The sequence below is a fragment of the Xenopus tropicalis genome, chromosome 8 (assembly GCF_000004195.4).
Source record: "Xenopus tropicalis strain Nigerian chromosome 8, UCB_Xtro_10.0, whole genome shotgun sequence".
NCBI classification, from domain to species: domain Eukaryota; kingdom Metazoa; phylum Chordata; class Amphibia; order Anura; family Pipidae; genus Xenopus; species Xenopus tropicalis.
Window position 1 is genome coordinate 9373736 of NC_030684.2, and position 270409 is coordinate 9644144.

General features: G+C 46.4%; 2 protein-coding genes across 3 annotated transcripts; one reads left to right on the top strand and one right to left on the bottom strand.

Annotated features, from left to right (window-relative positions):
* Positions 1-32561: 32561 nt before the first annotated feature.
* On the bottom strand, positions 32562-158224 carry ttll11 (tubulin tyrosine ligase like11). 2 transcript variants are annotated; one of them, XM_004916627.4, is made up of 9 exons: positions 156846-158224; positions 143813-143912; positions 139707-139840; positions 112006-112581; positions 109974-110069; positions 100798-100916; positions 45695-45931; positions 38095-38201; positions 32562-33261 (listed from the first exon to the last, which is right to left on the bottom strand). In XM_004916627.4, exons 1-9 carry the CDS (start codon positions 158115-158117, stop codon positions 32993-32995), a joined length of 2910 nt encoding a protein of 969 aa, XP_004916684.3. In that variant the 5' UTR covers positions 158118-158224; the 3' UTR covers positions 32562-32992. The 2 variants fall into 2 exon arrangements, with proteins under 2 accessions (XP_004916684.3, XP_031747478.1); XM_031891618.1 differs by lacking the exons at positions 32562-33261; positions 38095-38201; positions 45695-45931 and adding an exon at positions 88512-88675.
* A 32956-nt stretch (positions 158225-191180) lies between these two features.
* LOC100488020 (carboxyl-terminal PDZ ligand of neuronal nitric oxide synthase protein) lies at positions 191181-263686 on the top strand. Its single transcript, XM_002941307.5, has 11 exons — positions 191181-191758; positions 214062-214133; positions 249035-249127; positions 249216-249274; positions 256180-256288; positions 258243-258384; positions 258683-258843; positions 260684-260851; positions 261135-261300; positions 261428-261755; positions 262906-263686. The coding sequence occupies exons 1-11, from the start codon at positions 191654-191656 to the stop codon at positions 263450-263452; spliced, it is 1950 nt and encodes a 649-aa protein (XP_002941353.1). The 5' UTR covers positions 191181-191653; the 3' UTR covers positions 263453-263686.
* Positions 263687-270409: the final 6723 nt, after the last annotated feature.

A 270409-nucleotide genomic window follows, 5' to 3' on the forward strand; every position in this document is an offset into this window, starting at 1 on the left:
TGAAGCTTGGCATGACCGAGGGGAAGAGTAATGCTGTGCCCCTTGCGGAGAACAGGTTTGGGCCTTTATGTTGGGCTGACCAAGTGGAGTTAGAGGAGGAGGAGGAGCGGTTGGCTAATGAGCTTGGGGAGGATTCCCATGATGACAATAGTTCTTCTTCCTCTGACCTCGAGGACATTCCTGTTGAGGAAGCAGAAAGGTTTCCCTTTGGGCTCTCAGCTAAGCGGGAGGGTTCTGATGATGACAGAAGGACAAAGAGGCAGGCGAAAGCCTCCAGAATTTAATCACTCTGTAATGGCTGTCCCCCCTCCAATTCGCTTTGCGACCATTAATGTCGCGAGTGTGAGGTCTGTAAGTGCAAGAGAATCGGCCTATTTTTTGTTCTCCCGAATTGAGGCAGAAGTTTTATTTTTGCAGGAGACCAGGCTATGTCATCTGGCCGATATACATAAAGCTAAAAAAGAATGGAGTCACGGTCCCTCCTATTGGTCTCTTGCGGCCGAGCCTTACAGTGGAGTGGCGGTCCTTTTTAAGACCGATAGGGTAACAATCAAACGGGTGATTGAAGTAGAGATGGGTCGTTGCATGGTCCTTGACATCCTGCTGAACGGGCAAGATCTTCGCCTGATTAATATTTATGGTCCTCAGTCAAACGGGGCGAGGAAGGACCTGTTTAGCAGGATTAAGCCCTTTCTTTTTACAGCCCAGTTGGTAGTTTTTGGCGGTGATTTTAACACCGTGACTAGGCGTATGGACAGGGGAAGTGCCGCAGGCCGACTGGGCTCTGATACTCCTTTCCTAAATAGCATAGTCAGAGAGGCCGGTCTTGTGGATGTGCACATTCGCCACTACCCAGACCGCACGGGGTTCACCTTCTATAGAGGTATATGTAGGAGTAGGATAGACAGGTTTTTTGTTAAAGAAGACTCTGTAACATCGCCCCCCGAGGTGATGGCTGTGGAGTTTTCTGATCACTGTATGTTGTTGGTTTCCCTGAATGTCTCTCAGACCCCTCAGAGGGGTAAGGGTTTATGGCGCTTAAATTCGGCCCTCCTGGGGGAGGAGTGGGTAAAACAGTCTTTCAGGGACTTTTTTCAGGACCAGGAATCTTTAATAGATGTCTGCAGCAGTAAGGTTGAGTGGTGGGAGATGGTCAAAAGAAGGATCGCAGGACTCTTTCGAGGCCTAGCAAACAAAATACAAATTGATAAATATCGTGCCTATCTTGCCCTCAGGAGGAAGCTTGACAGACTGGTGTCTGATGGCGGTGATCGTGGGGAGATCACCAGAGTTAAGGCTCTGATGAAGGAGTATCAGTATGACAGGTACTCTTCCCTGGTTCTGGAAAGGGATTACGGGCCTTACCACTCACCTGACCCTTACCAGAACTGTAGGGAAGCAGCTTCCCGCAAGTTTGTACATGGCTTGCGAAATGAGGCCGGGGTGCTTGAGACTTCGGTTCCAGGCATCCTAGGCGTTGTTGAAAACTATTATACTGGACTCTTGAAGGAACAAGAACTCAGCCCGGCTAGAATGTCTTCCTTCCTGGACGAGACTCCTATTCAGAAAGATAATGACATTCCTTTTGATGATTTGGTGGGTGAGATTGAGGTTGATGAAGTCATGACGGCCATTGATAGCCTAAACCTTAAAAAGTCACCAGGGCCTGACGGTCTTACGGCCGAGTTTTATAAAGAGTTTCGCGACATCTTGGCACCTTGTCTCACGGAGATTTTTAATAGCTCCCTGGCCGAGGGTTTACTCCCTCCCTCCATGAGACACTCAGCCTTAATCTTGCTCTCCAAGGGTTTGGATCAGTCCAGAATTGAGAACTGGCGCCCCATAGCCCTTCTCAATGTGGACAGGAAAATTCTGGCAAAAGTGTTGTTTAATCGTCTCTTTCCTCTAGCGGAAAGATTACTTTCCCCCTCACAGCACTGCTCCGTGAAAGGCCGGAGCACCTTTTCTGCCGTCCTTGGCATCCGGGAGGCTTTGGAGCGGTGCAGGGCCTGTGAATGGGGGAAGTACCTGCTGGCGTTGGACCAGTCTAAGGCCTTTGATAGAATCAACCACAAATATCTCTGGTTGCTCCTTCGCAGATACGGTCTCCCGGGGAGGTTTATTAGTTGGCTTAAAGTTTTATATCGAAGGGCCGAAAGCTTCCCTCTTGTGAATGGCTGGTCTGGCGCGTCCTTTTGGGTCTCTTCTGGGGTCAGGCAAGGGTGCCCCTTGAGCTCTCTGCTGTATGTCTTCGCCATAGATCCGTTTATTAGGCGGCTTGATGGTGATGCTTTGGCAGGAGTTCCCCTGGCACCTGGGAAGGCCTTGAGGGTCGCTGCCTATGCCGACGATGTCACGGTCGTTGTGTCCAGTGGGGAGGAGGCAGATGCTGTGGCATTGATTGTGCAGGACTATTCAGAAGCTTCGGGTTCATTGATTAACAGGAACAAGTGTGAAGCTTTCTGGATGGGGAAGGGAGATCCTGCCTTTGATCTTCCGGATGTCTTCCCTGTGGCCCAATCCAGAATTAAAATCCTTGGAATTGAATTTGGCCAGGGCGATTATGCCATCCCAAATTGGGAGCAAAAGTTGGAAACGGCATCTGCGTTGGTCAACCGATGGAAAGGGTTAAAGTATACCTTAAGGCAGAGGGTTGATTTGATCAAGACTTATCTGGTCCCAATTTTTCTTTACGTCAGCTATGTGTGCCTTTTGCCTCAGTCTTTCTATGGCAGGATTTGTTGTCTGTTTTTCCTACTTTTGTGGGGAAACAAAATGAACCTCATCAAGAGGAATGTCACCTACCTGCAAAGGAAGGAAGGGGGCCTTAACATGCTAAACCCCATTGTGTTCTTTGTGAACAACTTTATTAAGTACAACTTCAGCAACCTCCTTCTGGAGAAGCCTCCTTTGTGGGCAGATATCTTCAGGATTTGGGTCTCTCCTTTTCTTGGGGAATGGATGAATGGCGGCTTGGTAAAGAGTATGCGAATCCGGCACGGCCCTGTCCCGCCTTATGTTGCAGGGGTTCTGAAAGCTATGCGGCGATGGTGCATTACTGTGGGTGAAGTCAAGTCCTCTACTAGGAAGGAGATCGATAGGAGGGTCTTGAGATCCTACTTTTATGCACCATTGGCCCTGAAAGATTGCCCAGACGAAGTAATGAGAGTAGGGCTCTCCTTAGTGAACTCTCCCAGGATTCCATCCAAGTTCAGGGATATCGCCTGGCGCTCCTTCCATGGGAAACTTTATGTTAGTGGGAACGTGAAGCACAAGTGCACCGATGACCGTGACTGTCCACGGGAGGAATGCTCTGGGAAGGTGGAGACCATGGACCACTTCCTGCTTCATTGTCCCTTTAACATTGAAGTATACAAAGAAGTGTCTAATGCCTTGGGCATTCCCTGCCTCTCTGGTTTAGATTACCAGGAGTGGGCCTACGGGGCATTCAGGTGTCACCAGGGTTTTGATTTGAGCACACTTTTTCTAGTTAGTTCTGTCGTCCGCTTTTACACTTGGAATGCACGGTGTCAGGTTCCCATTAGGCACAAAGTTCTCCCCTGTTCAGAGGTGGTGGGTTCCATACTGGGTGAGCTTTGGAAGATTCGCTCTTTTGAGAGGCAGAGGATGGATGCGGCACGGTGGGCGTCTTTATGGCGCGGGTTTTGTTTTCGGCCTCCTTGAAACCCTTTATCCACTTGGCCCTTTCTGATTGGCCTCTCTGGTGTGGGGCTGGTCTCTCCCACTCCCTTTAGATTTTTTTAATTCCTGAGAGATTTTTTATGATTGGGCTCGTGCTGTTTTAGGTGAGTAACCTGCGTCTTTGTCTTTCTGTCCTTAGGGTTGGGGTAGGTTTTTGTTTTGAGAGGAAATACTGCGGAATTGTATACATGTAAATATATGCTAAGTTTTAACTTCTGTTTATATTTATGGAATTTGTTTTATTTTAAACAGAATATTTGTTTTGTTTTTGTAATTATTTTGTTTGTTATTAAGTTGCTTGTTTTCAATAAAAAATTAGCAGGATAAATACAGTGCCAATTCCATGTATAATACCCCAGAACCCACAGCAGGATAAATACATATATAATATAATTATAAACTTCAGTGTTTGCAGTACTGACATCTACACATCCCTTATTGCGATTAAACGTTATTCTTTTTATTCACTATAAGAAGTTGCAGACCCTTTATCCACATCCCAGGGCAGGCCTGTATTGCTGAGAGATTGTTATTTGGATCTGCCTTACAGCCCCCCCAATAGCGGCATAACAACCCCACAACCAATATATCTGTACTGTCGCCATAACCGCCCCACACCTTGTGTATTGTATTAAATAAACAAGCCATTTATCATGTTCTGTTCCGAGCGCCTCTTATTCTCAGCCAACGAACAGAAGGCGGAGCCTGGGCGCCGAGAGAAGTCAGTCAATAGCGATGAGCTCAGGAGCGAAAGGGTCTCATAGAGACAAAGAAATCCCATTAAGAACTCATTCAGATCCGCTCTGTATTGGATCAAGTCTAAACAGGCCGGGGACGTTCTGATCTCCCCCCCCCCCAAGAGGGCGGCTCGCTCCAACCTAAACTCGGCACACAAAGAGGTGGTGATTCTCAGTGAGATTAGAGACTGGCTGGGGGGTTGCCGAGGGGAGAGAAGAAGGCAAAGAAGTCTCTTAACTCTACTTTGAAGAACAACATTGCCCTCAAGTATCAGTTCCAATAGGGCAGTGGTTCCCAACCTTCCTGATGCCGCGACCCTTTAATACAGCTCCTCATGTTGTGGTGACCCCCAACCATAAAATTATTCCTAAGGCCAATGGGACCCTCTGAAAGGGTCGTTCAACCCCCCCCAAGGGGTACCAACCAGGGCCACCATCAGGGGGGCACAGGGGCAATTTTAACTTTAAAGGGGGCCCCATTGAATCAATTCCGGGCCCTGTCATTGGTGGTCAACGGGTAAACCTATTGGTCGCACCCCGTGTGTACGTGTAATGTCAGTGGAGGATGCTGGGGTGGAGCTGGAGGATGCTGGGGTGGAGTTGGAGGATGTAGGGGGGAGCAGGAAGCAGCAGGGAGCGGGCCATAGTATGAGGACACTGGGGGAGGGCCACCAATGTTTTAGGGAGCCCTGGGCTGACTAGCAATGTTTTAGGGGGGCCCTGGCACCAATGCAAAGCGTAACCCCTGGGAACCAATGTTTTAGGGGGGGCCCTGGGCTGGCTTGCAATGTTTTAGGGGTCCCTGGCTACTAGTGTTTTAGGGGGTCCTTGGCTACCAATGTTCTAGGGGGTTTCATCTACCAACGGTTTAGGGGACCCTGGGCTGGCTAGCAATGTTTTATGGGAGCCCTGGCACCAATGCAAAACGTAACCCCTGGCCACTAATGTTTTAGGGGGCCCTGGCTACCAGTGTTTTAGGGTTCCCTGGCTACCAATGTTTTAGGGGGTCCCTGGCTACCGATTTTGTACTGATGGGAGGGGCCATTGGGGGTGTGGGAGGAGGGGGGGCCCAGAAAATTTTGTTGTGAGGGGCCCCGTGATTTCTGATGGCGGCCCTGGTCCCGACCCACAGGTTGAGAACTGCGTCAACAGAGATAGCAGCACATCCACCATACACTTTTCTCTAGCAAGTGCTTAGGCTTTAAACACTTCTTCATGACTGAAAAGAGCCCAACCTTGAACTGGTTCCACCCAATGGATGTAGTGAAGATACTGGAGGGGGCGAGCATGAACATGTGAAGAGGATGGGTGGCTTGATATCAGTTGCACGCAGTAGGGTAAGTGGAGGAGGGTGGTATAGAGAGCACAGGTCCTTCCTGAGGCACCATATCTAGGGACAACTGTTACTATAGAGATAAACAAGTTGAATGGTGGGTAAAAAACTTACTGAGCTGCCATAATAAGGGCCGGATAGGGCCTTATAGAGTCTACTAGACAATCTCACATCCAACCAGTAGCTCGGGGGCAAAATGTTGCTCACCAACCCCTTGGATGTTGCTCCAACTGATCTCAAAGTAGGTGCTTATTTTTGTATTTCTGGCTTGGAGGCAGGTTGTAGAGGTAAACAGACCATGTGTGCTATCAAACAGAGCTTCCAATAGGCTGCCAGTCCACATTGGGGCTACCAAATAGCCAATCACCTTTGGTCACTGCCCTCATTAAAGGTCCCACATTTGGTCATGGTCCTTCTTAAAGGTCCAACCTTTGGTCACGATCCTTCTTAAAGGTCCAACCTTTGGTCACGGTCCTTCTTAAAGGTCCAACCTTTGGTCACGATCCTTCTTAAAGGTCCAACCTTTGGTCATGGTCCTTCTTAAAGGTCCAACCTTTGGTCACGGTCCTTCTTAAAGGTCCAACCTTTGGTCATGGTCCTTCTTAAAGGTCCAACCTTTGGTCATGATCCTTCTTAAAGGTCCAACCTTTGGTCATGATCCTTCTTAAAGGTCCAACCTTTGGTCATTGTCCTTCTTAAAGGTCCAACCTTTGGTCATTGTCCTTCTTAAAAGTCCAACCTTTAGTAACGGTCCTTCTTAAAGGTCCAACCTTTGGTCATTGTCCTTCTTAAAGGTCCAACCTTTGGTAACGGTCCTTCTTAAAGGTCCAACCTTTGGTCATTGTCCTTCTTAAAGGTCCAACCTTTGGTCATGATCCTTCTTAAAGGTCCAACCTTTGGTCATTGTCCTTCTTAAAGGTCCAACCTTTGGTCATTGTCCTTCTTAAAGGTCCAACCTTTGGTAACGGTCCTTCTTAAAGGTCCAACCTTTGGTCAGAGCCCAGCTTAGCACATAAAGCAGAAACAGACATAGGAAACCATTGGTCATTCAGCTATAGTTGCAAGGACATATCTAGGACAATAAACAAATATTCACCCCCAATTTCACCCAAACTGACCTTGAAGCTGGCAGGTTTATCTACAAAATCAGTTTAGCAGTTGTCACCTTATCTGGCCTTTAGGCTGGACCCCACTGCCACTGCTTTAAGCCCCCCCAGGGGGAAACTACCCCACAGTTTGGTAACCAATGCAGTAGATCAAGATGGCAGCAGTAGTACTGTATATACTGTACCATCTACCTTGCCCATCCTGCAGCCCTTCAGCTCTTGTTAGCCCAAAAGAGCTTGTGCGCAGGTCACGTTCCTATGTTATTAAGCAGTTAAAGGTCAAGTATATATAAGTATAAGAGCCAAGATGACTGCTAATATCCTTATCATTTACAGTAGGGGGTACATTATCCCTTATAATACATGAGTGATACTCAGAGTTCCCTGTATAACTCAGCCTGCAGCCTTGTGCCTTTATATGGGCACAGAACCCCTCAGTGACTGCTAATATCCTTATCATTTACAGTAGGGGGTACATTATCCCTTATAATACATGAGTGATACTCAGAGTTCCCTGTATAACTCAGCCTGCAGCCTTGTGCCTTTATATGGGGGGCACAGAACCCCTCAGTGACTGCTAATATCCTTATCATTTACAGTAGGGGGTACATTATCCCTTATAATACATGAGTGATACTCAGAGTTCCCTGTATAACTCAGCCTGCAGCCTTGTGCCTTTATATGGGCACAGAACCCCTCAGTGACTGCTAATATCCTTATCATTTACAGTAGGGGGTACATTATCCCTTATAATACATGAGTGATACTCAGAGTTCCCTGTATAACTCAGCCTGCAGCCTTGTGCCTTTATATGGGGGGCACAGAACCCCTCAGTGACTGCTAATATCCTTATCATTTACAGTAGGGGGTACATTATCCCTTATAATACATGAGTGATACTCAGAGTTCCCTGTATAACTCAGCCTGCAGCCTTGTGCCTTTATATGGGCACAGAACCCCTCAGTGACTGCTAATATCCTTATCATTTACAGTAGGGGGTACAGTATCCCTTATAATACATGAGTGATACTCAGAGTTCCCTGTATAACTCAGCCTGCAGCCTTGTGCCTTTATATGGGGGGCACAGAACCCCTCAGTGACTGCTAATATCCTTATCATTTACAGTAGGGGGTACAGTATCCCTTATAATACATGAGTGATACTCAGAGTTCCCTGTATAACTGCAAATCCTGTGAAGGGCAGAAGTGAAGCTGAAGGGCAGAAAACCAAAGGCAGAGAAATGAAAGCAACATCTGTTTCCTGGTTACAGGTAGAGGTACTGCGAGGCTAATTAGCGCTCCTCGTTAGCCTGCTATGAGAGCTCATTTATACAAGAGATTATTGAAGAAATCATATGCCGCATGTGCAAATTGATTTACTGGATACAGTTCTAATTCATATATATTTAATTAGATCATTAGATAACCTGAGAGACTCCAGCTGGGGCAGAACTAGAGCTCTCAGCAGCCAACAAAGCATGGGCAGCCCCTCCCACACTGCAGCTGTTGCACTGAAGATACAGCAGGGCTGTTCCTGCTGAATTGTGCTTAGTACAGGGGAATCCCTATGTGCCATAGTTTTATGGTATCTCTCTGTACAGGCTATGAGCAAACTTAGGGGGCTGTTCCTGCTGAATTGTGCTTAGTACAGGGGAATCCCTATGTGCCATAGTTTATGGTATCTCTCTGTACAGGCTATGAGCAAACTTAGGGGGCTGTTCCTGCTGAATTGTGCTTAGTACAGGGGAATCCCTATGTGCCATAGTTTTATGGTATCTCTCTGTACAGGCTATGAGCAAACTTAGGGGGCTGTTCCTGCTGAATTGTGCTTAGTACAGGGGAATCCCTATGTGCCATAGTTTTATGGTATCTCTCTGTACAGGCTATGAGCAAACTTAGGGGGCTGTTCCTGCTGAATTGTGCTTAGTACAGGGGAATCCCTATGTGCCATAGTTTATGGTATCTCTCTGTACAGGCTATGAGCAAACTTAGGGGGCTGTTCCTGCTGAATTGTGCTTAGTACAGGGGAATCCCTATGTGCCATAGTTTATGGTATCTCTCTGTACAGGCTATGAGCAAACTTAGGGGGCTGTTCCTGCTGAATTGTGCTTAGTACAGGGGAATCCCTATGCTGCCATAGTTTTATGGTATCTCTCTGTACAGGCTATGGGCAAACTTAGGGGGCTGTTCCTGCTGAATTGTGCTTAGTACAGGGGACTGACTTGTTCTCACATATTTGAGAGCAGAGAAGATAGCAGGCAGTCGGTCGGTGCGGGCAGGGAAGCGGCAGATACAGCCGGCAGCAGTAGGACTATCCATCACAAACTCACCAAGCAAAACATTAGATTGCGGATCTGCTCATCAGAACGTTCTGCTCGGAGAGGAATAAGACAAACCGTGAGATTACAGTAATTACAGGAGATATAATAAGGGTTACGGCACCTCCCCCGGTCCCACCGCCGGCTGCTGATACTGTCGGTACCAAGAGGCCCAATGACGGGAACAAAGGCAACTCCTCAATTAGCGGCCAGAGCTGTGCCCATTAGGATGTCCCCCTGTGCTTTTCTGAGAATGCTCTGGGCTGCCACAACTTACCTGCGCTTACCTGCAATATACTATACTGTATATATACTTACCTGCGCTTAGGGACCGACTCCCAATATACTATATATACTTACCTGCACTTAGGGACCGACTCCCAATATACTATATATATACTTACCTGCGCTTAGGGACCGACTCCCAATATACTATATATACTTACCTGCGCTAAGGGAACGACTCCCAATATACTATATATACTTACCTGAGCTTTGGGACCGACTCTCAATATACTATATATACTTACCTGCGCTTAGGGACCGACTCCCAATATACTATATATACTTACCTGCGCTAAGGGAACGACTCCCAATATACTATATATACTTACCTGAGCTTTGGGACCGACTCTCAATATACTATATATACTTACCTGCGCTTAGGGACCGACTCCCAATATACTATATATACTTACCTGCGCTTAGGGACCGACTCCCAATATACTATATATACTTACCTGCGCTTAGGGACCGACTCCCAATATACTATATATACTTACCTGCGCTTAGGGACCGACTCCCAATATACTATATATATATATATATATATATATATACTTACCTGCGCTTAGGGACCGACTCCCCCGGTGGGGGCGGGAGCCCAGGTGGGCCTTCACCCCCCAGTCCAACCCTGTTAGTATGTAACAAATTGTCTTATTCATAGCAACTATTCTTTATAGTTTTTAATAGTTTGCCTTCATTTACTAAATCCTTCCAGCTTTCAAGTGGGGGGGGGCAGTCAAAAACCTATTGCTCTGTGAGGCTCCAGTTTTATTGTTATTGTTACTTTTTATTCCTTATCTTTCTATTCAGCCCCTCCCCTATTCATATACCAGTCTCTCATTCAAACTGTTTCCTGGTTGCCAAGGAAACTTGGACCCTAGCAACTAAATAGCTGTGTGGAGAGCTCCATGAAATAACTAAAAAATGACAAATAATGAAAAATGAAGACCAACTGCAGTTTCATTGCTTTTGTTACTTTCTATTCCTTGTATGTTTATATTCAGCCCCTCTCCTATTCATATCGCCGTCTCCCATTCACACCGCTGCCTGGTTGCCAAGGTAAACAAAACCCTAGCAACCAGATAGCTGCTGAAATTCCCTACTTGAGAGCTGCTGAACAAGAAGTAGAACGGCTGAAAAACCACAAAAAAATGAAAACAAATTGTATATATATATATGGAACATAGGGGGCTCATTACACACTCGGCTTTACCGGAGTGAATGAATACTTTGGGCCTGTACCATGGCAATCTGTGAGGGGGTGGGGGGTGTGGAACTTGGTATGCTCCAACACATACTGCTGGTTCCGACTCCTAAACCAATGTAGTAGAAGCAAGCTGAATTCAGCTACACGACTTCAATAGTCAGAGAACAGAAAAGGACACTTTTCCCTTCCCATTTAAAGGGCCAGTGTACCTTTAAAGGGGTGGGTTCACCTTTACCGTAACTTTTGCTGTTATAGAATGGCCAATTCTAAGCAATTTTTTAATTGGTCTTCATTATTTATTTTCTATTCAGCCCCTCCCCTATTCATATTCCAGTCTCTCATCCAAACTACTCCCTGGTTGCTAAGGAAACTTGGACCCTAGCAACCAAATAGCTGTGGAAACTCAAGACTGGAGAGTTCCTTAATTCTAAGCAATTTTTTAATTGGTCTCTATTATTTATTTTTTTATGGTTTTGGAATTATTGCCGCCTTCTTCCCACTCTTTGCAGTTTTTACATAGGGGGTCGCTGACCCCGGCAGCCCAAAATACTATCCCTCTGTGAGGCTCCAGTGTTATTGTTACTTTTTATTCCTTATCTTTCTATTCAGTCCCTCTCCTATTCATATTCCTGTCTCTCATCCAAACTACTCCCTGGTTGCTAAGGTAACTTGGGCCCTAGCAACCAAATAGCTGTGGAAACTCCACACTGGAGAGCTGCTGAACTAAAAATGAAATAACTAAAAAAATTACAAATAATGAAAAATGAAGACCAACTGCAAATTGGGCATAGGTAACACCTAGGAGTGATATATTGGGGCACGTGCAACCCACCCACTCCTCTCCCTATTGGCTGCCTGCAGAGGGCAGCACTACCTACCTACTGCCATTCCCAATGCATTTAGCAGCAGCTCTGCTGCCCAGTGATTATTATGAGGCTCGGCATTAAGATCGGCAGGTGTGAGGTTTTCCCATTTTCTCCGGGTGCTTCTATCAATCTGTCTGCTCATCCGCATGATTGGCCCAGGGAGAAACCGAGCAGAAAGGAAGAGTATCTGACACTTTTATATAAAGTACTGCCATGTGCAGAAGGAATGTTCTGGGCACACAATAAGCTGTACCCCCATACTGTACTGTCTAAGGGAAACACTATGGCACCCCCTACCCATATGTATAAATACAAATATACAGAGAAGGAATGTTCTGGGCACACAATAAGCTGTACCCCCATACTGTACTGTCTAAGGGAAACACTATGGCACCTCCCTCCCATATGTATAAATACAAATATACAGAGAAGGAATGTTCTGGGCACACAATAAGCTGTACCCCCATACTGTACTGTCTAAGGGAAACACTATGGCACCCCCTACCCATATGTATAAATACAAATATACAGAGAAGGAATGTTCTGGGCACACAATAAGCTGTACCCTCATACTGTACTGTCTAAGGGAAACACTATGGCACCTCCCTCCCATATGTATAAATACAAATATACAGAGAAGGAATGTTCTGGGCACACAATAAGCTGTACCCCCATACTGTACTGTCTAAGGGAAACACTATGGCACCTCCTACCCATATGTATAAATACAAATATACAGAGAAGGAATGTTCTGGGCACACAATAAGCTGTACCCCCATACTGTACTGTCTAAGGGAAACACTGTGGCACCTCCTACCCATATGTATAAATACAAATATACAGAGAAGGAATGTTCTGGGCACACAATAAGCTGTACCCCCATACTGTACTGTCTAAGGGAAACAATATGGTACCCCCTACCCATATGTATAAATACAAATATACAGAGAAGGAATGTTCTGGGCACACAATAAGCTGTACCCCCATACTGTACTGTCTAAGGGAAACACTATGGCACCTCCCTCCCATATGTATACATACAACACACCACGTGAGGGTAATTATTAGTTGGATACACTGCAGGCTGCAATGGAAGTGCTTACTACAGCATGGGGCTCTTGTCCATAGACAGAGGGGGATATTTGTGTTGGGGGAGGCTAAAGGTGAAGGCATTTCCCCCATGGCTGCATAGAAAGCATTGCAGTCTGCAGCAGGGGGGTAATTTTCTGCTGGGGTGAAGTAACAGCTACAATGCAATAGGCTACCCCCCCCCCCGCCCACGTACACAAGGGATATTTACAGTCGCTGTGTGTGCTAGTGATTAGGCCTCTAATTGAATATTGATTGAGACACACAGTATCAGGATGGAGTTGTACAGTTGCACGTAGCCGGCTAATAAAGCCCACTCACCTCCACGGGACCCCCTCACTCCTTCCCTGCTCAGAGCTGCTCTGCCTGCTGGACAATTAGTGGGTTAATTACACACACCTGCACTGCTACTGCTGCCTATGGAGCCATTCCAGCCCCCAAACTTCCCTATGTTTATTTTAATCCTGCCCCCTAGTGGTGCAAATAGCCCTGAAAGAAGGGGGAAGAGGCGGGCAGCAGGGGCCCCAGGGGTAGCAGCCCCAGTCTGACCCTGGTAGAATCATTGGTGCCAATGCTAATGTCGTACATTCTATGGTTCCCTCCCTGTATAGTGGCAACACCTGCCATAGACAGGCACGGAAGGGTTAAAAGGGTTATAGTCTGAAATTTTCAAGGGTTATCTGTCTATTGCCGGGGTCACTGACCCTGGCAACCAGATTTCTCCCAAGGCGAGGTTATTATAGTTATTGTTTAGGAAACTATCTATCCGTGCCCCTTTCTATTCAGCTTTCAGTCTATCACTGCAACCGCTGACTGGTTGCTAGGGTAAGTGGACCCTAGCAACCAGATTACAGTTTGAATTGGAAAGCTGCAGAACAAAACATGGAATTATTAAGAAGAAAAAAACTCATGAAGGAAAAATGCCAGTGAGTAGAAGGGCAAATGTATACGCTACTCGATACACGCTAATTATTAATTATCAATATGGGTGCAACACTGTTTGGCCAATTATCAATATGGGTGCAACACTGTTTGGCCAATATCAATATGGGTGCAACACTGTTTGGCCAAGTATCAATATGGGTGCAACACTGTTTGGCCAAGTATCAATATGGGTGCAACACTGTATGGCCAATTATCAATATGGGTGCAACACTGTTTGGCCAATTATCAATATGGGTGCAACACTGTTTGGCCAATTATCAATATGGGTGCAACACTGTTTGGCCAAGTATCAATATGGGTGCAACACTGTTTGGCCAAGTATCAATATGGGTGCAACACTGTATGGCCAATTATCAATATGGTGCAACACTGTTTGGCCAATTATCAATATGGGTGCAACACTGTTTGGTCAATTATCAATATGGGTGCAACACTGTTTGGTCAATTATCAATATGGGTGCAACACTGTTTGGTCAATTATCAATATGGGTGCAACACTGTTTGGTCAATTATCAATATGGGTGCAACACTGTTTGGTCAATTATCAATGGGTGCAACACTGTTTGGCTATCAATATGGGTGCAACACTGTTTGGCCAATTATCAATATGGGTGCAACACTGTTTGGCCAATTATCAATATGGGTGCAACACTGTTTGGTCAATTATCAATATGGGTGCAACACTGTTTGGCTATCAATATGGGTGCAACACTGTTTGGCCAATCAATATGGGTGCAACACTGTTTGGCCAATCATTATGGGTGCAACACTGTTTGGCCAATCAATATGGGTGCAACACTGTTTGGCCAATCAATATGGGTGCAACACTGTTTGGCCAATAATCAATATGGGTGCAACACTGTTTGGCCAATTATCAATATTGGTGCAACACTGTTTGGCTATCAATATGGGTGCAACACTGTTTGGCCAATAATCAATATGGGTGCAACACTGTTTGGCCAATCAATATGGGTGCAACACTGTTTGGCCAATTATCAATATGGGTGCAACACTGTTTGGCTATCAATATGGGTGCAACACTGTTTGGCCAATCAATATGGGTGCAACACTGTTTGGCTATCAATATGGGTGCAACACTGTTTGGCCAATCAATATGGGTGCAACACTGTTTGGCCAATCAATATGGGTGCAACACTGTTTGGCCAATAATCAATATGGGTGCAACACTGTTTGGCCAATCAATATGGGCGCAACACTGTTTGGCCAATCAATATGGGCGCAACACTGTTTGGCCAATCAATATGGGCGCAACACTGTTTGGCCAATCAATATGGGCGCAACACTGTTTGGCCAATCAATATGGGTGCAACACTGTTTGGCCAATCAAAATGGGTGCAACACTGTTTGGCCAATAAATATGGGTGCAACACTGTTTGGCCAATCAAAATGGGTGCACCACTGTTTGGCCAATCGATATGGGTGCAACACTCTTTGGCCAATCAATATGGGTGCAACACTGTTTGGCCAATTATCAATATGGGTGCAACACTGTTTGGCCAATTATCAATTTGGGTGCAACACTGTTTGGCCAATCAATATGGGTGCAACACTGTTTGGCCAATTATCAATTTGGGTGCAACACTGTTTGGCCAATCAATATGGGTGCAACACTGTTTGGCTATCAATATGGGTGCAACACTGTTTGGCCAATTATCAATTTGGGTGCAACACTGTTTGGCCAATCAATATGGGTGCAACACTGTTTGGCCAATCAATATGGGTGCAACACTGTTTGGCTATCAATATGGGTGCAACACTGTTTGGCCAATTATCAATTTGGGTGCAACACTGTTTGGCCAATCAATATGGGTGCAACACTGTTTGGCCAATCAATATGGGTGCAACACTGTTTGGCCAATTATCAATTTGGGTGCAACACTGTTTGGCTATCAATATGGGTGCAACACTGTTTGGCCAATCAATATGGGTGCAACACTGTTTGGCCAATTATCAATTTGGGTGCAACACTGTTTGGCCAATCAATATGGGTGCAACACTGTTTGGCTATCAATATGGGTGCAACACTGTTTGGCCAATTATCAATTTGGGTGCAACACTGTTTGGCCAATCAATATGGGTGCAACACTGTTTGGCCAATCAATATGGGTGCAACACTGTTTGGCTATCAATATGGGTGCAACACTGTTTGGCCAATTATCAATTTGGGTGCAACACTGTTTGGCCAATCAATATGGGTGCAACACTGTTTGGCCAATCAATATGGGTGCAACACTGTTTGGCCAATTATCAATTTGGGTGCAACACTGTTTGGCCAATCAATATGGGTGCAACACTGTTTGGCCAATCAATATGGGTGCAACACTGTTTGGCTATCAATATGGGTGCAACACTGTTTGGCCAATTATCAATATGGGTGCAACACTGTTTGGCCAATTATCAATATGGGTGCAACACTGTTTGGCTATCAATATGGGTGCAACACTGTTTGGCCAATTATCAATATGGGCGCAACACTGTTTGGCCAATCAATATGGGTGCAACACTGTTTGGCTATCAATATGGGTGCAACACTGTTTGGCCAATTATCAATATGGGTGCAACACTGTTTGGCTATCAATATGGGTGCAACACTGTTTGGCCAAGTATCAATATGGGTGCAACACTGTTTGGCCAAGTATCAATATGGGTGCAACACTGTTTGGCCAATTATCAATATGGGTGCAACACTGTTTGGCCAAGTATCAATATGGGTGCAACACTGTTTGGCCAATTATCAATATGGGTGCAACACTGTTTGGCCAAGTATCAATATGGGTGCAACACTGTTTGGCCAAGTATCAATATGGGTGCAACACTGTTACGCCAATTATCAATATGGGTGCAACACTGTTTGGCTAAGTATCAATATGGGTGCAACACTGTTTGGCCAAGTATCAATATGGGTGCAACACTGTTTGGCCATGTATCAATATGGGTGCAACACTGTTTGGCCATGTATCAATATGGGTGCAACACTGTTTGGCCATGTATCAATATGGGTGCAACACTGTTTGGCCATGTATCAATATGGGTGCAACACTGTTTGGCCAAGTATCAATATGGGTGCAACACTGTTACGCCAATTATCAATATGGGTGCAACACTGTTTGGCCAAGTATCAATATGGGTGCAACACTGTTTGGCCATGTATCAATATGGGTGCAACACTGTTTGGCCAAGTATCAATATGGGTGCAACACTGTTACGCCAATTATCAATATGGGTGCAACACTGTTTGGCCAAGTATCAATATGGGTGCAACACTGTTACGCCAATTATCAATATGGGTGCAACACTGTTTGGCCAAGTATCAATATGGGTGCAACACTGTTTGGCCATGTATCAATATGGGTGCAACACTGTTGGCCAGTATCAATGGGCACACTGTTAGCATTATCAATATGGGTGCAACACTGTTACGCCAAGTATCAATATGGGTGCAACACTGTTAGGCCAATTATCAATATGGGTGCAACACTGTTAGGCCAAGTATCAATATGGGTGCAACACTGTTTGGCCAAATATGGGGCAACTGTTGGCCAAGTATCAATATGGGTGCAACACTGTTACGCCAATTATCAATATGGGTGCAACACTGTTAGGCCAATTATCAATATGGGTGCAACACTGTTAGGCCAATTATCAATATGGGTGCAACACTGTTTGGCCAATTATCAATATGGGTGCAACACTGTTAGGCCAAGTATCAATATGGGTGCAACACTGTTAGGCCAAGTATCAATATGGGTGCAACACTGTTTGGCCATGTATCAATATGGGTGCAACACTGTTTGGCCAAGTATCAATATGGGTGCAACACTGTTACGCCAATTATCAATATGGGTGCAACACTGTTAGGCCAATTATCAATATGGGTGCAACACTGTTAGGCCAATTATCAATATGGGTGCAACACTGTTTGGCCAATTATCAATATGGGTGCAACACTGTTAGGCCAAGTATCAATATGGGTGCAACACTGTTAGGCCAAGTATCAATATGGGTGCAACACTGTTTGGCCAATTATCAATATGGGTGGCCATGTACACGTATGGCCAGTGGTTCAGTATTCGGCCATTGGACTCACGTTGGCCACTCCCCCTCTGTGTGAGCCCCCCGGAGCCCCCCGGGCCAGGGAAACTATCCTGCCAAACATTAATACAGACAATTTCAATCCATAAATAAACATTGAACAGATTCGGCTGCACCTCGTTCCGCATTATAATAAACAGACGTACCTGCCGGAGCTACTTCCCTGAGTGCGGGGGGATTATATTCTGTGGCAAAGCAAACAAATCACTGTATTCTGCTCTCCGCTCAGCCAACTAGGGGAATAGCAACGGAACTCAAGGTCACATTCAACTTCACAATTGCTCCTTAGAGCAGCGTTTTTCAACCACTGTTCCGCGGCACACTAGTGTGCCGCGAGATGTTGCCTGGTGTGCCGTAGGCAGGGCACCAATGTACTAGGGGGGCACTGCTGCTGGGCACCAATGTACTAGGGGGGCACTGCTGCTGGGCACCAATGTACTAGGGGGGCACTGCTGCTGGGCACCAATGTACTAGGGGGGCACTGCTGCTGGGCACCAATGTACTAGGGGGGCACTGCTGCTGGGCACCAATGTACTAGGGGGGGCACTGCTCTTGGCACCAATGTACTAGGGGGGCACTGCTCTTGGCACCAATGTACTAGGGGGGCACTGCTCTTGGCACCAATGTACTAGGGGGGCACTGCTGCTGGGCACCAATGTACTAGGGGGGCACTGCTGCTGGGCACCAATGTACTAGGGGGGCACTGCTGCTGGGCACCAATGTACTAGGGGGGCACTGCTCTTGGCACCAATGTACTAGGGGGGCACTGCTCTTGGCACCAATGTACTAGGGGGGCACTGCTCTTGGCACCAATGTACTAGGGGGGCACTGCTCTTGGCACCAATGTACTAGGGGGGCACTGCTGCTGGGCACCAATGTACTAGGGGGCACTGCTCTTGGCACCATGTACTAGGGGGCACTGCTGCTGGGCACCAATGTACTAGGGGGGCACTGCTCTTGGCACCAATGTACTAGGGGGGCACTGCTGCTGGGCACCAATGTACTAGGGGGCACTGCCTCTTGGCACCATGTACTAGGGGGGCACTTGCTGCTGGGCACCCAATGTACTAGGGGGGCACTCTCCTTGGCACCAATGTACTAGGGGGGGCACTGCTGTGGGCACCAATGTACTAGGGGGGCACTGCTGCTGGGCACCAATGTACTAGGGGGCACTGCTCTTGGCACCAATGTACTAGGGGGCACTGCTGCTGGGGCACCAATGTACTAGGGGGGCACTGCTGCTGGGCACCAATGTACTAGGGGGGCACTTGCTGCTGGCACCAATGTACTAGGGGGCACTGCTGCTGGGCACCAATGTACTAGGGGGGCACTGCTCTTGGCACCAATATACTAGGGGGGCACTGCTGCTGGGCACCAATGTACTAGGGGGGCACTGCTCTTGGCACCAATGTACTAGGGGGCACTTGATGCTGGGCCACCAATGTACTAGGGGGGCACTGCTCTTGGCACCAATTGTACTAGGGGGCACTGCTGCTGGGCACCAATGTACTAGGGGGCACTGCTCTTGGCACCAATGTACTAGGGGCACTTGCTGCTGGGCACCAATGTACTAGGGGGCACTGCTCTGGCACCAATGTACTAGGGGGCACTGCTGTACTAGGGGGGCACTGCTGCTGGGCACCAATGTACTAGGGGGGCACTGCTGCTGGGGACCAATGTACTAGGGGGGCACTGCTCTTGGCACCAATGTACTAGGGGGGCACTGCTGCTGGGCACCAATGTACTAGGGGGGCACTGCTCTTGGCACCAATGTACTAGGGGGCACTGCTGCTGGCCACCAAGTGTTACTAGGGGCACCTGTGCTGGGGACCAATGTACTAGGGGGGCACTGCTGCTGGGCACCAATGTATAGGGGGGCACTGCTCTTGGCACCAATGTACTAGGGGGGCACTGCTGCTGGGGCACCAATGTACTAGGGGCACTGCTGCTGGGGACCAATGTACTAGGGGGGCACTGCTGCTGGGCACCGATGTACTAGGGGGGCACTGCTCTTGGCACCAATGTACTAGGGGGGCACTGCTGCTGGGCACCAATGTACTAGGGGGGCACTGCTGCTGGGCACAGAGTTAAATTTTTTAACATTTTCTAATGGTGGTGTGCCTCGTGATTTTTTTCATGCCCAAAAAAGGTTGAAAAACACTGCCTTAGAGATACAAGGCAAAAGCAACAGCACCCCCTTCTGGAAATGAAGAAGCCACGGAGCGGGGGGGCTGATTTGAGGGCCTATTGACTAAGGCGAAAGTGACTGTTCTGCCCCCAATAAGGGGTAATTATATCTTAGTTGGGATCAAGTACAGGTACTGTTTTATTATTACAGAGAAAAGGGAATCATTTAACCATGAAATAAACCCAATAGGGCTGTTCTGCCCCAATAAGGGGTAATTATATCTTAGTTGGGATCAAGTACAGGTACTGTTTTATTATTACAGAGAAAAGGGAATCATTTAACCATTAAATAAACCCAATAGGGCTGTTCTGCCCCAATAAGGGGTAATTATATCTTAGTTGGGATCAAGTACAGGTACTGTTTTATTATTACAGAGAAAAGGGAATCATTTAACCATTAAATAAACCCAATAGGGCTGTTCTGCCCCAATAAGGGGTAATTATATCTTAGTTGGGATCAAGTACAGGTACTGTTTTATTATTACAGAGAAAAGGGAATCATTTAACCATTAAATAAACCCAATAGGGCTGTTCTGCCCCAATAAGGGGTAATTATATCTTAGTTGGGATCAAGTACAGGTACTGTTTTATTATTACAGAGAAAAAGGCTAGTGACACTTGAGTCCTTGGCAAGTGATGTCAGAGCCCTCCTCTCTTGCAGACTTAGGTTGGAAGGGGGAGCTTGAGCATTAGCTATGGCTGCTGATACTTTTAACCGGATGTTTTCAGCCTCATCCACTGGTATCTTATTGTTATGGATTGATGATTCTGTGGCTGTGACGGACCTGAAATCGGCCAGATCTCAATCAGGCAGGTTAGAAAATCTAGTCGGATCGGGGACCGAATCGGCTCGTTGATGTGGTTCCCGGACCAACTTTGCCTATACCCGCCGTTACAATTCGATCGTTTGGCCCCAGAGCCAACAATCGAATTAGCCTAAATTCCCCCGATATTGCCCACCCGTAGGTGGGGATCTTAAGGTGTATGGCCACCTTAAGAGATTATTGCCGGAACATGTTTTAGTGGAGAACCAATGATGAAAGTCTTATCGACTTGCTGAGGCGGCACAGGGAACAATGGCGGCAAGGACAATGCCATGGGCAAAGGCTGCATCCAATGGAGGAATATGTGCCCTCCTTGCCCACAACATCCACCTCTTGAGGCAAAGCGTAAGTTCAACTCAGTTAAGGGCCAGTGGTTGGGTTGAACGAGATGTACGAGACTTGGAGCTCCTGGTCCCAGTGCAACGTTTGAGCTCATCTTCTGCCCTTCTCCATGGCTCCTAAGAAAAAAAGGGTCTTGTATAGCAGCCCTCCTTGTAAGGCTCGGTCCCCCCTGTGTTCTCTCCTACAGCCTCCCTGCCATTAGTGATAAATTGTTCCTTATAAGTCATAAGCGCTTCCCCACCTCCCCCATTCTCATAAAGGAAAAGTGCCCTTCAGCTTGACCGAGAAGAGAAGGATGGTGTCCTAGCTGCATTGCCCCCAAGCTGTCATCTCCGCTCGTGTACTAGAAAGTCTTCCATAGAGTATTCCTGACCCAAATGAAACTTGGATATTCCCATGATGGGATGTTATAGAAGCTATATTGAGCTTTCGCCTTACGTTGTATGGACTCGTCCCATAATTGCTAAATATATACACATATGGACACTGGACTGGGGCAGAACAGCCCTATTGGGTTTATTTAATGTTTAAAAATGATTCCCTTTTCTCTGTAATAATAAAACAGTACCTGTACTTGATCCCAACTAAGATATAATTACCCCTTATTGGGGGCAGAACAGCCCTATTGGGTTTATTTAATGGTTAAATGATTCCCTTTTCTCTGTAATAATAAAACAGTACCTGTACTTGATCCCAACTAAGATATAATTACCCCTTATTGGGGGCAGAACAGCACTATTGGGTTTATTTAATGGTTAAATGATTCCCTTTTCTCTGTAATAATAAAACAGTACCTGTACTTGATCCCAACTAAGATATAATTACCCCTTATTGGGGGCAGAACAGCCCTATTGGGTTTATTTCATGGTTAAATGATTCCCTTTTCTCTGTAATAATAAAACAGTACCTGTACTTGATCCCAACTAAGATATAATTACCCCTTATTGGGGCAGAACAGCCCTATTGGGTTTATTTAATGGTTAAATGATTCCCTTTTCTCTGTAATAATAAAACAGTACCTGTACTTGATCCCAACTAAGATATAATTACCCCTTATTGGGGCAGAACAGCCCTATTGGGTTTATTTCATGGTTAAATGATTCCCTTTTCTCTGTAATAATAAAACAGTACCTGTACTTGATCCCAACTAAGATATAATTACCCCTTATTGGGGCAGAACAGCCCTATTGGGTTTATTTAATGGTTAAATGATTCCCTTTTCTCTGTAATAATAAAACAGTACCTGTACTTGATCCCAACTAAGATATAATTACCCCTTATTGGGGCAGAACAGCCCTATTGGGTTTATTTCATGGTTAAATGATTCCCTTTTCTCTGTAATAATAAAACAGTACCTGAGCAGGAACCTTGATGCTGGAATGGCAGTGGATGGGATCTACTTGGACTTTGCTAAAGCGTTTGATACAGTACCTCACAGAAGATTAATGATCAAATTAAGGAATATTGGCCTAGAACATAATATTTGTAATTGGATAGAGAACTGGCTGAAGGATAGAGTACAAAGAGTGGTGGTAAATGGAACATGTTCTAATTGGACCAGTGTGGTTAGTGGGTACCGCAGGGGTCAGTCCTTGGGCCTTTGCTTTTTAACTTGTTTATTAATGACCTGGAGGGGGGCATAGACAGTACTGTTTCTATTTTTGCTGATGACACTAAATTGTGCAAAACTATAAGTTCCATGCAGGATGCTGCCGCTTTGCAGAGCGATTTGACAAAATTGGAAAACTGGGCAGCAAACTGGAAAATGGGGTTCAATGTTGATAAGTGCAAAGTTATGCACTTTGGTAGGAATAATATAAACGCAAACTATCTACTGAATGGTAGTGTGTTGGGGGTTTCCTTAATGGAGAAGGATCTAGGGGTTTTTGTTGATAACAAGTTGTCTAATTCCAGGCAGTGTCATTCTGTGGCTACTAAAGCAAATAAAGTGCTGTCTTGTATAAAAAAGGGCATTGACTCAAGGGATGAGAACATCATTTTGCCGCTTTATAGGTCCCTGGTAAGGCCTCACCTTGAGTATGGGGGGCAGTTTTGGGCTCCAGTCCTTAAGAAGGATATTAATGAGCTGGAGAGAGTGCAGAGACTGCAACTAAACTGGTAAAGGGGATGGAAGGGTTAAACTATGAGGTGAGACTGTCGAGGTTGGGGTTGTTTTCTCTGGAAAAGAGGCGCTTGCGAGGGGACATGATTACTCTGTACAAGTACATTAGAGGGGATTATAGGCAGATGGGGGGGTTCTTTTTTCCCATAAAAACAATCAACGCACCAGAGGTCACCCCTTTAGATTAGAGGAACAGAGCTTCCATTTGAAGCAGCGTCGGGGGTTCCTCACGGTGAGGGCAGTGAGGTTATGGAATGCCCTTCCTAGTGATGTGGTAATGGCAGATTCTGTTAATGCCTTTAAGAGGGGCCTGGATGAGTTCTTGATCAATCAGAATATCCAAGGCTATTGTGATACTAATATCTACAGTTAGTACTAGTGGGTGTATATATAGTGTATGTATGTGAGTGTATAGATTGGTAGGTGTGGGTTAGGTGTGCTGGGTTTACTTGGATGGGTTGAACTTGATGGACACTGGTCTTTTTTCAACCCTATGTAACTATGTAACTAACTATGTACCTGTACTTGATCCCAACTAAGATATAATTACCCCTTATTGGGGCAGAACAGCCCTATTGGGTTTATTTAATGGTTAAATGATTCCCTTTTCTCTGTAATAATAAAACAGTACCTGTACTTGATCCCAACTAAGATATAATTACCCCTTATTGGGGGCAGAACAGCCCTATTGGGTTGTGGGTCCGGGTCGAGTTCAAAAACTGGTTCCACGCAGACTCTAGGTAAGGATATAACGACTGATTGTAGAGTGTAAGCTCCTGTATCGGTTACTGATTGCTTTATATGTTACTCCTTGTAGAGTGTAAGCTCTTTTGGGCAGGGCTCCCTTCCCCTCTTGTATCGGTTACTGATTGCTTTATATGTTACTCCTTGTAGAGTGTAAGCTCTTTTGGGCAGGGCTCCCTTCCCCTCCTGTATCGGTTACTGATTGCTTTATATGTTACTCCTTGTAGAGTGTAAGCTCTTTTGGGCAGGGCTCCCTTCCCCTCCTGTATCGGTTACTGATTGCTTTATATGTTACTCCTTGTAGAGTGTAAGCTCTTTTGGGCAGGGCTCCCTTCCCCTCCTGTATCGGTTACTGATTGCTTTATATGTTACTCCTTGTAGAGTGTAAGCTCTTTTGGGCAGGGCTCTCTTCCCCTCCTGTATCGGTTACTGATTGCTTTATATGTTACTCCTTGTAGAGTGTAAGCTCTTTTGGGCAGGGCTCCCTTCCCCTCCTGTATCGGTTACTGATTGCTTTATATGTTACTCCTTGTAGAGTGTAAGCTCTTTTGGGCAGGGCTCCCTTCCCCTCCTGTATCGGTTACTGATTGCTTTATATGTTACTCCTTGTAGAGTGTAAGCTCTTTTGGGCAGGGCTCCCTTCCCCTCTTGTATCGGTTATTGATTGCTTTATATGTTACTCCTTGTAGAGTGTAAGCTCTTTTGGGCAGGGCTCCCTTCCCCTCCTGTATCGGTTACTGATTGCTTTATATGTTACTCCTTGTAGAGTGTAAGCTCTTTTGGGCAGGGCTCCCTTCCCCTCCTGTATCGGTTATTGATTGCTTTATATGTTACTCCTTGTAGAGTGTAAGCTCTTTTGGGCAGGGCTCCCTTCCCCTCCTGTATCGGTTATTGATTGCTTTATATGTTACTACTTGTAGAGTGTAAGCTCTTTTGGGCAGGGCTCCCTTCCCCTCCTGTATCGGTTATTGATTGCTTTATATGTTACTCCTTGTAGAGTGTAAGCTCTTTTGGGCAGGGCTCCCTTCCCCTCCTGTATCGGTTATTGGTTGCTTTATATGTTACTCCTTGTAGAGTGTAAGCTCTTTTGGGCAGGGCTCTCTTCCCCTCCTGTATCGGTTACTGATTGCTTTATATGTTACTCCTTGTAGAGTGTAAGCTCTTTTGGGCAGGGCTCCCTTCCCCTCCTGTATCGGTTATTGATTGCTTTATATGTTACTCCTTGTAGAGTGTAAGCTCTTTTGGGCAGGGCTCCCTTCCCCTCCTGTATCGGTTACTGATTGCTTTATATGTTACTCCTTGTAGAGTGTAAGCTCTTTTGGGCAGGGCTCCCTTCCCCTCCTGTATCGGTTACTGATTGCTTTATATGTTACTCTGTATGTCCAATGGATGAAACCCACTTATTGTACAGCGCTGTGGGATATGTTGGCGCTTTATAAATTAATAATAATAATAATAATTCTTCCAAAAAAAATATATAGTTACAAAATGCAAGAAGGACTGGGAAACCAACAGGTAGCCGAGAATTCAGTGAATTCAGGAAAAATGTGTTTTTGTTATGAGAATGTAATGAGATAGAAATGACAGGAAGACAAAAGGACACACAACGCGCCCGGTAGGGCTGTTGTTACAAATTACACTACCAAATAAGCATCAAGCGGAACTAATGAGCAACATGGCGTTTAGTCAGAACAGGCAAAAATCTATTATTGTTGTAAATGTGACGGTGCAACTAATTCTCCACGCGTTCTATGCAATATGGGTTTGCCTATATTGTGTTGGGTGCCAGGGACGGAGAGCAATAAATCCGGTGGGGCTTTCGGCGGAGCACTTAGGAGGGAGGTTGACAAGTCCCTTGGAAGGCTGAACCTGGACCAGATTCTTCAAGATGAACAGTCGAGGTCTATAATTATAGAGAGGTATGAAGACAACCTTTCCAGTTCTCATTTGGCTGGCGTATGGATATACCGATCACTGATAGGCTGATAGGTGGGTGGTGTGTCCTTCAGGAATGAGACACTTGGGGCCCAAAAAAAGGACTAGACAATCTTGGACTGAAGAGCATGGAGTGGGCGTAGATGTAAGGCAGGATCTCCTATCACTGATAGGCTGATAGGAGGGTGGTGTGTCCTTCAGAAATGAGACACTTGGGGCCCAAAAAAGAGACTAGACATGGCAAGGGGGCAAATATCTAAATAGGCTGGAGCTGGATATAGTAGGTGTAGAAGCAGGACATCTTGGACTGGGATAGAGGATAGAATCAGAAGAGCATGGAGTGGGTGTAGATGTAAGGCAGGATATACAATCACTGATAGGCTGATAGGAGGGCGGTGTGTCCTTCAGGAATGAGACACGTGGGGTCCAAAAAGGGGACTAGACAAGGCAAACAACTTTCTTGTTGACAAGTCCCTTGGAAGGCTGAACCTGGACCAAATTCTTCAAGATGAACAGTCGAGGTCTATAATTATAGAGAGGTATGAAGACAACCTTTCCAGTTCTCATTTGGCTGGCGTATGGATCAACTGATCACTGATAGGCTGATAGGAGGGTGGTGTGTCCTTCAGGAATAAGACACTTGGAGCCCAAAAAAGGGACTAGACAAGGCAAGGTGGAAAAGATCTAAATAGGCTGGAGCTGGATATAGTAGGTGTAGAAGCAGGACATCTTGGACTAGGATAGAGCAAAGAATCAGAAGAGCATGGAGTGGGTGTAGATGTAAGGCAGGATATCCAATCACTGATAGGCTGATAGGAGGGCAGTGTGTCCTTCAGGAATGAGACACTTGGGGCCCAAAAAAGGGACTAGACAAGGCAAACAACTTTCTCGTTGACAAGTCCCTTGGAAGGCTGAACCTGGACCAGATTCTTCAAGATGAACAGTCGAGGTCTATAATTATAGAGAGGTATGAAGACAACCTTTCCAGTTCTCATTTGGCTGGCGTATGGATATACCGATCACTGATAGGCTGATAGGTGGGTGGTGTGTCCTTCAGGAATGAGACACTTGGAGCTCAAAAAAGGGACTAGACTAGACAAGGCAAGGGGGCAAAGATCTAAATAGGCTGGAGCTGGATATAGTTGGTGTAGAAGCAGGACATCATGGACTGGGATAGAAGTATAGTACCAGTATAGAACCAGAAGAGCATAGAGTGGGTGAAGACCCAAGACAGGACAAGATGGGCACGGAAGCATTATAAAGATAGGGTTTAGAACAGTGGTCCCCAACCTTTTTTGCACCATGGACCGGTTTCAAGCAAGACAATTTTTCCAAGGACCAGAGATGGGGAAGGGGGGATGGCGCAACTAGTGCATAGTATATAATTTAATTATTACATTTTATATTATGTACTTTATTATTATTATTACAGCTTAATAAAGTACTTTGGTCCTTGCCATGATCAGTAGAAACCTTCCTGGGCTTTGCATAGCTGTGGTCATGGCTGTGTAACACATTGGGGAGTTGGGATCACAGGTAATTAGGACCAGAGGTGGCCCGGTTCAGCACAGACCACAGCCTGGCACCGGTCCCTGGACCAGTGGTTGGAGACCGCTGGTTTAGAAGACACAATGAAAAAGTCAGGTGAAAAGCCCAAATTCACCAGGGACCATCTGCTGACCATCTGGCCCAGTGGTAAGAGACAACCAATAGGAAATGTGATTGGCTTGATTTCATAAGAGATAGTTAGGTCACCGTCTTATTGAGACATGTATTTGCATTGCCTTTGCCATGTTTGCAATATACCCCCCTGCTCTATGGATAATGACAGACTGACTGGAGACCTTTGGGCCCAACGGAGGAACTGACCTCCAGGTCCCTGCTGCCAATGACCACCTCTTGCCTCCTGTTACGGCCAATAACATCCATCGCAACACCACAAACACCCCCTGCCGGCCACGCACACTCTGCTGCTTGTTGGGCCGAGGGCAACAGGGCCCCCCAGGGTTTCTCCCAGTATCCCGCTAGGCCAGTCCGATGCTGCATAAGAACTGGACTCTTGACATGTTCAGAGCAACATTAAATAATGGTATTCTCTGCACGGAGAGCCTATGCTTACACCTCCTATAACCAGGCCAGAAAAATGGCTAATTCCAGTCACAGCCCGATATTCAAGAGCTCAGAAAACGATCCTGAAATGCATACAAATTTCAAGTCCAATCCTGCCGTAAGTCTTCCTCTGGATACGCCATCAATCACAAGATGAAGAATACTATAAGCCATTTTCTGGGAGCACACTGCCAATCACAAGAAAAATTGTCAGATGCCACGGAAGGAAAAGGTGCCATTTTTCAGCTTATGAAATGTATTGCCACGGAAGCCTGAAAGTAACACGACCCACCGGCTCCATTTGCGGTGACGGATGACAAAAGGCACGGAGCACACACTTTATCTTCATACGACAATGTTCCTTCAGAAGCTTCCTGGGAAGGTGAGGAACACAATGCCCGGGGTAATTAAACGAGCCCTGTGTGTTTGGAGGGAATGATCCGATGCTTTCCCTGCCGGCAGGATACAAATTGTTGTTATTTCGGTATATGACTCTTTGCATAATGCTAAAAGAAGCCATTTGTCCTGATCCATCTTTCCTGGAATCTCTCGAGTGATGAATGGAAGTGGAGAAGAGATGTAACGGAAGCCAGGGTGCTCGAGTTCGAATTCTAACGCTTGATGGTCTACAAGGTAGTACTCTGTCAAGGAGATTATTATAGATGGTGCGGAGCACTCACCGACATCCGGCAGTCGTATAAACGGGCCTAAGGGCCAGCGATCCAAATGATGGCAACTCCAGCTGCATAAACAATGGACAGAAGAGCAAAACTTATACTTTGCAACAGTTGCTATATTTGTCTTCTCCTGCGATTTGTACGGAGAAGGTGTAGCCAACTCTCAAACATAACATACATCTAAAGCAGGCTTCCCCAACCTTTTGTACTTGTGAGCCACATTCAGGAGTAAAAAGTGTTGGTGAGGCACTGAAAAAGTCATTTGGGAATGCCAAATAAGCGTTGTGATTGGCTATTTGGTAGCTCCATGGGGACTGCTGGCCTTCAGGAGGTTCTGCTTGGAGTCCTGTTCTGTGAAGTCTACACCCGCTCTGTCCTGTTCTGTGAAGTCTACACCTGCTCCGTCCTGTTAAGTCTACGCCCACTCTGTCCTGTCCTGTAAAGTCTATGCCCGCTCCATTCTGTCCTGTGAAGTCTATGCCCGCTCCATCCTGTCCTGTGAAGTCTACGCCCGCTCCGTCCTGTGAAGTCTATGTCCGCTCCATCCTGTCCTGTGAAGTCTACGCCCGCTCCGTCCTGTCCTGTGAAGTCTATGCCCGCTCCGTCCTGTCCTGTGAAGTCTACGCCCGCTCCGACCTGTCCTGTGAAGTCTACGCCCGTTCTGTCCTGTCCTTTTGTACTTGTGAGCCACATTCAGGAGTAAAATGTGTTGGTGGGGCACTGAAAAAGTCCTTTGGGAATGCCAAATAAGCATTGTGATTGGCCATTTGGTAGCCCTATGGGGACTGCTGGCCTTCAGGAGGTTCTGCTTGGAGTCCTGTCCTATGAAGTCTACGCCCACTCCGTCCTGTCCTGTGAAGTCTACGCCCGCTCGTCCTGTCCTGTCTGGTCTACGCCCGCTCCGTCCTGTGAAGTCTACGCCCGCTCTGTCCTGTCAAGTCTACGCCCGCTCCGTCCTGTCAAGTCTACGCCCGCTCCGTCCTGTCAAGTCTACGCCCGCTCCGTCCTGTCAAGTCTACGCCCGCTCCGTCCTGTCAAGTTTACGCCCGCTCCGTCCTGTCAAGTCTACGCCCGCTCCGTCCTGTCAAGTCTACGCCCGCTCCGTCCTGTCAAGTCTACGCCCGCTCCGTCCTGTCAAGTCTACGCCCGCTCCGTCCTGTCAAGTCTACGCCCGCTCCGTCCTGTCAAGTCTACGCCCGCTCCGTCCTGTCAAGTTTACGCCCGCTCCGTCCTGTCAAGTCTACGCCCGCTCCGTCCTGTCAAGTCTACGCCCGCTCCGTCCTGTCAAGTCTACGCCCGCTCCGTCCTGTAAAGTCTACGCCCGCTCCGTCCTGTCAAGTCTACGCCCGCTCCGTCCTGTCAAGTCTACGCCCGCTCCGTCCTGTCAAGTCTACGCCTGCTCCGTCCTGTCAAGTCTACGCCCGCTCCGTCCTGTCAAGTCTACGCCCGCTCCGTCCTGTCCTGTCAAGTCTACGCCCGCTCCGTCCTGTCCTGTCAAGTCTACGCCCGTTCCGCCCTGTCCTGTCAAGTCTACGCCCACTCCGTCCTGTCCTATCAAGTCTACGCCCGTTCCGGCCTGTCCTGTCAAGTCTACGCCCGCTCCGTCCTGTCAAGTCTACGCCCGCTCCATCCTGTCCTGTCAAGTCTACGCCCGCTCCGTCCTGTCCTGTCAAGTCTACGCCCGCTCCCTCCTGTCCTGTCAAGTCTACGCCCGCTCCGTCCTGTCAAGTCTACGCCCGCTCCGTCCTGTCCTGTCAAGTCTATGCCCGCTCTGTCCTGTCCTGTCAAGTGTACACCCGCTCCGTCCTGTCCTGTCAAGTCTACGCCTGCTCCGTCCTGTGCTGTAAAGTCTACACCTGCTCCGTCCTGTCCTGTTAAGTCTACGCCCGCTCCGTCCTGTCCTGTCAAGTCTACGCCTGCTCCATCCTGTGCTGTCAAGTCTATGCCCGCTCCGTCCTGTCCTGTCTACGCCCGCTCCGTCCTGTCCTGTCTACGCCCACTCCGTCCAGTCCTGTCAAGTCTACGCCCGATCCGTCCTGTCCTGTCTATGCCCACTCCGTCCTGTCCTGTCAAGTCTACGCCCGCTCCGTCCTGTCCTGTCAAGTCTATGCCCGCTCCGTCCTGTCCTGTCAAGTCTACGCCCGCTCCGTCCAGTCCTGTCAAGTCTATGCCCGCTCCGTCCTGTCCTGTCAAGTCTACGCCCGCTCCATCCTGTGCTGTAAAGTCTACTCCTGCTCCGTCCTGTCCTGTGAAGTCTACGCCCGCTCCGTCCTGTCAAGTCTACTCTACCTGTACTTGATCCCAACTAAGATATAATTACCCCTTATTGGGGGCAGAACAGCCCTATTGGGTTTATTTAATGGTTAAATAATTCCCTTTTCTCTGTAATAATAAAACAGTACCTGTACTTGATCCCAACTAAGATATAATTACCCCTTATTGCGGGCAGAACAGCCCTATTGGGTTTATTTAATGGTTAAATGATTCCCTTTTCTCTGTAATAATAAAACAGTACCTGTACTTGATCCCAACTAAGATATAATTACCCCTTATTGGGGGCAGAACAGCCCTATTGGGTTTATTTCATGGTTAAATGATTCCCTTTTCTCTGTAATAATAAAACAGTACCTGTACTTGATCCCAACTAAGATATAATTACCCCTTATTGGGGCAGAACAGCCCTATTGGGTTTATTTAATGGTTAAATGATTCCCTTTTCTCTGTAATAATAAAACAGTACCTGTACTTGATCCCAACTAAGATATAATTACCCCTTATTGGGGCAGAACAATCCTATTGGGTTTATTTAATGGTTAAATGATTCCCTTTTCTCTGTAATAATAAAACAGTACCTGTACTTGATCCCAACTAAGATATAATTACCCCTTATTGGGGCAGAACAGCCCTATTGGGTTTATTTCATGGTTAAATGATTCCCTTTTCTCTGTAATAATAAAACAGTACCTGTACTTGATCCCAACTAAGATATAATTACCCCTTATTGGGGCAGAACAGCCCTATTGGGTTTATTTAATGGTTAAATGATTCCCTTTTCTCTGTAATAATAAAACAGTACCTGTACTTGATCCCAACTAAGATATAATTACCCCTTATTGGGGGCAGAACAGCCCTATTGGGTTTATTTAATGGTTAAATGATTCCCTTTTCTCTGTAATAATAAAACAGTACCTGTACTTGATCCCAACTAAGATATAATTACCCCTTATTGGGGCAGAACAGCCCTATTGGGTTTATTTAATGGTTAAATGATTCCCTTTTCTCTGTAATAATAAAACAGTACCTGTACTTGATCCCAACTAAGATATAATTACCCCTTATTGGGGCAGAACAGTCCTATTGGGTTTATTTAATGGTTAAATGATTCAACATTTATGAAATTTGTCCCTGCAGTAGGGGCAGAGTAACTGAATAAATATTGGTATCGGCCTCCCTCGTTTGAGGTAAATAATTTGGAGATAACAAAAGTGCAAATATTTTATAAGAGTCAATACATGATTGAAACACGGTTATAAATAAGCCAAGAAAAGACATTTACCCTGCAATTTATCAGCTGCCCTGCTATACAGACGGTGCCTAGTTGGAAGGTTGGTAACCTACTGCCCAAAGGTCCCCATACACGAGCCAATCCGCTCGCTTGGCGATGTCACTAAGCGAGTGGATCTTCTCCTGATATCCCCACCTACGGGTGGGCGATATCGGGAGAATCCAGGCTAATTCGATCGTTTGACCCTGGGGCCAAACGATCGAATTATAACGACGGGTATAGGCAAAGTCGAGCCGATGAGGTCCCTGATCCGACTAGACTTTCTAACCTGCCCGATCGATATCTGGAGGATTTCAGGCCACATATCGGTCGGGCAGGCCCGTCGGTAGTGCCCATACACGGGCCGATTAGCTGCCGAATTGGTCTAAGGGACCCATATCGGCAGCTAGAAACGGCCCGTGTATGGGGACCTTTAGTCTGGCCGCCACTATTGCCATCTGATTGCCGCTCATATTGAATGGGAAGGCTGTAAATATCCCATCAGCCCCTAATTCAGTCCGGTTATAATGTGATCCTATCATGGAACAGGGGTCCAACCAATCAAACCTGGATCGACCCACATATGACCAGTTTGGAAGCATGTATGAATGTAACCATTTAATGGCCGGCTTATCTTCCCTGAGGATCATGGGTAGGGTTCAGTGGTCTCCTCCTCTTCCTCCCGCCTAAATCTCTTGTATGGTGTTTAATATAATAAGCAGCGTTGGAAGTCTCTATATCAGAACTGCAGTAGAACATTCAGAGTGTTGGGTTAGAACGCAAACGTTTCGTACAAATTACATTTTGCTCAAGAATGCTGCAGCTTGTAGTCGGCGAGCTTGCAGGCCGTAGAGGTGCGGCTGAGGAGGGGGACACACGGGGTTAAGTGCAGATCGCTGTGGAGGGAGGAGCTCGGGGCTTGGGTCCGGCCGCAGAGAAGTCTCTTTTCGTCCAAGGAGTCCAAGTGTCTCTCACACAGAGATATCAGAGACTGCACTTGATCCTGTAGAGGGAGGCCTTTGAATCGTCTCTGAGCCAAGTAGAGGAAGGCCTCCACGAAGGCCTGTAAGCACATACCTGCAACGGGGAATAGATGGAAAGCTAGTCACACACAGTATCCATGGTTACGCCTGTTAGTGCGCATTTCTTTTACATACCATAATAACATAAAAAGTAAAAAACACAACTTGAGCTTTCACGCAACTTTGCAGTATACATCAATTAAACAATATGCAGCCTTATCATCATTATTAATGTAATAATCTGGTTTGGAACCAGGGTCGGACTGGGGGGGTGCAGGGCCCACCGGGGCCCAACAGGTGCCCCCGCCAGTCGTGTCTCCTACCCCCCCCAGGGGCCCCCCTAACCCCCCCGTAGGGCCCCCACCCGATGTCCTACCCGAGCGTGTATAAATTGAACGCGTCAGGGGAGGAACAGTCTGTAGGGGGAGCACCGGCAAGGGTCGTACTAGGCCGCTGGGGCCCACCGGGATTTTTCCCGGTGGGTGTATATATAGTTATGTATGTGTTGGCATAAACTGGTAAGTATAGGTGTGTGGGTGCTGGGTTTACATGGAAGGGTTGAACTTGATGGTATTTTTTCAACCCTATGTAACTATATAACTATATGTAACTATGTAACACTCACAATATATATATATATATATACAACATAAATGAGCTTTTCACCAGTAGCCCAAGGCCCACTGAGCATGTGCAATGTCACCGGCACAATATATATATATATATACAACATAAATGAGCGTCTCACCAGTAGCCCAAGGCCCACTGAGCATGTGCAATGTCACCGGCACAATATATATATATATATATATACAACATAAATGAGCGTCTCACCAGTAGCCCAAGGCCCACTGAGCATGTGCAATGTCACCGGCACAATATATATATATATATATATATACAACATAAATGAGCGTCTCACCAGTAGCCCAAGGACCACTGAGCATGTGCAATGTCACCGGCACAATATATATATATATATACAACATAAATGAGCGTCTCACCAGTAGCCCAAGGCCCACTGAGCATGTGCAATGTCACTGGCACCCAAAAGATGGAAGATAGGGAGCTAGGGGGACAACTGAAGGCCTGGATTATTACTGTACCGGGGCTGCTGGGCCAGTACAGTAAGTAGAATACAGCACTGCTGGGCATATTTATTTTTAGGTTAGTTGCCACTTATGGCTTTGTGTCCCGGCTTTGCATTGTGTAGTTATGGGGAATAGCGCTCAGTCTGCAAAACACAACCCACTGACAGACAAAGGCTTATTATATGATCATTTTCAGTACAATTTGCTATTGCAGCGCTGGCATTTCGATACAGGATTACTGGCCGAGATCCTCTTTTCCAGGCAATTAAGCTGGACTCGTTGCTAATGATATAAACAAACGATAACGAGGAAAAAATGTTCTGAAATGAAATGGTTTTATTTAACATTCATGTTCCCGGCGCTGAAGTCGCTCCACAGAAGGGTAAAGGGGGAAACTGATGGGGATTTTAGGAAACATATCTGCCAATCTGCATCCGGCGCACGCGGCTTTATCCTGTAATCTGTTTAATCACTGTTTACATATGAAATGTTATGTTTTGATGCCCGGCTCCCTAGCGGCCCTGTGAGTTGGTTAATGCTTTGTGGATGGGATATAACGGAGATCGGAAACGGCAGTCGATTATAACGACTCTCTGCCGAGTGGCAAACAATTAGAGAGTTTATAGGCTTTGATATTCAAGGGGGGTCCATAAAACATAGCAATGATCCATATTTAGCCGAAAACCCATCTACGGCTTCATGGAGTGATGAAGGGAAGCAGAACAGATAACGTATTGGAGTCCAACCCTGTCTGGGGACTGGGATAATAGGCCAATGACATTCCTATCCTTTGTCCTCTATTTAACTAGCAACTGGCCAACTACTGGGAAACTATGGGGCCCCCCGTGAACACAAATGCACAGTACAGGTATGGGATCCCTTATTATTTCTATAATAATAAAACAGTACCTGTACTTGATCCCAACTAAGATATAATTCCCCCTTATTGGGGGCAGAACAGCCCTATTGGGTTTATTTAATGGTTAAATGATTCCCTTTTCTCTGTAATAATAAAACAGTACCTGTACTTGATCCCAACTAAGATATAATTACCCCTTATTGGGGCAGAACAGCCCTATTGGGTTTATTTAATGGTTAAATGATTCCCTTTTCTCTGTAATAATAAAACAGTAGCTGTACTTGATCCCAACTAAGATATAATTCCCCCTTATTGGGGGCAGAACAGCCCTATTGGGTTTATTAATGGTTAAATGATTCCCTTTTCTCTGTAATAATAAAACAGTACCTGTACTTGATCCCAACTAAGATAGAATTACCCCTTATTGGGGGCAGAACAGCCCTATTGGGTTTATTTCATGGTTAAATGATTCCCTTTTCTCTGTAATAATAAAACAGTAGCTGTACTTGATCCCAACTAAGATATAATTACCCCTTATTGGGGGCAGAACAGTCCTATTGGGTTTATTTAATGGTTAAATGATTCCCTTTTCTCTGTAATAATAAAACAGTAGCTGTACTTGATCCCAACTAAGATATAATTACCCCTTATTGGGGGCAGAACAGCCCTATTGGGTTTATTTAATGGTTAAATGATTCCCTTTTCTCTGTAATAATAAAACAGTAGCTGTACTTGATCCCAACTAAGATATAATTACCCCTTATTGGGGCAGAACAGCCCTATTGGGTTTATTTAATGGTTAAATGATTCCCTTTTCTCTGTAATAATAAAACAGTAGCTGTACTTGATCCCAACTAAGATATAATTACCCCTTATTGGGGGCAGAACAGCCCTGTTGGGTTTATTTAATGGTTAAATGATTCCCTTTTCTCTGTAATAATAAAACAGTAGCTGTACTTGATCCCAACTAAGATATAATTACCCCTTATTGGGGCAGAACAGCCCTGTTGGGTTTATTTAATGGTTAAATGATTCCCTTTTCTCTGTAATAATAAAACAGTACCTGTACTTGATCCCAACTAAGACATATATAATCCTTATCGGATGCAAAACAATCCTATTGGGTTTAATTAATGTTTTATTGATTTTTTAGTAGACTTAAGGTATGGAGATCCGAATTACGAAAAAGACCCCTTATCCGGAATACCCTTGGTCCCGAGCATTCTGGATAACGGGTCCTTTACCTGTAACACAAAGGAGTCAGCCAGATCAGCAGGAAACAGGGGGCGGAGCTTAGGTAAGTGTTCCAAACCATATTATTACATCAAAAACCAAGCAAATATTTTTTAATTGATGTATATTGCAAAGTTGTTTACTTTTACAAAAAGCTTACGTTGTCTTTTGGGTGGAGTTCCCCTTTAAATGTCAGTTTGTTCGACTTTAGAATCCAATAACTATAGAGTTCTAGGCTCGGCCCACTACAATGTGCCAGGCAGTTGCATAATCCCATTTGTGCAAACAGATTTTATATTATCCGTAGCAGGAGTGAAATGCCGGCACAGTCAGGCTGGAAACTTCTAGTGATCTATCTACGGGGAAAACACAGCGGTTATGCCAGATATAATGACTGCTGATTGGCCAAGTCTGCTGGAAACCGATCATATAAACCCTTTATTTTTTGGGGCGAGCCAAGCGATAAACATTAACTGTAACATGGCGTGCCCATTGGCTGCTGAATGTAACAATGCTGCTGAACTAAAGCCATAGAGTAATAAGCACAGGGTATGGGCACTGCCATAAAGCGCACGAGCCAGAATGGGACTGGTCCAGGGGCTGCACTTTATAGCCCCACTTGGTTACCCTATACGGTTATCAGGGCATTTATTGATTTTTAAAATGTATTTCCTTTTTCTCTGTAATAATAAAACAGTACCTGTACTTGATCCCAACTAAGATATAATTACCCCTTATTGGGGGCAGAACAGCCCTATTGGGTTTATTTCATGGTTAAATGATTCCCTTTTCTCTGTAATAATAAAACAGTACCTGTACTTGATCCCAACTAAGATATAATTACCCCTTATTGGGGCAGAACAGCCCTATTGGGTTTATTTCATGGTTAAATGATTCCCTTTTCTCTGTAATAATAAAACAGTACCTGTACTTGATCCCAACTAAGATATAATTACCCCTTATTGGGGCAGAACAGTCCTATTGGGTTTATTTAATGGTTAAATGATTCCCTTTTCTCTTTAATAATAAAACAGTACCTGTACTTGATCCCAACTAAGATATAATTACCCCTTATTGGGGGCAGAACAGCCCTATTGGGTTTATTTAATGGTTAAATGATTCCCTTTTCTCTGTAATAATAAAACAATACCTGTACTTGATCCCAACTAAGATATAATTACCCCTTATTGGGGCAGAACAGCCCTATTGGGTTTATTTAATGGTTAAATGATTCCCTTTTCTCTGTAATAATAAAACAGTACCTGTACTTGATCCCAACTAAGATATAATTACCCCTTATTGGGGGCAGAACAGCCCTATTGGGTTTATTTCATGGTTAAATGATTCCCTTTTCTCTGTAATAATAAAACAGTACCTGTACTTGATCCCAACTAAGATATAATTACCCCTTATTGGGGCAGAACAGCCCTATTGGGTTTAATTGATGTTTTATTGTTTTTTTTAGTAGACTTAAGGTACAGAAAGATCCCTTATCCGGAATACCCTTTGTCCCGAGCATTCTGGATAATGGGTCCTGTACCTGTATGACTTATTTACGTCTGTTTGCCCAGTATCTCACTTTATTCTGTCTACTCCCAAAGTATTTGGGCGACTTTGTGCCCCTTGCGAGGCCCCAGAGGACGTAAGTTACTGAAAGGGAAATGGAAATCCTTTCAGCGATGGCGGCGGCGGGAAGTAAATTTACCTGATTCTCTTTGGTCTAACCCCATGCTGCTCCAGCGTCTGGTTATGTCGATGTACAGGATATCTACCGACGCCATTGAGAAATTGCTGCAGCTCAGCTTACAGCTTCTGAGGGGAGAGAGAGAAAAAGGCAAAGGCAAACTTTAATACAAAAAAAGGGCAAAATGAATAGTTTGTGCGGCGGGAAGAAATGAGTTCCTGGGCCGCCCATTGATCTTAGCGAGGAGCCTTCTAGCTCCTGGGTGTTTATTGGCCGGGATCTGAGCGCAGACCCAGCAAAGCGCTTCTCTCCCCGCTCTTTTAACGTTGAAAATGGAAATTGTATTTGGAACCTGAAAGGGTTCTGTGCAATTAAACGCGTCTTGGGATTCTTCGTACGGGCGAGGCACAGGCATTGGGCCAACGGATCTGGGGGGAATCCATTAACAATGGTGGAACATTTTGTTCAAATGTAAAAAGGCAAAGCGGATAAAAGCCTCTGGCACCTATGTAACAGGCTCTATGTACGGACTATGGGGGGGGGGGAACAGTAACAGAGGCAAAGCGGTATGCTTCTAGTATCCCATAGCAACCAGAAGATGGCATTTGAGGACAGGGCTGGCCTATTGAGTGCAACGTGCAGAGCCAGACCCTGTGCAGAACTGCCCTCTTCATAAGCACTAAGGAACCCACTCTTGCACCCCTGAGTATTCTTGCATTTCTGCATAAATGATCCTTATCTTAGACCACTTGGGGTATATATGTCTCTGAAATAGGACAAAAGGGATATGATAAACCCCCATATACACAGTCATTAACCCCTACTGCTTCTTGCCCCTTGGATAAAGTGCTATAAGTAGCTCCACGTGTCTTCATCCTTACTACTTGGAATGTAACCTTGAAGGGTTAAGTCCTGAATGGGTCTGGCCAGGCCCAACCCAGATCTGTTGACTTGCCCCCCTGCTATGCCCCCTACACAGATCTGCTACCCGACCAATGGGTTTAACTTACCTCCCCACTCCGGGACCAGAAGTGATGTCACAATAGACTGTAAGTGACGTCAATCAAAAAGGTTAAACTAGTTTGAACGCCAGGGGTGGGTGGGAGGGCTAAAGATCTGCAGTTAAACCCGCGGACCACCCGCCTGGTTGGTAAATTGGGAAATTTCTACCTGAAACCCAAACACTTTGTGGGTATTCCGCAGGTAAGTGACCCCTTGCAGGGACTGGAAAATGACCCCCAGTATCTCTAATGGTTTGTTTTTACCCTCCTCCCTCCCTTCAAATCAGTGATGTTAATACCTTCCTCTGATCACTGCTGTGTATTAGGGTGAAGACACACTGAGCTACTAAGTAGCTGCTACTTTTTTACGGCTACTAAACGCTAGAAAATCACCTGCCATAGACAATACTGAGAATTGCCTCTGCTAACACACACGTAGAGACAATTATCAGTAAATGATCAGCATTGTCTATTTCTGTAGCTGCTACTAGTAGCTCTGTGTGTCTTCACTCTTAAGGTCCCCATACACCATAAGATCCGCTCGTTTGGCCATGTCGCCAAGCGAGCGGATCTTCTCCCGATATCCCCCGCCTACGGGTGGGCGATATCGGGAGAATTCAGGGTGATTTGATTGTTTGGCCCTGGGGCCAAATGATCAAATTATAACGATGGGTATAGGCAAAGTCGGTCCGGGGACCACATCAACGAGCCGATGAGGTCCCCGATCCGACTAGATTTTCTAACCTGAAATGTAGATCTGCCCGATTTCAGGCCAGATATGGGTCGGGCAGGCCGGTCAGTAGTGCCCATACACTATGGGGACCTTTAGGCTTACAGATAAGGAAGAGTTCATTATTCCAGGGGTTTTGCTAGGAAGGAGAATCTGGTTAAATAGCTCAGTCTACCAGCAAGCAAGGAGACCTGTGAATGAAACTGTGCCGCAGCGCTGTGCTACTTATTGCCCACAATCGATTCTTTCTTTCTTAGATTCTAACAATACCCAGTTGGCCGTCCCGGCCCTTTAAAAGCCCATTAGCCCTTTCCTGTGCCCGAGTGGCCGCGTTTCCTTGTTCCCGTGCCGTAAGCTAAAGAGCCTCGCCGAGCGCCGCTGCCCAGGGATCTGTTTGCATTCAGAATGCATTAGGCACAATTTTAAAAAATGGTTAAGTAATAAGCTTTAGAGCGAGAATTACCCGATGCCTGAAATGCTCTCAGCGGGAGAGCCGGCTTTATTTAAAGTGTGTCGGAATCTGCCTAAATGTTCGGAATTTTCCCACATACGAAACGCGGCTTTGCGGGCAGGCTCTCAGGTGACCCATGGTTAAAGAGGCAATGCGGCCTTGAGATGGCACAATAGCGCTTAATCTGCTTTACGTGCCGGTACTGCCGACTGCACCGGGCGAGGGGAGCCGGGAATTATTCCCCTCGTTAGTACTGCCGATTGTAGAACCGCTCTTTCCTCCAGTTCATTGTCCCGATATCCCCACCTACGGGGTGGCCGATATCAGGCTAATTTGGCCCTGGGGCCAAACGATCAAATTAAAATGATGGGTATAGGCGCAGTCGCTTGGGGGACCGCATCAACGAGCCGATACGGTCCCTGATCCAACTAAATTTTTAAACCTTGCCGATCGATATCTGGGCAATTTCAGGCCAGATATCGGTCGGGCAGGCCCGTCAGTAGTGCCCATACACGGGCCGATAAGCTGCTAAATCGGTCAAGGACCGAAATCAGCAGATAGAATCGGCCCGTGTATGGGGGCCTTAACAGCAGTTAAAGGGGTTGTTCACCTTTATGTTAACTTTTAGTATGATGTAGGGGTCGTCAAACTTCTTTACCAAAGGCCAGTTTAATGGCCCCTCAGACTGTTGGGGAGCCGGACCACCACCATCAGCCCCCCGGTCAAACTATGGCATTCTCTTCCACCCCCCCTCCCGCTGCCCACTGAGTCCTCCCTCCCCTCTGCCCGCTGACTCCTCCCTCTGCCCGCTGTGTTCCCTCTGCCCGCTGAATCCTCCCTCTGCCCACTGAGTCCTACCTCTGCCCGCTGAGTCCTCCCTCTGCCCGCTGAGTTCCCTCTGCCCACTGAGTCCTCCCTCTGCCCGCTGAGTTCCCTCTGCCCGCTGAATCCTCCCTCTGCCCACTGATTCCTACCTCTGCCCGCTGAGTCCTCCCTCTTCCCGCTGAGTCCTCCCTCTGCCTGCTGAGACCGCCCGCTGAGTTCCCTCTGCCCACTGAGTCCTCCCTCTGCCTGCTGAGTTCCCTCTGCCCGCTGAATCCTCCCTCTGCCCACTGAGTCCTACCTCTGCCCGCTGAGTCCTCCCTCTTCCCGCTGAGTCCTCCCTCTGCCTGCTGAGACCGCCCGCTGAGTTCCCTCTGCCCGCTGAGTTCCCTCTGCCCACTGAGTCCTCCCTCTTCCCGCTGAGTCCTCCCTCTGCCTGCTGAGACCGCCCGCTGAGTTCCCTCTGCCCACTGAGTCCTCCCTCTGCCCGCTGAGTTCCCTCTGCCCGCTGAATCCTCCCTCTGCCCACTGAGTCCTACCTCTGCCCGCTGAGTCCTCCCTCTTCCCGCTGAGTCCTCCCTCTGCCTGCTGAGACCGCCCGCTGAGTTCCCTCTGCCCGCTGAGTTCCCTCTGCCCACTGAGTCCTCCCTCTTCCCGCTGAGTCCTCCCTCTGCCTGCTGAGACCGCCCGCTGAGTTCCCTCTGCCCACTGAGTTTCCTCTGCCCACTGAGTCCTCCCTCTGCCCGCTGAGCACCACAGTCCTGCTCCCCGCTGAGTCCTCTCTCTCTGATCCCAGGGGTAAGGACGCAGCAGGAGGGGGGGTCGGGTAAATTACCCTGGGGGGCCGGATCCAGCACACGGCGTAGTTTAAGGACCCCTGATGTAGAGAGTAATATTCTGAGACAATTTGCAATTGGTCTTCATTTTTGTATTATTCGTGATTTTGGAATTATTTAGCTTTTTTTGTTCAGCAGCTCTCCAGTTTGGGTTTTCAGCATCTATCTGGTTGCTAGGGTTCAAATTACCTTAGCAACAAGAGACTAAACAATTGAAAAACCACGAAAAAATGTGATGTGGATCAGTGGGTCACAGGTCTCAATTTAATGAAATATTACTTTTTAAACCCTTTTCTCCTATTTTTGTCCCTGTCTGCTTATGATAAGGGCGTAACTGGTTTGCAACAAACACCACTTCCAGTTTATTGTTGGTCACTGGGTGGTGGGTTAGGCTGTGGGTAAGGCAGTTGTGGGTCTGGGTGCTGATTGTGGGTCTGGTTAACAAAATTGGACCCGTTTTTGCCATTTTGAACCCTACCTTCTGTTTGGTAACTGACCCCTCCGACATGATTGGTGGATGTGATAATAGAACTAAAAGGTTTAATTTAAATCTATTTCTCACCCTGATTAGCTTTCTTGCCCTCGTTGGTGGATATAAGAACTTAATCCAAACTTATTAGATGGAAAGAGGTGAATATTGATCTCCCTGGAACACGGGGCATTAGCAGTGTAAATACGGGGATTTAGCCAGTCTCCAGAACTAATATATTTAGGGGATTTAAAAATGGAAGATGATAAAGCCGTCACTAATATGCCCAGTAGCCATGCCTGCGCGGCACAGAGGATTCTAATTAAGAATATAATAACGAGCGCTATAAAAACACAAGGGCACAGCTTCTTTTAGGCAGGGAGTCATTTTTATCTATATATTTCTATAGCTTCTCAGTACTTATAAATACATCCCAATGCAACGAGCCATACACAAGCCTTCCAACGGGGCAGCAAATGAATAAGCATGCCAGGGCCGGAGCTAGGGGTAGGTACAAGGGTGCAATGGTGGGGGCACTAGGCATGTACAGGTATGGGACCTGTTATACAGAATGCTTGGGACCCGGGGTTTTCAAGATAAGGGATCTTTCCATAATTTGGATCTCTATACCATAAGTCTACTGAAAAATCATTTAACCATTAAATAAACCCAATAGGACTGTTCTGCCCCAATAAGGGGTAATTATATCTTAGTTGGGAACAAGTACAGGTACTGTTTTATTATTACAGAGAAAAGGGAATCATTTAACCATTAAATAAACCCAATAGGGCTGTTCTGCCCCCAATAAGGGGTAATTATATCTTAGTTGGGATCAAGTACAGGTACTGTCTTATTATTACAGAGAAAAGGGAATCATTTAACCATTAAATAAACCCAATAGGGCTGTTCTGCCCCCAATAAGGGGTAATTATATCTTAGTTGGGATCAAGTACAGGTACTGTTTTATTATTACAGAGAAAAGGGAATCATTTAACCATGAAATAAACCCAATAGGGCTGTTCTGCCCCCAATAAGGGGTAATTATATCTTAGTTGGGATCAAGTACAGGTACTGTTTTATTATTACAGAGAAAAGGGAATCATTTAACCATGAAATAAACCCAATAGGGATGTTCTGCCCCAATAAGGGGTAATTATATCTTAGTTGGGATCAAGTACAGGTACTGTTTTATTATTACAGAGAAAAGGGAATCATTTAACCATTAAATAAACCCAATAGGACTGTTCTGCCCCAATAAGGGGTAATTATATCTTAGTTGGGATCAAGTACAGGTACTGTCTTATTATTACAGAGAAAAGGGAATCATTTAACCATTAAATAAACCCAATAGGGCTGTTCTGCCCCAATAAGGGGTAATTATATCTTAGTTGGGATCAAGTACAGGTACTGTTTTATTATTACAGAGAAAAGGGAATCATTTAACCATGAAATAAACCCAATAGGGCTGTTCTGCCCCCAATAAGGGGTAATTATATCTTAGTTGGGATCAAGTACAGCTACTGTTTTATTATTACAGAGAGAAGGGAATTCAGTTTCCATTTATATGCATTGGCACTAGACTTCGGCTTATATATTCCTACAATCCCGAGACCCCTTTCACATTGCCGTATCCCATTATAGCAAATAATAATCACGTCCCTTTTTTAATATTCATCCCAGAAGTTTCCGATCCCCGCGTAATCCCTCTTCTATTTATATTGCTCTCTGTGTAATTACTGAGAAGCTCGGCTGCCGCATTTACACAAGGTCTCCTCGTTTTTTTTCCTTTTTCTCCTTATCATGAAGGTAAAAGAGAGCAATTGCTCAGTCTCTAACCCCCCCCCCCCCCCCCTTATCTCTCGCTATGAAATCCTTATTCCGGACTGTGAAGAATATCAGCCATATAAAAATAAATTGCTGCCGATTCTCTCCCAGACTTTCAATTCTTTGAAAAGATGAAGGGGGGGAATATAAAAAGGGGGGTAATAACAGGAGAAAAGGTTTAGAATTCTCCCGCACAGAGGATTTTAAAGGAGAAGTTCAGATGTCGCAGATAAAGGGCAACCCTGCAATATGTATTAGTTACATTTGTTAATATAACTGCTGTTGAATGTAGTATAGGCTCAGACTATGAGGAAGCTTCCTGCTGATTGGCTCAGATCACACATTCCTAAGGGTGGGAGGGAGTTCTTAGCATTCTTGAGGGAGGGGGAGCAGGAGAGGAGAGAGGGGGGAGCAGGAGAGGAGAGAGGGAAGAGAGCTGTGTGTCTCTGGCACAGGAAAACAAAGAGACAATAAATCCTGTATCTTTTGATAGAGAACTCAGTGCAACGTTTTTACCTTTCCTTCTCCTTGAAGTCCACGAGGCCCTATCATGAAGTCATTAAAGAAATAAAGCTGGCTATGCATGCACCCATATAATTGTATGTATTTTCAGACGGTGTATGGGCTCCAAATTATTGCCCCACCCTGAATGCTTTACCATACCTGAGTAAACAGCCCTAGAGGCTCCCAGTGTTTGCTTAAGATAGCAGCTGCCATTTTAGCTTGGTCTCCATAGCTTCTGTGCTGCAGCTTTGCCTCCTGAGGGGGAGGGGGAGCAAATTCTGATGGGAGGGGGAGAAGGAAAAGGGAGGGGGGAGGAGGAGCAAACTGAGCAGACTCGTGCCCGTGCCATGAAGGATTTTTCTGAGAGAGAAAGTCAGATACACAAGAACATGTTTACACAAATGAAGACGAGAGATCCTGTGTTTCTTTTGACAGAGGACTGTGAGTGCTTATGGCTGTATTTATCTTTCTGATAAAGCTTACTGAGTTTTTAGGACGTTAAAAGCTTCTCCGTGAAGAATTCTCACTTTGGTCAATGAGACTAATCTGACGCTCTAACTGCTGCAATGTGAATATGCCCCAGAAATATAAATGCTATTAACAGAGCCTGTGCCACCGGGGAGGAGATGAACCCATCTGTATGAGGAAACCCTGATTGGTTGGAAGACGTTTCTAACATGGTTTTGATATAAACACTTTAATGTGAAACAAGACTGAGACATAATCCCTTACTTGGACTCTCTGGATAATGTCCGGGCCAAATGTAATATTCTGATCCCATAGTCATTTGATCTATTATACAAACCAGGAAACAGAATCTGATTATATCCAAGATAATAAGGCTCCATCCTTACCATTTGCTATGGCTAATCTCTGTGCCGCTGGCAGTTACACGGCGGCAGCTTGTCGATGTACTGGGCTCCTGACTGCTAAAGGCCAAATCACACTTTGCTTGTGTTTTTATGGAAGAATGAGGTGCCTAACCTTATAAACGTCCGGAATCCGGTTGGTCCGAGCTTCATGGTCCCCTTGATGCCGAGGAATCGTAGGAAGATGGAGGCCACCCGTTCCACCACCCGCAGATAATTGAACTGTTTAGAATATTTGGGAAACACTTGCTTGAGACAAAGGGACGGTAAGGTGCTATCTGCCTCCGCTTGGTCTGCTGATTCCATGTATGATCCCCTGTCTGTTTCCAATGCACTTTCTGAAGGATACGACCTAAAAAAACAAATGATATTGTATAACAAACAGAATAATGAGAAACAGAAGGCCAATGGGGCAGGGGCTGATGGGAATGTGATAGGGACCTTAGATTGTAAGCTCACTGGGGCAGGGACTGATGGGAATGTGATAGGGACCTTAGATTGTAAACTCCACTGGGGCAGGGGCTGATGGGAATGGGATAGGGACCTTAGATTGTAAGCTCACTGGGGCAGGGACTGATGGGAATGGGATAGGGACCTTAGATTGTAAGCTCACTGGGGCAGGGGCTGATGGGAATGGGATAGGGACCTTAGATTGTAAGCTCACTGGGGCAGGGGCTGATGGGAATGTGATAGGGACCTTAGATTGTAAGCTCACTGGGGCAGAGACTGATGGGAATGTGATAGGGACCTTAGATTGTAAGCTCACTGGGGCAGGGGCTGATGGGAATGTGATAGGGACCTTAGATTGTAAGCTCACTGGGGCAGGGGCTGATGGGAATGTGATAGGGACCTTAGATTGTAAGCTCACTGGGGCAGGGACTGATGGGAATGGGATAGGGACCTTAGATTGTAAGCTCACTGGGGCAGGGGCTGATGGGAATGTGATAGGGACCTTAGATTGTAAGCTCACTGGGGCAGGGACTGATGGGAATGGGATAGGGACCTTAGATTGTAAGCTCACTGGGGCAGGGGCTGATGGGAATGTGATAAGGACCTTAGATTGTAAGCTCACTGGGGCAGGGACTGATGGGAATGTGATAGGGACCTTAGATTGTAAGCTCACTGGGGCAGGGGCTGATGGGAATGTGATAGGGACCTTAGATTGTAAGCTCACTGGGGCAGGGGCTGATGGGAATGTGATAGGGACCTTAGATTGTAAGCTCACTGGGGCAGGGGCTGATGGGAATGTGATAGGGACCTTAGATTGTAAGCAAACTGGGGCAGGGGCTGATGGGAATGTGATAGGGACCTTAGATTGTAAGCTCACTGGGGCAGGGACTGATGGGAATGTGATGGGGACCTTAGATTGTAAGCTCACTGGGGCAGGGACTGATGGGAATGTGATAGGGACCTTAGATTGTAAGCTCACTGGGGCAGGGGCTGATGGGAATGTGATAGGGACCTTAGATTGTAAGATCACTGGGGCAGGGACTGATGGGAATGTGATAGGGACCTTAGATTGTAAGCTCACTGGGGCAGGGGCTGATGGGAATGGGATAGGGACCTTAGATTGTAAGCTCACTGGGGCAGGGGCTGATGGGAATGTGATAGGGACCTTAGATTGTAAGCTCACTGGGGCAGGGACTGATGGGAATGTGATAGGGACCTTAGATTGTAAGCTCACTGGGGCAGGGACTGATGGGAATGGGATAGGGACCTTAGATTGTAAGCTCACTGGGGCAGGGACTGATGGGAATGGGATAGGGACCTTAGATTGTAAGCTCACTGGGGCAGGGGCTGGTGGGATATAAAGAGCACAGGGGTTCCGGCTCTGAATAAGGAATAATATGATGGGTCAGAAGCTGCGCTATGAGCCGTGTAGGAATTCCAGGCAATGTGCCGCCCCAGCGCGGCTATTTCCCCCCCAGTAGTAACACATATATAAATTCCAGAGGAAATGTAGAAAGTGTTCGGGAATATAATGCATCGCAGGGAGAGCGGCAAACAAGATGGAGACGCGATAAAGAATGTCGTGTAATGCCGAGCCTGTCTATTCCCTGATAGGGGAGCCGCCACCGTAACCCCGACATTCGATACAGACAGCGCCACAATAACATGAACGGCCAAATGCCCAAACGTTTCAGGGTTTCCCACAGGTTTCCGTTTGTTCAATTTGGAAACCAAACTGCTTATTTAGAATATAAAGTTATTATTCTCCCAACTCCCCTCATAAATCTCCCCTGGATTCAATTGTGCATTTGTACTATGGCGGGTACGGCACGGAGCCGGAGATTTACTGTGTGGGACTGATCCATGGCTACTGTCCCACAAACTGTAATAAACCGGGGACTCCGGCAGTACCGGTACTGAGTGCTTATTCATTCCCGGGGTACCCCCAGAACTATAGCGGGGTGACTGTTACCCCAATGTTTCTATATATCTGTAACCTTGTTATGGGCTAAGGGGGCCCAGCCTGAAGGCCAGTTAGGGGGGGATTTGGGGTGAGTGCTTATTTGTGCCCTGGGTACCCCTGGAACTATAGCGGGGTGACTGTTACCCCAATGTTTCTATATATCTGTAACCTTGTTATGGGCTAAGGGGGCCCAGCCTGAAGGCCAGTTAGGGGGGGATTTGGGGTGAGTGCTTATTTGTGCCCTGGGTACCCCTGGAACTATAGCAGGGTGACTGTTACCCAATGTTTCTATATATCTGTAACCTTGTTATGGGCTAAGGGGGCCCAGCCTGAAGGCCAGTTAGGGGGGATTTGGGGTGAGTGCTTATCTGTGCCCTGGGTACCCCTGGAACTATAGCGGGGTGACTGTTACCCCAATGTTTCTATATATCTGTAACCTTGTTATGGGCTAAGGGGGCCCAGCCTGAAGGCCAGTTAGGGGGATTTGGGGTGAGTGCTTATCTGTGCCCTGGGTACCCCTGGAACTATAGCGGGGTGACTGTTACCCCAATGTTTCTATATATCTGTAACCTTGTTATGGGCTAAGGGGGCCCAGCCTGAAGGCCAGTTGGGGGGGATTTGGGGTGAGTGCTTATTTGTGCCCTGGGTACCCCTGGAACTATAGCGGGGTGACTGTTACCCCAATGTTTCTATATATCTGTAACCTTGTTATGGGCTAAGGGGGCCCAGCCTGAAGGCCAGTTAGGGGGGATTTGGGGTGAGTGCTTATTTGTGCCCTGGGTACCCCTGGAACTATAGCGGGGTGACTGTTACCCCAATGTTTCTATATATCTGTAACCTTGTTATGGGCTAAGGGGGCCCAGCCTGAAGGCCAGTTAGGGGGGGATTTGGGGTGAGTGCTTATTTGTGCCCTGGGTACCCCTGGATCTATAGCGGGGTGACTGTTACCCCAATGTTTATCTGTCCTTGTTATAAGGGGTATATAGAGTGAAGTTCTGGGGCACAGAGAGGGTAGGTACTGAGGAATAAGAGGTGAGTAGAAGGACGAATACTTCCCCAGACTACATGATAAAGCACAAGGAATTTCTAAATATATTAGGAGAGATCAGCTGCATTTATGAAGGTGAAATGATTGATTAAATATAATTAGCCGTATGGGGACCCAGTATGCCAGCACACCACATAATGGAAGTCAATAAAGAGACAGAGTCTAATTCTTAATGAAAAAAAACAACTGCATGATTTATTATTAAAACAACTTGGCTCAAAAATCCCATTAGGCCGAGATACTCATTTTGGAGAGTTGTACCAGGCACTATGTCAGCTCTTGGGCACAATAATTAGCCCCAATACTGTATGCTGTGCCAGCTGAGCTGATTATACACAGTGAGCCCTGGCTCTGCCTTATCTCTGTCACAGGTCAACATCAGTCTACTCCATAGAAGGGGTGTGTGCCCCATGTAGGGGTGCCCCCTGGCTGGTATTTGATTGGCCTAGTCAGTAAATTACGAGCTGGGGTTGGCACCGATATTAAAGATTTCCTGGCCTATAAATCCCTCCCTTCCCTGACCCTCCCCATTGCCTTTCTATCACTCTTTATAACTATGAGCCACCTCTGCTTCACCTATAAGCCCATTTCCCCGCCCATTTCCCACCCCCTTCCATCTTTCCCCCACCCATATCCCACCCCCGTCCATCTTTCCACCACCCATCTTTCCCCCACCCATATCCCACCCCCGTCCATCTTTCCCCCACCCATATCCCACCCCCGTCCATCTTTCCCCCACCCATATCCCACCCCCGTCCATCTTTCCCCCACCCATATCCCACCCCCGTCCATCTTTCCCCCACCCATATCCCACCCCCGTCCATCTTTCCCCCACCCATATCCCACCCCCGTCCATCTTTCCCCCACCCATATCCCCCCCCATCCATCTTTCCCCCACCCATCTTTCCCCCACCCATATCCCCCCCATCCATCTTTCCCCCACCCATATCCCCCCCCATCCATCTTTCCCCCACCCATTTCCCAGCCCCGTCCATCTTTCCCCCACCCATTTCCCATCCCCGTCCATCTTTCCCCCACCCATTTCCCATCCCCGTCCATCTTTCCCCCACCCATATTCCAGCCCCGTCCATCTTTCGCCCACCCATTTCCCAGCCCCGTCCATCTTTCCCCCACCCATTTCCCTTCCCCATCCATCTTTCCCCCACCCATTTCCGAGCCCCGTCCATCTTTCCCCCACCCATTTCCCATCCCCGTCCATCTTTCCCCCACCCATTTCCCTTCCCCGTCCATCTTTCCCCCACCCATTTCCCTTCCCCGTTCATCTTTCCCCCAGCCATTTCCCAGCCCCGTCCATCTTTCCCCTGCCCATTTCCCTTCCCCGTCCATCTTTCGCCCACCCGTTTCCTATCCCCGTCCATCTTTCCCCCACCCATTTCCCTTCCCCGTCCATCTTTCCCCCACCCATTTCCCAGCCCCACCCATCTTTCCCCCACCCATTTCCCAGCCCAACCCATCCCATTCATCCCAGTTTCCATCCCACCCATTTCCCTTCCCCGTCCATCTTTCCCCCACCCATTTCCCAGCCCCACCCATCTTTCCCCCACCCATTTCCCAGCCCAACCCATCCCATTCATCCCAGTTTCCATCCCACCCATTTCCCTTCCCCGTCCATCTTTCCCCCACCCATATTCCAGCCCCGTCCATCTTTCGCCCACCCATTTCCCAGCCCCGTCCACCTTTCCCCCACCCATTTCCCAGCCCCGTCCATCTTTCCCCCACCCATTTCCGAGCCCCGTCCATCTTTCCCCCACCCGTTTCCTATCCCCGTCCATCTTTCCCATGCCCATTTCCCTTCCCCGTCCATCTTTCCCCCACCCATTTCCCAGCCCCACCCATCTTTCCCCCCACCCATTTCCCCCCACCCATTTCCCAGCCCCAGCCATCTTTCCCCCCACCCATTTCCCAGCCCCACCCATCTTTCCCCCACCCATTTCCCAGCCCAACCCATCCCATTCATCCCAGTTTGGCTATGGCAAGTTAAAATTAATTTTGGTGTTGGAGAAATATCCAGAGCCTTTCCCATTACAATGTTCTATGACTAATCTCTGCGGATCTCTATCTCGGATAATGAATTCTCCATGACGGGGGGGGGGGGGGGGGGGGGGTAAATAGCCTCATATTTATAGAATACTGGTTTTGCAAATGATTCCATGCTAATTACGGGGATTTTATTTTTTTCATCACCATTTTCAATTATTTACAAAATATTTATGCCACCTGTTACTATAATGACAAGTGATGCCAATAAGAAAATTTGTATTTCTACCCAAAATGCAATTTAGGCTTCTCGAGGCGACTTTCATTGTTTTGGTATTTAAATATTACTTTCATTAGACAAATGATTAGGCTTTTTGCGAAGCCTTTCTTCCATCTGCTCCTGTTACACAACCTCACTGGGGGGAGGGAGCTACGGCGCCGCAATGCTACAAACGGAGCAGTTTAATGAATATTCTGCTTTATTTGGGTGCCGAGGGGCCGCTGGGATCGTTGCGCTGCTCTTACTTACAACAGCTTAGAGCTAAGCTAAGACCAAGTAATCCAAAACAGAACTATGAAAGAGAACCTATTGATCCGGGAGCTTATAACAAATTACAAGTCTGCTTGTGTGATTGGACTGAGGAATTCTCTGCGGTTATCGGACTTTTTCGGTTCAAGCCCCCCGTGCAGGTTCAACCATTGGTCAGAGCGCCCCTTAGCGAGTTACAGACATAAAAACACATTGATGTATCAATCACGGCGCCATAGACTATATGGGGCATCGATCATGTTTAAACCTTAGTTGGGCTTTAAGGTTTGTCTACAGGCATTCCCACCAAGTCTCACCAGCCTTCAGCCTGAGCATTGCTCCACCATGTGGGAACCACTGTTCTAGATCTTTCCCTACGGTTGCAGGGCCGCCATTAGAAACTTTTGTGCCCCATACAAGTTATTTACATGACTTTTTGACACGGGACAATACGTTTGATGCTCAACAATTCCTTTTATGAGAGAGACAATTCTTTTTGGCGCGAGAAAATTCTTTTCATGAGAGACAATTCTTTTTGGTGCGAGACAATTCTTTTCATGAGAGACAATTCTTTTTGGTGCGAGACAATTCTTTTCATGAGAGACAATTCTTTTTGGTGCGAGACAATTCTTTTCATGAGAGACAATTCTTTTTGGCGCGAGACAATTCTTTTCATGAGAGAGTATTCTTTTCATGAGACAATTCTTTTTAGCGCGAGAATTCTTTTTGGCACAAGACAATTCTTTTCATGAGAGACAATTCTTTTTTGCACGAGACAATTCTTTTCATGAGAGACAATCCTTTTTGGCACGAGACAATTCTTTTCATGAGAGACAATTCTTTTTGACATGAGAGACAATTCTTTTCATGAGAGACAATTCTATTGACGAGTGAGACAATTCTTTTGATGAGCGAGACAATTCTTTTTTTATGTGCTTCTTTTGATGCTCCCGGCGGCTCTTTTGACGCTCGCAAAAAAATCTGCCAATGGCGAAATGCAGAAATTTGCCACGAATCCATGCCTGACGAATTTTTTTTAATGATAATTAAAGATCAGTTCACTAAGGGCCGTGACAGAAGGGGAGATTAGTTGCCCGCAACAAATCTCCCCGAAATGCCATCCCACCGGCTAGAATGTAAATCGCCGGTGGGATGGTATATTTAGCGCTGCGATTTGCCGAAATTCCCGAAGTTGCCTTGAGCACAAGCTTCGGCGATTTCCGTGCCGTGTATGCCATCCCACCGGTGGGATGGCATTTCAGGGAGACAAATCTCCCTTGTCGCGGGTGACTAATCTCCCCGTCTGTCACGGCCCTAACAGTCATTAGAGTCTCCAATGCTTTTGGCAGGAAGTAAGAAAAGCCAAGGATTTATATAGAGAGCACTCAGCTAACCATGGATGGCACCGGTTACGGCGAATAAAAAGGCGCATTAAAAAGCAGCATCAGAAATTAAAATTCTTTTTGGTGCGAGACAATTCTTTTTGACGTGAGAGACAATTCTTTTTGGCGCTAGACAATTCTTTAGATGAGAGACAATTCTTTTGGACGAGAGACAATTCTTTTTGGCGCAAGACATGGGACAATAATTCTTTTTTGAGAGAGACAATTCTTTTTAGCGCAAGACAATTCTTTAGATCAGAGACAATTCTTTAAATGAGAGACAATTCTTTTTGGCATGAGACAATTCATTTGATGCACAACAATTCTTTTTATGAGAGAGACAATCCTTTTTGACGCCAGAGACAATTCTTTTTCATGCGAGACAATTCTTTTTCATGCGAGACAATTCTTTTTGGCGCAAGACAATTCTTTTGACAAGTGAGACAATTCTTTTGATGAGTGAGACAATTCTTTTTTGATGTGCTTCTTTTGACGCTCCCGGCGGTTCTTTAGACGCTCGCAAAAAAATCTGCCAACGGTGAAATGCGGAAATTTGCCAGAACTCCATGCCTGCCAAATTTTTTCGCCCATCACTAATGATAATTAAAGATTTTTTTTGGCGCGAGACAATTCTTTTTAATGCCAGAAACAATTCTTTTCATGAGAGACACGAGACAATTCATTTAATGCGCAACAATACTTTTTATGAGAGAGACAATTCTTTTTGGCGTGAGACAATTCTTTTCATGAGAGACAATTCTTTTTGACGCCAGAGACAATTCTTTTGACGAGCAAGACAATTCTTTTTTTATGTGCTTCTTTTGATGCTCCCGGCGGTTCTTTTGACGCTCGAAAAAAAATCTGCTAATGGCAAAACACGGAAATTTGCCACAAATCCATGCCTGCCGAATTTTTTCTCCCATCACTAATGATAATTAAAGATCAGTTCACTAAGGGCCATGATAGACGGGGAGATTAGTTGCCCGCGACAAATCTCCCCGAAATGCCATCCCACCGGCTAGAATGTAAATCGCTGGTGGGATGGTACACTTAGCGTTACGATTTGCCGAAATCCCCGAAGTTGCCTTGAGCGCAAACTTCGGCGATTTCCATGCCGCGTATGCCATCCCACTGGCGATTTAAATTCTAGCCAGTGGGATGGCATTTCAGGGAGACAAATCTCCCTTGTCGCGGGCGACTAATCTCCCCGTCTGTCACGGCCCTAACAGTCATTGGAGTCTCCAATGCTTTTGGCAGGAAGTAAGAAAAACCAAGGATTTATATAGAGAGCACTCGGCTAACCATGGTTGGCACCGGTTAAGGCGAATAAAAAGGCGCATCAGAAATGAAAATAAAACCCCTCAAAACTAAATAATGGTAGTCATTTAACGAGCCTGGTAAACGCAGAACGACCCATAAATCAAACAATACCTCGCTAAATGACATTTTGCACGCTCCGCGAGAGGAACGACTGCGGCAATCAAACACAAACGCTCCTTTGTCACTTTACATTTTCTCGATGCAAATTTGTTCCGTGTCAGAAACTAATTGTTGCTTAAAGTGTTCCGATAAAATCATTTGAGGGAACGGGCCGCCGAGCAGATGCTGAATTATACAGTACGTCGACGTCCCTCGTTGAGTCATTTCGGCTGCTTTCTGACACCGTCAAAAAAAAATTTACGGCCGATATAATCTCCTCGGAAGCGGGATCGAGTCTCGGGAAAGTCCCGTTTTATATAGAGTTTTAATTTTAATGAAAGCTGCGGGGAATGGAGTCTAAGCGTCTTATCTTTCCTACCTGGTGATTAAGTTAATTTATACTTAATGGAAACAGATATTTCTATTCCCGAGACGGGGACAACATCTGTCCGCGGCGATGTTTTCGGGAGCCTTAAGCTGTCGATGATTGATGCGGCAGAAGTGGAGACAAGCAAAACTGTCACCGGAAGGAGATTTCTGCAAAGCAAGATGTAATTTTTTCTGCTCACTTGTATTTAACTTCAGACAAGCAGAAAGGATTCTATTTGCTACTCCCAACACCTCTCGGTGGAAGGAAAAAATAATATCCTATCTTTGGCGGTGCCTTAAATGATTGTAGGCGATTGCTGGGCCCCTTTGGGCACAATCAGTATTTTGAATGTCAGAGAAAATAAGGACATTGTTTTGCCGCAGAGTGGAAAACGATAAACAATCTGTGAGGGAGTACGAGCCTGACTTTAATAGCTTACAACAGGAGGGGACATAATAGAGCCGGAGGGCAAAGCTCAACTCTTTAAAGGACCAACGTGTAGACAGGTGCCATGTTTAAATGTAAATTTAAGTTGTTAAGGGAGTCGTGTAGCAGGGGCATAGGGCAGGCAATGTAACTGGACAACTACTAATGATAAAAAAGCACAAAAGAACAAGCCTGACGCGTTTCGCAGAGCCATTGGAAATAAAACAGAAATCCCTTGCATTACTCTGGCATTGGGTCAGCTGCCTGTGGAATACGCACAAAGAGGTTGAATGGAAGACCCAAATCTCACACCTCCCCAGCACCAGGTGGGATCAGGTTGGATGAGGGCTCCTTTAGGTGGCCATACACGGATCAAATCTAGCTGCAAATATTGGTTCTTTAGACCGATTTGGCAGCTTATCGGCCCATGTATGGGCATGAACGACTAGCCTGCCTGACCGTCATCTGGCCTGAAATCTGGCCAGATCTCGTTCCGGCGGGTTCGACTTTTCTGTCGGACTGGGAACCACATCAACGAGACGATGCGGTTCCGGGTCCGACAGAAAAATCAAACCCGCCGGAACAAGATCTGGCCAGATTTCAGGCCAGATGACGGTAGGCAGATAAGCTGCCTGTGGAATACGCACAAAGAGGATGAATGGCACGAACAACAGCCCTGCCTGACCATCATCTTGACTAAAATCTGGCCAGATCTCAATCGGGCGGGTTTGATTTTTCTGTCGGACCAGGAATCGCAGCGGCTCGTTGATGCGGTCCCCAAACCGTCGATCGAAGTAGAACAGTGGGTATAGGCGCCGTCAGTTCGGGAACTGCATAAACAAGCCAATGCGGTATCCGGTCCGACAGAAAAATCAAACCCACCAGACTGAGATCTACCCAAATTAGCTCCGATATCGCCCACCTGTAGGTGGGGGCCAAATGATCGAATTAGAACAGTGGGTATAGGCGTCGCCGGTTCAGGGACTGCATCAATGAGCTGATGCGGTTCCCGGCCTGACTGAAAAATCAAACATGCCCGATCGAGATCTGACCGAATTAGCCCCAATATCGCCCACCAAACAAATGAATTAGAACAGTGGGTTTTGGTGCCGTCAGTTCGGGGACTGCATCAACAAGCCAATGCACTATCCGGTCTGACAGAAAAATCAAACCCACGCGATTGAGATCTGCCCAAATAAGCTCCGATATCACTCACCTGTAGGTGGGGGCCAAACTAACGAATTAGAACAGTGGGTATAGGCGCTGTCAGTTCGGGGACCACATCAACAAGCTGATGCGGTTCCCGGCCCCACAGAAAAATCAAACCCGCCCAATCAAGATCTGGCCGAATTAGCCCTGATATTGCCCACCTGTAGGTGGGGGCCAAACGATCGAATTAGAACAGCAAGTATAGGCACCGTCAGTTCGGGGACCACATCAACGTGCCGATGCGTTATCCGGTCTGACAGAAAAATCAAACCCATCCCATCGAGAGCTGACCAAATTAGCCCCGATATCGCCCACCTGTAGGTGGGGATATCACAAGAAGATCCGCTCGCTTGGCCACCTCTTGGCGGATCTTACCGTGTACGGCCACCTTTAGTTATGTGGTTAAAATAAAATGTAGAATTTTTCCTATTTTTCCTTTTCTATTGAGCTTCTGGTTGGTCAGAGTAGTGTCGGCTGGGAGCAGTTATGCCTCGTGCTCGGCAATCAGCAGGTCCCACCACGTAACTGCTCCCCAGGGAATCCAGGCAATCTTCTTTTTAAAAGTCTATCTATTTATCAAGGCTATTTGGCCATGTCCTGCCTTACGCAGATTGCGGACAGCTTTCTTCTGTCTAACTGAAAGCAGCTTTATTACCCAATCCTATTCCTAATTTGCAATCTGCAGGCAAACCGCGTTCTCCCTGGCACCTATACATTGTCCTCTATTTATACGCGATGGCAGCCCAATTCCTGTACTTCACAGAACAAGACGTATCCTTAAATGGTTCCTAAACGGGCGTCACGCCATGAGGTATTATTGGATCACGAGCCGATCCAGCTGGTGTTTGTATAGACGCAGCTTTATATTTAGCATACAAAAAAATATCATCGACGTGCGAAGAGTTTTTCAAAACAAGCCAAAGATGTTCTACGAGGAGGTACTGATATAAAGTCTATGGTTTTATCCATTTCGGATCACGTGTTTGTTGAAGTGGAACTGGTGCCCAGTGTGCTGGATATGGGATAAATGTACTCGTAGTACAGCAGGTATATTTATACTATATTGGGTTCATGACCGGCTGGTTTGATACAGAGGATAAATGGACCTGCTTCTATAACACTCCGTTCATGGACAGCTTGATGGATAACTCTAGGTATGGGAGTCATACAGATTCAGTTTACTCAAGCGTTTCTTCTACAGGCAGGTGCTGACAGGGCTGGATATTTCTCTTCCATCTGTTGTCTACTTAAAGGGCCACAATGGCTTTAGTGTAGGGGGATCGATGGGTTGGCATAGTTCTATGGAACTATTGGGGCACTGTACTGCTGAATTGTGCTTAATACAAATGAATATATATTTTTATAAAGCCAATAAGGGGTAATTATATCTTAGTTGGGATCAAGTACAGGTACTGTTTTATTATTACAGAGAAAAGGGAATCATTTAACCATTAAATAAACCCAATAGGGCTGTTCTGCCCCAATAAGGGGTAATTATATCTTAGTTGGGATCAAGTACAGGTACTGTTTTATTATTACAGAGAAAAGGGAATCATTTAACCATTAAATAAACCCAATAGGACTGTTCTGCCCCAATAAGGGGTAATTATATCTTAGTTGGGATCAAGTACAGGTACTGTTTTATTATTACAGAGAAAAGGGAATCATTTAACCATTAAATAAACCCAATAGGGCTGTTCTGCCCCAATAAGGGGTAATTATATCTTAGTTGGGATCAAGTACAGGTACTGTTTTATTATTACAGAGAAAAGGGAATCATTTAACCATTAAATAAACCCAATAGGGCTGTTCTGCCCCCAATAAGGGGTAATTATATCTTAGTTGGGATCAAGTACAGGTACTGTTTTATTATTACAGAGAAAAGGGAATCATTTAACCATTAAATAAACCCAATAGGGCTGTTCTGCCCCCAATAAGGGGTAATTATATCTTAGTTGGGATCAAGTACAGGTACTGTTTTATTATTACAGAGAAAAGGGAATCATTTAACCATTAAATAAACCCAATAGGGCTGTTCTGCCCCCAATAAGGGGTAATTATATCTTAGTTGGGATCAAGTACAGGTACTGTTTTATTATTACAGAGAAAAGGGAATCATTTAACCATTAAATAAACCCAATAGGGCTGTTCTGCCCCAATAAGGGGTAATTATATCTTAGTTGGGATCAAGTACAGGTACTGTTTTATTATTACAGAGAAAAGGGAATCATTTAACCATTAAATAAACCCAATAGGGCTGTTCTGCCCCCAATAAGGGGTAATTATATCTTAGTTGGGATCAAGTACAGGTACTGTTTTATTATTACAGAGAAAAAGCAAATCATTTTTAAAAATGTGAATTATTTGATTAAAATGGAGTCTATGGGAGATGACCTTTCCGTAATTCAGAACTTTCTGGATATTGGGTTTCCGGATAAGGGGTCCGATACTCGTACAAGAGAATAACCCTGCTGGCAGTGTGTTCTCTCCTTTGAGATACAGGGTCTTGGCAAAGCTATGAAGAATGATCTTTTTGGTCAAGTTTGGCTGCCCTTACCCCAGTAGGAAGGTTATAGTAGAAGATGAGCAATCTTCTGCTCAGTAAAGGTCCCCATACACGTGAAGATTCGCTCGCGTGGAGAGGTCACCAAGCAAGCAGATCTTCACCCCATATTCCCACCTACGATGGGCGATATTGGGGGAACGTGTAGGCTAATTCAATCTTTGGGGCCAAACGATCGAATTATAATGGCAGCAATGGGGCAGTCTGTTCGGGGACCGCATCAACGAGCCGATGCGGTCCCAGATCCAACTGAATCTTTTAACCTGCCCGATCGATATCTGGCCAATTTCAGGCCAGATATCGGTCGGGTATGGCCGTCATTTCTGCCCCTACACTGGCCGATAAGCTGCCGAATCGGTCTAAGGAACCCATATCAGCAGCTACAATCGGCCTTAAGCCTGAGAGACAATGGCTGCTTAGGGAGGCTGAACCAGCAGAGGCTAGGTAGGAAATCAAAGAATAATCAATATACATTTGGTTGATATGACAGGAGTACTGGTAAGAGGTAACCCACCACCAGCTTCAATCACCATTTTCCTGATTATTTTTTTTTTCCTTAACTCCAGCCTCTACTGCTGGAGATGCAAGTTTAAAAATATAATCTGCACTCCAAAAAATTACAAAAATATTTAATATGGTTTAAAAAAACACAACCTCTATGGTCTGGAGAACCTACCCAGCTCGGCTACAAATCCAGCCAAACCAATTCCCCCAATGCCATTACCAGAACTCTAGAGGCAGAGAACCACAGACTTCTACAAGCCGGAACCCAACAGAAGCTTAAAAGCCTTAAATACTGTTTCTAAGATAAAAGAAGTTTGGAGTCCTCATTAAGGAACCACAGCCGACGATTTCTTTCTCCCCTCTGTCTGCAAATGCTGCTATTCCTCCCCAAAAAGCAATTATAAACATATCTAATATGCTCAGGAAATTGAAAATAGACTCTCTCACGTGTAAACAAAGAGCTCCACTTATTGCCGGAGCCTTATTAATTCTTATCTTCGGTTCCAGCAAGCTGCGACAGGCAATTTCACTACGCCGGCGCCCGAGATATTTTAGACAAACAGGAAAGCTTGACAATAAATAAACGATAAGATCTACATTTATCTATATTTTATATCTACCTATACATAGGAATAAACTATTCTCTCAAGGAAACGGTTAAGACGTTTCTCCCTTTTCCCGTTAAATTCCTCCAACGACTCCTCCAGATAAAACACAGATTATACAGATTATATGACTTTGTTGCAGGTGGGGTTCATGAGGTCCGGTTGAATGGCATTCAATTAATTTTTCTTTCGGACCAGAGTGACAGTCTCCATCTGGATACACCATATCCCCATTCACCTTCAGGAGTCCAAACGGCGGTCTGGCTTCTTGTTCCTTGCGAGCCTTGTTTAGACTGTTTGCGTTTCAGAGTTTTGGGTCAACGTTTAATGACGAGGTAAATCTAAGGCAGGTCATTTGATACTTTGATGATCTTTCTTTATAAGTCCTTCACTCTACACATGACCTCCTTCTCTCCTCCTCGCTCATCACCTCCTCTCACTCTCGCATCCAGGACTTCTCACGCGCTGAACCCATCCTCTGGAACGCTCTTCCCCGTCCCATTAGGCACTGCCAGTCTCTCCAAGCCTTTTAACAGTCTCTTTTCACTCAAGCCTATAACCTAAACCCTCAGAAATGCGATTACCCACTGAGCACCCCTAATCTTTCCTCAAACATGCACCAACCACTGGTTTCCACCTCTCACTCCGCACTTACTGTCACTTTACACACCTACATGAACTCTAACGCCATGCTAGTTACCCTGACCTTATGTCTCAGCCCTCCCCTTTTAGAATGTAAGCTCTTGCGAGCAGGGCCCTCCCCCTAGTGTCTCCGATCCTCATCCAATGCAACTGCAAACCATTTTTGTGAATTGTTTATATGTACATGTTACCTGTTCTGTCTTTTGTACCCCTCTATTCTGTAAAGCGCTGCGTAAACTGATGGCGCTATATAAATAATAATGTCAAACATATTTCTCATTCTCCAGATGTGGCAGATACTGGACAAGTTGATTTCAGTGTTTTTGGGCTCATCTTCCTTTACGTGATCCAACATTTGGTCAAGGTCTGATATCAACGTACGGTTTCAAACATATCTAGCAGAGCCAGAAGGTTCCACCCAAACTGTGTTACAGTCAGTCAGCTATAGACCCAGGGGAACCAGGGCAGAAGGTTTATCAGGGCTCGAATCCTCTCGTTTTGTTCTGAAAACTTGATGTTATGCCGGTCACAAGCAAATTATGCAACACAGATGCTAAATGGCTGAATCAGGAGACATTTTGGCTAAATCACTCATCCTGTGTGTTCCGGCGGTGGGACGAATGATCGTATCATTGATCAGATCTAGGCAACGTTTTGCATGTTGAGTGCAATCTTCGGCTGAATGTCGAATGTTGGCATTTTTTGCACCAGAATGCAAAAGGTAGATGTGGGGCCAGTTTAGTAAAAGTTGCAAGAGATTGTCAGCTGTTTGTTATATGAATATGGCGTATAAATAGATCGCTGAGGTTGAGGTTCCAGTCTGTCCTGCTCTGCACCTATTCTACCCTGCTCCAGTCTGGTTTTGTTTCTCTGGATTGTGGCCTACTTTGTCTTCTTCTTGTTGCCTGCTCTGCACCCATTCTACCCTGCTCCAGTCTAGTTTTGTTTCTCTGGATTGTGGCCTACTTTGTCTTCATCTTGTTTCCTGCTCTGCACCCGTTCTACCCTGCTCCAGTCTGTTTTTGTTTCTCTGGATTGTGGCCTACTTTGTCTTCATCTTGTTTCCTGCTCTGCACCCGTTCTACTCTGCTCCAGTCTGTTTTTGTTTCTCTGGATTGTGGCCTACTTTGTCTTCTTCTTGTTGCCTGCTCTGCACCCATTCTACCCTGCTCCAGTCTGTTTTTTGTTTCTCTGGATTGTGGCCTACTTTGTCTTCATCTTGTTGCCTGCTCTGCACCCATTCTACCCTGCTCCAGTCTGGTTTTGTTTCTCTGGATTGTGGCCTACTTTGTTTTCTTCTTGTTGCCTCCTCTGCACCCATTCTACCCTGCTCCAGTCTGTTTTTGTATCTCTGGATTGTGGCCTACTATGTCTTCTTCTTGTTGCCTGCTCTGCACCCATTCTACCCTGCTCCAGTCTGTTTTTTATTTCTCTGGATTGTGGCCTACTTTGTTTTCTTCTTGTTGCCTGCTCTGCACCCATTCTACCCTGCTCCAGTCTGTTTTTTGTTTTCCTGGAGTGTGGTCTACTTTGTCTTCTTCTTGTTGCCTGCTCTGCCTGTTCCAGTCAGCTCTGGAAACTATCTCTTGCCCGAAGACTCATCACTTGCCCCCTTACAGCAGTAGTTGACTGATGTTTACATTGCAAGCCCCCTTTGCAGGTCTCACGTTTGTTCAGAGACCCCTTAGTTCATAACTAGGTAATAGATACAGGAAAACCATGTCTGTGTCATAGTTGCAAGAATATGTAGGGCAGCAAATATGTTTTTTGCTAAATCTCACCATAAATGGCCTTCACAATGGGCTTTTAGGTGTATCTATGAAAGAAAATAGCCATTTAACCCAAATCTCACCCTAATTAGCCTAAAGGTGCCCATAAGCCAAGTGAGCGGATCTTCTCAGACAGATGACCCGATATCCCCTGGGGCCAAACGATCGAATTCTAACAGCAGCAATGGCACAGTCGGTTCGGGGACCGCATCAACGAGCCGATGAGCCAATCTTTTAACCTGCCCGATCGATATCTGCCCGATTTAAGGCCAGGTGTCGGTCGGGCAGGCCCGCCGTTCCTGCCCCTACATAGACCGATAAGCTGCCGAATCGGTCTAAGGGAAATGTTACAAATGTTACCAATATACAGAGCCCCAGAGGAGAAAGTGGGTTTCTGATGAAGGCAATAAACCTGTAGTTTCAATGGCATAACATCATATAGATCAACCTCTAATGGCAGATTCATCAAAGTACGAGTTCCAATCCCGAAATGGGTAAAATTCAGATTAGATACAATAATTTCTGATGATCGGAAATGTCACGAAAATGCTTATGAAAAAATCGTAATAGTCACGATAATATCGTATTGCGGATCCAAAAGTCACAAAATTTTCGTAAACGGCGGGAAAACCTTTCTGACTTTGATCCTTCTGTGCATGTTTTTGGAAGCCTCCCATAGGGCTCAATGGCACTCTGCAGCTCCAACCCGGCCCAAGGAAAGTCTCCCATAGGGCTCAATGGCACTCTGCAGCTCCAACCCGGCCCAAGGAAAGTCTCCCATAGGGCTCAATGGCACTCTGCAGCTCCAACCCGGCCCAAGGAAAGCCTCCCATAGGGCTCAATGGCACTCTGCAGCTCCAACCCGGCCCAAGGAAAGCCTCCCATAGGGCTCAATGGCACTCTGCAGCTCCAACCTGGCCCAAGGAAAGTCTCCCATAGGGCTCAATGGCACTCTGCAGCTCCAACCCGCCCCAAGGAAAGTCTCCCATAGGGCTCAATGGCACTCTGCAGCTCCAACCCGGCCCAAGGAAAGTCTCCCATAGGGCTCAATGGCACTCTGCAGCTCCAACCCGGCCCAAGGAAAGTCTCCCATAGGGCTCAATGGCACTCTGCAGCTCCAACCCGGCCCAAGGAAAGTCTCCCATAGGGCTCAATGGCACTCTGCAGCTCCAACCCGGCCCAAGGAAAGTCTCCCATAGGGCTCAATGGCACTCTGCAGCTCCAACCCGGCCCAAGGAAAGTCTCCCATAGGGCTCAATGGCACTCTGCAGCTCCAACCCGGCCCAAGGAAAGTCTCCCATAGGGCTCAATGGCACTCTGCAGCTCCAACCTGGCCCAAGGAAAGCCTCCCATAGGGCTCAATGGCACTCTGCAGCTCCAACCCGGCCCAAGGAAAGTCTCCCATAGGGCTCAATGGCACTCTGCAGCTCCAACCCGGCCCAAGGAAAGTCTCCCATAGGGCTCAATGGCACTCTGCAGCTCCAACCCGGCCCAAGGAAAGTCTCCCATAGGGCTCAATGGCACTCTGCAGCTCCAACCTGGCCCAAGGAAAGTCTCCCATAGGGCTCAATGGCACTCTGCAGCTCCAACCTGGCCCAAGGAAAGTCTCCCATGGGGCTCAATGGCACTCTGCAGCTCCAAAACACCTTTCGGATATAGGAAGAAAATTCTCAAGGATTTCAGCTTAGTGAATTACCGTGATATAACTCACGCTATCTGTAGCTGAACCCACAAAAGTCTCTCTGGGAAATCACGTTTCCTTTGAGCCCTGGCTTCTCTGAAACTGCTTAGCGTTCGGAGAGAATTCCAAGTGATGAATATTAATCTGAACCCAAAACAGGAAATATTAATTTAAATGGAATCAAAACAAAAGGAGCGTCGGTGTACAGAGCAGCGCGGGTCCCCAGAGGAGAGAAACAACCGAATCCACTAAAGTCATTAGCATTCATCTTACGAATCTTACGGCTAATTAAAAACAAAAAAGTAGAAAGGCAGAGTAAATTCTAATTCTGAATGTCAGTGGCAATGTGAGTCCAAACAGGAATACACTATAACATTTCAACATCTGGAGCAAACGCAATGTGAAATTGAAATTCATCTTTTGGAGATTAGTAATGCAACTGTAACTAAAGCTGGTCAAACACGGAAATATCAATGTTTTTGGCCATAACTAATACATCTCTGATTGGTTTGGCCACCCTTTCACATGAAAGGGCACATACTGACCAGATGCATTCCTCTGGGTACTCTGGTTTTCCCCACAAAAATACAAGCTGATAAAACTGATAAAACTAGTGTATGAATGTGATAAAGACCTTAGATTGTAAGCTCACTGGGGCAGGGACTGATGGGAATGTGATAGGGACCTTAGATTGTAAGCTCACTGGGGCAGGGACTGATGGGAATGTGATAGGGACCTTAGATTGTAAGCTCACTGGGGCAGGGACTGATGGGAATGTGATAGGGACCTTAGATTGTAAGCTCCACTGGGGCAGGGGCTGATGGGAATGTGATAGGGACCTTAGATTGTAAGCTCACTGGGGCAGGGACTGATGGGAATGGGATAGGGACCTTAGATTGTAAGCTCACTGGGGCAGGGACTGATGGGAATGGGATAGGGACCTTAGATTGTAAGCTCACTGGGGCAGGGACTGATGGGAATGTGATAGGGACCTTAGATTGTAAGCTCCACTGGGGCAGGGACTGATGGGAATGTGATAGGGACCTTAGATTGTAAGTTCACTGGGGCAGGGGCTGATGGGAATGGGATAGAGACCTTAGATTGTAAGCTCACTGGGGCAGGGACTGATGGGAATGTGATAGGGACCTTAGATTGTAAGCTCACTGAGGCAGGGACTGATGGGAATGGGATAGGGACCTTAGATTGTAAGCTCCACTGGGGCAGGGGCTGATGGGAATGTGATAGGGACCTTAGATTGTAAGCTCACTGAGGCAGGGACTGATGGGAATGGGATAGGGACCTTAGATTGTAAGCTCACTGGGGCAGGGACTGATTGGAATGTGATACGGACCTTAGATTGTAAGCTCACTGGGGCAGGGGCTGATGGGAATGGGATAGGGGCCTTAGATTGTAAGCTCACTGGGGCAGGGACTGATGGGAATGTGATAGGGACCTTAGATTGTAAGCTCACTGGGACAGGGACTGATGGGAATGTGATAGGGACTTTAGATTGTAAGCTCACTGGGGCAGGGACTGATGGGAATGGGATAGGGACCTTAGATTGTAAGCTCACTGGGGCAGGGGCTGATGGGAATGGGATAGGGGCCTTAGATTGTAAGCTCACTGGGGCAGGGACTGATGGGAATGTGATAGGGACTTTAGATTGTAAGCTCACTGGGGCAGGGACTCATTGGAATGTGATAGGGACCTTAGATTGTAAGCTCACTGGGGCAGGGGCTGATGGGAATGTGATAGGGACTTTAGATTGTAAGCTCACTGGGGCAGGGACTGATTGGAATGGGATAGGGGCCTTAGATTGTAAGCTCACTGGGGCAGGGACTGATGGGAATGTGATAGGGACTTTAGATTGTAAGCTCACTGGGGCAGGGACTGATTGGAATGTGATAGGGACCTTAGATTGTAAGCTCACTGGGGCAGGGGCTGATGGGAATGGGATAGGGGCCTTAGATTGTAAGCTCACTGGGGCAGGGACTGATGGGAATGTGATAGGGACCTTAGATTGTAAGCTCACTGGGACAGGGACTGATGGGAATGTGATAGGGACCTTAGATTGTAAGCTCACTGGGGCAGGGACTGATGGGAATGTAATAGGGACCTTAGATTGTAAGCTCACTGGGGCAGGGACTGATGGGAATGGGATAGGGACCTTAGATTGTAAGCTCACTGGGGCAGGGACTGATGGGAATGGGATAGGGACCTTAGATTGTAAGCTCACTGGGGCAGGGACTGATGGGAATGGGATAGGGACTTTAGATTGTAAGCTCACTGGGGCAGGGACTGATGGGAATGTGATAGGGACTTTAGATTGTAAGCTCACTGGGGCAGGGGCTGATGGGAATGTGATAGGGACCTTAGATTGTAAGCTCACTGGGGCAGGGACTGATGGGAATGGGATAGGGACCTTAGATTGTAAGCTCACTGGAGCAGGGGCTGATGGGAATGTGATAGGGACCTTCGATTGTAAGCTCACTGGGGCAGGGACTGATGGGAATGTGATAGGGACCTTAGATTGTAAGCTCCACTGGGGCAGGGGCTGACGGGAATGGGATAGGGACCTTAGATTGTAAGCTCACTGGGGCAGGGGCTGATGGGAATGTGATAGGGACCTTAGATTGTAAGCTCACTGAGGCAGGGACTGATAGGAATGTGATAGGGACCTTAGATTGTAAGCTCACTGAGGCAGGGACTGATGGGAATGGGATAGGGACCTTAGATTGTAAGCTCCACTGGGGCAGGGGCTGATGGGAATGTGATAGGGACCTTAGATTGTAAGCTCACTGAGGCAGGGACTGATGGGAATGGGATAGGGACCTTAGATTGTAAGCTCACTGGGGCAGGGACTGATGGGAATGTGATAGGGACCTTAGATTGTAAGCTCACTGGGGCAGGGACTGATGGGAATGGGATAGGGACCTTAGATTGTAAGCTCACTGGGGCAGGGACTGATTGGAATGTGATACGGACCTTAGATTGTAAGCTCACTGGGGCAGGGGCTGATGGGAATGGGATAGGGGCCTTAGATTGTAAGCTCACTGGGGCAGGGACTGATGGGAATGTGATAGGGACCTTAGATTGTAAGCTCACTGGGACAGGGACTGATGGGAATGTGATAGGGACCTTAGATTGTAAGCTCACTGGGGCAGGGACTGATGGGAATGGGATAGGGACCTTAGATTGTAAGCTCACTGGGGCAGGGGCTGATGGGAATGGGATAGGGGCCTTAGATTGTAAGCTCACTGGGGCAGGGACTGATGGGAATGTGATAGGGACTTTAGATTGTAAGCTCACTGGGGCAGGGACTCATTGGAATGTGATAGGGACCTTAGATTGTAAGCTCACTGGGGCAGGGGCTGATGGGAATGTGATAGGGACTTTAGATTGTAAGCTCACTGGGGCAGGGACTGATTGGAATGGGATAGGGGCCTTAGATTGTAAGCTCACTGGGGCAGGGACTGATGGGAATGTGATAGGGACTTTAGATTGTAAGCTCACTGGGGCAGGGACTGATTGGAATGTGATAGGGACCTTAGATTGTAAGCTCACTGGGGCAGGGGCTGATGGGAATGGGATAGGGGCCTTAGATTGTAAGCTCACTGGGGCAGGGACTGATGGGAATGTGATAGGGACCTTAGATTGTAAGCTCACTGGGACAGGGACTGATGGGAATGTGATAGGGACCTTAGATTGTAAGCTCACTGGGGCAGGGACTGATGGGAATGGGATAGGGACCTTAGATTGTAAGCTCACTGGGGCAGGGACTGATGGGAATGTGATAGGGACTTTAGATTGTAAGCTCCACTGGGGCAGGGGCTGATGGGAATGTGATAGGGACCTTAGATTGTAAGCTCACTGGGGCAGGGACTGATGGGAATGTAATAGGGACCTTAGATTGTAAGCTCACTGGGGCAGGGACTGATGGGAATGGGATAGGGACCTTAGATTGTAAGCTCACTGGGGCAGGGACTGATGGGAATGGGATAGGGACTTTAGATTGTAAGCTCACTGGGGCAGGGACTGATGGGAATGTGATAGGGACTTTAGATTGTAAGCTCACTGGGGCAGGGGCTGATGGGAATGTGATAGGGACCTTAGATTGTAAGCTCACTGGGGCAGGGACTGATGGGAATGGGATAGGGACCTTAGATTGTAAGCTCACTGGAGCAGGGGCTGATGGGAATGTGATAGGGACCTTCGATTGTAAGCTCACTGGGGCAGGGACTGATGGGAATGTGATAGGGACCTTAGATTGTAAGCTCCACTGGGGCAGGGGCTGATGGGAATGGGATAGGGACCTTAGATTGTAAGCTCACTGGGGCAGGGGCTGATGGGAATGTGATAGGGACCTTAGATTGTAAGCTCACTGAGGCAGGGACTGATGGGAATGGGATAGGGACCTTAGATTGTAAGCTCACTGGGGCAGGGACTGATTGGAATGTGATACGGACCTTAGATTGTAAGCTCACTGGGCAGGGGCTGATGGGAATGGGATAGGGGCCTTAGATTGTAAGCTCACTGGGGCAGGGACTGATGGGAATGTGATAGGGACCTTAGATTGTAAGCTCACTGGGACAGGGACTGATGGGAATGTGATAGGGACCTTAGATTGTAAGCACACTGGGGCAGGGACTGATGGGAATGGGATAGGATGGGATGGGGGGACCTTAGATTGTAAGCTCACTGGGGCAGGGACTGATTGGAATGTGATACGGGAACCTTAGATTGTAAGCTCACTGGGGCAGGGGCTGATGGGAATGGGATAGGGGCCTTAGATTGTAAGCTCACTGGGGCAGGGACTGATGGGAATGTGATAGGGACCTTAGATTGTAAGCTCACTGGGACAGGGACTGATGGGATGTGATAGGGACCTTAGATTGTAAGCACACTGGGGCAGGGACTGATGGGAATGGGATAGGGACCTTAGATTGTAAGCTCACTGGGGGCAGGGGCTGATGGGAATGGGATAGGGGCCTTAGATTGTAAGCTCACTGGGGCAGGGACTGATGGGAATGTGATAGGGACTTTAGATTGTAAGCTCACTGGGGCAGGGGACTCATTGGAATGTGATAGGGACCTTAGATTGTAAGCTCACTGGGGCAGGGGCTGATGGGAATGTGATAGGGACTTTAGATTGTAAGCTCACTGGGGCAGGGACTGATGGGAATGTGATAGGGACTTTAGATTGTAAGCTCACTGGGGCAGGGACTGATTGGAATGGGATAGGGGCCTTAGATTGTAAGCTCACTGGGGCAGGGACTGATGGGAATGTGATAGGGACTTTAGATTGTAAGCTCACTGGGGCAGGGGCTGATTGGAATGTGATAGGGACCTTAGATTGTAAGCTCACTGGGGCAGGGGCTGATGGAATGGGATAGGGGCCTTAGATTGTAAGCTCACTGGGGCAGGGACTGATGGGAATGTGATAGGGACCTTAGATTGTAAGCTCACTGGGACAGGGACTGATGGGAATGTGATAGGGACCTTAGATTGTAAGCTCACTGGGGGCAGGGACTGATGGGAATGGGATAGGGACCTTAGATTGTAAGCTCACTGGGGCAGGACTGATGGGAATGTGATAGGGACTTTAGATTGTAAGCTCCACTGGGGCAGGGGCTGATGGGAATGTGATAGGGACCTTAGATTGTAAGCTCACTGGGGCAGGGACTGATGGGAATGTAATAGGGACCTTAGATTGTAAGCTCACTGGGGCAGGGACTGATGGGAATGGGATAGGGACCTTAGATTGTAAGCTCACTGGGGCAGGGACTGATGGGAATGGGATAGGGACTTTAGATTGTAAGCTCACTGGGGCAGGGACTGATGGGAATGTGATAGGGACTTTAGATTGTAAGCTCACTGGGGCAGGGGCTGATGGGAATATGATAGGGACCTTAGATTGTAAGCTCACTGGGGCAGGGACTGATGGGAATGGGATAGGGACCTTAGATTGTAAGCTCACTGGAGCAGGGGCTGATGGGAATGTGATAGGGACCTTCGATTGTAAGCTCACTGGGGCAGGGACTGATGGGAATGTGATAGGGACCTTAGATTGTAAGCTCCACTGGGGCAGGGGCTGATGGGAATGGGATAGGGACCTTAGATTGTAAGCTCACTGGGGCAGGGGCTGATGGGAATGTGATAGGGACCTTAGATTGTAAGCTCACTGAGGCAGGGACTGATGGGAATGGGATAGGGACCTTAGATTGTAAGCTCACTGGGGCAGGGACTGATTGGAATGTGATACGGACCTTAGATTGTAAGCTCACTGGGGCAGGGGCTGATGGGAATGGGATAGGGGCCTTAGATTGTAAGCTCACTGGGGCAGGGACTGATGGGAATGTGATAGGGACCTTAGATTGTAAGCTCACTGGACAGGGACTGATGGGAATGTGATAGGGACCTTAGATTGTAAGCACACTGGGGCAGGGACTGATGGGAATGGGATAGGGACCTTAGATTGTAAGCTCACTGGGGCAGGGGCTGATGGGAATGGGATAGGGGCCTTAGATTGTAAGCTCACTGGGGCAGGGACTGATGGGAATGTGATAGGGACTTTAGATTGTAAGCTCACTGGGGCAGGGACTCATTGGAATGTGATAGGGACCTTAGATTGTAAGCTCACTGGGGCAGGGGCTGATGGGAATGTGATAGGGACTTTAGATTGTAAGCTCACTGGGGCAGGGACTGATGGGAATGTGATAGGGACTTTAGATTGTAAGCTCACTGGGGCAGGGACTGATTGGAATGGGATAGGGGCCTTAGATTGTAAGCTCACTGGGGCAGGGACTGATGGGAATGTGATAGGGACTTTAGATTGTAAGCTCACTGGGGCAGGGGCTGATTGGAATGTGATAGGGACCTTAGATTGTAAGCTCACTGGGGCAGGGGCTGATGGGAATGGGATAGGGGCCTTAGATTGTAAGCTCACTGGGGCAGGGACTGATGGGAATGTGATAGGGACCTTAGATTGTAAGCTCACTGGGACAGGGACTGATGGGAATGTGATAGGGACCTTAGATTGTAAGCTCACTGGGGCAGGGACTGATGGGAATGGGATAGGGACCTTAGATTGTAAGCTCACTGGGGCAGGGACTGATGGGAATGTGATAGGGACTTTAGATTGTAAGCTCCACTGGGGCAGGGGCTGATGGGAATGTGATAGGGACCTTAGATTGTAAGCTCACTGGGGCAGGGACTGATGGGAATGTAATAGGGACCTTAGATTGTAAGCTCACTGGGGCAGGGACTGATGGGAATGGGATAGGGACCTTAGATTGTAAGCTCACTGGGGCAGGGACTGATGGGAATGGGATAGGGACTTTAGATTGTAAGCTCACTGGGGCAGGGACTGATGGGAATGTGATAGGGACTTTAGATTGTAAGCTCACTGGGGCAGGGGCTGATGGGAATATGATAGGGACCTTAGATTGTAAGCTCACTGGGCAGGGACTGATGGGAATGGGATAGGGACCTTAGATTGTAAGCTCACTGGAGCAGGGGCTGATGGGAATGTGATAGGGACCTTCGATTGTAAGCTCACTGGGGCAGGGACTGATGGGAATGTGATAGGGACCTTAGATTGTAAGCTCCACTGGGGCAGGGGCTGATGGGAATGGGATAGGGACCTTAGATTGTAAGCTCACTGGGGCAGGGGCTGATGGGAATGGGATAGGGACCTTAGATTGTAAGCTCACTGGGACAGGGACTGATGGGAATATGATAGGGACCTTAGATTGTAGGCTCACTGGGGCAGGGACTGATGGGAATGGGATAGGGACCTTAGATTGTAAGCTCACTGGGGCAGGGACTGATGGGAATGTGATAGGGACTTTAGATTGTAAGCTCCACTGGGGCAGGGGCTGATGGGAATGTGATAGGGACCTTAGATTGTAAGCTCACTGGGGCAGGGACTGATGGGAATGGGATAGGGACCTTAGATTGTAAGCTCACTGGGGCAGGGGCTGATGGGAATGTGATAGGGACCTTAGATTGTAAGCTCACTGGGGCAGGGGCTGATGGGAATGTGATAGGGACCTTAGATTGTAAGCTCACTGGAGCAGGGGCTGATGGGAATGTGATAGGGACCTTAGATTGTAAGCTCACTGGAGCAGGGGCTGATGGGAATGTGATAGGGCCTAAAACAGATGATTGCTCTGCATATTATTCTAGAACGTGACTGTACTGGCTACAAAGGAACTCAATAGGCGTCACTGCCAATGTTTTCTGCCCTTGGCCTTGTAGGTCCAGACTTGAATAAAGGCCCTCACAATCCGTGACTTGGAGACTTGTTTCAGATTATGAAAATATTTTTTCTCATATTACAGAAAATAAAGTGGTTTCCATGAAGAATTAGAGCAAACATGAATAATGCTCCTTCCTCTGATCTGAAACAGAGTTTATTGCAGGTTACAGAGGTCCAACCCTTAACGATGATAAAAAGTCTCATTATTCCAAGAGATGATGAGAAGTCACTGGATATTCCATTAACACAATAGGACATTAACCGTTCCCGGTGCAGAGTCGGTGTTGGAGAGGTTGTTAATAACCGGGGGGAGTACAGATGGGCACAGATGTGGGTTAACACTCCCCTAATAGATTTTTATTCAATGCCATGAAAGGAGAACAAACGAGGTCAGGTTGGAATGCAGAATATTTCCATGGAAAGCAGAGCAGGTAAATGAGTTTTCATTCCCAGAAGGTCGATGGAGGACTTAGCAGGAATTGACATTCACATGAAGCGCTCCATCCTGGCATAAACTGATTGCATAGTGACTGTCTGTAGAGACGTACCAGGAAGGCCTTGTGGATCTTCTGAAACAGCTTCGTCATCCTTCTTCTGTGCCTGTGGGGGATGGAGAGGTCCACGACCTGTGGACCCCAGGCCTTCAATGACCTTCAACTGCTGTCTACCTCCCGCCATCAGCAGGTCCTTCTCGAATGTCTTGGAGTGGACTCGAATTTTCAGGAGGAAGGAGGTACGAGATGGAGCAGGAGGGGGTGGGAGAAGTTTGTGATAGGGCATGGAGGGAGGAGTTTGTGATAGGGCATGGTGGGTGGAGTTTGTGATAGGGCATGGTGGGTGGAGTTTGTGATAGGGCATGGTGGGAGAGTTTGTGATAGGGCATGGTGGGTGGAGTTTGTGATAGGGCATGGTGGGTGGAGTTTGTGATAGGGCATGGTGGGTGGAGTTTGTGATAGGGCATGGTGGGAGAGTTTGTGATAGGGCATGATGGGTGGAGTTTGAATAGGGCATGGTGGGGGAGTTTGTGATAGGGCATGGTGGGAGGAGTTTGTGATAGGGCATGGTGGGAGGAGTTTGCAACAGGGAATTGGGGTGGTGGGCCCATGAGGTTGATAGCCCTGGGCGCTCCAGTCCAACAATGGCTGTTCCATTTGGGCAAGAAGGCAGTTCAAATCTTGTTCTACAGAAGAGACTCTAGAAACATGGAAGGAAGGGTGTGACGTACAAGAAATGGGTGCAATCCAGCTCTTTCTGCGTTTTGAACTCTGCTTCCATGCTGTCTGAATTGCCGCAGGTCTCTGTGCTCCGAAAGCTGTGGTTGGCCCCATGAATACAGAGCTGCCTGAGTGCTGTATTCATGTGGAGCGCTCAGTCAGAAAAATGCTCCATGTGTGATCAGAACTGTATAGAAATAATGGCATGGAATACCTTTTCCAAAATCTGACACTTTGGAACGACAGTGGCCCTTTAATGCCGAGCTCCAATACGTGTGTAACAGTTCCTGTAGCTCTGAGACAGACTATTTAAGATACAGTGAAACCAAATGCTCGGGGCGCTGCACAATCACAGCCACTGGAGCCGCTTGGCTCTATTTTGGGTCCAATTAATTTTAATGTGTAGGAAAATCTTTAAGAGCCGGCAACCCGTTCCCCGCTCCGTCCTGTTCCGACTGCAGAGCCTCCTCGTTTCAAAGTCGTGATGGACATTTCCAGTAACTCATTTGGACTCACACAGAATAAATGTTTTTTAACAAATATCCGGCTTTAACTGTCATCTGTTTTTATAGAAGGGAGAACAGCTTGGCGGCATTATGGCGAAGGGACGCGTGGAGCAACTTCTGCACAAGGAAGATATACGGCTACAGTATGGGGAGACCGGCAGGGATAACAGCTTGTCCATATGGATCCGCCATACCTACTGCGAGGTGCCAGGCTGGCAGGGAACCGTCACTGAGTTATACAGGGAGCTCTGAGTATCCCTCATATATTATAAGGGATAATGTACCCCCTACTGTAAATGATAAGGATATTAGCAGTCACTGAGGGGTTCTGTGCCCCCCATATAAAGGCACAAGGCTGCAGGCTGAGTTATACAGGGAACTCTGAGTATCACTCATGTATTATAAGGGATAATGTACCCCCTACTGTAAATGATAAGGATATTAGCAGTCACTGAGGGGTTCTGTGCCCATATAAAGGCACAAGGCTGCAGGCTGAGTTATACAGGGAACTCTGAGTATCACTCATGTATTATAAGGGATAATGTACCCCCTACTGTAAATGATAAGGATATTAGCAGTCACTGAGGGGTTCTGTGCCCATATAAAGGCACAAGGCTGCAGGCTGAGTTATACAGGGAACTCTGAGTATCACTCATGTATTATAAGGGATAATGTACCCCCTACTGTAAATGATAAGGATATTAGCAGTCACTGAGGGTTCTGTGCCCCCCATATAAAGGCACAAGGCTGCAGGCTGAGTTATACAGGGAACTCTGAGTATCACTCATGTATTATAAGGGATAATGTACCCCCTACTGTAAATGATAAGGATATTAGCAGTCACTGAGGGGTTCTGTGCCCCCCATATAAAGGCACAAGGCTGCAGGCTGAGTTATACAGGGAACTCTGAGTATCACTCATGTATTATAAGGGATAATGTACCCCCTACTGTAAATGATAAGGATATTAGCAGTCACTGAGGGGTTCTGTGCCCATATAAAGACACAAGGCTGCAGGCTGAGTTATACAGGGAACTCTGAGTATCACTCATGTATTATAAGGGATAATGTACCCCCTACTGTAAATGATAAGGATATTAGCAGTCACTGAGGGGTTCTGTGCCCCCCATATAAAGGCACAAGGCTGCAGGCTGAGTTATACAGGGAACTCTGAGTATCACTCATGTATTATAAGGGATAATGTACCCCCTACTGTAAATGATAAGGATATTAGCAGTCACTGAGGGGTTCTGTGCCCATATAAAGGCACAAGGCTGCAGGCTGAGTTATACAGGGAACTCTGAGTATCACTCATGTATTATAAGGGATAATGTACCCCCTACTGTAAATGATAAGGATATTAGCAGTCACTGAGGGGTTCTGGGCCCCCCATATAAAGGCACAAGGCTGCAGGCTGAGTTATACAGGGAACTCTGAGTATCACTCATGTATTATAAGGGATAATGTACCCCCCTGAAAGTCTAAAGTGACAAGTCCTTGTATGACATAAACAGAACATAGAAAACTGGTAAATGTTCCTTTCATGGAACATTTGGGAATGGAGGTTTGATCACAAGAGAAGGGGGGGGGGGGGGGGTTGGATTGCCAGCTGCTGGTGTTTATAAATGGTTTCTAGAAAGAATCAGTATGCAAATGAATAACCATAAAATCAGCAGTTATTGTTCCAGGGAGATTTTTGATTTCCATTTTGGAGGGAGGAGGAGCTTCCGCTTAATCGTTTTTCTTTTTAGTAAGAGGGCATTCCTAGGGACCATCATCAACACAGAAAGGGTTTCTCCACTGTAAGGGCAGTCAGGCTATGGATGAGGGAGATGAATCGGCTGAATGAGAGAATCATCTACTTGCAAGAGATTACAATGATGATTCCTGGAGGTCAGGATTGATCCCCTCCACCATGGAGACCTTTAAGCAGTTCCACAGTCGGTAGGTCCTTGCTAGTGATGTTTCGCCAGGCATGGATTTGCAGCGAATTTCCGCATTTTGCCATTGGCAGATTGTTTCGCAAAATGAATAAAAAGATTTGCCGCAGTAAAAAATTTGCCACGCATCCAAAAATTGTCAACCGCGCGCGTCAAAAAAGAATAGTCACGGGCGACAAAAGAATAGTCGCGGGCGTCAAAAGAATAGCCACAGGCGACACAGAATAGTCATGGGCGACAAAAGAATAGCCGTGGGCGACAGAAGAATAGCCGCGGGCGACAAAAAAATAGCCAGGGGCAACAAAAGAATAGCCACAGGCGACAAAAGAATAGTCACAGGCGACACAGAATAGTCACGGGCGACAAAAGAATAGTCACGGGCGACAAAAGAATAGTCACGGGCGACAAAAGAATAGTCACGGGCGACAAAAAAATAGCCACGGGTGACAAAAGATAAGCCACGGCGACAAAAGAATAGTCACGGCGATAAAAGAATAGTCACGGGCGATAAAAGAATAGTCACGGGCGACAAAAAAATAGCCACGGGTGACAAAAGATAAGCCACGGGCAACAAAAGAATAGCCACGGCGACAAAAGAATAGTCACAGGCAACAATTTTCTTTGACGTGCAACATTTTCGTCATTTCACAATTTTTCGCCATTTCACGAATCTTTTGAAAGATTCTGGAATTTTCCGGTGAAGCGAAACGGGACAGATTCGCTCATCACTAGTCCTTGCCAAAAAGACTGAACGCAACTGACATTTTCTGTAGCCGTTCGGCACCTAGCAGAAAGAGTTAATAGCTGCAGGCCCCTCCCCTTCTGTTCTTGCCAGTAAAGTATAATTAAAAGTACTGGCTGTTCCCTAATCCATTAAGTCTTGGCACTGAGGTCCATATCCCACGCGCTGGACAACAATTTACCTAAAGCAAAAAATTTTTTCTTTTTCGTTTAATTTGCTCTTTTTCTTCCCCGAACAACTCAGCATTTCAGTAAGAGGTGTTTGCACTGTCAGCGGCCATTTCATCTACTGCTAATCTCATAGGTGAAGATGATGGCGATGGTAATGATGATGAAGGTCTGCCCATCTGTAGATTGGCTCTGAATGCATTCAAACACTTCAGTGCAACTCAATATAATGAAACTTCTCGGGGATCATTCTCTTGACTACTTTTAATGGGGCCCCAGCTCCGTCCAATTGCCCTGCATATTTGGGGCCCTAAGAGTTATTTCATGTTACCCCATATCATTCATTTGGACACAATAAAACTATTCAGAGACTCTTCTTTTATATTGAAAGAGGTCGAAACCTACTTATTAATGACAATACATTGATTCCTCGTGTACGTTTTCCGGATAAGGGGTTTTTCCGTAATTCGGATCTCCTACCTTAAGTCTGCTAAAAAAATTAAACTCAATAGGATTGCTTTGTCTCCAATAAGGGGTAATTATATCTTAGTTGGGATCAAGTACAGCTACTGTTTTATTATTACAGAGAAAAGGGAATCATTTAACCATTAAATAAACCCAATAGGGCTGTTCTGCCCCAATAAGGGGTAATTATATCTTAGTTGGGATCAAGTACAGGTACTGTTTTATTATTACAGAGAAAAGGGAATCATTTAACCATTAAATAAACCCAATAGGGCTGTTCTGCCCCCAATAAGGGGTAATTATATCTTAGTTGGGATCAAGTACAGGTACTGTTTTATTATTACAGAGAAAAGGGAATCATTTAACCATTAAATAAACCCAATAGGGCTGTTCTGCCCCCAATAAGGGGTAATTATATCTTAGTTGGGATCATGTACAGGTACTGTTTTATTATTACAGAGAAAAGGGAATCATTTAACCATGAAATAAACCCAATAGGGCTGTTCTGCCCCAATAAGGGGTAATTATATCTTAGTTGGGATCAAGTACGGGTACTGTTTTATTATTACAGAGAAAAGGGAATCATTTAACCATGAAATAAACCCAATAGGACTGTTCTGCCCCCTACCTGTAATACTAATTCCAGTGCATCTTGCCTTTGCTAGGAAGGTGCCTAGGACAGGTGACAATCCGTAGATACGGCTCCGTTCCTATCCCACACATTAGTCACCCAGCCCTTATTAATCTGACATGACCCCACAGCGCGGCTGCTGGATGCGGCGCTGAATGATTGCTGCGCGTGTTTATCGTTTCTTGCCGACAGAATCTGATATATGCCGGGTGTAGAGAGCCCATCTCAACAATATATATATAAAAGTAATAAATATCCGGTGGCCAGGCGCATCAGTGCGTTTAGAAGGTAGGCGCTTGGGGGGGGAAATGGTCCTTTTTTTAATCAAAAAGCTGAAACATACAGTTTGGCAGAAAAAGGATGGTGCATCCGAGCTTCGTGTTTTTTAATTTACAAAATAGTCAGCGATCACTTAGGTTTTTTTTTAAATCACATCCTGGGCAGGGGCTTTATAACCCTTTATTACATTTTTTTTTTCATGGACTTATAAAACCATCTAAAATATATATTTTTTTTAACTAGATTTAGGACTAAGGACTAAGGACTTTAGGACTAAGTTGCCATATGTTAGTTCTATCGCAACCCCTTCTGAGTTATAGTCCTTATCCCTTCCGACTGTAAGCTGCCATGACAGTGTTCTAGCCCAGCCCACTGTTTGAGTCACTGACTTTCTACTCCTCCCTCCGTTAGCTGCCATTAGAATGTTCTAGTCCAGCCAGCTGCTTCATATTCAGACTCTGTGTCCAAGTCCTACAAGTTGTTCTAGTCCAGTGTCTCAATCTAGTAAATATTACCGACAAATTCATACTCCCGGTACTGAAAAATGGGTGATATGTTTGGGTTGGGGGGTGTTTTTGTGGGCTAAACCAAGCAGACATTCATGGACTTGGATCAAGTGGTTTTGCTGTGGGAGGGGGTGGGAATGGAAGCCATCATGGACATGACTTAGAAAGATGGCTCTCCTCTGGTGGAAGGAAATGGGTGGGTTTCGGTGAAGATTTTCTCACCTTTTTCATGGACAGCCTCAAATTTCTGGGTTATTTAAGTTCCACGTATTAGTTTGTTATGTCGAACGTTCAACATTTTAGTTTAGAACCAGAGCAGATGAAGTCACCAGCTATTATATTTGCCTCTAGACTGAATGACTGCGCCGCATATTGGTCAATGGACTGTGGACTCGGGTCAAGAATGACCAAACAGTTAATATTTTCCCGTATTTGGGCACCTATAGGGGCACATTCATCAAATCACGAGTTCGAATCCCAAAATGGGTAAAATTTGGATGGGATACGATCATTTCTGATCGAAAATATCACGAAAATGCTTACGAAAAAAAACGGAATAGTCCCAATAATATCGTATTGGCGATTCGAAAGTCACAAAATTTTCGTATCCGAACGATCGTAAACGGCAGGAAAACCCTTCCGACTTTGATTCTTCTGTGCAGGATTTTGGAAGCCTCCCATAGGGCTCAATGGCCCTCTGCAGCTCCAACCCGGCCCAAGGAAAGTCTCCCATAGGGCTCAATGGCACTCTGCAGCTCCAACCTGGCCCAAGGAAAGTCTCCCATAGGGCTCAATGGCACTCTGCAGCTCCAACCCGGCCCAAGGAAAGCCTCCCATAGGGCTCAATGGCACTCTGCAGCTCCAACCCGGCCCAAGGAAAGTCTCCCATAGGGCTCAATGGCACTCTGCAGCTCCAACCCGGCCCAAGGAAAGTCTCCCATAGGGCTCAATGGCACTCTGCAGCTCCAACCCGGCCCAAGGAAAGTCTCCCATAGGGCTCAATGGCACTCTGCGGCTCCAACCTGGCCCAAGGAAAGTCTCCCATAGGGCTCAATGGCACTCTGCAGCTCCAACCCGGCCCAAGGAAAGTCTCCCATAGGGCTCAATGGCACTCTGCAGCTCCAACCTGGCCCAAGGAAAGTCTCCCATAGGGCTCAATGGCACTCTGCAGCTCCAACCCGGCCCAAGGAAAGCCTCCCATAGGGCTCAATGGCACTCTGCAGCTCCAACCCGGCCCAAGGAAAGTCTCCCATAGGGCTCAATGGCACTCTGCAGCTCCAACCCGGCCCAAGGAAAGTCTCCCATAGGGCTCAATGGCACTCTGCAGCTCCAACCCGGCCCAAGGAAAGTCTCCCATAGGGCTCAATGGCACTCTGCAGCTCCAACCCGGCCCAAGGAAAGTCTCCCATAGGGCTCAATGGCACTCTGCAGCTCCAACCCGGCCCAAGGAAAGCCTCCCATAGGGTTCAATGGCACTCTGCAGCTCCAACCTGGCCCAAGGAAAGTCTCCCATAGGCTCAATGGCACTCTGCAGCTCCAACCCGGCCCAAGGAAAGTCTCCCATAGGGCTCAATGGCACTCTGCAGCTCCCAACCTGGCCCAAGGAAAGCCTCCCATAGGGCTCAATGGCACTCTGCAGCTCCAACCCGGCCCAAGGAAAAGTCTCCCATAGGGCTCAATGGCACTCTGCAGCTCCAACCCGGCCCAAGGAAAGCCTCCCATAGGGCTCAATGGCACTCTGCAGCTCCAACCCGGCCCAAGGAAAGTCTCCCATAGGGCTCAATGGCACTCTGCAGCTCCAACCCGGCCCAAGGAAAGTCTCCCATAGGGCTCAATGGCACTCTGCAGCTCCAACCCGGCCCAAGGAAAGTCTCCCATAGGGCTCAATGGCACTCTGCAGCTCCAACCCGGCCCAAGGAAAGTCTCCCAAAGTACGAAATTGTTGCGCAAGGTACGAAATTGACGCTCAGTACGAAAAAGACGCATTCGGACCATTCGTATGTTAAAAAATGTGCCAAAATGGACGATCATGGTTTGATTCCTGTGGTAACTCCTTGCGACCATGAAGCTAATCCAGAGGTGGGCCAAGTATTCTAAAGCAATACTACTTGGCCTGGTACCCTGCTAGAACGTCCCCCACCCGCTTCTGCCCCTTCTTCTGCTTCGCTTGTCGATCACTCGCTCCTTCATTACCTCACTGGTCACTCACTCTCTATATTGTGCCCTAAGCACCTGTTCTGCTGCTTTCCCATAGCTCTTGCCCTCCGCCAATTGCATTAAATCTTATTGGCAGGAAATATTAGATTGTGCGGTGTCGATGGCAATGAGCTACTGTGGCTAAAAACGCTAGCGTTACAGCTTTGCAGCATAAAAAATATCCTTATTTCAGCACACCGCCGCAATACTCGTTCATCTTTGAAGAAAAGGCCCATCAAAATTTAAAGACTTTGCCCTCCCTCCATAAAGGTTTTGGCTGGCATTTAAAGATGCACTGAATCTTGCGGCAATTCTCGGGAAACAAACAGGCCCGACGGCTCCTGGCATCCCGTTCCCCTCTCGGCTTTGTCTTTGGAATGAGATAACAAGCATTTTTATAACTCTGTCTGCAAATCATCTTGGCTATGAAGAGAAACAGGCGCCATCATAAATCCAGACAACCCCTCATAACGCAACACAAATAGATATCTGCAGGCAGCCGCGGCTAAACAAATGAAAGACCCAGGACGGCTACGGAGAAATACAAGGCGTGAGAAACGTCAACACGGAGCAGATATTCAGAAATATGGCCGATTATCTCCTTCATGTGTGCTTCTGGAGGTCAGCCTATCTTACGCCATTAATAACCAGTTGAACCGACTCCGTACAACAGAGGACATGAAAAGAGCCCAAGACGGATCATTTGTTTAACGGGCCGCTGCCAAGAAACAAACAACCGCCAATAGAAAGAACATTGAGCTCTGGGAAGGGAACTTGCTCTTTGTGCACAACTTTGGGAACCAAAAGCGTTTTCGGTTTGTCACCGTAGCCTGGCGAAATGATTTCTCTTTGTGCATGAATTGTTTGGGCACTGGAGGGCGGGGGGGGTTCGGTGGCTCGTGCAGAGCAGAAACCGTGTCCATTCAATGGATTGAAGATTGGCCGGCTTTTGTGCAAAGTTCTGCTAGGTAATAAGATGCTTCCAAGTGATCATTCCTCTATCCGACCGCGCCGCTAACGGAATACTCAGAAGAGATGGAGCACAAATTATATTTCACAAGACAGTATGACTAATGAAGAGACAAAAAGCTGTGCACCCATATGCGTGCCTGGAATTCATATGTGCTGTATAAGGAAAAGGAATATGAAAGATGGAGGGGGGGAAATGTGCTGTTAGTGAGATGAGAAGATCTCTAATTTGTTGTTGAGGATGGAGGAGAACAATGTAACAGTGGCAGGAAAAGCAAAAGGATTATCAGTTGCTGAAAAGAACATATGTCCCATGCTGTCAGGCTATCTATCATTTCTATCCAATTATCTGCATCTATTTATCTCTCTCTATATCTGTCTACAGATGGAGCAACGGCTTAGCATTCATCCCAGCTGATAATTATCTAGTTAAATGGAGTGACATGATGGGACACGGTAAACCATTTGAGCCAGATTTCTAAATAAAATGTGCTTCATCTGCCTATCTATAATTATCTGCATCCATCTATTGATCGAAAAACGACTTATCTACGGAATGCATTCATTCTAACTAAAAAACGAGATTAAACGGTCTGATCTATATCTCTATAGCTATCAGTCTATCTACAGATGGAGCAAAAGCACAGCATGTCTCAGCATTCTTTCCAGTTGATAACAATCTAGTTAAATGGAATGACAATGATGGGACACGGTGACCCATCTAAACCAAATGTCTAAATAAAACTTGCTCCATCTGTCTGTCTTTTATCTATTTGTGATTATCTGCATCCATCTATTGATTCAATATCAATTTATCTGCAGACTGGATTCATACCAATTGAATAAAGTGATAATGATAAATTTAAATCCCTATCTGTATATATCTATTGATCTAATGCCTATAGCTAACTTTCTATCTAAAGATGGAGCCGCGGCAAAACTTGTTTCAGCATTCATTCCAATTGACAAATTCCAAGTACACGGTGAACAAAAAGTCTACATAAAACTTGATCCATCCATATCTATTTGTCCATCCAACCATCTATCTACCTTCTCCATCTATTGATTTATATCTACAGCTATATTTCTATCTATAGATGGAGCACCGGCACAACATGTGTCAGCATTCAACTGAAAAGGGTTTGATAATGAGCTAGTTAAATTGAGTGATAATATATGGTGAACAAAAAGTCTACATAAAACTTGCTCCATCCACATATCTATTTATCCAACCAACCATTTGTTTAAGTGAATGACAACTGAAAAGCATGTCATTATGACCTGATGGGACCTGGTGAGCCATTTCAGCCATTTGCCCAAATAAAACTTGCTCCATCTGTATTTATCTGTCCAACTGTATCCATCTCAATTCTTCCGTACCTTCACCTTCTTGCTCAACAGTGACCATCTTGCTGTAGTGTCTAAATTCTTCCGTACTTTCACCTTCTTGCTCAACAGTAACCATCTTGCCCCACTATCTCAATTCTCCCATACTTTCACCTCCTTACTCAACAGTGACCATCTTGCTGTACTGTCTCAATTCTTCCGTACTTTCACCTTCTTGCTCAACAGTGACCATCTTGCCCCACTATCTCAATTCTCCCATACTTTCACCTCCTTACTCAACAGTGACCATCTTGCCCCACTATCTCAATTCTTCTGTACTTTCACCTTCTTGCTCAACAGTGACCATCTTGCCCCACTATCTCAATTCTTCCGTACTTTTAATTCTTCCTTACTTTCACCTTCTTGCTCAACAGTGACCATCTTGCCCCACTATCTCAATTCTTCCGTACTTTCATCTTCTTGCTCAACAGTGAACATCTTGCTGTACTGTCTCAATTCTTCTGTACTTTCACGTTCTTGCTCAACAGTGACCATCTTGCCCCACTATCTCAATTCTTCCATACTTTCACCTCCTTACTCAACAGTGACCATCTTGCCCCACTATCTCAATTCTTCCATACTTTCACCTCCTTACTCAACAGTGACCATCTTGCCCCACTATCTCAATTCTTCCATACTTTCACCTTCTTGCTCAACAGTGACCATCTTGCCCCACTATCTCAATTCTTCCATACTTTCACCTTCTTGCTCAACAGTGACCATCTTGCCCCACTATCTCAATTCTTCCGTACTTTCATCTTCTTACTCAACAGTGACCATCTTGCCCTACTATCTCATTTCTTCTATATTGTTGGCATAAAATGTTACCTACTATCCCCCGTTTTCCTACCAACAACTGTTGCTCTGCGGGGCCCAGGGCAGTCACGACTTGAATGCTCTGGTGCAGTCACAAAACTGATGTATCAGCAGGAACGTTAGACCTTTAGAGAATAATATTCTGTTAAACATGGACTAACAAGTATTCTTTCAGGGTTATACATGTATTCCTAATGGAAAGAAATCTGCATTTCCTGACTAGCGGCTCTGATGATCAATATTTTATGTCTGTGATGGCAGCAGGGCTGTTTACTGCCAGGTTCGTTAATGTTAAGAGGCACTGCTGATAATTTATACAAATGTGAACCTGACTACGTATTCGGTGTGTGGCAGAAGGAATAAAACAAAAGAGAGAGAGAGATTCCAGGAACCACGATGCTGACGGCCCATCTACTCAAACTGATTTCACGCTTGGGAAAGCTTTATACCTCTAACAGGCATTCTTCAATTTGTTTATTGTATTTGCTTCTGTCCCCTCTATAAATGGGCTATTCCGTGCTTATATTTGGCGAGATTTAATCCTTATACAAGATTACTTTTTTCCCTTGCTGGACATGTCACTTAATGGGGAAAGGGTGACCTTTCAGGGATGGCTAGTTCCCTTTCACATCATTTTCCTTCCTCTAGATCTGAGCTTCTTAACGATGTGACCCCCCCAATGCCACGAGTGATTTCCATAGCAGTCCCCCCACCCCACACATGAGCATACTGTACATTTACAGAAGACACGGGCCAATCCAGCAGTGGCCAGACATTTTGCACGGCAAAGGAACACGGAAGAAGAGGTCAGGTATGAGCTAATTGAATGTATCTCTCTAATTAACCAGGGTGAGGGTCACCACCCCTACGTCTAGAGGAGTATTCTGGATACATCTCTGGCCAAATCACTTAAATCAAGTTTATGAAGACACCATTTATATTATGACTGTGAATACTGATTAAGTTAAGGTAAATCACATTATGCCCATGGAAGCCAACGTAAAGCTAGACATCCATGATGATCCACTAGGTCATATTGGGAACATCTGATTATTTGCCCCCCCTACCAACCCTACCCTACCAGTAGGGAATGCTGACGTTAGGGATTGGAGTGGGGCTTAGAATTACAACTTAATATCCAAAATGGCTTAAGGTGCCCATACACGTTAAGATTCGCTCGTTTGGTGAGATCCCCAAGCGAGCGGATCTTCAACCGATATCCCCACCTACGGGTGGGAGATATCAGGGAACGTGTAGGCTAATTCGATGCTGGCCCTGGGGCCAAACGATCAAATTATATTGGCGGCAATGGGGCAATCGAGCCGACATTGGTCCCCGATCCGACTGAATCTTTTAACCTGGCCGATCGATATCTGGCCGATTTCAGGCCAGATATCAGTCGGGCATGCCCCTCATTTCTGCCCCAACGCGGGCGAATAAGCTGCCGAATCGGTCCAAGGGACCCATAACACCCTCTGTTAAGAAGAAGAACCACGACCAACAGGGATTTTCCAGGTAACCCCGTGGGCCAATCCGATCCTGGGTATATGTTAGGGTACTGATAGTACAGTCCTGTGCGGAATCAATTTTTGAGACCTGGACCCGCAATGCACATTTTTACTCACTTTGACCCACTAGCCGACCCAACCCGACCAGCAACTGCCTTATCCGCAACCCGTCCACGACCAGCTGACTGAGATCCCCAAGCGAGCGGATCTTCAACCGATATCCCCACCTATGGGTGGGCGATATCGGGGAGTGTGTAGGCTAATTCGATCCTGGCCCTGGGGCCAAACAATCAAATTATATTGGCGGCAATGTGGCAGTCGAGCCGATGCGGTCCCCGCTCCGACTGAATCTTTTAACCTGGCCGATTGATATCTGGCCAATTTCAGGCCAGATATTGGTCGGGCAGGCCCCTCGTTTCTGCCCCTACATGGCCCGATAAGCTGCCGAATCGGTCTAAGGGACTGATATCGGAAGCTACAATTGGTCCGTGTATGGGGACCTTTAGACAGACAGTATATGTGCCCAACCAGACCTCTAGGAGCTTCCCCATGACCCTGCCATTGCCAACAAACTCTGTTAAGGAGAAGAACCACGACCAATGGGGATTTTCCAGGTAACCCAGTGGGCCAATCCAACCCTGGGTATATGTTAAGGTACTGAGAGTAGAATCAATTTTTAAGACCCAGACCCGGAATGCACATTTTTACTCACTTTGACCCGCTACCCGTCAAGCAACTGCCTTATCCGCAACCCGTCCACGACCTGCTGACTACCATTAAACAGGAAGTGCTGTTGCTGCAAACTGGACGTGACATCATCAGAAGTGGACGGGAGTAGAAAATGAGTAAGATAATGATAATATAGATAATATAAGAAATATAGACAAGACCTGCAACTGAAAATCCTACCCGCAGCCCGCAGGGTACCCACTGCAGGACTCTAATTGGGAGTTGAATGTGAGTGCTTTATATAATTAGGTTTCCCGAGCACGCACGGAACAGTCTGGAAACTCACAGTGTAAGTAGGACATGGCTCTGTTCCAGGGCCACTCAGCAGGTTAGGCACTTCATTTAGATATATGAACTAGAGTAATGGCACCCAGAGCGATTAAATATTGTTACGGATACAGGGGATCCCTGGGAAGACAAAATAAAATTCTAGCTGCTGGGTCTAAAGAACGTAGCTATGGCCATTGCCCCTGGAGAGAGTATATTTCAACGTTCAGATACGAAATGGATGGAGTCAAAGGGCAAGCTCAAACAGTGGCCAAAGATTCATACCCTACAGCCAAAATGGCTGCCCAACTATTGCCCGATTGATAAGATTAACCCAATTAACTCACAAAGTAGGTGGCCAAAGATTCATACCCTACAGCCATAAAACAATAAAGGTGGCAATACACTGGCCAATAACAGCTGTTGACTCGGCTTTACCAGACCAAGTTGGCGGCTTATTGGCCCCTGTATGGTACCTCCCAAAATGGCTGCCCAACTATTGCCTGATTGATAAGACTAACCCAATTATCTCACAAAGTAGGTGGCCAAAGAATCATACCCTACAGCCATAAACAAATAAAGTTGGCAATACACTGGCCAATAACAGCAGTTGACTTGGCTTCACCAGACCAAGCTGACGGCTTATTGGCCCCTGCATGGTACCTCCCAAAATGGCTGCCCAACTATTGCCCGATTGATAAGATTAACCCAATTATCTCACTAAGTAGGTGGCCAAAGAATCATACCCTACAGCCATAAATGAATAGTTTATACATTGGCCATACATTGACCAATAAAAGCTGTTGACTTGACTTTACCAGACCAAGTTGGCGGCTTATTGGCCCCTGTATGGTACCTCCCAAAATGGCTGCCCAACTATTGCCCGATTGATAAGATTAACCCAATTATCTCACAAAGTAGGTGGCCAAAGAATCATGCCCTACAGCCATAAACACATAAATACATTGACCAATAAAAACTGTTGACTCGGCTTTACCAGACCAAGTTGGCGGCTTATTGGCCCCTGTATGGTACCTCCCAAAATGGCTGCCCAACTATTGCCCGATTGATAAGATTAACCCAATTATCTCACTAAGTAGGTGGCCAAAGAATCATACCCTACAGCCATAAATGAATAGTTTATACATTGGCCATACATTGACCAATAAAAGCTGTTGACTTGACTTTACCAGACCAAGTTGGCGGCTTATTGGCCCCTGTATGGTACCTCCCAAAATGGCTGCCCAACTATTGCCCGATTGATAAGATTAACCCAATTATCTCACAAAGTAGGTGGCCAAAGAATCATACCCTACAGCCATAAACACATAAATACATTGACCAATAAAAACTGTTGACTCGGCTTTACCAGACCAAGTTGAAAGCTTATTGGTCCCTGTATGGTACCTCCCAAAATGGCTGCCCAACTACTGCCAGATTGAAAAGATTAACCCAATTATCTCACAAAGTAAGTGGCCAAAGAATCATACCCTACTGCCATAAACCAATAGTTTATACATTGGCAATACATTGACCAATAAAAGCTGTTGACTTGACTTTACCAGACCAAGTTGGCGGCTTATTGGCCCCTGTATGGTACCTCCCAAAATGGCTGCCCAACTACTGCCCGATTGATAAGATTAACTCAATTATCTCACAAAGTAGGTGCCCAATTATTGCCCGATTGATAAGATTAACCCAATTATCTCACAGTAGATGGCCAAATGGGTCAAAGATTGAGGCCCACAAGTGGATCTATCACGTATATGGAGCTTTAATGGCCGCCGGACTTCCAGCTGTTCTGCACTGGGAATCGGGATACTTCTAATAAACTCTTTATCCTCCGAGGCTGAATCTAAAAGGCAATACAGCTTCTTTATTTGCTTTATTTTGGTTGATTTTTCTCCCCATCTCCCGGCTAATTAGCGATATTAAGCAGGGACTGGAATATTTCATTTCTGCACAACAGGAAAACACATTATCAGCGCTGGAAGGAAAGGCACGGTAATCACAAACATCTTCAAAAAGGCATTTAAAATGAATAAAACTTCTCCGTAATGTACGAGCCATCCAATTAAGAACCAGTGGAACGGCGCTCGGCTCGTAGCTGGGAGTGGGGCCGGCCCACTTTTTCCGGGCAAATCTTAGATTTATTAAGCTAAGAGACTCTAGCAGGATCCGCCGGCCTGACAAATGTAACAATACAGGGCTCATTTGTGTAGAAGTTTAACTCTGTAACTTGATCATCTGGTTTATATAAAGGTACTAATGTCTAGTGTCTAATAGGATGATCATAGTTTTATGGTATCTCTCTGTACAGGCTATGAGCAAACTTAGGGGGCTGTTCCTGCTGAAATGTGCTTAGTACAGGGGAATCCCTATGTGCCATAGTTTTATGGTATCTCTCTGTACAGGCTATGAGCAAACTTAGGGGGCTGTTCCTGCTGAATTGTGCTTAGTACAGGGGAATCCCTATGTGCCATAGTTTTATGGTATCTCTCTGTACAGGCTATGAGCAAACTTAGGGGGCTGTTCCTGCTGAATTGTGCTTAGTACAGGGGAATCCCTATGTGCCATAGTTTTATGGTATCTCTCTGTACAGGCTATGAGCAAACTTAGGGGGCTGTTCCTGCTGAATTGTGCTTAGTACAGGGGAATCTCTATGTGCCATAGTTTTATGGTATCTCTCTGTACAGGCTATGGGCAAACTTAGGGAGCTGTTCCTGCTGAATTGTGCTTAGTACAGGGGAATCCCTATGCTGCCATAGTTTTATGGTATCTCTCTGTACAGGCTATGAGCAAACTTAGGGGGCTGTTTCTGCTGAATTGTGCTTAGTACAGGGGAATCCCTATGTGCCATAGTTTTATGGTATCTCTCTGTACAGGCTATGGGCAAACTTAGGGGGCTGTTCCTGCTGAATTGTGCTTAGTACAGGGGAATCCCTATGTGCCATAGTTTCATGGTATCTCTCTGTACAGGCTATGAGCAAATTAGGGGGCTGTTCCTGCTGAATTGTGCTTAGTACAGGGGAATCCCTATGCTGCCATAGTTTTATGGTATCTCTCTGTACAGGCTATGAGCAAACTTAGGGGGCTGTTCCTGCTGAATTGTGCTTAGTACAGGGGAATCCCTATGTGCCATAGTTTTATGGTATCTCTCTGTACAGGCTATGGGCAAACTTAGGGGGCTGTTCCTGCTGAATTGTGCTTAGTACAGGGGAATCCCTATGTGCCATACTTTTATGGTATCTCTCTGTACAGGCTATGAGCAAACTTAGGGGGCTGTTCCTGCTGAATTGTGCTTAGTACAGGGGAATCCCTATGTGCCATACTTTTATGGTATCTCTCTGTACAGGCTATGAGCAAACTTAGGGGGCTGTTCCTGCTGAATTGTGCTTAGTACAGGGGAATCCCTATGTGCCATACTTTTATGGTATCTCTCTGTACAGGCTATGAGCAAACTTAGGGGGCTGTTCCTGCTGAATTGTGCTTAGTACAGGGGAATCCCTATGTGCCATAGTTTTATGGTATCTCTCTGTACAGGCTATGGGCAAACTTAGGGGGCTGTTCCTACTGAATTGTGCTTAGTACAGGGGAATCCCTATGTGCCATAGTTTTATGGTATCTCTCTGTACAGGCTATGAGCAAACTTAGGGGGCTGTTCCTGCTGAATTGTGCTTAGTACAGTGGAATCCCTATGTGCCATAGTTTTATGGTATCTCTCTGTACAGGCTATGGGCAAACTTAGGGGGCTGTTCCTGCTGAATTGTGCTTAGTACAGGGGAATCCCTATGTGCCATAGTTTTATGGTATCTCTCTGTACAGGCTATGAGCAAACTTAGGGGGCTGTTCCTGCTGAATTGTGCTTAGTACAGGGGAATCCCTATGTGCCATAGTTTTATGGTATCTCTCTGTACAGACTATGAGCAAATTAGGGGGCTGTTCCTGCTGAATTGTGCTTAGTACAGGGGAATCCCTATGCTGCCATAGTTTTATGGTATCTCTCTGTACAGGCTATGGGCAAACTTAGGGGGCTGTTCCTGCTGAATTGTGCTTAGTACAGGGGAATCCCTATGTGCCATAGTTTTATGGTATCTCTCTGTACAGGCTATGAGCAAACTTAGGGGGCTGTTCCTGCTGAATTGTGCTTAGTACAGGGGAATCCCTATGTGCCATAGTTTTATGGTATCTCTCTGTACAGGCTATGAGCAAACTTAGGGGGCTGTTCCTGCTGAATTGTGCTTAGTACAAGGGAATCCCTATGTGCCATAGTTTTATGGTATCTCTCTGTACAGGCTATGGGCAAACTTAGGGGGCTGTTCCTGCTGAATTGTGCTTAGTACAGGGGAATCCCTATGTGCCATAGTTTTATGGTATCTCTCTGTACAGGCTATGAGCAAACTTAGGGGGCTGTTCCTGCTGAATTGTGCTTAGTACAGGAGAATCCCTATGCTGCCATAGTTTTATGGTATCTCTCTGTACAGGCTATGGGCAAACTTAGGGGGCTGTTCCTGCTGAATTGTGCTTAGTACAGGGGAATCCCTATGCTGCCATAGTTTTATGGTATCTCTCTGTACAGGCTATCAGCAAACTTAGGGGGCTGTTCCTGCTGAATTGTGCTTAGTACAGGGGAATCCCTATGTGCCATAGTTTTATGGTATCTCTCTGTACAGGCTATGAGCAAATTAAGGGGCTGTTCCTGCTGAATTGTGCTTAGTACAGGGGAATCCCTATGTGCCATAGTTTTATGGTATCTCTCTGTACAGGCTATGAACAAACTTAGGGGGCTGTTCCTGCTTAATTGTGCTTAGTACAGGGGAATCCCTATGTGCCATAGTGTTATGGTAGCTCTCTGTACAGGCTATGAGCAAACTTAGGGGGCTGTTCCTGCTGAATTGTGCTTAGTACAAGGGAATCCCTATGTGCCATAGTTTTATGGTATCTCTCTGTACAGACTATGGGCAAACTTAGGGGGCTGTTCCTGCTGAATTGTGCTTAGTACAGGGGAATCCCTATGTGCCATAGTTTTATGGTATCTCTCTGTACAGGCTATGGGCAAACTTAGGGGGCTGTTCCTGCTGAATTGTGCTTAGTACAGGGGAATCCCTATGTGCCATAGTTTTATGGTATCTCTCTGTACAGGTTATGAGCAAACTTAGGGGGCTGTTCCTGCTGAATTGTGCTTAGTACAGGGGAATCCCTATGTGCCATAGTTTTATGGTATCTCTCTGTACAGGCTATGAGATAAAAGAGTTAAACAAATGCCATGATATATTTGAGACTATTTGGGATGAGCAGTATGAGCCGCAGGACCCTCGGGGAGGGGGGATTACAGACTATTACCGTATGCCTGGCTGTTTCTATAGAAGCCTCCCTTGCAGCTATACAATTCAAGGCGCCAGAGAAACGCAGCGAAGGGATCTTAATTTTCTTATCACATATAATTGCAAACGAGATTTTAGGAAAGTGAATCTGCGAGGGACCAGGGGAGGTATCGCTGCTACTGGCTCCCTGGGCGAGGATCCCCTGGCACATTGTAATAAAATCACAGGAAAGCAGATTATCCCCTGACAAGATCTATAAGAGCTGAATTTGTGCTCTGGAGAGAGGGGGCTGCGTTATCTCATCACGGGATAATCTCATTATATGGGATCTCTCAGCCAAAACTTCTCCGAGATTTGATTTTTTCCATTAACAAAGGATTCTGGGATTTTTTCCAGATCAAATTGTGGGGCAGTTTAACAAGTTAGGGGGGACCTCTTCCTAAATCAGCATCTTTTTCTCCCTGAGCTTATTGTGTGCCCAGAACATTCCTTCTCTGTATATTTGTATTTATACATATGGGTAGGGGGTGCCATAGTGTTTCCCTTAGACAGTACAGTATGGGGGTACAGCTTATTGTGTGCCCAGAACATTCCTTCTCTGTATATTTGTATTTATACATATGGGTAGGGGGTGCCATAGTGTTTCCCTTAGACAGTACAGTATGGGGGTACAGCTTATTGTGTACCCAGAACATTCCTTCTCTGTATATTTGTATTTATACATATGGGAGGGAGGTGCCATAGTGTTTCCCTTAGACAGTACAGTATGGGGGTACAGCTTATTGTGTGCCCAGAACATTCCTTCTCTGTATATTTGTATTTATACATATGGGAGGGAGGTGCCATAGTGTTTCCCTTAGACAGTACAGTATGAGGGTACAGCTTATTGTGTGCCCAGAACATTCCTTCTCTGTATATTTGTATTTATACATATGGGAGGGAGGTGCCATAGTGTTTCCCTTAGACAGTACAGTATGGGGGTACAGCTTATTGTGTGCCCAGAACATTCCTTCTCTGTATATTTGTATTTATACATATGGGTAGGGGGTGCCATAGTGTTTCCCTTAGACAGTACAGTATGGGGGTACAGCTTATTGTGTGCCCAGAACATTCCTTCTCTGTATATGTGTGGTTCCCCTTCATGGAAGCATAGGATGGTCTATAAGAGTTAATATATGCCAACTAACGGTGCCCTATGCCAAAAGCAAACAAGGGAGATGGTTAAATCTAATACAGATGGAGGTTTTTGTGCCTGTGTTTCAAGGACTCGCCGTTTCCCCAGCTGACAAGGTGAATGTGGAATCCTTCGCAGTTTATTACTAGAGTATGTATCAGGCAAGTACTTGACTGCAGCAATGTACGGCCGGGGCTGTTGTAAATGATTGCACCGGCATGGCAACCGATTCATCCCAACGAGCTATTATTCTGGGCACGACGAGCGCTCATAGATTCTGTGTATCCATTAGGGGTACAATAGCTCCTGCTTTATTCGCCTTCATAAAATACAGGGGCCTCACTCATGCAGAGCGGGAGTAATCTGGTACGGGGATGAGAAGACTCACATTGCAGCCATGGACTAGAGTCCCCAAGGGGGTTAGTACCCAAAACAACAATGGTAGGTAGGGGGTAGGAGTTAGACTACGGGTCACAAAATACATTTCTCCCCCTACCTTTCCACCTGCCTGGATGATACTGCTTCATGATGATGGGGAGAGACATCAAGGGTTGTGTAGGGTTGGGCAGCTGGTCCAACCAGGTAAAAATGTGTAGTTCACCCTACATGTCTTTCCTGTGGACGTCCCACCAGAACATGGATGTTTCTCACAACGAGAGCTAAATGTTCACACTGTAAGTGATCTCGGCAGCCTTCTCTGCTCTGGAACCAAGAGGATATTCATGTTAAAGTGGAGAAACCATCCCTAAACAGAGGCGGGGGCCTTCGACACCATCTGTCCGCTACATACAATGCTGCTCTAACATCTGTACCCCGGCAGTTTCAGAACTCTTCACACATCCATTCATGCAACTCTAACAAGTCGAAGAGTTGCATGATACGTTGGTAATCCTCTCAAAGTAACCCCACAGCATTCCCAACCTCTGTGAGTTTCAGCTGTCACCTCTCTGAAGAGTTACAAAGTGCAGGTAAAAATGTGGGTGGCAGATCCAGGTTCACCCTATACGTCTTTCCTGTGACCGTCCCACCAGAACGTGGATGTTTCTCACAGCGAGAGCTACATGTTCACACTGTAAGTGATCTCGGTAGTCTTCTCTACTCGGAAACAAGTCCAGGTGTTTCTAGTATAAATAAATCTAAAGCAACTGGACTTGCTAAGTCATCATTGAAGATGTTTCACTACTCATCTGAGCAGCTTCTTTAGTTCAACTGAAAATAGCAACGTCCACATTTTGGACAATGAAGACCGCTGGTTTGAAAGAGGTGTAAAAAAGGCTATTCATGTTAAAGTGGAGAAACCATTCCTAAACAGAGGCGGGGGCCTTCGACACCATCTGTCTGCTACATACAATGCTGCTCTAACATCTGTACCCCGGCAGTTTCAGAACTCTTCACACATCCATTCATGCAACTCTAACAAGTAACACCTGTTTCGAAGAGTTGCATGATACGTTGGTAATCCTTTCAAAGTAACCCCACAGCATTCACACCTTTGTTCAGGTGTCATCTTTCTGAAGAGTTACAAAGTGCAGGTAAAAATGTGGGTGGCAGGTCCAAGTTCACCCTACACGTCTTTTCAGTGGACGTCCCACCAGAATGTGGATGTTTCTCACAGCGAGAGCTACATGTTCACACTGTAAGTGATCTCGGCAGCCTTCTCTGCTCTGGAATCAAGTCCAGGTGTCTAATATAAATAAATCTAAAGCAACTGGACCTGTTAAGTCATCACTGAAGACATTTCACTACTCATCCGAGCAGCTTCTTCAGTTCAACTGAAAAAAGCAACGTCCAAATTTTGGACAAAGAAGACCTCTGGTTTGAAAGAGGTGTAAAAGAGGTTATTCATGTTAAAGTGGAGAAACCATCCCTAAACAGAGGTGGGGGCCTTTGACACCATCTGTCCACTACATACAATGCTGTTCTAACATCTGTACCCCGGCAGTTTCAGAACTCTTCACACATCCTGAGGACTTCCCATACCAGTCAGTTGAACTGAAGAAGCTGCTCGGATGAGTAGTGAAACATCTTCAATGATTACTTAGCAAGTCCAGTTGCTTTAGATTTATTTATACTAGATGTACCATGACCTGGATGAATGAAAATCTTCAGAGTCAAGTCTGGGTGTTGCTTAAAGGGGAACTTAACACCAGAGAACCAACAGGATTTAATATATATTAATAAAGTTGGCTTGCACTGACAGTCTGGATCAACCAGACACAAAGAGTAGTTCAGGAAATCACACTGTGTGTTTGAAGGCAAAGGGCAAGGCATCTATAGACATATAAGGTACCAGGGCAGAAGAAGCATAAGCTGCTCATATGTTTTCACAGCCTTAACATAAACTTGAAGCTTTGAAGTTCTGCGGAATGTTCTCTCCATCACATTAATACGCGGAACACTTGGGTCTTTTCTAAACACGGAATGTTTCTGTTCCGAGGGAGAAATGATTGTACCACCCAGTTGAGGATGCTCTGGAAACCTGCAACTGCAACTCTTCAGCCTCGACAGGAGAAAGTCCGTCCCTGCGTAAAATCAATCCTCTTGCACGTACGTAGTCGAAGCTAAGCGAATGGTTCTGTTTCTCTGGCTCTATTTCTTCTCATATAGGAATGAGAAAAGGCCATGGTGTAGTCATACAAGGAATATGGCTGAGTTGGCAGAAGAGCCCACTGTGAGTTTTCCTAGAGGTATCCCAGTGGGCCTGTTCATCACTGGGTTCAAGACCCCCCACCTTTGAGCCCCACTTAGCTAGTAGTAAAACTGCAGATACATGAAGAGGTGGTGGAAATAGTCATTCCTTAATTACAATGAAACAAAGACAACATTTTCCCCCAAATCTCATTCTAAGCTATGACCCCCCTACCACTGCTGTTCTGGGCCTATTTGGTGGCACGGCAGCCCCACAGTTTGGGAAATTATTACTTTTTATTACTTATCTTTCTGCTCAGGCGCTCTCTTATTCATCTTCCAGTCTCTCAGTCAAACCACTGCCAGGTTACTAGGGTAAACTGGGTCCTAGCAACATCCTGCCCACTGTCTCTTTCAGCTCTTGCCATCAGGGAAGAGATATAGCGTAATGAAAGCTAAGACAAATCGGTTGAGGAATAGCTTTTGTCCAAAAGCTATTATGGCCCTAAATATGAATTATATTGATAATATATATGAAATATATATAAAATGTAGCTGTATGTTGGTATTCTGCTATTATGCCTTCCACATTGAGTTGTTTACTATGTGACAATGATAATACAGATATATTCTATTCTTCTATTCTATTAATGGCTGTCGAAGTTCCAAATCAGATATCTGGAAATATATGGATTCTGGCCGATGCCAGGGGGGGGGGCAATTAGGGCCTTTGTGTAATTGAAATGCCAGGGCCTATTTTTGATCCTAGGCCTGCTGGAGATCTAAATAGATGTATACAGGTATGGGATCCCTTATCCGGAAACCCGTTATCCAGAAAGTTCCAAATTACGTAATGCCTGTCTCCCATAGACTCCATTTTAATCAAATAATTCAGATTTTTAAAAAGGATTTCCTTTTCCCTATTGGGTTTATTTCATGGTTAAATGATTCCCTTTTCTCTGTAATAATAAAACAATACCTGTACTTGATCCCAACTAAGATATAATTACCCCTTATTGGGGGCAGAACAGTCCTATTGGGTTTATTTCATGGTTAAATGATTCCCTTTTCTCTGTAATAATAAAACAGTACCTGTACTTGATCCCAACTAAGATATAATTACCCCTTATTGGGGCAGAACAGCCCTATTGGGTTTATTTAATGGTTAAATGATTCCCTTTTCTCTGTAATAATAAAACAGTACCTGTACTTGATCCCAACTAAGATATAATTACCCCTTATTGGGGCAGAACAGCCCTATTGGGTTTATTTAATGGTTAAATGATTCCCTTTTCTCTGTAATAATAAAACAGTACCTGTACTTGATCCCAACTAAGATGTAATTACCCCTTATTGGGGGCAGAACAGCCCTATTGGGTTTATTTAATGGTTAAATGATTCCCTTTTCTCTGTAATAATAAAACAGTACCTGTACTTGATCCCAACTAAGATATAATTACCCCTTATTAGGGGCAGAACAGCCCTATTGGGTTTATTTAATGGTTAAATGATTCCCTTTTCTCTGTAATAATAAAACAGTACCTGTACTTGATCCCAACTAAGATATAATTACCCCTTATTGGGGCAGAACAGCCCTATTGGATTTAATTGCAGTTTTATTGATTCTTTAGTAGACTTAAGGTATGGAGATCCAAATTACGGAAAGACCCCTTATCCGGAATACCCTTGGTCCCGAGCATTCTGGATAACGGGTCCTATACCTGTATATAGTTTCAAGGAGAAGTATTAGCCGACTAAAGACTTTACTTTATACCAGTGAGTGTCGACCATGAAGCGTAATCACTACCCAGGGCTCAGATGTTGGGATTCCCATTTATTCTGTATTTCAACTTAATACCACAGATCACATCCGACGGGATGAAAAGTGCGCAGAACCGGTGGCGTGTGTGTTTCAACTGATTAGTCCCAAACATGTCCCCCCCAGCTTCCTTGCCTGCTCCTTTCATTGTACCGTTGGCTCCTCAAAAGACTCCGGTCTTTGTTTGATGTAGTCCTCGGCTCGATCGTTTTCAGCCAATTGCCCCAACGAGATGCCGGCTGAACGTCGGGAACAATCTGCGGGTCTTTCCTTTGCAATTACGCTCCGCGGCCGTCTCTTTCATTCCCGGGGCTCGGAGAAATTGTGTCTCGTTAAAAAGCCAGGCTGCTGAAATTACACCATCGTGTTCGCCGGCAGCGGTTATACGTATGAGAGGTAAAATTAAAATGCAGAAATGAAACGATCGAGCTGAGGAGCACTTGGGTTTGGTACTGACATAAATGCGGCTTCTGCAGAGGGAAAGCTGCCATGTTGGTATGTCTGGGAAAGGGGATCAATCATTGGCTGTTTATTTCAACTAATGGATCACATCAATGTTCCACTAATTATTTATAAACAATGTCAATCAAAAGTGTATTGCAGATACATGAAATCACGAGTTCGAATCCCGAATGGGATAAAATCGGATTGGAGACGATAATTTCTGAAGATCCCAAATATCCCTAAAAAAATCGTAGTAGTCACAATAATATCGTATTGGGGATCTGAAATTTTCGTACCGAACGATCGTAAACAGCGGGAAAACCTTTCCGACTTTGACAGGGTCGGACTGGGGGGTAAAGGGCCCACAGGGGCCCGCGCCCATAGCCTCCCCCCCATCCCCCCTTGCAGGGCCCCCCACCCGACGTCCTTCTCCAAGCACGTAAATTTAACGCATCGGGGCAGGAGCGGTCAGGCAGGGGGAGCGCCACAAGGGTCGGGTCTGGGCCGCCGGGGCCCACTAGAATTTTTCCCAGTATCCCGGCGGCCCAGTCTGACCCTGGACTTTGACCCTTCTGTGCATGATTTTGGAAGCCTCCCATAGGGCTCAATGGCTCCAACCTGGCCCAAGGAAAGTCGTACTCGTTGCGACAATACGATTTTGTCGCGTAGAAGTTGCGCAAAAGAACGAAAAAATCGACGAAAATACGCAAGGTACAGAAAATTAGAAAAAAAATACGATTTTGTTCTATGCAGCCCGTTCGTACTTTAATAAATAGGCCCCTTAGGGTAAGGACCCACGGAGTGGTTCAGTCGCCTGCAATAAATCTCTGCTATTGTGGGCGACTAACCGCTCCAAAATGGCTTTCCACTGGCAACAGTAGAAGTCGCATCGCCTTGTTTTCCAAAGTTGCCTGTGGAAAGTCATTCCAGAGCAGTTAAGGCGGCCATATACGGGCCAAATGTAGCTACCGATATCAGTCCCTTAGACCGATTCGGCAGCTTATTGGCCGTGTAAGGGCACTACCGACGGGCCTGGCCGACCGATATCTGGCCTGATATTGATCGGGCAGGTTAAAAAATTTAGTCGGATCGGGGACCGCATCGGCTCGTTGATGTGGCTCCCAAAACGACTGTGCCTATTACCGGCGTTCTAATTAGCCTAAATTCACCTGATATTGCCCCGTAGGTGGGGATATCAGGAGAAGATCCGCTTGCTTGGCGACATCACCAAGCGAGTGGATCTTAACGTGTATGGGCACCTTTAGTCACCCACGATAGCAGAGATCTATCATGGGCAACTAAACTGCTCCATGAGTCCTTAGCCTTAAACTCAACCCCTTTTATAGATAGCGGAAAAAACTAATTTGTCACTTAAGGGCTGAGATAGGTCAAATATGACATCAATGCTGGGACTGGGATCGTCATCACTATTGGGAAAGGGAATCCCAACAAAGATATAATTACCCCTTATTGGGGGCAGAACAGCCCTATTGGGTTTATTTCATGGTTAAATGATTCCCTTTTCTCTGTAATAATAAAACAGTACCTGTACTTGATCCCAACTAAGATATAATTACCCCTTATTGGGGGCAGAACAGCCCTATTGGGTTTATTTAATGGTTAAATGATTCCCTTTTCTCTGTAATAATAAAACAGTACCTGTACTTGATCCCAACTAAGATATAATTACCCCTTATTGGGGGCAGAACAGCCCTATTGGGTTTATTTCATGGTTAAATGATTCCCTTTTCTCTGTAATAATAAAACAGTACCTGTACTTGATCCCAACTAAGATATAATTACCCCTTATTGGGGGCAGAACAGCCCTATTGGGTTTATTTAATGGTTAAATGATTCCCTTTTCTCTGTAATAATAAAACAGTACCTGTACTTGATCCCAACTAAGATATAATTACCCCTTATTGGGGCAGAACAGCCCTATTGGGTTTATTTCATGGTTAAATGATTCCCTTTTCTCTGTAATAATAAAACAGTACCTGTACTTGATCCCAACTAAGATATAATTACCCCTTATTGGGGCAGAACAGTCCTATTGGGTTTATTTAATGGTTAAATTATTCCCTTTTCTCTGTAATAATAAAACAGTACCTGTACTTGATCCCAACTAAGATATAATTACCCCTTATTGGGGGCAGAACAGCCCTATTGGGTTTATTTAATGGTTAAATGATTCCCTTTTCTCTGTAATAATAAAACAGTACCTGTACTTGATCCCAACTAAGATATAATTACCCCTTATTGGGGGCAGAACAGCCCTATTGGGTTTATTTAATGGTTAAATGATTCCCTTTTCTCTGTAATAATAAAACAGTACCTGTACTTGATCCCAACTAAGATATAATTACCCCTTATTGGGGGCAGAACAGCCCTATTGGGTTTATTTAATGGTTAAATGATTCCCTTTTCTCTGTAATAATAAAACAGTACCTGTACTTGATCCCAACTAAGATATAATTACCCCTTACTGGGGCAGAACAGCCTTATTGGGTTTAATTAATGTTTTATTGATTTTTTAGTAGACTTCAGGTATGGAGATCCAATTACGGAAAGACTCCTTATCCGGAATACCCTTGGTCCCGAGCATTCTGGATAACGGGTCCTATACCTGTAGAAACAATGCACTCAAAGCAATTATTTCTCGTAACAATGAGGAATAAAAAGGAAACTCACTGGTTACAGCTAACCCTCGCCCGCGCAGGATCCATGAGGCGCAGGGTGTCCCTGATGACGGCGATTTTCACCTCCTCGTCCACCAGGCTCGGCACGTGCTCGAACACCCCCGGAAGGAGCTTTGCAAAAATAAAACGAACACCGTCAGGAAGGAAATATTTGTGCTCTATTGTGTGAAATATTACAGTTTAACATATCTAATTAGAAACAATTTCTTCACGCCGGCACCTCCGTTTACCTGTGTTATTTAAACAGCACATACCCACCAGCTATTTTGCAGACAGGTTGCCGTTATTAATATTACACTCGCAATGAGAATGTTGAAGCGCCCAAGAGCTTTGCCTTGAAAAGTCTTTCATGTGTAAATTCACAATGTAAATTACGGCAGATAAAGGCCGCTACATTAATTCCTTCTCACTGCAGCTCCCATTACCAGTGTTTTGTATGTGTTTAGTTATACCCAATTGTACTTTACAATACATGTATTAGAAGAACGGTCTTAATCTGCCGGGATCTTCAATCCACTCAGTCTGTATATAAAGTTTCCCTTAGACAGTACAGTATGGGGGTACAGCTTATTGTGTGCCCAGAACATTCCTTCTCTGTATATTTGTATTTATACATATGGGAGGGAGGTGCCATAGTGTTTCCCTTAGACAGTACAGTATGGGGGTACAGCTTATTGTGTGCCCAGAACATTCCTTCTCTGTATATTTGTATTTATACATATGGGAGGGAGGTGCCATAGTGTTTCCCTTAGACAGTACAGTATGGGGGTACAGCTTATTGTGTGCCCAGAACATTCCTTCTCTGTATATTTGTATTTATACATATGGGAGGGAGGTGCCATAGTGTTTCCCTTAGACAGTACAGTATGGGGGTACAGCTTATTGTGTGCCCAGAACATTCCTTCTCTGTATATTTGTATTTATACATATGGGTAGGGGGTGCCATAGTGTTTCCCTTAGACAGTACAGTATGGGGGTACAGCTTATTGTGTGCCCAGAACATTCCTTCTCTGTATATTTGTATTTATACATATGGGAGGGAGGTGCCATAGTGTTTCCCTTAGACAGTACAGTATGGGGGTACAGCTTATTGTGTGCCCAGAACATTCCTTCTCTGTGTATTTGTATAGATACATATGGGAGTGAGCTAGAATCTCAGCCATAAAGCAGGGCAGGACTGCTGCTTACAATGGGGGGGGGATCAGATAGGATCTGTGCCACTGTGACAGAATGCTCTGTTATACAGATAGCTAGAATCTCAGCCATAAAGCAGGGCAGGACTGCTGCTTACAATGGGGGGATCAGATAGGATCTGTGCCACTGTGACAGAATGCTCTGTTATACAGATAGCTAGAATCTCAGCCATAAAGCAGGGCAGGACTGCTGCTTACAATGGGGATCAGATAGGATCTGTGCCACTGTGACAGAATGCTCTGTTATACAGATAGCTAGAATCTCAGCCATAAAGCAGGGCAGGACTGCTGCTTACAATGGGGGGATCAGATAGGATCTGTGCCACTGTGACAGAATGCTCTGTTATACAGATAGCTAGAATCTCAGCCATAAAGCAGGGCAGGACTGCTGCTTACAATGGGGATCAGATAGGATCTGTGCCACTGTGACAGAATGCTCTGTTATACAGATAGCTAGAATCTCAGCCATAAAGCAGGGCAGGACTGCTGCTTACAATGGGGGGGATCAGATAGGATCTGTGCCACTGTGACAGAATGCTCTGTTATACAGATAGCTAGAATCTCAGCCATAAAGCAGGGCAGGACTGCTGCTTACAATGGGGGGGATCAGATAGGATCTGTGCCACTGTGACAGAATGCTCTGTTATACAGATAGCTAGAATCTCAGCCATAAAGCAGGGCAGGACTGCTGCTTACAATGGGGGGATCAGATAGGATCTGTGCCACTGTGACAGAATGCTCTGTTATACAGATAGCTAGAATCTCAGCCATAAAGCAGGGCAGGACTGCTGCTTACAATGGGGGGGTCAGATAGGATCTGTGCCACTGTGACAGAATGCTCTGTTATACAGATAGCTAGAATCTCAGCCATAAAGCAGGGCAGGACTGCTGCTTACAATGGGGGGGTCAGATAGGATCTGTGCCACTGTGACAGATTGCTCTGTTATACAGATAGCTAGAATCTCAATCTGTTCCCCCAAAATGTCCCCAGTGTATCCCTATGTTCTATGCACAAGCCTATCTGGCCCATTCCCCTATCATTGGTTTTATTATTAAGGATTTTATATATTTATGTATTTTTAAACTTTTTCTTGGAAGTGTGCTGTGCTGGTTGCATTCTCCTGTGGTGCTGCTAAGGAATATATACGTTACCCCATAAATCTTTTATCTCTCCTTCTCCTCCGAGAGGCCACGGGCAAAAACTTCCCTTCCAGGCTGTTTGATAGGGATCAGCAGGATTACACTCTGGGTCTAGTTCAGGTTTGAGAGTATATCTTATATCTTAGCCCCTTCTTACAGGGTTTGAACCGTGCAGAGCTAAATTAGTGATAGACCTGGGAGCCACGGGACCCGTGGATTAAAAAAGCACAGGTCAAAATGATTTTGGCTCAATAAAACCCACCCTTACCCAGCCCACCATGCCAATATATATACTCAAGCCCACCCCGTGTAAGTGAGGGCTGTCCCGGCACTAGTAGGGTTGGGACAGCCCATAGACATCAGGTGGGGGGGCAATGAATAAAGCCACCCACCCACTAAAGACCACCCTTACCCAGCCCACCATGCCAATATATATACTCAAGCCCACCCCATGTAAGGGAGTGCTGTCCCGGCAGTAGTGGGGTTGGGACAGTCCATAGATGTCAGGTAGGGGGGGCAATGAATAAAACCACCCACCCACTAAAGACCACCCTTACCCATCCCACTGTGCCAATATATATACTCAAGCCCACCCCGTGTAAGTGAGGGCTGTCCCGGCACTAGTAGGGTTGGGACAGTCCATAGACGTCAGGTAGGGGTGGCAATGAATAAAGCCACCCACTAAAGACCACCCTTACCCAGCCCACCCTACCAATATATATACTCAAGCCCACCCCATGTAAGTGAGGGCTGTCCCGGCACTAGTGGGGTTGGGACAGCCCATAGACGTCAGGTAGGGGTGGCAATGAATAAAGCCACCCACCCACCCACTAAAGACCCACCTTTAAGGGAAACTGGTTGGCCCAAACACCTATGACCCATGGGTGTCTTGGTCTATCCATAGGGTCATAAACAGATGGGTGGTGGTTCCAACTGCCACTATTACATGAGTTACCCCATTCATATGCCCCTCTCTGTAGCTTGGTCTTTTTCCCATGACCATTTTGGCCTTGGTGATGTCACTGGCAGGACCCCTTCCTCATGTCACCCCCAAGTCGTGGCTCAGGAGAAGGTACAAAGGCTCGGGTGGGTGCAGGTGTCCCAAGGGCAGGTTAGAGTTGGGTGGAGATCACTATTGCATAGTGTGCAAGACAACATTAGTGGTGATGTTGCTCATAGCAACCAATCAGCAATTAGAATTAAATAGTTACAAGTTATGGGCAACATCACTGGTGTATGACTTTTCCTTGAGTATCTTTTCATATTTACAGCCAGTAAGTGAATGCCGTTGTTCCACTTGCGTATCAGGTAACACAATGGGGGGGATAATAATTCAGCCATAGCCGCAGGTTACAGGTCAGGGAGTTTATATGTGGCCATTGCAGTCTCACAATCTCCTCAAATCCCCGCTCTCTCTCTTCTTTCCTCTCTTTTCCGATAAGCTCTTGAGGTGAGAGCTCAGTACAGATCCATGGAGTCTCTCGGAATAGAAAGAAAGAGACAGAGAGGAGCCAGTACTTAAGGGGATTCTTGTTCTTTGCTTTATTGAAGATGAAAGAGATGTCTCTTCCGCCGCCGCCGCCGCCGATCTCCATCAGGCCAGTCACACAAAGCACAAATGCATATTTCTCGGCACAGTGGTTCCATGCACTTAGAGATAAATGAATGCATTTCACGTCCCGATGAGCTGATTTATCATTCTGCCATTAATGGAGCGCAATCAATTATTTTATTTTGCTAAAAGAGATTCCACCTCTGAGCAGCGGCTGTCACTTTCTGGAACGCTCGCAGTGCTAATGGCACGCAGGGCTACCTGATTATCATTAAAGGGGCACTGTCGAAATTGGCATTCGTGCCCGATTCAAGGAGGCCCATTTACAAAGCAAAAGCAGTCTGCTGTGTCCTTTACCCACAATGCACTATTATTTCCCAGAATTCAGGGCCGGATTTCTCCGTGAGGCACCCCGAGGCCGCCCCTGTGGCTGTCCCCCTCTGTGCCTTTAAACTCCCATACGGAGCAGTGGGGAGAGGTCCCAACTGTTCCGTATGGGAGCCAAATTTAAAAATTTTCTTGCGGCGGGGCGGCGGCATGCCGCCCCTAAACTTCTGCAGCCCTAGGCCCGGGCCTTTGTGGCCTTTCCCCAAATCCAGGCCTGCCAGAATTCCAGTACAACTGCTCATTCCAAGGTCTCCTTGTACTTTACCCCCCCCAAAAAAATGCTACAACTGCTTCAATATGCACTGAGATATACTTACACAAACCTGTATAAAAGCAGCACAATATTTAATACCCATTTCTGGGTAATTATTTTGTTTACAGATGCCTTATTTACCGTTCCCCTGTCGTTGGCAAGCAGAGAGACTGCTAATAGCCCTTACTTTTCTCTGCATTTAGAAAGCCAAGCCATGCTGGCTACTGGCACGGGTACAAGCTGCAGTTTCTAGGTGCAAGTTATCACCTGAACATAGAGATGGTGTCTGTTATACCACTTGCTCTCCCTAGGTGTCGCTATAAAGTAAGGCACTTTAGGTGGCCATACACATGAAGATTTACTCGCTTGGCGAGGTCGCCAAGCAAGCGGATCTTCACCCGATATCCCCACCTACGGGTGGGCGATATTGGGGAACATGTAGGCTAATTCGATCGTTTGGCTCTGGGGCCAAACGATCGAATTATAATGGCGGCAATGGGGCAGTCGGTTCGGGGACCTCATCAACGAGCTGATGCGGTCCCTGATCCGACTGAATCTTTTAACCTGCCCGATCAAGATCTGGCCAATTTCAGGCCAGATATCACTCGGTTTCTGCCCCTACACGGGCCGATAAGCTGCCGAATCGCTCCAAGGGACCAATATCGGCAACTACAATCGGCCCGTGTATGGGGACCTTAAGTGGTGGTAGAAGCCATTTCTGGCATTCAAACGTTTGGCAAGGGCCCCACATACCTATTAAATACAACTGAACATATATCTGTATCAGTCCCCTAAATCCCACTCTATTTGGCCCTAATGCTAAGCTTTTATGAGTATCTGAAGAGCGAATAAGCTTTCTCCCCAAATCTCACCCTAAATGTGCTTAGCCCCCCAGCCAGTAGCGATGTGCACCCAACCCTAACCTGCCGATGTGTTATCTACAGCCTACCCTAAAGGTCCCCATATCCGGGCCAATTCTAGCTGCCGATATCGGCCCCTTAGACTGAGTTGGCAGCTTATTGGCCCGTGTATGGGCACTACCGACAGGGCCTGACCGACCGATATCTGGCCTGAAATCGGACAGATCTCGATTGGGCAGGTTTAAAAATGTAGTCAAATCGGGGGCCACATCGGCTTGTTGACGCGGTCCCCGAACCGACTACGGCTATACCCGTCGTTCTAATTCGATTGGTTGACCAAATTAGCCTGAAATAGCCCGATATCGCCCACCCGTAGGTGGGGATATCGGGAGAAGATCAGCTCGCTTGGCGACCTCGCCTAGCGAGCAGATCATAACGTGTATGGCCACCTTATCCAGCTGAGCCTTTGTATTTATAGACCCACCCCTCTCTGACATCACAAAAGGGGTGGGATATGTGTGCAGGAATATATATTATAAATACTGACATCCCAAGGTGGAAGCGGGGCATCTTAAGGTCTGAAACTGTGTGGATGTCCGACCCATGGGTAAACCTGCAGATCCCATGGATTTTGGGCCGGCTCACACTGCACTACCAGGCAGTGCCCCAGTTTCCCCCCCAGGGGGGCCACTGATATAAAGCAGGCCATACACGCACCAATGATATCGTACAAAACCTCATTTCATATGATATCCTGTGTGTGTATGGAGACTCGTCGATTGGCCAGGTTAGAAAATTCTGATTGGGCGCCATTGAAGGCATCCAAGGAAAATCTACGTTCCCACACAACACAGAAACCCCTAATATCCCTATCACTGTTCTTTCATAAAATAGGAATAAATATAATTTTTATACACTGAAATCCAACAGTTCTTCTCTTTCTGCACCATTTGAAATCCTGGCAGGGGAGGAGGGACTAAAACACTGATGTTACAAATTGTAACAACTTCCCCACAGCTTACAGACAGCCTGCAGGAACTACATAACCCACAATGCATTGCACTGGGATGTTCCTTTCCTTATTGGCATCCCGTGTGCAGCAGGGGATTGTGGGATTGGGAGGATGCAGAGGACAGGCGACTACTGTTGTATTTTTTTTGAGTCACAAAGTAGTCAGGCCGATCAGCAGGGGGCGGGGCTTAGGGAACTGTTCCAAACCATATTATTACATTACATGAGAAGGCTGCATATTTTTTAAATTGTGTATATTGCAAAATTGTTTGAAATTATGTTTACTTGTTTGGGAGGAGTTCCCCTTTAAATGATAAGAGGAATTACTCAAAAATGCCCAATAGTGTTCCAGTCAGTATCCCCAGGTTTCTGCCTACACTCATCCCAGCCAGAAACCCTGCTGTGCTCCCAATGCCTACAGTCACTGAAGGGGGTGCTGCCATTATGGTGCCCAATGGCAGAGGGGGATCCAAAACAGATGAAAGTGTGAAACACAGTGGATCTGGGCAGGGTTTGGGTGGTTCATGGACAGGGTTTTGACATATGGGGTGAATTATAGGTGCTGGCAGGACCCTCCTCCTAGGGGCCCAGGTAACCAATGGGTTAGTCATTTGGGACCACTGCGGAGGGAGGGCACTGTTAGCTAGTATAGGGTCCCGTCATATGGGGTGAATCATAGGTGCTGGCAGGACCCTCCTCCTAGGGGCCCAGGTAACCAATAGGTTAGTCATTTGGGACCACTGGGTAGGGAGGGCACTGTTAGCTAGTATAGGGTCCCGTCATATGGGGTGAATCATAGGTGTAGGCAGGACCCTCCTCCTAGGGGCCCAGGTAACCAATGGGTTAGTCATTTGGGACCACTGTGGAGGGAGGGCACTGTTAGCTAGTATAGGGTCCCGTCTTATGGGGTGAATCATAGGTGCTGGCAGGACCCTCCTCCTAGGGGCCCAGGTAACCAATGGGTTAGTCATTTGGGACCACTGTGGAGGGAGGGCACTGTTAGCTAGTATAGGGTCCCGTCTTATGGGGTGAATCATAGGTGCTGGCAGGACCCTCCTCCTAGGGGCCCAGGTAACCAATGGGTTAGTCATTTGGGACCACTGCAGAGGGAGGGAGGGCACTGTTAGCTAGTATAGGGTCCCGTCATATGGGGTGAATCATAGGTGCTGGCAGGACCCTCCTCCTAGGGGCCCAGGTAACCAATGGGTTAGTCATTTGGGACCACTGCAGAGGGAGGGAGGGCACTGTTAGCTAGTATAGGGTCCCGTCATATGGGGTGAATCATAGGTGCTGGCAGGACCCTCCTCCTAGGGGCCCAGGTAACCAATGGGTTAGTCATTTGGGACCACTGCAGAGGGAGGGAGGGCACTGTTAGCTAGTATAGGGTCCCGTCTTATGGGGTGAATCATAGGTGTAGGCAGGACCCTCCTCCTAGGGGCCCAGGTAACCAATGGGTTAGTCATTTGGGACCACTGTGGAGGGATGGCACTGTTAGCTAGTATAGGGTCCCGTCTTATGGGGTGAATCATAGGTGCTGGCAGGACCCTCCTCCTAGGGGCCCAGGTAACCAATGGGTTAGTCATTTGGGACCACTGCAGAGGGAGGGAGGGCACTGTTAGCTAGTATAGGGTCCCGTCATATGGGGTGAATCATAGGTGCTGGCAGGACCCTCCTCCTAGGGGCCCAGGTAACCAATGGGTTAGTCATTTGGGGCCACTGGGGAGGGAGGGCACTGTTAGCTAGTATAGGGTCCCGTCATATGGGGTGAATCATAGGTGCTGGCAGGACCCTCCTCCTAGGGGCCCAGGTAACCAATGGGTTAGTCATTTGGGGCCACTGGGGAGGGAGGGAGGGCACTGTTAGCTAGTATAGGGTCCCGTCTTATGGGGTGAATCATAGGTGTAGGCAGGACCCTCCTCCTAGGGGCCCAGGTAACCAATGGGTTAGTCATTTGGGACCACTGCAGAGGGAGGGAGGGCACTGTTAGCTAGTATAGGGTCCCGTCATATGGGGTGAATCATAGGTGCTGGCAGGACCCTCCTCCTAGGGGCCCAGGTAACCAATGGGTTAGTCATTTGGGACCACTGCAGAGGGAGGGAGGGCACTGTTAGCTAGTATAGGGTCCCGTCATATGGGGTGAATCATAGGTGCTGGCAGGACCCTCCTCCTAGGGGCCCAGGTAACCAATGGGTTAGTCATTTGGGGCCACTGGGGAGGGAGGGCACTGTTAGCTAGTATAGGGTCCCGTCATATGGGGTGAATCATAGGTGCTGGCAGGACCCTCCTCCTAGGGGCCCAGGTAACCAATGGGTTAGTCATTTGGGACCACTGCGGAGGGAGGGCACTGTTAGCTAGTATAGGGTCCCGTCAGGACTACTGATGGTCTTCCTACAGTAGCTTGCTCCTCACAAGAACTTCACATAGAGCTTCTTTATTAGTATTAGAAAGCTATAACCCAATGGAGATCATGTCTATGAAGATTCAGATCATGATATACAGTATCTAGTAGAATTAAGTCTAAAACAACTGGACTTTTCTGAGTTTTTTCTTGAAAATATTTCACCACTCATCTGAGTGGCTTCTTCACAGACTGTACAGTCCCTCAAGGGTTTAAATGCTGGGGAATACCCTACCAGTCATTTGAACTGAAGAAGCCACACTAGTAGACTTAATTCTACTAGATACTGTAATGGAGATCATGTAAACCTGAATAGGAAGTAGATAGAGAGATGGATGAGTTGATGGATGGACAGGGTAGAACAAAAGCCTCACCTCTTGCTCGTGGTCGATCTTCATGCTCGGATTGGCATTGACTTCAAGTAACACAGGTTTCAAGTTTTTCAAAAGGAGGATATCAAATCCTAGAATCTAAAGCAGACAAAATACCTTTGTTAATAACATCCAGCGGAGTGGTAACCCATAGCAACCAATAAGATGCTTTTTAGCAACGTTAGTAGAAAGTCCTGGCCAGTAGAGCCGATACTGTACGTTGGTGATTTACAGATTTCATAAAGCAAAAGATATAAATCAGAAGGGCAGCGATGAGGAGTCCAAGTAGCAGCAGAAGACCTTTGGGGTAGCTTAGTGGTTAACAGACAGTAGATTAATACAGTTCACTGCAAAAAAATAATAAAGTCATTGCCTTGGGTCGGAATTATCTCCCGTAAATACTTTTTCAGAAGTGTTAAGTACCGTTCTGACCTCGTGTATCAGTGCTATAATTCCTCGTTCATTAAGCGCTAATTCCAGTCCGTGGGCACAGAACCCCTCGCCCTTTCTATCTATTACAGCCGGGATCTTTCCGCATGGGTACGGGCAGTCTATCAATGCAGAACCCTGCTGGCAGCTGAGATGTTATGCTGGGGCCCTGCACTATGAATAACTCAAGCTACAGTTACAATGGTTACAAAGAGGCAAAAGAATTCTAATTTGCAATAAAGTCGAATAAGTGAGGTCGCTCAAAATGATGTTGATCGACCAGAAGTATGCGTAAGTGCGGTGTGAAGGCAGCTTGATCGCGGTCCACCAGAAATCCATGAGGGATCGACTGGTGGACTGCAATCAACGTATTGGCCACCCCTGATATAGGTTAAATCAGTGCTATCCAACTTCTGTGGTACCGAGGGCCTGGAATTCTTCCGGCCTACATGGTGGAGGGCCGATAATGGAAGCCAGTTTTGACCACTCCCCTTTTTAAAACCACACTCACTTGAAACCACACCCATGTTATCGCATGGCCATAGCCATATTAACGGTGGTAGTACAGCAGAAACCTGCCATACTCTGCCTTCCCTACCCTGCCTGTGTGTGCAATACTCTGCCTGCCCTATGCTGCTTGTGTGTGCCATACTCTGCCTGCCCTATGCTGCTTGTGTGTGCCATACTCTGCCTGCCCTACCCTGCCTGTGTGTGCCATACTCTGCCTGCCCTACCCTGCCTGTGTGCCATACTCTGCCTGCCCAATGCTGCCTGTGTGTGCCATACTCTGCCTGCCCTATGATGCCTGTGTGTGCCATACTCTGCCTGCCCTACGCTGCCTGTGTGTGCCATACTCTGCCTGCCCTATGCTGCCTGTGTGTGCCATACTCTGCCTGCCCTACGCTGCCTGTGTGTGCCATACTCTGCCTGCCCTATGCTGCCTGTGTGTGCCATACTCTGCCTGCCCTATGCTGCCTGTGTGCCATACTCTGCCTGTCCTATGCTGCCTGTGTGTGCCAAACTCTACCTGCCCTACCCTGCCTGTGTGTGCCATAATCTGCCTGTCCTATGCTGCCTGTGTGTGCCATACTCTGCTTTCCCTATGCTGCCTGGGAGTGCCATACTCTGCCTGCCCTATGCTGCCTGTGTGTGCCATACTCTGCCTGCACTATGCTGCCTGTGTGTGCCATACTCTACTTTCCCTATGCTGCCTGTGAGTGCCATACTCTGCCTGCCCTATGCTGCCTGTGTGTGCCAAACTCTGCCTGCCCTATGCTGCCTGTGTGTGCCATACTCTGCCTGCCCTATGCTGCCTGTGCCTCATCTCTTCGCAGTAAGGAACAAAGACATTTTGCAAGGTTTTCTTTGTACAGGCTGAACAAACTTGGGTTATAATCAGCAAGGGAGAATTTATGATCAGTAATATGTGTCTTTCTTGAAAGGGCGGTACCATTACTGAATTCCCCAGTAAAAGAGGTGGCAATGAGTGATTGGTGGAATTCCAAACAAAGAAAGGCATATATACTGGCATGTATATACCTGTTTATATGCAGAACACTGGGAGTTGTATAGGGAGGAGCTGGGTTTGTATGCCAATATACAGTACCTGGAAGCACGTTGGTCCTGGCTTTCCCGGGGGTATATCGGCTTGGTAATAGACCTTGAGCTCCGGTACTAGAGCCAAAGTAGTCTTGATCACAAGTGAAATGATATCCGACCACACTTTCTTAACGTCCAGCCCTTTGGCCGAGAGCCTATAGAGCACGCTGGAGAAAGTCCTCTTGCTGCCGGTGTGCATGCTGTCCGAGTGGACGTAGTTCCCGCTGTGGAGGTTGAGCGAGTAGTTGGTTAAGTGCATGTAGACGTGGTGAAGGTTCTTATGGTTGGGCTCCTGATAAGGCTCCGTGCAGAACCTGGAGAGGCCATCTTTGGCTATGTAAATTTCCAATGGTTCTAGGGACTTTATCAAGACATAGAGGCGGATATCAAACTTGAGCTTGTCTATAAGGAGGGGCTTAGTGATGTATTCCTGGACCACAGACGGTCTGTTCTGCAAGCTTCCCATCATTCTGATTTCAGATGGGTCTTTAATGAGGTAGATCCCATCACCCTGGCAACCACCATCCGGTTTCACAATGAACGTCGGTCTCCATGTTGGGTCATTTTCTTTTCCTAGACGTACCTAGAACATTCATAAGAAGGTCAGTGTTAGTGATACAAGTCTTTTATCTCTCAGTACATATACCCTGGCATTTCTATTATCCTACTCTCTATTTTTCTTTGAATGTTTAAAATCCAGGGTGGGACTGGGCTGGCGGGGCACTACGACCCAGGCCCGCACCCTTTGTCTGCAAATGTGGGTGCCCCTATCGAGGCCGCAAGTGTGTATAAAGTGTGCAGGGGAGAGGGGTTAGCGGTTAGTGTCAGATTAAGACCTCACAACTTGGGGGGGGGGCCCTGGCACCCCAGTCTGACACTGTAAACACCTCACTTATTGTGGGGAGAGAGCAAGACAATGGAGGCCAAGGGGTAATTGTACCCAAGGCAAATGCCCCTGCCTTTTCTCCTGCCAGTCACAGCCAACAGCTTCCCATTCCGATCGTAACCCCATGACCAGGGCCACCATCAGGGGGGCACAGGGCGGACAGTCGTCACGGGCCCCAATAAAGGGGACCTGGCCATGTTACAGTTTTCTTAGTAGCTCAGGCACCCTTAAATCAATTTCGACCCCTGTCATTGGTGGTCAGCGGGTAATCCTATTGAGGGGGGAGCTGGAGGATGCTGGGGGGGAGCTGAAGGATGCTGGGCGGGAGCTGGAGGATGCTGGGGGGGAGCTGGATGATGCTGGGGGGGAGCTGGAGGATGCTGGGGGGAGCTGGAGGATGCTGGGGGGGAGCTGGAGGATGCTTGGGGGGAGCTGGAGGATGCTGGGGGGAGCAGGAGGATGTTGGGGGGGAGCTGGAGGATGCTGGGGGGGAGCTTGAGGATGCTGGGGGGGAGCTGGAGGATGCTGGGGGGAGCTGGAGGATGCTGGGGGGAGCTGGAGGATGCTTGGGGGGAGCTGGAGGATGCTGGGGGGAGCTGGAGGATGCTGGGAGGCTGCCCTGGCATCACTGCAAAATGCAACCCCTGGCTACCAATGTTTTAGGGGGGCAAAAGGGCCGGGGCAAAAGGGTACCCCGGCTACCAATGTCTGTGTGTCCTTTTTAATGATGGGAGGGGTCACTGGGGAAGTGGCCATTGGGGGGCGGGTTGTGGGAGGAGGGTGGGGTCCAAAAAATGTTGTTGTGAGGGGCCCGTGATTTCTGATGGCGGCACTGCCCATAACACCTTCATTTCCCCCTGCTGTCTTTGCTCTTTCAGGTACCAGTAAGCCAGACAGAAGCAGATTAATTTATTTACTAATTGCTGCCTAACCCCCCCCCCCCCATCCAGTTGCACCCTCTTCTGCCTGCCCTTGTTTCCTGTCCAGCAAGGGCAGATGTCTATGTGACGGGGTGGAAGTGGAAGGAACAAATTAGCAGGTTGAGGATACTCAATTTTCATATTGTCACCTGAGACTCAAAAGGTTGGAGACTGAACTTGACCGAGATGAACTGATTTGAGATACAGGTATGGGACCTGTTATCCAGAATGCTTGGGACCTGGGGTCTTTCGGATAAAGGATCTTTCCGTAGTTTGAATCTTCATGATTTATGATTACTAAAAAATCTTTTAAACATTAAATAAACCCAATAGGGCTGTTCTGCCCCCAATAAGGGGTAATTATATCTTAGTTGGGATCAAGTACAGGTACTGTTTTATTATTACAGAGAAAAGGGAATCATTTAACCATGAAATAAACCCAATAGGGCTGTTCTGCCCCAATAAGGGGTAATTATATCTTAGTTGGGATCAAGTACAGGTACTGTTTTATTATTACAGAGAAAAGGGAATCATTTAACCATGAAATAAACCCAATAGGGCTGTTCTGCCCCAATAAGGGGTAATTATATCTTAGTTGGGATCAAGTACAGGTACTGTTTTATTATTACAGAGAAAAGGGAATCATTTAACCATTAAATAAACCCAATAGGGCTGTTCTGCCCCCAATAAGGGGTAATTATATCTTAGTTGGGATCAAGTACAGGTACTGTTTTATTATTACAGAGAAAAGGGAATCATTTAACCATTAAATAAACCCAATAGGGCTGTTCTGCCCCCAATAAGGGGTAATTATATCTTAGTTGGGATCAAGTACAGGTACTGTTTTATTATTACAGAGAAAAGGGAATCATTTAACCATTAAATAAACCCAATAGGGCTGTTCTGCCCCAATAAGGGGTAATTATATCTTAGTTGGGATCAAGTACAGGTACTGTTTTATTATTACAGAGAAAAGGGAATCATTTAACCATTAAATAAACCCAATAGGGCTGTTCTGCCCCAATAAGGGGTAATTATATCTTAGTTGGGATCAAGTACAGGTACTGTTTTATTATTACAGAGAAAAGGGAATCATTTAACCATTAAATAAACCCAATAGGGCTGTTCTGCCCCCAATAAGGGGTAATTATATCTTAGTTGGGATCAAGTACAGGTACTGTTTTATTATTACAGAGAAAAGGGAATCATTTAACCATTAAATAAACCCAATAGGGCTGTTCTGCCCCAATAAGGGGTAATTATATCTTAGTTGGGATCAAGTACAGGTACTGTTTTATTATTACAGAGAAAAGGGAATCATTTAACCATGAAATAAACCCAATAGGGCTGTTCTGCCCCCAATAAGGGGTAATTATATCTTAGTTGGGATCAAGTACAGATACTGTTTTATTATTACAGAGAAAAGGGAATCATTTAACCATTAAATAAACCCAATAGGGCTGTTCTGCCCCAATAAGGGGTAATTATATCTTAGTTGGGATCAAGTACAGGTACAGTTTTATTATTACAGAGAAAAGGGAATCATTTAACCATGAAATAAACCCAATAGGGCTGTTCTGCCCCCAATAAGGGGTAATTATATCTTAGTTGGGATCAAGTACAGGTACTGTTTTATTATTACAGAGAAAAGGGAATCATTTAACCATGAAATAAACCCAATAGGGCTGTTCTGCCCCAATAAGGGGTAATTATATCTTAGTTGGGATCAAGTACAGGTACTGTTTTATTATTACAGAGAAAAGGGAATCATTTAACCATGAAATAAACCCAATAGGGCTGTTCTGCCCCAATAAGGGGTAATTATATCTTAGTTGGGATCAAGTACAGGTACGCCCATTGACTTCAGTGCACTTCGTGAATTTCTGCCGTTTCGCAAATTTTTTGGCAAAGAATAATGGGACAGATTTGCTCACGACTTCTGAATATTTTTCACTTTGATAAACACGGGACTATTTCATGTTGCGGCACGGAATTACATTTACCAGTAACAGATGCAGACACCTGCGTTCATTCTAACCACAATAACATCATTTAAAAACTGTGATTAAAAAGTAATAACAATATTTATTCTATATTACGCTTTTCCGAATATATTTTCTAACGCATTTAAATTAAATGAAACCGTATTTGCCGTTTTTCATAAAAAAAAACAGCGTCAAAAATCTGAAACCTCTCAAGTTTCGAAGGAAACGAAGGATCCTTCAGGAAACCGAGGGGACATCTGCCCAGGCCCGGATTTGTGGAGAGGCCACAAAGGCCCAGGCCTACAGTGGCACAAAAATAGGGGTGGCACATTCAGTCGGATCAGGGACTGCATCGGCTCGTTGATGCGGTCCCCGAAACAGCTGCGCCCTTAACGTCCCTTGGACGTATTCGGCAGCTTATCAGCCGTGTAGGGGCAGGAACGAGGGGCCAGATATCAATCGGGCAGGTTGAAAGATTTAGTCGGAACGGGGACCGCATCAGCTCGTTGACGCAGTCCCCTAACCAATTGCCCCATTGCCGCCATTATAATCCGATCGTTTGGCCCCAGGGCCAAACAACCGAATTAGCCTAAATTCCTCCGATATCGCCCACCCGTAGGTGGGGATATCGGGAGAAGATCCGTTCGCTTGGTGACCTCGCCAGGAAAGTCATTGGTGATAAAAATATTGATCCAGAGTCCAATACTTTACAGAGGAGTTTCAGCAGTCGGACATTCAAAGAGCCCTGAGATCATTTGCCATTGTTAAGCTGACTTGGTGAAACCTATAGTTTATCTGAGCTAGTACTCCCATTCTTATATAAGTAGAACTGCCTGGAACAAATCTAATCTGGAATCCTGAAGAACTACTAAAATGGGACAGGTCAGATTAGGCACTGGTGTTCTATTATCTTACTAGGGTTCTCCTGGTTGACCAGATAATGAACAGGGTCAACTTACCTTAGTGGCATTGGAACTAGAAGCAATTTGATCATTGCGGTCCTCTTAGAGAGGACCATGGTAATGAAACTTGTTAGACAGTATTCTTAATGTGCCCACGCCAAGCGAGTGGATCTTCTCCCGATATCCCCACCTACAGGTAGGCTAATTCGTTCGTTTGGCCCCAGGCCAAATATATAATATAATGGCGGCAATGGGGCAATTAGTTCGTGGACCACATCAATGAGCCGATGTGGTCCCCGATCCGACTAAATCTTTCAACCTGCCCAACTGATATCTGGCCAATTTCGCCAAGTGAGCGGATCTTCTCCCGATATCCCCACCTACAGGTGGGTGATATCGGGGAAAATGTAGGCTAATTCGATCGGATTATAATGGCGGTCCGCATCAACGAGCCTATGTGGTCCCCGATCCGACTAAATCTTTCAACCTGCCGGATTGATATCTGGCCAATTTCGCCAAGTGAGCGGATCTTCTCCAGATATCCCCACCTACAGGTGGGTGATATCGGGGAAAATGTAGGCTAATTCGATCGGATTATAATGGCGGCAATGGGGCAATTGGTTAGGGGACAGCGTCAACGAGCTGATGCGGTCCCCGATCCGACTAAATCTTTCAACCTGCCCAATCGATATCTGGCCCCTCGTTCCTGCCCCTACACGGCTGATAAGCTGCCAAATACGTCCAAGGGACCCATATCGGCAGCTACAATCGGCCCGTGTATGGCCACCTTAAGATGATACTCTCTTTATACAACTAATCTGAGCCATAAAATAGTGCATTTATCATTTCAGGGAATGGCAATCTGCTGCCTTTGGGGAAGGGTGTTTTGATTGCTTTAGTTGCCCCCAAGATGAGTTGAGATTGCTCTGGTTCCCCCAAGAGGACAGCAGTCAAAACAACCCATTTCCCATTATGCTGAAGAATGGAGAACAGTCGTTTTCTTCTGAAATGAAAGGGAGGTTTCCTTATTGCAGATACTGGTCCAAAGGACCTTGAACTTAGAGTAAAACATGGAATAAATACCTTTCCCTCAGTTTTCTTTTATCAGAGGAAAGCTTAAAAAAAAATCCAGTGAATAGCTAGCTGAGCTAGTACTCCCATTCTTATATAAGTAGAACTACCTAGAACAAATCTAATCTAGAATTCTGAAGAACGACTAAAATGGGACAGGTCAGCTAAGGCACTGGCGTTTTACTATCTTACTAGGGTTCTCCTGGTTGACCAGATAATGAACAAGGTCAGCTTACCTTAGTGGCATTGGTACTCAAAGCAATTTGATCATTGTGGTCCTCTCAGGTAGAACCATGGCAATGAAAAGTTAGAAAGTATTCTTAATGTGCCCACGTGAAGCGAGCGGATCTTCTCCCAATATCCCGACCTACAGGTGGGCGATATCGGGGGAAATGTAGGCTAATTTGATTGTTTGGCCCTGGGGCCAAACGATCGAATTATAATAGCGACAATTGGTTCGGGGATCGCATCAACGAGCCAATGCGATCCCTGATCCGACTAAAGGTCCCCATACACGGCCCAATAGTAGCTGCCGATGTCGGTCCCTTGGACTGATTCGGCAGCTTATCGGCCCGTGTAGGGGCAGAAATGAGGGGCATGCCCGACCAATATCTGGTCTAAAATTGCCCAGATATCGATCGGCCAGGTTAGAAAATTCAGTTGGATCGGGGACCGCATTGGCTCGGCCCTGGAGCCAAACGATCAAATTATAATGGCGGCAATGGGGCATTTGCTTTGGGGACCGCATCAACGAGCCGATATGGTCCCCGATTCAACTAAATTCTTCAACCTGCCCGATTGATATCTGGCCAATTTTGCCAAGCAAGTGGATCTTCTCCCGATATCCCCACCTACAGGTGGGCGATATCTGGGAAAATGTAGGCTAATTCCATCGAATTATAATGGCGGCAATGGGGCAACTGGTTCGGAGACCACATCAACAAGCAGATACGGTCCCCGATCCGACTAAATCTTTCAACCTGCCCGACTAATATCTGGCCAATTTCCCCAAGCAAGCGGATCTTCTCCCAATATCCCCACCTACAGGTGGGCAATATCGGGGAAAATGTAGGCAAATTCGATCATTTGGCCCTGGGGCCAAATGATCGAATCATAATGGTGGCAATGGGGCAGTCGGTTTGGGGACCGCATCAATGAGCTGATGCAGTCCCCGATCCGACTAAATCTTTCAAACTGCCCGATTGATATCTGGCCAATTTCGTCAAGCGAGCGGATCTTCTCCCAATATCCCCACCTACAGGTGGGCGATATTGGCCCTGGGGCCAAACGATCGAATTATAATGGCGGCAATGGGGCAAACGGTTCAGTTGTCGACCCGACTAAATCTTTCAACCTGTCCGATTGATATCTGCCTAATTTTGCCAAGCGAGCGGATCTTCTCCCAATATCCCCACCTACAGGTGGGCGATATCGGGGAAAATGTAGGCTAATTCCATCGAATTATAATGGCGGCAATGGGGCAACTGGTTTGGAGACCGCATTAACAAGCAGATACGGTCCCCGATCTGACTAAATCTTTCAACCTGCCAGATTGATATCTGGCCAATTTCAGGCAAGGTATCGGTCGGACAGGCCCCTCGTTCCTGCCCCTACACGGGCCGATAAGCTGCCGAATCGGTCTAAGGGACCCATATCGCCGGCTACAATCGACCCGTGTATGGCCACCTTAAGATGATACTCTCTTTATACCACTAATCTGAGCTATAAAATAGTGCATTTATCATTCCACAGAATGGCAATCTGCTGCCTTTGGGGAAGGGTGTTTTGATTGCTTTAGTTGCCCCCAAGATGAGTTGAGATTGCTCTGGTTCCCCCAAGAGGACAGCAGTCAAAACAACCCATTTCCCATTATGCTGAAGAATGGAGAACAGTAGTTGCCTTCTGAGGCAATTGTCGACATAAGAACACGAGGAGAGTTTCAAATGAAAGGGAGGGAGGTCCAAAGGACCTTGAATTTAGACTATAAAATGGAATAAACACCTTGCCCTTAGTTTCCCTTTATCAGAGGCTTCAAAAAAATGAAAAAAATCCAGTGAATAGCAATCACTGATTTAAATTGAGACTTGGGCAAAAGCCTCTTCTGTGCAATGTTTAAAAAGGCATAAATCCAGCCCGGTGCGCGCTCAATGAATTGTTCCGCGGTGACTCAGACATCTTTACCATCAAATAGGTCAGACAAATCTTTATGGAGGGAAGAAGGAAAAAAATCCCGAGCTAAATCCTCCCCGATGCACCTTGTTAAACCTTTTGCATTATGGTTATTTTTGACTTGATTAATCTCGAAAAATGTTTTCTCGAAGTCGTCTTGGGTTTCTCTCTGTGGAAGTGAAGCAGCTCCCTCTAATGTTCCCTTAAGAGACATTGCTAGGAGTTCAGTCCGTTTTCCTTTCTTCCCGTTATCAGTTGGCCATGGAGATTCTGAATGAGACCTGCTATCTATAGAATCCCTTCTCTAGAAATGATACCCTCAAGGGTACAATGAAATAGACTGAGTGAGGTGTGCACTGAAGACTTTTCCCTTAGACAGTATGGGGGTACAGCTTATTGTGTGCCCAGAACATTCCTTCTCTGTATATTTGTATTTATACATATGGGAGGGAGGTGCCATAGTGTTTCCCTTAGACTGTACAGTATGGGGGTACAGCTTATTGTGTGCCCAGAACATTCCTTCTCTGTATATTTGTATTTATACATATGGGAGGGAGGTGCCATAGTGTTTCCCTTAGACAGTACAGTATGGGGGTACAGCTTATTGTGTGCCCAGAACATTCCTTCTCTGTATATTTGTATTTATACATATGGGAGGGACCACGTTGTTAGAACAATATAGGGTATAGATTGTGTGCCCAGAGCATTCCATTTCTGTAAGAAAACCTTTGCTTACATTCTAGCTTTGGTATTTACGTGAGATGGCTGTTTACAGGTAATACAGTTTGCTATTATTGTGCTCGTTACAAAGGAAATAAGCCCAGAACGCATCTGGAACAGAATTAATCAGGTGCCAGAATTAAACATTACACGTTTCAAATCTGCTCTGCTGATCCGTTCCGTGGAGACAAAATGGCACAGGTATCAAAGCGTCGCAACACCCCCAAAAATAAAGGAACGGTGTCTGTCATTTTGTTTCATGTGTGGCCACACCGCCATAATTATGAACCGGTGACATGAGCGGATGTGAAATGGGCATCTGCCGTCCAGGAACCCGACCAAAGCGACCCGGTTCTGACAAACAGATCACATCTGTCGGAAGGTAATTATTTTCCACTTTCCGGCCTCGGCTGGATTCCGACCAATGACCTTGAAGCGCAGACTCTACAGTTTCGCTGCCAATTACCAAAGTTGTCATTGTGACAGTTTCTAGATTGTTTTATTCTTTCTATCAGGGAAAAAAAAAAGGAAAATATCTGCAGGGAGTAAACACTGTGTTATTTGCTGGAATTCGGCTATTTTTAATAGATAAACGCCATCACGGAGTTGGGTTCCGCTGCAATATTTCTCCATTAAATCAGCTGTGAGATAGTCATCTGGCGCCCAGCCACGGGCGTATTTGTCTTGGGTCTTTTTGAAAGATTTCACATAAGTCAGAAACAAGAAAAATGTAATATTTGACAAATTCTGAAGCTGACTATTGGTTTATAATGGATCTACAGCAAAGTGACTGTTACCCCAATGTTTCTATATATCTGTAACCTTGTTATGGGCTAAGGGGGCCCAGCCTGAAGGCCAGTTAGGGGGGGATTTGGGGTGAGTGCTTATTTGTACCCTGGGTACCCCTGGAACTATAGCGGGGTGACTGTTACCCCAATGTTTCTATATATCTGTAACCTTGTTATGGGCTAAGGGGGCCCAGCCTGAAGGCCAGTTAGGGGGGATTTGGGGTGAGTGCTTATTTGTGCCCTGGGTACCCCTGGAACTATAGCGGGGTGACTGTTACCCCAATGTTTCTATATATCTGTAACCTTGTTATGGGCTAAGGGGGCCCAGCCTGAAGGCCAGTTAGGGGGGATTTGGGGTGAGTGCTTATTTGTGCCCTGGGTACCCCTGGAACTATAGCGGGGTGACTGTTACCCCAATGTTTCTATATATCTGTAACCTTGTTATGGGCTAAGGGGGCCCAGCCTGAAGGCCAGTTAGGGGGAGATTTGGGGTGAGTGCTTATTTGTGCCCTGGGTACCCCTGGAACTATAGCGGGGTGACTGTTACCCCAATGTTTCTATATATCTGTAACCTTGTTATGGGCTAAGGGGGCCCAGCCTGAAGGCCAGTTAGGGGGGATTTGGGGTGAGTGCTTATTTGTGCCCTGGGTACCCCTGGAACTATAGCAGGGTGACTGTTACCCCAATGTTTCTATATATCTGTAACCTTGTTATGGGCTAAGGGGGCCCAGCCTGAAGGCCAGTTAGGGGGAGATTTGGGGTGAGTGCTTATTTGTGCCCTGGGTACCCCTGGAACTATAGCGGGGTGACTGTTACCCCAATATTTCTATATATCTGTAACCTTGTTATGGGCTAAGGGGGCCCAGCCTGAAGGCCAGTTAGGGGGGGATTTGGGGTGAGTGCTTATTTGTGCCCTGGGTACCCCTGGAACTATAGCAGGGTGACTGTTACCCCAATGTTTCTATATATCTGTAACCTTGTTATGGGCTAAGGGGGCCCAGCCTGAAGGCCAGTTTGGGGGGAGATTTGGGGTCCCCCCTTACTGCTGACTACAATAACTTTATTGACCAATGTGGGCCACCCTAAGGTCTGTCCAAACAGACTAGTGATTTGCTCATGCAACTATTTGTGGATTATATTTCTTATTTAGTAACAACAAAATAGAATACAGTAGTGACGCACAAGTCTATCTTACCTGTGCCTACTCAACCCAACACTGACGTTGACTGCCATGATGATTTATATGCCTGTGCCTGACCTACCCATCTCTGAAAATCCCTAAGGGTTTGGGGCCCGCACTTGTCTATAAATAAAAGCGGCACATCCTTTAGACCCACATAGAAGTGGGTTGGGACATGGCAGAAAAAGGTCACAGTAAAGGTCCCCCATACACGGGCCGATTGTAGCTGCCGATATTGGTCCCTTGGACAGATTCGGCAGCTTATCGGCCCATGTAGGGGCAGGAACGAGGGGCCTGCCCGACCGATATCTGGCCTGAAATTGGCCAGATATCAATAGGCCAGCTTAGAAAATACAGTCGGATCGGGGACCGCATTGGCTCGTTGATGCAGTCCCCGAACCGACTGCCACTTTGCCGCCAATATAATTTGATCGTTTAGCCCCAGGGCCAAACGATTGAATTAGCCTGCACGCTCCCCGATATCGCCCACCCGTAGGTGGGGATATCGGGTGAAGGTCCCCTCGCTTGCCGATCTCACCAATCTTAACGTGTATGGGGACCTTAACTTGGCTAACGTCAATTGAGGCCCACTACTTGTCCACTACAGAGGCAATCGGTTGGCTCCAACCCCTACCTAGTGTATAATCCCAGCTTTTTCCATGTGAAAATTTACACAATCTCAATAAGAAATAATCTAAAAAAGAAAAGCGTGAAGTTAGAAGAATAGAAACTAGTTATACCCGAACAAGCAAAATGACCTTCATATCCCTCATCTTAGAAGGTCAGTATGTTGAATTCTCAGTGGTCCAGCTGTTGGGTTGGGATTTGCATCAGTTCCGGCATTTCTCCACCTCTGCTTTCGAAACACCCTCTTCTAATGAAGCCTCCTGTTAAACCTAAGTCGACATCTACCATCTTTATTCTAATCAAGGCAGGCATGTGACAAGGTTTATAGCAACGGTATTTTCCCTGAATGTTCGGTGCCGTAGGCAAACTTCTTTCTACGATGGAAGAATGCTGAGCAATTCATCTATAAAGACCAGAAGTCGGCTTCTTCTTCTTTAACGTGACGCAAATTTAGTTGTACAAGGCTGTAATGGGAACCTGTTCGGTCGAGGCAGAGAATGGGCCACCCTCTGTGAAGGCCAGGATTTAGATTAGGGTGTCAAAATGTGAGGAGCTGTACTCGGTTAACCTTGGATAAAAGAAGTGCTGGTATGAGATAAACTCAAACCATTTACTCCTATATGTAACTCTGAGACTTGATCGGTGATCAAAAAGACTTGAAAGTGACATCTACGGACGCACGTTGGCCAATGCTGCAGCTCCGCTTCTCTTCCTGCTTTTCAACTGTTCTGCTTTTGGCCCGAAGAAGTGGATCCAGTCACCCTGCTATAGATCCAAGACTATCTGGACAATAAAAGTAGTCTCTACCTGTTGTTGGAAATAATGCAGGAATGATAAAGCGTACATTTTTTAGCTGTAAGACTCTAACCTGGGCTTCTGCAAGCATTATAAACCAACAGTCAGCTTCAGAATTTGTCAAATATTAAATGTTTTTGTGTTTCTGAATTATGTGAAATCTTTCAAAAAGACACAAGACAAATACGCCTGTGGCTGGGCGCCAGATGACTACAGCTGATTTAATTGAGAAATATTGCAGCAGAGCCCAACTCCGTGGTGGGTGGTCATCCAATTTATGGCCACCTTAAATGCTCATTTATCTACTAGGCACAAACTGCCCAGCGGAAAGGTCTTTCTACTCAAATGAATGTATGGCCCATCAGCTCCAAAGCTCATTTCAACCAAAGTAAGTTATGGCCCCCTCTCCCCCCACATCCCTGCTCCCCTACACTAGTAATCACACACACAGCTATAGGTTGAGGATGGGGGTGTCAAACAGTACTCCCCCATCCCTATCCCAAGTTTTAAAGTTACTAACAGATCCATGTGGTGAGCTAATCAGATTCTGATTAGGCCATACGCAGACCTGTTGGGAGAAGACCACATCAATGTGATGTTGAGGTCCTCACCCTACATGATAGACATCTAGCAGTCAGGCCATAGATAATCCAATAGCCGCCAATATTCAGTGTCCCAGTCTGAAGGAGTCCATGTTGGCATATTTAACCGGTCAATGTATGATCACCTAGACGAGAAGCAAACATTTATTGGGACAAATCTGGTGCTTTCTATACTGTCCACTGTGACATGGGAATATTGATTCCGACATGCCAAGGTCACTTTACCCCTGATTTTTATGATTATTATTATCATCATTTTTTCCTGCTCTTCCTTCCTCTGTGGCTGCCGTGAGATTCCCCGCAGCTATAATTTGCCTGTGCTTACTCAGAATGGAGCGCAGCCCTCTCGCTTGGAATGTGCTTACATTGCTTCTCCTGCCACAAGCCAGTTCAAAAGCCCAAAAATAGAAATATTGCTTCCCTTCCCAAGTACCATCAGTGGGTATACCTCGTGCCACTTATGCCTATGAACCATCCACGTGCGAGGATTTCCATTCTTGATAAAATAAATGGCTATCAATCAACACTGGCTTGGTTTTTTGTTTTCTTTTTTGAGACCAGTCGGTCGTACGGGCGGAAACGTTGAAATAAACAACGCACGTACATAAGGAATGTTCAGCCCCAAGAGCCGTTATGTATGGAACGTTCTCGGCTACGAGGTGCTTTTATTAAGCCATACATTACGGCGTAAGCTAAAAGTCAAACGGGCCGAAATGAACACATAAAACATTTTATTGCTCTTTTAATTAGAAACTTAATAAATATGCAGGGCTTGTATTAGTTGATCAACAGAAAGCTGGAGGGCTAGGTACGAGGAGGCGGTGTAAATGAACTGCTGGTTGGAAGAAGGGTGGCCTAGTACATAGCGAATACACAGGGTTCCACCCATTTCTATGCATTAAACTAGGGGTCCTCAAACTTCTTTACCAAGGGGCCAGTTCAATGGCCCCTCAGACTGTTGGGGGGGGGGAGGGACCAGCACCCCCTCCCCCATGAAACTATGGCCCACTCCTGCATTCTGTTCCAGCAACCCCCCGCTCCGTCCGTCCACCCTCTGGCTGCCCGCTGAGTCCTCCCTCTGCCCGCTGAGTCCTCCCTCTGCCCGCTGAGTCCTCCCTCTGCCCGCTGAGTCCTCCCTTTGCCCGCTGAGTCCTCCCTTTGCCCGCTGAGTCCTCCCTTTGCCCGTTGAGTCCTCCCTCTGCTCGCTGAGTCCTCCCTCTGCCCGCTGAGTCCTCCCTCTGCCAGCTGAGTCCTCCCTCTGCCCGCTGAGTCCTCCCTTTGCCCGCTGAGTCCTCCCTTTGCCCGCTGAGTCCTCCCTTTGCCCGCTGAGTCCTCCCTTTGCCCGCTGAGTCCTCCCTCTGCCCGCTGAGTCCTCCCTCTGCCCGCTGAGTCCTCCCTCTGCCAGCTGAGTCCTCCCTCTGCCAGCTGAGTCCTCCCTCTGCCCGCTGAGTCCTCCCTCTGCCCGCTGAGTCCTCCCTCTGCCAGCTGAGTCCTCCCTCTGCCAGCTGAGTCCTCCCTCTGCCAGCTGAGTCCTCCCTTTGCCCGCTGAGTCCTCCCTATGCCCACTGAGTCCTACCTTTTCCAGCTCCCCCTTACTCCGTCCTTCTTCCCAGCTCCCCCCTCCCAGTCAACGCTGAGTCCTCACACCATCCGTCCTCCCTCGAAGCTCCCCCGTCCCACTCCCTGCTGAGTCCTCTCCGTTGCCAGGGGTTAGGACGCAGCGGGGGGCCGGGTAAATTAACCTGGGTCATAGTTTGAGGACCCCTGCATTAAACAAAAACTTGGCATTTGGACTTATTGGGCGGCGTCAACACTTTGGTACCTCCCCATGGATTGAACCTTTGCTTGTCCTTTAACGGATATGTAAACCCAAAATTTTAAAAGTTGGGCACATCTCCCCCACCCAAACTGCATCATTTGTACTGCCATTACATTTTCCTTCAACAAGTACCAGATTTCACCAAGACCAACTTGTAGCCAATAAGGAGTAGGTTGTACCAATTTTAATCTAATTGTTGGGGGTGACAGACCCTTGCAACCAAACAACAGATTAACGTTACACTTAGGGGCACATTTACCAAAATCCTTTTTTTCTTTTTCCTTTATGGTATAAATTTGGAGTAACCACGATCATTTCTGAAGTTCCAAAATGTCTCAAAAATGCTTTTATCGTTCGTACGAATATATCGCAATCGCGTTCCGAAAGTCACGATATTTTTGTGCCGAAAAGTTCGTTATGTCGTAAAAACCTTTCTGGCTTTGATGCCTTCCATAGGACTCAATGGCACTCGATAGATCAAACCTGGCGAAAAGATAGTCCCGGTAAAAGTGTAACCAAAGTGTTAACGAATTCCGAAATGTTCGTATTCTTTGCTCAAAAGTACGATTTCTTTGTGGAAATTTACTGAAAACCACGTTCCAACTTGTGAAATTATAACAAAATTTTCGCATGCACTCCGAAATGTTCTATAATTTAGAAAAAATACGAATTTATCTCAAAACTGTTTAGCAAATGGGCCCCTTATTTTAATTGCTAATACAGGTATAGGACCCATTATCCAGAATGCTCAGGACCAAGGGTATTCCAGATAAGGGATCTTTCCATAATTTGGATCTCCATACCTTAAGTCAACTAACAAATCAATAAACCATTAATTAAACCCAATAGGGCTGTTCTGCCCCCAATAAGGGGTAATTATATCTTAGTTGGGATCAAGTACAGGTACTGTTTTATTATTACAGAGAAAAGGGAATCATTTAACCATGAAATAAACCCAATAGGGCTGTTCTGCCCCCAATAAGGGGTAATTATATCTTAGTTGGGATCAAGTACAGGTACTGTTTTATTATTACAGAGAAAAGGGAATCATTTAACCATTAAATAAACCCAATAGGGCTGTTCTGCCCCCAATAAGGGGTAATTATATCTTAGTTGGGATCAAGTACAGGTACTGTTTTATTATTACAGAGAAAAGGGAATCATTTAACCATGAAATAAACCCAATAGGGCTGTTCTGCCCCCAATAAGGGGTAATTATATCTTAGTTGGGATCAAGTACAGGTACTGTTTTATTATTACAGAGAAAAGGGAATCATTTAACCATGAAATAAACCCAATAGGGCTGTTCTGCCCCAATAAGGGGTAATTATATCTTAGTTGGGATCAAGTACAGGTACTGTTTTATTATTACAGAGAAGGGAAATCAGTTTTAAAATTCTGAATTATTTGATTAAAATGGGGTCTATGGGAAACAGGCTTTCCGTAATTCGGAGCTTTTTGGCTAATGAGTTTCCGGATAAGGGATCCCATACCTGTACTTGTATTCTACTATTCATATCCCATACTGACTACACATCCTGGTTGGTTGCTAAGGTAATTAAGCCCTAGCATTCAGATCATATGCAAGAATTCTAAACCTGACAACTGCATTACAAGAAAACCAATTAACCAATTAAAAAAAAAACATTGTTTTAGGTTTTCAAGATATTAGCAGTTTTATAAACAACTTTTAAAGAGAAAAATGATGCCTTCTGGCCAAGTATCCTTTAAAGATATCGAGCAGCAATGGTTTCAGGGAATGTGATGGTGAAGGGAACACGTGGCGTTAAACCAAGTATAACTTTCCATAAAATATAGCTTTTTTTATAGAGATTTATTTTGCCAAAAAAAAAATAAGTGAATGACATTGTAAAAGTCAGCTTTATAATGAATAGGCAATAGCGACCCTCTCGAGATGAAAGTGGGTTGAGAGAACCAGCTGTAAATTTAATTTGCCCAATTTGCGGGTTCTTTTTCAACACGAGGGATGAAAATGAGCACTTTCCTACCAACCATAATGATTTTTGGAAGATTACAGGCCAGAGTCATAACTGGCTCCCTTCAGCAAGCATCGATAAATGCCGCTCTTATACACACGGAGCAGCCTTATATGATGGCATAATGGGAGAGATTGATTTTAGTTTTTTATAGTCTCGGCAGGATAATCACTTATTCTATCCATTGAGAGAGAAAAAAGAGTTGGCAGAATACAGATGGTGCCGATAGGATTATGTTTCCCTGTACTATGTACAATTATCCTCTTAAGCCTATGGCACAGGGTATCCTGACCAACACTGAGCCCAGTTGGAAAACATTGGCGGTCAAAACCCCCTATTCCCTCTCTAACTATTCTAAGCCCCGGCCCGTCTGTCACTGTTACAAATAAGCACTCACTCCAAATCCCCCCCTAACTGGCCTTCAGGCTGGGCCCCCTTAGCCCATAACAAGGTTACAGATATATAGAAACATTGGGGTAACAGTCACCCTGCTATAGTTCCAGGGGTACCCAGGGCACAAATAAGCACTCACCCCAAATCCCCCCCTAACTGGCCTTCAGGCTGGGCCCCCTTAGCCCATAACAAGGTTACAGATATATAGAAACATTGGGGTAACAGTCACCCCGCTATAGTTCCAGGGGTACCCAGGGCACAAATAAGCACTCACCCCAAATCCCCCCCTAACTGGCCTTCAGGCTGGGCCCCCTTAGCCCATAACAAGGTTACAGATATATAGAAACATTGGGGTAACAGTCACCCTGCTATAGTTCCAGGGGTACCCAGGGCACAGATAAGCACTCACCCCAAATCCCCCCCTAACTGGCCTTCAGGCTGGGCCCCCTTAGCCCATAACAAGGTTACAGATATATAGAAACATTGGGGTAACAGTCAACCCGCTATAGTTCCAGGGGTACCCAGGGCACAAATAAGCACTCACCCCAAATCCCCCCCTAACTGGCCTTCAGGCTGGGCCCCCTTAGCCCATAACAAGGTTACAGATATATAGAAACATTGGGGTAACAGTCACCCCGCTATAGTTCCAGGGGTACCCAGGGCACAAATAAGCACTCACCCCAAATCCCCCCCTAACTGGCCTTCAGGCTGGGCCTCCTTAGCCCATAACAAGGTTACAGATATATAGAAACATTGGGGTAACAGTCACCCCGCTATAGTTCCAGGGGTACCCAGGGCACAAATAAGCACTCACCCCAAATCCCCCCCTAACTGGCCTTCAGGCTGGGCCCCCTTAGCCCATAACAAGGTTACAGATATATAGAAACATTGGGGTAACAGTCACCCTACTATAGTTCCAGGGGTACCCAGGGCACAAATAAGCACTCACCCCAAATCCCCCCCTAACTGGCCTTCAGGCTGGGCCCCCTTAGCCCATAACAAGGTTACAGATATATAGAAACATTGGGGTAACAGTCACCCCGCTATAGTTCCAGGGGTACCCAGGGCACAAATAAGCACTCACCCCAAATCCCCCCCTAACTGGCCTTCAGGCTGGGCCCCCTTAGCCCATAACAAGGTTACAGATATATAGAAACATTGGGGTAACAGTCACCCTACTATAGTTCCAGGGGTACCCAGGGCACAAATAAGCACTCACCCCAAATCCCCCCCTAACTGGCCTTCAGGCTGGGCCCCCTTAGCCCATAACATTTTAAGCAAAACAAGGTATTTTCCTCTCTCCTATAGGGATCAAGAGAACACAGATATGATTTTCCCTAAGTGGGGATTCTCATTAGACTGCCTGAATGTATCATTCTCTGACTGCTGTAGGTGCACTCTCACCTGTGTACATAAAACCACTTGGGAATTAATCAATCGTTTTTAATTGGCTCCCTCAAGTCACCCAACAAAGTAAAGAGATAATGGCCGCCTGGTGCTTTAATTTGGCAACTGGAATTTTGTTACTTTAAATGGCAAAAGTGTTTGTCATGGCAACGGTCTCCTTTATTCAGGTTTTAGAAAAACATTTAAGTTCAAATGCAAGCACAAGTCATTTACCATCTACATTTATATAAAAAAAAAATGCCAGCGTTGCAGCTTGAGTGTATAGTTCAATCTAAAATACATGTCAGCTGCCATATTGTTTCCCTTAGACAGTACAGTATGAGGGGTACAGCTTATTGTGTGCCCAGAACATTCCTTCTCTGTATATTTGTGTTTATACATATGGGTAGGAGGTGCCATAGTGTTTCCCTTAGACAGTACAGTATGGGGGTACAGCTTATTGTGTGCCCAGAACATTCCTTCTCTGTATATTTGTATTTAATATGGGGATGCATAGTTCCCTAGGTATGGGGTAGTTTGCCAACATCCTTAATTGTTTACATGGGAGGGAGTGCCATAGTGTTTCCCTTAGACAGTACAGTATGGGGGTACAGCTTATTGTGTGCCCAGAACATTCCTTCTCTGTATATTTGTATTTATACATATGGGAGGGAGGTGCCATAGTGTTTCCCTTAGACAGTACAGTATGGGGGTACAGCTTATTGTGTGCCCAGAACATTCCTTCTCTGTATATTTGTATTTATACATATGGGAGGGAGGTGCCATAGTGTTTCCCTTAGACAGTACAGTATGGGGGTACAGCTTATTGTGTGCCCAGAACATTCCTTCTCTGTATATTTGTATTTATACATATGGGAGGGAGGTGCCATAGTGTTTCCCTTAGACAGTACAGTATGGGGGTACAGCTTATTGTGTGCCCAGAACATTCCTTCTCTGTATATTTGTATTTATACATATGGGAGGGAGGTGCCATAGTGTTTCCCTTAGACAGTACAGTATGGGGGTACAGCTTATTGTGTGCCCAGAACATTCCTTCTCTGTATATTTGTATTTATACATATGGGTAGGGGGTGCCATAGTGTTTCCCTTAGACAGTACAGTATGGGGGTACAGCTTATTGTGTGCCCAGAACATTCCCTCTCTGTATATTTGTATTTATACATATGGGTAGGAGGTGCCATAGTGTTTCCCTTAGACAGTACAGTATGGGGGTACAGCTTATTGTGTGCCCAGAACATTCCTTCTCTGTATATTTGTATTTATACATATGGGTAGGGGGTGCCATAGTGTTTCCCTTAGACAGTACAGTATGGGGGTACAGCTTATTGTGTGCCCAGAACATTCCTTCTCTGGGTTTTTTTATTTATACATATGGGAGGGAGGTGCCATAGTGTTTCCCTTAGACAGTACAGTATGGGGGTACAGCTTATTGTGTGCCCAGAACATTCCTTCTCTGTATATTTGTATTTATACATATGGGTAGGAGGTGCCATAGTGTTTCCCTTAGACAGTACAGTATGGGGGTACAGCTTATTGTGTGCCCAGAGCATTCCTTCTCTGTATATTTGTATTTATACATATGGGTAGGGGGTGCCATAGTGTTTCCCTTAGACAGTACAGTATGGGGGTACAGCTTATTGTGTGCCCAGAACATTCCTTCTCTGTTTTTTTTTATTTATACATATGGGAGGGAGGTGCCATAGTGTTTCCCTTAGACAGTACAGTATGGGGGTACAGCTTATTGTGTGCCCAGAACATTCCTTCTCTGTATATTTGTATTTATACGTATGGGTAGGAGGTGCCATAGTGTTTCCCTTAGACAGTACATTATGGGGGTACAGCTTATTGTGTGCCCAGAACATTCCTTCTCTGTATATTTGTATTTATACATATGGGTAGGAGGTGCCATAGTGTTTCCCTTAGACAGTACAGTATGGGGGTACAGCTTATTGTGTGCCCAGAACATTCCCTCTCTGTATATTTGTATTTATACATATGGGTAGGAGGTGCCATAGTGTTTCCCTTAGACAGTACAGTATGGGGGTACAGCTTATTGTGTGCCCAGAACATTCCTTCTCTGTATATTTGTATTTATACATATGGGTAGGGGGTGCCATAGTGTTTCCCTTAGACAGTACAGTATGGGGGTACAGCTTATTGTGTGCCCAGAACATTCCTTCTCTGGGTTTTTTTTATTTATACATATGGGAGGGAGGTGCCATAGTGTTTCCCTTAGACAGTACAGTATGGGGGTACAGCTTATTGTGTGCCCAGAACATTCCTTCTCTGTATATTTGTATTTATACATATGGGTAGGAGGTGCCATAGTGTTTCCCTTAGACAGTACAGTATGGGGGTACAGCTTATTGTGTGCCCAGAGCATTCCTTCTCTGTATATTTGTATTTATACATATGGGTAGGGGGTGCCATAGTGTTTCCCTTAGACAGTACAGTATGGGGGTACAGCTTATTGTGTGCCCAGAACATTCCTTCTCTGTTTTTTTTTTATTTATACATATGGGAGGGAGGTGCCATAGTGTTTCCCTTAGACAGTACAGTATGGGGGTACAGCTTATTGTGTGCCCAGAACATTCCTTCTCTGTATATTTGTATTTATACGTATGGGTAGGAGGTGCCATAGTGTTTCCCTTAGACAGTACATTATGGGGGTACAGCTTATTGTGTGCCCAGAACATTCCTTCTCTGTATATTTGTATTTATACATATGGGTAGGAGGTGCCATAGTGTTTCCCTTAGACAGTATAGTTTGGGGGTACAGCTTGTGTGCCCAGAACATTCCTTCTCTGTATATTTGTATTTATACATATGGGTAGGAGGTGCCATAGTGTTTCCCTTAGACAGTATAGTTTGGGGGTACAGCTTGTGTGCCCAGAACATTCCTTCTCTGTATATTTGTATTTATACATATGGGAGGGAGGTGCCATAGTGTTTCCCTTAGACAGTACAGTATGGGGGTACAACTAATTGTGTGCCCAGAACATTCCTTCTCTGTATATTTGTATTTATACATATGGGTAGGAGGTGCTATAGTGTTTCCCTTAGACAGTACAGTATGGGGGTACAGCTTATTGTGTGCCCAGAACATTCCTTCTCTGTATATTTGTATTTATACATATGGGAGGGAGGTGCCATAGTGTTTCCCTTAGACAGTACAGTATGAGGGTACAGCTTATTGTGAGCCCAGAACATTCCTTCTCTGTATATTTGTATTTATACATATGGGAGGGAGGTGCCATAGTGTTTCCCTTAGACAGTACAGTATGGGGGTACAGCTTATTGTGTGCCCAGAACATTCCTTCTCTGTATATTTGTATTTATACATATGGGAGGGAGGTGCCATAGTGTTTCCCTTAGACAGTACAGTATGGGGGTACAGCTTATTGTGTGCCCAGAACATTCCTTCTCTGTATATTTGTATTTATACATATGGGAGGGAGGTGCCATAGTGTTTCCCTTAGACAGTACAGTATGGGGGTACAGCTTATTGTGTGCCCAGAACATTCCTTCTCTGTATATTTGTATTTATACATATGGGTAGGAGGTGCCATAGTGTTTCCCTTAGACAGTACAGTATGGGGGTACAACTTATTGTGTGCCCAGAACATTCCTTCTCTGTATATTTGTATTTATACATATGGGAGGGAGGTGCCATAGTGTTTCCCTTAGACAGTACAGTATGGGGGTACAGCTTATTGTGTGCCCAGAACATTCCTTCTCTGTATATTTGTATTTATACATATGGGAGGGAGGTGCCATAGTGTTTCCCTTAGACAGTACAGTATGGGGGTATAGCTTATTGTGTGCCCAGAACATTCCTTCTCTGTATATTTGTATTTATACATATGGGTAGGGGGTGCCATAGTGTTTCCCTTAGACAGTACAGTATGGGGGGTACAGCTTATTGTGTGCCCAGAACATTCCTTCTCTGTATATTTGTATTTATACATATGGGAGGGAGGTGCCATATTGTTTTGTGTATGCTAGTCATGTGAACTCATTTATTAAATGGAAATTAAAAGAAAGGCCCAATAAATGGCTATACTTACCCTTGAATATTAAAACTATACAACTTCTGAATGGCGTAACAGTCAGTGGCAATAGTGGAATTCAGTTAAACACTGGTAAAGATTCAACTTTGTAAAAGTTTTTTATGTTTTCATGTAGGAAGAATTACAGGACAACCCCATAATAATCAGCGCTAAAGTCACGACCAATGGGCAGCGAGAAGCAGGCGTGTAATGTTATTGGCTACAGAAAGCAGCTGCTCCCGACAAACTGCCATTTCCCCGGCTCAGCACCAGCTGTGGTATCTATCCGCGTAATTACACATTTATTCTGCGGCAGATTAGGACAAACAGTTTATTTAGCGAGTCACGCTCCGAAGCAAAGGACCCGCAACCGGGCTGCTGTGGAACTAACACTCCCAGCAGTATGCCAACAGTTAAAACTCCTCCTCTTTCATAAGGCAAAAGCTTTATTTTTTCTTGGTTTTTTTTCTATATTAAGCTTCTTTCTGGTTGCTAGGGTCAGTGACCCCGCTGGTACAAACAGGAGTATCTAAGCGAACAGCTACTGGGATCAGGGTCGGACTGGGTGGTGCAGGACCCCTGGGGCACCCCCAAGGTGCCTCCGCCGGCCACGTCCCCCCCATGCACCCCTAACCCCCCCCCCTCACAGGGGCCCTTGTCCGACGTCCTCCCCTGAACGCATATGTGAAACACGTCAGGGGAGGACATCGGAGGTCAGAGGAAGCAGCAATAGGGTCGGGGGGTATTTTGCCGGTGTCCCGGCGGCCCAGTCCGACCCTGACCAGGTTGCACAAACGAGACCCCACTAAATGGCAAATTCAGCTCTTATTTCAGAATACAGAGCTATGGAGATGGCTGTCGAGTTTACTGTATAGTACGTGTTTGGTGCAAACCCATGGGAACCGAGCCAGATGTAGGCCAAGTAGGTGGCCACCCTACCTCTACCATTGTACAGAGCCTAAAGGTGGCCATACACGTTAAGATCGTTAGGATTGGCGAGGTCGCCAAGTGATTGGATGTTCTCCCGATATTCACACCTACGGGAGGGCGATATTGGGAGAATCCAGGCCAAACAATAGCATTATAACGATGGGTATTGGCAAAGTCGGTCATCAACCAGCCAATGCGGTCCCCGATCCGACTACATTTTTTAACCTGCCCAATCGATATCTACCCAATTTCAGGCCAGATATTGGGCGGGCAGGCCCGTCGGTAGTGCCCATACACTTAGCTGCTGAATGGGTCTAAGGGACCTCCCCAACATCCTCCAGCTCCACTCCCCAGCTTCCTGCAGCTCCCCCCCAGCATCCTCCAGCTCCATTCCCCAGCTCCCCCCAGGCGTCCTTCTCAGCATCCTCCCCCCAGCATCCTCCCCACCAGTATCCTCCCCCCCAGCGTCCTTTCCAGCATCCTCCATCACCCCCCCCCCCCTTTCCCCCAGGTCCCTGCGGCATCCTCCGACTTCTGACGTCACGCGCAAGCACGGGGCGCAACCAATCAGAGCTCATATTTCTTTTAAGGGGCCCATGTCAGCGGTCCAGATTAAAAAGGCCAGCTGGCCGAAGTTTGCCGAACCCTGGCCTATAGAGACCCACTGGCAGAGGACCCAATCAACACACATGCCATTCTTCACCCAATGGGCTTTTCTAACCTGCCTGATAGATATCTAGCCTTCAGTTTGGCCACCATCAAGAGCACACCTTACACAGGCTAATAAGCTGCCAACTAGGGTTGCCACCTTTTTGTGTGCCTAACACTGGCCTTTGGGTTGGGGGACGGGACCTGATATAATTTGGGTACAGGGCTATGACGTAGGGGTGGGCAAATGGGGGGGGCAGGTAAAGGTACAGAGAAATGGGTGGACTGGGCAGGGCAAAAGGCAGAGAAGAGGGGTGCCATAGTTATTAAGGGCGATTGGCAGCAGAGAGGGAAGGGAGAGATTTATAGGGCATTACAAATTTCCCGGTAAGTACATTGCTGGTAAATTTGTAATACTGGGGCCGGTCCTAGCTGGGGATTTACCGGCTAGGCCAATCAGATACTGGCCAGGTGGTTTTGACGGGCCATGGCTACACACATGTCTATCTACCAAAGAATGGTTAGCAGAAGAAGATGAATGTTTTGTAATGGCCAAGTCGATCCAATGTGCAGGAATGAGAGCACTGCCGGAAAGGTTTCGTTGGACTGGGGGGTGAAGGGCACACCGGGACTCCCGCCCCAGAGGCCCTGTAGGTGCCCGTGCCTCCCCCCACCCACCCCCACCCTTCCCCGAGCGCGTAAATTTAACGCGTCAGGGTATGAGCAGTCCGGGAGTGCCGGCAAGGGTCAGGTCTGGGCTGCGGGGGGCCAACCAGGATTTTTCCCAGTGTCCTGGCGGCCCAGTCCGACCCTGGTTGCCGTGATTGTGGCCCAAAGGGGGGGCCCACCAGTTACTGAAAAAAACATTTTAGTATCTCCAGCCCAATCACAGCACCCGGATACACAGCCCTACACTACCCTCATTATCTGCACCAGAAACATTCGTTGGAACTTCGCCGCCTTCCTTTCGACATCTGCAAATCAGATTATTTTCCAAATGCAAACAACCGTGACAGACAAATCAATTTATTTCTTTTAACAAAAAAAAAAAAAAGAGGGAAAACAGTAATTACGGCGCTCAATAGCAATAATTACAATTAGTTAAGGAAAATAATAATATGTAATTACAGTATTACAAATGTACATAATAAAGGAATGGAGGGAACAGTAATTACTGCCATTTTCGCGTTCCGGGGCTGCCATTGCTATGGAGTGGCAATTAGATAAAAAGTTACTAAACAGAAGGGAAAAGGAATAAATAAAAAGGAATGAAAGCCTGACCTTAAGGCCTACAGAGAGCGCAGCCACCGAGAGGTAAAGACGCTGGGACGCAGGGGCAACTGCACCTAAAGTGAAGGGTAAAACCTATTGCCAGTGTTACCCCCTGCAGGTGTAGGTGATGGTTCTAATCTTTCAATGAGAACTCTGCAAAATTGTCAGCGTTTACTTTGTCTGCAGCGCCATCTACAGTTCGTGGGGTTATTGCAGCGCTGTATCTCAGGACTTCTGGCACTATCACTTGCAATGGTTAATAGCTGAGCAACAGTAATGCGACACCCTTTCTCCAGTTCTTCAATGTCTCAGCTTTATAGATAAGGAGGAATTCATTATATAAAAGGTATAATTGTGACTGTCAGCTGATGATAGAACTTCTGTTCCACCCACAATCCCCTGAAGAACCAATGAAATTTGAAAATGAAAGCATTTATCTTTACTCCCTTTTCCCTCCACTCCCCCTGTAATCAGCACACTTTGTTTAGAGATAATATAAAAGTCGTCACCTTTCCTCCATGTGTCTCGGGTTTACAGATGAGGAAGACTTTATTATATAAGGAGTCTAAAGATGGCCATACACGCACCGATAATATCGTACGAAACATCATTTCGTACTATATTTGGTGCATGTATGGCAAGTCGGCAAGTCGACCGGTATCGCAGGAAGCTGCTGATATCGACTCGCCGATCGGCCAGGTTTAAAGATTTTGATCGGGCGCCGTAGAAGGCCCCTGAGCAAAATCTGCCATCAGGGCTGAATCGGCAGAAGGAGGTAGAAATCCTATTGTTTCTACCTCCTTATCTGCCATTTCAGCCCTGAACGGTTAGTGGCTGATTGAACGATCTTTCGTGCGACTGAAAGATCCCAAATCCCCACGTGTGTGGCCACCTTAAAGGTGCCCATACACCTTCAGATCTGCTTGCTTGGCGAGGTCGCCAAGCGAGTGTATCTTCTACCGATATCCACTGGGGCCAAACGATCGAATTATAACGACGGGTATAAGCAAAGTCGGTCCGGGGGCCGCATCAACGAGCCGATGCGGTCCCCGATCCGACTAGATTTTTTAACCTGCCCGATCGAGATCTGGCCAATTTCAGGTCAGATACCCGTCGGTAGTGCCCATACACAGGCCGATTAGCTGCCGAATCTGTCTAAGGGACCCATATCAGCAGCTAGAATCAGCCCGTGTATGGGGACCTTAAGGGTAAAGACACACTGGGCTACTAGTAGCAGCTACTTTTTAAAGGCTACTAAACTCCAGCCATAGACAATACTGAGAATTGAGAATGACCAGCATTGTCTTTTTTTGTATCCACGACAAGTAGCTGCTACTAGTAGCTCCATGTGTCTTCACCCTAAGGGTAGCCATACACATTACAATTGTGATCTTTCCTGTGACCCTCCACTAAAGCTCAGGGCTGAATCGAGATAGAAACAATAGGAATTCTTACTCCTATCGGATTCGTCCCTAAATGCTTGCTTTTGTTCGCATGCCTTCAACGGTGTCCAATCAAAATGTTTCTGTCCCGCCCGATATCCAAGGCCTTTGCAATACTGTCACCTCATCAATCCATCGTACAAAACCTCGTAACCTCGTTTCGTACAATCTATTGGTGCGTGAATGGCCAGCTTAAGGATAATATCCCACAGAAAGATTAGTCGCCCGCAATAAATCTCTGCTGCCACGAACGACTAATCTCTCCAAAATGCCTTTCCACTGCCAACAAGGAAATCACCAATGGAAAGGCTTCTGCATCACTTCGGCTTTGTTGCTGGTGGAAAGGCATTTCGGAGAGATTAGTCGCCCGCGGCTGCAGAGATTTATCGCAGGCGACTAATCTCCACCTCCATCTAAAAACGGCAAAGAGTTGGAAGAAGAAGGCAAATAATTCAAAAACAAATAAATAATAAAGACCAAGGTAAAAGTTGCTTAGAATAAGTCATTCTATAACATACTAGTTCAATCTGCTGCCCTGTGTAACATTGTTTCAAATGCCAGAGCCCCCCCCCCCCAGGGCAGAGAATAGAAAAGGAATGGCAATCATTACTTTTAATAGCAGTTATACAGTATATACAAATAACTCTGTCTAGTATATGAATGTATTGGAATTATTAGAAAACCCTACACTGCACCGATGAGCCCTGATAAGGGAGAAATCTGTCTGTAGTTGGTACCTTATCAATACCTGCCCTGGCGGTGCTTTAAAACCTAGCGAGTGTTAGCCTTTAGGGTATTACATAAAAACTGAAGTTTTCCTTCCTATGAACCAGTGGTTTCTCACTCTATAAAAGCATGTCGTGTGATGCAGCGCCATCTATAGGTCACTGAGTAACAGCATAAATAAAAGCAACAATGAAGCTGTGGCATGTTCCTTGTCCCATAAGCTTATTATTTTGAAAGCACAGTGCAAGTCCCCCCCCCAATACATTATTATTGTATACGGTTTCTTAGTGTTGATGAATATGTATATGGCCAGAAGCACCACACTATTTAGCCTTAGCTTAGCAGAGCAGTTTGTAGAGAACACTAAAAGGGCCACTCACTTGTGCAACAAAGAGGTGATACTCTTCCGGAAGGATCCAAGACTGCGGGTAAAAGTTGTATTCTTCTGGGAACAGTTCCTGCATGGTCCTAACGGCTCGGCTCAGGTTGATTTTACGCACCATCTCAGCCATCCCTGAAATAAATACATTTTAACAATAAGATGAAGACAGTAGGTCAACATGGAGACAGTAGGGCAAGGTGGAGACAGTTGGACATTATAGAGACAGTAGGGCAAGGTGGAGACAGTTGGACATTATAGAGACAGTAGGGCAAGATGGAGACAGTTGGACATTATAAAGACAGTAGGGCAAGATGGAGACAGTTGGACATTATAGGGACAGCAGGACAAGATGGAAAGAGAAATGCAAGATAGAAACAGTAGGGCAAGATGGAGACAGTAAGACAAGATGGACACAGTAGGGCAAGATGGAGACAGTAGGAGAAAATGGAGACAATGGGACAAGATGGAAACAATAAAGCAAGATGGAGACTGTAGGACAAGATGGGGACAGTAAGACAAGATGGAGACTGTAGGACAAGATGGAGACAGTAGGGCAAGATGGAGACAGTAGGGCAAGATGGAGACAGTAGGGCAAGATGGAGACAGTAGGACAAGATAGGGACAGTAGGACAAGATGGAGACAGTAGGGCAAGATGGGGACAGTAGGGCAAGATGGGGACAGTAGGGCAAGATGGAGACAGTAGGACAAGATGGAGACAGTAGGACAAGATGGGGACAGTAGGGCAAGATGGAGACAGTAGGGCAAGATGGAGACAGTAGGGCAAGATGGAGACAGTAGGGCAAGATGGGGACAGTAGGACAAGGTGGGGACAGTAGGGCAAGATGGTCACAGTAGAGCAAGATGGAGACAGTAGGGCAAGATGGAGACAGTAGGACAAGGTGGGGACAGTAGGGCAAGATGGTCACAGTAGAGCAAGATGGAGACAGTAGGGCAAGATGGAGACAGTGGGACTTTTTGGAGACAGTAGGGCAAGATTGAGACAGTAGGGCAAGATGGTCACAGTAGAGCAAGATGGAGACAGTAGGACAAGACGGGGACAGTAGGACAAGATGGAGACAGTAGGAAAAGATGGAGAGAGAAATGCAAGGTAGGGACAGTAGGGCAACAGAGCACAGTAGGGCAATAAGGCAACTGTAACACTTTATATCAATGTTGACCAACCTGTGTCCCTTCAGTGAGGCTAAAAGGCATTACGACTTGTAGTACAACAACAGCCAACAGGCTATAGGGTTTGATATTACTACTTCATACTAAACTCCAAAACTAAAGGAAGCCATGAATGCTTATAATAATTAATGAACTCATGTATGGGTGACTATGGAACGAGATAGTTTGAGTGCTGACAGCCATCATGCCCAGCAGAGAATCTGAGCAGTGGATGATGCACTAGGCCTGCCCAAACTAACTGCGACTTGCTTTTGTTCGCCAAAGTTCTGAGAAGATAATCTGTGCTTGACAGGCAGTAAAAACCCAAATTTCTCAGCAAAAAGTGCCCAGGCAGCAATACAGAATATCACTCTCGGCGTGTCAGGGAGCGCAAGCATATTCTAAATGTCATCTGCTCCACAAAAGCTCTCGGTGAGATGACAATGGCGCATTTATTGGCACTCATTTCTCCCCGCTGCCGTAGATCTTCTTCATGGCCGCACAATCTGGCCCCCGCCTGGGGCAATTATCTTTTAATTGTCTGCACTGTGGGTCAAGCTGCTCGCCTGGACCAAACGCCTGTGGGTACTTGCTGGAACAGGGCAAAGGCTTCTCGAGAATGTCATGCCTTGGGCAAGTGGCAAATATTCCATTCACAACCTCAGGGCTGGATGTTGCCTTCCTGTGACCCTAGGCTGGGCCACCCACTTGCAGGGTCGGACTGGGCCACCGGGACACTGGGAAAAATCCCGGTGGGCCCCAGCGGCCCAGACGCGCTCAGGGGAGGACGTCAGGTGGGGGGCCCTGCGGTGGGGGGAGGCACCTGTAGGGCCCCTGGGGCTTTACCCCCCAGTCTGACCCTGCCCACGTGCAAGGGAGCCGTACTAGGGACTGGGTGCCGGCACCCATCACATGGTTTCTGGCTGAGGCAATCAATATAGAAGTCATGCACAATGAGCTACTTGAACTTATTTATTGTAAGGAAAACGACCAGCATTGGCCTGGGGCAACAGCCTGAAGTGCCCCCCTCACAATCTGTAGGACCCCCCTCCCGATATACACACCTCCACCGCGAGCGTATGTGCCACATATCTGGTTTTATAAGCGAAAGGCCCAGTTGTTAACAGGGTCGGATTGGGCCCAGGCCTAGAGACCTGCACGGGTCCAGTCGGCAGACCCGGACCCGCAACCCTGTTATGCCCCCTTCCCAGACTTGCAACCTGACTCTACCCGCAATGGGCTAACTTACCTTTCAACCCTGTGCCCCACAAAACCAGAAGTGATGTCATTGTGGGCTGGGAGTGACATCACTCTGGACTTTCCGCCCAAAACCAGACCACTTTGCACAGACGCCATGTACCCAACCCAATGCAGGACTGTACCCTGGGCCTCATGGGCCACTGCCGACCCAGCATGCTCTCTGCCTTCGCCACCTATGAAAGATTCAGGTGTAAGGAGGCAAAAGTTATTGATTTGCACTATAAAGAGGCAGCAAGTGGTTTTGAATAATGTTCATAGGTCCTGGGTACATTTCATTTGCTATGAATTTCTCTGCTGATAACTGTCAGACCCGGCGCGACGAGGCATTACTGTACCCCTGCTGTTAGAAGAAATAGCCTCTGGCAGCCTGGGATTCTGAGTGGTTTCGGAAATGCGCTGGAACATTCCGCGAGACGGATCTTTAGGAAAGAAAACATTTCTTCACCTTGATGGCCTTTGAGATGTTGTATAGAAGTGTGTGTTGTGGCAAAGCAATCTTCATTTGAAGCACTCAACTTTGCTGCGACGGGATGATGAGCAATCTTTGTGCGAATCGCTAGCGCAATCGGCTGCATTGGCCTTTTTATCAAGCGCGCTCTGATTTAGTTCTCTAAATTTTCTCTAAATTTATCCTGTGCGGATGGGCTTTCAGCACAAGATGGATTCAACTACATAAATCCTGGAAGGTGTTAGAAGAATAAATAGGGGAGCTTACAAAGTAGCTGGCAACTTGGCCAGGCCTTGATTCGGCAGATCAGCGGTAAGAAAAGAGGTTATGTGGTTGGCCTTAAAGAATAAGTAAACCTTTATTTAAAAAAATATCTCTAAAATTACCCTGTATAGCCCCCAGAATAACATACCTTCCTCCCTGTATCCGGATTTATTCTGCTTCTCTATTACAAGCAGCTGAACTGCAGCTCTTTTACTGACTTCCTTGTCTAGCGTGAAGCTCCTTCTTCTTTTGCTTTCTGATCACTCAGAAAGCAAAAGACTTAAGCTGGCCATACACGCACCGATAATATCATACAAAACCTCGTTTCGTACGATATTCGGTGCGTGTATGGCAACTCGGCGAGGCAACCGATATCGCAGGAGGCTGCTGATCGGGCGGGTTAAAAGATTTTGATCGGGCACCATTGAAGGCGCCTGAGCAAAATCTGCCTTCAGGGCTGAATCGGAAATCCTATTGTTTCTACCTCCATATCTGATGATTGAGCCCTGAATGTCAGTGGAGGGTTGGAACAATCTTGGAAAGATCGAAAATCTCCATGTCATTGGATTATTATTGCTGCTGTTCCCTTGGGCAAATGAGTTGTAACTATCACAGGTACCCAGCTATATATTTCCAATGATAGTGGTGATAGAAAAATGATAGGTTTATGCAGTTCCTTACCTGATTTGGCCATTACCACGCTGGGCTAAAATGGGATGGTCCCATCTTTTGGCTCCCAGGCCAACAATTGGAACTCAATAGGGGTCTAGGGAGCATCAATGCACCAATGTGGTCCTTGCCCAACGGGATTTTCAAATCTGCCCGATGTGGCCGATTTATGGGCAGATATTGGTTAAGCAGGAGAAGGCCAATAAGCTGCTAACTCAGTGTGTGTCCACTGTAAGGCAGGTGAAGTTACCTGGATTTATTACAGAATTGAAATAATATTCCCAACCCAAATTACCTGGGAATTTGTTGACTCTCCCAGAGGAGAGGTTGTCGCTCTCGTGGAAGGATACTCCATGCCAATAAATGTCACAGGGTAGGCGACGACCCATGGGAAACTAGAAGATAAAAAAAAGAATGTTATGGGCACATTATGGCTTCAGATGGGGTTTCAGATGGGGCTTCAGATGGGGCTTCAGATGGGGCTTCAGATGGGGCTTCAGATGGGGCTTCAGATGGGGTTTCAGATGGGGCTTCACGGCTTCAGATGGGGTTTTTAGGTTTCAAATGGGGGTTTTAGGCTTCAGATGGGGGTTTTAATGCTTCAAATGGGGTTTTTAGGCTTCAGATGGGGTTTTTCCTCTTCCTCTGGATCAACTAGCAGTTAGGCAGGTTATATATAGGCATTATGGTTGAACGCGATGGACGTATGTCTTTTTTCAACCTAACTTACTATGTTACTATATCTTTATATTCTTAGCACTAATATGGAAATAGGGTCATGCACCCCACCCTCACCCAGTCTTCCCCAGGTCACCATGGCTAATTTTGTAGAATGAAGACTGAGACTGGGCTAGCAGGGCACCAAGAAAAAACCCGGTGGGCCTTGCAAACCCAAACCCGTCCCCAGCCGGTGCTCCCCTGGGCCGCAGACCTCCCACCCCATTGCCAAAGGCAAGGACCCCCGGGGACGGCAGCCCTGTTGGGCCCTGCACCACCCCCCCCCACAGTCTGATCTTGTCTGTACCCCTTTCAGTGTAGGGGAAGAAGGCTAAACATAGCTTATAAACAGGGTATACAAACCATACTGATGCCCTGCCTGGAAACGAACCCAGTGCTGCAGTTCTAACCACTGAGCCACCCTGCTGCCCAATTAAAAGTTTGTTCAGAACTTTCTGATAAAAGTTGTAACAGAACCCATTCCCCCGGCTTTTCTTCCATCCATCAAGGTCTGTTTTGGCCAAGAGCATCGGGACACGGTGAGGCCTTTCGCTGACCTCATTCGTTTGTTGACTCTGCAGCGATTTGTAATTCTGAGAGCCGGAGCCGTAGTTCATGCCGGAATCGATGGCCCGGGCTGCGCATTTCATCACTGGAATGGTACTGAAAGGCTCCGTAAAAATCAGACTGATGATATTTATAGTGTATTGATCGGACTGATTAAAAATAAAGGAGATGAAAGGTTGTGCGGTGGCTTCTGCATAGGCTAGCATTAGTGGGATCATAGGAATATCTTAATTGCTAATTATAGTGATAAGGACACCTTAAAGGTCTACTGTCCTTAATTCCCCTAAAGATTTACCCCAGTAATAAGCTGGACATGTACAGAGTTAGGAGGGGGGGGCTGTTTATCTAGGATAAGGTATTCCCTAGTAGATCCTTATTGGCCAGGGGTGTCAACGGGAGACATCTATCTCTTTGGATCCCACTTTCTGGCGGGGGTGGTTAGTTCTGGAGAGCCTCAGGTGGGAATAGCTAGTATGGGATCAGATCCTATAATAGCTCACTCTAGTAATGTGAGGCTGAGGGTAGTTAGAAGGGTAGCCAAGTGCTCCAACTCCAAGTTCTGGGTTATGGAGTAGGTACATAAATCCTCCAGGTACCCAAAATTTCTTCCGACTCCACAGCTCTAGGTTATGGAATAAGTACATAAATTATTTGACTCCGACGCCTCAGTTAATAGTACCTCTGACTCCATATTCTCCAAATTTCTTCTGACTCCCCAGCTCTGGGCTATGGAGTAAGTATATAAATCCTTTGACTCCGACTCCAACTCCTCAGTTTATGGTACCTCCGACTCCATATACTCAAAATGTCTTCTGACTCCACAGCTCTGGGCTATGGAGTAAGTATATAAATCCTTTGACTCCAACTCCTCAGTTTATAGTACCTCCGACTCCTGGTACCCAAAATTTCTTCTGACTCCACAGCTCGGGGCTATGGAGTAGGTATATAAATCCTTTGACTCCGACTCCTCAGTTTATGGTACCTCCGACTCCATATACTCAAAATGTCTTCCGACTCCACAGCTCTGGGCTATAGAGTAAGTATATGAATCCATTTGACTCCAACTCCGACTCCTCAGTTTATGGTATCTTCGACTCTATATACTCAAAATGTCTTCTGACTCCACAGCTCTGGGCTATGGAGTAAGTATATAAATCCTTTGAATCCGACTCCGACTCCTCAGTTTATGGTATCTTCGACTCTATATACTCAAAATGTCTTCTGACTCCACAGCTCTGGGCTATGGAGTAAGTATATAAATCCTTTGAATCCGACTCCGACTCCTCAGTTTATGGTATCTTCGACTCTATATACTCAAAATGTCTTCTGACTCCACAGCTCTGGGCTATGGAGTAGGTATATAAATCCTTTGAATCCAACTCCTCAGTTTATGGTATCTTCGACTCCATATACTCAAAATGTCTTCTGACTCCACAGCTCTGGGCTATGGAGTAAGTATATAAATCCTTTGACTCCGACTCCTCAGTTTATGGTATCTTCGACTCTATATACTCAAAATGTCTTCTGAGTCCACAGCTCAGGGCTATGGAGTAAGTATATAAATCCTTTGACTCCGACTCCTCAGTTTATGGTATCTTCGACTCCTGGTACCCAAAATTTCTTCTGACTCCACAGCTCAGGGCTATGGAGTAGGTATATAAATCCTTTGACTCCGACTCCTAAGTTTATGGTACCTCCGACTCCATATAATCAAAATTTCTTCCGACTCCACAGCTCTGGGCTATGGAGTAAGTATATACTTACAGCTCTGGGCTATGGAGTAAGTATATACTTACAGCTCTGGGCTATGGAGTAAGTATATACTTACAGCTCTGGGCTATGGAGTAAGTATATACTTACAGCTCTGGGCTATGGAGTAAGTATATACTTACAGCTCTGGGCTATGGAGTAAGTATATACTTACAGCTCTGGGCTATGGAGTAAGTATATACTTACAGCTCTGGTTTTTATGGTACCTCCTCCTGCCATTAAACATGTTTCCTATTTCCAAACTGGTCATGCCATCACTGATATCAAACTCCTTGCAAAGGGATTATGACTCTGGAAGGATATGAGAGGCAACAGGGAAGCTTGTGGTCCATCAGCCTAAGAGTGTGGGAGCTTGGGCAGTGCTACAGCTGCAAGGTGAGTCTGTAATATTTCTTTAGTCTATAGAAGAAACATATCAGAAGGTCAATAATTTCCTAATTATGTTGGCAAACGTCACCTGGTACTATTAATAATGGTTTCTTTTGTGCCAACCTCCCATACAGGCCTATGCAATGCAGATCTCTTGCTGTGACTGACTCATGAGTCTTTCCTCCAGTCTTGGCTGATTGGTGGCCCATTTGCGACTTTTGTCTGAAGTCCCTCCTGTTTTGAAAGGCAACCTTTTCTACACAGCGTCTGGGGTGGCTTCAACTTCCAGATAACGGAACCAATAGTGCCAACTGGGACATACAAACATTTGCGGCGCTCTTTAGTCCTTTATCAGTCTTGCCCTTGAGAATCGCAATCATGGCCTCGTTGACTTTTTGTTTTTTTTTATCCAGAAGCCCTGGCAAGTATTTCATTTTTCACAGAGTTTGGCAACAGTAAACGGCCAGCTTCCACAGCACAGGGATTGAATACTTATGCAAAGAGCATTCTTAAAGGGCAAGGAAAGCTAAAGTCACTTTGGGAGACATTTTGCCCTAATAAGGGGTAATTATATCTTAGTTGGGATCAAGTACAGGTACTGTTTTATTATTACAGAGAAAAGGGAATCATTTAACCATTAAATAAACCCAATAGGGCTGTTCTGCCCCCAATAAGGGGTATTTATATCTTAGTTGGGATCAAGTACAGGTACTGTTTTATTATTACTGAGAAAAGGGAATCATTTAACCATTAAATAAACCCAATAGGGCTGTTCTGCACCAATAAGGGGTAATTATATCTTAGTTGGGATCAAGTACAGGTACTGTTTTATTATTACAGAGAAAAGGGAATCATTTAACCATTAAATAAACCCAATAGGGCTGTTCTGCCCCCAATAAGGGGTAATTATATCTTAGTTGGGATCAAGTACAGGTACTGTTTTATTATTACAGAGAAAAGGGAATCATTTAACCATTAAATAAACCCAATAGGGCTGTTCTGCCCCCAATAAGGGGTAATTATATCTTAGTTGGGATCAAGTACAGGTACTGTTTTATTATTACAGAGAAAAGGGAATCATTTAACCATTAAATAAACCCAATAGGGCTGTTCTGCCCCCAATAAGGGGTAATTATATCTTAGTTGGGATCAAGTACAGGTACTGTTTTATTATTACAGAGAAAAGGGAATCATTTAACCATTAAATAAACCCAATAGGGCTGTTCTGCCCCAATAAGGGGTAATTATATCTTAGTTGGGATCAAGTACAGGTACTGTTTTATTATTACAGAGAAAAGGGAATCATTTAACCATTAAATAAACCCAATAGGGCTGTTCTGCCCCCAATAAGGGGTAATTATATCTTAGTTGGGATCAAGTACAGGTACTGTTTTATTATTACAGAGAAAAGGGAATCATTTAACCATTAAATAAACCCAATAGGGCTGTTCTGCCCCAATAAGGGGTAATTATATCTTAGTTGGGATCAAGTACAGGTACTGTTTTATTATTACAGAGAAAAGGGAATCAGTTTTAAAAATCTGAATTATTTGATTACAAAGGGAGTCTATGGGAGACAGGCTTTCCGTAATTCGGAGCTTTCTGAATAATGGGTTTCCGGATAAGGGGTCCACAACCAAACATTTCATCTGTCACTCAGGCGCTACTAAAAGGCAGCAATAATTAATGTACTGTGACACCAGTGGGAGAAATATTCTGTCGGAGGTTAATTGGCTCCTTTTTCTGGGTCTGGAGGTGAATTCTTTGACTGTTTACATAGAAAAGCCCTATATTTCTATAGTAATGCCCTCACACTCAGGAAAGGCTGGAACTGGCTATGAACAATACAGGAAACTCTGCCTTCCCAGCCTGGCTTTATTAACAATAACATGTCTGCAGGGGGTGTTGTCTGTGTGATTCAAGCAACAGTACTCCCTCCTCTATGTTCTGGGCACACAATAAGCTGTACCCCCATACTGTACTGTCTAAGGGAAACACTATGGCACCCCCTACCCATATGTATAAATACAAATATACAGAGAAGGAATGTTCTGGGCACACAATAAGCTGTACCCCCCATACTGTACTGTCTAAGGGAAACACTATGGCACCTCCCTCCCATATGTATAAATACAAATATACAGAGAAGGAATGTTCTGGGCACACAATAAGCTGTACCCCCATACTGTACTGTCTAAGGGAAACACTATGGCACCTCCCTCCCATATGTATAAATACAAATATACAGAGAAGGAATGTTCTGGGCACACAATAAGCTGTACCCCCATACTGTACTGTCTAAGGGAAACACTATGGCACCTCCTACCCATATGTATAAATACAAATATACAGAGAAGGAATGTTCTGGGCACACAATAAGCTGTACCCCCATACTTTACTGTCTAAGGGAAACACTATGGCACCTCCCTCCCATATGTATAAATACAAATATACAGAGAAGGAATGTTCTGGGCACACAATAAGCTGTACCCCCATACTGTACTGTCTAAGGGAAACACTATGGCACCCCCTACCCATATGTATAAATACAAATATACAGAGAAGGAATGTTCTGGGCACACAATAAGCTGTACCCCCATACTGTACTGTCTAAGGGAAACACTATGGCACCTCCCTCCCATATGTATAAATACAGATATACAGAGAAGGAATGTTCTGGGCACACAATAAGCTGTACCCCCATACTTTACTGTCTAAGGGAAACACTATGGCACCTCCCTCCCATATGTATAAATACAAATATACAGAGAAGGAATGTTCTGGGCACACAATAAGCTGTACCCCCATACTGTACTGTCTAAGGGAAACACTATGGCACCTCCCTCCCATATGTATAAATACAAATATACAGAGAAGGAATGTTCTGGGCACACAATAAGCTGTACCCCCATACTGTACTGTCTAAGGGAAACACTATGGCACCTCCCTCCCATATGTATAAATACAAATATACAGAGAAGGAATGTTCTGGGCACACAATAAGCTGTACCCCCATACTGTACTGTCTAAGGGAAACACTATGGCACCTCCCTCCCATATGTATAAATACAAATATACAGAGAAGGAATGTTCTGGGCACACAATAAGCTGTACCCCCATACTGTACTGTCTAAGGGAAACACTATGGCACCTCCCTCCCATATGTATAAATACAAATATACAGAGAAGGAATGTTCTGGGCACACAATAAGCTGTACCCCCATACTGTACTGTCTAAGGGAAACACTATGGCACCTCCCTCCCATATGTATAAATACAAATATACAGAGAGGGAATGTTCTGGGCACACAATAAGCTGTACCCCCATACTGTACTGTCTAAGGGAAACACTATGGCACCTCCCTCCCATATGTATAAATACAAATATACAGATAAGGAATGTTCTGGGCACACAATAAGCTGTACCCTCATACTGTACTGTCTAAGGGAAACACTATGGCACCTCCCTCCCATATGTATAAATACAAATATACAGAGAAGGAATGTTCTGGGCACATAATAAGCTGTACCCCCATACTGTACTGTCTAAGGGAAACACTATGGCACCTCCCTCCCATATGTATAAATACAAATATACAGAGAAGGAATGTTCTGGGCACACAATAAGCTGTACCCCCATACTGTACTGTCTAAGGGAAACACTATGGCACCTCCCTCCCATATGTATAAATACAAATATACAGAGAAGGAATGTTCTGGGCACACAATAAGCTGTACCCCCATACTGTACTGTCTAAGGGAAATACTATGGCACCCCCTACCCATATGTATAAATACAAATATACAGAGAAGGAATGTTCTGGGCACACAATAAGCTGTACCCCCATACTGTACTGTCTAAGGGAAACACTATGGCAGCTCCCTCTCTTGTATATACAATGTCAATTTTCAGGTGGCAAACCATTGTGAAGCCATGATCCCTTTTAACTTGAATGTCCCTAATTCAGCCGATCAATTATTCCAGTAGAAAAGTAATGTTCAGTGACACAAGCACATTTATTAAAGCCTTGGTAATTACAGAGGGTTAGAGATTTACTGATAGGTGCAGAAGTTAAAGATCGCTGGAAGCAGGAGAATGCTGATAAGCAGAAGAGGCTGCAGCAGGAATGAGTGTATAAGTGATATACAAGGCTGTCTCTCAGCGCTCAGGTGTCGGGGCAGCTGTATCAGTAAGCACCCTCTCCCAATCCCAGGGTGCCCACCCAATCCATCTCAGCGCCTGCCCAGACTGCACATTAGCACCCGTCACCGAAGCTGAAAGATTTCTGGGTTTCCGAGCCAAGGAACTGTATAGGGCGTGAGAGAGGAAGGGTGCTTTAGCCAGATTGCAATTTTAATTGATTGTCTCGAGTCGCCTAAGTGGTGGCCTCCTTATACTGGTAACATTGCTAATGGCAGCACTGGGAAGCCTGCCCGGAATGGGAACATACAAGCAGGAACCAGTGTTATACACCAATAAGGCTGCCCAATGGCAAATTACATTATGTAATGGGCTACCATGTCACTGTGTCTGTCCCTTTCCCTTCCCTGCACTGCTGGTTCTGACTCCTGATACAACTCCCCAATATCCATTCATTCCTCATTCTCACTGGGTTTATAGTTATGTGTAACTGTCACTGTCCCTGTCCCTTTCCCTTCCCTGCACTGCTGGTTCTGACTCCTGATACAACTCCCCAATATCCATTCATTCCTCATTCTCACTGGGTTTATAGTTATGTGTAACTGTCACTGTCCCTGTCCCTTTCCCTTCCCTGCACTGCTGGTTCTGACTCCTGATACAACTCCCCAATATCCATTCATTCCTCATTCTCACTGGGTTTATAGTTATGTGTAACTGTCACTGTGTCTGTCCCTTTCCCTTCTCTGCACTGCTGGTTCTGACTCCTGATACAACTCCTCAATATCCATTCATCCCTCATTCTCACTGGGTTTATAGTTATGTGTAACTGTCACTGTGCCTGTCCCTTTCCCTTCCCTGCACTGCTGGTTCTGACTCCTGATACAACTCCCCAATATCCATTCATTCCTCATTCTCACTGGGTTTATAGTTATGTGTAACTGTCACTGTGTCTGTCCCTTTCCCTTCTCTGCACTGCTGGTTCTGACTCCTGATACAACTCCCCAATATCCATTCATTCCTCATTCTCACTGGGTTTATAGTTATGTGTAACTGTCACTGTGTCTGTCCCTTTCCCTTCTCTGCACTGCTGGTTCTGACTCCTGATACAACTCCCCAATATCCATTCATTCCTCATTCTCACTGGGTTTATAGTTATGTGTAACTGTCACTGTGTCTGTCCCTTTCCCTTCCCTGCACTGCTGGTTCTGACTCCTGATACAACTCCCCAATATCCATTCATTCCTCATTCTCACTGGGTTTATAGTTATGTGTAACTGTCACTGTGTCTGTCCCTTTCCCTTCCCTGCACTGCTGGTTCTGACTCCTGATACAACTCCCCAATACCCATTCATTCCTCATTCTCACTGGGTTTATAGTTATGTGTAACTGTCACTGTGTCTGTCCCTTTCCCTTCCCTGCACTGCTGGTTCTGACTCCTGATACAACTTCCCAATATCCATTCATCTTCATACAAAGACTTTTATTCATTTATTTTCTGCTGGAACACAATGGAATGTAATTGTAACCATAGCCTATAGAGCAGGTTCATGGCCATTGCTGAGATAACTCACGTACCATGTAAAGTTTGAATACAGTATGGGCTGTAAAGGACTGATTTATGCCCCTCTCCTGTTGTTACTCTAATGGACATATATCAAGTATCTGACCAAGTTCAAAGCCAACTGTGATGAGAGAATACCAAAGGCAAATGGAAATGCGGCTATAAAGCAACAAAACCAAGGCTAATAACCAATCAAAGTGATTGAAGGGATGCCCCTTAAGGGTAACTATCCTATCACATGGCTACTATTTATCTACAGGGCAGTGGGCTATTGCAGAACAGAAGGCAGAGCTCTCAAGCAACAACATCATCGCTCCCACAATATCCAACTACATAACTACGCGCGCCCTGGGCCGTTGCTGTCACAATAAAGAGCGTTTTGTTCCCCCGATGTTCATTTTGAAAAATATTTTCCGAGGAGGTGTGTTTGTGTAGGTTGCCTATGGATGCCACAGAAACATTGTCGTGGGTAAATACACTCCTGACGTCACCGACCCATAAACGAGCGGGGGGGGGGAGAAGAAACATAAAATATGCACAAGGTCTTATCCATGACTACAGGCAGTTACGTTATGACTGGGTAACGGTTCTGTGCCGTGTCCATCTGGTTCTGATGTTCAGTATATTGATGTGCTGTAGGGAATGTTATTCTGAAACAATTTGCAACTGGTCTTCGGTGGTTTTTAAATTATTTCAAGCAACTTAGGGGTTTTAATAGCTATATGGTTGCTAGGGTCCACATTACCCTAGCAACCAGGCAGTAGTTCGAACAAGAATATGAATAGCGTTGGGTCTCAATAGAAAGGTACGCCATTAAAAGTAACAATAACGATGAAATGGTAGCCTCAAACAACAGTGGCGGGTTTGGCTGCCGGGGTCAGTGACCCCTCTTTTGAAACCTAAAAAGTGTCAGTTGAAGGGTTTTACCCGCTATATTGTTGCTACACATTACCCTAGCGACCAGGCAGTAGTTCGAACAAGAAACTGGAATATGAATAGCGTTGGGTCTCAATAGAAAGGTACGTCATTAAAAATAACAATAACAGTGGAATTGTAGCCTCAAAGAGCAGTGGCGGGTTTGGCTGCCGGGGTCAGTGACCCCTCTTTTGAAACCTTAAAAGTGTCAGTTGAATGGTTTTAGCCGCTATATGGTTGCTAGGGTCTACATTACCCTAGCAACCAGGCGGTAGTTCGAACAAGAAACTGGAATATGAATAGCATTGGGTCTAAATAGAAAGGTACGTCATTAAAAGTAGCAATAACAATGGAATTGTAGCCTCAAACAACAGTGGCGGGTTTGGCTGGGTAACGGTTCTGTGCCGTGTCCATCTGGTTCTGATGTTCAGTATATTGATGTGCTGTAGGGAACGTTATTCTGAAACAATTTGCAACTGGTCTTCGGTGGTTTTTAAATTATTTCAAGCAACTTAGGGGTTTTAATAGCTATATGGTTGCTAGGGTCCACATTACCCTAGCAACCAGGCGGTAGTTCGAACAAGAAACTGGAATATGAATAGCATTGGGTCTCAATAGAAAGGTACGTCATTAAAAGTAACAATGGAATTGTAGCCTCAAAGAGCAGTGGCAGGTTTGGATGCTGGGGTCAGTGACCCCTCTTTTGAAACCTAAAAAGTGTCAGTTGAAGGGTTTTAGCCGCTATATGGTTGCTAGGGTCCACATTACCCTAGCAACCAGGCGGTAGTTCGAACAAGAAACTGGAATATGAATAGCATTGGGTCTCAATAGAAAGGTACGTCATTAAAAGTAACAATGGAATTGTAGCCTCAAAGAGCAGTGGCGGGTTTGGCTGCCGGGGTCAGTGACCCCTCTTTTAAAACCTTAAAAGTGTCAGTTGAAGGGTTTTAGCCGCTATATGGTTGCTAGGGTCCACATTACCCTAGCAACCAGGCTATAGTTCAAAAAAGAAACTGAAATATGAATAGCCTTGGGTCTCAATAGAAAGGTACGTCATTAAAAGTAACAATAACAATGGAATGGTAGCCTCAAACAACAGTGGCGGGTTTGGCTGCCGGGGTCAGTGACCCCTCTTTTGAAACCTTTTTGAAAACATGCCTTTAGGCAGCTGTCCAAGTGTCGGTGCTGAAGGGCAGCAGCATCGGTCATTGGGAACAGCGACACGTATCAGGCTCACTGGCCCTAAACACACGTATTAGGCTCACTGGCCCTAAACACACGTATCAGGCTCACTGGCCCTAAACACACGTATCAGGCTCACTGGCCCTAAACACACGTATCAGGCTCACTGGCCCTAAACACACGTATTAGGCTCACTGGCCCTAAACACACGTATCAGGCTCACTGGCCCTAAACACACGTATCAGGCTCACTGGCCCCAAACATGAACAAACTGCATCGGAGAGAAGGAGCAAGGGTCAGGGAGACAGAAGAGCAGAAGGGAAGAGGAATTACCTATACGGCACTAAAAGCGCCTGGCAGCAAACCAGGCAGCCACTATATCAGGGTCGCCATCAGAAATCATGGGGCCCCTCACAACAAAATTTTCTGGGCCCCCCCTACTCCCACACCCCCCAATGGTCCCTCCCATCAGTACAAAATTGGTAGCTAGGGCCCCCTAAAACTTTGGTGGCCAGGGCCCGCTAAAACTTTGGTGGCTAGGGCCCCCTAAAACATTGGTAGCCAGGGACCCCCTAAACCACTGGTAGCCAGGCCCCATCTAAAACATTGGTGGCCAGGGGTTACGCTTTGCATTAGTGCCAGGGCAGGGCCCCCCTAAAACACTGCTAGCCAGCCCAGAGCCCCCTAAAACATTAGTAGACGGAACTCCCTAAAACATTGGCAGCCAGGGACCCCCTAAAACATTGGTGGCCAGGGTTACGATTTGCATTGGTGCCAAGGCCCCCCTAAAACATTGCTAGCCAGCCCAGGGCCCCGCTAAAACATTGGTAGACGGAACCCCCTAAAACATTGGTGGCCAGGGTTACGATTTGCATTGGTGCCAGGGCCCCCCTAAAACATTGCTAGCCAGCCCAGGGCCCCGCTAAAACATTGGTAGACGGAACCCCCTAAAACATTGGTGGCCAGGGCTTACGCTTTGCATTGGTGCCAGGGCAGGGCCCCCCTAAAACATTGGTGGCCAGGGCTTACGCTTTGCATTGGTGCCAGGGCAGGGCCCCCCTAAAACATTGGTGGCCAGGGCTTACGCTTTGCATTGGTGCCAGGGCAGGGCCCCCCTAAAACATTGGTGGCCCTCCCCCAGTGTCCCCATACTATGGCCTGCTTCCTGCTCCCCCCTACATCCTCCAGCTCCCCCCTGCATCCTCCAGCTCCACCCCAGCATCCTCCGCTGACATCACACGTACACACGGGGCACGACCAATAGGATTACCCGCTGACCACCAATGACAGGGACGACTGTCCCCCCTGTGCCCCCCTGATGGCAGCTCTGCTGGGATACCATGAAATAAAGCGATTTGTCCAGGGTCATGGGGGAATCGAACCAGGGTCTCCACATCAAGGGCTGATCCCTTAACCTCTAGGGCCAACTCCTTCCAAGCACAGGGAACTGTGCCAGGGGCCATTATTTACCTCAGTGGGTTTAATTCTCCTCTTCGGCCAATGCATTATATCTAACAAGCAAAAAAAGCTGAAACCACCAAACATAGTAACATAGGCTGAAAAAAGACATACGCCCATCAAGTTCAACCATAATGCCTATATATAACCTGCCTAACTGCTAGTTGATCCAGAGGAAGGCAATGGAAAAAAGTATTAGGGTTTTAAAGGGCCAGTTCCCCTTTAAGTTAGTACGCTATAGAATGCCCTATTCCTAGCAACTTTGCTATTGGTTGCCATTATTTTTTGTAGTTTTTGATTTACCTTCCTCCTCTACCTCTTTATAGGTTTCAAACGGGGGTCACTGACCCCCCCACATTCAAGAACTCTGTGTGAGATTACAGTTTTATTGTTACGGTTACTTATCCTTCTATACGGGTCCTCACCCATTCATATTTCTGTCTCTTGTTCAACCCACTGACTGGTTGGTAGGGTGAATAAATCCCTAGCAACCAGATAGCTGTTGAAATACCAAACTGGAGAGCTGCTAGAAGATGACAGGCATTCCCTGGGGGGCCCTTTATAACCCTACTAACATAGTAAGGAATAATAGATAGAGGAAGATATACATATGACATTCTAGTGGGTATATATAACAAGGCTACTTACTTCTTTCCACTTCAGCTGTTTGATGCTCATCTTTAAGGCTTCTAAGGACGTCTTGGCTTTGGAGCTGTCCACTGTCACCTGTCTCTTATTAACCCTTCCCTCCGCTTTCTTCTGCCCGTTCTTTACCTCCTGTTTCTGGGAGCCCCTGCTAGCTAATCTTGCCCCTCTGCTTTCAGCGGCTCTGTGCTCGGCCCGTCTATGGGGGATAGGTGGGCAACTTGTGCCCCGACTGGCGGGCTTATAGCCATCTTTGGCTCTCTGATCCTCCCTGTCTTCCGAGCCCTCTCTTCTCCCAAACCTGGTGCTGCGCCGGCTTTCCTGCTGCCCTGATGCCAACCTGGGCCCTGACCTTACAGGGATATTGCCCCCCTGTGTGCCGCTGTGCTTGTCCCCTAGGTGCCCACTGCCCTTACACTCGGCTGCCCTCCCCAGCCCCCCAGTTCCAGGTTTCACTGCCTCATTGCCTAGCCTAGGGGGCCATCGCTGGGCTGCCTTAATGGTCAGACACTGTCCTGGCCCTCCTGCCTCCCTAATCCTCTCCTGCACTACCCTTTTATGGTTTAGCCCATCAGTCACCCCCATTTCTGTCCCTTTTTGGTTTAGCCCAGCTCTGTGCCCGGCTATAGCCCTGTATGGCACCTTTGGCTCCAGCCTTGGCTCTGCTCTTACTCTCAGCCCAGCGCTCCCTACTGGTACATCCCCAGCCTGTAATTCCCTTCCTTCCCTTGCCCCACCTGATACCCCAGGAACTGCCCCACCTGATACCCCAAGAACTGCCCCTTCTTGCCTCACCCCAGGAACTGCCCCTTCTTGCCTCACCCCAGGAACTGCCCCTTCTTGCCTCACCCCAGGAACTGCCCCTTCTTGCCTCACCCCAGGAACTGCCCCTTCTTGCCTCACCCCAAGAACTGCCCCTTCTTGCCTCACCCCAGGAACTGCCCCTTCTTGCCTCACCCCAGGAACTGCCCCTTCTTGCCTCACCCCAGGAACTGCCCCTTCTTGCCTCACCCCAGGAACTGCCCCTTCTTGCCTCACCCCAGGAACTGCCCCTTCTTGCCTCACCCCAGGAACTGCCCCTTCTTGCCTCACCCCAGGAACTGCCCCTTCTTGCCTCACCCCAGGAACTGCCCCTTCTTGCCTCACCCCATCACAATCTCCATGATCCCCCCCTTCTTGCTGACTCCTATCTGTCACCCCCAGATCAGCTCCCCCTTGTATCACCCCCCGTTCTGCCTCTTGCCCTGCCCGGTCTCCCACCCCCTTCCCTGACATTTCTACCCTCCTCCTAACCACTAACTTTCTCAAGGGGGGGGTTTCCCAGGATGCCCCAGGGCAGCAGCTGGTTGAATTACCGGCAGCTCATGCTAGCCCCGCCCCTCGCTCTAGCCCCGCCCCTCTCACATGCGTGATTGTTTGGGTCTGGTTGACTTCGCAACGAACGGCGAGCGGCGAGGGCCAAACCAGCCAGTGATAGCGTTCCAGTACAATTCTTATGTCATACGTGGGGTTTGTTTTCCTTCTGAAACACACAAGGCTCGGCCAGTTCTCTTGAACAGCAGCCCCCCAATGGTACAGCCCAACAGAACCACCCTGGAACCCACACACCCAAATAACCAGGACCGGTCCCCATCTGTGTGCCCCCCCCTGCAGCCCCCCACACACCTCCCAACAAAAAGAAACACCACTGCCATTTTACCAAGTTTCTAAGGTTATTTAAACACATTTCTGGGGGTTTTGGAATCATTTTTTATGTGTTATTACAGTTTTGCTAAAACAAATAGGTGAAGTTGCCCTTTAGGTTACGAGACTCAATTCCCCCAAGAGACCTGTTGCGCTTATTAGTTACAGTTGTATCTTAGTGTCTGTTAACTTTTCTGGGCTCTCTGCCAAAAGCTACTTGTTTAATTAAGTTTGAGATACATTGTATCTTTTCTGGCATTCAGTGCAGATCAAAGGCATATGAGGGACTTTTCAGTAAGGATCCAGGACTGCAGGCTGAACTGTTAAAATCGGGACTGTCCCACCAAAATCGGCAGAGTCAGGAGGTAGGGCCACTGCCTCCCCCCATTTTTCTTATCATTGGCACAATCGGGGGAGGGAGATCAGCGGAGATCAGGTTAGTGTTTTTTTCCCAGTACGCTTCCAGTCCAGTCTGACCCTGGATCTTGTCTTGTTCTGCATGGAACAGCCCTCCCCTGCCAATCCCCCACAGCTTGCCCTCCCCATCTACTCATAGACCCAAACATGCCCCTCTCTATCAGCCCTTCCTTGTACAGCACAATATATTCCCCCACTGCCAAACACCATCTGACTGGCCTCCTTATTGCCCTGTAACCCAAACAGGCTCCTCTCTATTAGTCCTTGTGCGGCACAATATATTCCCCCACTGCCAAACACCAACTGACTGGCCTCCTTATTGCCCTGTAACCCAAACAGGCTCCTCTCTATTAGTCCTTGTGCGGCACAATATATTCCCCCACTGCCAAACACCAACTGACTGGCCTCCTTATTGCCCTGTAACCCAAACATGCTCCTCTCTATTAGTCCTTGTACAGCACAATATATTCCCCCACTGCCAAACACCAACTGCCTGCCCTCCTTATTGCCCTGTAACCCAAACCTGCTCCTCTCTATTAGTCCTTGTGCGGCACAATATATTCCCCCACTGCCAAACACCAACTGCCTGCCCTCCTTATTGCCCTGTAACCCAAACCTGCTCCTCTCTATTAGTCCTTGTGCGGCACAATATATTCCCCCACTGCCAAACACCAACTGACTGCCCTCCTTATTGCCCTGTAACCCAAACAGGCTCCTCTCTATTAGTCCTTGTGCGGCACAATATATTCCCCCACTGCCAAACACCAACTGACTGCCCTCCTTATTGCCCTGTAACCCAAACAGGCTCCTCTCTATTAGCCCTTGTGCGGCACAATATATTCCCCCACTGCCAAACACCAACTGACTGGCCTCCTTATTGCCCTGTAACCCAAACATGCTCCTCTCTATTAGCCCTTGTGCGGCACAATATATTCCCCCACTGCCAAACACCAACTGACTGCCCTCCTTATTGCCCTGTAACCCAAACATGCTCCTCTCTATTAGCCCTTGTGCGGCACAATATATTCCCCCACTGCCAAACACCATCTGACTGGCCTCCTTATTGCCCTGTAACCCAAACAGGCTCCTCTCTATTAGTCCTTGTGCGGCACAATATATTCCCCCACTGCCAAACACCAACTGACTGGCCTCCTTATTGCCCTGTAACCCAAACATGCTCCTCTCTATTAGTCCTTGTACAGCACAATATATTCCCCCACTGCCAAACACCAACTGCCTGCCCTCCTTATTGCCCTGTAACCCAAACATGCTCCTCTCTATTAGTCCTTGTGCGGCACAATATATTCCCCCACTGCCAAACACCAACTGACTGGCCTCCTTATTGCCCTGTAACCCAAACAGGCTCCTCTCTATTAGTCCTTGTGCGGCACAATATATTCCCCCACTGCCAAACACCAACTGACTGGCCTCCTTATTGCCCTGTAACCCAAACAGGCTCCTCTCTATTAGTCCTTGTGCGGCACAATATATTCCCCCACTGCCAAACACCATCTGACTGGCCTCCTTATTGCCCTGTAACCCAAACATGCTCCTCTCTATTAGTCCTTGTGCGGCACAATATATTCCCCCACTGCCAAACACCAACTGACTGGCCTCCTTATTGCCCTGTAACCCAAACAGGCTCCTCTCTATTAGTCCTTGTGCGGCACAATATATTCCCCCACTGCCAAACACCAACTGACTGGCCTCCTTATTGCCCTGTAACCCAAACATGCTCCTCTCTATTAGTCCTTGTGCGGCACAATATATTCCCCCACTGCCAAACACCAACTGACTGGCCTCCTTATTGCCCTGTAACCCAAACATGCTCCTCTCTATTAGTCCTTGTGCAGCACAATATATTCCCCCACTGCCAAACTCCAACTGACTGCTCTCCTTATTGCCCTGTAACCCAAACATGCTCCTCTCTATTAGTCCTTGTGCGGCACAATATATTCCCCCACTGCCAAACACCAACTGACTGGCCTCCTTATTGCCCTGTAACCCAAACATGCTCCTCTCTATTAGTCCTTGTGCGGCACAATATATTCCCCCACTGCCAAACACCAACTGACTGGCCTCCTTATTGCCCTGTAACCCAAACAGGCTCCTCTCTATTAGTCCTTGTGCGGCACAATATATTCCCCCACTGCCAAACACCAACTGACTGGCCTCCTTATTGCCCTGTAACCCAAACATGCTCCTCTCTATTAGTCCTTGTGCGGCACAATATATTCCCCCACTGCCAAACACCAACTGACTGGCCTCCTTATTGCCCTGTAACCCAAACATGCTCCTCTCTATTAGTCCTTGTGCAGCACAATATATTCCCCCACTGCCAAACACCAACTGACTGGCCTCCTTATTGCCCTGTAACCCAAACATGCTCCTCTCTATTAGTCCTTGTGCGGCACAATATATTCCCCCACTGCCAAACACCAACTGACTGCCCTCCTTATTGCCCTGTAACCCAAACATGCTCCTCTCTATTAGTCCTTGTGCAGCACAATATATTCCCCCACTGCCAAACACCAACTGACTGGCCTCCTTATTGCCCTGTAACCCAAACAGGCTCCTCTCTATTAGTCCTTGTGCGGCACAATATATTCCCCCACTGCCAAACACCAACTGACTGGCCTCCTTATTGCCCTGTAACCCAAACATGCTCCTCTCTATTAGTCCTTGTGCGGCACAATATATTCCCCCACTGCCAACTGACTGCCCTCCTTATTGCCCTGTAACCCAAACAGGCTCCTCTCTATTAGCCCTTGTGCGGCACAATATATTCCCCCACTGCCAAACACCAACTGACTGGCCTCCTTATTGCCCTGTAACCCAAACATGCTCCTCTCTATTAGCCCTTGTGCGGCTTGATGCAGCCCACCATTGCCACTCATTGCCCAATAAGCTCAGGGTTGGACTGGGACGCCGGTGGGCCCCTGCGGCCCAGACCAGACCCTTGCCAGCTCTCCCCATGCTTACCATTCCTCCCCTGACCGTTGAATTATGCAAGCTAAGGGGAGGACGTAGGGTGGGGGACCCTGCTGGGGGGGGTGCAGGGGACGCGGCTGGCAGGGGCACCTGCACCCCCCAGTCCGATCCGGAAAAAGCCTAAATACCTTAATGTGCCTCTCATGTGGAGCTTGGCTACAAAATATAAAATATCTAGAGCCCAGCTTCAATAAAACAACGGAAACCAGGCAGTGGTTTGAGAGAGATTCTGGAAAACAAATGAGGGAGGGCCTGAATCGAAAGAAAAGTAATAAATAATAACGATAATAGTAAAATTGTAGCCTCATTTATAAGTACTGGGGTCACTGACCCCTATTTGAAAGCTGGAAAGAGGTAGATGAAGAAGGCAAATAATTAAAAAAAACTATAACAAATAAAAAATGAAGACCAATTGAAAAGTTGCTAGGAATTGGCCATTCTTTAACATATAAAAAGTTAACTTGAGGGTGAACCGGCCAGGGGTTAATGCAAGTGATTGATCCTCTTCCTTTCTTCTCTTAACGAGATCGAAGAGGAAGCTTTTTTGTTAACACTCGAAGAAGGAAGAGGATTGTTTTTGTTGCATACACCCCTGGCCGGTGCAGTTTTATTCTAACAGGAGCAATGGCCGAGGGTATCAGGTAAGTGATTACAATCACTGTGGGGCGGGGCCTAATATCTTAGCTCTCCCCAATAATAGTAACGTTACTTCTCCTTAAAACTAGTCCCTCTTGCACCGGTATGGGATTCTTATCCGGAAACCCATTATCCAGAAAGTTCCAAATTACGGAAAGGCCATCTCCCATAGACTCCTTTATAAGCAATAATAATTCTAATTTTTAAAAATGATTTCCTTTTTCTCTGTAATAATACAGTACCTGTACTTGATCCCAACTAAGATATAATTACCCCTTATTGGGGGCAGAACAGCCCTATTGGGTTTATTTCATGGTTAAATGATTCCCTTTTCTCTGTAATAATAAAACAGTACCTGTACTTGATCCCAACTAAGATATAATTACCCCTTATTGGGGCAGAACAGCCCTATTGGGTTTATTTAATGGTTAAATGATTCCCTTTTCTCTGTAATAATAAAACAGTACCTGTACTTGATCCCAACTAAGATATAATTACCCCTTATTGGGGCAGAACAGCCCTATTGGGTTTATTTAATGGTTAAATGATTCCCTTTTCTCTGTAATAATAAAACAGTACCTGTACTTGATCCCAACTAAGATATAATTACCCCTTATTGGGGCAGAACAGCCCTATTGGGTTTATTTAATGGTTAAATGATTCCCTTTTCTCTGTAATAATAAAACAGTATCTGTACTTGATCCCAACTAAGATATAATTACCCCTTATTGGGGGCAGAACAGCCCTATTGGGTTTATTTAATGGTTAAATGATTCCCTTTTCTCTGTAATAATAAAACAGTACCTGTACTTGATCCCAACTAAGATATAATTACCCCTTATTGGGGCAGAACAGCCCTTATTGGGTTTATTTCATGGTTAAATGATTCCCTTTTCTCTGTAATAATAAAACAGTACCTGTACTTGATCCCAACTAAGATATAATTACCCCTTATTGGGGGCAGAACAGCCCTATTGGGTTTATTTAATGGTTAAATGATTCCCTTTTCTCTGTAATAATAAAACAGTACCTGTACTTGATCCCAACTAAGATATAATTACCCCTTATTGGGGGCAGAACAGCCCTATTGGGTTTATTTAATGGTTAAATGATTCCCTTTTCTCTGTAATAATAAAACAGTACCTGTACTTGATCCCAACTAAGATATAATTACCCCTTATTGGGGGCAGAACAGCCCTATTGGGTTTATTTAATGGTTAAATGATTCCCTTTTCTCTGTAATAATATAACAGTACCTGTACTTTAACGCTTTATGAAATGGTTGGATAAATCAGTGGAAATGCGCCCATACCACTACCATAGAGACGGGCTTTAAGCAGAACTATCCCGTTTGCTGGCCGAGGAGCAGAAGATGGCACGCAAGTGGAGAGATTTCCTACAACCCTATGGTTTTCTCAGCTAATCTAACAATCATAAGGGCACCGTGACACAGTAATTCACTCAAGAACCGAGGCATATAATAATCTAGTATCAGATGAAAACCTTCCCTATCATTAGGCAGGTACAAGTGCCTATCATTCAAACCACGCTGATTCACCTTTGTATTTTTCATACTCAATCAGCCGTTCCTCCATAATATATGGAATGAATCCAATCCTGCTCTTTCTGTGCAATTACCAGCCGTAGCAATAAATCAGCAATTTTATATAGATCAGCAGTGGTTTTCCACATACTTATTCTCGGCTGCATATTGTGGCACATATTTTACATTTCTGTAAAGGTCACTGCTGCGCTGGTCTGATAATTTATATTTTAAACTGTTGGAAACCGAAAGCGGGGGAAAAAAAACAGATGAAGTTGGGTGGCATTTTAGAAATTGACCACTAGAGGGAATGGTTGCTCTTTGTAGGAAACAGAAAGTTCATTATGGAACTTATTAAATTGTAGCCCCGGGGGCAGCCATTCCTGCTACATTGCTACAGAAACCCTACTATAGTTTATATAAATACCCCGCAGTGTAGCCCCGGGGGCAGCCGTTCCTACACTGGTACAGCTGGTGTGTTTGCTACAGAAACCCTACTATAGTTTATATAAATACCCTGCTGTGTAGCCCCGGGGGCAACCATTCCTGCACTGGTACAGCTGGGGTGTTTGCTACAGAAACCCTACTATAGTTTATATAAATACCCCGCTGTGTAGCCCCGGGGGCAGCCATTCCTGCACTGGTACAGCTGGGGTGTTTGCTACAGAAACCCTACTATAGTTTATATAAATACCCCGCTGTGTAGCCCCGGGGGCAGCCGTTCCTGCACTGGTACAACTGGGGTGTTTGCTACAGAAACCCTACTATAGTTTATATAAATACCCCGCAGTGTAGCCCCGGGGGCAGCCGTTCCTGCACTGGTACAGCTGGGGTGTTTGCTACAGAAACCCTACTATAGTTTATATAAATACCCCGCTGTGTAGCCCCGGGGGCAGCCATTCCTGCACTGGTACAGCTGGGGTGTTTGCTACAGAAACCCTACTATAGTTTATATAAATACCCCGCTGTGTAGCCCCGGGGGCAGCCATTCCTGCACTGGTACAGCTGGGGTGTTTGCTACAGAAACCCTACTATAGTTTATATAAATACCCCGCTGTGTAGCCCCGGGGGCAGCCATTCCTGCACTGGTACAGCTGGTGTTTGCTACAGAAACCCTACTATAGTTTATATAAATACCCCGCTGTGTAGCCCCAGGGGCAGCCATTCCTGCACTGGTACAGCTGGGGTGTTTGCTACAGTAACCCTACTATAGTTTATATAAATACCCCGCTGTGTAGCCCCGGGGGCAGCAATTCCTGCACTGGTACAGCTGGGGTGTTTGCTACAGTAACCCTACTATAGTTTATATAAATACCCCGCTGTGTAGCCCCGGGGGCAGCCGTTCCTGCACTGGTACAGCTGGGGTGTTTGCTACAGAATCCCTACTATAGTTTATATAAATACCCCGCTGTGTAGCCCCGGGGGCAGCCGTTCCTGCACTGGTACAGCTGGGGTGTTTGCTACAGAAACCCTACTATAGTTTATATAAATACCCCGCTGTGTAGCCCCGGGGGCAGCCATTCCTGCACCGGTACAGCTGGGGTGTTTGCTACAGAAACCCTACTATAGTTTATATAAATACCCTGCTGTGTAGCCCCGGGGGCAGCCATTCCTGCACTGGTACAGCTGGGGTGTTTGCTACAGAAACCCTACTATAGTTTATATAAATACCCCGCTGTGTAGCCCCGGGGGCAGCCATTCCTGCACTGGTACAGCTGGGGTGTTTGCTACAGAAACCCTACTATAGTTTATATAAATACCCCGCTGTGTAGCCCCGGGGGCAGCCATTCCTGCACCGGTACAGCTGGGGTGTTTGCTACAGAAACCCTACTATAGTTTATATAAATACCCCGCTGTGTAGCCCCGGGGGCAGCCGTTCCTGCACTGGTACAGCTGGGGTGTTTGCTACAGAAACCCTACTATAGTTTATATAAATACCCCGCTGTGTAGCCCCGGGGGCAGCCATTCCTGCACTGGTACAACTGGGGTGTTTGCTACAGAAACCCTACTATAGTTTATATAAATACCCCGCAGTGTAGCCCCGGGGCTGCATAATAATATAATCATCCCTAAATCTAACTTCCCTGAAGGATAAGGAAGCTCCTATGAGTAAATATATTATCTGCCTATTTATATCCGTATTCTTGCCAGGGGCCATGATTGCTCCAATGAGGCCTTATGCAGAGACTATATATATATGTATATGTGTATGTATATATAATTGGGCTTATAAACTTTTGTACTGGATACAAATTTAGGAAAACTATCACTTACTGTATGTGCTACTGTGGTAGGCACCCATTGGTTACCTGCAAAGTGGTCTCGCCCAGAATCTACTTGATGTCCCCATGGGTTGCGCAGGTCTCTACCATGGTTTACCAGGGGTGGCAATAAGCCAACATTCTGTGGGGCTAGGGATGCAGCCTCCTTGACCTGCTCCGACACTGATTTTCAGAGTGCAGCAGGGTAAAGGGGTGAATGGATAAAGAGGTAAATGGTATCTGCAATACAAATTCCCTAAATATTCTTGGCAATTTTTTTATAGTTTTTTAATTAATTGGCTTCTTCTTCTGACCAGTTTTCAAATGGGGGGTCACTGACCCCGGCAGCCAAGAAACTATTGCTCTGTGAGGCTCCAGTTTTATCGTTATGTTTTATTGTATACCTTTCTATTTAGGCCCTCCTGTATTCATATTCCTGTCTCTCTTTCAAATCACTGCCTGGTTGCTAGGGTAAATAAGACTTTAGCAACCAGATGGCTGTAAGAGCTGCTGAACAAAAAGCTAAATATTTCAGAAAAAAAAAAATCAAATAATAAAAAATGAAGACCAATGGCATGTTGTCTCAGAATATTACTCTCTACATCATACTTAATTAAAGGTGAACCCCTTTCAAGGACAAGGGGTGACAATTTGTTAGGCCCCTCCCATTGAATGCAATGTAGAGGAAGCAGTGGGGGGCAGGAAGCAGCAGGGAGGACACTGGGGGAGGACCACCAATGTTTTAGGGAGCCCTGGGCTGGCTAACAATGGTTTAGGGGGTCCCTGCCCTGGTACCAATGCAAAACATAACCCCTGGCTACCAATGTTTTAGGGAGTTCCGTCTACCAATGTTTTAGGGGGCCCTGGCTACCAATGTTTTAGGGGTGCCCTGGCTACCAATGGTTTAGGGGGCCCTGGCTACCAATGTTTTAGGGGTGCCCTGGCTACCAATGTTTTAGGGGTGCCCTGGCTACCAATAGTTTAGGGGGCCCTGGCTACCAATGTTTTAGGGGTGCCCTGGCTACCAATGTTTTAGGGGTGCCCTGGCTACCAATGGTTTAGGGGGCCCTGGCTACCAATGTTTTAGGGGGCCCTGGCTACCAATGTTTTAGGGGTGCCCTGGCTACCAATGGTTTAGGGGGCCCTGGCTACCAATGTTTTAGGGGGCCCTGGCTACCAATGTTTTAGGGGTGCCCTGGCTACCAATGTTTTAGGGGTGCCCTGGCTACCAATGGTTTAGGGGGCCCTGGCTACCAATATTTTAGGGGGGGCCCTGGCTACCAATGTTTTAGGGGTGCCCTGGCTACCAATGTTTTAGGGGGCCCTGGCTACCAATGTTTTAGGGGGCCCTGGCCACCAATGTTTTAGGGGGGACCTGGGTACCAATGGTTTAGCGGTTCCCGTCTACCAATGTTTTAGGGGGCCCTGGCCACCAATGTTTTAGGGGGGACCTGGGTACCAATGTTTTAGCGGTTCCCGTCTACCAATGTTTTAGGGGGCCCTGGCCACCAATGTTTTAGGGGTGCCCTGGCTACCAATGTTTTAGGGGGCCCTGGCTACCAATGTTTTAGGGGGCCCTGGCCACCAATGTTTTAGGGGTGCCCTGGCTACCAATGTTTTAGGGGGCCCTGGCTACCAATGTTTTAGGGGGCCCTGGCCACCAATGTTTTAGGGGGGACCTGGGTACCAATGTTTTAGTGGTTCCCGTCTACCAATGTTTTAGGGGGCCCTGGCTACCAATGTTTTAGGGGTGCCCTGGCTACCAATGTTTTAGGGGGCCCTGGCTACCAATGTTTTAGGGGTGCCCTGGCTACCAATGGTTTAGGGGGCCCTGGCTACCAATGTTTTAGGGGTGCCCTGGCTACCAATGTTTTAGGGGTGCCCTGGCTACCAATAGTTTAGGGGGCCCTGGCTACCAATGTTTTAGGGGTGCCCTGGCTACCAATGTTTTAGGGGTGCCCTGGCTACCAATGGTTTAGGGGGCCCTGGCTACCAATGTTTTAGGGGGCCCTGGCTACCAATGTTTTAGGGGTGCCCTGGCTACCAATGGTTTAGGGGGCCCTGGCTACCAATGTTTTAGGGGGCCCTGGCTACCAATGTTTTAGGGGTGCCCTGGCTACCAATGTTTTAGGGGTGCCCTGGCTACCAATGGTTTAGGGGGCCCTGGCTACCAATATTTTAGGGGGGGCCCTGGCTACCAATGTTTTAGGGGTGCCCTGGCTACCAATGTTTTAGGGGGCCCTGGCTACCAATGTTTTAGGGGGCCCTGGCCACCAATGTTTTAGGGGGGACCTGGGTACCAATGGTTTAGCGGTTCCCGTCTACCAATGTTTTAGGGGGCCCTGGCCACCAATGTTTTAGGGGGGACCTGGGTACCAATGTTTTAGCGGTTCCCGTCTACCAATGTTTTAGGGGGCCCTGGCCACCAATGTTTTAGGGGTGCCCTGGCTACCAATGTTTTAGGGGGCCCTGGCTACCAATGTTTTAGGGGGCCCTGGCCACCAATGTTTTAGGGGTGCCCTGGCTACCAATGTTTTAGGGGGCCCTGGCTACCAATGTTTTAGGGGGCCCTGGCTACCAATGTTTTAGGGGTGCCCTGGCTACCAATGTTTTAGGGGTGCCCTGGCTACCAATGGTTTAGGGGGCCCTGGCTACCAATGTTTTAGGGGTGCCCTGGCTACCAATGTTTTAGGGGTGCCCTGGCTACCAATGGTTTAGGGGGCCCTGGCTACCAATGTTTTAGGGGGCCCTGGCTACCAATGTTTTAGGGGTGCCCTGGCTACCAATGGTTTAGGGGGCCCTGGCTACCAATATTTTAGGGGGGCCCTGGCTACCAATGTTTTAGGGGTGCCCTGGCTACCAATGTTTTAGGGGGCCCTGGCTACCAATGTTTTAGGGGGCCCTGGCCACCAATGTTTTAGGGGGGACCTGGGTACCAATGTTTTAGTGGTTCCCGTCTACCAATGTTTTAGGGGGCCCTGGCTACCAATGTTTTAGGGGTGCCCTGGCTACCAATGTTTTAGGGGTGCCCTAGCTACCAATGGTTTAGGGGGCCCTGGCTACCAATGTTTTAGGGGTGCCCTGGCTACCAATGTTTTAGGGGTGCCCTGGCTACCAATGGTTTAGGGGGCCCTGGCTACCAATGTTTTAGGGGGCCCTGGCTACCAATGTTTTAGGGGTGCCCTGGCTACCAATGGTTTCGGGGGCCCTGGCTACCAATATTTTAGGGGGGGCCCTGGCTACCAATGTTTTAGGGGTGCCCTGGCTACCAATGTTTTAGGGGGCCCTGGCTACCAATGTTTTAGGGGGCCCTGGCCACCAATGTTTTAGGGGGGACCTGGGTACCAATGTTTTAGCGGTTCCCGTCTACCAATGTTTTAGGGGGCCCCGGCCACCAATGTTTTGGGGGGGACCTGGGTACCAATGTTTTAGTGGTTCCCGTCTACCAATGTTTTAGGGGGCCCTGGCTACCAATGTTTTAGGGGGCCCTGGCCACCAATGTTTTAGGGGGCCCTGGCCACCAATGTCTGTGTGTCCTTTGTACTGATGGGAGGGGCCACTGGGGGTGGGGGAGGAGGGGGCCCCGTGATTTCTCATGGCAGCCCTGGAGAATCCTGCCCAGTTTACCAAATTGGGAAAACCAGGCAGGTTGTTTTGACCCTGGCAACCAAGAACCAGGCTGTCCTGGTCAAGGTAGCAACCCTAATCCTTGTCCTTCAAAGATTTAGTCCTACTAGTCCCATGCAAACACATGAGGAACATGTAAATTCCAAGGCTGAAGGAAATAGAAATTCATTAATATAGTGTAAGTAAAGTTTATTTTGCTCTACTAACACGATACCAAAAGATTTGGAAATTATTTCTTAGGGTGACAGGTCCCCAGTAAATGCTGCCTGCTGATTGGGTGCTATGGGTTACTGCACCTGGGCAAACGTAGTGCCTTTTATTATATAACCCCTTATTTGTGTTGACAGTTGTTCCGCTTAATTATCTTCCTCCGTGATGAAGGAATATTTTTTTTAAGCTTGAGTTCAAGTAAATAAGCAGCAGCAGTCGCTCTTTTCTAACACATTTCTTTCCAAATGTTATTGGAGTTTTTCCTATCCAAAAAATAATATCATACTTCCAGACTCCAATACGCTGCGACAACAGGTGGTGTTGTTTTCCAGCATGAATTGATTAATCAAATAATTAATATAATAATGCCATAAATTGCAAGTGAAAATTGTCCACTATGTACGCATACAGGTAGTTTATGTGTGGGGCCACTAGAGGGCGCCGGAGTACACTGGCTAAATCTGTGTGGCTGAAGTGACTGCCCATCTATGTGTCGATTGCTGTGATACATGAAGCAAAGCAAAATGTTCCCTAATATATATCTAAGTTATTTTTCTCTCTAGTTTTTATGACTTGACATAAATTCTACCCCTGTCCTGGGAATACCTCGGTATTTTATTGATCCCCAGGGATCCAAACCGTGTTGGTTTCATGAATATTCAGAAAAAAAAAAAATTCCTTTTCAGACAAAAATCCTCGCCGCATGATATTTTATAGTCCAATCAAATATTTGCAGTGTAAACTCTTTCGGAAGCCGTGCCATTAAATGTATTTCGGCTGAACGTTCCTTTAATTACATTTGGCTGAAAGCTTCAAACAGGAAATTGTCACAAATTGCCACAAAGTTGGTGAAAAAAAATAAATTGTAATTTAGGATGTTTTTGGGAGCTAAAACCCAATGGGCACCTGATTTGTCCCCTCTGGTGATGTCATAGAGATGCGAGGTACAGATAGATGTAACCATTGGGTTGTTTATGCCTGGTGACATCAGTGATTGAGGCCGGATATGTAAGGTGATATCACCAGTGGGGCAAATACCTGCCACCCCTACATTACCTCTATTGTGGCCCTGATCCCACCCATGGGTAAACCTGGGGGTTTTACTGTATCCAAGATATCCACTCCTCTTTTCTGGGAGTCAGAATAGGCCCTGGAATTCCAAGTACATAGAGGTCCAAACAGCCCCCCCAGCCCAATAAATAGTGACTGTCTGTGGTACCTTACAGCCCCCCCCTGGCATTCCCAGTACCCAGAGGCACAAACAGCCCCCCCAGCCCAATAAATAGTGACTGTCTGTGGCACCTTACAGCCCCCCTGGCATTCCCAGTACCCAGAGGCACAAACAGCCCCCCCAGCCCAATAAACAGTGACTGTCTGTGGCACCTTACAGCCCCCCTGGCATTCCCAGTACCCAGAGGCACAAACAGCCCCCCCAGCCCAATAAATAGTGACTGTCTGTGGCACCTTACAGCAGCCCCTCTGGCATTCCCAGTACCCAGAGGCACAAACAGCCCCCCAATAAATAGTGAGTGTCTGTGGCACCTTACAGCCCCCCTGGCATTCCCAGTACCCAGAGGCACAAACAGCCCACCCCAGCCCAATAAATAGTGAGTGTCTGTGGCACCTTACAGCCCCCCTGGCATTCCCAGTACCCAGAGGCACAAACAGCCCACCCCAGCCCAATAAATAGTGAGTGTCTGTGGCACCTTACAGCCCCCCTGGCATTCCCAGTACCCAGAGGCACAAACAGCCCCCCCCAGCCCAATAAATAGTGACTGTCTGTGGCACCTTACAGCCCCCCTGGCATTCCCAGTACCCAGAGGCACAAACAGCCCCCCCCCCAGCCCAATAAATAGTGACTGTCTGTGGCACCTTACAGCCCCCCTGGCATTCCCAGTACCCAGAGGCACAAACAGCCCCCCCAGCCCAATAAATAGTGACTGTCTGTGGCACCTTACAGCCCCCTGGCATTCCCAGTACCCAGAGGCACAAACAGCCCCCCCCCAGCCCAATAAATAGTGACTGTCTGTGGCACCTTACAGCCCCCCTGGCATTCCCAGTACCCAGAGGCACAAACAGCCCCCCCCCCAGCCCAATAAATAGTGACTGTCTGTGGCACCTTACAGCCCCCCTGGCATTCCAGTACCCAGAGGCACAAACAGCCCCCCCCCCAGCCCAATAAATAGTGACTGTCTGTGGCACCTTACAGCCCCCCCTGGCATTCCCAGTACCCAGAGGCACAAACAACCCCCCACCCCAGCCCAATAAATAGTGACTGTCTGTGGCACCTTACAGCCCCCCTGGCATTCCCAGTACCCAGAGGCACAAACAGCACCCCCAGCCCAATAAATAGTGACTGTCTGTGGCACCTTACAGCCTCCCTGGCATTCCCAGTACCCAGAGGCACAAACAGCCCCCCCAGCCCAATAAATAGTGACTGTCTGTGGCACCTTACAGCCCCCTGGCATTCCCAGTACCCAGAGGCACAAACAGCCCAAGTCCGGTGGACCAATCACTATTTTGTGGACAGTTCCCCTTTAATTCGAAGTCGGCTTCGTTACTGTTTACCAGTCCCTCGGAGCTGGTTTTGTTCCAGTGCTCAGTTTGCGGAGAGATGAAATGAAATCGAATGTAAAGGCGACATGCATTATACTTCCTGGAATTAGTAGCTCATTTATCAGAGCCTGCACGCCTCCCCTCGGTGTCAATGTAAATACTTATGTGGCCGTTTTTCTTCCCTGGCTACATACAGATTGTAATCACAGCTCAGAAGCCCTCGCTACGTCTTCACTAAGAGGTTTGGGTTGTATAATAAATATTAAGTATCGGCACTCCAAGTAGCAGCTCCAATAGCCCTGCTGTGCCTGTGTACCTGTGAGAGCTGCAGTCAAGTGGAAAATACACAGTTATGGTTTCTACCTAGCGATTCCCAGCAAGCAATGGGATAAAGAGAACAAATCCATCCTTATTTCCATGATCTTGATCAGCCTTCTACAGAAAAAATGGACGCGGCTTTCCATTAATATTATCTTAAATCTTCATAAGTAAAACAGCAAAGAAAACCCCATTTATCTGTTTATATATAAAAATCCGTGTTATTTAGGGATGCACCGAATCCAGGCTTCGGTTTGGCCAGGATTCTGTCTTTTTGGGCAGGGTTCGGATTCAGCCAAATCCATGGTCCTGGCCGAACCGAATCCAAATGGATTCAGGGGGTTCGGCCGAATCCGAAAAACTGGGTTTGGGGAATACCTAAAGGTAGATTTATTAATCCACGAACGCTCTGAGCGTTATGTTATATCACTAACCCTAGTGATTATCACTATTATCACTAACCCTACTAGTCAATAACCCGGGCATACACTGAACATTCTACATTAGTAGGGCTCCAATGGGGGTCACTGACGAGCAGCTAAAAAACGATTGCTCTGTGAGCCTACAATTTCATTGTTGTTATTACTTTTTATTACTTACTTTTCTATTCAAGTCCTTTCCTATTCACATATCAGTCTCTCATTCCACTCCCTGGTTGCTAAGGCAATTCGAACCTTAGTAACCAGATAACAGTCGAAATTCCAAACTGGAGAGCTGCTGAACAAAAAATGAAATGATTAAAAACCACAAATAAAAAAAATGAAGACCAATTGCAAACTGAATATTACTCTATACATCAGTGATCCCCAACCAGTTGCTCCCCAACCCCTTGGATGTTGCTCTCAGTGCCCCCAAACCAGGGAGTTATTTTTGAATTCCTGACTTGGGGGCAAGTTTTGGTTGAATAAAAACAAGATTTCCTACCAAATAAAGCCCCCTGTAAGCTGATAGGGTGCATAGAGGCTGCCTAATAGCCAATCACAGCCCTTATTGGGCTCCTCCATGAACTTTTATGGTGCTTGTGTTGCTCTCCAAGTCTTTTTACATTTGACTGTGGCTCACAAGTAAGAAAGGTTGGGGGCCCCTGCTATACATCATATACAAAATATACAGCATTTTCACTGCTGCTGTTTTCCACTCAAGCACAGACACAGTCAACACACGTTCCCTACATGATTATATTTCTAGGGCAACTTTGCTAGTAATAAGTGTTAAACAACAATTTGTTTCCCGGTGATACATTTCCATGTCACACTGAGTTAAAGACTATATGTTCCGTGTCTGTGTTGCCCTCATGGAAAAGCTTGCATGAATGCGTTCAGCTCCCCCACTTTATCTTCCCTGTCTCCCTCCTTTTCATTTAGGTTCCGCGCCGACCTAGCTCTCCTTATGATTTATTGTCCTACACAGAGATCATTATCACATTGCCAGCTGTGTGTCCCCATTCATTTTGTTTATGTTGGCATGAATACCTTTTGGTTTCCGTGTATGAAGCCCCCGGTCGGGGCATCACCGCTCTCCTTTAAAGTTACTATATATTCATCTCTTGTTGAATGTACATCTATCTATCATTACATTTTAATTAGAATGTGGCAGCAAATTCCAAGGCACTGTTTGCAAGAGAGAGACAGAAAGACGGACGATAAAATAGAACCTCCCCTGTTAGGGATTCCAGGAATGACAATGGAATGGAAGAGTAAGCAGCAGTTTAAAGAGTAGGGTTTCTGTAGCAAACACCCCAGCTGAACCAGTGCAGGAATGGCTGCCCCCGGGGCTACACAGCGGGGTATTTATATAAACTATAGTAGGGTTTCTGTAGCAAACACCCCAGCTGTACCAGTGCAGGAACGGCTGCCCCCGGGGCTACACAGCAGGGTATTTATATAAACTATAGTAGGGTTTCTGTAGCAAACACCCCAGCTGTACCAGTGCAGGAACGGCTGCCCCCGGGGCTACACAGCGGGGTATTTATATAAACTATAGTAGGGTTTCTGTAGCAAACACCCCAGCTGTACCAGTGCAGGAACGGCTGCCCCCGGGGCTACACAGCGGGGTATTTATATAAACTATAGTAGGGTTTCTGTAGCAAACACCCCAGCTGTACCAGTGCAGGAATGGCTGCCCCCGGGGCTACACAGCGGGGTATTTATATAAACTATAGTAGGGTTTCTGTAGCAAACACCCCAGCTGTACCGGTGCAGGAATGGCTGCCCCCGGGGCTACACAGCGGGGTATTTATATAAACTATAGTAGGGTTTCTGTAGCAAACACCCCAGCTGTACCAGTGCAGGAATGGCTGCCCCCGGGGGCTACACAGCGGGGTATTTATATAAACTATAGTAGGGTTTCTGTAGCAAACACCCCAGCTGTACCGGTGCAGGAACGGCTGCCCCCGGGGCTACACAGCGGGGTATTTATATAAACTATAGTAGGGTTTCTGTAGCAAACACCCCAGCTGTACCAGTGCAGGAACGGCTGCCCCCGGGGCTACACAGTGGGGTATTTATATAAACTATAGTAGGGTTTCTGTAGCAAACACCCCAGCTGTACCAGTGCAGGAATGGCTGCCCCCGGGGCTACACAGCGGGGTATTTATATAAACTATAGTAGGGTTTCTGTAGCAAACACCCCAGCTGTACCAGTGCAGGAATGGCTGCCCCCGGGGCTACACAGCGGGGTATTTATATAAACTATAGTAGGGTTTCTGTAGCAAACACCCCAGCTGTACCAGTGCAGGAATGGCTGCCCCCGGGGCTACACAGCGGGGTATTTATATAAACTATAGTAGGGTTTCTGTAGCAAACACCCCAGCTGTACCAGTGCAGGAACGGCTGCCCCCGGGGCTACACAGCGGGGTATTTATATAAACTATAGTAGGGTTTCTGTAGCAAACACCCCAGCTGTACCAGTGCAGGAATGGCTGCCCCCGGGGCTACACAGCGGGGTATTTATATAAACTATAGTAGGGTTTCTGTAGCAAACACCCCAGCTGTACCAGTGCAGGAACGGCTGCCCCCGGGGCTACACAGCGGGGTATTTATATAAACTATAGTAGGGTTTCTGTAGCAAACACCCCAGCTGTACCAGTGCAGGAACGGCTGCCCCCGGGGCTACACAGCGGGGTATTTATATAAACTATAGTAGGGTTTCTGTAGCAAACACCCCAGCTGTACCGGTGCAGGAACGGCTGCCCCCCGGGGCTACACAGCGGGGTATTTATATAAACTATAGTAGGGTTTCTGTAGCAAACACCCCAGCTGTACCAGTGCAGGAACGGCTGCCCCCGGGGCTACACAGCGGGGTATTTATATAAACTATAGTAGGGTTTCTGTAGCAAACACCCCAGCTGTACCAGTGCAGGAATGGCTGCCCCCGGGGCTACACAGCGGGGTATTTATATAAACTATAGTAGGGTTTCTGTAGCAAACACCCCAGCTGTACCAGTGCAGGAATGGCTGCCCCCGGGGCTACACAGCGGGGTATTTATATAAACTATAGTAGGGTTTCTGTAGCAAACACCCCAGCTGTACCAGTGCAGGAATGGCTGCCCCCGGGGCTACACAGCGGGGTATTTATATAAACTATAGTAGGGTTTCTGTAGGGTTCAGGTTTTATCACTACTCTGAAGGTCTCCTGGTGCCCTTTTCCCCATTGGCACAGTAACCCCCTTGCAGAATAGCGTATGCACTTCAGTGGAAATCATAAGGCCACAGGGTTGTCTGGGTAAATAAATGCCAGTCTCTGTCACTCTGTGGGCGATTCATAAATAAACAGCCATAATGTTAATTATAATGAGTGCCTTTCTCTATCTTGCAGTCTAGCTCCTGTTGGAACAGGTTTAATAGCATCATGCCATTGAAGATGATAACCATAAATCCTTATTTTTATGATGGTCAGTATATTAATGCCGGCATTTTACATTAACGGAAAACATGCTACCGACTAATTACATTTTATTTGATTACTCTAATTTGTACAGCAATCTAATTAAAATACAAGACTTTTACTCCAAGTTAATGATGATGCCATGCTATAAAATAAATGAAGGCAGAGGCAGAGACCAGCTACCACGCAGTATTTCACAAAGAATTTCCAATTACAGTTTAGACCTGGGAAACTTTAAATCATATTCATGGCTCATCTTCAAGCACAGCAGGTGTTAGAAAGAGTTGAAGGGATCAAGAAAATAAAAAAAAAAGTTACTTTGAAGGTTACAATTGTGCCAGTTTAAAGGGTAAACACTCACTGTGTGCCCAGAACATGCCTATGTAATGGATACCTGCAGGCATATATTTCCCATAGACAGAATAAAGGTGTACTGATATCCCAGATATAACTTCACTGTATATACACTGAACTTATCCATGTACGTTGAAGTTGCCATGATGCTTACTTAGATAGAACAGTAGAAAGTGATTGGAAGGAGAAGGAAAAGTCTAAATCAGGGGTGGGCAAACTTTTTGGCTCAGGGGCCCCATACTTACAGATGGGACGGGCCGGACTGGGCCAGCGTTACACTGTTTCTGCTTGTCAGTCCCTAGACGCCAAGTCTCGCGTGATGAGACTTGCGGAGTCGGCGGGCCGGATCATGAAGAGCAACGGGCCGGCCATAGTTTGCCCACCCCTGGTCTAAATACAGGGGGGTGGGCAAAATATTAGGTGCCCCCTATTGATTGTAATCACTTACCTGATACCCCAGGCCGGTGCTCCTCTTAGCAGAAAAACCACACTGGCCAGGGCACCTGTGACCAGGCGATCCTCTTCCTTCTTTTGCCTTTGCATCGGTTGTGCGGTATAGTGAAAAGCCGAACTTCAACAAGAAGTTGTTTTTGTCTAGAGCAGTGATCCCCAAACAGTGGCCCGTGACCAACATGTTCCTCACCAAACCCTTGGATGTCGCTCCCGGTGTCCCCAAAGCAGCTGCTTATTTTTGAATTTCAGTTTAGGAGGCAAGATTTGATTGCATACAAACCAGGTGTAATTGCCAAACAGAGCCTTCTGTAGGCTGCCAGTCAACATAGGGGCTAGCAAATAGCCAATTATAGTTCTTATTGGCACCCCCAGGAACCTTTTCCATGTCTGTGTTGTTCTCCAAAACGTTTTCCATTTGAAAGTGGCTCACAGGTATAAAAGGTTGGGGATCCCTGGTCTAGATTGTTGTCTTTTTCACTGCTTTTCTGCTAAGAGAAGCACCAGCCTGGGTTATCAGGTAAGTGATTACAATCACTGGGGGGGTGCATCACATTTGGCCCCCCCAGTGACTGTAACTTTCTGCTTGGAAGGACACCATGTCTTTGTGTTTACAAAAATGTGACACTGCTGCAATATTGCTCATTGCTTATCATCATCATCATGCTTAGATAGGTAGCATTGTGGCCCACAGCGGGTAGGGGGTCCTGAGGTCAATTCCAGCTTGGGTACTGTCTGCAAGGACTGTGTACCTTCCTCATGTGTCTGCATGTGTTTCATCTGGGTACTCCTAGCCCCGGTGGGCCCCGGCCCTAGTGGGCCCCAGCGGCCCAGTCCGACCTTTGCCGGCGCTCCCCCTACTGACTGTTCCTCCCCTGACGCGGGGGCCCTGTGGGGGGGGTTAGGGGGGCCCTGGGGGGGTTAGGGGACGCGGCTGGAGCACCTGCAGGGCCCCTGGGGCGGGAGCCCCAGTGGGCCCTGCACCCCCCAGTCCGACCCTGCACCCCCCAGTACGACCCTGCATAGAGGCAGGTTAAATGACTTCTGAACTACTGAGAAAACTAACCCTACTGTGTGATTGGGGGTTTTAGCTTGTAGTTCCAATTGGGCAGGGACTGAGGGGAATTATGTATATATATCTCTGTAGTGTGCTGCATAAGGCTACAGTCACACTGGGCCTATGGTAGGCTGAGAAACTGCCAAATCGCTCACCTCAACCCGCTCCAGGGCGACTGGGTAGGCAGAAGAGACCCATGGGTGCAGGGGGTGGGGCAGGGGTGCTGGGCATGTTCATCATGTCTGCCTACCCCAGACCAGGCAGACAATGGAACAGGCTGAAGTGAGTGGTTCTGCTGTTTCTGAGCCTGTGTTTATATAGAAACAGCCCAGTGTGACTTATAAGCCTAATAGTGTTGGTGCTAAATAAATAAATAACATGTTTGAATGCAAATATATATGTACAGCAATATGAATATAGGAAGCTATGCCTTTAAATTAGCTTTAAATAGCTTAGCTATGCATTTAACACATGCAGGGATATTCATTTAGAGACAAAACTCACCTTGTGAGCTAAGCATGCTGGGAATGTACAGTACATGGCACTGCTGGACTGACCTGCTGAGAAGACACAAATGTCATTTAAGATATAACCTTCAGCATTTCAACTAAACTGAACTTTTTAACGAAATCCTGCTCAACGCGCTGGCAGCAAAATCCCCAACACACTTTGCTAACGCCACAAGGCAATTAACTTCTAAACATATTAACTTATGTCTGAAGCATGGATTTCCAAACCTCTCCAATCTCATTTTTATATTGATCTGAAGGACATTAGCAGAAATGAACAGTTCCAACTCTTGACTACAGCTCTGTCACATAATATGCTGAGGAAAGAAGAGGGTCAAAAGAATAAAGAATAGCTAGAAGGGAGTACAGAGGGAAATTGATTGCAGGAAAGGGAGCCCTGTCATTGGTGGTCAGCGGGTGATCCCATTGGTCGCGCCCCGTGCGTACATGCACGTCAGTACGCATGGGGCGCAACCTTATAAAAGGGCCTGTCTTCTTTCGGCACTCAGAAGTGCAGAGGTGTCGTCCAGGAAGGACCTCGCCGGGGGAGTCCGAAGCCACCGCCGCTGAAGAAGACGCCAGAGGAGCCGAACTAGACGTGGAGGGCTGTGCTGTGCTGGCTACCAATGTACTGGGGGGGCACAGCTGGCTACCAATGTACTAGGGGGGGCACTGCTGGCTACCAATGTACTAGGGGGGCACTGCGGCTACCAATGCATTAGGGGGGTCCTGCTGGCTACCATGTATTAGGGGGGCCCTGCTGGCTACCAATGTCTCATGTCTGTGAGTCCTTTGTACTGGTGGGGGGGGCCAGAAAATTTTGTTGTGAGGGGCCCCGTGATTTCTGATGGCGGCCCTGCTAGGCGAGGTCGTTGAGCGAATGGATGTTCTCCTGATATCCCCACCTACAGGTGGGCGATATCAGGGAAAATGTAGGCTAATCCGATCCCCAGGGCCAAACGATCAAATTATAATGGCGGCAATGGGGCAATCAATTCAGGGACCTCATCAACGAGCCGATGCGGCCCCCGATCCGACTGAATCTTTTAACCTGCCCAATCGATATCTGTCCAATTTCAGGCCAGATATCGGTCGGGCAGGCCCCTCGTTCAATAAGCTGCCGAATCGGCCCATGTATGGCCACCTTAAATCCTAGTTGACTCATAGAAAGGTAAAAATAATCCCACCACAACCCATATCCTATCTGCCTCAGTGGGAGCAATGAGATTTTTTCCTAACTTGAAGAGGGCAATTGAACCAGTGACTGCATGAAGACAGTTCATTTCCGTAACTTTGAATTAACCTAGCTAAAAAGGCATCAAGCACTTCAGAGAGGCAATTCCACAACTTCCCAGCTCTCAGTCCTTTCTCACATTCTCAAGGGATCCCCTTGTGCACTCTGGTAAGATCTACATGTCTATTAAAACAGCAATTCTCGACAATGCCTGCCACTTTAATCATTGTCAAGTACCCGTGTCTTCATTCTTTTGAAACACTTCTAATATTTTTTTTGTTTTTGGAGGCAATTCTCTGCCTAGCCCTGTGGCGATAAATAGTAAATGATTGTATTTTTTCCCTGCTCTTTACCGTTCTCGTTCTTCTTTTGTAATTTTTAGATTGGTTTCTCAATTTCATGCATTTCATGATTTGTTCAAAGCATAGCAATGGAAGAATGCTTCTATTTTAGGCTGCTTAGGAAACAATAATGCTCAAAACCTGTTGGATATCTTTATGTCTGCAAGAGTCAGATTAATGTTATAATTCCTTGCATGTAGCTTTTGGCAAGAGTTTGTGCTTGGAATATCTGTCAAGGCTGTCCAACATATTATAAATAGTGGGCCAGTTGTATGATTTGTATGATAATAATGATTTAATATTGTAAAGTCTGTGGAGCCTCTGAACATACTGGTGGCCATAAAAAATGTGTTGAAGGACCACATCCGACCCACAGGCCTCTAGTTGGACAGCCCTGCTCTGAAGGTCCCCATACACGGGCTGATCCGCTCGCTTGACGATGTCGCCAAGCGAGCGGATCTTCTCCCGATATCCCCACCTACGGGTGGGCGATATCAGGAGAATCGAGGCTAATTCGATTGTTTGGCCCTGGGGCCAAACGATCGAATTATAACGACGGGTATAGGAAAAGTCGGTCCGGGGACCGTATCAACGAGACGATGCGGTCCCCGATCCAACTAGATTTTTTAACCTGCCCGATGGAGATCTGGCCGATTTCAGGCCAGATATTGGTCGGGCAGGCCCGTCGGTAGTGCCCATACACGGGACGATTAGCTGCTGAATCGGTCTAAGGGACTGATATCGGCAGCTAGAATCGGCCTGTGTATGGCCACCTTTAGTCAATCTGCAGGTCTGGAACTAGGGGTAGGTAAAAATGGGATGTGCAAAGGGCGCAGAGGCAACAGGGGTGTTGTACCTGTTTTATTCATCTTGGATTTGGTCAAGGTCATATCTTGTCCGGCCACTACATCTCCTTGAGATATCAAAGCACCCCAAGATACAGATACGGAATCTCTTATCCGGAACCGGATTTTCCAGAAAGCTCCATATTACCGGAAAGCCATCTCCCATAAGGTCCATTTTAAGAAAATTCAATTTTCATTTTCTCTGTAATAATAAAGCAAATGTTTTTAGACTTAAGGTATGGTGATGCAAATTACAGGAAAAACCCTGACTGGGCCGGCGGGGCACAGAGAGAAAACCCAGTGACCCCAGCCCAGATCCGCTCCGTCCGGAACTTGTGCGCTCCACCCTGCCGCTAAAAGGCAGTGTAAAGGTCCGATTCAGCAGCTTATCGGCCCGTGTAGGGGCAGAAACGAGGGGCCTGCCTGACCGATATCTGGCCTATAATTGCCCAGATATCGATTGGCCAGGTTAGAAAATTCAGTCAGATCGGGGACCGCATCGGCTCGTTGATGCGGTCTCCGAACCGACTGCCCCCCCAGGGCCAAACGATTGAATTATTTTATTTTTCACCTACACGCTCCCCGCTATCGCCCACCCATAGGTGGGGATATTGGGTGAAGATCCGCTCGCCAAACGATCTCACCAAGCGAGCGGATCTCAACGTGTATGAGGGCCTTAAGGAACAGGGTGCACAACTGAGGTGGGGGCCCTTGAGGTGGAAGATCCGGTGGGCCCCTGTTATATGTTGGAACCCCAAGCCAGATAACAGATCCTATACATATACAAGGCAGCCCCTAATATAAACTACTTGTTAATGTCCCCACCCATTTCAATATTAACAAAACTTTATTAGCAGTAAGTGATTCAATACAGCATAATAAGTTAGTGACTTTTGGCCTAATCAACTGTTTCACTGATATAGAGCAAGTCAGGCTGTGACGGCCCAGAATGCATTTCCCATAGCTGTACCCACGCAGCATTCGCTAATCCCTATTAACTGTGCACTGTTTATTGATCACCCCGTACAGTAAATTAAAGTGACGTATTGTGATTCTGAGCAACAAAGAAAACCCTAACGAGAAGCTGAATCTAAGCTAAATCAGCCAAACTGCACTTGAGCAGAGGAGGGTCAATCATTTTGAGAGCGACACCAAATAGCACAGCAGGAGTCACGTAATGGATTTTATCACGTAAATGAGGAAATTATTTGCAATTTATAGCAAAGAGGGCCTATTATCAGACTTGGAGGGGAAACGCCATATGTTTAGTTGTTCTAATCAGTCTAATGGCAAGACGGATGCACTTATCAGAAAGGATCATTTTTCTCGTTTTATAGTTTTGTTTTTATTCTTTTCTCGTGAACCATGCACGCTGGGCTTAAATCTGCTTTATTCCTTGTTTGGCATGTTGTTCAGTAAATGACCTTTACTCTGAGAAAATAAACTTCAGTGCAGTGTAGTTGTTAATACTTAAGCACATGCAATGGGACCATGAGACACCTGCAGGGTTATATATAGTGGAGGCAAAGCTGGGGCAAAATAAATTGTATTCCTCTTGTGGCTCTTCAGCTGTTAAAACTTCCTACATTCATATTCAACTGCCTATACCATTTAAGGGGAGCAGTTGCAGCAACTTGCTATGTATAGCCATTGTCCCTTCCCAGAGGCTATTATCCCCCCACTGCTACTATAGGCACCATCTCTCCCTACTATACCTGCTATCCCACAGCCCCAGTCCCTTCCCAGAGGCTATTATCCCCACTGCTACTATAGGCACCATCTCTCCCTACTATACCTGCTATCCCACAGCCCCAGTCCCTTCCCAGAGGCTATTATCCCACTGCTACTATAGGCACCATCTCTCCCTACTATACCTACTATCCCACAGCCCCAGTCCCTTCCCAGAGGCTATTATCCCCCCACTGCTACTATAGGCACCATCTCTCCCTACTATACCTGCTATCCCACAGCCCCAGTCCCTTCCCAGAGGCTATTATCCCACTGCTACTATAGGCACCATCTCTCCCTACTATACCTGCTATCCCACAGCCCCAGTCCCTTCCCAGAGGCTATTATCCCCCCACTGCTACTATAGACACCATCTCTCCCTACTATACCTGCTATCCCACAGCCCCAGTCCCTTCCCAGAGGCTATTATCCCCCCCACTGCTACTATAGGCACCATCTCTCCCTACTATACCTGCTATCCCACAGCCCCAGTCCCTTCCCAGAGGCTATTATCCCCCCACTGCTACTATAGGCACCATCTCTCCCTACTATACCTGCTATCCCACAGCCCCAGTCCCTTCCTAGAGGCTATTATCCCCCCCCCCCCCCCCCCCCCACTGCTACTATAGGCACCATCTCTCCCTACTATACCTGCTATCCCACAGCCCCAGTCCCTTCCCAGAGGCTATTATCCCCCCACTGCTACTATAGGCACCATCTCTCCCTACTATACCTGCTATCCCACAGCCCCAGTCCCTTCCCAGAGGCTATTATCCCCTACTGCTACTATAGGCACCATCTCTCCCTACTATACCTGCTATCCCTCAGCCCCAGTCCCTTCCCAGAGGCTATTATCCCCCCACTGCTACTATAGGCACCATCTCTCCCTACTATACCTGCTATCCCACAGCCCCAGTCCCTTCCCAGAGGCTATTATCCCCCCACTGCTACTATAGGCACCATCTCTCCCTACTATACCCCCACTGCTATCCCACAGCCCCAGTCCCTTCCCAGAGGCTATTATCCCCCCACTGCTACTATAGGCACAATCTCTCCCTACTATACCTGCTATCCCACAACCACAGTCCCTTCCCAGAGGCTATTATCCCCCCACTGCTACTATAGGCACCATCTCTCCCTACTATACCTGCTATCCCACAGCCCCAGTCCCTTCCCAGTGGCTATTATCCCCCCACTGCTACTACAGGCACCATCTCTCCCTACTATACCTGTTATCCCACAGCCCCAGTCCCTTCCCAGAGGCTATTATCCCCCCACTGCTACTATAGGCACCATCTCTCCCTACTATACCTGCTATCCCACAGCCCCAGTCCCTTCCCAGAGGCTATTATCCCCCCACTGCTTCTATAGGCACCATCTCTCCCTACTATACCTGCTATCCCACAGCCCCAGTCCCTTCCCAGAGGCTATTATCCCCTACTGCTACTATAGGCACCATCTCTCCCTACTATACCTGCTATCCCTCAGCCCCAGTCCCTTCCCAGAGGCTATTATCCCCCCACTGCTACTATAGGCACCATCTCTCCCTACTATACCTGCTATCCCTCAGCCCCAGTCCCTTCCCAGAGGCTATTATCCCCCCACTGCTACTATAGGCCCCATCTCTCCCTACTATACCTGCTATCCCACAGCCCCAGTCCCTTCCCAGAGGCTATTATCCCCCCACTGCTACTATAGGCACCATCTCTCCCTACTATACCTGCTATCCCACAGCCCCAGTCCCTTCCCAGAGGCTATTATCCCCCCACTGCTACTATAGGCACCATCTCTCCCTACTATACCTGCTATCCCACAGCCCCAGTCCCTTCCCAGAGGCTATTATCCCCCCACTGCTACTATAGGCACCATCTCTCCCTACTATACCTGCTATCCCACAGCCCCAGTCCCTTCCCAGAGGCTATTATCCCCCCACTGCTACTATAGGCACCATCTCTCCCTACTATACCTGCTATCCCACAGCCCCAGTCCCTTCCCAGAGGCTATTATCCCCCCACTGCTACTATAGGCACCATCTCTCCCTACTGTACCTGCTATCCCACAGCCCCAGTCCCTTCCCAGAGGCTATTATCCCCTACTGCTACTATAGGCACCATCTCTCCCTACTATACCTGCTATCCCTCAGCCCCAGTCCCTTCCCAGAGGCTATTATCCCCCCACTGCTACTATAGGCACAATCTCTCCCTACTATACCTGCTATCCCACAGCCACAGTCCCTTCCCAGAGGCTATTATCCCCCCACTGCTACTATAGGCACCATCTCTCCCTACTATACCCCCACTGCTATCCCACAGCCCCAGTCCCTTCCCAGAGGCTATTATCCCCCCACTGCTACTATAGGCACAATCTCTCCCTACTATACCTGCTATCCCACAGGCACAGTCCCTTCCCAGAGGCTATTATCCCCCCACTGCTACTATAGACACCATCTCTCCCTACTATACCTGCTATCCCACAGCCCCAGTCCCTTCCCAGAGGCTATTATCCCCCCACTGCTACTATAGACACCATCTCTCCCTACTATACCTGCTATCCCACAGCCCCAGTCCCTTCCCAGAGGCTATTATCCCCCCACTGCTACTATAGACACCATCTCTCCCTACTATACCTGCTATCCCACAGTCCCAGTCCCTTCCCAGAGGCTATTATCCCCCCACTGCTACTATAGGCACCATCTCTCCCTACTATACCTGCTATCCCACAGCCCCAGTCCCTTCCCAGTGGCTATTATCCCCCCACTGCTACTATAGGCATCATCTCTCCCTACTATACCTGCTATCCCACAGCCCCAGTCCCTTCCCAGAGGCTATTATCCCCCCACTGCTACTATAGGCACCATCTCTCCCTACTATACCTGCTATCCCACAGCCCCAGTCCCTTCCCAGAGGCTATTATCCCACTGCTACTATAGGCACCATCTCTCCCTACTATACCTGCTATCCCACAGCCCCAGTCCCTTCCCAGAGGCTATTATCCCCCCACTGCTACTATAGGCACCATCTCTCCCTCCTATACCTGCTATCCCACAGCCCCAGTCCCTTCCCAGAGGCTATTATCCCCCCACTGCTACTATAGGCACCATCTCTCCCTCCTATACCTGCTATCCCACAGCCCCAGTCCCTTCCCAGAGGCTATTATCCCTCTGGGAAGGGACTTGGCATACCCCCCAACTGTCCCGCTTTTCGCGGGACAGTCCCGCTTTTTATGGCGCATCCCGCTGTCCCGGATAGTTCCATGAATGTCCCGCATTGCGGGACATTCATGGAACTATCCAGCACAGCAGGATGCGCTGGCTGGAGCCGGATGTTCACGCTTCGTCTCCGGCTTCGTTATGCCTCTCCTTGCGCTGCGCGACAGGCCCTTTTATAAGGTTGCGCCTGTGGGTATGACGTCATTACGCACGGGGCGCAACCTTATAAAAGGGCCTGTCGCGCTGCACAAGGAGAGGCATAACGAAGCCGGAGACGAAGCGCCTATGGGAGGTACAGGGGGGGAACTGTGTATTGGGGGCTACTGTGTATAGGGAGCACTGTGTATAGGGGGCTACTGTGTATAGGGAGCACTGTGTATAGGGGGCTACTGTGTATAGGGGGCTACTGTGTATAGGGGGAACTGTGTATTGGGGGGGAATGTGTATAGGGGGCACTGTGTATGGGGGCTACTGTGTATAGGGAGCACTGTGTATAGGGGGCACTGTGTATTGGGGGCTACTGTGTATAGGGAGCACTGTGTATAGGGGGCTACTGTGTATAGGGGGCTACTGTGTATAGGGGGCTACTGTGTATAGGGGGAAGTGTGTAGGGGGGGAATGTGTATAGGGGGCACTGTGTATGGGGGCTACTGTGTAAGGGGGGGCTACTGTGTAAGGAGGGGCTACTGTGTATAGGGGCACTGTGTATTGGGGGCTACTGTGTATTGGGGGGTACTGTGTATAGGGGGCACTGTGTATTGGGGGCTACTGTGTATAGGGGGCACTGTGTATGGGGGGGCTACTGTGTATGGGGGCTACTGTGTATGGGGGGCTACTGTGTATAGGGGGCTACTGTGTATGGGGGCTACTGTGTATAGGGGGCACTGTGTATTGGGGGCTACTGTGTATGGGGGGCTACTGTGTATAGGGGGCACTGTGTATTGGGGGGCTACTGTGTATAGGGGGCACTGTGTATTGGGGGCTACTGTGTATTGGGGGCTACTGTGTATTGGGGGCTACTGTGTATTGGGGGCTACTGTGTATTGGGGGCTACTGTGTATGGGGGGCTACTGTGTAAGGGGGGGCTACTGTGTATTGGGGGGGTACTGTGTATTGGGGGGGTACTGTGTATTGGGGCCACTGTGTATTGGGGGCTACTGTGTATGGGGGGGCAAAACTGGTACTTAGTTATAACTCACTTATAACTGACTGCCTTCTCTCTATATTTGTATTTTAATGTAGGAGTTGCTATATTGTTTTCCTTTGGTCGTTCAGTATGAGGGTATAGCACATTATCGTCTGCTCCCGCCATTTGATCTATATAAAAGGAGTATTTTTTTTTAAATGGGGTGTGGTAATTGGGGCGTGGCCACAAAAGGGGGCGTGGTCAAAAAAATTTGCCGCGCTGCGCACGCCAAATCTTTTTGTCCCTCTTTTCATTTTTCAAATGTTGGGAGGTATGCACTTGGATCTGAACGTGTATGGCCACCTTTACGCCGAAGGGATCTCCTTTCCCTCAGGAGTTATAGGACGCACTTTCAGTCTTATGTCTTATTTACAAAGTTTAGTAGGGCCCTAAAATTATGTTGTTGCGAAGCCCCCAGTAACGTGTAATTACCCCACTTCTTCAAAACAAAATTCCCTGCTTTATCAGTCTATATCCCTAATAAAAGAACAAATTCTACATACAGAACCTGGCCGGCCAAGGGTTTTGCTGTTTTAAAAGACAGTTTCTCTTCTCTTTGTCTCCATTGAATTCAATGCTCGGCCTAGCACACAGGCACAGCAGGGAGGCTGACAGCCGGACAAAGGCAGAGAGCTGAAAGCTGTGTGGTTGGTTTGGATCTGACCGGGGTTCATTTTCCGCAGGGTCATGCAGGGCTACCAACCCAGTTCCTTTTTTAAAACCACCCTATCAATGTATTTTCTTATTCCTTAATGAAAGGTGACCCGGCAAGGTAAGGCGACGTCTTTCAATTTAAAAAGAGAAAAAAAAAAAGTCAGCCCTGAATTTGACACCATGAGATTCAGCAGGCATTGTGAAGTCGGACAAAGCTCGGCCCACACAAGAGACTGAACTCTATATAAACCGGGGCAGTTGCACTTGAGTGGGAATTTCAGTGCATAAATTGAAGTTGGTCTCCCCTCTGCAGAAATACACTGTGGGGTACATTTACTGACCACACTGCAAACAACTCCATGCCAGGGGATCCCTTTGTGTGACCGTCCGACGTACTGCATGCCAAGAAATCCCTGGGCAACACTGAAATGAAATGAACACTGGTCAAATAACAGAATATTTACCACAGGATTTATATGCGTAAGGCTGGCACTGCCCACATAAAGGAATACTTACCACACAATTCTAATAACAAGCAGGCACTGCCCACATAAAGGAATACTTACCACACAATTCTAATGACAAGTGGGCACTGCCCATATAAAGGAATATTTACCACACAATCCTAATAACAAGCGGGCACTGCCCATATAAAGGGATATTTACCTCACAATCCTAATAACAAGCGGGCACTGCCCATATAAAGGAATTTTTTCCCCACAATCCTAATAACAAGCGGGCACTGCCCATATAAAGGAATATTTTCCCCACAATCTTAATAAAAAGTGGGCACTGCCCATATAAAGGGATATTTACCACACAATCCTAATAACAAGCGGGCACTGCCCATATAAAGGGATATTTACACCACAATCCTAGTAACAGGCGGGCACTGCCCATATAAAGGGTTATTTACCACACAATCCTAGTAACAAGCGGGTACTGCCCATATAAAGGGATATTTACCACACAATCCTAGTAACAAGCGGCACTGCCCATATAAAGGGATATTTACCACACTATCCCAGTAACAAGCGGGCACTGCCCAGATAAAGGGATATTCACCACACTATCCCAGTAAAAGGCTGGCTACTGCCTATATAAAGGGATATTCACCACTCTATCCCAGTAACAAGCGGGCACTGCCCATATAAAGGGATATTTACCCCACAATCCTTGTAACAAGCGGGCACTGCCCATATAAAGAGATATTTATCCCACAATCCTAATAACAAGCGGGCACTGCCCTTATAAAGGGATATTTATCCCACAATACTAGTAATAAGCGGGCACTGCCCATATAAAGGGATATTCACCACTCTATCCCAGTAACAAGCGGGCACTGCCCATATAAAGGGATATTTACCCCACAATCCTAGTAACAAGCGGGCACTGCCCATATAAAGGGATATTTATCCCACAATCCTAATAACAAGCGGGCACTGCCCATATAAAGGGATATTTATCCCACAATCCTAATAACAAGCGGGCACTGCCCATATAAAGGGATATTTATCCCACAATCCTAATAACAAGTGGGCACTGCCCATATAAAGGGATATTTACCCCACAATCCTAATAACAAGCGGGCACTGCCCATATAAAGGGATATTTACCCCACAATCCTAATAACAAGCGGGCACTGCCCATATAAAGGGATATTTACCCCACAATCCTAATAACAGGCGGGCACTGCCCATATAAAGGGATATTTATCCCACAATCCTAGTAACAAGCGGGCACTGCCCATATAAAGGGATATTTACCACACAATACTAGTAATAAGCGGCACTGCCCATATAAAGGGATATTTATCCCACAATCCTAATAACAAGCGGGCACTGCCCATATAAAGGGATATTTATCCCACAATACTAGTAATAAGCGGCACTGCCCATATAAAGGGATATTTATCCCACAATACTAGTAATAAGCGGCACTGCCCATATAAAGGGATATTTATCCCACAATACTAGTAATAAGCGGCACTGCCCATATAAAGGGATATTTATCCCACAATACTAGTAATAAGCGGCACTGCCCATATAAAGGGATATTTACCACAGGAACCAGGTATAAGGCTGGCACTGCCCATATTAATGAATATTTACCACCTTATCCTAGTAACAAGTGGGCACTGCCCATATAAAGGAATATTCACCAGAGAATCCCAGTAAGAGGCTGGCACTGCCCATATAATATTTAGCACTAAGGCTATGTATAGGGCAGGTGTTGCACATAGAAAGTATATTTACCTCAGGATTAAATTGTGTATATTTATCACATGACCCCCCCACCCAAAGAGAAGGCTTGTATTAGTTTCTCCTGCACAAGGGATCAAAAACATAATACTGTGGGGCCTTTCCTTTTATACTTCAGGCACCTGTTACCTATAGACTCCCAGAGCCATGCCCAGTAATTGTGCAGCGCATAGACACACACCGCTGGGGGGCGCCCCGCACAGCCCAAGCCCCAGCCGGACACCTGACAATAGCTCTGGGCGCTCGGCGCTTTCGCGTCACTCATTGGTCCACGGGCGACACGTGACGGAACTTTCAGCCAATGGCAGGAGAGAGGAGCGCTAAGGCTTCCAGTGACCAAGCGCAGAATTTTCATTCAAATCGCGGCAGGCAGACAGCTGGAGGGGCAGTGCGGAGGGCAACTGGGGCTGGAGGGGCAGTGCGGAGGGCAACTGGGGCTGGAGGGGCAGTGCGGAGGGCAACTGGGGCTGGAGGGGCAGTGCGGAGGGTAACTGGAGCTGGAGGGGCAGTGCGGAGGGTAACTGGAGCTGGAGGGGCAGTGCGGAGGGTAACTGGGGCTGGAGGGGCAGTGCGGAGGGTAACTGGAGCTGGAGGGGCAGTGCGGAGGGTAACTGGGGCTGGAGGGGCAGTGCGGAGGGTAACTGGGGCTGGAGGGGCAGTGAGGAGGGTAACTGGGGCTGGAGGGGCAGTGAGGAGGGTAACTGGGGCTGGAGGGGTATTACAGCATGGCAGGGGTAGGTTGCTGGGGTAGGTGAGCAGCAGGGAGAGCCGGCGGTATCACTTGGGAGAGAATGCCCTGGCTCAGTGCCCAGGGGGGTTGGTACTAGGGGGGAATCGCCTGTTATTTCCCGGGGAGGATGCCGGGGCGGAACAGGTACAACCTGGTGGATGATGGATGTGATTCTCGGGTGCCCCTGCACAATGAGGACGCCTTCCAGCATGGCATTCACTTCCAGGCAAAGGTGAGTCCAACAGGCTGCCCCTCCCTCTGTGCCTACTGCCCCACAGGCTGCCCCTCCCTTTGTGCCCAGTGCCCCTGCCCCACAGGCTGCCCCTCCCTTTGTGCCCAGTGCCCCTGCCCCACAGGCTGCCCCTCCCTTTGTGCTCAGTGCCTACTGCCCCACAGGCTGCCCCTCCCTTTGTGCCTACTGCCCCACAGGCTGCCCCTCCCTTTGTGCCCAGTGCCCCACAGGCTGCCCCTCCCTTTGTGCTCAGTGCCTACTGCCCCACAGGCTGCCCCTCCCTTTGTGCCTACTGCCCCACAGGCTGCCCCTCCCTTTGTGCTCAGTGCCTACTGCCCCACAGGCTGCCCCTCCCTTTGTGCCCAGTGCCTACTGCCCCTGCCCCACAGGCTGCCCCTCCCTTTGTGCCTACTGCCCCACAGGCTGCCCCTCCCTTTGTGCCTACTGCCCCTGCCCCACAGGCTGCCCCTCCCTTTGTGCCCAGTGCCTACTGCCCCTGCCCCCACAGGCTGCCCCTCCCTTTGTGCCCAGTGCCTACTGCCCCTGCCCCACAGGCTGCCCCTCCCTTTGTGCCCAGTGCCTACTGCCCCTGCCCCACAGGCTGCCCCTCCCTTTGTGCCTACTGCCCCTGCCCCACAGGCTGCCCCTCCCTTTGTGCCTACTGCCCCTGCCCCACAGGCTGCCCCTCCCTTTGTGCCTACTGCCCCTGCCCCACAGGCTGCCCCTCCCTTTGTGCCTACTGCCCCTGCCCCACAGGCTGCCCCTCCCTTTGTGCCTACTGCCCCTGCTCCACAGGCTGCCCCTCCCTTTGTGCCCAGTGCCTACTGCCCCTGCCCAATCTCTGGCATTGCCCTTCCCTTTGCCTCTGTGCCATTTCTCTGCTGCCCCTGCCCCACAGTACAGTGCCCAGTCTCTGGCATTGCCCTTCCCTTTGCCTCTGTGCCATTTCTGTGCTGCCCCTGCCCCACAGTACAGTGCCCAGTCTCTGGCATTGCCCTTCCCTTTGCCTCTGTGCCATTTCTGTGCTGCCCCTGCCCCACAGTACAGTGCCCAGTCTCTGGCATTGCCCTTCCCTTTGCCTCTGTGCCATTTCTCTGTTACCCCTGCCCCACAGTACAGTGCCCAGTCTCTGGCATTGCCCTTCCCTTTGCCTCTGTGCCATTTCTCTGCTGCCCCTGCCCCACAGTACAGTGCCCAGTCTCTGTTGCTTCTGTAATAATCCCCCCTTGGGTAATGTGCCCACCCCACCCTGCTGCAACCCATCTTATCTGTGCCCAGTTGGTGCTAGCCTGTGAGCTGTTTGCCTGCACAGTGACCAATCTATACTGCCCCTGCACAGTCTTCATTTGTGCCCTTTTCCTCTGCTTCATGCCCTTCTTGCTCTCAACCTGTGCCCTGATTACTCTGCTGCTCTTCCCTACATTGTGTCTGCCTGCTCCCTGTCAGTGTGCCCAGCCACTACATCCCTTTCCCAACCCCAGGGGGCAAGTCTCTGATGCCCCCTAACATGTGACTGCCCAGCCCATTGCCCACCTAGTCCCCTAGCACATTGCCCAGCTGCCCCAATACCCCCATAGCACATCCCTGGAAGCTGCACTTTAGTGCCCTGGGAGTGTAGGAAATATGATACCTTGGGGCTTAAACTTCTGGGGGTTTTTGTGTTTTTAGCATATTTTTCTTACTAAAATCTGCTTTTTCCATTAATAATCAGCCATATTTAACCCTAAATAATGCCAAAGACTTGCCTAGTGCATGTTCACTTGGACTCGCTGACTGATGTAGAAGTATCCTAACCAGTAACTAAGTAACTTTTTATAAATGTATCCACTTTGCGTAAACATTACATTTAACTGAATAACGACTGAACCGATTCAAAGTAACTTTTTCATAGTCCTTTGTTGATACATTATGTTCGCCTGTTTGTATTGAACTTCTTGAAATTCACTATTTTTTGCAGTTAGTCTTCATTTTATATTCTTTTGTGGTGTTTGGAATATTTTCTCTGCAACTTGCGGGATGGGATTTTGAACAGCTATCTGGTTTCCAGGGTTAAATTACCTTAACAACCAGCCAGCAGTTGGCAAAGGCAGAAGATGAATAGGAAAGGGTTTGAAAAGCAGGAAAAGCAATAAAATATAAGAGCAACCTTTGTTGCTGGAGTCAGTGACCCCCAACAAATTGTTGTTGCTTTGTTTTTTTTTCAGTCACAGCCTGGGAAAACCCAAATCAACTGAAAGAGTGAAAAGCAATGGGACATTTTCTAAGAAATCACTTTCTATGTAATAACCTGTTAAAAGTTAATTTAAAGATTAACTTCCCCTTTAGCTGTTGTTTAATTGCAACCTAAAGCAGATTGATTCTGAAGGTATAATGGATATATTGCACTGGGTCATGTTGACTACTGTCTGGTTGCTGCGGTCAGTGTCCTTGGTTACGGGGTTTAAGGGCACAGCAGGAATTAATAATATATTGTTGGGGTTCATGATATAGCTTTGGGCTACAATGGCAGATACTTGGGGTCATTTCCATTATAATTAGGGGATATTATGTTGGTTTCCAGTACAGGTATGGGACCTATTATCCAGAATGCTTGGGACCTGGGGTTTTCTGGATAAGGGGTCTTTCTGTAATTTGGACCTCCATACCTTAAGTCTGTTAAAAAATCATCTAGATATTTAAGAAACCCAAAAGGATTGTTTGGCCCCAAATAAGAATTAATTATATCTTAGTTGGGATCAAGTACAGGTACTGTTTTATTATTACAGAGAAAAGGGAATCATTTAACCATGAAATAAACCCAATAGGGCTGTTCTGCCCCCAATAAGGGGTAATTATATCTTAGTTGGGATCAAGTACAGGTACTGTTTTATTATTACAGAGAAAAGGGAATCATTTAACCATGAAATAAACCCAATAGGGCTGTTCTGCCCCCAATAAGGGGTAATTATATCTTAGTTGGGATCAAGTACAGGTACTGTTTTATTATTACAGAGAAAAGGGAATCATTTAACCATTTAATAAACCCAATAGGACTGTTCTGCCCCAAATAAGAATTAATTATATCTTAGTTGGGATCAAGTACAGGTACTGTTTTATTATTACAGAGAAAAGGGAATCATTTAACCATGAAATAAACCCAATAGGGCTGTTCTGCCCCAATAAGGGGTAATTATATCTTAGTTGGGATCAAGTACAGGTACTGTTTTATTATTACAGAGAAAAGGGAATCATTTAACCATTAAATAAACCCAATAGGGCTGTTCTGCCCCAATAAGGGGTAATTATATCTTAGTTGGGATCAAGTACAGGTACTGTTTTATTATTACAGAGAAAACGGAAATCATTTTCAAAAATTAGAATTATTTGCTGATAATGGAGTCTATGGGAGACGACCATTCCGTAATTTGGAACTTTCTGGATAATGTGTTTCCGGATAACAGATCCCAAGTAAAGTTTATTTTCTCAACTAACATGATAGAAAAGGATTTGGAATTCTTTTTTAGGCTGACAGGTTCCCCTGTAATGCATCCCTCAGCCTTAGCCATTGGCTAAGATGAATTTGTAGGGAAATAAGAACAAAGATCCAGCTGGGGAGGAGGCTGTAATGATCAGCGAATCGCAGCGTTACTGTAACTAAATGCCTTTTTGTTTTCCTTAGCAAGTGATTATGGCTGGTTAAAAAGGCTCACTTTACTGTAATCACTGCCTACTAAATGGGTTTTCCCTTGCTGTTCTGTATGATGGTTTATAGTTAGCGCTTTAGCCGTGCATCAGGCATTCCTTGACTCGTTGTCTCAGCCCAATGAATATTGTACATCTCCCCATCCCAGGGAGCCCCCCCGCCGATAGTGGCCTTTAGATTGGAAGGTACTCAGCATGGCTAGAGCCGATCGATTATCAGTGGCAACCGGGAGAGTTCACAAAGGGTTACGGCACTTTGCTCACTGCACCGAATAAAGCGTGGCAATTGCATGAAATAGCCTCCTTACCTTCATGGTTACACACACATGGCAACTCAAGGGCATCGAACATTATTATTTATATTACGCTTCCATGCAAAAATTAAAGGGTAACTACAACCAATAATTTTTCTATCTATAAAACAACTCGCCAATATCCATTCATTCCTCATTCTCACTGGGTTTATAGTTATGTGTAACTGTCACTGTGTCTGTCCCTTTCCCTTCCCTGCACTGCTGGTTCTGACTCCTGATACAACTCCCCAATATCCATTCATTCCTCATTCTCACTGGGTTTATAGTTATGTGTAACTGTCACTGTGTCTGTCCCTTTCCCTTCCCTGCACTGCTGGTTCTGACTCCTGATACAACTCCCCAATATCCATTCATTCCTCATTCTCACTGGGTTTATAGTTATGTGTAACTGTCACTGTGTCTGTCCCTTTCCCTTCTCTGCACTGCTGGTTCTGACTCCTGATACAACTCCCCAATATCCATTCATTCCTCATTCTCACTGGGTTTATAGTTATGTGTAACTGTCACTGTGTCTGTCCCTTTCCCTTCCCTGCACTGCTGGTTCTGACTCCTGATACAACTCCCCAATATCCATTCATTCCTCATTCTCACTGGGTTTATAGTTATGTGTAACTGTCACTGTGTCTGTCCCTTTCCCTTCTCTGCACTGCTGGTTCTGACTCCTGATACAACTCCCCAATATCCATTCATTCCTCATTCTCACTGGGTTTATAGTTATGTGTAACTGTCACTGTGTCTGTCCTTTTCCCTTCCCTGCACTGCTGGTTCTGACTCCTGATACAACTCCACAATATCCATTCATTCCTCATTCAGACCCCAAAAGAACAGCTCTGAGCTCCTGTAGTGAGTCCATATCAACATTGACAGAACAAATACTGATCCCTGAATTGCTTTATTGCACCTATTGCAGTATGATCGTAATGACTCAGGAATGTTTCACTGTGGGGAAAGAAATAAGATGATGAATAATATTGGATCCTACTTCAAACTTGTATCTTCACGTATGGAATGTAGGCAGCCCGGATACCGGGGACTGTGCCAGTACCGTGTGGGATTGTAGCATCGGATGTGTCTGACTATGTCTCAAGGCCAGAATTTAAATGAATCCTTTTTGCTGTGTTTATGCACTTATAGTTGGTTATGAGTTTATTCATGTGGGTGGGACTGAGGGTATAGAGCGCATCAAGCTTTCTTTCTCTTTATATTTCCATTTAAGGGTGAGAACTACTCTACTGTTTCCCTTAGACAGTACAGTATGAGGGTACAGCTTATTGTGTGCCCAGAACATTCCTTCTCTGTATATTTGTATTTATACATATGGGTAGGGGGTGCCATAGTGTTTCCCTTAGACAGTACAGTATGGGGGTACAGCTTATTGTGTGCCCAGAACATTCCTTCTCTGTATATTTGTATTTATACATATGGGTAGGGGTGCCATAGTGTTTCCCTTAGACAGTACAGTATGATGGTACAGCTTATTGTGTGCCCAGAACATTCCTTCTCTGTATATTTGTATTTATACATATGGGTAGGGGTGCCATAGTGTTTCCCTTAGACAGTACAGTATGGGGGTACAGCTTATTGTGTGCCCAGAACATTCCTTCTCTGTATATTTGTATTTATACATATGGGAGGGAGGTGCCATAGTGTTTCCCTTAGACAGTACAGTATGGGGGTACAGCTTATTGTGTGCCCAGAACATTCCTTCTCTGTATATTTGTATTTATACATATGGGTAGGAGGTGCCATAGTGTTTCCCTTAGACAGTACAGTATGGGGGTACAGCTTATTTTGTGCCCAGAACATTCCTTCTCTGTATATTTGTATTTATACATATGGTAGGGGGTGCCATAGTGTTTCCCTTAGACAGTACAGTATGGGGGTACAGCTTATTGTGTGCCCAGAACATTCCTTCTCTGTATATTTGTATTTATACATATGGGTAGGAGGTGCCATAGTGTTTCCCTTAGGCAGTACAGTATGGGGGTACAGCTTATTGTGTGCCCAGAACATTCCTTCTCTGTAAATTTGTATTTATACATATGGGTAGGAGGTGCCATAGTGTTTCCCTTAGACAGTACAGTATGAGGGTACAGCTTATTGTGTGCCCAGAACATTCCTTCTCTGTATATTTGTATTTATACATATGGGAGGGAGGTGCCATAGTGTTTCCCTTAGACAGTACAGTATGGGGGTACAGCTTATTGTGTGCCCAGAACATTCCTTCTCTGTATATTTGTACCACAGCTTTCCATCGTCTTGTAGACTATACGTGAGATTCGCTGGCTTGGTTATATGTATTCACAGGGCATTCAGCTCTTGTAGACTAGTGTGCTGGTGTCTCTCACTCAAACTCCTACCTACCTGCCATCTAGCTTGTTACTTGACCATGCTGTCAGCTTGTTCATGCGTGACTGTTAAATCCCCCTGTTCTGACATCTGCTTAAATCCAACCATCTAAAAATCACTGTTCCATGATGGGGTCAGATAAGCTGACCAAGTTCTCCATATGGCTCTATATGGTCTAAAGAGTTGGTGCTTGGTATATGGCGAGTAGATCTGCACTCAAGTTGACCAACAATATTCTGGGCCGAATTAGGTTGATCCATCATAATAGGCACTTGGGGAGCAACAGCTGGAGAAGACCACATCAACGCCATGGATACTGTCAAGATTCTCCATCCTGCCTGATAGATATGGTCTGTGAAGGTTCTCCTTAATCCAGGTCATGGTATATCTGAATTATTAAGTCAATTCAACTGGACTTGCTGAAGACATTTTGCCAGTCAATTCTCAATTGAGAAAGCCACTCAGTTGAACTGATATAATATTACAGATACTGCCTGATAGATTGATGGCTAATTCTTAGCCAGATACCGGTTAGGAAGGCTATTGGTAGGGTAGGGACTTATACATAGACCAGTAAGTTGTTGATTAAGGCTGGGGGCCCCAAGCTGACCTCTTTTGTTGGCCTGTTTATGGCCACATTTAGTGAGAGACAAGTTTATTCAGAGTAGTACAGGTATGGGACCCATTATGCAGAATGCTTGGGACCTGGGGTTTTGCGGGTAAGGGGTCTTTCTGTAATTTGGATCTCTTAAGTCTATTAAAAAAAATAATTTAAACATTAAATAAACCCAATAGGATTGTTTTGGCTCCAATAAGGGGTAATTATATCTTAGTTGGGATCAAGTACAGGTACTGTTTTATTATTACAGAGAAAAGGGAATCATTTAACCATTAAATAAACCCAATAGGGCTGTTCTGCCCCAATAAGGGGTAATTATATCTTAGTTGGGATCAAGTACAGGTACTGTTTTATTATTACAGAGAAAAGGGAATCATTTAACCATTAAATAAACCCAATAGGGCTGTTCTGCCCCCAATAAGGGGTAATTATATCTTAGTTGGGATCAAGTACAGGTACTGTTTTATTATTACAGAGAAAAGGGAATCATTTAACCATTAAATAAACCCAATAGGGCTGTTCTGCCCCAATAAGGGGTAATTATATCTTAGTTGGGATCAAGTACAGGTACTGTTTTATTATTACAGAGAAAAGGGAATCATTTAACCATTAAATAAACCCAATAGGGCTGTTCTGCCCCCAATAAGGGGTAATTATATCTTAGTTGGGATCAAGTACAGGTACTGTTTTATTATTACAGAGAAAAGGGAATCATTTAACCATTAAATAAACCCAATAGGACTGTTCTGCCCCAATAAGGGGTAATTATATCTTAGTTGGGATCAAGTACAGGTACTGTTTTATTATTACAGAGAAAAGGGAATCATTTAACCATTAAATAAACCCAATAGGGCTGTTCTGCCCCAATAAGGGGTAATTATATCTTAGTTGGGATCAAGTACAGGTACTGTTTTATTATTACAGAGAAAAGGGAATCATTTAACCATGAAATAAACCCAACAGGACTGTTCTGCCTCCAATAAGGGATAATTATATCTTAGTTGGGATCAAGTACAAGGTTCTGTTTTATTATTACAGAGAAAAGGGAATCATTTAACCATTAAATAAACCCAATAGGACTGTTCTGCCCCAATAAGGGGTAATTATATCTTAGTTGGGATCAAGTACAGGTACTGTTTTATTATTACAGAGAAAAGGGAGTCTTTTAACTGATACCTGTACTTTATCAAGCCAAAGGAGAACTTTCGTTTGGCCCCCAGAAAGCCCAAGATCTCCATAGACCTCTTTGTATGGGAATGTTGCTTTGTTAAGATCATTCTCCCAGTCATGTGTGAGATCTTCTTTTTGTGATGCCTTAATAAGCCGCCAGTTTCATCCATGGTCCTCAACTACACGTGGGGCAACCACACTGCCCATTTGGGACAACCGTCGGCACTCTGATCTAGTGCACAAGTAGTTTGCCGCAAGTATTGGTGTGCCAATGCCCCAACAGTGTATATGCACCATCTTATTTGCTCTTTTTTTATTCCAAAAAGTTCTTGATTTCAATCTTTGTCCCCTGTCTCCTTCAAGCTTCACAACCACAGCATAGTCCTGACTAATTATCCGGCCTAAAGAGCCGCAGGTAGAAAATTCCATCCTTGCCAAAAAAAAATAAGCGCGCACACACAAAGCCTTTATGCTTAATTTAGAAAGTCATACAAGTCTAACCCGCTGATGATTGACTGGTCGGTCCTTTTACAGAGGCGCATAGAGAATAAAAAACAAAGAACTTTAGCAGTCATTTTTGGGTTTGGTTCTTTTAAGTAATTCTGCACGTTAAGCCCAGCATGAACTGCCTTAAGACCCAAGGGGCCGTGCAAAACCCATGGAAAAGCAAATACAAAAGAGGAAAGTGCTGGGCTGGTATTATGCAGTGTAGGAAGATGAAAAAGCAAAGCAAAATGTAAATCTCATTGCGGCATCTGTGATTCCTCGCTGTGACCTTGGTCAAGGTGGCAACTTATTGGTTTGGTTGCCCGTAATATTTTAGTAGTATCTTTTTTTAATTTTTAGGGCATATCATCAGTGTCAGACTTGGCCTCCAAGGGCCCACGAGAGAACCTGACATCCAGGACCTGCCCATACAACAATCCAATTGTTATTTTACCAATAAGCCTACATTATAATTTGGTAATATCCCAAAGAGTGAATAGGAATCTTCCCAGAATGGGGCTCTCTGAGATCCTCTGATACTCTACGACCCTGGTTATCATCCCTGACAGATTTAGGCTTTGAATCGAATTCCCATTTCTCACCCTTAAGGTCCCCATACGCTGGCAGATCCGCTTGCTTGACGATGTCGCCAAGCGAGCGGATCTTCTCCCGATATCCCCACCTACGGGTGGGCGATATCAGGAGAATCCAGGATAATTCGATTGTTTGGCCCTGGGGCCAACGATCGAATTATAACGACGGGCACAGCAAAAGTCGGTCCAGGGACCGCATCAACGAGCCGATGTGGTCCCCCATCCAACTATATTTTCTAACCTGCCCGATCGAGATCTGGGCGATTTCAGGCCAGATATCGGTCGGGCAGGCCCGTCGGTAGTACCCATACACGGGCCGATTAGCTGCCGAATCGGTCTAAGGGACCCATATTGGCAGCTAGAATCAGCCTGTATATGGGGGCCTTTACTGGTCGTAGAATGCATCCCTTCACCCACTACGTTGAGACCACCTAGGTTAACAGCATCACAGTTTGGTGTTATGGATTAGGTCTTCATTTCGGCAGTCCCATATTTTTTCCTTCAGCATAATTGTCATCTACAGAACGTTACACAGAAGGTTACTCATTTCCTCCAGTTGCCAGGCAGTCGGATCTGTGACTGCAGTCATGCAGTAGGCCAGGTTGGGCAGAGTGCCCATGAAGAACTGTCGACCTTGGATCACAGCCACCGCTTGATGAAATACTTTGCCAATGGATTTCCCCCTGCCTGATTGATATCTACATAACCCCCTCTCAGATATAAGGTCCATTTGGACTGCCACTTGGTCAATAGAGCCAGTGTCTGCAAGCCTTAATCCTACATTTCTGTCTTTGTTTAGTTGTTGCGTAATGTCTACATGTCTACCAGAACTTTGGTGGTAGGGTAAACCCCAAGTCTCTGCCTGATCTTCATTTATAATGAGGATCAGGTTCTCCTGGAAACCCAAAGAGTGAATATGAATCTTCCCAGAATGGGCCTTTCTGAGACCCTCTGATACTTTAGCAAGCCAGTTCGACCCTGGTTATCATCCCTGACAGATTTAGGCTTTGAATCGAATTCCCATTTCTCACCCTTACTGGTCCGTAGAATGCATCCCTTCACCCAATACGTTGAGACTACCAAGGTTAACAGCATCACAGCTTGGTGTTATGGATGAGGTCTTCATTTATAAGGTCCATTTGGACTGCCACTTGGTCAATAGAGCCAGTGTCTGCAAGCCTTAATCCTACATTTCTGCCTTTGTTTAGTTGTTGCGTAATGTCTACATGTCTACCAGAACTTTGGTGGTAGGGTAAACCCCAAGTCTCTGCCTGATCTTCATTTATAATGAGGATCAGGTTCTCCTGGAAACCCAAAGAGTGAATAGGAATCTTCCCAGAATGGGCCTTTCTGAGACCCTCTGATACTTTAGCAAGCCAGTTCGACCCTGGTTATCATCCCTGATAGATTTAGGCTTTGAATATAATGTTCTAACACACTTTTGACTGTTTATGGCAATCACTTTCAATCCTACATTTCTGCCTTTGTTTAGTTGTTGTGTATGGTCTACATGTCTACCAGAACTTTGGTGGTAGGCTAAACCCCAAGTCTCTGCCTGATCTTCATTTATAATGAGGTTCAGGTTCTCCTGGAAACCCACGTGGCTAAGGGTGGGCCAAGATACACAAAGACGATACAGGTACAATAATGCTTTGCCTTTTAACCGTTATCCATTCTTGCCTTGAAGGCATTATGTAGAGGGTTTATCAAATCCCCTCCCAACCCAAAGCTTTTGTTTATATGTGCCCCGACATGAAGTGATCCAATAGAAAATTGGACCAGGCTGTTCATTCCTCTGGGCCTCCTCTCAGCTGTGTCCGTTACAAATCCTTTCCCGTGCCCAGGGAATCGTATGCTCTGCAGGAATGTGGATAAGGGCCGATGAGTGAAAGAAATTCCAGACATCATTAAACAGTAATAACCTGCCTTTTTATAGATGTTCACATTGATATGCAGACGGCACATTAATATCTGCAGATAGATCGAGCCATTTAAAGACCAAAAAAATAGACCAATTCTTGCCTGTTCTGAAACAATATTCTGCTTAGCATATGAATTCACTTAATAAATCTGCCTCCCCATGTTGTTAGTCTTCGATCTTTTTATTATTTATTTTATTTTTTTTGTGATTTATTTTCCTTAACCGGACTTTTCTTCAACAAACATCATCGTGCTGTGGTTCATTGACAGCTTTCATCGACTTGGCTGATTCCAGCATGAACCACCCTAGGGTCGGTCCAACGACTACATCAATGAGCCGATGCAGCCCCCAATCCAACGTCAAACCTGCCAATTGAGATCTGGGCAAGTTTAGGCCTGTTGTGGGTGCCCATACGCGCGCAGATAAGCTGCCAATCAGTCTGAAGGACCCAAATCAGCAGCTAAAATCTGCCCGTATCTCCACCTTTAGTAATTTGAATTTGAATGGAGAGGAGATTGGGAGCCAGGGAAGGGATATATGCATAGGGGAGCAGCTGATCTGGAGCCATGAGAGAGATTAATGAGTCTGGCAGCAACATTTAGAGTAGATTTGTGAAATGCAATATGTTGGGACTCCTGCAAGAAGGTTGCAGTAGTCAAGGTGGGAAATAAGAGACCGTATAAGAGTTTTAGTTGTATCTAAGCAGAGGTAAGGTCATATTGGGGCAATGTTGACTACGTAGATGACTAGGCCAGATTTGGTGTTTGGATGCCCAGTGTATATGACAGATGGGAGTCTAAAGGTGGCCATACACATAGCAATAACTATCGTTCCCACCTTCCATTGACGTTCAGGGCTGAATCGTCAGATGTGGAGGTAGAAACAATAGAAATTCTATCTCCACCCAGTGATCTGGCCCTAAACAAAGATTTTGCTTGGGTGCCTTCAACAGCACCAGATCAAAATCTTTTAACCTGCCAGATCAATGAGACGACCGATATCCGCAGCCTTTGCAATATCTGTCGCCTCGTAGAGCCACCATACACGCACCGAATATCGTACAAAACAATGGCCGGCTTAAGATTGTTCCTAGGCGGTGTATCCAGTGTGGTAGATTAAAATTATTGATGTTCTTGACTGTGATTGAAACTTAAGGTGGCCATACACGGGCCGATTGTAGCTGCCGATATTGGTGTAGCTGTGTATGGGAAACAACTGTGGGTCTGCCCGACCGATATCTGGCTGATTTCAGGGCAGGTTAAAAAATTCAGTCGGATTGGGGACCTCATCAGCTCATTGATGTGGACCCCTGCTCCTATTCCAGTCGTTATAATTAGCCTAAATTCCCCCGATATCGCCCACCTGTAGGTGGGGATATCGGGAGAAGATCCGCTCGCTTGGCAACCTCGCCAAATGAGTGGATCTTTACGTGTATGGGCACCTTTACAGGGTACGGGGGAAAGATATTTTAAATTATCTGTTGGGGGTCAGAAGCAAACCCATTTATTGACTCCCATACACGTCAAGTGGATACTCCTCATCCATCCTGGTTACCCTTTCAGCTATGAAATCACTTGTGATAGAGGGAGAATGCTCCTTATAATGATTGGGTGGGAGTCGAAAATTGACCACTGAATTAGCTCCATTCCATTTACTCCGTATACATTGTCATGGTTGCTCATATAAATAACCAATAGAGGACAACAAAACCCCAAATATTTGTTAGCCACACCAAAACATATTGTTATTTATTTTTACTCTCTTCCCCTCCAAGAAATTATATTACCCTGTACTTCATTTTTACAGCTTCTTTTAATTGCAAAGGACGTGCTCAAATGAAAATTAAGCAAAGTACAAAGGAGGAGCTGGTTGGGAGGAACCTGTCATGTTGCATTTAGCATAGTCGAGTGGTGATGATTAACTGTACGTAACAAACTGTTAGGACCTGTCTCCAGAGATCCTCCACGCTCTCGTCTCCAGCTTATTAACGGGCAACTGGGAGATTGGTGTTAATGCTGCTATTTTATCCCTGTTCTACAGGAACCTGCAAGGTTATTAGTGTCTTTTATTTACTTTTTGAATACTCGCAATGGTCCAATGATGGCCAATACCGGCGCTGTGGTTCATACGTAACCAGCAAAGCACTTTTAGTCAGGGCTGCCATCAGGGGGGACAGTCGGCCCGGGCAATCTTCACTTTTAAAGGGGGCCCGGCATTGTACAGTTTTCTGACTAGCTTTGGCCCCCTTAATCCATTACGGGCCCTGTTATCCTTATTCAAATCTGATTGGTCACGCCCTGTGCGTACGTGTGACTTCAGTACGCATGGGGCACAACCTTATAAAAGGGCCTATATTGCGGTGGAGCCCAAAGTTGCCGCCAAAGAAGGCGAGGCCAAAGGCAAAGAAGGCGAGGCCAAAGGCAAAGAAGGCGAGGCCAAAGGCAAAGAAGGCGAAGCCAAAGGCAAAGAAGGCGAAGCCAAAGGCAAAGAAGGCGAAGCCAAAGGCAAAGAAGGCGAAGCCAAAGGCAAAGAAGGCGAAGCCAAAGGCAAAGAAGGCGAAGCCAAAGGCAAAGAAGGCGAAGCCAAAGGCAAAGAAGGGGGAAGCCAAAGGCAAAGAAGGGGGAAGCCAAAGGCAAAGAAGGGGGAAGCCAAAGGCAAAGAAGGGCGAAGCCAAAGGCAAAGAAGGGCGAAGCCAAAGGCAAAGAAGGGGGAAGCCAAAGGCAAAGAAGGGGGAAGCCAAAGGCAAAGAAGGGGGAAGCCAAAGGCAAAGAAGGGGGAAGCCAAAGGCAAAGAAGGGGGAAGCCAAAGGCAAAGAAGGGGGAAGCCAAAGGCAAAGAAGGGGGAAGCCAAAGGCAAAGAAGGGGGAAGCCAAAGGCAAAGAAGGGGGAAGCCAAAGGCAAAGAAGGGGGAAGCCAAAGGCAAAGAAGGCGAAGCCAAAGGCAAAGAAGGCGAAGCCAAAGGCAAAGAAGGCGAAGCCAAAGGCAAAGAAGGCGAAGCCAAAGGCAAAGAAGGTGTATGGGGGCTATTGGGGGCAGTTTGGGGCACTGTCTATGGGGGCAATTGCGGGCCCTGTGTATGGGGGCAATTGGCGGGCTCTGTGTATGGGGAGCCCTGGCCAGCATAGTGTATGGGGGTACATTTTATGTCTGTGTGTCCTTTGGGACACACAGAGGGGAGGGGTCATTGCGGGAGGGGCCCTGTGGGAGGGGGGCCCAGAAAATGTTGTTGTGAGGGGCCCCATGATTTCTCATGGCGGCCCTGCTTTCAGTACCTCCTCCACTCTATGCAATGGAATCATATCGCAGTGGGGCCTATATAACTAGCCCGTAGCCCAGAGGTGCCCATCAAAATCTACTGCTGCAAAAACATTCATAATGATATTGGATAGCCATGATATATCCTAATTAAATTTGTATTTATTAGAAAATGAATGTGGAATAACGTTAAGGCCAGTGTGACAGACAGCAGCCTTCTTGCAAAGGGAATTGACCCCGTTTAGGAGCACAAAAGCCGGAGAGGCAGCCAAGTTGCTACTCAAGAGTGTCAAGAATGTATTGGCCGTGACAATTGTCGTCCCGGCAGGATCATTCCAATTTACTGTTGGCAGTTACAAAATGAGAGTAGTTAATCAACCAGAACCGAGCACATTCTTCCACTTTCAAAGATTATCTTCACGCTGACGTCAGGAGTAGGGGGAACCCCAAGATACAGCCGTGATGCCACTGCTCTGTCGCTTGCACTCTCATTGCTTAGAGACGTCTTCGTTTAAACCCTCCCTCATCAACCTTGCAGTCTAAATCTTCTCTGAATTCAATGTATCTGTCTCAGATTAACATTTTTATATGATTTAGACATTTAACAATGAAATAAACCCAATAGGGCTGTTCTGCCCCAATAAGGGGTAATTATATCTTAGTTGGGATCAAGTACAGGTACTGTTTTATTATTACAGAGAAAAGGGAATCATTTAACCATTAAATAAACCCAATAGGGCTGTTCTGCCCCAATAAGGGGTAATTATATCTTAGTTGGGATCAAGTACAGGTACTGTTTTATTATTACAGAGAAAAGGGAATCATTTAACCATTAAATAAACCCAATAGGGCTGTTCTGCCCCCAATAAGGGGTAATTATATCTTAGTTGGGATCAAGTACAGGTACTGTTTTATTATTACAGAGAAAAGGGAATCATTTAACCATGAAATAAACCCAATAGGGCTGTTCTGCCCCAATAAGGGGTAATTATATCTTAGTTGGGATCAAGTACAGGTACTGTTTTATTATTACAGAGAAAAGGGAATCATTTAACCATTAAATAAACCCAATAGGGCTGTTCTGCCCCAATAAGGGGTAATTATATCTTAGTTGGGATCAAGTACAGGTACTGTTTTATTATTACAGAGAAAAGGGAATCATTTAACCATGAAATAAACCCAATAGGGCTGTTCTGCCCCAATAAGGGGTAATTATATCTTAGTTGGGATCAAGTACAGGTACTGTTTTATTATTACAGAGAAAAGGGAATCATTTAACCATTAAATAAACCCAATAGGGCTGTTCTGCCCCAATAAGGGATAATTATATCTTAGTTGGGATCAAGTACAGGTACTGTTTTATTATTACAGAGAAAAGGGAATCATTTAACCATTAAATAAACCCAATAGGGCTGTTCTGCCCCAATAAGGGGTAATTATATCTTAGTTGGGATCAAGTACAGGTACTGTTTTATTATTACAGAGAAAAGGGAATCATTTAACCATGAAATAAACCCAATAGGGCTGTTCTGCCCCCAATAAGGGGTAATTATATCTTGGTTGGGATCAAGTACAGGTACTGTTTTATTATTACAGAGAAAAGGGAATCATTTAACCATGAAATAAACCCAATAGGGCTGTTCTGCCCCCAATAAGGGGTAATTATATCTTAGTTGGGATCAAGTACAGGTACTGTTTTATTATTACAGAGAAAAGGAAATCATTTAACCATTAAATAAACCCAATAGGGCTGTTCTGCCCCAATAAGGGGTAATTATATCTTAGTTGGGATCAAGTACAGGTACTGTTTTATTATTACAGAGAAAAGGGAATCATTTAACCATGAAATAAACCCAATAGGGCTGTTCTGCCCCCAATAAGGGGTAATTATATCTTAGTTGGGATCAAGTACAGGTACTGTTGATTTTACAGTTGGATTAAGGACCAACCTTAATACCTACTGACTTCTATATAAACTCACCAGCTTTTAGATAGAGAAGTTTTGTATTGTATGGTTTTTACATTTAATAAATATCGATATTTTTTTTTTGTGGTTTCGAGTGATTAGTGAAGTATATACGATTCTAAAAAGTTCGATTCAGGGGAATGATGAATGGTAACAGATGAGCTCCTTAGGGTTTTAGAGACAAAAGGACCTCGGCACCAATACACCTAACACTAACAACCTATTTTGGCCATGAAATGCTTAGATGGATTCAACTCGCACATTAGGTAGGCTATCCTGATTGAATAACCCTGGGGGACAATATGCCCCGAGTGCGATGGACCTCTCTGAAGACCTTGGTTGGACCCTTTAGAATTCTAAAGGACACTTCACACCCAACCATCTTGCGCTTGGCAAAACTTTCCTTTCAATAATGGATAAAGAGCCCCGTCGCCTCTGTCCTCCCTTTATCTTTCTCGCCCACAAGACTACGGTTTCCGAGACGGCGTAATCATGAAATCTTAATGAAAGTCTCTGCTGGAGAGAATTACAAAAAAAAAAGAAAGAAAAGACCAGGAAATAAAAAAAAAAATGGCTCAGCGTGTTCCAAGGGCTTGTTCCCCGGAAAGATATGAATCAATATTGCAGAAGCTTTGAGATTTGCTAGAACTTGGACGTAAGCTGGGATTTTCTTTTCATATATATTTAAATCTCCGGCCCCACCATAAGATTTATCTTGGCATTAAACCATCGGCGAGGGCTTCTTGGATCAACGAGGCTGGCAAGTACCTGGTTGAAAAATGGCTTTGTCCTCAATAGGGGTCTATGAGATATATTTTCCCATGGTCACGTGGCGCAGGAGCGTAAGGAGAAACCAGTAAAATGGCTTTTTCCATCTACAATGGAAGAGAAAATAGAAATATGGCTTTAACGCCAATGACCTTGGAACATGAGAAATTGTATATTGGCAGGATATGTGTTACGCTGCCCATACACGTTCAGATTTTAGTTGAATATTGGTCATATGTTTCAATGCAATGATCTAAAACTCACATTCAGCCTGACCTTGTAGGATCAAACCCTAAAAATAACCAATGGGAGGATGTTCTGAACATGAAATAGTTGTCAGTAGTAGTTCGAGAGGGTCCAGACAAAGGCAACTAAGCTGGTAAAGGGTATGGAAAGTCTCAGTTATGGGGAAAGACTGGCCAAGTTGGGTCTGTTTACACTGGAGAAGAGGCGCTTAAGGGGTGACATGATAACTATGTATAAATATATAAAGGGATCATATAATAACCTCTCTAATGTTTTATTTACCAGTAGGGCTTCCAACGGACACGAGGAGAAGAAGGGAGGTTTCATTTTAATATTGGGAAAGGGTTTGTTACTGTGAGAGCTGTGAGGTTGTGGGATTCCCTCCCCGAATCAGTCGTACTGGCTGATACATTATATAGCTTTAAGAAGGGTCTGGATGGGTATTTAGCAAGTGAGGGAATACAGGGGTAGGGGGGATAGCTCTCCGTACAAGTGAGGGAATACAGGGGTAGGGGGGATAGCTCTCAGTACAAGTGAGGGAATACAGGGGTAGGGGGGATAGCTCTCAGTACAAGTGAGGGAATACAGGGGTAGGGGAGATAGCTCTCAGTACAAGTGAGGGAATACAGGGGTAGGGGGGATAGCTCTCAGTACAAGTGAGGGAATACAGGGGTAGGGGGGATAGCTCTCAGTACAAGTGAGGGAATACAGGGGTAGGGGGATAGCTCTCAGTACAAGTGAGGGAATACAGGGGTATGGGAGATAGCTCTCAGTACAAGTGAGGGAATACAGGGGTATGGGAGATAGCTCTCAGTACAAGTGAGGGAATACAGGGGTAGGGGGGATAGCTCTCAGTACAAGTGAGGGAATACAGGGGTAGGGGGGATAGCTCTCAGTACAAGTGAGGGAATACAGGGGTAGGGGAGATAGCTCTCAGTACAAGTGAGGGAATACAGGGGTAGGGGAGATAGCTCTCAGTACAAGTGAGGGAATACAGGGGTAGGGGAGATAGCTCTCAGTACAAGTGAGGGAATACAGGGGTAGGGGGGATAGCTCTCAGTACAAGTGAGGGAATACAGGGGTATGGGGGATAGCTCTCAGTACAAGTGAGGGAATACAGGGGTAGGGGGGATAGCTGTCAGTACAATTTGCCCCAGGGACTGGTCCGATTGCCATCTTGGAGTCAGGAAGGATATTTTTCCCCTCTGTGGCAAATATAAAATAAACTATTGCCATTTTCTAATGAAAAGAATAGGCAAAAAGCACGGTCGGCAGTGAACTTCTGTTGGAAAAGGGGGTATATAGTCCCTTTAAAAGCAAAAGACTAGGGATGCACTGAATCCTTGATTCGGTTAAATGGTAGGGGGGAAGAATTTTTCGCCCCACGCTGCCCACCCAAATAAGTGGGTTCGGTGCATCCCTACAAAAGACAAATATACATCGGTGACACCATAAAAACATTTATTTCCAGTAAACCCCCCATTGTGCTGCCAGAAATGTAACCAAAATGCACAAAATGGCTATTATTTTTAGAACGTGTGTTGTTTTCTAATGGGAGTCGTATTGTTTTAGCGCACGGTTGGCAGCGGTTGCAGCTACCCAAGCTTGGCATTGTGGGTTATACTGGCATCACAGCCCTGTGCCTCCCGAGTTTGCCTGTTTAAAATGCCTCCGAGCTGCTGCATTGTTCAGGGCCATCTGTTAGTCTTTGCGTGATAATTGGAGAGGTTCAGCTCTGCAGCTTCTCTGTGGGGGCGCCCGGAGCCTCCGTGCCGCCTTCTCTCCCGGGCACGCTGCCACTTTACAAACTTTCTCCTTGCAGAGACGACTTATCACTGTCAGCGAGTTGGCAAGTTGCGCCGCGCCCTCATCCATTCCAGCCAACATTAGTACTTAATAAGCATCGGGCTAATGATTTCACATGCAAACACAGGACAAATATAGAACCAGGTGCCTATAGTCTGGGAGATGTTGGAGACCAAAACAAAATTGTCGTTATTTTCCTTCTATTTATTTTGTTTCAGACAGGGGTCCTCAAACTTTTTAAGTAGGGGCCCATTCATGGTCCCTCAAACTGTTGGGGGGCCGGACTAAAGTCCCTCCCCCCCGTGTCCTCATAATATTGCCCAATGCATGCTCCTGCTCCCCGCTGCTTCCTCCCGCTCCCGGCTCCCTGCTGCTTCTTCTGGCTCCCCGCTGCTTCTTCTGGCTCCCCGCTGCTTCTTCTGGCTCCCCGCTGCTTCTTCTGGCTCCCCGCTGCTTCTTCTGGCTCCCCGCTGCTTTCTCTGGCTCCCCGCTGCTTTCTCTGGCTCCCCGCTGCTTTCTCTGGCTCCCCGCTGCGTCCTCCCTCTCCCCGCTGCGTCCTCCGGCTCCCCCGCTGCGTCCTCCGGCTCCCCCGCTGCGTCCTCCAGTTTCCCCCTGCTTCCTCTAGTTTCCGCCTGCTTCCTCTAGTTTCCCCCTGCTTCCTCTAGTTTCCTCGCTGCTTCCTCTGGTTTCCCCGCTGCTTCCTCCGGCTCCCCCCCCTGCATCGCATCAGATCATAGTGGGGGCCGGGTAAATTACCTTGGGGGGAATGTATCTGGCCCTTGGGCCATAGTTGGAGGATACCTGGTTTAAGGAATACACTATTTTATATTCTCAGCTCTAAGTATGGTATTACACCGCCGTTATATGTAAAGGACAAGCAAAGCCTAAAAGGGACCTTGTTAGCTGATAGGGGTATTATGATTATTATGCCAGCCTTGGTTTAGGCAGTTGCCTAATTTAGACAAATACAAAGAAAATGTAATGAATAAAGGCCCAGTAGCTCTTTAATCAGATACTCCTTTACCCAAACCGTTGTGAAATAGATGGGGAATAAGACTTATAGCGGTGCATAATTTTCCCTACGCTGATTAGTAGAACGTATCCTGGCCCTTATGCTGCAATCTCAGGCAGGCGTTGCTAAGCGAACGGCCCGTCGCCTGGAAATCAAATTAGAGGCTCGCTTGGAAGCCCTCATCGCCAGCTACTTGCCTGATTACTGGCTTCCCACCGTGATTCTTTGGGCCGGCTTGGGATGGGGCAATTATCTGGAACTTACAGAACTTTATAAATAAATGTATGACTGCAGCCCGTCCTGCCTTGTGTTACCCAGAATAACCGTGCGTCCGAGGGAAGCGTTGGGCCCACAGGGACATGATAAAGTAGATATTACAGAAGGCTTTATCATCACCATCTTGCTTTGTGTATTCCATCATGGACGTGTACTTGTGCCCTAGACGGCCTCTCTCCTGCTGCACAGGTTACTTATTAATCTTTACTGGAACGAACAGATCATTTCTCAACATGAGTGCATTCATCATGCCGAAATAAAGTCACTTTCATTGTTTTCCCCATATGTAGCTCATAGATCTATGCGTTGTCTCGCCTCCTTTGTGCTTGGGTTCATTGTGCAACTAGATGTCCAGCTGTGTTACTCTTAGTTCTTCTGTAGGCTAATAAAGAGTTAATCCCAAGCTGCAGGCATACCTTCAGTTGTCTCAATAGTGCCCTTAAGTCTCCCCATATTTCTCCCGTTCAGATGATCAGAAGCCAAACAGGAAGAAAAACCGCTGAGCTCTGTAAAGAAAGTTCCCATAATGCCTCACTCCTGCACAGACACCCAGACCAAGTGAACATGCTCAGTTAGTTAGACTATGAGTCAACTTCTTGCTGATTGGCTCAGATCCACATTCCTAAGGGGGGGAGTGAGTTCTTAGCATTCTTGATGGAGGGGGGAGCAGGAGAGAGGAGACAGCAGAGAGCTGCGTTTCTCTGGCACAGGAATTACAGACACAAGAAATCTGTGTGAGTGCTTATGGCTGTATTTACATAGTTTTTACCTTTCTTTCTCCTTTAAGACCCTATGCATGAAATCCCACCACAATTCATATTATTACAGAAGCTAGAGTTCACTAGGGTCTTTGTGTGTTAAGTCCAGTCCTAGAACCGAGGCTGAAGCATATACATACACCCGAGTTTAGTACCAGTCATACATTACCATTGCTGGCTGATAATGTAGCTGCAGGGGTTCCTTGGGCCTACTGGGTACCCGAATTAAGGTCCTACCACCCAGTCACCGCTGCTCCTGCCCCACCTTCACTTTCCGTTTTGCTGTGCAACTTGCTTCTCTGTTAAAAATTAAAGATGGTCGTGCGTTCCACTGTGGAATGCACGGCCATCTTTATTCTTAACAGTGAAGTAAGTAGTACAGCAGTGGGCCAGTCCAACCCTGCACAGCCGCTGTTGGTAAAATCTTAAACTTGCTGGACCACGAATATGGCCAAGAACCAAAAAATTGGCATTCCTTACTGGTTCTGTGTTGGGTAATGACCAGGATGTATGGAAAAATCCTATTGGGCATTGAGCCTTGATGTATTCCTTCGGACAGGTAGGGGGATCCCCTGACCTAAAGGGATTATAAGCTCTACAGGGCAGGGACCTCCATCCTCTTGTGTCTTTGACTCTTAACATTGCAACTGTATCTTGTATTTATTTGTATTGATTGTTATACTTTGTATTTATCTATTATTATCTTAATAACCCCCTGTTTGTATTAATGTATTCTACTGTACAGCGCTGCGTACATAAGTAGCACTTTATAAATAAAGATACACATACATACATACATACATACCTACCATAAGACATATTTAGGCACATAAGCCCCTGACTTAATAGAAAAGATGAGATGAAATAGCGTTAAAGTCAATATAAAGTGGTTCATGTATAAACCAGTAATCCTCGGGGCTATGTAGCTATGCATTAATAGCACAATATGGTTTTTAAATGAATTGGTCAGTTATGTTATTATGGCTTTAATAACCTGGAGGGTTATGGGTAATAACGAGCTGTGATTGGACGATGATCGGTTGCTCGTGGCTCACAGCTGACTTGTGTTCTCTCTGTCTCCCAGTACATCGGCAGCTTGGATGTGCCAAGGCCTAACAGCCGAGTGGAAATCGTGGCGGCAATGAGAAGAATTAGGGTAAGTTGATTTTAATTATATGTGACGTAGACTGGCATGGCTGTAATAGTGGCAGTGCCAGGGTCGTGGCCTCTGGAGGAGGTGCCCAAGCCCACCCTGTACCCCTGCACATGTTTTGGCCGCCCCCTTTGCGCAACAATACCCCATTGCAGCCGGCAACTGAAGGAGACGGCAATTAGATGGGAACAGCTTGCTTCCAGTAGCTTGCACCGTAACAAAGCTGAAATGAGACAGCAATTAGAGCGCTGGCAGGTCCTGCGGTGGCACGTTTCCAGCTCGTAGGCATCGCTGGGCAATATACGGAAAGGGAGGAACATCTCGGATTCCTTAAATAATACAGAATTAATAGCCTGGAATAGAGACATGGAGAGTGGGTGGTTGTTATATGGAGACACTTTCTATTTTCCATGTATGTCTCCGAGGGACCAAATGGTATTAATGACTAGTGCACTGGCGGTGTGTGACTAATGTAACCTATAATTGTGCATAAACAACCAAGGAATATAAAATGTACACGGGCTGTACCAGTAACCAGTGTGCAAATAGAAAATACCACCATGTCCATGCAGTCTATATACAATTAACTAATACACACACAATGCAAGTTGCAACTAGCCAGTGTGTGTCCAACTGGTGGGCAAATAATGCAGTGTGTATCCCGCCGGTGGGTATGTGAGCCCAACAAGTAGGTATGTAATAGAGTGGGTGCCTTGTGGGTACATCCATAAGTGGGTATCCTACCAACCCATGTCCAGTAGGTGACTAATGTTACAGCTAGTGCTTTCCTAGTATTGGCCAATCAGTAGGCCCTGCTGTAAGTGACCAATGGGACTTAATGGCTTTTATTGTTGTAATTGTTACAGTAAGTTGTTTGCAGTCATTGCCAATTATTGGCAATAATGGCTGAATCTTCAAGGAATTTCATGGTGGGGTAATTTTTGATGTGCGGTGTTGGGGTTTGGGTGGAATCCTGATGTTTAGTGTTGAGTTTTCAAGAGAATTGTTGAGTATTAGAGTATGGGATAGTAATAAATGTGTGAGTTGTGGAAGATGTGTTGTTTCAACATGACTTTGGGGTTGTTATCATGGGGGTGTGGGCTTAAGGTACAGAATTGCAGATGGGGTTGTGGAGTCACTGAGGCTTGAAGATGAGATGAGAGGGTTAAGTGTTTGAGGGACGTCATTTGACCTCGGTGGTTGAGTTCTTCAGTAGTCTTCAGGAGGTGGTAAGGTCTAGAGCAGGGGTCCCCAACCTTTCTTACTTGGGAGCCACAGTCAAAGGTAAAAAGACTTGGAGAGCAACACAAGCACCATAAAAATTCATGGAGGAGCCAAATAAGGGCTGTGATTGGCTATTAGGCAGCCTCTATGCACCCTATCAGCTTACAGGGGCTTTATTTGGTAGGAAATCTTGTATTTATTCAACCAAAACTTGCCCCTAAGTCAGGAATTCATAAATAACTACCTGGTTTGGGGGCACTGAGAGCAACATCCAAGGCAACATGTTGCCCCCGAGCCACTGGTTGGTGATCCCTGGTCTTGAGAGTTGGAGATGGATGGTTGGGGGGGTGGCTTTAGACTTCATATGGCGGTAAGTTATTGAAGTTTAATTGGAAGGCTTGAGGTATAATTAGAACTGTTCAGTCGGGCCCTGTAAAACTGGATCGTCCCTTCTGTGGTCTAGAATTCTGCAGCATAGAACCTGTGGCCATTCTGCTGCATCTTCAGCCATGTCTAGTGCCCTACCACGTCTAGTGCCCTACCACGTCTCGAGCCCTACCACGTCTCGAGCCCTACCACGTCCCGTGCCCTACCACGTCCCGTGCCCTACCACGTCCCGTGCCCTACCACGTCCCGTGCCCTACCACGTCCCGTGCCCTACCACGTCCCGTGCCCTACCTCTCAGCGCTCATGTAGTGCGGCACTAAGCTGGAAGTATGTGGAAAGATTACAGAGGAAATAACCTGCCTTCTGAGACCATTATAAATGTCAAGCCTGCTGTGGCCTCGGGCGTAGGTAGTTATGTGGATAAAGCACTCGTGAGAGAGAGGTGAATATGAATAACCATAAACTGCCTCAGAGCAATGAAGCCAAGTGCTGGAAAATGACTGCGGGGAAAAGGACAGTTGGACTAATAAGAATGAAATTAAAGGAGAAGGAAAGTCATTCTGGCATTTTACTGCCAATAGATTCGCCACATTGGTGCCTCCTAGAACTATATTTATTCTGCAGAAAGCATTGCTGTGGCTGTGACACACGGGCAAATCTTCCTTGTCGCGGGCGACTAATCTCCCCGAAATGCCATCCCACCGACTAGAATGTAAATCGCCAGTGGGATGGCAAACGCGGCGCCATGATTCGCAGAAGTCGCCAAAGTTCCCTCTCAAGGCAACATTGGCAAATCGTGCCTCTGCATATGCCATCCCACAGGCGATTTACATTCTAGGCGGTGGGATGGCATTTCAGGGGAGATTAGTTGCCCGCAACAAGGAAGATTTGTTGCGTGGCGACAAATCTCCCTGTGTGTCCCAGCCCTAACGAGCCCTAGAAGCTTTCTCTGTTTGCTTAAGATAGCAGCTGCCATTTTAAATAGCTTCCTGTTTGCAGTCTAGCTGTTATAGCTTAGATCACACATTCCTAAGGGGGGTGGGGGCGTACTAAGCATTTTTATGGGAGAGGGTGAAGCAGGAGAGGGGAGAATGGAGTAGACTCTGGCCACGGGAATGAAGGATTTTTCTGAGAGAAGTCGGACACTGAACAACATGTTTACAACAAAGGAGACAAGAAATCCTGTGTTTCTTTTGATAGAGGACTCCGAGTGCTTATGGCTGTATTTACATAGACCTTTCTGATACTTAGTTTGATTGGTTGACCTATGTATCACTAATGAGGGGGGCTGGCAGTTAGATTTCCGAGCTGGAAGAACTCCGTAGGGCGAATATAACCTACACAACTTTATTGAGCTGGCTGTTATACTTTAGCCAGGAAAGAGGAGCATCTAGTTCTCTTTACTTTGTATGAATTGAGGGGGGGGGGGGGCAGTTTCAATTAATAGCCCCAGAGTCTGTGCATAGGTTCCTTGCCAAAAACAGATGGCAAATCCTGCCGTAATTACAGCGTCTCTTTTCCGCTCTATAGCGCCAGATGCCGGGAATAGACGAGGCATTGTAGGAACATTAATATTTCTGCATGGAAACCTTCCTATTTCCATCCCTGCTCAGCATTAATATGAGCTCGTTATGAGACGGCCGCTCTCTGCTTATGGCTTTCCTTCTGGGTCGTTCACCCTCCCAGGAGAGATTTTTTTCCATTCATTTATGCAAAAGAAAAACTACAATTATTGAAAAATATGCTCTGATACAGGTATCGGACCCCTTATCTGGAAACCCATTATCCAGAAAGTTCCGAATTATGGAAAGGTCATCTCCCATAGAACAATCCTATTGGGTTTATTTAATGGTTAAATGATTCCCTTTTCTCTGTAATAATAAAACAGTACCTGTACTTGATCCCAACTAAGATATAATTACCCCTTATTGGGGCAGAACAGCCCTATTGGGTTTATTTAATGGTTAAATGATTCCCTTTTCTCTGTAATAATAAAACAGTACCTGTACTTGATCCCAACTAAGATATAATTACCCCTTATTGGGGGCAGAACAGCCCTATTGGGTTTATTTAATGGTTAAATGATTCCCTTTTCTCTGTAATAATAAAACAGTACCTGTACTTGATCCCAACTAAGATATAATTACCCCTTATTGGGGCAGAACAGCCCTATTGGGTTTATTTCATGGTTAAATTACTCCCTTTTCTCTGTAATAATAAAACAGTACCTGTACTTGATCCCAACTAAGATATAATTACCCCTTATTGGGGCAGAACAGCCCTATTGGGTTTATTTCATGGTTAAATGATTCCCTTTTCTCTGTAATAATAAAACAGTACCTGTACTTGATCCCAACTAAGATATAATTACCCCTTATTGGGGCAGAACAGCCCTATTGGGTTTATTTCATGGTTAAATGATTCCCTTTTCTCTGTAATAATAAAACAGTACCTGTACTTGATCCCAACTAAGATATAATTACCCCTTATTGGGGCAGAACAGCCCTATTGGGTTTATTTAATGGTTAAATGATTCCCTTTTCTCTGTAATAATAAAACAGTACCTGTACTTGATCCCAACTAAGATATAATTACCCCTTATTGGGGCAGAACAGCCCTATTGGGTTTATTTCATGGTTAAATGATTCCCTTTTCTCTGGATAACAGGTCCCATACCTGTAGGCATTATACCCCCTTATTTGTTTATAATGGCTCAGTAAATGTTATTGGCATTAGTTATTCTGCAAAGGAATTAAAGGGTAAGTTGAGCCTGGTCCCTGGGCTCTAGTCGTCGGAGCAACGCCAGTAACTAATGTATTTGTTCTAACACTGCTACAAAATAAATACAGTTCTCCAGTCCTTTGTAAGAACTTTACTTTCCCTTTAAGTTGAAGGCTGAGTAATTAGTGAAACTTTTTTATTTGTCGGTCTGTTTTGCTTTGTGCATCAGTGGGCCAGCGTGTGGGCCGGCACTCCCAAATAAATGAATAGATATCGGTTCTGGGACATAAGTTTTTAGAGCAGCGTGGAACACGCCAGGAAGCAGGGAAATTAGGGGGCAGACGAGCAATGAAAGAGATCGGTGTCCGGCCCCCGCCATAATATCCACAATTGATGGATACAGAGCGAGACGCACGCCGCCCTAACAGCCTTATTAGATTTGTGCTGCGTGTCGTTTTGTAGTCAGCTTGGCCCCTCAGTGACTGCTAATATCCTTATCATTTACAGTAGGGGGTACATTATCCCTTATAATACATGAGTGATACTCAGAGTTCCCTGTATAACTCAGCCTGCAGCCTTGTGCCTTTATATGGGCACAGAACCCCTCAGTGACTGCTAATATCCTTATCATTTACAGTAGGGGGTACATTATCCCTTATAATACATGAGTGATACTCAGAGTTCCCTGTATAACTCAGCCTGCAGCCTTGTGCCTTTATATGGGCACAGAACCCCTCAGTGACTGCTAATATCCTTATCATTTACAGTAGGGGGTACATTATCCCTTATAATACATGAGTGATACTCAGAGTTCCCTGTATAACTCAGCCTGCAGCCTTGTGCCTTTATATGGGCACAGAACCCCTCAGTGACTGCTAATATCCTTATCATTTACAGTAGGGGGTACATTATCCCTTATAATACATGAGTGATACTCAGAGTTCCCTGTATAACTCAGCCTGCAGCCTTGTGCCTTTATATGGGCACAGAACCCCTCAGTGACTGCTAATATCCTTATCATTTACAGTAGGGGGTACATTATCCCTTATAATACATGAGTGATACTCAGAGTTCCCTGTATAACTCAGCCTGCAGCCTTGTGCCTTTATATGGGCACAGAACCCCTCAGTGACTGCTAATATCCTTATCATTTACAGTAGGGGGTACATTATCCCTTATAATACATGAGTGATACTCGCAGTTCCCTGTATAACTCAGCCTGCAGCCTTGTGCCTTTATATGGGGGGCACAGAACCCCTCAGTGACTGCTAATATCCTTATCATTTACAGTAGGGGGTACATTATCCCTTATAATACATGAGTGATACTCAGAGTTCCCTGTATAACTCAGCCTGCAGCCTTGTGCCTTTATATGGGCACAGAACCCCTCAGGGACTGCTAATATCCTTATCATTTACAGTAGGGGGTACATTATCCCTTATAATACATGAGTGATACTCAGAGTTCCCTGTATAACTCAGCCTGCAGCCTTGTGCCTTTACATGGCCTTCTAATATCCTTATAATTATAGTAGGGGGTACACTGTCAGTGAGAAATATATAGATTATTGCAAAGCTTATAGCAAAACAAATCTGCCCGTATATACATCTTATTCTCTCTCATACAGACGTGCCGGGTTACCACGGAAACCGCCTCCTTCGCCCTGTCCTCTTGCGCCCCCCCCCGTAGGAAGTGCACATTGCATAATTTAGCCGACTTGATAAATGAGATGAATAATTATGACGCCGGCATTCATAATATTGAAAGCAGCCCGTCTCCTTCCCGGCCCCTCCGTCTGCAGCGACTTCTCATCCTCCCAAGGAATCATTCTTCGTTAATTCCCATTGTGCCGAGCTTCTTTTTAGAAGAGATTTTAATTATGTCTGTTTAAAGAAAAAAACGAAAAAGAAATCTTTTTAATACACAGAAATTGCTTCCTACGGAATCAGATATAGCGCCGCGTCATTGTATAGGGATCGGCACGGCCCACTAGGGGCGCTATTTATTAGCTGCCTGTGGCTAATGTTCCATGTTACCTTGTCCCCCAAAGCAGTATGGCAGCAAGGCAGGCAGACAATATTAGGGGTGCACCCAATCCATCCCAATACCGAATCCATCGTTAATCAGAATCCTCCCAACGAACTGGAGCCTTAATTTGAGGAATATTAAGAGTTGCCCAACATCCTACAGTCACATGATACTAGGGACCTGGTTTGGTCAGGCACTATAGAATATAGGGCTCATTTAATGGCTGGTTCACCTTCAGATTACGTTTTAGAATGGACCTATTGAATGGTCTGTTCTTAGCAACTTTTCAATTGGTCTTCGTTTTTTAAAAAAAAAATGTAATAGTCTTTGAATTATTTTCCATCCTCCTTCCAGCTTTCAAATGGGGGTCACTGACCCCGGCAGCCAATATACTATTGCTCAGTGAAGCTGCAGTTGTATTGTTACTTTTTATTACTTATGTTTCTATTTAAACCCTCCTCTATTCATATTCCGGTCTCTCTTTCAAACCACTGCCTGGTTGCTAGGTTAAAATGGTCACTAGCAACCAGACAGCTGTTGAAAGTCCAACCTGGGCAGCTTTGAAAGGAAGGCTTATTGCCACACTCTATACACTTCTCTATAGTTGTTAGTAGGGATGCACCGAATCCAGGATTCAGTTTGGGATTTGGGACGAATCTAGCCTTTTTTTGATGGATTTTGTTTCGGCCGAACCGAATCCTATTCAGCATAAAATAGCATCCGGAAAGGGTTAAATGGTAGGGGGGAAAAGGGGGCAACTTTTACCCCTTCCCAGCCCTAATTCGCATATGATGATTAATGTTAGGATTTGGTTAGGGATTGGGCAGATTCCGTCGGGGGGTTCGGCCAAACCCAAAAAAGTGGGTTCGTTGCATATCAGCCCATTCGTGGGTTGGACATATGGCTGAACTGACCTACCAGGACCCAAGAGAAATCCCAGTGGGCCCCAGTTCTAATGGGTCTCAATGTCTGGGCTTGTCTGTAGGGGTGGGGAATAACGGCAGCTTGTGTGGTGCAGCGTAGGGGGGGCAATTGGATCAGGTGGGTGCAGTGCAGGTTATCCAGTGGGCCCCAGATACACAGATTGATTGATATTTTGCCCCTATTTGTGTAGGTATATAGTAAATAAAGTACCCCCTATAAGGAGTTCCTTATAATATATAGTGAATAAAGTACCCCCTATTGTAACATATAGGGATATTATAAGCCCCCGAGGAGTTCCTTATAATTTATATTGAATAAAGTGCCCCCTACTGTAACATATAAGGATATTATAAGTCCCTGAGGGGTTCCTTATAATATATAGTGAATAAAGTGCCCCCTAATGTAACATATAGGGATATTATAAGTCCCCGAGGAGTTCCTTATATATAGTGAATAAAGTGCCCCCTAATGTAACATATAGGGATATTATAAGTCCCCGAGGAGTTCCTTATATATAGTGAATAAAGTGCCCCCTATTGTAACATATAGGGATATTATAAGTCCCAGAGGAGTTCCTTATAATATATAGTGAATAAAGTACCCCCTATTGTAACATATAGGGATATTATAAGCCCCCGAGGAGTTCCTTATAATATATAGTGAATAAAGTGCCCCCTATTGTAACATATAGGGATATTATAAGCCCCCGAGGAGTTCCTTATAATTTATAGTGAATAAGGTGCCCCCTATTGTAACATATAGGGATATTATAAGCCCCCGAGGAGTTCCTTATAATATATAGTGAATAAAGTGCCCCCTATTGTAACATATAGGGATATTATAAGCCCCCGAGGAGTTCCTTATAATTTATAGTGAATAAAGTGCCCCCTATTGTAACATATAGGGATATTATAAGCCCCCGAGGAGTTCCTTATAATTTATAGTGAATAAAGTACCCCCTATTGTAACATATAGGGATATTATAAGCCCCCGAGGAGTTCCTTATAATTTATAGTGAATAAAGTGCCCCCTATTGTAACATATAGGGATATTATAAGCCCCCGAGGAGTTCCTTATAATATATAGTGAATAAAGTGCCCCCTATTGTAACATATAGGGATATTATAAGCCCCCGAGGAGTTCCTTATAATTTATAGTGAATAAAGTGCCCCCTATTGTAACATATAGGGATATTATAAGCCCCCGAGGAGTTCCTTATAATTTATAGTGAATAAAGTGCCCCCTATTGTAACATATAGGGATATTATAAGCCCCCGAGGAGTTCCTTATAATATATAGTGAATAAAGTACCCCCTATTGTAACATATAGGGATATTATAAGCCCCCGAGGAGTTCCTTATAATTTATAGTGAATAAAATGCCCCCTATTGTAACATATAGGGATATTATAAGCCCCCGAGGAGTTCCTTATAATATATAGTGAATAAAGTACCCCCTAATGTAACATATAGGGATATTATAAGCCCCCGAGGAGTTCCTTATAATTTATAGTGAATAAAGTACCCCCTATTGTAACATATAGGGATATTATAAGCCCCCGAGGAGTTCCTTATAATTTATAGTGAATAAAGTGCCCCCTATTGTAACATATAGGGATATTATAAGCCCCCGAGGAGTTCCTTATAATATATAGTGAATAAAGTACCCCCTATTGTAACATATAGGGATATTATAAGCCCCCGAGGAGTTCCTTATAATTTATAGTGAATAAAGTACCCCCTATTGTAACATATAGGGATATTATAAGCCCCCCAGGAGTTCCTTATAATTTATAGTGAATAAAGTGCCCCCTATTGTAACATATAGGGATATTATAAGCCCCCGAGGAGTTCCTTATAATATATAGTGAATAAAGTACCCCCTATTGTAACATATAGGGATATTATAAGCCCCCGAGGAGTTCCTTATAATATATAGTGAATAAAGTACCCCCTATTGTAACATATAGGGATATTATAAGCCCCCGAGGAGTTCCTTATAATATATAGTGAATAAAGTACCCCCTATTGTAACATATAGGGATATTATAAGCCCCCGAGGAGTTCCTTATAATATATAGTGAATAAAGTACCCCCTATTGTAACATATAGGGATATTATAAGCCCCCGAGGAGTTCCTTATAATTTATAGTGAATAAAGTACCCCCTATTGTAACATATAGGGATATTATAAGCCCCCGAGGAGTTCCTTATAATTTATAGTGAATAAAGTGCCCCCTATTGTAACATATAGGGATATTATAAGCCCCCGAGGAGTTCCTTATAATATATAGTGAATAAAGTACCCCCTATTGTAACATATAGGGATATTATAAGCCCCCGAGGAGTTCCTTATAATATATAGTGAATAAAGTACCCCCTATTGTAACATATAGGGATATTATAAGCCCCCGAGGAGTTCCTTATAATATATAGTGAATAAAGTACCCCCTATTGTAACATATAGGGATATTATAATATACAAGGTTTAATGAGTCATGTGACCGAAATGGCATCACTAAGCTCCAATGATATAAGCACCGTTTATAAGGATATAATTTACAGTTTGGTCCCATGGGGAAATGACCAAGCTGTATGATAATATATATGGGCAGACTTTACACATTTATTTGTTGCCGCTGTGCCTGCCATAGACCCAAATTGTAGCCATTTGTCAGCAGCAGCGGCAGGTTGTTGCCATTCAGTGTGTTGGCAGTCAGCAGAGCAGCGACAGGTGTTTCTCTGCCGGCAGTACTGACGCCGGGGGCCCAAAGCAAATTGGAGACCACTTCACAGGAACCTTTGCCTTCTCTCAATTTATGGGTCTGTCTTTTTTTTTTTTCCAACCGCAGCTGCCATGTTAGAATGTCGGGTATAAACGGCAGAATCTGCCCCACCGGGAAAGAGCTTTGCGCTACATTTGCCAAAAAGGAATAGTTGGGAAACTTCGGGACAGCATTACAGCACCGCCGTCGCTTTGATTCCGCTGAATTATTGTAAAGATCAAAGCACCACGTTGGCTCCTGTAATTAATGGCACCTTCAGTCTCATCAGTCGGATGCATTTTATTTCTTTATCTGCAGTGATCAAGAAACATCTGAGAGGGTTTCACTTGTTATGTATCCATTAAAACTACTGGCATCTCCTTGATAAAGGTGCCTTAGATCTTGTCATATCTTGTGTTCTGGAAAGGCAGGTCCTGTCATCTCTATGTTTGTATTTATACATATGGGAGGGAGGTGCCATAGTGTTTCCCTTAGACAGTACAGTATGGGGGTACAGCTTATTGTGTGCCCAGAACATTCCGTCTCTGTATATTTGTATTTATACATATGGGAGGGAGGTGCCATAGTGTTTCCCTTAGACAGTACAGTATGGGGGTACAGCTTATTGTGTGCCCAGAACATTCCTTCTCTGTATATTTGTATTTATACATATGGGAGGGAGGTGCCATAGTGTTTCCCTTAGACAGTACAGTATGGGGGTACAGCTTATTGTGTGCCCAGAACATTCCGTCTCTGTATATTTGTATTTATACATATGGGAGGGAGGTGCCATAGTGTTTCCCTTAGACAGTACAGTATGGGGGTACAGCTTATTGTGTGCCCAGAACATTCCTTCTCTGTATATTTGTATTTATACATATGGGAGGGAGGTGCCATAGTGTTTCCCTTAGACAGTACAGTATGGGGGTACAGCTTATTGTGTGCCCAGAACATTCCGTCTCTGTATATTTGTATTTATACATATTGGAGGGAGGTGCCATAGTGTTTCCCTTAGACAGTACAGTATGGGGGTACAGCTTATTGTGTGCCCAGAGCATTCTTTCTCTGTATATTTGTATTTATACATATGGGTAGGGGGTGCCATAGTGTTTCCCTTAGACAGTACAGTATGGGGGTACAGCTTATTGTGTGCCCAGAACATTCCTTCTCTGTATATTTGTATTTATACATATGGGAGGGAGGTGCCATAGTGTTTCCCTTAGACAGTACAGTATGGGGGTACAGCTTATTGTGTGCCCAGAGCATTCCTTCTCTGTATATTTGTATTTATACATATGGGAGGGAGGTGCCATAGTGTTTCCCTTAGACAGTACAGTATGAGGGTACAGCTTATTGTGTGCCCAGAACATTCCTTCTCTGTATATTTGTATTTATACATATGGGAGGGAGGTGCCATAGTGTTTCCCTTAGACAGTACAGTATGGGGGTACAGCTTATTGTGTGCCCAGAACATTCCTTCTCTGTATATTTGTATACATACACACAGTGAGAGATGTAAATAGGTGCAATGGGGATGCCAGAAGGTTCTATAAGAAAAGGAATTTTATAGCAAAAGCAAAGTTTTGCTATTGACTGATATTGAACTTCTTTTCTTCGCTCTCCCTGTTGGGCTCGCCGTACCCTGGCTATCTAGCCGCTATACATTATGTATGAGGTTAATCCGCCTCCCAGCGGGTAAACGGGGGTTTATGTCAAAACTGAGTCTTAAAGGTCCCTGCCGCCTTTCAGTCTGATAATGTTAGTATTTAAGTGCTGCTTGCAAGTGCCAGTTAGAATCTGTCAGTTCTAAATCCTCTTTCAGCTCTGGAGTTCATATGCCGATACCGGTGCTGTCTGTCATTATGGCTCAGACTCCTAGTTGCCATTGTGCCGGGGGTGTCTCCATCTTTCCTTATTCTTTCCATCTTGGCCAATTGGGGTCTTCTAGGCCTACTGCTATTGTCCCGGTCCCTGTCTCCCTTGCTCCCATCATGTCACCCTGGCTCTTGTGCAAGTTAGCAGCTATGCTAGTAAATGTGACTTTTAATGTACAGGTATGGGACCCGTTATCCAGAATGCTCGGGACGAAGGGTATTCCGGTTAAGGGGTCTTTCTGTAATTTGGAACTCCATACCTTAAGTCTACTAAAAAATCAATAAAACATTAAATAAAACCAATAGGGCTGTTCTGCCCCAATAAGGGGTAATTATATCTTAGTTGGGATCAAGTACAGGTACTGTTTTATTATTACAGAGAAAAGGGAATCATTTAACCATTAAATAAACCCAATAGGGCTGTTCTGCCCCAATAAGGGGTAATTATATCTTAGTTGGGATCAAGTACAGGTACTGTTTTATTATTACAGAGAAAAGGGAATCATTTAACCATGAAATAAACCCAATAGGACTGTTCTGCCCCAATAAGGGGTAATTATATCTTAGTTGGGATCAAGTACAGGTACTGTTTTATTATTACAGAGAAAAGGGAATCATTTAACCATTAAATAAACCCAATAGGGCTGTTCTGCCCCAATAAGGGGTAATTATATCTTAGTTGGGATCAAGTACAGGTACTGTTTTATTATTACAGAGAAAAGGGAATCATTTAACCATTAAATAAACCCAATAGGGCTGTTCTGCCCCAATAAGGGGTAATTATATCTTAGTTGGGATCAAGTACAGGTACTGTTTTATTATTACAGAGAAAAGGAAATCAGTTTTAAAATTCGGATTTATTTGATTAATATGGAGTCTATGGGAGACAGACTTTCTATAAATCGGAGCTTTCTGGATTATGGGTTTTTGGATAAGGGATCCCATACCTGTACTAACAACATTACAAGGACCCCCCCACTGACTTACTGTATCTGCTAAACTGAGATTCCTGAGCCTCCTGTTTCCGGGCTTTGCTGTAACCCAATTTCCATTGCACTGAGAACCATGTAATAGGCCCCTGGGCAGCAGCACCCGTCATTTCTTATGTGAAGAGTTTGAATTCTGTGGGTGTTTATATGAGCCAGGGGGGCAGAAGCCAGTGGCTTGGAAATATCCATCATGCCGGAGCATTCACCTGAATCCTGTTGGGTAGGCAGCATTGTCTGCGCGCCGCTGAGCTTATCTTATTATAGGCGTTAAAGGGCCAGTATACCAACCTAGTTTGAGTGGCGCTATATTCCATGGACTGTCCCCATTATATATTATAGTGTATGTGCATTGGTTAGTGTGTGCTGAGTACATCTCTTCTCTGTATGCCTCTATTTATATGGGTGGGAGCAGCCATATTGCTTCCCTAAGACAGTAGGCGGAGCTAGGAAGCATCCACAAGTTGCTGTAACATTGGAATGTGATAGGGACCTTAGATTTTAAGCTCACTGGGGCAGGGACTGATGGGAATGGGATAGGGACCTTAGATTGTAAGCTCACTGGGGCAGGGACTGATGGGAATGTGATAGGGACCTTAGATTGTAAGCTCACTGGGGCAGGGACTGATGGGAATGGGATAGGGACCTTAGATTGTAAGCTCACTGGGGCAGGGACTGATGGGAATGGGATAGGGACCTTAGATTGTAAGCTCACTGGGGCAGGGACTGATGGGAATGGGATAGGGACCTTAGATTGTAAGCTCACTGGGGCAGGGACTGATGGGAATGGGATAGGGACCTTAGATTGTAAGCTCACTGGGGCAGGGACTGATGGGAATGGGATAGGGACCTTAGATTGTAAGCTCACTGGGGCAGGGACTGATGGGAATGGGATAGGGACCTTAGATTGTAAGCTCACTGGGGCAGGGACTGATGGGAATGTGATAGGGACCTTAGATTGTAAGCTCACTGGGGCAGGGACTGATGGGAATGGGATAGGGACCTTAGATTGTAAGCTCACTGGGGCAGGGACTGATGGGAATGTGATAGGGTCCTTAGATTGTAAGCTCACTGGGGCAGGGACTGATGTGAATGGGATAGGGACCTTAGATTGTAAGCTCACTGGGGCAGGGACTGATGGGAATGGGATAGGGACCTTAGATTGTAAGCTCACTGGGGCAGGGACTGATGGGAATGGGATAGGGACCTTAGATTGTAAGCTCACTGGGGCAGGGACTGATGGGAATGGGATAGGGACCTTATATTGTAAGGTCACTGGGGCAGGGACTGATGGGAATGTGATAGGGACCTTAGATTGTAAGCTCCTCTGCGGAGCCCCTGCTTCTCCGCTCCCCAGGAGGTAAAAGGAATGTGGGGTTGGGGGTTTGAAGTCACAGCCCCGGTGGGCCCCAACACTCCGTCTGACCCTCTCCTGTAGCAACATCACTGGTAGTTTCTAGGCCCCCGCATCAAAAATCTTTGCTAATAAGACATTTCCATGCACATTTATGGAAACTGTCAGTGCCCCCGATACCCCCGGCCCCCCAGCTGTAGTAACGGCCAAGCTGCCTGGCCCCTGGGATCTCTAACACACACACATACATCATCATCTGTGTTTAATGCGCTGGCTGTGAGGGTGCCATCTGTCTCTCCGGCTCCCGCGACCTGGCAGCCCCATCTTGTCGCCTGCTTTTTAGGGCAGTTATATTGATGGCTGAGTCTGCCGCTGACCCAGCCTGTCCTTATGTTCCCTATAATAAATATAGAAAAGAATGGGGGTTCTACTTTTAATTCTACTGCCAGGCAATGGGGTGATGCCCAGCCCAGGGGCAGGGTGACCTTCACAGTAACAGCCTCGGGGGGTATATAATTAGCCACCCAGATGCCCAAGGCTTTAGCATTAACATTACCCATCTGTCCATAGATCACTGCAGACTTGGCTCCATTGTAAACACTGGGGGGCCCCTGGTGTTTTTAGGGTGCCCTTCAAGTTACCTTACCAACCCTGTGACTATCTATCAAGCCTTTCTCGCTGAAAGTGCTCAAACAGGGCAAATAAATGGCTTTTCATGTATCCGAGCCGTTTCTGCGAGCTGCCACTTTGTCTAAGAATGATCACAAGCGTCGGGGCCCCTCGGCTTATTATCCGACAGGAGGGCCTGGAATTTCTTTTTTTTTTTTTTTCTTTTCCCCGGAACAATGACAGATGTGTCGGCTTTTGTGAAAGGCTCGGGCACAAATAAAAAAAAAAAGGGTTTTGTCGCTCCAGTCAATTAGGCAGCAGGACATGGAATTCGATTCGCCACCGGAACACAGACGGTCTAAATCATAAAAGGGACGCCTTTCCGGGGTCTGTGAGACGGGCGAAGGCAGGGAGGTTTTAATTAGAGAGCTTGGCTGCCCTGGCACTGAGTCTTGAGGTGGTTACACAGGGGCATAGAGTCGTCTGTTGGATAGCCCTAGTCTTAAACTAATCTATAATTATATATAAATGTATAACTTAAAGTAAGGGTACAGAAGGAATGTTCTGGGCACACAATAAGCTGTACCCCCATACTGTACTGTCTAAGGGAAACACTATGGCACCTCCCTCCCATATGTATAAATACAAATATACAGAGAAGGAATGCTCTGGGCACACAATAAGCTGTACCCCCATACTGTACTGTCTAAGGGAAACACTATGGCACCCCCTACCCATATGTATAAATACAAATATACAGAGAAGGAATGTTCTGGGCACACAATAAGCTGTACCCCCATACTGTACTGTCTAAGGGAAACACTATGGCACCCCCTACCCATATGTATAAATACAAATATACAGAGAAGGAATGTTCTGGGCACACAATAAGCTGTACCCCCATACTGTACTGTCTAAGGGAAACACTATGGCACCCCCTACCCATATGTATAAATACAAATATACAGAGAAGGAATGTTCTGGGCACACAATAAGCTGTACCCCCATACTGTACTGTCTAAGGGAAACACTATGGCACCCCCTACCCATATGTATAAATACAAATATACAGAGAAGGAATGTTCTGGGCACACAATAAGCTGTACCCCCATACTGTACTGTCTAAGGGAAACACTATGGCACCTCCCTCCCATATGTATAAATACAAATATACAGAGAAGGAATGTTCTGGGCACACAATAAGCTGTACCCCCATACTGTACAGTCTAAGGGAAACACTATGGCACCTCCCTCCCATATGTATAAATACAAATATACAGAGAAGGAATGTTCTGGGCACACAATACGCTGTACCCCCATACTGTACTGTCTAAGGGAAACACTATGGCACCTCCCTCCCATATGTATAAATACAAATATACAGAGAGGGAATGTTCTGGGCACACAATAAGCTGTACCCCCATACTGTACTGTCTAAGGGAAACACTATGGCACCTCCCTCCCATATGTATAAATACAAATATTCAGAGAAGGAATGTTCTGGGCACACAATAACCTGTACCCCCATACTGTACTGCCTAAGGGAAACACTATGGCACCTTCCTCCCATATGTATAAATACAAATATACAGAGAAGGAATGTTCTGGGCACACAATAAGCTGTACCCCCATACTGTACTGTCTAAGGGAAACACTATGGCACCTCCCTCCCATATGTATAAATACAAATATACAGAGAAGGAATGTTCTGGGCACACAATAAGCTGTACCCCCATACTGTACTGTCTAAGGGAAACACTATGGCACCCCCTACCCATATGTATAAATACAAATATACAGAGAAGGAATGTTCTGGGCACACAATAAGCTGTACCCCCATACTGTACTGTCTAAGGGAAACACTATGGCACCTCCCTCCCATATGTATAAATACAAATATACAGAGAAGGAATGCTCTGGGCACACAATAAGCTGTACCCCCATACTGTACTGTCTAAGGGAAACACTATGGCACCTCCCTCCCATATGTATAAATACAAATATACAGAGAAGGAATGTTCTGGGCACACAATAAGCTGTACCCCCATACTGTACTGTCTAAGGGAAACACTATGGCACCCCCTACCCATATGTATAAATACAAATATACAGAGAAGGAATGTTCTGGGCACACAATAAGCTGTACCCCCATACTGTACTGTCTAAGGGAAACACTATGGCACCTCCCTCCCATATGTATAAATACAAATATACAGAGAAGGAATGTTCTGGGCACACAATAAGCTGTACCCCCATACTGTACTGTCTAAGGGAAACACTATGGCAGTGTTTTTCAACCTTTTTTGGGCAAAGGCACACTTGTTTCATGAAAAAAATCACGAGGCACACCACCATTAGAAAATGTTAAAAAATTTAACTCTGTGCCCAGCAGCAGTGCCCCCCTAGTACATTGGTGCCCAGCAGCAGTGCCCCCTAGTACATTGGTGCCAAGAGCAGTGCCCCCCTAGTACATTGGTGCCCAGCAGCAGTGCCCCCTAGTACATTGGTGCCCAGCAGCAGTGCCCCCTAGTACATTGGTGCCAAGAGCAGTGCCCCCCTAGTACATTGGTGCCCAGCATCAGTGCCCCCCTAGTACATTGGTGCCAAGAGCAGTGCCCCCCTAGTACATTGGTGCCCTGCCTACGGCACACCAGGCAACATCACGCGGCACACTAGTGTGCCGCGGAACAGTGGTTGAAAAACGCTGCACTATGGCACCTCCCTCCCATATGTATAAATACAAATATACAGAGAAGGAATGTTCTGGGCACACAATACGCTGTACCCCCATACTGTACTGTCTAAGGGAAACACTATGGCACCTCCCTCCCATATGTATAAATACAAATATACAGAGAAGGAATGTTCTGGGCACACAATAAGCTGTACCCCCATACTGTACTGTCTAAGGGAAACACTATGGCACCTCCCTCCCATATGTATAAATACAAATATACAGAGAAGGAATGTTCTGGGCACACAATAAGCTGTACCCCCATACTGTACTGTCTAAGGGAAACACTATGGCACACCACCCTTGCTTATGTATAAATACGATCTCCCCCTATTAGTGTTTTCAAGCCAGTTAGAGGCAGAATTGGATAATGGGACTAAGAGACGCCCAAGTTGCCATTAGCCTGAGCGTATGATCTGTTTAGGAGTCGGCTAGCCCAGGCTTATCACAGGGTATTATGTAAGGTTGCCATATGTCCACTACTTGTAGTGCCGTCTGGATGTAGAAAGCCGTTGGCACCCTATGGGTGGCTATGGGAGATGGGCAGAAGCCGTAGGTGCCAGTGAATATATGAATGTAGATATGAGCCTGACCAGACCCTGTATGTAAGGGAAGTGCTTAGATACACCAATAAATGGCACAGAGCCCCTAATCGTATGCACTGTCACGGCCGCTTCTTGCCGGCAACTGATTTACCGACTCGGAGTCGTTTGTCATGTTGATACAGCGTGTGCCACCCGCCATTTGGGTAATGTAACGGCGATGGTCTTTAATTGCGCCTGCAAGGTGTCACTCGCGTCTCTAAATATCTATTTATTTTCCAGACGAAGCACCGCAAGCTGCTCCCTGATTTAATGTATGATAATTATTATTCCTAGTTATTATCTGCTGCAGCCTTCTACTGATGGGGAGAGAGAAAATATGTATTCAGTGGCACGGTATGTGGGCAGGATAAGCATAAAGCGCCCAGAGCATTCCTTCTCTGTATATTTGTATTTATACATATGGGAGGGAAGTGCCATAGTGTTTCCCTTAGACAGTACAGTATGGGGGTACAGCTTATTGTGTGCCCAGAACATTCCTTCTCTGTATATTTGTATTTATACATATGGGAGGGAGGTGCCATAGTGTTTCCCTTAGACAGTACAGTATGGGGGTACAGCTTATTGTGTGCCCAGAACATTCCTTCTCTGTATATTTGTATTTATACATATGGGAGGGAGGTGCCATAGTGTTTCCCTTAGACAGTACAGTATGGGGGTACAGCTTATTGTGTGCCCAGAGCATTCCTTCTCTGTATATTTGTATTTATACATATGGGAGGGAGGTGCCATAGTGTTTCCCTTAGACAGTAGAGTATGGGGGTACAGCTTATTGTGTGCCCAGAACATTCCTTCTCTGTATATTTGTATTTATACATATGGGAGGGAGGTGCCATAGTGTTTCCCTTAGACAGTACAGTATGGGGGTACAGCTTATTGTGTGCCCAGAACATTCCTTCTCTGTATATTTGTATTTATACATATGGGAGGGAGGTGCCATAGTGTTTCCCTTAGACAGTACAGTATGGGGGTACAGCTTATTGTGTGCCCAGAGCATTCCTTCTCTGTATATTTGTATTTATACATATGGGAGGGAGGTGCCATAGTGTTTCCCTTAGACAGTACAGTATGGGGGTACAGCTTATTGTGTGCCCAGAACATTCCTTGCTAAGAATGCTGGGCAATTACTGAAGCTCATAATTCCATAATGGTAAAATAACTGAACAATAACATTCCCAGGATGAATATGAACTGCCGGAGTAATTTATTGCCATGGAGAGGGGGGAGGTGATATAAAAAAAAAGCAATTGTCCTGATTTTTCTTTAATTTCACCCACTGGCTTTAATTAAGCAGAAAGTGGTTTCCTAATTGCGGCGCTGTTTCACTTAATTCCACCACGAGTAGGAAATCACCGGGCCCTTTCTCGCCGCGCTGCTGTCTGTGTCTCTGGGAAGGGAATGTCTCCTTTGTGGCCCATTTCTACATAATACTGGAATCCTGTGTAGCCGCGGCCCGGCAACTGCCCTCCCAGGAACGGCCAATGTAAATGCAGAGCTGAACATTCCCAGCGCCGGGTACCGGGGAAATAAATTCCCTATAAAGGGCTGCAGTACATACGAAGAAACGCTGTAAAAAAAAAAAAAAGGTAAAATAAGGTGAACTCCATAAAGGGCAAATAAACCCAAAAATAAAATGTTCCCTAATGAACGAAAATCCAATTCTAATCAACTCCTGATACAACTCCCCAATATCCATTCATCCCTCATTCTCACTGGGTTTATAGTTATGTGTAACTGTCACTGTGTCTGTCCCTTTCCCTTCCCTGCACTGCTGGTTCTGACTCCTGATACAACTCCCCAATATCCATTCATTCCTCATTCTCACTGGGTTTATAGTTATGTGTAACTGTCACTGTGTCTGTCCCTTTCCCTTCCCTGCACTGCTGGTTCTGACTCCTGATACAACTCCCCAATATCCATTCATTCCTCATTCTCACTGGGTTTATAGTTATGTGTAACTGTCACTGTGTCTGTCCCTTTCCCTTCCCTGCACTGCTAGTTCTGACTCCTGATACAACTCCCCAATACCCATTCATCCCTCATTCTCACTGGGTTTATAGTTATGTGTAACTGTCACTGTGTCTGTCCCTTTCCCTTCCCTGCACTGCTGGTTCTGACTCCTGATACAACTCCCCAATATCCATTCATTCCTCATTCTCACTGGGTTTATAGTTATGTGTAACTGTCACTGTGTCTGTCCCTTTCCCTTCCCTGCACTGCTGGTTCTGACTCCTGATACAACTCCCCAATATCCATTCATTCCTCATTCTCACTGGGTTTATAGTTATGTGTAACTGTCACTGTGTCTGTCCCTTTCCCTTCCCTGCACTGCTGGTTCTGACTCCTGATACAACTCCCCAATACCCATTCATTCCTCATTCTCACTGGGTTTATAGTTATGTGTAACTGTCACTGTGTCTGTCCCTTTCCCTTCCCTGCACTGCTGGTTCTGACTCCTGATACAACTCCCCAATATCCATTCATTCCTCATTCTCACTGGGTTTATAGTTATGTGTAACTGTCACTGTGTCTGTCCCTTTCCCTTCTCTGCACTGCTGGTTCTGACTCCTGATACAACTCCCCAATATCCATTCATTCCTCATTCTCACTGGGTTTATAGTTATGTGTAACTGTCACTGTGTCTGTCCCTTTCCCTTCCCTGCACTGCTGGTTCTGACTCCTGATTCAATTTCCCTATCCATCGGCAGCCACATTGCAATGGAAAGTTCCATTTCTGTAGGGGTGGGGGGAGTGTAATCGTTTTCTGTAGTTAATATCTAACTGTGCATGAAACCTACACTATACTATTCATCTCCGAGGCCCGTGGCACTCCCATATGGGGCACTGTATATCTGTACGGGATTCAGACAGTTGCTAGAATTTTAAGAACTCAATGTTATTCTTTAAATCCCTTAGGGAACCTGTAGGAGTTAATAGCGGAATTAGAGAGCAGAAAATTTAGTTTCCTAACTGCCCCGTTCTAAAGAGGCAGGTGATTAAATGACCAGTACTCCATATACAGTATACTCCCTGCATAAGGGAGTATTGCTTATCTGTTAGCCAAAAGGAGGGGGTTGTTTATACAGAGCTCATTGTCTATGTTATCTAACTATAGTGAAAGAATAGGTAGAAAATATATATATAAACAGTGCTCAGTGATGTCATCAGTTATAATTGGAGCTTAGTGATGTCATTTCTGTCACATGACTCGCTTAAACTTGTATATTATAATAAATGAAGTACCCCCTGTTGTAAAATATCAGGATATTAATCATTCAACTCCTTGGTTACTTATAATATGCATATATTTTACAATAGGGGGTACTTTATTTACTATATATATATAATAAAATGTATTGGAGACAGACAATGGGTTTTCCCATAATGCAAGGTTTTTAGTAGAGTGTCTAGGGCAGCATGGTGGCTTAGTGGTTTTCATTGCTGCAATGCAGTTCTGGGGCCCTAGGTTCCAATGGCTGGGTAACCCCCGTCAGGGACCCTCTTTTTTTCCCCTACACTCCTATCTACACCCATGGGGTCCAGTTCAAAAGGGTGGGGGGCAGGCACTTGGTCATGGACAGTGTAGCAGTCAATGGGGGGATCTTTGGATCTGTATTGGGGGGACCTTCATGTAATTGGCTATACACTCAAACATCTTTCCTGATTGGACCACACAGTGGCCAATGCCCAAGGTAGAACTTGGCTTTTCCTTGCAGGACCCTTTGTGACCCAAAGTAGTAATGAACCCAGCTTGACCCCCCCCATGATCCCATCATTATATACCCATGCCCAACCTACCCATCGCTCACGTCACCAGAGGGCCAGTATATAAATAAATGGGCCACCATGGTTGAGCAGTGGGATGCAGGCTATTGGGGCTGATGTCACGAGCGGTGAGGGTCCCTGGCCCCCAAACGTATGGCCTCATATGGTTTCCATACTGTCCCTTTGGCCGGTGGGCTCATTGGCCAGATACCATAGACACCACCCACACTGGCTAGCACATAATCCTTCCAACATGCCGAGTATGTCACTCATCTTGGCCCAATTCGCATCTGAAAATCTGCCAGAGAATGGGGCGCTCTAGAGTGCTACACAGCTGTCTCGGGGCTCACTGATAGCATCTAAACCATTATAAATTGTCCCCCTTTCCCAAGGGAAAGCTAAAGGCTTGTTCTATCACTTTATTCCGTCTGTTTATCTTCTGGTTAATAGAGATATATCCCTGATTATCTAATAAAACTCCCCGGTTCCTTCTCTTTATTAGCCGCTGTCTGGTATTTACACTCGGCAGGAACCTTCTTTGTCTCGAAGCAAAGATACTAAGTTCTCAGGTGCCGGAATGTGAGCGGGATTATTCCTGTTTACTAAAGAGAGCCGGAGTAATGGGAAAATGTCATGTCTCTTTTCTCATCTATTTACTGTTCATATTCATTTGGCTTCTGATTACTGACAGAATGCTCTGTTATACAGATAGCTAGAATCTCAGCCATAAAGCAGGGCAGGACTGCTGCTTACAATGGGGGATCAGATAGGATCTGTGCCACTGTGACAGAATGCTCTGTTATACAGATAGCTAGAATCTCAGCCATAAAGCAGGGCAGGACTGCTGCTTACAATGGGGGGATCAGATAGGATCTGTGCCACTGTGACAGAATGCTCTGTTATACAGATAGCTAGAATCTCAGCCATAAAGCAGGGCAGGACTGCTGCTTACAATGGGGGATCAGATAGGATCTGTGCCACTGTGACAGAATGCTCTGTTATACAGATAGCTAGAATCCCAGCCATAAAGCAGGGCAGGGCTGCTGCTTACAATGGGGGGATCAGATAGGATCTGTGCCACTGTGACAGAATGCTCTGTTATACAGATAGCTAGAATCTCAGCCATAAAGCAGGGCAGGACTGCTGCTTACAATGGGGGGATCAGATAGGATCTGTGCCACTGTGACAGAATGCTCTGTTATACAGATAGCTAGAATCTCAGCCATAAAGCAGGGCAGGACTGCTGCTTACAATGGGGGATCAGATAGGATCTGTGCCACTGTGACAGAATGCTCTGTTATACAGATAGCTAGAATCTCAGCCATAAAGCAGGGCAGGACTGCTGCTTACAATGGGGGGATCAGATAGGATCTGTGCCACTGTGACAGAATGCTCTGTTATACAGATAGCTAGAATCTCAGCCATAAAGCAGGGCAGGACTGCTGCTTACAATGGGGGATCAGATAGGATCTGTGCCACTGTGACAGAATGCTCTGTTATACAGATAGCTAGAATCTCAGCCATAAAGCAGGGCAGGACTGCTGCTTACAATGGGGGGATCAGATAGGATCTGTGCCACTGTGACAGAATGCTCTGTTATACAGATAGCTAGAATCTCAGCCATAAAGCAGGGCAGGACTGCTGCTTACAATGGGGGGATCAGATAGGATATGTGCCACTGTGACAGAATGCTCTGTTATACAGATAGCTAGAATCTCAGCCATAAAGCAGGGCAGGACTGCTGCTTACAATGGGGGGATCAGATAGGATCTGTGCCACTGTGACAGAATGCTCTGTTATACAGATAGCTAGAATCTCAGCCATAAAGCAGGGCAGGACTGCTGCTTACAATGGGGGGGATCAGATAGGATCTGTGCCACTGTGACAGAATGCTCTGTTATACAGATAGCTAGAATCTCAGCCATAAAGCAGGGCAGGACTGCTGCTTACAATGGGGGGGATCAGATAGGATCTGTGCCACTGTGACAGAATGCTCTGTTATACAGATAGCTAGAATCTCAGCCATAAAGCAGGGCAGGACTGCTGCTTACAATGGGGGGTCAGATAGGATCTGTGCCACTGTGACAGAATGCTCTGTTATACAGATAGCTAGAATCTCAGCCATAAAGCAGGGCAGGACTGCTGCTTACAATGGGGGGATCAGATAGGATCTGTGCCACTGTGACAGAATGCTCTGTTATACAGATAGCTAGAATCTCAGCCATAAAGCAGGGCAGGACTGCTGCTTACAATGGGGATCAGATAGGATCTGTGCCACTGTGACAGAATGCTCTGTTATACAGATAGCTAGAATCTCAGCCATAAAGCAGGGCAGGACTGCTGCTTACAATGGGGGGATCAGAATGCTCTGTTATACAGATAGCTGGAGTCCCGGTGTCCTTGGGAACAGCAAATGGAGCTGCTGTACAATTTACATTAGTTGATTAGGGAAAGATAAGGAATGAAAGTAATGCCAAGCCCCAACCCCGAGTGACAGAAAGGGAGGATGAATCTCCCACGAGACAGAAATGAATTACAAATATGTACATACACTGTCATAAATCATTTTATTGAGATGATGCCACTGAGAGAGTCCAATGGGTTTCATTTATCATCGGCCTGTGAGTGGCGCCGGCTAATATACTGGGCCCGGCCGCGCCAAACCCCCCGTCTGTTTTACTAATGGCTCCTGGGAGGAAATCCTGGCCGAGTTTACACGTGTAACGCTGCTCCTAAGTCTCTGTGCGGTTTGTATTTCATTTAATGGTTAATGAGTATTGCCCCGGGGGGGGGGGGGTAATAGGGGAGGAGTTGGGCAGAATTCTATGTGGGGCATTACAAGAATTCTGCCATTGTGACGTCGCTGTTGAGTGGCGGGTCAAGCTGGCTGGGCTTCCTACTGGGGGGTCAGAATGGGCCTAGTGCCCCCTCCACCGTTGCCCCCTAGTTATGGGTCTGTTCTGTCACTGTTAGAGATAAGGTAAGTCTGCCTTTAAAACTTAAAGGGGAACTAAAGCCTAAACATTATTGTGGCTATTAATGCTGTAATATAAACACTTACTGTACTGGCCCTAGAGTTGCCAGAAGGGCTGTCTGGGTCAGAAACTCCTATCCGGTTTTCCAAATTAGAAAAACTGGCAGGACTAAATGAGATCGACCAATCGGCACCTTCACTGCCCAGCCTCTTCCCCGCCCAGTGACATCACTGTTGCGCTTTTTCCCCACCCACCCGTGACATTACCGCCCACCCCCTGTCCGGCGAAAAAAGCCAGCAGAGGTGGCAACCCTAACTGGCCCAGAGGTGCATACCCAGGACTTCAAATTTGCCCCCTGCAGCTCCCCCATCTTGGATTTTGTTAGGCCATCTCTTGTGTGCCAGCGGCTCTGCACGTGCTCAGTGGGCTCTGGGCTGCTGATAGGTTTAGGGGGGCTCAGAAATCGTCTTGAAGAAAGTGAGGTTCATCTGTCATAGAAGCTGATGGCACAAGGCTGATTATTATGTTCTAATGCAGACTGCACTGGTTTCTGAACTGCCACGTAATGTAAATGTGAATATGAATGAATTACTAATCAGCCTTTTATTGTGTTATTCTGTATATATATATATATATATATATATATATATATGTAAAATACAGTATATTGTGAGTCGGTCCCTAAGCTCAGGTAAGTATATTGTGAGTCGGTCCCTAAGCTCAGGTAAGTATATATAGTATATTGTGTCGGTCCCTAAGCTCAGGTAAGTATATTATGAGTCGGTCCCTAAGCTCAGGTAAGTATATTATGAGTCGGTCCCTAAACTCAGGTAAGTATATATACAGTATAGAATATTGTGAGTCGGTCCCTAAGCTCAGGTAAGTATATAGAGTATATTGTGAGTCGGTCCCTAAGCTCAGGTAAGTATATAGAGTATATTGTGAGTCGGTCCCTAAGCTCAGGTAAGTATATAGAGTATATTGTGTCGGCCCCTAAACTCAGGTAAGTATATAGAGTATATTGTGTCGGTCCCTAAGCTCAGGTAAGTATATATACAGTATAGTATATTGTGAGTCGGTCCCTAAACTCAGGTAAGTATATATACAGTATAGTATATTGTGAGTCAGTCTCTAAACTCAGGTAAGTATATAGAGTATATTGTGAGTCGGTCCCTAAACTCAGGTAAGTGACAGCAGCCCAGAGGTGTATTGTAAAATGAGCTGAAAGAAGATGGGGGCCCACAGGGGGCACCTTCAGGGGCACAGCTCTGCCCTTTCTAGCCCACTTCTTTCAGCTTTAGTTCCCCTTTAAACTTTGTTGTCTGAAATAGAGTGCCAAAGTGGCAGGGATTTATTATGCCGCTTAATACCGTGCCCAGCGCTTGTCCATTAGCAAATAGGTTCTGTAGAAACGACGCCTTGAAAGGACCCGGTTCCAGCAGGAACAGCGTCTGGGCGCTTTTTTTATTTTCCGCCTTTGATGTGACAGATCTTGGATTGGCTTTGATATATCTAGGGCACAGCGTAGCGCCCCCCCCCCCCCCCCCCCAGCCGCTGCCGCCGCCGCGTCTTCTGTAAACAGAACGGTCTGAGCCCAGAACTTTTAGTGGCCACAACAAGATTTCCCATTCTGATTGGCTGCCCCCCCCCTCTACTTTCTGTGGATAGGTTGGTATATTGGGCTTTTTAGCCTTTATTATTTATACCCAGAAGGGCCCTTGTGCTAAAGCCATTTACAGGCAGCGGAGGATTAGTTCCTTCCCTTGTTTTGCTTAAATATTTACAGATTTCTGTCGGGTTTGGGTCATAAATATAAACTAGTCCGAGGGTCACATGACTATATAAATGGCTCACACGCGTGTCCTTATGGGCAGAACATGTGTAAATAAGAATGTAGCCGAGTCAGGTTTGATCCTGTTCCTTTCTCTCATTCCTTCTTTCTGAGAATCAGTGGACTCTTATTATAATCATTTACAGTACCCCCTACTGTAAATGATAAGGATATTAGCAGTCACTGAGGGGTTCTGTGCCCCCCATATAAAGGCACAAGGCTGCAGGCTGAGTTATACAGGGAACTCTGAGTATCACTCATGTATTATAAGGGATAATGTACCCCCTACTGTAAATGATAAGTTTATTAGCAGTCACTGAGGGGTTCTGTGCCCATATAAAGGCACAAGGCTGCAGGCTGAGTTATACAGGGAACTCTGAGTATCACTCATGTATTATAAGGGATAATGTACCCCCTACTGTAAATGATAAGGATATTAGCAGTCACTGAGGGGTTCTGTGCCCCCCATATAAAGGCACAAGGCTGCAGGCTGAGTTATACAGGGAACTCTGAGTATCACTCATGTATTATAAGGGATAATGTACCCCCTACTGTAAATGATAAGGATATTAGCAGTCACTGAGGGGTTCTGTGCCCCCCATATAAAGGCACAAGGCTGCAGGCTGAGTTATACAGGGAACTCTGAGTATCACTCATGTATTATAAGGGATAATTTACCCCCTACTGTAAATGATAAGGATATTAGCAGTCACGGAGGGGCTCTGTGCCCCCATATAAAGGCACAAGGCTGCAGGCTGAGTTATACAGGGAACTCTGAGTATCACTCATGTATTATAAGGGGTAATGTACCCCCTACTGTAAATGATAAGGATATTAGCAGTCACGGAGGGGCTCTGTGCCCATATAAAGGCACAACTCCAGCTATTATTTCCCCTTGTATAATATGTTTGAATAATGAAACTGATTTCCTATTACTCCTGTAATCATTTTACCGCCGGCTTCCCAACTAAGCGCTGCTAAATCCCCCGGCAGCGGTGCATGTAACGAGGCAGCAGAGATGCCGCCGGCTGGGACCCGCGCCCACTGACACAATGCTGAGGTGGAGCACCTGCCTCCGGCCTTTAATGATATTTTGCTTCCTGCGCTCAAGTGCGATAGGCTCAGCCTAGATTTACGTTGGATAGAGTTGTACTGGGGGGAAAAACCTAATTTCTATTTAGAATAAACAGTTGCGAATTTTATGAGCTTGTGTGGGTAAAGGTGGCCATACACACTATGGCGAGGTCGCCAAGCGAGCGGATCTTCTCCCAATATCCCCACCTACAGGTGGGCGATATCGGGCAAATTAAGCTAATTCGGTCGTTTGGCCCTGGGGCCAAACAATGGAATTAGTATGGTGCTAATAGGCGCAGTCGGTTTGGGGACCGCCAGTGAGGTCCCCGATCCGACTAAATTTTTTAACCTGCCCGATCGATATCTGCCAATTTCAGGCCAGATATTGGTCGGGCAGGCCAGTCGTTAGAGCCCCTACACGGGCTGATTAGCTGGCAAATTAGTCTAATGGACTGATATCAGCAGCTAGAATCGGCCCGTGTATGGGGACTTTAAGAGATGTTGGGATCTGTCACTAGGTATCTGGGTACGAGACGCCATCCATGAACCTCCATTTGAACATCTCACTATTTCTATTGTTTGCTCTGGTCATTAGCACTGAAATCTCTCCGATCCAGCTCGGATTGTTTAGGTGACCATAAAAGGTTAATCTTTTCCCCAATATAGCCACCTTGGGTGGGCAGTATTGTGCTAATACCATCGTTTGGCCCTAGGGCCAAACAGTTTTATTGCAATGAAGATTGGTCCCAAATCAGCTGCTGAAATCTGCCCGTGTATGGCCACCTTTAGACTGGAGTCACCGCATCTTTGGCCTTTTTAATCCGGCCCGCCAACTCCAGCCCCCTTAAAAGAATTACGGCCCTGGTTGTGCCCGTGCGTGCGGGGGGGAGATGGAGGATGCTGGGTGGGGGGAGCTGGGGGGAGGATGCTTGTGGGAGGATGTTGAGGGGGGTGCTGGAGGATGCTGGGGAGGGGAGCTGAAGGATGCTGAGGGGGGGGGAAGCTGAAGGATGCTGAGGGGGGGGAGCTGAAGGATGCTGAGGGGGGGGGAGCTGAAGGATGCTGAGGGGGGGGGAGCTGAAGGATGCTGAGGGGGGGGGAGCTGAAGGATGCTGATGGGGGGGGAGCTGAAGGATGCTGAGGGGGGGGAGCTGAAGGATGCTGAGGGGGGGAGCTGAGGATGCTGAGGGGGGGGAGCTGAAGGATGCTGAGGGGGGGGAGCTGAAGGATGCTGAGGGGGGGGAGCTGAAGGATGCTGAGGGGGGGGAGCTGAAGGATGCTGAGGGGGGGGAGCTGGAGGATGCTGAGGGGGGGAGCTGGAGGATGCTGAGGGGGGGGAGCTGAAGGATGCTGAGGGGGGGGAGCTGGAGGATGCTGAGGGGGGGGAGCTGAAGGATGCTGAGGGGGGGGAGCTGGAGGATGCTGAGGGGGGTAGCTGGAGGATGCTGAGGGGGGGGAGCTGGAGGATGCTGAGGGGGGGGAGCTGGAGGATGCTGGGGAGGGGAGCTGGGAGGATGCTGGGGGGAGCTGGAGGGTGCTGGGGTGGGGAGCTGGAGGATGTTGGGGAGGATGCTGGGGAGTGGAGCTGGAGGATGCTGGGGGGAGCTGGAGGATGTTGGGGAGGATGCTGGGGGGAGCTGGAGGGTGCTGGGGTGGGGAGCTGGAGGATGTTGGGAGGATGCTGGGGAGTGGAGCTGGAGGATGTTGGGGAGGATGCTGCAGGGGAGCTGGAGGATGTTGGGGAGGATGCTGGGGGGTAGCTGGAGGATGTTGGGGAGGATGCTGGGGGGAGCTGGAGGATGTTGGGGAGGATGCTGGGGGGAGCTGGAGGATGTTGGGGAGGATGCTGGGGTGGGGAGCTGCAGGATGTTGGGGAGGATGCTGGGGTGGGGGAGCTGCAGGATGCTAGGTAGTGGAGGATGCTGGGGGGGAGCTGTGAGGCCCTGTGATTTCTGATGGCAGCCCTGGGCATAACGCTGGCCTGGCCCATTTGTCAATGTGGCCCCTGAGCTAGGCCATCATTATATGGGGGGTGTGATCCCACCAGCGGGACCCTCAGCATTGCTTAAACTAATCTGCTTGGGGCACAGTGGTTGGAGATTTCAATCAGCTAATGATGCAGAAGTGGCCCCGCTGTGTTCCAAGGCACAATCAGGCAATTATTTTGCCACATGGAGATGCCCTTTGATCCTAGACCCAAACTCCCAGCCTCCTCCAAAGGTTAATATTAAAGTTGAATGTGAATCCTAAAATAAAACATTGAATAATTAAAGCAAATCTGATTCTAAGCGACTTCCCAATAAACATTAATTACTTATTTCCGATGATTACAAAGTTATTAGGAAATAAAGTTGCTGTTTAAAGCGGCGTCTTTGTATCCATGTTGAAACAATGTAGCAGACTTGGAGAACGGAGAGTAAAAATGGCCGCACAGACGCTGCTCCTCAATAGCCATTATTTGTACAAATACAATTTAAACCAGTGCAAATTTTAATTCACGTCTATTGGGGAAGTTGCTTGGAATGAGATTTTCTTTCATCCTGTGAAAAAATTGTTTTGGAGTCCAAGGTCCCTTTCACTGACCTGCAAGGCATTGTGGGAATTGGGTTCTAGGTTGGAAGAAAGCTGCCTACTGGTACATGTAGTCACAACCAGCAGTGCAGAGAGACAACAGCAATTCCATTTACAAATACCCCCCCCCCCAAACACACACAACAAACTGTTGCTGACACCTCCCTGCGCCGCCGCCGCGCCGGATGAAAAGCCCAGTGAGCGCTTCCAGACGCCGGTGCAGCTGCCAGCAACCTTGGAAGTGGATATTTTTATCTCTAATGAATGCCGGAGCTGTGAGGAGATGTCAGATGTGATTGGATGCAGGCTGCTCCCCCAGTCTCCCCAGCAAAGTCGCAGGCAGCTGTCAGCCCGTCGCTGTGTGCTTCCCACAATGTTCCGCGCAGTGTCGGGGCCGATGAGCCGCTTCTGGGCTCTGTCTGTCTCGTGGCTCGCTTCCTCAGGGAGTCACATTGAAGCTGTACGATAAAGCTGTCTCATTGGTGGCCCTCCAGCTGCTGTTAGAGAGGAAACGCTCTTTATTCTCCTCTTCTTTGTCTCTTCATCTTCATTCTGTTCTGGTTCCCTTTCTCTTCTGCTCCCTCATTGCTCTTTCTGTGAAATATTTCCCAATTCCCTTCACTTTTATCTCCGCTCTTTCCTCTGTTTCTCCTGCCTTTTTGGCACCTTACAGCCCCCCTGGCATTCCCAGTACCCAGAGGCACAAACAGCCCCCCCAGCCCAATAAATAGTGACTGTCTGTGGCACCTTACAGCCCCCCTGGCATTCCCAGTACCCAGAGGCACAAACAGCCCCCCCCAGCCCAATAAATAGTGACTGTCTGTGGCACCTTACAGCCCCCCTGGCATTCCCAGTACCCAGAGGCACAAACAGCCCCCCAGCCCAATAAATAGTGACTGTCTGTGGCACCTTACAGCCCCCCTGGCATTCCCAGTACCCAGAGGCACAAACACCCCCCAGCGCCAATAAAATAGTGACTGTCTGTGGCACCTTACAGCCCCCCCTGGCATTCCCAGTACCCAGAGGCACAAAACAGCCCCCCCAGCCCAATAAATAGTGACTGTCTGTGGCACCTTACAGCCCCCCTGGCATTCCCAGTACCCAGAGGCACAAACAGCCCCCCCCAGCCCAATAAATAGTGACTGTCTGTGGCACCTTACAGCCCCCCTGGCATTCCCAGTACCCAGAGGCACAAACAGCCCCCCCAGCCAATAAATAGTGACTGTCTGTGGCACCTTACAGCCCCCCTGGCATTCCCAGTACCCAGAGGCACAAACAGCCCCCCCAGCCCAAAAATAGTGACTGTCTGTGGCACCTTACAGCCCCCCTGCATTCCCAGTACCCAGAGGCACAAACAGCCCCCCCCAGCCCAATAAATAGTGACTGTCTGTGGCACCTTACAGCCCCCTGGCATTCCCAGTACCCAGAGGCACAAACAGCCCCCCCCCAGCCCAATAAATAGTGACTGTCTGTGGCACCTTACAGCCCCCCTGGCATTCCCAGTACCCAGAGGCACAAACAGCCCCCCCAGCCAATAAATAGTGACTGTCTGTGGCACCTTACAGCCCCCCTGGCATTCCCAGTACCCAGAGGCACAAACAGCCCCCCCCCCAGCCCAATAAATAGTGACTGTCTGTGGCACCTTACAGCCCCCCTGGCATTCCCAGTACCAGAGGCACAAACAGCCCCCCCCCAGCCCAATAAATAGTGACTGTCTGTGGCACCTTACAGCCCCCCTGGCATCCCAGTACCCAGAGGCACAAACAGCCCCCCCAGCCCAATAAATAGTGACTGTCTGTGGCACCTTACAGCCCCCCTGGCATACCCAGTACCCAGGAGGCACAAACAGCCCCCCCAAGCCCAATAAATAGTGACTGTTTGTGGCACCTTACAGCCCCCCTGCATTCCCAGTACCCAGAGGCACAAACAGCCCCCCCAGCCCAATAAATAGTGACTGTCTGTGGCACCTTACAGCCCCCCTGGCATTCCCAGTACCCAGAGGCACAAACAGCCCCCCCAGCCCAATAAATAGTGACTGTCTGTGGCACCTTACAGCCCCCCTAGGCATTTCCCAGTACCCAGAGGCACAAACAGCCCCCCCCCAGCCCAATAAATAGTGACTGTCTGTGGCACCTTACAGCCCCCCTGGCATTCCCAGTACCCAGAGGCCACAAACAGCCCCCCCAGCCCAATAAATAGTGACTGTCTGTGACACCTTACAGTTCCCCTGGCATTCCCAGTACCCAGAGGCACAAACAGCCCCCCAGCCCAATAAATAGTGACTGTCTGTGGCACCTTACAGCCCCCCTGGCATTCCCAGTACCCAGAGGCACAAACAGCCCCCCCAGCCCAATAAATAGTGACTGTTTGTGGCACCTTACAGCCCCCCTGGCATTCCCAGTACCCAGAGGCACAAACAGCCCCCCCAGCCCAATAAATAGTGAGTGTCTGTGGCACGTTACAGCCCCCCTGGCATTCCCAGTACCCAGAGGCACAAACAGCCCCCCCAGCCCAATAAATAGTGAGTGTCTGTGGCACCTTACAGCACCCCCCCAGCCCTGCATGTAATCTTTAGTTCATAGTTAGATGGCCCCCCTCCCCCCGGGTTATTAAGCCCCTCTATTCCTATGCTAATTTTCCCACAAAGCAAATGTCAGATTCTGGCATCTTCTCTGCTCTCTCTTATCTGGAGCATAATGAATTATTCATGAATGGAAGTATTTGTATATTTACACCTCCCCATATTCCCCCCCCCCCCCCTCCCCCATTACACTTCCTAAATTAAACTCACACTGTGCCCTTTTAGGAGTTTCATTGCTGTTCCATCAAACATTGGATTTCCTGAACACGAAATATAGCACCTCCCACCGAACTCTATAAGTACAAATATACAGAGAAGGAATGTTCTGGGCACACAATAAGCTGTACCCCCATACTGTACTGTCTAAGGGAAACACTATGGCACCTCCCTCCCATATGTATAAATACAAATATACAGAGAAGGAATGTTCTGGGCACACAATAAGCTGTACCCCCATACTGTACTGTCTAAGGGAAACACTATGGCACCTCCCTCCCATATGTATAAATACAAATATACAGAGAAGGAATGTTCTGGGCACACAATAAGCTGTACCCCCATACTGTACTGTCTAAGGGAAACACTATGGCACCTCCCTCCCATATGTATAAATACAAATATACAGAGAAGGAATGTTCTGGGCACACAATAAGCTGTACCCCCATACTGTACTGTCTAAGGGAAACACTATGGCACCCCCTACCCATATGTATAAATACAAATATACAGAGAAGGAATGTTCTGGGCACACAATAAGCTGTACCCCCATACTGTACTGTCTAAGGGAAACACTATGGCACCTCCCTCCCATATGTATAAATACAAATATACAGAGAACGAATGTTCTGGGCACACAATAAGCTGTACCCTCATACTGTACTGTCTAAGGGAAACACTATGGCACCTCCCTCCCATATGTATAAATACAAATATACAGAGAAGGAATGTTCTGGGCACACAATAAGCTGTACCCCATACTGTACTGTCTAAGGGAAACACTATGGCACCTCCCTCCCATATGTATAAATACAAATATACAGAGAAGGAATGTTCTGGGCACACAATAAGCTGTACCCTCATACTGTACTGTGTAAGGGAAACACTATGGCACCTCCCTCCCATATGTATAAATACAAATATACAGAGAAGGAATGTTCTGGGCACACAATAAGCTGTACCCTCATACTGTACTGTCTAAGGGAAACACTATGGCACCTCCCTCCCATATGTATAAATACAAATATACAGAGAAGGAATGTTCTGGGCACACAATAAGCTGTACCCCATACTGTACTGTCTAAGGGAAACACTATGGCACCTCCCTCCCATATGTATAAATACAAATATACAGAGAAGGAATGTTCTGGGCACACAATAAGCTGTACCCCCATACTGTACTGTCTAAGGGAAACACTATGACACCCCCTACCCATATGTATAAATACAAATATACAGAGAAGGAATGTTCTGGGCACACAATAAGCTGTACCCCCATACTGTACTGTCTAAGGGAAACACTATGGCACCTCCCTCCCATATGTATAAATACAAATATACAGAGAAGGAATGTTCTGGGCACACAATAAGCTGTACCCCCATACTGTACAGTCTAAGGGAAACACTATGGCACCTCCCTCCCATATGTATAAATACAAATATACAGAGAAGGAATGTTCTGGGCACACAATAAGCTGTACCCACATACTGTACAGTCTAAGGGAAACACTATGGCACCTCCCTCCCATATGTATAAATACAAATATACAGAGAAGGAATGTTCTGGGCACTCTTCATCGAAACATGCTTGTTTATTTTTTAGCAGTTACAAAGATTAATATATATTAATTCATTATTAATTTTATATATATATGTGATGCTGGGCCTGTGCTTTCTCTTGCAGTATGAATTCAAAGCAAAGAACATAAAAAAGAAGAAAGTGAGTATCATGGTGTCCGTCGATGGCGTCAAGGTGGTGATGAGGAAGAAACAGAAGGTGAGAGCCGTCGCGCCCATAGAGGGACTTATTATCTATCCATGGTCCCTGCCTTCCCTAATCCTGTGTATATTTTTATCCCCCACAGAGAAAGGAATGGACGTGGGATGAAAGCAAAATGCTGATGATGCACGATCCTGTGTACAGGTAATGGGGGGTCTGTGGTCATTACTCAGACTTTCCTTATACATTTCTCATATCCTATCTGATCCCCCCATTGTAAGCAGCAGTCCTGCCCTGCTTTATGGCTGAGATTCTAGCTATCTGTATAACAGAGCATTCTGTCACAGTGGCACAGATCCTATCTGATCCCCCCATTGTAAGCAGCAGTCCTGCCCTGCTTTATGGCTGAGATTCTAGCTATCTGTATAACAGAGCATTCTGTCACAGTGGCACAGATCCTATCTGATCCCCCCCTATTGTAAGCAGCAGTCCTGTCCTGCTTTATGGCTGAGAATTCTAGCTATCTGTATAACAGAGCATTCTGTCACAGTGGCACAGATCCTATCTGATCCCCCCCATTGTAAGCAGCAGTCCTGCCCTGCTTTATGGCTGAGATTCTAGCTATCTTATAAACAGAGCATTCTGTCACAGTGGCACAACCCTATCTGATCCCCCATTGTAAGCAGCAGTCCTGCCCTGCTTTAATGGCTGAGATTCTAGCTATCTGTATAACAGAGCATTCTGTCACAGTGCACAGATCCTATCTGATCCCCCCATTGTAAGCAGCAGTCCTGCCCTGCTTTATGGCTGAGATTTCTAGCTATCTGTATAACAGAGCATTCCTGTCACAGTGGCACAGATCCTATCTGATCCCCCCATTGTAAGCAGCAGTCCTGCCCTGCTTTATGGCTGAGATTCTAGCTATCTGTATAACAGAGCATTCTGTCACAGTGGCACAGATCCTATCTGATCCCCCATTGTAAGCAGCAGTCCTGCCCTGCTTTATGGCTGAGATTCTAGCTATCTGTTATAACAGAGCATTCTGTCACAGTGGCACAGATCCTATCTGATCCCCCCCATTGTAAGCAGCAGTCCTGCCCTGCTTTATGGCTGAGATTCTAGCTATCTGTATAACAGAGCATTCTTGTCACAGTTGGCACAGATCCTATCTGATCCCCCCCCATTGTAAGCAGGCAGTCCTGCCCTGCTTTATGGCTGAGATTCTAGCTATCTGTATAACAGAGCATTCTGTCACAGTGGCACAGATCCTATCTGATCCCCCCCCATTGTAAGCAGCAGTCCTGCCCTGCTTTATGGCTGAGATTCTAGCTATCTGTATAACAGAGCATTCTGTCACAGTGGCACAGATCCTATCTGATCCCCCCATTGTAAGCAGCAGTCCTGCCCTGCTTTATGGCTGAGATTCTAGCTATCTGTATAACAGAGCATTCTGTCACAGTGGCACAGATCCTATCTGATCCCCCCATTGTAAGCAGCAGTCCTGCCCTGCTTTATGGCTGAGATTCTAGCTATCTGTATAACAGAGCATTCTGTCACAGTGGCACAGATCCTATCTGATCCCCCCATTGTAAGCAGCAGTCCTGCCCTGCTTTATGGCTGAGATTCTAGCTATCTGTATAACAGAGCATTCTGTCACAGTGGCACAGACCCTATCTGATCCCCCCATTGTAAGCAGCAGTCGTGCCCTGCTTATGGCTGAGATTTCTAGCTATCTGTATAACAGAGCATTCTGTCACAGTGGCACAGATCCTATCTGATCCCCCCATTGTAAGCAGCAGTCCTGCCCTGCTTTATGGCTGAGATTCTAGCTATCTGTATAACAGAGCATTCTGTCACAGTGGCACAGATCCTATCTGATCCCCCCCATTGTAAGCAGCAGTCGTGCCCTGCTTTATGGCTGAGATTCTAGCTATCTGTATAACAGAGCATTCTGTCACAGTGGCACAGATCCTATCTGATCCCCCCATTGTAAGCAGCAGTCCTGCCCTGCTTTATGGCTGAGATTCTAGCTATCTGTATAACAGAGCATTCTGTCACAGTGGCACAGATCCTATCTGATCCCCCCCATTGTAAGCAGCAGTCCTGCCCTGCTTTATGGCTGAGATTCTAGCTATCTGTATAACAGAGCATTAGATTCCGGGTAGTATCCTTATAAGTTGGGCAAAGTTAAAAACTTTTTTCTTACACTATATATGTATTTTTTTCAGATCTAGTTGCAAGTTGAAAATATACATAACTGCACAATTGTATAGACATTACATCAAGTCCTTCCATAGCGCGAGAGAGTTCTGTTTATCGGGGGGGGGGGGTAAGACCAATGGCACAGAACAAAGACTCCTTGGCGGATGAGTCAGAAAGTTCTATGTAGAAGGAACAATGGAGATGAGGCAGCTGCGCTAATGTGCGGAGTCGGTGCTTTTTAGCCAAGGACGCAGTAACCTTGCTGGGGAATGTATGAAGGAGCACTTAATGTACGACTCCTTTTCATCTGTTCCTGCATCACATGTTTCTATTCTGCGGCTCGTGCTGCCCGGGCATCTGCTGCGGCTCCTATGGGAGTACATTGTGTATATATATATATATATATATATATATGTGTATAATAACGCCATGTTCTTACCCAGAAAGCTGGAGAGATCACCAATAGGCTGCTGTAGGTCTATTGTCCCTTTACATTGACGTTACAGACCCCACAGCCTCCATATTCTTTGGTTGTTCACCTTCCTTCATAGCAGCCAATCAGCAGCCGGTTGTATTTCGTGGCTAATGTTGGGATCTGATTGGTTGCTTGACCCAGACCAAACCACTTTATGACATTACAGGTTGCATTTGGTCAGTAAGTGCCTCCTCCTCTGGCTCTTATTGCCCTCTGTCAACCCTTGATGATGTCATTTTGTTAATGATGATGTCAGTTCTTGGGTTTTAAGGGAAGGGGGGGTTAGTAGTGGGTTATGGGTAACAGGGCTGAGGGTTAAAATAGGGTATCTGGCAGAGATGTTGGGCCAAACCAGCACAGAATTATAGGAGGCAGCTTTGATTTGTTGAATGAAACTGCAAATATCAGTCATTTATGACATCAGATATCTGATTGGTTGCTGTGGTGTATTAAATATATATATTTATAAAAAAAAATAAAAAAAAAATATATATATATATATAGGTCATAGATACTTGGAAAGTGCAACCCTAATTGTCTGTCTGTCACTGTGTCTGTCCCTTTCCCTTCTCTGCACTGCTGGTTCTGACTCCTGATACAACTTCCCAATACCCATTCATCCCTCATTCTCACTGGGTTTATAGTTATGTGTAACTGTCACTGTGTCTGTCCCTTTCCCTTCCCTGCACTGCTGGTTCTGACTCCTGATACAACTCCCCAATATCCATTCATTCCTCATTTTCACTGGGTTTATAGTTATGTGTAACTGTCACTGTGTCTGTCCCTTTCCCTTCCCTGCACTGCTGGTTCTGACTCCTGATACAACTCCCCATATCCATTCATTCCTCATTCTCACTGGGTTTATAGTTATGTGTAACTGTCACTGTGTCTGTCCCTTTCCCTTCCCTGCACTGCTGGTTCTGACTCCTGATACAACTCCCCAATATCCATTCATTCCTCATTCTCACTGGGTTTATAGTTATGTGTAACTGTCACTGTGTCTGTCCCTTTCCCTTCCCTGCACTGCTGGTTCTGACTCCTGATACAACTCCCCAATATCCATTCATTCCTCATTCTCACTGGGTTTATAGTTAATAAAGCAAACCCATATTCCCGGTGGGTCGGGGCAGTCGGTACCAAGCTGTAGGCGAGTATATGGGGCTGTGATTGAAATGCAATTTCCTACCTTATTTGATTTCCCACAGCGGCGACACCTTTGCTACTGACCTCTGCTTTGACTTATGGGTCTCGTTAGGATCTAGATGTGCTTTGCCTTTCAATTGGGCCGGCATATTACCCAACTAATTCAGTATTATGTGAGCAGCTTTCAATACTCCGGGGGCCCCTCGGGTCGTTCTTATCAGCAGTCTGACAGCCCCGATGCTTTAGTGCCGCGCCAGTATAATGAAAGTCACGCACAGCGCGGTGTTCGGAGTCGGACGTGAAGACAACACGATTTATTACCTGTAGTAAACAGTGATTTAAGCCCCCGGCGGGCAGACTGTTAGCGCCTCGGCATCTTTAAAGGCTTTAACCATAAAGGTGGGATCCAGGGGCTAATAAGGATTATTGGAATAGGTGAATCCCTTGCTGTTTGAAACAGTTTGTCCTTTAAAGGGTAAGTAAAGCCTGACCTAAAGTTACACTTTATGGCAAAGAATTGTTGGGCCAGTTCCCATGGCCAGCTGTTTTATGCTTTACAGGCTACACTTACCAGTGGGGATTGCTGATACCAGTGGGGATTGCTGATACCAGTGGGGATTGCGGATACCAGTGGGGATTGCGGATACCAGTGGGGATTGCGGACACCAGTGGGGATTGCGGACACCAGTGGGGGATTGCTGACACCAGTGGGGGATTGCTGACACCAGTGGGGGATTGCTGACACCAGTGGGGGATTGCTGACACTCACTAACTTACTTAGCGCAAAAAGAGATTCGGTAGGTGCAGTCGTATCCGGAATGTGGCCATGGAATCCCATAAAACAGACAAAAATAATGGAGCAAATACAGGGATTGTCCTTAAATACTCCCTTTACTTATTTAACTAACATCTAACATTTATACATACATACATACATGTTAGGTTTACCGTAAGTTGAACAAGATAGATAGGTAGATAGATAGATACAGAGAGATAGATAGATAGATAGATACAGAGAGATAGATAGATTGGCAGATATAGACAGATACAGAGAGATAGATAGATAGACAGATACAGAGAGATAGATAGTTAGACAGACATACAGATACAGATAGATAGATAGACAGATACAGATAGATAGATAGACAGATACAGATAGATAGATAGACAGATACAGATAGATAGATAGACAGATACAGATAGATAGATAGACAGATACAGACAGATAGATAGACAGATACAGACAGATAGATAGACAGACAGATAGATAGACAGATACAGATAGATAGACAGACAGACAGACAGATACAGAGAGATAGATAGATAGACAGATAGATACAGAGAGATAGATAGACAGACAGATACAGATAGATAGACAGACAGACAGATACAGAGAGATAGATAGATAGACAGACAGATACAGAGAGATAGACAGACAGACAGATACAGAGAGATAGATAGATAGACAGACAGATACAGAGAGATAGATAGATAGACAGACAGATACAGAGAGATAGATAGACAGAGAGATAGATAGACAGAGAGATAGATAGACAGAGAGATAGATAGACAGAGAGATAGATAGACAGAGAGATAGATAGACAGAGAGATAGACAGAGAGATAGATAGACAGACAGATAGATAGACAGACAGATAGATAGACAGACAGATAGACAGACAGATAGATAGACAGACAGATAGATAGACAGACAGATAGATAGACAGACAGATAGATAGACAGACAGATAGATAGACAGACAGATAGATAGACAGACAGATAGATAGACAGACAGATAGATAGACAGACAGATAGATAGACAGACAGATAGATAGACAGACAGACAGATAGATAGACAGACAGATACAGAGAGATAGATAGACAGACAGATACAGAGAGATAGATAGACAGACAGATACAGAGAGATAGATAGACAGACAGATACAGAGAGATAGATAGACAGACAGATACAGAGAGATAGATAGACAGACAGATACAGAGAGATAGATAGATAGACAGACAGATACAGAGAGATAGATAGACAGAGAGATAGATAGACAGAGAGATAGATAGACAGAGAGATAGATAGACAGAGAGATAGATAGACAGACAGATAGATAGACAGACAGATAGATAGACAGACAGATAGATAGACAGACAGATAGATAGACAGACAGATAGATAGACAGACAGATAGATAGACAGACAGATACAGAGAGATAGATAGACAGACAGATACAGAGAGATAGATAGACAGACAGATACAGAGAGATACAGAGAGATAGACGGATAGATAGATACAGATAGATAGACGGATAGATAGATACAGATAGATAGATGGATAGATAGATACAGATAGATAGACAGATACAGAGAGATAGATAGATAGACAGACAGACAGATACAGAGAGATAGATAGATAGATAGATAGATAGATACAGAGAGATAGATAGATAGATAGATAGATAGATAGATACAGAGAGATAGATAGATAGATAGATAGATAGATACAGAGAGATAGATAGATAGATAGACAGACAGACAGATACAGAGAGATAGATAGATAGATAGATAGATAGATAGATAGATACAGAGAGATAGATAGATAGATAGATAGATAGATAGATACAGAGAGATAGATAGATAGATAGATAGATACAGAGAGATAGATAGATAGATAGACAGACAGACAGATACAGAGAGATAGATAGATAGATAGATAGATAGATAGATAGATACAGAGAGATAGATAGATAGATAGATAGATACAGAGAGATAGATAGATAGATAGATAGATACAGAGAGATAGATAGATATACACACACCATATAATAACCTCAATTCACATAGTCCGTACCTATGGGTATAATGTTCATTGTGGGTTTATTATAAAGCAGGACTGGAGGGTACATGGGGCAGGCAGGAAGCAAGTACAGTCACATGACTACCCAGGAAGTACATTCTTCTACGCAAGCAGAAAAAAGTACTTTCCAACTTTCCTGCATTCATTGGCCGGCATCTCTAAGACTGACTGCCAGGCTCATTTCATTCCAATCCAGTCAGACTGTAATATTCTCTTTTCTGCTCGCAGTTCCCTCATTTGGAACGTTTTCGTTCCCAGCTCGGCCGGCAGAAATAATGAATATTTATATCTGTTAGACAGCGGTTCCAATTCCCGTAGAATATTCATGCCTTCGGCCGACCTCCGAGGTTAATACACGTTATTATTATTAGAACTCGTTTTTTCCCCCCCCCCAAGAAATGATACTTCATGTTCTCTTTTCTTTCCAGAATATTCTATGTGTCCCACGACTCCCAAGACTTAAAAATATTCAGTTACATCGCGCGGGACGGAGCCAGCAACTCCTTCAAGTGCAACGTCTTCAAGTCAAAGAAAAAGGTGGGGTAGAATTAGGCTTTCCTGATGGCTTTCTAGATGTTGGTTTTCTCCATGTGCCCCTCATCAGTCCATTTTTTTACCTCTCCCCCCATGGTGCTTGTGATAGAATAGAAACCTAGGTCTAGTAGACCCACCACCACCAAGGTAAAAGCTGGACTCCATGATAGCCTTGAACTTCAGGTGAATGGACCTGAGCGTTCAGGTGATGTAAGGTGTAAGCGTTCAGAGACATCTCCAGACCAGGCGTGTATAAGCAGCAGTCTGTTCTGCCTATGACTGTGCTAGGTGAGCATGAAACGCGTTGGAATGTATGGTTACATGTCACCATCTACTGATTAGACGGCTGGTTTGGAGGAATCTCTTTACGTTCCTGTCCTGTCTACTCTGGAAGCCAGCGGAGACAACCAAAAGGTCTTCTACAGAAGTGGTTCCTAAACTCAGCAGTTTGACCCTGGGACAGTAGCCTGGGGTGGGGGTTCCTCCATGAACCTCCATGAACCTCCATGATAGCCTTAAACTTCAGGTGAATGGACCTGAGCGTTCAGAGACCTCTCCAGACCAGGCGTGTATAAGCAGCAGTCTGTTCTGCCTATGACTGTGCTAGGTGAGCATGAAACACGTTGGAATGTATGGTTACATGTCACCATCTACTGGTTAGACAGCTGGATTGGAGGAATCTCTTTCCATTCCTGTCCTGTCTACTCTGGAAGCCAATGAAGGCAACCCAAAGGTCTTCTACAGAAGTGATTCCTAAACTCAGCAGTTGGGACCTGGGACAGTAGCCTGGGGTGGGGGTTCAGCTTGAAGACCAGACAGGGTGAGATTTGGGGACACTGCTCGTTTGCATTTCTAGATATCTATGAACATTGAACCTCCATGATAGCCTTGAACTTCAAGTGAATGGACCTGAGTGTTCAGCTGATATAAGGTGTAAGCCTTCAGAGACATCTCCAGACCAGGCGTGTATAAGCAGCAGTCTTTTCTGCCTATGACTGTGCTAGGTGACCATGAAACGTGTTGGAATGCATGTTTACATGTCACCGTCTACTGATTAGATGGCTGGTTTGGAGGAATCTCTTTACGTTCCGTTCCTGTCTACTCTGGAAGCCAGTGAAGAAGCGTTTCATGCTCGCCTAGCACAGTCATAGGAGTCAGAGGAATCTCTTTACGGTCCTGTCTACTCTGGAAGCCAATGAAGACAACCCAAAAGTCTTCTACGGAAGTGATTCCTAAACTCTGCAGCTGGGACAGTAGCCTGGGGTGGGGGTTCAGATTGAAGACCAGATAGGGTGAGATTTGGGGAGACTGCTCGTTTGCATTTCTAGATATCTCTGAACATTAAAGCTCCATGATAGCCTTGAACTTCAGGTGAATGGACCTGAGCAGCAGTCTGTTCTGCCTATGACTGTGCTAGGTGACCATGAAACACGTTGGAATGTACCGTATGTTTACATGTCACCATCTACTGATTAGACAGCTGGATTGGAGGAATCTCTTTCTGTTCCTGTCCTGTCTACTCTGGAAGCCAGTGGAGCCAACCCAAAGGTCTTCTACAGAAGTGATTCCTTAACTCAGCAGTTGGACCCTGGGACAGTAGCCTGGGGTGGGGGTTCAGATTGAAGACCAGATAGGGTGAGATTTGGGGAGACTGCTCGTTTGCATTTTTAGATATCTCTGAACATTGAACCTCCGTGATAGCCTTGAACTTCTAAATTCCAACATAGATTCCCATAATCCTGTTCTTTCAACATGAGTTCCCTATCCCAAAGCCAACAGCATTGCATGGCAATCATATGATGCAACTTGTGTGATTTTTTTGATGGCACCGTTGCAGTAGGAGGCAAAATGCAGATAGCTTTTTTTTAGTCCTCACTTATGGAGATGTTGGCGCAACTTTTTGCAGTTATTTTACTGTTGAATAACAGCAGTCAATGTCTTTATTTCTATATTTCAGAGCCAGGCAATGCAGATTGTGCGGACAGTCGGGCAAGCCTTTGAAGTGTGCCACAAAATGAGCCTGCAACATGCCCAGCAGAATGCGGATGGGCAGGCAGACGGTGCCAGCGACAAATCCCAAGAAGAAGCCAACTTGGAAGGTAGATATAGGCGGAGGTGCCCACCAAGCTCCGGGGGCTTCTGTAGCCTAGTCGAGTGTGACATCCACACCAGTGAGTGACGACACAATGATCTGCCAGGCATGGAAGTGTCAAATTGTTCATTGCTTGAGCGTTCCATGTTCTTCCAGTCCCTAGTCAGGGACAGCATTACCCTTGAATATGAGGACATCTGCCTGATTCCAAAGATCTGTCACCTTGTGGGGCAAATTAACATGCGAGGCACAAGGCCGGCTTGCTTAATCCCTATCTCTTTATCTTCCATGTGTTCCCTCATTAGGCCGCCAGTTGACAGGAGAGGAGAATAAAGACCCCGAAGAAGCAGACGCTGATCTCAAGAGGGTCGTCCTCCTTGATGAGAGGAACATCGAACGAGACTCCACGGTATCTGATTTAGGGATCCTGCAGTCGGTGCGAGCGGTAATGGAACGCGGTAGTCAGGTAGGATACGCCCCTGGAGAGACGGGGGCTTCCGTTGCTTTCCAAAAATGGTGGGATACTTTATCTATTGCTTCATCGCTTCCTTGGCATAAAGCTACGAGAGTAGTAGAGCTAATAGCATAGCGGAGGCAAAACACATAAATGGGATCTGAATCTCTAAACCAGTGATCCCCAACTAGTGGCTCGGGGGCAACATGTTGCTCCCCAACCCCTTTGATGTTGGCCTCAAACCAGGTGCTTATTTTTGAATTCCTGTACTACCAAACAGATCCTCCTGTAGGCTACATAGAATCCACATAGGGGCTACCAAATAGCCAATCACAGCCCAGGAACTTTTTTGATGCTTGTGTTTCTCCCCAACTCTTGGTTGGGAACCCCTTGATCTAATAGGACAAGATTAGTACGTAACAAATCTCTGAGCTCTGCCTCTTAGGAGGGGGCAGTCTAATGACAATGTGTACATTGCAGAGAAAGTCTGGGATTGGGGCTCCAGCTGATATATTCGGCCAGATAACCGTGTAATGAGTTGTTTCGTCTGCAGGACATTTCATGTAATATTATCCACAATGCAAGAGCTCACAATTATTCTCCATACGCTGGAGACGCCTGGTGGTGAATCGGTTTATGACAGCGAGGAACTCTCACTGCTCAGATTCTTTGTTTCTGCTCTGATTATTTAGAAGCATGTACTTAATGAATACTCACCATATGCCCAAAATGTGCCTATACCCTAATGTTTTTATTCTTGACTTTATCCATGTGCTCTGGTCTCTGGTATAAGGCCTTCCTGTGCCAGATTCTTGCAGTGACTGTGGGTTATAAAAAGCAACACGATGCATCTTTGACCAGCACTGAGATAGACCAGGAGATGGTTCCATAGAGGTGCCACTGAGATAGATAGGTCATGGGATGGTCCCATAGGGGCACCACTGAGAGATAAACTAGGAGATGGTTCCATAGAGGTACCACTGAGATTAACGGACCATGAGATGGTTCCATAGGGACACCACTGAGACAGGTCATTGGATGGTTCCATAGGGGCACCACTGAGATATATAGGTCATGGGATGGTTCCATAGGGGAACCACTGAGATAGACAGACCATGAGATGGTTCCATAGGGACACCACTGAGATAGATAGGCCATGGGATGGTTCCATAGGGGCACTACTGAGATGGATAGGCCATGGGATGGTTCCATAGGGGCACCACTGAGATAGATAGGCCATGGGATGGTTCCATAGGGGCACCACTGAGATAGATAGGCCATGGGATGGTCTGTGGTGGCTGTGTGCTGTTCTCACTCACCTTTGTTGTGTTTATCCAAGACATAGATAAGTGTCCCATAGGGGCACCACTGAGATAGATAGGCCATGGGATGGTTCCATAGGGGCACCATTGAGATAGATAGGCCATGGGATGGTTCCATAGGGGCACCATTGAGATAGATAGGCCATGGGATGGTTCCATAGGGGCACCATTGAGATAGATAGGCCATGGGATGGTTCCATAGGGGCACCATTGAGATAGATAGGCCATGGGATGGCTCCATAGGGGCACCATTGAGATATATAGGCCATGGGATGGTTCCATAGGGACCCATCTGAGATAAATAGGCCATGGGATGGTCCCATAGGGGCACCACTGAGATAGATAGGCCATGGGATGGTTCCATAGGGACACCTCTGAGATAGATAGGCCATGGGATTGTTCCATAGGGACACCTCTGAGATAGATAGGCCATGGGATGGTCCCATAGGGGCATCGCTGTCATGGGCCTTTGGATGGTTCTGTGGTTGCTGTGTGTGCTGTTCTCACTCACCTTTGTTGTGTTTATCCAGGACATAGATAAGTGTCCCATCCATTCTCCTGTATCCAACAAAGACCAGACTCCCGACTCGTCCTGCCCTATCTCTGCCCTTACTCCACTCGCTTCCCAGCATCGACTGCAACTCCTGCAACATCAGCTTCTGCAGCAACAGCAGCAAACGCAAGTGGCAGTAGCCCAGGTAGGTTGTCTCTCCCAAGAAAGTGTATTTGTTGGAGTTTCCTACCATAAAGCAAGGCAGGAGCCCTGCTGTAAAGCACATAAGCATATGAGTACCTGAAAGAGACATTTATTTTTTTGGTTGCTATAGGGGACAACCTAGGTGCAAATTTGCCCAGTCTTTATAAATGCCCCCCATTGTGTCGTACCCACAGCTCACCTCTAGGTGGCGTTAACAATCCAACTGTCCGTCCACTAAAACATTATATTTACCAAAAGTATTGTCTTCTCCCATAACCGACCAGGTTCAACTGCTCAAAGACCAACTTGCGGCAGAAACAGCGGCGCGGATAGAATCTCAGGCCCGGGTCCGGCAGTTGCTGTTGACCAATAGGGACCTGTTACAGCACATCTCTCTCCTGGTGCGACAGCTGAAAGAGCTGGAGCTGAGATCTGACTCCAAACAGCCAGGTGAGGAGCAGTTGGATGGTTCCTTTGAAGGACATGGAGACTGGAGATGGCTTTCAGGAGTCAGAATGAGCAGTGTAGAGACTGTACTGGACTATTTGACAATGTAACATCCCTTTATCTTCTACAGGTGATAGAAGATCGTTGCACAACCTGGCGATTGCGCAGTCCCTCTCGCTGAACCTAAAGAACCTGTACAACCTGGAGATCAACCTCCCGTGCACCTCCACTCCCGCGAGTCTTCAGAGTAACCCTGGCACTGCTCAGACCTTGAATGGCAACAACATCGGGGAGTCGTACCTCAACCTGCTGAACCTGGATCATCCATGCGCGGCCTCCGAGGAAGGCAACGGGGTCTCCTGCAGAAAGGTGGAAGGATCGGAGGTCATTGAGGTCATAGAAGATCACGGCAAGGGCATCAAGGCTGGAGATGGAAGGGCAGAATCAGAGGAGGCAAAGTAGGTTTATTTCAGTTCTAGTCATTAAGCAACATCATGGTTCCCAGAATGCCCTTGTATAAAGGCTTCCCTTGCCGGAACTTTATATAAAAAAAAAATTTACATTCCTGATGGGGAAATTGTTGGCTCCAGTGGCGTAACTATTGGCAGAACCTGTGACTGCCAGGTAGGAAAGGTGGCCCCTAAAAGTACCTGCAACTATGTCAGATCAATGGACATGGGAGGGGGGATTGTGGCAATGTGACATGGAGGGGTTCCATAAATATCTTTACAAGGGGACCCCAGAAAGTAAAGTGAGGCCACTGGGTGGCTCTGCTTCAATCTAAGGCAGACCCAGCAACTAGAGTTAGTTATCACTGCCCCCCATATTTAACCACTGATAAATAGGGATGCACCAAATCCACTTTTTTGGGTTTGGCCGAACCCTCCCTGACCATTAACTCTTTCCGAATGCTAATTAACATTTGCTAATAAGGATTCGGTTCGGCCGGGATCGTGGATTCGGCCGAAACCGAATCCTTCCAAAAAACCCTGGATTCACCCCAAATCCCAAACCAAATCTGGGATTCGGTGCATCCCCTACTGCAAGGGGTCAGTCAGCCAGTAAACGGCAACACCAAGGAGGACACAAGTGTTAAGGTGCCGATATGGGTCCCTTAGACAGATTCGGCAGCTAATCGGCCTGTGCATGGGCACTACCAACGGGCCTGCCCGACCGATATCTGGCCTGAAATCGTCCAGATCTCGATCGGGCAGGTTAAAAAAATCTAGTCTGATCGGGGGACTGCATCGGCTCGTTGATGCGGTCCCCGGACCGACTTTGCCTATACCCGTCGTTATAATTTGGCCAAACGATCGAATTAGCCTGGATTCTCCCGATATCGCCCACCCGTAGGTGGGGATATCGGGAGAAGATCCGCTCGCTTGGCGACTTCACCAAGCGAGCGGATCTGAAGGTTTATGGGCACCTTTATATATGTACATACAGATTGCCTCTTTAGTCCCCCAAATGCATTTAATCTGAGGAAGACGTGACTGTCCAGTAGTGGCTGTTTGTAGGGTGCAATAGAGCTACAAAGGTTCTGCTTCTGAGATGTTGTCCTGGGGTGTGATTGGTTCCTGTCTAATAAGTTTGTTTGTTTCTTCTTAGGCTTCTACAGTCCATTCCTAAACTGATCCCGCCGCCTCCCATTACTAAAAAGAGGTCCAGTAAGATCTTTTCGGGACCCATTCCGGAATCCACCTCTATGGAGAGCATAACGTTGACAACCCCGACCACCGTCAACCTGACCAGCTTTACTACCATCACCTCCTGTTCAATTACACCGTCCGAGTTCGCCCCCGAGGACATCAGTCCATCCTTTAAAAATGCGCACTTCCCATGCTTTGAGAACCCCGACCTCTCTCCCATCAAGGAGGCGTCCAATTTATCCTTCCATCGGGAAGTGGTGGACGAGAATGGGACCTTCCACTCAATCACCAGCAGCTACGACAACTTGGAGGACACCCCGACCATCTTACCCGATATCCAAGTCTTTAACGGTTCCGCCAAGCAGTTTGCCGCAGAGGGTACGTTGCCATTCTCCACCGCGCACGACACTTGTCTGCACATCAGTTTCTCTGAAGATGATCTCCCAGAAGTAGAGTCGGACATATCCATCCAAAAACAGTGGCGCCTCATCAAAAATGGCAACTGAAATGCTGGCTTTGTTCCAGAGGGTTGCCAGTGGAGACAACATCTACTCTGGTGTGTCCAAAGTTGCCCTAATATGCAGCATTCAAGATCTTTCCTCATTTGCCTCCATCTGCAGCTTTTAAGAACTTTCCAAAGTTGCCTCCATCTGCAGCATTCAAGAACCTTCCACAGTTGACTCCATCTGCAGCATTCAAGAACCTTCCACAGTTGACTCCATCTGCAGTATTCAAGAACCTTCCACTGTTACAGAATTCAAGAACTTTCCACTGTTGACTCCATCTGCAGCATTCAAGAACTTGGTTCCAACATCATGTTGGCTGCTCGCAATCCTATAGGGGATATGGATACCCCAGTGTTAGGCCGAGCGTTTATAAAGCTTCAACAATTTTTCAACACAGGTCTGAAGGTTGGGTTCTTTAGAAGACCTCAATGGACTGGGGCCTGAATTGGATATGGGGTCCAATGACAATCACCAGTTTCCCCCAGTTCCATTAGGAACCAATGACATTGAAGATTACTAGAAACACTTGATGTCATCTTTATGGAATTTGTAAATGATTGAAGTGGTGGAGTCGCTGTCTGTTGAAGGACTTTCCCTGAAGGACACCAACCACACAGTTTAGGTCATCCACAAATCTGCCCTGGGAATGTCCAGTCTAAATCAGCACCACAGGGAGGACTGTACCCTCGGGCAATGGCCTCGTACAGAGCTTGGTCCAATAACTGCTTTTTAATATAAAGTTCCACAAAACCCATTTCCTTTAGAGAGAACCCAACGAAGGAGCTTCTGCCTTTCGTCTGAGTTGAGGCACCATGACCTACCTACATCCACAATGTTGATGTACATCTGATTCCCTGTGTGGTACAAGGAGTCCGTGCAGATATAAGAGCTCCTGATTGGTTACTGTAAGACCCGGCGCCCGTATAACTGAATGGCACCGGTACAATAGGGTAGTTTGGCATTAAAGTGCAATACGAGGAACGATTTCACCTCTTATAGAGAGTTTAATACGAGAGATAGAAGACGCGTAGGTTTATTTTTTAATGATGTTGGGAAGAAGATTGTGCTTAATCTTTAGATTTGTAATTCTATTTTTCAAAGATGCTTTCATGTTTCCCCCCCCCATTAGAGTATATAGTGGTAACGAGTAGGGAATCCGAGTCCCCCCCCCATGATGCTGAACGCCACCAAGTGCAGGAATATCCATAGAACGTCCCGTAAGGTGTCTGTCTGTGTTCTAATATACATACGTGCAACATGTATGGTCGTATCAATGGTGCAACATATAATAACGGTAATGGGAACCTGTAGAACCGGAGCAAAATACATTCCGGGGTCCCCATAGAATAAGCCCAGACAGGTAAGTATGGGAATCCATAGTGCAGTGATCCTGTAGGACATACAGTTGGCCCCATCTTGACGTTTTCTGATCTAGAAATTGGCCACAAGAGGCTAAAGAACATCAAAGGAGCATACAACTAAAGGATAACTAAAGCTAATGACTGTGACTGGGGCTTCCTTACTGAACCGCACCAGCAGGGACCCCTCTGAACATTGCTGTTTGCTGTACCTTCTTCCATAGCAAGGTTGCCGGGCACCAGGTTGGCATCAGCTGTCGAAAGATTGCAAAGAGGTTGACCTTCAACCCCACCAAACCCCAAGTGCTACTCTGCTTTTCACAACAAGGTATAGCAAACGGCCATGTTTTAGGTGGTCTTCAGTGTTGTAGTTGGGGAGAAAGAAGTTGGGGTCCTTTTTATTACTCAGGCTTTAGTTATCCTTTAGTTGTATGCTCCTTTGATGTTCTTTAGCTCTTGTTGATGTTCTTTAGCTCTTGTTGATGTTCTTTAGCTCTTGGCCATACACCTTCAGATCCACCTACGGGTGGGCGATATCGGGAGAATCCAGGCCAAACGATTGAATTATAACGACGGGTATAGGCAAAGTTGGTTCGGGGACTGCATCAACGAGCTGATGCGGTCCTCGATTTCTAACCTGCCCGATCGAGATCTGCCCGACCGCCAGGTGTCGGTCGGGCAGGCCCGTCGGTAGTGCCCATACACGAGCCAATTAGCTGCCGAATCGGTCTAAGGGACCCATATCGGCAGCTAGAATCGGCCTGTGTATGGGGACCTTTAGACATCAGATTGACCAGGAAGGTCTGGGCACACTTACAGCTAGCCTAGGGCAACTACAGTGGCTAACAGGCATCGGGAGCCATACACCATGACATAAGGTGGCCGGGATTGGGCTAATTCCATTGCTGAATTACAACAACGGGAGCGACGACAGCATCAATGAGCCAATGTGGTCCTTGATTCCACGGGAAAATCAAGCCCACCAGATCGACAACTGGCCAATTTTCGGCAAGATATTGATCGTGGGGGGGCCCATACATGTGCAAAATAAGCTGCTAAATTGGTCTGGAGCAACTAATATGTATGGGTACCTTTGGGGTCACGGCAGAAGGGGCCATTCTTGGAATTTTGTTGCCCTGTGATTCCTCAGAATCACCCCCTCAATAATTTCTATGGTGCCTAGACACACAGGGGCATCTTGGGGCCAGGTAAATGCTGGTTGAAAATGTGGTCAGGGTTATTGAGTGGCAGTTGCCAGATCTGCAAGTTGGGGGTTTTGGAAAAGTATTGCAGGGCAAATTAGGACACTCGCAGACCTGAGTACTAGACGGGCTCAGAAGACGTCAATGTGAAGGGAACCGGCTCCAGTTCAGCCTAAATGTATCATATTGGCCTGGGGTGGTGAGTAGGGTTGCCACCTCTCTGGCTTCTTCTTACTGGTCAGGGGGTGGGTCCATGATGTCGGGGGTGGAGCAATGACATTAATGGGGATGGGGCTCCATTCAAGGGGAAACTGAGGGTGATCTAAAGAGGGAGAGGGGATAGAAGGTAGGCTGGGGGTAGATCGGAAGTGGGCCAGGGGCAGAGGACAAGGTTATAAATTTACCGGCAATGGAGTTGTAATACTGGCTCCGCCCCTGGCTGGTATTTTAATGGCTAGGCTGGAGACATCCCGGCCAGAGAATAGAGAGAATGTGGATGAGGGAAATAGGTAAGTGACACAGGTGAGAGGTTCGGGGTAGTTGGGAAAAGATGGAGGTGGTACAGGGTTTCCCAGCTCCGGCCCGGGGGGGGGGGGTATTGGCTTAACCCTGTAGGGCTAATGGGGAGGCAACCTGCCCAACCAATGGACTGGTACCATAACACTATAAACCCCCCTATGGCTGGAGTTGGGAAGCGCTAGGGATGATGGGAAGATTGGGATGAAGGTGTTAGAAGGTTCCATGAGATGTAAGAGGAGGGTAAAGGGATAGAGAGAGATTCCAAGCCGTGTATGGATATGTTACTGATTCATTTAATAAACACTAAATTCTCCCAGTGATTATCAGTAGCTTATAGATCGGGGGGGGAGTTCCAAAATGGCTGGGCTGAGCCTGGCAGCAGGGGATTCTGGGAGATGGGAAGGCCGCCCTGCCTTGTGTCTTACTCCTCCTATAGATATTTTTTAGCAAGTGTCAATTAACATCTAATAATGTGAATATTAAAAAGATACGTGTTTAGTCCACTACTGAGGAGCTTGCCCATGTTGCACAGGAACTGGTTTTCTAATGAAATTAAAAAAAAAATATTCTAACTTGTAATGATCCCGTGTCACGTGTTTCTCTGGGAAAATGTAAAGTTTGTAGTTTCAATCTCAGCCATAAAGCAGGGCAGGACTGCTGCTTACAATGGGGGGATCAGATAGGATCTGTGCCACTGTGACAGAATGCTCTGTTATACAGATAGCTAGAATCTCAGCCATAAAGCAGGGCAGGACTGCTGCTTACAATGGGGGGATCAGATAGGATCTGTGCCACTGTGACAGAATGCTCTGTTATACAGATAGCTAGAATCTCAGCCATAAAGCAGGGCAGGACTGCTGCTTACAATGGGGGGGGATCAGATAGGATCTGTGCCACTGTGACAGAATGCTCTGTTATACAGATAGCTAGAATCTCAGCCATAAAGCAGGGCAGGACTGCTGCTTACAATGGGGGGATCAGATAGGATCGGTGCCACTGTGACAGAATGCTCTGTTATACAGATAGCTAGAATCTCAGCCATAAAGCAGGGCAGGACTGCTGCTTACAATGGGGGGATCAGATAGGATCTGTGCCACTGTGACAGAATGCTCTGTTATACAGATAGCTAGAATCTCAGCCATAAAGCAGGGCAGGACTGCTGCTTACAATGGGGGGGATCAGATAGGATCTGTGCCACTGTGACAGAATGCTCTGTTATACAGATAGCTAGAATCTCAGCCATAAAGCAGGGCAGGGCTGCTGCTTACAATGGGGGGGGGATCAGATAGGATCTGTGCCACTGTGACAGAATGCTCTGTTATACAGATAGCTAGAATCTCAGCCATAAAGCAGGGCAGGACTGCTGCTTACAATGGGGGGGATCAGATAGGATCTGTGCCACTGTGACAGAATGCTCTGTTATACAGATAGCTAGAATCTCAGCCATAAAGCAGGGCAGGACTGCTGCTTACAATGGGGGGATCAGATAGGATCTGTGCCACTGTGACAGAATGCTCTGTTATACAGATAGCTAGAATCTCAGCCATAAAGCAGGGCAGGACTGCTGCTTACAATGGGGGGATCAGATAGGATCTGTGCCACTGTGACAGAATGCTCTGTTATACAGATAGCTAGAATCTCAGCCATAAAGCAGGGCAGGACTGCTGCTTACAATGGGGGGGGATCAGATAGGATCTGTGCCACTGTGACAGAATGCTCTGTTATACAGATAGCTAGAATCTCAGCCATAAAGCAGGACAGGACTGCTGCTTACAATGGGGGGATCAGATAGGGTCTGTGCCACTGTGACAGAATGCTCTGTTATACAGATAGCTAGAATCTCAGCCATAAAGCAGGGCAGGACTGCTGCTTACAATGGGGGGAACAGATAGGATCTGTGCCACTGTGACAGAATGCTCTGTTATACAGATAGCTAGAATCTCAGCCATAAAGCAGGGCAGGACTGCTGCTTACAATGGGGATCAGTATTGCATTTAACTAAACAACCCAAGAACATACCAAGGCTTTCTGCCTACTATTGTCCATGGGAGGTGTTGCATGTATTTGGGGCAGTGAATGAGTGGCCATTACTTGCAATGCCGGCTGTGCCAAAGCCCAGGAACTACAGGCTGTTACTTGGTCAACTGCCCAGGGAATGTCTCCCACATTGGAGCTTTATACATGACTGAATTCTGAGCTCAGTGCAACATGCAGTAAAGTAATGATGTGATTATGTCCCAGTGCAAAAACAGAAGAATGAGATCACAATCTTCAAATAATCCCAACTGTAGCTACTAAATCCCTTAGGCCCAGTCTAATCAGCACCAGTTGAGAAGAGCTTAGTGTGTGACCGTAAATCTAAGGGTTGTAATCCCTAAGGGAAGTGACAAACAATATATAAGTAGTATTGCAGAGCTTCCCCTGCCCAAAGCTCCCCCCCCCCCCCACAGTCCATTTTCAATAAAGCCTCTTTAGAGCAGAACCAAGTTCTAGAACCTACTTCATTTCAAGGTTTTAGATACTTTACATACTGAAAAAGAACATTGTGCATGAAAAACCCTCTGGAAAGACCTGGGGTTATATAAAGTCAATCCATAAAGAGGATATCTTCAGGGGGCACCAAAGCTGTGCCCATAGCAGTCCCACATCTCTAAAGATGGGTTATTGTTTATCGGGCCAACCCATAAAAGAGGATAACTTGAGCAGCACCAAAGCTGTGCCCATAGCAGTCCCACATCTCTAAAGATTGGAGGTTTATTACCCATAAAGAGGAAATCTTGAGCAGGCATCAAAGTTGTGCCCATTTAAGTCCCACATCTCTAAAAAAAAAATGGTGGTTTGTCAGGTTTATTACCCATAAAGAGGAAAATCTTGAGGAGGCATCAAAGTTGTGCCCATGACAGTCCCACATCCCTAAAGATGGTTAAATATCAGGTCAAACCATAGAGACAACATTTGAGCAGGCACCAAAGTTGTGCCCATAGCAGTACCATATCGCTAAAGATTGATGGTTTATTACCCATAAAGAGGATATCTTGAGCAGACACAAAAGCTGTGCCCATCAAAGTTCCACATGGCTAAAGATTGATGGTTAATGGTTTATCAGGTCAAACCAGAGAGCAGATATCTTGAGCGGGCACCAAAGTTGTGCCCATAGCAGTCCCACATCTCTAAAAAAAATGGTGGTTTCTCAGGTTTATTACCCATAAAGAGGAAAATCTTGAGGAGGCATCAAAGTTGTGCCCATGGCAGTCCCACATCCCTAAAGATGGTTAATTATCAGGTCAAACCATAGAGAGGATATCTTTAGCAGGCACCAAAGTTGTGCCCATTACAGTCCCATATCTCTAAAGAGGGTTAATCATTAGGTCAACCCATAGAGAGGATATCTTGAGCGAGCACCAAAGTTGTGCCCATAGCAGTCCCACATCTCTAAAAAAAAATGGTGGTTTCTCAGGTTTATTACCCATAAAGAGGAAAATCTTGAGGAGGCATCAAAGTTGTGCCCATGGCAGTCCCACATCCCTAAAGATGGTTAATTATCAGGTCAAACCATAGAGAGGATATCTTTAGCAGGCACCAAAGTTGTGCCCATTACAGTCCCATATCTCTAAAGAGGGTTAATCATTAGGTCAACCCATAGAGAGGATATCTTGAGCGAGCACCAAAGTTGTGCCCATAGCAGTCTCACATCACTATTGATGGTATATTAGGTCAACCCATAAAAGAGGATATCTTGAGGGGGCACCAAGGTTGTGCCCATAGCAGTCCCACATCTCAAGATTTATGGTTTATCAGGTTTATTACACGTAAAGAGGATACCTTAAGAGGGCACCAAAGTTGTGCCCATAGCAGTCTCACATCTCTAAAGATAGATA

What these genes read in the sequence shown, in the direction of transcription:
- LOC100488020 (XM_002941307.5), top strand. Translation starts at nt 191,654, where the DNA reads ATGCCGGGGCGGAACAGGTACAACCTGGTGGATGATGGATGTGATTCT. An exon ending in ATGCACGATCCTGTGTACAG is followed by an intron (nt 249,275 to 256,179) that starts GTAATGGGGGGT and finishes TTTTCTTTCCAG; the next exon opens with AATATTCTATGTGTCCCACG. An exon ending in GCAGAATCAGAGGAGGCAAA is followed by an intron (nt 261,756 to 262,905) that starts GTAGGTTTATTT and finishes GTTTCTTCTTAG; the next exon opens with GCTTCTACAGTCCATTCCTA.
- ttll11 (XM_004916627.4), bottom strand. Translation starts at nt 158,117, where the DNA reads ATGTCAGGGAAGGGGGTGGGAGACCGGGCAGGGCAAGAGGCAGAACGG. An exon ending in GAGAGTCAACAAATTCCCAG is followed by an intron (nt 139,841 to 143,812) that starts GTAATTTGGGTT and finishes TATTTATTTCAG; the next exon opens with GGATGGCTGAGATGGTGCGT. An exon ending in ATCACCTCTTTGTTGCACAA is followed by an intron (nt 112,582 to 139,706) that starts GTGAGTGGCCCT and finishes TGAATGTTCTAG; the next exon opens with GTACGTCTAGGAAAAGAAAA.